The 288,358-nt window shown below is 39.8% G+C and overlaps 3 protein-coding genes and 1 long non-coding RNA gene across 4 annotated transcripts in view; 3 read left to right on the top strand and 1 right to left on the bottom strand.

Annotated features, from left to right (window-relative positions):
• Positions 1-1,603: 1,603 nt before the first annotated feature.
• Positions 1,604-181,638, top strand: ascc3 (activating signal cointegrator 1 complex subunit 3). Its single transcript, XM_084356676.1, has 42 exons — positions 1,604-1,703; positions 2,489-2,623; positions 7,736-7,886; positions 14,729-15,306; positions 22,440-22,557; positions 40,211-40,412; positions 41,063-41,198; positions 42,479-42,604; positions 84,163-84,366; positions 86,697-86,837; positions 100,642-100,806; positions 111,651-111,827; positions 112,715-112,786; positions 115,429-115,563; positions 126,062-126,253; positions 126,743-126,967; positions 127,810-127,929; positions 128,247-128,411; positions 129,144-129,230; positions 129,470-129,646; positions 133,234-133,459; positions 134,116-134,270; positions 137,562-137,660; positions 137,768-137,936; positions 142,406-142,626; positions 144,388-144,473; positions 145,539-145,705; positions 146,541-146,686; positions 149,210-149,330; positions 150,084-150,226; positions 154,660-154,797; positions 155,394-155,514; positions 157,544-157,676; positions 159,084-159,209; positions 162,997-163,108; positions 163,222-163,356; positions 170,124-170,348; positions 173,725-173,876; positions 174,407-174,557; positions 176,578-176,784; positions 179,343-179,518; positions 180,603-181,638. The coding sequence occupies exons 2-42, from the start codon at positions 2,534-2,536 to the stop codon at positions 180,748-180,750; spliced, it is 6,618 nt and encodes a 2,205-aa protein (XP_084212802.1). The 5' UTR covers positions 1,604-1,703; positions 2,489-2,533; the 3' UTR covers positions 180,751-181,638.
• An 8,637-nt stretch (positions 181,639-190,275) lies between these two features.
• Positions 190,276-211,655, top strand: sim1a (SIM bHLH transcription factor 1a; the record flags this gene model as incomplete). Its single annotated transcript, XM_084356847.1, has 11 exons — positions 190,276-190,450; positions 196,520-196,602; positions 198,741-198,830; positions 198,916-199,024; positions 199,122-199,207; positions 199,608-199,807; positions 201,266-201,372; positions 203,665-203,812; positions 208,518-208,683; positions 210,311-210,722; positions 210,937-211,655. 11 exons carry the CDS (start codon positions 190,276-190,278, stop codon positions 211,653-211,655), a joined length of 2,295 nt encoding a protein of 764 aa, XP_084212973.1.
• Positions 211,656-269,218: 57,563 nt separating this feature from the next.
• LOC311260567 lies at positions 269,219-272,133 on the bottom strand. Its single transcript, XR_014623038.1, has 3 exons — positions 271,989-272,133; positions 269,436-269,496; positions 269,219-269,338 (listed from the first exon to the last, which is right to left on the bottom strand). It is a non-coding gene; the product is annotated as an uncharacterized lncRNA (long non-coding RNA).
• The window catches only part of cyb5r4 (cytochrome b5 reductase 4), a 19,900-nt gene continuing 3,091 nt past the window's right edge, over positions 271,550-288,358 (top strand). Inside the window, exons 1-13 of the mRNA XM_084358560.1 lie at positions 271,550-271,733; positions 272,469-272,593; positions 272,937-273,090; positions 276,411-276,511; positions 277,917-277,989; positions 279,644-279,725; positions 279,819-279,876; positions 280,220-280,313; positions 282,454-282,486; positions 282,578-282,700; positions 282,873-283,013; positions 284,252-284,398; positions 287,348-287,498. Of these exons, the coding sequence (XP_084214686.1) occupies positions 271,616-271,733; positions 272,469-272,593; positions 272,937-273,090; positions 276,411-276,511; positions 277,917-277,989; positions 279,644-279,725; positions 279,819-279,876; positions 280,220-280,313; positions 282,454-282,486; positions 282,578-282,700; positions 282,873-283,013; positions 284,252-284,398; positions 287,348-287,498 (1,400 nt within the window). The 5' untranslated portion in view covers positions 271,550-271,615. The remainder of the gene's footprint in view (positions 271,734-272,468; positions 272,594-272,936; positions 273,091-276,410; positions 276,512-277,916; positions 277,990-279,643; positions 279,726-279,818; positions 279,877-280,219; positions 280,314-282,453; positions 282,487-282,577; positions 282,701-282,872; positions 283,014-284,251; positions 284,399-287,347; positions 287,499-288,358) is intronic.

Raw genomic sequence — 288,358 nt, forward strand, 5'->3', positions numbered from 1 at the left:
TTGATTCTCTGACTTTTCCTAGCGCCCCCTTCAGGTTAAAATTGTCTAAGACATTGATTAATGTCAAATTCTCACAGAACTAATGATATCCCTGGCAGCCTCAGCTGAACAATGTGGTTAGTGCAAATCGTAAATGTGAGCATGGTAACATAGAAAACTAAGAAGGTGAACATTGGAAACCTACACCTGCTCAACATCAGCATGTTAGTGTTGTCACTGTGAGCAAGTTAGCATGCTGACAACAAATGTCTATGTATCTATCTTCAAAAAAGAACAGTCCAAATCAGCTGTAGTGATCAAGATTATTTGTACTAATGGGAAATCAAATTCTTATATATTTCATTCATGTTAACATGTTAATCTGGAACATACTTGTAAACTGTGATGTTGTTGTTCAGTTCTGTACACGTGACATCTACTGCACATCTGATTCCTCCTCTGTGGCTCTTCCTGAGGTTTCTCCCATCTTTTTTTCAATATGGCAACTTTTTCCTCTCTCCCTGATTTTGGGCTATATAAATACAATTGATTTAATTTGATTTGACTTGTCAGACTGTTTATTAAATGCCCGCCTTAAGTCAGTCATATATGGATAAGCAGTTTAAAGTTGCATAATGTTTTTCATGAATGTTTCAATATCTGATTCATATTGGATGTTGTCAGCAGTTTTACAGAGCAGGGCAGTGCAGAGATAGTGGAGATGATTTTGCTGATTATCTGCCTCAGTTTGAATGTGTTGAGACGGATAAATCCAATCTCCAGATATTGCCACCAGAATTGATGGTGATTGTTAAAATGAACAGTCTCATAATTCAAAATTCCATAAATTATTATTGTGCTCTATTAAAACAAACAAATCTCTGTTTTCCACATTCAGTGTTAGCAATTTGTTCTGATCCAATTCAATCTGAGGACTCAGGATATCTGAGGGGCAGGAGCACAAAACAAAACAGAACAACACAAAATGCACGTAAGTCATGATGCATTTATCAGGAAACGGTTGTTAACTTTTCTGTTTCTATTTCTTTCTGTATTTTGTAAGGCTGCCCATCTGGCCCTGCGTTGCGGCTTCTCCACTGAGAGGGTCCTCTTGAGGACCATTATCATGTTTTATCTTCCATAGCTACCATAGGTGCATCAAAGAGGGTGTTCGTAGAGAGACATTCAACTTATTGTAGTGCAGTATTGTTATTATTATTGTTATTGTATGCATGCAGCAGATTACATGAAAAGTTTCGTTTCTTAATAAACCCATAGTTCCTGTGGTTGCGCTCGATATTCACACCGGAGCTGTTGAGGTGGGCGGAGTAAGCTATCTTCTAAATAGGTCAAACAGACCCCAGGGGCAGCGAACAGCTCCACAACAGGACAGCGGACTTCGTCGCAGGAACCGGTTTTGGTCGCAGCCGGTCGACTGTAACCTGTAACCTGCCTCATTTATAATCCGAGTTCCGACTCCGTGTAGGCGGGTTTCGGTGTCTGTCGGTTTAAATCAGAAGCGAACCTTGTGTGACGTGGACTTACTCTGCGTGGATGGGTATGTAGTCATTCAAACCATATCCCAAATCAAATATTTGTCGTCAAAACTACAATACCCATAGATCCTAGCAATCAAGCAAATGCTGTTGACATCTGCCGGTAGGCCACTCACACGCGCCTGACAGCTCGTTGTACAAGGCGCTTCAGAAGGAGCCTGTCGGAAAGTAAGATTCTACAGTGATTAATACACTTCTAGTTTGTCTCAGTGCGCTTTATACTGACTGCTGCTCGCAGTGCTACAGCTAATACTGCTGGGGGGAGTGACAGCCAGGCTGACAAGCTAACATGAGCTAGCAACACTTGCGCAGTGTTACTGAGAATCTTTGATTGTGTTGTTGTTAAAGTTAGTGAAAGTGGGAGAGGAAAACTTACCTTTTTATGATAATAAACGTTAGCTGAAGCTCACTGGCTCTGACCCCTGACCTATTCGCCTGTAGAGAGAATTACGCCAGGTCTTTAAAAACAGCTGACTTGATATCAGCACAACTTCAGTAACCTAACTTCATATGTTATAGAAGATCATTTCGGATCTCTGACGAATCGATAACACCCGGTCGTCAACTCGGCGCACACTATTCTCCAAGCAGTCTTAATTACGTTTATAACAGCTATCCTAGTTACTCTTGAGCCAACATTACAGATGTGTTAGCGTTACTTTATTGCATATATAGCTGTTACAGTCAACTATTTAACTGCTATCAAGTGGTTTATTGGGGTTCATTGTTATGCCGAATACACCAGAAAGCCCCTAGCCGTGAGTTACATTTGCTAATGTCCAACCTGTGAGTGTGATTCGCAGCAACAAAAGGCAACTTTAAACTGGCAGATTTTCTGTATGGAGTTCTACGTGTATTTGGAGACAAACGTCCATTGATAGTCAATGCCATGTATAACCTATACTGCCCTCACAATTCAGTGTACTATTGCTTTCTGTCTGTGTGTGTAATAGAAATAAACTGGAAAACCAGTGTGTGGACTGAAACATCCGAGAGCAATGTCTCCTCCACGGCTCACAGGTGCACTGCGCTCCTTCTCCAATGTCAGCAAGAAGGAGGACTTTACTGGAAAGCTCTATGATTTGAAGGTGAGGCCAGCAAGTGGATAATCATGTAATAATTGTAAACTAGTACTGTGACAGTAGAACGTGGGATTTTGTAGTAGGCCATGTAAAAAGAAAAAGCAGTCTCATAGCAGTGCAGTGTTTCTGCTTTGTGTGTAAGTATTCTGTTCCACCACTGAACAGCCACTGAATGTGATGCTGAAATTGAATTGTATGAGAAAGTCAATGAAAGGACCAAAGGTGCATCGTTTTAATACGACATTCACTATTATTGACGTACATCTCAACATTGCACGCAGTGGCCAATGTTGAGATTTAATGGCATGAGTGGCATGGGAAAATCTCAGATTTCTATTGTCTCATAATATATATGATCACATCTTACCTACCCTAAACTGAAGTAAACTTTTGAGAAACTTTCAAAAATCCCTTTGTTTTTGTGTTGTGTAATGCTTCAGGTGAGAATGTCAAAGGACCTCAGTCAAACTCCATCAAATCATGATCATGATTTGGTTCTGATTCAATTATCAAAGCTATTTAATCAGAGTACTCCATTGATTCAGTTTTGGGCTTCCATAAAGTTGTGCGCCCTAAAAGAGACAAAGAACGGACGTCAAAATGAAAGTAAAACAGCAGAGGCCAAAATATCTTGATTTTTCTGGGCTTGGTGTAAGTTAAGTTGTTCTGAAAGACCAATAGAAATAGTTGTGTAAAGAATGACGAGAGCTAGAGAGAGAAGTTAAAAGCCTTGCTCCTTTTCACCTCCGCACATCTGACCAACCATGGTGTTAAGTGGGTGTGAATGTGAATGTCTTGATTGTCTGTTCTGGAAAGTTACAGAAAAGGTCGGACACACTCCCTTCACACTTTGGGAAGGCCTGATTCTGAAGCTATTCAACCATCTGACAAGCAGTTCTGATGGAGTATTCTGGCACCTTTATCCCCAAGTGACGGTCGAGTCAGAATAGTACATGTCAAATAAATGACATTGTGTGTGCTCATGGTAATAAGGAACGTGCCATGTAGTGCAATGGTGTGTCTCATTAGTTTGTTTCTAATAGTTTTGTTCTTGTTAGTCAGATCAATTCAGTGTTGGTTTTGACTGTTGTTGTCTATTAGAAAAGCCTAGAATATTGCCGGTGTAGAAATAATAATAATAGTGTTGTTTCATAGAGTCATAACTGTTGTGAGGCAGAGGTTACACAAAGTGTGTGTCTCGTCCAGTTCCTGTTTCCCACCAAGTTCATAAAATCTGACATGTGCCTCAACATGTCTGCATTCAAAATACTATAGGTGAGTTTTTGTTATCACTCCCTGCTTATCTCTATCTCCCTCCATCATATCTCCTAACATGAGTAACCTTATGCCCACCCACAATTCAAAGCACGAGAGTAAAGTTGTGGCGTTACTTTACCATGTTATTGGCCAGCTGAGGCCTGTAATCAACAACCAACATGAGCTGCGAACTATCAATTATGCTCCATTTCTGCGTCGATGCAGAATCTTCCCCGTCTGCATCATAATGCATCTTTATAATCGAGAAAAATTTCTACACCTCTCATCACAAGTAAACTGATTTGTATGTGTAAATCAATGGAATGACCAAATTTACAAAAGCAAAATTATTAATATCATGACAAAAGTCTAATGAATCAAGTCAGCATATTTTCCCAAACTAAATGTTTTAGCAGAGGAAGAAATGTGTCCTGCTTTGACACTCACTGGAGGGTTCTATCTTTGGCATCAACTACGGCAGGTTGTTTTTCTTCCAGCTCTGTGAGCAAGCAAGTAATGTGATTTTGTATTACAGAAATATTTTATCTTTGATGACACAGCTTGCATACTGTATGGCTCTCACCCAGGTCCCTATTCCCCTCCACATGGAAAAATCCAAATGTTTTCATTTTGGATGGATGGAGTATCCAAATTCGCAGATGTAGACTCTGCTCTAAACTCTGTTTTAATGTCGATTACATTTCAACATCCAGTTGTTGGTGTGAGACACCGTGGCTGTAATATTGGTGTCCACGGTGTTAAAATGACGCTTACTACGTGCATTTCCAAAAACAGAAGACACATTGCCAAAATGTAATGAAAATATATATATATAAAGAATATATATAATGTATATATAAGCGGTGAAATATAAGTGTCACATACGACAACTACCGTTTTCCATTATGTCCAGAACTATTTTACATGCTACTTGTTGATAAATAATACATTTGTTGGCTGTACAGTATATACTGTATAACTGCATGACACATGGAATTTGACTGGCAAATGGCACCTAGTAGCAGTATTAACATTAACCCACTGACTGGAGTGTCTCAGACCATCAGCGGGCAGAACATTGAAGCACCCCTAATGCTACATATTAATCATATATTCGTAATGTCAGTGCTTATGAAATGTCTGCTGTTGGCCATCAAAGTACACCAGACAGCAAATATATGCCAGATGTATAGCACAAAAACTCTCAATATTAGATGCCTGCAATTACTATAAAGTTGGACTCATAGGAAACTGTGTCAGAACTGGATTTATTATCAGCTGCAGGGGATCATGAAAAGAGACTCTTTGTGATTTTATATTTCTCTGAATTATTATTGGCATAGCAGTGTGATGCATCTTCTATCCAAAGCCAACAGTCTGCTACCTCTATCAGCTGTCGCCAAGTCACACACTCAATCTCTAAACACAGAAGAGAAACTGAGTCTGACAAACCTTTGTGCTCGTCATGAGACCAATTATAAACACTTAAAAACACAGTCAGCTGTTTTACCTTACCTTACTATATCCAGTGGTTGAAAAGTTTTCAGATCCTCGACTTAAAGCTGCTACATGGAACTTGAATTTTGTGTTGATTCTGGCTAGCATGTGCATTTGTTTTGAAAGGGAGTGAAAGAAAAATGCAACATATTTTTAATACTATTTTCTTTTTTTAAACACAGCTACTTGCAGGATGCATACAGTGAAGTAATGTATGTATTTGTTACTATGTAAGATTTACAACTGTAACATGATGATGGTAAAACAAAGTAAACTATTTAGTGTTGTACCCCCAGACTCAGCAGCAGCTTCTTATCTCAGGCTGTGAGACTCCGATTCATCTGGGATGAACATACTCCATGATTTTAAGGGTATTTGGTAGGGATGCAATGATATAGAAATCCATGTTTAAGATAACAATTTGGCAGATAATCGATACCGATATTTTAAAATGTGTCTGTTTGTTGTTATTTATTTCTCCCTTTTGTCATAAACAAATAAATCCTCTTTATAAAAGAATAATTGAACTGTTTTAAAGCCATTCAGCCCCTCATTACATTTATCCATGAATGAGCACAAAGTCAATCATACAACAACCTTTAATATAACCATCTTTCCCATGAAAAATACTATTTTGAAATAACTCCTTCAAACACCTTTTTATTCTGCTATACAACACAATGAGAAGAGTTCTAAGCCCAACAATAACATTCGTTTTGTGTAACATAAATGAATGTAATTAAATGTAAAAGCAGTTAGAAAAGCAATAAAATACAGAAGAAACCTTTAAGTTGCTGTGATTCCCCCCTACTTGCTTTTCTAGGCGGTCTTCCTCCAGTAAAGCAACTGTGCCTGTGGTCATATCTGAGTGGATCTGCAGGGTCGGGTTCCTGGTTTTCACTGGTTTGCTTTCATGTATTTCATATATATATATATATATATATATAAATATATATATTTATATATATATATATATATAAATATATATATTTATATATATAAATATATATATATATATATATATATATATATAAATATATATATTTATATATATTTATTTCAAGTTTTTTTTTCAGCTTTTGCCAATTTACAACCTTGCAAATAATTAAACCACCTTTTACAATCTAAATCTCCAATCTTTTAATCCATGTTCGTGATTTGTATCCCAGATCAGTTTCCTCTCCGTGAGGAGCAGTATTGAGCCATTTACTTTCACCTGGCTCACCCTCAGTTAAATCCTCTAAGCAGAAAAAGTGCTTCTCCAGGAAGAATATGGCTAGGGTCACTCAGAGATTATCTCAGAGGTTCTGTTAAAATGCTTAGTTTTGGGAGACATGGCGATCATAATTGTAGAGTCATTGTGTTAATGACTCTCCTGACCTCAGAGACTGAGCTGTCGCACCTGCACATATTTAATACCTCACTGCTCTAATGGGAGATGCTCATTAACACTAACTTTTTAACAAAACTACTGATGATGCACTTGTAACTTAAATGTGTCAAAATAGCATTATTGTCTGCACTAATATCAAAAACCCAGCCCTAGTTCTGAAAATGGATGTCCCATCTTAGTTGAATAAGTTGACTTTGTTTTGGTCTTTTTTGGAAAAAAAGATTGGAGTTTTCCGTGCCTGTGTGGATTTTCCCACAGTCCAAAGGCATGCTGGTTAGGCTTACTGGTGATGAATGGCCTGTATCTGCAAATAAGAGCACAAATGGTTGCCTGTCTCTGTGTGTCAGCCCTGTGATCAACTGTTGACCTGTTTAGGTGTACCCCGCCTCTCGCCGTATTCACACAAAGGATATCTATCCAAGGGTTAAGTGGATAAAGCTAATGGATTGATGTTAAACATTCAGTGTCAAAGAAATTCTATCGCTATTTGTTGACTGAGATTTTCTACAGAACTTAGTGGTGTATTGAGACTTAATCACAGAATGATGACTGTGAGAACACTTAATATCACTCCTTCTGAATTTGCCTAAATAAAACGAATACATGAAAACCAATCATTTGAAATCTAGTATTCTTGAGCCACTAACGAACAGGTCCCCTCAGATTCTCTGGGTTTTCTGGCATGGTTCTTTAGTTTGATCAGAATGTATTTGAATCAGACATGCCACAGGAAGCGTTGATTAATTTTACAGCAATTACATGAGGTAAACTCCACTGTATCAGTAAATGACCACACTGACAGCACAGCACCTTGTTTTAAAAAATATCTAGATGATATACAAACAGTGCAAACATTGGTCCTATCCAAAGGGTATTTGGGCAATTACAAATACCTGTGATTATTCAAGCATTGAGTATGAATGTTCTCTTTCTTGAAATATAATTGTATTTCTCCCTGTGACTTATGTTAGACCAAACGACTGAAGAGACGGGAGCTGTTTGCCAGAGAGGGCCTGACATGGCAGAAGATTGTCCATTTCTGCACTGAGCACCAGGACAAAGCTGAGCAGCAAGCTGCCAATCAGGAACTGAAGAGCCTCCTTCTGGCAGCCAAACAGATTGGTAATTAACTCCTCAGCCTCAAATCCATTGTAATTTCTTTCAATCTATTTTTATGTGTTTGTGTTAAAGTTGCAACAAGCAATTCTGGAGAGAGAAAGTTGATTGTTGAGTCACATTCCCATGTCCTCAAACACAGACGCTTTGGATGGATGACGCGCTGCTGCTCAACATCGGCTAATGTTGTCTATCACGCGCATTTTTCTGCTGCAGGGGTTTCTCAATCAAAACTGGAACTAAAAATCCATTTTTAACATCCATCATTACCATTTAATTTTTAGGATTCCTTCAGTGCTCATTTTTGAGGATGTTTTCACCGGGAGCCAAATTATCCGAAGAGGTCTCCGCCCACTCCAGACAGAGGGCCCTGTTGTTACAAAGATTGGGCTCTAAATGTCTAACGGGTAGAAAACATTTTGGAATTGGTCTTGTAGGTCACCTCAGCTGGCAGCCGCAACATAGGGTGCAATGGCTACAATGTAATCCTTAGGGTCAACTGCACCTCTCAGAGTCCATCCACAAATAGGGCTTATCATTACACGGCTTTTCATTATCTGCTGGCTTGGCTTGACTCAGTTTGACTCGGTGTGTCAGCCCAGCATTTGCACAGATTTGGGTTAAACATTGGGAGGCAATTAATGTAAGACAACTTCATGGTATAAGGAGAGTCTGCATGCTCCAAATGATTTTGGGTGCAGCTTTGCTTCAGGGAATGGGCTAAGCAAAATAAATGACCGAAGACAATACATTCATGATCAATCATCAGATCCAATTCATAAATATATCCGTGCTTGTTTTGCAAAACATTTCTAACCTTTTGGGAACAGCTAGAAATTTGTTGCCAGCAATTTTTAAAAGGTACAACATGCCTGACATGCGCTCCACTGCATCTTGCTTTGCATTTTTTTTGCAATTTGTAGAAGTTGAAATATTCTCAAATTTATCAGCACAAAGCATGGAATTGCACAGCTTTTCCATCGACTACATTTGATCGCCCAATTGCGCTGTGAGTAGGCTACCTTTCCAGATCTGCAGCTTCGAACCATAATTGGTAGACCTCTGGTGAAAGGCTACTGTAACTTCAGCATGTCTCCTACAAATACCTTTTCACAGTCTTACCATATATAAGGGCTATCAATAGATTAAAATATTTAATCGCTTGATTGTCCATAGTTAACTCGTGATTGCTCGTGAATTAATCGCACATTTTTATCTGCTCTAAATGTACCTTAAATGGATATTTTTCAAGTTTTTAATACTATTTAAAATATGCTTGCTTTATGCAAATGTATGTTTATTATTATGGCAACAATCCAAAAAAATGACAGATTCCAGAATGTTCTCCAGAATAACCTCAAAGGTAACGGTACACACAAGTCACGGTTCAGTACGGGTTCGGTACAATGGGGGAAAAAAAAAAAAAATCACATGTAAAAGACTAGCTTTTTTTCATTTATTTTGAACAGACACCAATTGACTGCAAAATAAAAAAAAACATCTCCTGTTATAAAAGTGAAAAATGGGGGGGGGGGGGGCTCTCTGCATCAGCTGTGTGCTTGGCCAGCAAGTGGTATTTGAGACTGGATGTACTCCGGTGGTAACTTGGTTCACATCGACAGTAAATGCAAATAACTTTGTTCTTGTGGAGAGAACCATCTGGCAGGGCTTTGAAGCTGAACCTGCCATTCAAAAGAGCCTTTTCTGTATCCATTTCTGCTCCAGGAGGTTTGTTTCTGCTGCCATCCACAACGTTACTGCTGCATCGCTTCCTGTTTTAGCAAACGGGGCGCTGAGGGTCATAACGTGCGTGCGTTAGTTGTGCATCAAAAAAATTAATGCTGTCAAGAGGAATTTGCGTTAACGCTTTATTATCGCATCAACTTTGACAACCCATATATATATATATATATATATATATATATACACACACACACACACACACACACACACACACACAGTATACTTTCAAATCATGTATCAGCAGAGTCATTTGACAAAATCAGTTGTTTGTGTCACTGTGTGACCGTGGTGTTTTAGTCAGTTTGTTTCTTTTTCATGTGTGACTTTGGTGTTTTTAAAGGGTTTGTTCATATCCAAACCATGTGTGTTATGCTACAGCTCACTAGAATGACTTTCGGTTTAGACGGCTGATGTTTTTGGTTGGATGGGGCTTCAGATGTTGCATAAACTAATTTACTCGTTGACCAGCTAAGACATTTTTTAAGGTTTAAATGGTGCAGTCTGTTTGAGTCAATCACTAGTTTGAAACCAGCTAGTAGTTACTAAGAATTTAGGAGGGACTTTAAATCAAATCAAATCAAATTCACAATCACATTGCCTCAATGGGCTTTACAGTCTGTACAGTGAATGACATCCTCTGTCCTTAGACCCTCGATTCGAGTGAGGAAAAATTTGCCATCTTGATAAACACAATTTAGTGGTGGATATATGAATTCTTGGTGCAACCCAATCCATTTCATTATATCACCTGCCTCTTTTCAATCCATGAAAGCAACAAGACAGCACAGCCTTGATGCCATATAATTAGTTCATAAATTATTATATAAGGTACAGGAAGCATACAGAGATAAATGTGTTTTTAGATCCATCATCCCATTTAAAAATGCTCCCCAACAAATGAAAATATATCAGATTTACTCCAGAGATAGAAACAAGTCTTTGACGGCATGCTAAACATGTTGTAATCCTCCCTCTATGACTTCAAGTGTTACCTGAACTTCATGAGTCAAATATGGAGCTCTCCCATGAAAGCCTGTGATGATTTTCATTTTGTTTTCTTTTCTCCTTGTTCATGGCAGTATTTTTTCCTCTCACTCACCAGTCAAGAGTAACATTATTTGTTGTTGTGATGCTCTCCAATGCTTTTTGTGTTGAACCTGCCCTCAGCCTGTGTGACTGGATCCGAATAAAAAGTTGCTCTTAAGCACACTCTGGAGAGGATGAAAGCAGCCATTCTGCTCTGCTACGTGCAGCAACGAGTCTGATGCTTTTAGACCATTTTAATTGGTTTAAATCCTTTTCATCTGTTTTCGCTTTCCTCTGCCTCTCCAACCCTCACTCTATTCTGCCTCTGTCCCTCTGACATTTTATTCTCTAATTGGACAATTACTCTGCATTTCTTTTTGTTAAGTGCAGTTCTGGTTAAGCATGACTTGTTTGGAATATTATTTAAATAAGGTGCATGGACCTTAAACAGTGAGCTCATGCTGTAGCCTTTACTGCTCAGAGGAACAGCTGGTGATTCTTGTATGGAACTATGAATAGTTCAAAGCTCAGATTTAATGGCCATACAAAAGAGTGCTACTATTTAGATACCACTAATGATAATGGAAAAGGTGAAGGTGATTGTTGCAGCAATCTTAATAATCCCCATCATTAAAATAATGATTAGTACATCAGCTTTAATTGTTCCTTTAGTTGGAATGTATAATTTCTGCTATATACAGGGCTGGACTTCACCACGTGGCAAGTTAGGCTATTCACTGGGCACCCCAACAAAGAGAGCATCTAATAGCTGTAGATTTACAGTGGATTTACAAATGCTGTTCAAACAATAATAAAGTAGATTACTTACAGTGCCATTTTTGGTCTTTTCATACATGACAACATGTGGGAAAAAACAGGAAAAACAATGGTCCTTCTATCATGGTAACCTATCAGCCTTCAGTTGGCTACCTGAGCCAGGTGCTCCATGTACATTGAAATCATGATGAGAAAAAGAAAGCCATTTTCTCTTTAAGAAGTAAGTCACAGCTGGAAAAATGGCCCTTGCATAAACCGGGGCTGTCTATGCAGTAGAAAGATTAGTAAATATTTTTGAAATTGGTGCTACATGACCAGAGAAAACAGATCGGATTGTACTCTTTGTGTATGTGGAATGGTGTATACAAAATACGGGACAACAATCTGTAGTGGATACATCAGCCTTAAGCCCTATTCGCACGGGATTAGTATTACCTGGGGACCTCTAGTAATTTGTAATAATTGCGGAGGTTGTCTGTGATCTTAATCCCGTGTGAATCTGCCATGTCCGTAATTTGTAAAGTAAAAATTCCACCGCAAATTACCTACCATATTTCGCCAAACACAGAGGTCATGTGATAATATTAGTCCCGTGCGAATAGGGCTTTAGAATCCACCTGATGACGTGTTTTGCATCATTTGGCAGATTGTTGCCAGCAGAAAAGTGGGGGGGCTCTGGGTGCAGGCAAAATGGAAAAAGGTTTACCATCGTTCAGTTGCATAAACTAGTGATATTGTAGCGATACAAAGCTGGTTGAAAATCAGCAAAGTTCCTATATGAAGTCACCTCAAAGCTCATAAGCTGTTAACAAGCCAACTACATGCAGCGACGAAACCTGGTATTCCTACTTTATGTAGTCTACTCGAACAATGAGAAACAGGCTACTCATGATGGTGACAGAAAATGAACGCTCACATGGAAAGTACCTGTGGTTGAAGCTTCCCAAGTGGATTGATAGTAACAGGTCAAAGAACCTTTGAGCAGGCCCTTGGTAAGGGAAACAATCTACTGTATCTTGAAACAGTCAATAAAATTGAGTAAATAGCAAAGCTGTTTGTTTCATTACTTTATATTTATGCAACAAATATACAATGTCAGTTAAAGAGAAATAATTTATTTCCCTGCATGAGAAATAAAGAAAACAAACAAACAAAATGTTGAAAAAGGCATCGCTTATAGTGATCAGTTTGACCCGGACAGATGTGATCACTAGAGGTTTCAGCTGCATTGTGATGTATAGAATGAAACTGAGTTGAGCCTCTTCATGCTTCTCGATACTTCTGTATGTGTTGTCAGACAGCAGCAGGGTGAATAGACTGAGGCTGGGTGGGTGTTGTCTTTTAGTATCTTTGGGCTCTGTGCAGACAGCTCACTTCACGGGTGTCACTGATTCTCTGTACTTATTCTTGGTACCAGTGATGTTCTGGTGGTTTTAATCACCTGCTGTCCCGGGCCATTTTTTGATGTTTCCAGTCAGCATGCTTTCTGTTGCTCCTGTGTAAAAATCACAAGAATTTGGCTCTGGAATTTTGCCTCCTTAAGTTTGTTTGTCATGTGTGATGACCGTGATTGTTTTCCCTGATGTTTATTCCCAGGAAACTGTTGACCTGCTCCACCTCAGCTCCACTGATGTAGACAGGGTGTGTGTCTCTGCCTCCTTTCTTCTAACAATCAGCTCCTTGGTTTTGCTGATGATGAGCATTAGATTGTTTTCTTTGCACCACTCTGCAAGAGTGTTGATTTCCTCCAGATCTGAAATCTTATCGTTGTTTGTAGTGTAGAGTTCAAGAGAACTGTAGTGATGTCTGGGAGTGCAGTCATGGGTCTATAGTGTGAACAGGAGGGGGCTCAGCACACCGGAGCCCTGGGGTGTGTTCAACACTAAAGTGAAGGAGGTGTGACTGTCAATGTGACTGTCGGAGGTCTGTTTGTGAGAAAGTCCAATATCCGATTTCAGACTGTAGTACTGAAGCTCAGAGTGTTACGTTTTCCAATCAGCTTTCCTGGGTGAGAATGTATTAAATGCTGAGCTGAAGTCAACAAACAACATTCTGATGGACTTTTAAAGAAGAAATGTATAAATTCAGTGTATACCTGCATGTTTTTATAGTTTGTCCCACCTGTTGCAGCTTCCAGTCCATCCCCATTGGATTGTGGATTAATTTGATCCTTGAATCTGTTTCTTCCACTATACAATATTCTAGATAACATTATTGACAGAAACATATACCGATCAGGCATAACATTATGACCACCTGCCTAATATTGTGAAGGTTCCCCTTGTGCAGCCAAAACAGCTCTGACCTGTCAAGACATGGACTTAAGACCTCTGGGTGGTGTCCTGTGGTGTCCGGTACCAGGGCGTTTTATAGTGGATCCTCTGGGTGCTGTATGTTGGGGGGTGGGGCCTCCATGGATCAGACCTGCTCCAGCATGTCTTACAGATGCTCGATCAGATTGGGATGTGGGGAATTTGAAGGGCCCGGTCAACACCTTGGGCCCTTTATTGTGTTCCTCCAGCTGTTCCTGAGCAGTGTTTGCAGTGTGTCAGGGCACATTGTCCTGCTGGGGGGCCACTGCCATCGTGTAGTGTTGTTGTGATGAGGGGGTGTACTTGGTCCACAACAGTGTTTGGATGGGTGGTGCGTGTCAAGTGGCATTCACATGAATGACAGCACCCAAGGTTTCCCAGCAGAACATCGCATTGTGATGAGATTATCAATGTTATTCACGTCACCTGTCAGTGGTTTTAATGTTGTGGCTGATCGGTGTAACATAACTGAATACAGGATGCTTTTTTCCTTAATGGTAGTGCAACAGGTAAAATGACTCAATCAACTTTTGAACAAGGGATACTTTTGAGTGGCAGCGGATACTGTTTTTAATAAGAAACTTTTTTTTTTTTATCTGTTTGTCTGCCTCTCACGTACATTTGTTTTTTATTTGTTGACCAAAAAGGGGTATGCATTTCATGAAATTTCTCTTTTTCTTTTTCTAAAATGTTACTTAGTTTTAGGCTTGTTTTGGTCATCAAGTATTTTTCATCATAGTTTTCCTTGACAAAATTAACACTGGTATTAAGAAGAATATTTCTTCTCTGACATGTTGTGGATTAGAAGTATAATGTATAATAAGTATGTACTCAGTGACTTTCCACCACCCACCACTAAATTAAAGAGCTTGTGTCTATTTTGCCTATGTTGTGCCAGATAACAAAATCTGCCTTTGGCTGTAGTGATTTCTGGAATCGTGACATCAGTGTATCATCAAGTGTAAATATATGTTGTGTTTTGTTTTACAGTGGGGGCTGAACATGGTCAGGACGCCATTGAAAGTGCTGCTGTCTTTCTGTTTGAGACCTTCCACAACAAAGACCATGTGGGCACAGAGGAGACTCGGGCCATTAAGCAGATGTTCGGCCCCTTTCCCTCATCTGGAGCTGAAGCCTCCTGTGCCTCTGTGGCTCGGCTGGTGGCTTCACTCGGAGACACCCGTGTTGAGGACTTTATCCAGACCCAGATCTCCTGTCACAACCCCCAGCGAGGCTCTACTTTCGGACGCAACATTGCCTTCTCGCATGAGTGCTACACCCTGGACCCACTTGAGGATCTTCCCTGCTCTGGTAACCATGAGGAGAAAGTAAACCTAGACTTTATCAACTTCCTCAACAACCAGCAGAGTGGGAGGAAGATTGCAAGTGAGGAAGAGATGTCCAGCTCAGGAAGATCTCTCAGTTCTGGGGATGGAGCCATCCTTAGAAGAGAGGTGGAGAAGTATCTGAATGGAGGCAACATGATCTCATCCAGCCCAGAGGAGCTGTGCACCTCCCTGTTTGAAATGCTGGCCTCACACAAGAGCGACGATGAGCTGCAGAATGAGGTTTGTGGCACTGAGAAATACAGTTATTATATGTTGGATAATATCTGATGAATTGTTCTTGGGAGTAATTTTTTATGCAGGTTAAACAAACAAGCCGTAATTTGCTTAGTGCTCCACCATCATCTGTAAAATCAACTAATATAATGTATATTATGGAATCCTGACAAAGAATTTACCGGACTTACAAAAGTGTAGGTTTGGGAATTTGACAAAGATGAATAAATAATTACAGTGCACTAAACCTACTTAAATACACATTTAGTTTCACTGATAAAGACCTCATACTTACTGACTTTTAGTACATTATAATTGAGTGAGAAGTAGAATTGAAATAGAATTTTATTTTATTAAAGTTACAAAAAACATTCAGAGAAAGCAAGCTTTTTTTTTTGCCATTCAAACCTGACATTTTATGTTATTATGGTTGTTCCTTAGTTTCCAGAGGCATCGCCACACCACTGATTTGAAATAGTGAGAATGCAACTTTATACAAATGAGTAGCGGACAGCATGACGCTCCAACTCTCGAAACACAACGTGCAGCTACCAGAATGCATTGCATTCTTTCTACATAGACGGTGAGGTTAGGTTTCCGGCTTTGCCAGTTTTGTCCAGTGTACAAGCTTAAATTGGTGCATGCAGCTAATTAGCGATAAGCTGGGGTTAGCTGATGAGCTCAGCTCAACAAGTTGGTGTCATGTCATGTGATCTGCTACTTAAGTGCACTTCACATGATTATTTGATATCCAGGAATTCACATTATAGACACTCTAAGTTGCCAATTTTTCATGTGCTTGCAGTTTTTGTATTGGTAATTATATAGATATTTGTTTCATTTTGCACCTCACCATATCATTAAATAAGTTACAGTACAATCATAGCCCACATGTCAAGTCCAATGTTTTCCTTTAATACTCAGCTCAGCTTCTGTGATGTGAAAGCATCAGATTTCCACACAGTCCGAGAAATATAAAACTTAAGTCCTGGTCTAAGTTAAAGTGATAGTTTGGGTCTTTTGATGTGGGAATGTATGAGGTACTCCCTGGTCAGTGTTTTACCTGCAGTAGATGACAGTCAGCTCTCCGACTGCATAGCACCGACTGGGAAGCAGAGCATTGCACTGCTAAAGGGGACGACAGCAAGACGTATTTTATCCACCTAAAAGAAGGCACACCAAAATATATATATATATCCGTTTAAATGTATGCTATATTTTGAACATTTCTGGTGCTTTACATTGCTGCCAGACAGCTACTGAAAGTCCGACCCAAACAGCTGATCTGCGGTGTAATACAGTGTGCAGCAAGCACAGCTGCGCTTGTGCGTAGGAATACAGACGTTGTGCTATTGAGGGAATGTAGTCCCAAAGGAAAGGGCCGTCTTGTGGCCATGTAAAGCACCAAAATTGTGAATTGTGCTTCTCCACACACGGGGAATCAAAAGATAGCAACTATCACTTTGAGTTTTAAAGTCCAAGAGCAACACGGAGCGTCTCCCCGATTGGCTCCTGACAGCTGTCAGTCACCTTGGAGTGCAGTAGAGGAGGTTGTTCCAGCATCTGGTTCAAAAGTAGTTTTGCTAACTTGGCTAACACCATAACTAGTATTGGAGCTAACAGCTTCAGGGCAGCCAACATAACTAAAATGCGCTGCCCTATGTTTCATCAGCCTTCTCTAATTTCACTCCCTGCTGTTCTCCTGTGTTCAGTTAAAATAAAATACAATTGGACTGTCAAAATTTGATTTTGGTGATTGTCAACTGATGATTTGAATTGTCAGTGTTGGGGGCGCAGCCCTTCTTCTAATTTTATCGATCAATTTGAACTTGAACTTAAATTTTAGGACTCAAATCTTAATGTGGCATTTCCGTGGCATAAAACTTGACCTGTCCTAATGGTACTTGCAATGTTTTGTAGCTCGTATTGATTCTATAACCTTGACCTTCTTAAGCAGGCCTTTTGGGTTTGATCCGTATGTTGAATTTATCATATCCTGGCTGTTAGACCAAGTCATCCTTGGCCTTTACCTTTCCAGACTGTTGAGACATTTCAGCTTTCTGCATGACCTTTATTGGTAATAAAGACCCTTTGGAAATGGGTACAATATTCAACTTCTGTTGAGTTGCTAATATTGTACCCTAAAAACAGCCCATAACCTAGTTTCTTAACTTTAGAGGCTAGAATGATGAGATGAGATCATGTTGACACTGTGTGAGGGATGTGGTGGGTAGATGGATCAGAATCAGAATCAGAAATGCTTTATTGATCCCTGTAGGAGAGCAACAATACAGTTACTCCTTCTAGAATAGAACATATCATACTGTAGATATAAACTAGGGGTAGACCGATTATTGGCCCTGGCCGCTTATCTGGGCCGATTTTCAGCATTTCCCGATTATTGGTATCAATGAGTTTTCTGTCAGATGGGCAATAAAATAAACTAATTTAAAAAAGGTGCTACTTTGGCACTGATTCAACAAAGACACAGTGCTGTGTGTAAAAACTGCCTCACAACAACTAATAACAATGTTAGCCATTTTCACCTGAAGCTAACATCTGCAACCATAAAGAATTCAGTGAGCTAGCTAATCAGCCAATCACTGAGGAAGTGCTGTCAACTCTGCTGTCCAGTACTGAGAGAGGTGTGTGAAGCATATTTGTGATATTTGCCACATTCAGTAAGTGCCCTGGTAGTTCTGCTATGTGAAAAAGAAAATATTTTGTAGATAACAGCGCAGTTGTAGTTTTTTTCTTTTTTGTTTTTCTGGTAATGTTGATGTACTTATGTGGGTCCCACAGATACTGGTATTGATAAGATGCAACTGTTTTGTAGATTGTTGCTGTCTTAGTATTGAAAGGACTTTATAGATTCAAAGATAATGCAAATTTATCTTACAATGTAAAAAATGATGAAAAAGTAGCCGCATTTTCAATAGAAAATTGAGGATGCTATACATTAAGATGCATCAAGGTGCATTTGAATCGTAATCAAATTGTGAGGCCAGTGAAGATTCACACCTCTAATAAATAGATTAGTATGTTTCAATATAATAAATAAAATGTCTGCCGGGAATTAGAGGCTTAAAGTAAGTAGATTTTTTGCCCCCTTGCATTTTCACCCACTGCCATTCTCCACCTCCCTGATACATACAAGACTTTTATATTGTCCATATAGCTCCTCTGCTGCATCTCTCTCTCTCTCTCTCTCTCCTCTCTCTCCCCTCTCAATCTATTGCTTCACCACAGAAGCAGAATTGTACAACTTCAGCAGGTTACAGTTGGTTCCAATGTTCCTCACGTAGTTGACATTTTGAAGCGAACTCTCCCTCTGACATCTTTGGTGTGTGTGTGCACGTGTGTGCGTGCGTGCATGTGTGTTTGTGCGTTTGTGTGTGTGTGTGCGAGAGAGAGAGAGAGAGAGAGAGAAAGAGTGAGTGCACCTTCAGACTTTCCATGCGTCTACATCTGTGTGACTCTAAAGTAAACAGAAAAGTTTAAAGGCTTTGAACTCGGAGCCATTAAAGCTGACAATGGACAGAACCTGCTTCTTATTATTTCTCATTGCTGACCCTCGATTGCTGACATTCTGTGGTAGTTGCTGAGTTCTGGTAGGATCTTTGATTCTGTTCACTCGAGCAGCTTTTCCACATACATTATACCATAGGTATACATCAAAGATATTGATAGGTGTAGCAAAAAGACAGCACACAACTCTGGCTGACCAACTCTCTAGAGCTCTGTAGAAAAGAAAAAACTTGAGAGATCCTTAATGCTATGATGAGAAGTAAAAACAGAAAAACATGTTGGTTCATTATAAACAATGGTGGGACGAATTAGACTGTGGTAACCTCTGGTCTTAATGGAGTCATCAACTGATCTATCCACACGTAGGATGTAGAGGTCCGTTAGCTCGATGGCGCTGATGGGAATGTAGCTGTTGAGCTATATTTCCATATTTTACAAATACAAATGTGTGTGCACATCCCTTCAGATGGTGAAAGCCTGATTCAGTGGCAGAAAATTCTGCAGAAAATTTCCCAAAACGTCCTTTGCCTTCAGCATCATATAGTACAAAACGTGTGTGAATGTGTCGTGGCTCCAGATGGAGCTTCAGGCTCATTATGTTCAATGCCATGGTGCTTGTATTGATGGTTGTCAAAGAGGCATGATGACAGTGGGGAATAACATTTGAGCGTGGGGCAGTTGTGTGTGTGTTTGTGTGTTGTGTTGTACTAGTTGTGCTTCTTTGGCTGGCACAAAGCTGAGCATGTCCAATTTCCTTTTCCGTGTTATTAGAGGTTGGTGTGACAGCCCAATAATATGGCTCTAAACTCCCAGAGAAATTGTGTCCTCCACTGTTTCTTGCCCCTCCCCATCGAAGCAGAGTGTTGCTGTCTGGACCATCCTCTCATCCTGCTGTTAAACAGTGTCACAGCTGTCTGAAGATGGGGCACTCTGCTGTGGGACCACAAGGTGTCGTGGCATGAAGGAAAAGGTCTTGGTGACTTCCATGCTGTGGAGAGTTGGCCCTACGAAGCCCTAGGTTTTGCAGGACAGCCAGCTCCTGCTGTAGTTCTAACTTGTGGGTTTGATGGAAGGGACTTAGTGGAGTAATACGAGCCAGCAGAGACAGAGGTGGGGGATTTTGTGTTGTGTTCAAACAGCCTACTGCAGGTTTGCAAGTTTAATTAATTGCAGTTCCTGTAGTTGAAAAAAATATTTGTTGTTTGGCTTAACATCTGCACCAAAGCTTTGTAACCATCAGGTTACACCTGTAGAACTGCAAAAGACCAGAGGAGGAAGCCATTGTAATCACAAATGCTCCGTAATTTTATACTGTTAACATGAGATGTTTTGATTGTCTTCTATTTTAGTGTATAATTTATACATTTATACATGTACCAAATATTTCTTTTCACTAGAGATGCCACGGTGAGGAATTATTTTTACCAGTTAATAAATTTAACACCGGTGTTACCACTAACACCAGTTATTTTACAAGAAAAGATGTTTGAGTCCTTTGTGACAAATCTATTTTGGAAAAGGAAGTGTTGATGAATTGAATTGTCTCACAATTGTCTCCTCACTTGAGGAGTCTCACATCTTGGCTAATTAAGCTGCTCTGTAGTCTGATGGTACTGTGTGGCAGCAGTTACTTCTGTATCTTTGGTGAACAGACTGTGGCTGGGTGGGTGCTGTCTTTAAGTGTCGTTTGAGCTCTGTGCAGACATCTCACTTCACCGATGTCAATGATGCTCTGTAGATGGTACCAGCGATGTCCTGGGCTGTGCATGAACCATGACAGTTTGTGATATTTCCAGCAGGGGTCAACTGATAAACCTAATAATCGGCTTGCTTGAATTTGTCTGAGGAGAAACTAAACCTTTTTCAGTTGCGACTCAATTAAAAAAATAATGCTATCGTTCCGTTTACTGGGTGAAAAATTGAGTAGCCGAGGTTGAATATTTAATCACAGATAAAGCAGAACAGAGGAGAAGGACACAAGCATTTACACTCCTGAACTGTAGCCTTGCAGATGTTAAGTTATTATGCAGTTAATGCTTTAGAAACTGCTCTTGCTGCAGGATGGTGAACTGTGCAAACTCCATCTGAAGGAGAAACTCTGCCTCTCAATCCCAGCGGAACCCACACCTAATCTGTCAACTCCAAGGACAGAATTCATGAGAGTCATTAAAAACATCCCTTTGAGCAGGTGAAACCCCAGCCCTCCCAGCCACCTCCCACCCACTGCCAACATGAAGTATACTCAACTCTAATAAAACAGAGACATTCGCAGGGACCAATAGAAATTTAGAACAGATATAAAAGAGACCACAGAGGGAAACAAAGATAACCCCAACAGAGACGATGGCTGACCTGACATCAAAGTGCGTCTGTTGTTTTAGTTCCCTGCTGTGCTCACTATTGCCTTCCCAAGGGAGGACGGACTGAAAGAGCAAGCCATAACACCATCCTGAAACCAACCCTGAAAGCAGAGGGGAAAAGAACTGCATTGTTTTACAGGTTCAGATTACATACCCCAGGTGCTCAGGTCTGCTATTTTCCAATTAGAAAGCACAAGCTTTATCATTGCTTCCATTTTGATCTCGGTAATATTTCCGACTGTCTGTGCAGTTGAGTTAGGCGATATAACAGAACACCAACATCCCAACAACCAGCATTTCCCAATATATTTGCACAGGTGTGTGTGCCCCGCACAGGAGGGGAGGAGTGAAAAAAAATAAATTCACAGAATTTCAAAAAAGGAAATATTTTAAACCCTGATCACTGGTGTGATCAGCAGCTTACACATATTTTTCTTACCAAACAAAGAAATACGAACACCCTCTAAATTCAAGTTTCTCTTTTTCACCAAAGAAAGATGAGCTTAATTGCCTTGTTAACTCATTGTTAAACACAGTCATTTCAAATTCTACAGAAACGAAATTAACTCACCAAAACCATCTTGGTTTTTGTCTCCATTGTTCCAACAATCACAAATTCTGGTTTTTGACATTCTGGTCAAAATAAGCCCTTAATTCACTGAATTGCCAGGAAATGTGAAAATACTACATGCTGTTTTCCCAGCTCACTTCCTCTAACGTTGCTGGCCTCTTTGTGCAACTGGGTTAGTTTGGTGAACAGGAGTCTGTGGCTGAGCAGCAGCTGTCACATGTTCTTCAGAGGCAGACCATTAAATTAGCAAAATAAAATGACGAGAATCATCCAAAAAAAAAACCCAACAAATGATGTAATCGCCAATAGCTGATATATTTATCCAATCGCCCAACCCTACTTGTGCAGCCCTGTCTCCACTATGCTTTTAATTGTGTGCTGATGATGCTGTGCACAGGATTTCTTGTTGTTGTTGTTTTTCTGTCACTTTCTAAGTGCCAGGTGGCTATGTTTGGGAGGCTAAGCGGCAGAGCATATTCTGTACCAGGCGGATGGTAATTACCAGGTGCTCAGCCTTGGCAGTGGCAGCACATTTGGGTGGGGGAGGGTTGGTGAGCCATAGGATGTGTATACATGTTTGGATTTGTGTGTGTGGTGGTATGTTTCCTGCTGTTGCTATAGATGACTGTATTTTTGGCTTGCCACTACCTATTTTCACCCCCTCCCCTCTGTCCCTCCAGCTGTTTGAGCTACTGGGCCCAGAGGGGCTGGAGATGATCTCTACTCTCCTCCAGCAAAGGGCTGCCATCGTCGACTCCCTCCTCGCCATCCCATCTGACAGGACTGGCTTCCCACCAGGTGAGACAGCCTCATGGCAACCAGGTTACCTTCATGGTAACACAAACACCACTTGTATTGACTATATGAGATGTCAAAATGGAGTACAGGCCTGCAAAGGTGGCAAGCAGTAAGGCACTGTTGACTATGGCCAGATAATATAAGATCAGTGCAGTGTAGAGATCGAAAACCAAATACATTTTTATATTTGGTCATTGTTAATAAAAGAAATAATTTGAGTAGATAAAAATGGCTGCTTAGAGATTTGTCTAAAATAGCATTAAAAAAAGGACCCAGAGGGGGCTTCTTGAAGACGGGTGAGCAGTGGCATGTTTAAAAATTGCAGGGGAAATGCCAGTGGACACAGAGCAGTTAATGGTGGCTAAAATATCTGGAACAACTCACTTTAGTACTGTTTTTTTATTAACAAGTTCTAGCCCACAGTTCAGGGAACTATCAATCACAGGAGAACAATTTACAGATACCACTGCTTCCACATTTTGATGGTGGTGGTAAAAAATGTTACACTGAATATGTTAGTGTTTCTTAGTGGGAGCCTGTCAAGCTTTGCCCTTTCTATTTTACTCACCTGGACCTCAGGACAAAATCCTCTTCTACATGAAGGACACTAACTGCTATTATAAGCTAACTAATCCAGTCATCTGCTGTCCCTCTTTCACTAATGGTTGCTCCTGCATCAATGTCAGTGTTTTTCTGTGGGAAGAACAGGGTGTCTAATGATACATCAGGGCTTTTATAAAGATGCTGTTTTATCCTTCTATCTGCCAGTCCATATTAAAGTATTGCCACAACCAGAACAAAGTTATCAAGCACATTATCTCTGTAGATCTCTCTGATTGTTTCAATATTTGTAGTCAGTACTCATCAGTCATATCTCAGGAACCTGGAAAAGTACACTCTCTCTAGCTATTAGAGATAAGGTCTCTATGATGAGTCGAATACAATATGGATAAATGTGTTAAGATCATGCACATGTGACTGATATCATCTTAACACTGTCCTGTAATTTGTAATAATGGTATTCTTTTGAAAATTAAGGATGTAATTAGTGACAGAAAAAAATCCTGCTGGCATTTTCCTCCTATAGTTTGGTGAAGACAGACGTACCCAAAAATATTCTTCTATGGTATATTGGAGTGATTTCAGCTTTAATGGGTTTTTACATGCAGATTTTTTAACATGCTGCTCATTTGCTCTCTCCATCTTGTTATGATAAAGAGTTACTTGACAAACCAAGAATTGGCCAATCTAGAATTCATGCATCTTTCACACTGAAAATTCCATTGTTTCTTTCTCTACTTCTCCTTTTCCTTAGTTTGTTTCTGAATGCATGTTTGAGATGGAACCTAATACGAATACATTATTTGGCTAAGCACAGATGATGTGCCCTGAGCAGATGCAAAAGGCACCTGAATTTGTGGAGTAATGCGCATAAATGAATATTTTTTCAATGAAGTTGGCCTGTCATCCCATACACACAATTACTTCAGTAAACTGTGTGAAATCTGAACAACAGACATTGGAGTCGTCCAATGATGGTGCAGTGTTTCCCACTGCATGGCTGTGTACAGTACCTGTGGCAGCTGGTGTACTGATACCAACACACTGGCCAGTATTTGAAAACCTGAGGATGAGACCCTTCTTTCTTTACAATCGATTTAAGAGTTTGTCTACATTACTTGGTATTGCTTTAATTTTCCATATTAAAGTTATAGTTGGTAATGTTGGAGAGCTAGCAAGATTTGAAAGTGGCACCTCGTCTAAGCTCCACCCCCTTCTCCCCCTCCCGTCAGTGCTCCGTCCAAAGCCCCGCCCCCACAAACTTGAACGCGCATCAGACAGTCCGTCAGCAGGGCAGAGGAGAGCCGTTAGCATTGGGCTAATACAAGCTACAAAAGTAGCTAAGTTGGCTAACGTTACATATTTCATGAAAATAACAAATCCCCCCCGAAGCAAAACAACTAATTACCTGTCCAACAGAAAGACAGCAACCTCTGCATCACTTCTGGAAGTGCTACTTTTGGCTGCATTTTCTTTGCCATTGTTCTCTCCTGCTAACTGTGCTAACTCTTCTTCTTCTGTTGTTTTATGGCTGTTGGCAAACAACTGTTAGGTGTGCATTACTGCCACCTTCTGACCTGGAGTGTGGATCTCCTGCTAACTCCATATGCAGTGTGCTGAATATATCCGGCAACAGTGACACGTGATGAGTGCGCGCAGGGAGGAGGGGGGGACAGAGGGGGGTGCAGGCAGGACGAGACATGAAGACATCTGATTGGTTCCTTCAACTCGGACCGAGAGGGAGGGATTGGTCAGATTTTTTACAGGCCTGCAGCTGCCACAGAGGTCTGATTTACTTCGTTCCTTTTTCTGAACACATTATGTATGGACTACTCTCAGGATGGGAAGACCATTTCACCCAGTATAACAAAAAGTGTTTCTGAACAGGATTACCAACTATACCTTTAATGCAGGCACACTGGCTGACCTCGTATTTCTGTTTCTGTCTCCTTTCTGTTTCTTTCTATTGTCTGTTTTGTCTACTAGCAGTGTTATCTGCTTTCTTTGTCAGCCTCACATTCAGCCACATTTTTCATCTGCGATTCTGTTGTCATAACAGCAGGTGAGCCGAGTGTGGAGGTAGCTTGTTAATTATGTAGCCTATCAACACCAACGTCCACCAGACTACATCACAACAACCAGGTGCAATTACACATTTTTACAAAACACCGGCATAAGTAGGCCTACATTAAATAGTAGAGGTTGGATCAAAATCAGTGCGTTTATAAGAGGGAATGTAATGTAAACACAGGTCTTAAAAATAGACAAAGAAAACAACATGTAGGCCACTGGCAAATGCTAATTAGTCTGGAACCTCGCACCTCGTTTTTCGATGTCAAAGGGATGTTGTCAAAGGGTCACACCAAAATGCCTCTGGAAACAATTGGATAGACCTACAACCAGTCAGAGAAATTAACCATGTGACATACCACTGTGGTAGTTAATGTGACAGCAAATGCATGCATATCTCAAAGTACAGGTGAAATGTAAGCTTGTTAGCTCCCACTGAATGAACATGAAGCACAGCCTGCTGCTTTGTTTGTATTGGTGTTGTGATGTCATCAGCTAAGCAACAACACTACTGCTACTATCAAGCCAGCTCATGTTCATGATAACCACATAAGTTTGGCTCCGGCAGTGCCTACTGCCTCACGAAAATCAGAACAAACATCTACATTATTGTTTATAGTATAGTTTGCACTGTGTACATACATTGTATATATCCTGCTTTCTATTTATGTAATGTACAGAGTGTTTTTGTTTTTTCTTTTCCCATTGCTGCTGTGACAAAATAATTTCCCAGTCTGGGATCAATAAAGTAATTCTATTCTATTCTATTCTATTCTACATGAGAACATGCAGATCTAATATGAGTGAAGATTCAGCTCCTGGTTTGCTTATTTCTCGCCTCAAATTTGCTCAGAAATAGATTTTGATGGAGATTAAATAAGTGAAAGTTTACTTAGCACTAGCTTAGTTCATGCAACATAACCTTACTATTTATGTTTAAAGAGGCATTAGTCAACTTTTCTGTTTTTAAAACGTTTTTTAAATCACTTTTTAATGCCAATAAGTGAACAGGCTGTTATATAGGTTAAAAAAAGAGACATTTCCCTTCTTACTCGGTTGCCTCTATCAGCCTGTGGCCAGTTCATCTTGTGTGGCGCCTTGGGTAGCACATTCCTAGAAAAATGATGTCAGCCTGATGCGTGTGACGTGCATGCTCGCTCCCAAGTGCCTTTCTCAGCTAGCTTCGAGCTAGCAACAGGGCATCGCAAAAGCTCAGAAATGGAGTCCACTAACAAGCGACCAGCATCCTCCACAACACACACCCCAACACAGACTGCTTGTAAGCCCAGAAGGAGAGAGAGTAATATCCACTGAAGCCAGTCTGGTCAAATGGGAACTGGACCAAGGCCAGGCAGAAAGTAAAGTAAGTAAAAAAGTTTGTTGTGAAAGAAAAGAAGTTTTCTATGTGTGAAAATGTGTGTGTGTATATATATTATGTATATATATATATATAAACACACACATTGATATATATATATACTTACAACATAGAGTACTTTTTCTTTTCTTTTACAACAAACTTTTTGATTGTTCCCTTGAGGTAATGAGGTCACACGGGAACGCAGTTTTTCATTTCACCTAAAGGGTGCCTCTTTACAGTCAACATAATTGCTAAAGAGGTCAGGGAATTTGTCTCTTATCCACCAGACACAGCAGCTTGGTCTAAGCACCCAGTCTGTGGCTCCCAGATGTCCTTGTTGCCAGATGGTGAACTGGCGGAATGCACTGTAACGATACTCTCTAGGCTGCTACATAGTCTTCACAACTGGAATCCTGAAATAAAAACAGTGACAGTGAATACAATGTTTTATTGTGATACATTCCCTATTTGGGGTATGTTGATTGACAGTTACATTAAAATAAACATTGTAAGTATATTTATTGGTTACAACAAAGTAAACCACTAATACTAAAGGTATGGTATTTTATTTTTGCGTGTCATACACCAAAGAGGTGCCCAGCCCTCATGGGCTTACAAGACACACCATAAGAAATAAAGAACAATAAACAAAAGAACATCACTACATACATTACTTAGGGATCTACAGTCATCAGAAAGCACAATCCACAATCAAACATAAAGCGCACCCATGCGCTGTTGGTAAGCATTCAACACATATTGAGCTAAATAAAACACTTTTTCACTAAACAGGTATGTTAGTCTACAGTCATCAGACACAGAAAACAAATCAGGACATTCCGGGGTCATTTTAAGAAAGAGCTTATGTCTACATTTATGGTAAAAAGGACAGTAAAACAAAAAATGCATTTCATTTTCCACCTCTCTCAGGTCACACAGGTGACACTTTCTATTCTCCTCTGGGATTGAATGGAAACGTCCTGTTTTAACCGCCAGAGGCAAGATACCACATCTCAACTGGGCACAGACAGACCTCTGCGCTCTGGTTAGGTTAAGGGTGACATAAGGCTCCGGTTGGTAAACAGACTTTATCAAGTCTGAAGGAAAGAAAGAAAAGATGAATATGTAGACTCTGTTACAGCATTTTTCTCAAAACCTGTAACTCTGTCGTTACCTGCACAGGTTGTAAAGCCACCTTCAACGACTTGTTTTATGAATTTGGGCTATATGAATAACATTTGATTGACTGACTGTTATAACTGACATCAGTTCAGGATTGTCTTCTCAACAAACTTCGAGACCAATTCAGTACAGTTAGTTGAAAATTAGTCTATTGTATTACACTGAAATGTTAAATGTTGTTCTTGTGAAGCGCATCTGTTCAGCTAAAAGAGAGTTGTAATTGAAACTTGCATCAATAAAGAAGTGTGGCAACTCTGTAATTAGGCTATAATATGCCGTCTAACTAATTCACTAAACGTTAGTATTAGCATGCAGCAAATTCACCTGTGCTGACACTGCTGAGACTCACGCTGAAAGCTAGATGAAGTTGTGATGATGTTGTGGTTTAAAAATACAATTTCTGATAAATATAACTAGGGCCGGGACTCGATTAAAAAAATTAATCTAATTAATTAGAGGCTTTGTAATTAATTAATCGAAATTAATCGCATTTTTAATCGCATATAAATATTTGACCTGAGAACAGTGAGAAACAATTTTTTTCATATAGGTTTTAGTATACCATTGAATAATGACTGAATAAAAAAAAAGAAAGAAAAAAAAAAAGTTCCTTTGTAATATTTACATTTTTGGGGATACTGAATTTTAGGTCTTCATTGAATGTTAGCCATAATTATTACTATTAAAATAAACTGAATAAATAAAGACATGGGATGTTTCATTCGGTGTGTAATGGACACATATATAATGTATTAGTTTCACTTTTTGAATTGACTTAGTGACATAGGCCTTAATAAACTCTCCCATGACATTCTCATGCACCTGTACATCAGAAACAATAGGAGTGATAGGTACAGTAGGATATGCAATAATTAACTACTGCATACATCTTGACAGCTCTACTTTACACTGTTGATTTGTATAATCCCAACAGACATGTCCAGTGATTTTCAGCTTTCTGTGTTTACATGTGTCTGTTCTGATGATACAAGTCAGCGGTCCTGAAATGTGTGTTTCTCTTCTATAAAACACATTCTACATCGCGGAGGCAACGTCTCTCCACTTAGGGCTTCCTTCACCTTTGAAACGGGGCAGAGCTCCGTGGGAAACACCTGCCTGACACAGCAACGTAGGGAACCGTGCACGTCCGCGGCGCACAGCTCCACGGACATGCAGGGGGGGGAAAACGGCGTTGCCGTCGCACCGAATGCACGCGGCTACGCGCCGCTTTGGGTTGTGAGCGCGCATGTCGCGCGTCTACATTGGAAGCTAATAGGTAGACTGTTATCAGTATAATCAGAGGCAACCATGAATGAGTTTGCCTCAGTTTCACGTGATTGTCACTGTCAGCCTGTGAATTTTACTGACCCGAGCTGAGACGCACCCCAAGTGTCGGCGGCTCTCGTTAAATAATTGTGCTCCAGTGTAATCGGTACGCCTGAAACTCATCCAGTGAGAAACGTTCCGCGGTGCAAATATAAGTGCGATTAAAATGCGTTAATTTTTTTAACGCGTAAATTTTTGTGTAATTAATTAATTAATCTTAGTTAACACGTTAAAGTCCCGGCCCTAAATAAAACGTTTGTCAAACGGTAAAAAATGTAACTTTACTTACCTCTTCTATCAACATGTTGTCGGTCAATCTCTTTTGCGGTCTTGGTCGATGCTTGCTCACGCCCCAGGAATGTGAGCACGACCACGAGCAGCAGAATGCTGACGGCATGTCACTTGACTGCCGCTAGGATTGCTAAAGAGAACCTTTTTTTTTTTTTTTAATCTAATGTCCCTTTAAACCTCATTGGCTCACAGAACAGAACATATCATATCAAACTATAGATTACATTTAAAGTGAAGGTATCAAACCTGCTCCATATTAGATTAGCGGTTGTGATTGGCCTGAAGCAAAACAGGTTGGTTAGAAATCTGTCTGAACGGGTTGGGGGTCAGACTAATCTGCCAGAGCCAATGAAAACATAAGCTGGCAGATTTGTTTGGTTCCCCGTGAAGGATAAAGCTTGAATGATTGCACATTTTATTTACGTCATTGCTCAGATTTTGAAGCAAGATGTAGATGTAGTAGATGTAAGGGAACATCTTAGAAGTGCAAAGAGAACTTTTCAGATTTTTTTTAATTGCTTCCTCATTTTGTCTTAAATTCTTAAAACTAAATTAATGCTAATGCGGCCTGTGACTGCTGGTCGTGTTATAGAATGCTTGCTAACACATTCAATATATCAACTTACTGTAATTAGATAACAATATTTTAAAATTGAAATCTTTCCGAGGCTCTTAGGTCGGGTTCACACCTAAAGGTCCGTGAAAGGTCCATTTTTTGATCCGAACCAACGCGAGGATGATACATTGTTTCAATTTTGAGTCGGTCCGGTTTGCGTTCACAAACTGTCCAAAATCTGTAAACAAAACTCATGTTGGCCGCAACGCCCTTCTGTTGTTGGTCAAACTGTTTAGGCGGGTAGTCAGCAAATCTGTACATCAGATCAGCAGCCTACTGTACATCATGGAGCGTCTGCTTATTTTTACATTAGTGCTGATCTGGAGCGCTTACACGCAAACTTTAATGGACTGCGCATATGAACGCCTCATAGAGCAGCGGGCATTAATAATGTCTTGATCCATGCATTTCGCCGAAGACGCTATGCGATCCGACGATCGTACAGAAGTAGACGACAGGCAATAATGAGGGCCTACCATGACGCTTTTTCTACACAAGCGGGACCAGTGAGGGAAGCAGACAATCACAAACGTGTAAAAATCACAAAGTTGGCTCATCATGAAAGCAGCTCTTGTTTATAGAGTCCATGCATCTCCCTGAATGAATGAATGAATGAATGCCCCTATTCTGTAGACCCCGCCCCCCTCCGCTCTGGAGTTCGCTTGATAGCGGACCGAGACCACCTCTACAAGGTGGACCAGGGTGCGGTTGTTTGGTCCGCACCAGAGTTCGCGGCCAGCGTTCACACTGACCCAAATGGACAGCACCATGGGGCAAACGCTCCACAGTTCGGTTTAACCGGACTAAACAAGGCTGGTTTTTGACGCACCCTTAGTGGTCAAAAACAGCTAGGCAGAGTTATGCAGTATGGCCAAATGAGCCCAATGAATTTGTTTTGGTCCAAGCTTTATCATCTTTCATCACAAACACATACCAACAAATGACAACAAAACTATTCATAACATTTAACATTTGAAGATTATTATAGATAATAAGTCTGTCTAAATGATCAGCAATAGCTTATGGTTATAGCTTATTCTACTTCCGATAGAATACAAATACATTTGTGAAATGTACTTTATTTATGTTAAACCCATTGTCCATCACATTGTGCATCAGTATGTTGTTTGAGCTGTGTACTGTGCCTGTTTTCTACATGCTAGTGGAATAGCTCATTCCACTGAAAGGCTATTACCTAAAGATTGGCCTTTCACTTCACTTCAACTCAAATCTTCATTATGTCTTTCACGTCTTTTATGCCATCTAGCAGGAATGATGAAGACCAGACTAAAGCCTCCCCTGTGGACAGGCTCTCTATTCCTGTCCCTGCTTTAATACCTCTCATGAATAAGAGAAATAATAGAATATCATGCCATACTAATAAAGAAAAAAAGGCTGACACGTGCATGGTGTTTCTAAGGCCCAAATAAGCACAGGCTCTTGTGGACAACAGGCTTACAACCGTTTTTGCTGTAGTTATCTAGTTCATCCGCCAATTTAAAGCTGAGTTCATTGATTTTGTATGAGATAGTATTTCAGGGGCTTGGTAGTGAGCTGAACTAAAGCACCCCTCATATTGATGTACCTGCCTTACATGCATGCATGTTTTTCTTTCTTTTTTTTTTTTTTTTTTTACTTCAAACGTTGTTCTCCATCCTGAGCCATCGTTATGTCTGAACCCCCTGTTTCGTTTGTCCTAAGGTGGCAGACTCCTCATTTTCCCCTCCTTGATGTGTAAAGTGAAGCTGTACAGTAGTTGAAGATATTGGGGGAAAGATGAGGATGGATAATATTCCATTGGCAGAGTTGTCTTCTGATCCATATGCAAGGTAGACATCAAAGAGCGGCCGAAGATTAGAAGAGGGCGCTCCGGCTTTGTCAGAATAATCCCTGCAACTATTTAAAGTCACACACACTCACTCATCCTTTAGAGGTTTTGGAGTATTTTGAAATTCATAGGTCCTAAATATAGATGTTAAACTTCTTGTGAAACTGTACATGAGCTAATTAATGTAGACTAGTTGCTGTGTTCATTCATTTAGCAAGTTAAATCATTGATGTATACCCCTGACTAATTCAGTGTAGCCAGTGGTGTCAGGTCCATTTTAAAACAAAGTAAATTGAAACATTTGCAGTCTCAACAAAAGAGCCCAGTCATGATGCTATAAATTAAATTTAATTAAATAAATTGCTTATATTTAATCATTCTGCTACATTAACTTGTTGTGAGTGCTGAAATTGACTTACAGGGCTGCTACTTAGTGGTGTTTATGTGAACTGGTCCCCGTTTTGTTAATATATTGTGCAGATGAATAAGGATACATACCCAAGCATATGGCTAACGTGATGGAGTTGGTGGCAGAACCTAGAGCCAGACCAATGCAGTAACCCATATGAGTTTGTAACAGGTTCAGTATTTCCTTGTCTTTCTTGGTTGGGTTTGGGGCATTTCTGCATTTTTGTCTAGAACAAGAAAAAGCAGCATTTCACCACAATGCTTCTTAACCACACCACAGTGTTTCACATAGAGATCATCAATACAAGCAATTTGACTAAAAAAATCTGATTCTTAGTAATCAGTAGGAAAGAAAGTTCAATACAATAATCATCCCCAAATTAAAAGTTTTACAGACGTACTGTAGTTTGATGGATCAATGAATCATGCTCACCTTCAGCTGTTGTTCCTGCTTCATGGAAGTCAGAAGATAAATTACAGATGTCATCTGTTGCTGAATGCACAGGGACTGGAATTAGATTTGACTTTCCCTCATTGTCAAAATCCTCTAACCTGAAAGGATGTCAGACTTGATTGATAAGAAAAAATATATGGTACCTATGATTAAGTGTGATGTTATGGCTCACATTGTATCTAACAGTGTGCAACTAAACCAGTCAAACAAAACTGCTACAATGTTAGTATTTTGATTTTATATATATATATATATATATATATATATATATATATTTTGTGGTCACACCCATATGCTGCTTCAAACTCAGCTGATGTTAGTACCATTGTAAAGAACTTTGATCAGCGTTAAAAATTTCACTTGCCAGACAGCTTTTGAGATTAGTGTTGCCTTGACAACTGAGGGTTAAAAAAAGGCTGATTAAATTTTCCACTATTTGCATGCCATCAGGAAGAGTGGGATTTAGTGGGAATGCCTGTCTCTTGCTGATTAGCTTTTAAATTGCAGTTTTTCAGCTTGGCACTTGCATGTTTATCAAAGAACGGATTCTCTTGGTGGCTTTTCTCCACATTTCAATGGCTGATAGAGGCAGAGGTATATGGAATGGACAACTGGAAAACACAACATGTCCGCACATCCCAAAGGTTTTTTAACAGGTGCTGAGCAAATCAAGTGATATTTAAGGTGAAAGTACATTCATATTGACATACTGTAATACAATGATATGGCTTCCCCTAATGGTCTATCCCCCATTTTTAACTTCATGCTGTCAGTCGAAAGCATCTGTCATTTCCTGCTCCATCATTTTACACAGGGCAACTCTGGAAAAAGCATATAGTTGGATTTTTACTTTAGCAAACACATTGCGTCATGGTTTTCTAACTTCAAAACCACTGATAGAGAGATTCCAGCATGGAGGATTTCAACTTTATCTGACTGTTCTCGGGCTAATCAAATATTCTCTGGCTGTGTCTATGTTTTTGTGGCGGCTGGTTTGTATTACAAACAGCCAGTTAAGATGGTGATACAGCGGATTCCCAGTGTCTTTCCCCAGAAAACACACCGTCCTCTTCGGCTAGCTGAGCACACTCACAGCTGGCTGTGTCTCTGGGCTAGACAGAGTGGACAGGCCAGGTGTACGCATGGCGGACTGCCTTTTGAATGTACCGAGCTTTGACGCAGGAAATGTACTTGGTGTCGGCAAGGCAGGATGTGCCACCGTGCTGCTTGTCGAGGGGTAGCCTGAACTTCAGACACCCAGCCTTGTCTGCTACCTCCAGCAGCGAAGAACGACTCGGGAGGAGGAGTGTAACCCAGGAAGAGTAGCAGCAGGTTGGTCAGGAGGGACTGCGACAGCCAAAAACATTGGTGTGTTTACAGGGTGAAACTACAGATCACAGTTTCCTGTATTGGTACTGCCACTGCTGGCTGCTTGTTACACAAACCACCCGCAAGCAAAACTACACATAAATTACATGTTATACAGTCTCTATGCCTGACTGTTGACTCATAAGCTTACATAACAAGTAATCACAGCAGAATGCCCCTCCCCCATCCCTCCAGCCCATCCATTCTAGCATCAACCTAGGATGGATTTCATCGTACATATGCAGCAAGGACTTGTTTGCATGCCTCTACTATAGTATTGACTATGCAATTTAATACAATTGAGGTCTCATTTGACAGATTATGTCAAAGCATGTATTTTAAAAGAGCAAAATGCCAAAATATGTTTGATGTTTTTCAATGTGTTTTACTAGAGAACATTTAAAGATTTTACCTTCAGGTGCACATAAACTATATGTTGGTAATTCTCGGTTATCTGTATCGATTGAAAGATTTCCATATTGTGCATCCCCAGTATCGATACATTGAAACACCAAAGTTTAAAACAAACAGAGTGATCAAGGCAGTGGAAGACCAGCAGCTCTCATGTTCTGTGAAGTAAAATTACTGTTTTTATCAAAGGAGTCTGGTGGATTTGAAGAGAGCACAGATAGAAAGACCGCTTCAGTTCCCCGTTGGTAAATCCCACATATAGCAGTCTGTCTGTGCAGGGAGCGTCAAGGTTACTCATCCCAAGTCACCTTTGTCACATTGTCTTTATATATAATACCCTGTATTATAACAAACAAACAAAAATAAACATCTGCCATTGCCATGAGCTGTGATGTGACGTCTACACAACGTGACTGGTTGATGTTTTCATTTGTGGTGCGAAAGCAAAAAAATTGACCTCCAAAAGGCAAAAGAAAAAATATGATTTTAATTTTAGCCCTATACTATTCACTTTCTGTACTCTTGACAAAACAACAACAAAAATGCTGCCGACATTGTGTAAAAGCCTGAACTGAATATTCTTGTATTTTAAACTGTTGAACTGACAACACAGGGATTTTGAGGACCTTAAGGTCAAGGACATGGTCATCAACATTTTTCACTGTTGTTAATGTTTTATAGACTTAATCGTTAATTGATTTATTGAGGATATTACTAGCAGATTAATCAATAATTATATATTAGTTGGGGCTCTTGCTGATTACCTTTATGGGTTTCATGTCTTATAATTTTCACTTGGAGTTATTGTTTTGTAAGGGCAAAGAAATTGAATTGATAGATTAACTGCTTTCAAACAAAAGTTTTTGGGAGCCACATTTCATGAACGATGCATCCAAAGACTACATGTAAAGTGACAGGTGTCAGTTGTTGTGAGAACCAATTACCAATTTTGCAGTTACACTGCTCGTATGAAACTTTTTAGCTTTTTACCTTCTGGTGTTCCTCTGTTAGCTCTTTGTTTGGTTTGATGGTCTGCAAACTCCGCTCTCATCAACCTACCTGGTGAATTTGATGGAGCATTGAGCAGTTAAAAACAACAACTTACAACAACAAGTTACAGATATATTTTACAGCAGTTAGGGACTTGAGACTAAAACGGAGGTAAAGCGAGTTTGAATCTTGGACTTAAATTTGTCAGGTGACCAGAAATCTTGAAGATCAGGCATACAAAACAAGTCTCTATTGTGTATCTGACATGGATTTTGCAGAAACAAATGCATAATTACCACATTACAATTGTTAAGATGCCATCTGTTCCTTCTTTGTTACACTGAAATATTTGCATATTCAGATATTCTGGAGCTTTTAATATTTCATTTCACCAATTTAACTGCTAGATACACGATGTCTTCTCTGTAAAGTCCATTCTCAGTATGTATGCATAGAAAGCTTCAAGTTTCCACATTACACTTGTGTCTGTTGGATATTGGACCAGGATTGACTTTCAAACTATTTGTGATGTCACAAATTTTGCTCCGCTTAGAATCAGATTTTCAATGAACTCTGCACATTTATTGTCCTACACAGCAAAGCTCAACTGTAGGAACAAGAAGATTAACGCAGATTTGACAGGAAGGGGATTTCAATATTGTGTGTGTTCCTCCATGTCTGTCCTATGGCACAGTACACCTTTGGCATAACTATTTTATTTTTTTATTGTAGTAACAGTAGCTCAATGTCAACATTGCTTGTATCTGTTTACTATACTGATTTGTCCTTAAGGAGGGAGAGCCATTGTCAAAGTTTGAGCTCTATTCTCTTCTTCTCGAAAGCAGTAAGGAGACACGCCAAGAGGCAGAGCCCTCTGGGATGCTGACAGCTCCAACCTGATAGAAATAGCCCCCGTTGAGTGCTTGTGTTTTTGTGTGCAAATGCCTTCGACTGGGTCATTAAGCATATTTCTTTTCCAGGACAAGTGTGGTACAGAAGGCATCAAGGAATTTGTATTAAAAACTACGCAGAAATCAGTTTCCCAGACTTGATGTACCTTGGCAAATGTGTCTGTCGTAAATTTAACAAAAAGATGATGCCAGTGTTTCTCTGACAAGCATTTTAGAGAATTCCTTAGGCCATGATCAAAATGAAGGCTTTTTTCTGTCTCTCAAGTACAAACTAAGCTCACAGCTGTGAGTGTGATGTATATAACAGACAGTCAGTGGATGGAATTTGTGCATCACATTCTTTGCTAACAAGTTTGACAAGAAAGAGATCTATTTGGCTGCTTGAAGCACTAAGGTAATTTCTAGAATTTATTACTGATTTGAATTTGATGGTCATGAAAATAATTTCTTCACAATTGTAGGCTTTAAATGGGGGTGAGATCCATAAATTGAAATTATTAAACCACGCTTAGAGTAGACAGAGTTATAGGGAGGATTATGGAGTGCTTTGTTTGACTTTGTGACAGCAAAGGTATTTCATCAGCATTGGAGCACTTGAGTGCTGAGTTTAATGATCATATTATTGGCAAAATATGCATAATTGTGCATTACTCCACAATTTAACCCAGGGATTATATTGCTGGGAATTGTATGACATCCAAATGTTAAATGTTAATAATATTTACTAAATATGGTTCAGTCTACAAATGTTTCTCAGTTTGTCAAATCGACCCCCCAAAAAAGTAGAAGTGGTCCTGGAATAGTCAGTTTCTGACTCACAGACCCCTCCCTTGCATAAAGTTGGAAAGAGATTAACTTGTAGCTAATAGAAACTTGTCTCAGTCCTCTTCAGTGTCTGTGCAGTGTTTATGAATATTGGTGGTAACTAACAATGGCATATTCCCAACATTTTTAAACGACTCTCAAACGGACTTTGCGGAGAAATGGACATCCAATACTCCGGCCACATCTCCGTGCCATTTAATCATGATCACGTTGATATGTCACACTTGTCAGATAGGTGGATTACACACCTGTCATAATTCAAAGAAATAATTTAATAAAAAAACAAATGGTGGCGTGCATGACAGGGATGCACCAATCTGAGACTAATATTAGAAATCTGTCTAAAATAGATGAGATAAGATAAAGTTGGATTGGTGCATCCCTAGTGCATAGAAAAAAGACTCTAACCCATGAGCAATGAAAACCTTTTTGCATTTAAAATTTTACTCGGTATAACTTCGCATTAACTTATGATTAAATTCAATAGATACATTTTTTTTCACATTATTTTTTCATGCATTGATCATTAGCATTTTTCCTTATTTTTCACAAAGTGACTGTTACACAAAATATTCATTTCAACATTTAGAGTAGTAGTTATAAACATGTAGGTTTACAACCATGGAAATGAAAACCATTTGATATTTACACAACTTACACAAGATATCACTTATCTTATTCATGTTAAATGATAAAAATGGTGACCTCATGGCCATTGTGATAATACGGTTAATACTCTTGGACTCTTTACTATAACTACTTTATGTTGACTCTAAAAAGACTTCTTACAAGTTGTATATTGATTTAAAAGACTACAGTTTGGAAAGTGTGAAAACACCTTGAAACCATCTTGTAAACACATAAAATCTATCTTGGTGATACTCTTTCAGTGATTATGGCAACATGATCGCTTGTGGAAATGAGAATCCTGGAGATTTGGAGGCAATCACTGTTTGAGGCACATAATAAGGCATGATAGCTCCCAGAAAGAGGGAAAGTAAAGGATGGGGAATGGTTTAGACAGAGGAATTGGTGCATAGAGGGTGGCAGAGTTAAAGGGGTTGAGGGTTGGAGAGGTAATGGGAGGGGAGGGTAAGTGACAGGAAGAGGGGAGCTACAAGAATGAGAGGGAGGCTGTGCAGCAGGTAGAGCCGCTAGACGAGATAAAGAAGAAATCATTCAGTCAATCAGCCCAGGCCGTGGTGCAATCATCAGATCTCATCTGTTTTCAAGAGCAATTCTGCCTTTTATTGAGCTGTTGTGCCTCAAACAGGGAGGCTGCAATGGGGAACATTAACCCGTGCAGTGCCACACCTGCATCTGACATCAATGGGCTATCAAGATTAGTGCTGAAATATGAATACATTTTTACTGACACTGGCTGACCTGATGCTGTTTTCTCAGTGAGAACAGTTTTGTTGTTCATCCAGAAATACATCAGGGCCTGAAACCTTTTAAAATACTCTAAATTAATTTATCTATTGTGGTGACTTGACTTGATAAAAACAAAAACCTCTTGGCTATTGAGTGGCTGCAAAACTTGCCTAATTTACACATTGCTTCTGTGTACTGTAGCATGTTGGTTGAATAATCCACAAATGTTGTATAGCCATAGTGATTTATTTGTACAGCATCTGGTACATCCACTGCGTAAATGTCGACATACTGTACACACACTTGTATCGATTAATAACTTACATCCAAACTTGCAAATGACTCAATGGTATGCTACGTCTGACAGTCAAAAACTATGTGCCTCCTCTGGTAAATAATACACCTGCTCTGGGACTCCCGCTTGACCCATTTGTATTTTTACTCCACATTCAACTTAGTGTGCCACTTAGGGAATTACAACAGGTGTACAATTACTAATGGTAAATTTTTTTTTTAATGTTATGTGCCTGTGTAAAAACACAAAAAAACTTCTGGCCAAAATTTTGTCCGATTTTATCAGCTTTAAACTGATCGACAGCTTTATCGATCAGTTTCGGCCTCCAGAAAGATTGGTCAGGCCATAGTAGCATCACATTATTACTGTATTGAAAAAAGTAATAACAGTACTTAACAATATTAATTTGAAGTAAAGAATTCAGTTTTTGTGGGCATCTCAACACTAAAACGCAGCTGCTAGCTTGCTTAGAAAAACAGTTAGATTACTAATTTGTGCACAGTTGTTTCTGTGTACTAATTTGTGTTTACAAATTATTCTAATTTTTTCTCATGACGCAGGTCAGGTTCTGTACAAAAGTTTTCAAATGTCTAACAATTTCCATCCCATCTAGTGTTGTCACGATACTGGGACTTCTATCTTTGATTCAGTACCTTGAAAAATATTGATATTTGATACCATTGTTGATACGATATGGGGAAAAATTGCCAGATCTGTAATAAAAGATGAATATGACCAGGCTTATGTAGTGTGAGTGAAGCACAACAGCATTTAAGTTGTTTTACCTCTGGAGGAGGTGGGACTATGAGGCACTACAGCAGTGCATGTGTCAACTTGAGAGGAGAGTGAAAAAACACAGCTAGTACTGGAGTATCGATACTGCAAGTAGTATTGTAACTATTTTAGATACTCTATTGATTTTTGGATACTTTTAAAAAAACAATCCCATCACAGCAAAGTGTTCCCAATTAAATACATTAGTACCTCATCCCTGTACCTTAAAAGTCCGCAGCGTTTAATTTAAACGACTATCGTCCTGTGGCACTCAGAGACAACACCCCAGCCAACCTGAAGCTAGCTGTATTGCCACTACTGCCAGATTCAGGCAGGGTGCATTTAAAAAGTGCAGATAATTTTGGTCTGGATTTCAGATGCTTGGGGTCGACGTCTGTCCATCTTTGGTTTTCGAGAGATTACATTAAAATGTGCTCTTGTTGGGAAGCTTTTTTGGTACTTACAGCAACAATATGTCCTTGATTCCAGTAACGTTTTCTTTACTTCATCTGCCTCTCCTTTACTCTGCTTTGCTCTGTATATCTGTCTCTAATTACTGAAATGAGCCTTTTGCCTTTTATTTACTACGTTTGTACATGTTTCCTCCAGATGTGGGCCGAAAAGTAAGTGGTGAAGTGACCAAGCCTGCCTACGGGTGCCAGGTGACGATCCATTCAGAGCAGGAGAAACAGATGATGAAGATGTACCGCAGGGAGGAGAAGAGAGAGAGGAAGAGAGTCAAAGGAACAGATGACAGCGACTCCTCAGATGCTTTCATGCCCTTCGACCCCAGAGAGATGAGAGTTCAGCGGTATATCATCTCTCCCAAAACTTTCTCCCAAACCTCCCCTTGTTCATTTTTCCTCATTTGTCTTTGTCTGTCCATCTTCTTCTGTGCTCTTAGGTATCAGCACCAAAACCGACAAGCTTCTGCATTTTTTTATGACAACTTGGCTGGAGCTTTGCAAAATAAAAAAAAGCACAGCAATGATGTAGCTTGTCACATCTTTTTTTGTAGAGGATTTTTTTCTGAAAGTTTAATTTAAGAGGAAGAAAAAAAAAGAGCAGCGATCTGTTTAATTAAAAACTTAGCATGGCCAAATCCAGCCCAGTGTGAAGGAAAAGATTAGCAGAGGTAAGCCACTTTAGGAAGGAACATAATGCCTCACATCTGTGCCTCTTCATTTGAATCATCAACTGCACTATTCATTCTGAAGCAAAAGTATGGATGGGTGTGAGAGTCCATGTATGGACCCAAGTGGTTGCAGATGTGACATTGTGCTGATGTTTCTGTTGGATTGACATTGCTATTTACTCCTTTCTTCCTTTATTTTGACAGAAGACTCTGGAATTGACTTCTTTCTTTCTTCCAACTTGCAGTACTATCAAACACCTTCTATTTACATTTACTTTCTCTTCTGGATTATTCATGTTCCGTTTGTCTTGTGTTTGCTTGTACAGGGAGCAGGCCTTGCTGACTGCACGACGTGATCCTATACTTAGCAGAGAAAGAGTATATGAACGCATTCGATATCCCAATGTCTATGACAGCTATGCAGAGGCCACGAAGTCACCAGCGTTTGTTGGAGGAGCCAGGGTGAGACTCATCACTTTTTCTGTCTGCTTGCATTTTTGTAATGCATCTTTCGCCTGTTAAAAAATTTCGCCAAGTCTCTCTCACGATTGTCATCTCTGGTCTTCTATGGCTCAATATCGTGCAATATGTAGTGGTCCTTAGTCTGCACCTGCATTAACAGACATATTACCATATTACTCATAAGCGTTTGCTTTTATCTGTTTTTTGGAATATTCTTTTAGTTGTCCATTTCTCAAAGAAAATGTCTCAAAGGTGAGGAAAAGCACTAAATCCCTCTCGTATTTATTTGACCAATTCTAACCTCTGATGCTTTTTAATGTTTGGTTGTATACTAATTTTATGTAAATGCTGATAAAATTATCCAAACTGTTAATTATGGTTTCCAAAGACAAAAAATAAATAAATAAATAAATACATATTATTCATTAATTATACCATTAAGGTTACTCAACCCAGAAAATATGGAGTCTCATAGCTAAATAAAACATGTTGTATATTTGTTAGGGTCACTGATTATAAATATTTTACCTTTCTTCATGTGAAAGTACATTTTTGCTGCGTGTTAGATGGCATAAAATACCAAAGCCGTGAAATCAGAATTCAGCATTTTCAGTACGCTTCAACGTTGCTAACGGGGAACAAAAAACAACAAGATTGGTCAATAGATCCAAAATTGATGGAAAGTCCAAACCTGAAGTGAGTAAACCTTAACAGTTTCCACATCATTCCATTAGCAGTATGCCAACAGAGTTTTTGTGGCATTTTCTGCTTTTTTTGAAAAGGGAACACAGTGATGTGACATAAATATCACTGATATCAATGTATGACACAAAGCAAATCCAAGCATTCCATGAATCACATTCAAGTTATTCAAGGTGCATTTTAAGTTCACCACAAAATACCCCAAAACAAGTTTAATCAGAACCTTTTTATGCATTGCATTATTTGATTTTTAATATGGGATTAATTATACAGTATGACCACTTATGAAATTATATTTAATTTTTATTTTTCAAATGTATGTGTATATTCAAAACAAGTACTGATTAGATCTTCAATGTGTGTTTGATCTGCTCTTTATTTTAAAGGGTGTTTGATGAATATGGGAATTACAAAACACTGAATTGAAAATATAGCTGAATTCCAATAGTATATTTTGTGACTTTGAATATCCTTCCAAGTTTCATACTGTTTTAAAATGAGGTGTGTTATTTTTGAGTGTCTGAGGTCGTTTGTGAGGTCTGGATTTTCTTTCACTCTTTTCTGTGTGTGACATTCAGTTGCTGCTACCCGAGGGAATCCGCAGAGAGAACAATAAGATGTACGAAGAGGTGGAGATCCCACCCAACGAACCCATGCCTCTCGGCTTTGAAGAGAAGCCTGTCTACATCTCTGAACTAGATGAGGTAGGAGCCATTGTGTACTGTGTTTGTACACTGTGTGTGGATACACATGTGATTGTACACTGGGGTTTGACTCAAGTTTTGTTTTGAAGGCTGATGGTGACATTTCTGAAGTCAGGATGGATTACTCAAAACAATAGATTTGTTCTCCCTGACACTGCTGACAGACTATCTTTAGTAAATGTTATATTATTACAACTGTGACTGTATGCAGAAATAGTGTGAGCTCACATGAAACACTTTCCTTTTCTACCTGGAAGCTTCATTTCATTGTGAAACTATTATACAAAGCAAAAGACCATGAACTGTAATTGCTGCTGCAAAAAATAACCGTTGGAACACAAGGGAAATGAAAGAGAAAAGAGAAATACGGGATTCTTGTCGTCACCTTGGTGACATCAGGAAGTCAAGAAATTGTTCCTGGTCAAGAAATATTGTAGCAGCTCCCAGTAAAAACACAAATTGTTTTAACATATCTGTTTGTGTTTGGATTAAACAAATGAGTTAAACTTGTTAATTAGTCAAATTAAGAGAGCTGCTAGGAGGATTTTTAATATTTGGACAGAGCCATGCTAGTTTTGTCTTTATCCTGAGCCAAGTACGCAGATATGAGAGTGGAATCGATCTTATCATCTCACTCTTGGCAAGAAATTGAGTTAGCTTTCACTAAGGCCAAATTGAAACTATTTAGTTAATATGCTTTCTGCCAACCAGAAGTCGATTGAAGATATTCATTTTCTCTATCACACAAGGCCACAATGATTGGTCTATCGTTCCCTGTCCTTGGCAACCTATTGAACCTAATTTAGTTGAATTTCTGTTAGCTTGTCTGTCACAGTTCTACAAAACTTTTGGTCTTCCAGGCTTTCTTTGGTCTGGTAGATCTCAGTGCAGCCTTTGGGAAATGTTGTGCCTCCATTCAAAGCACATGTTCCAGCCATTGCAGTTGCCTGTGCCTTATTTCAGTGATAATGTTCTTGCTTTGATCTTGTTAAGCATCCATTGTGGAGTGTCTCAGCCATCACAATACAGTACACGTTGTTACATTGATGCATCTGTGTTTTTACATCTATTGCTTGGACTTGTATGTTATTTCTGAGTTTAGAAAACACACCATTAGATCCCTAATCCTGCCTTGGTGTCATTATGTGCTCCATTTTCCTTGATAAGACTGCCTTAACAAGTGAAGTTCAAAGTCAAGAAGCTCACAATATACTGATAGTGATACTGGAGGTGCTGTTCTGTTATTGTACATCACCAGAGTTTTTGAGGTGATAATGTAGAGACATTTTTGTCTGTATTTTTATGTTTTTGGGTTGTCCATCCGTCCGTCTGTCCTTCTGTCCCATTCTTGTGAACGCTATATCTCAAGAACACCTTGAGGGAATTTCTTCGAATTTGGTACACATGTTCACTTGATCTCAACGATGAACTGATTCAATTTTGGTTGCCAAAGGCAGTCTTAATTTATTAATCCATGTGTTTTATTTAGTGCATCAAATATGCTTTAATTATTTCTTGAAGTGGATAAATAAATCCTGGAAGTGTAAAAGTTCCAAGTTTTCTGGCATTCCTGCACTCTTGTCAACGCACCATGACGATAATCATTGCCTCCTGAACCTCCTACATAACATGGTCCTTCGAGCTGAATGAGATTGTCATGGATTCAAAGCCACTTGATGAGATCATTTGACATTCTGGTTGTGAAACCCGACCTCCTGCTTATCTTGAAGATTATGAAGTCCAATATCCTGGAACTAAAGGTGCTGCAAGTGACAGACATAGATTGCAGGATGATACACACAAGGAACAAACACATGAGCAGTGCAGCAAGCTGAGTTCCCAAAATCACAACATCAGTATCAGTCATCCTCATGTCACCAGGGGTTAGCAGTCATCCTGTTGCTATCTCATCTGCTATTCCCCATTTACCTAATTTGTCAATCCTTGATGCTGCAGTTCCATCGGTTGGTTTACCTAGGCCAGTCCTTTCTTCTCAAGACATGTTACCTTCCAGTTTCCCTGCAGCACCGGCAGAGGGCCACCCACAAAGTCATTTTGTTCAATCTTTGAATCTTTCAGTTAAACTCTGCTCAGCCTCTAGTTTCCTTCTCCTCCCAGCAGAGGCAGTGCTTCCCCTCAAGGCCCTAGTCCTCTACATCTCATGGTCAGCAGGAACCTAGTGATCAGTGATGAACTCACCCTGCCAATCCGAAGCACTACGCTTTGGAGTGATTCCACAACTGTACTCCACAGGCTTCAGGCAGACTTTTGCCGCTTTAAAGTATTTGTAGGAGCAAGAGTATCAGAAACCCAAACCCTCACAATCAAGATTGGAGATACATTGACTTAGGCAACAACCCTGCTGATGATGTTACAAGATGAAAATCCTTGCCAGACATGCCCAGTCCAAACAGATGGACCAATGGCCCCCCATTCATATATGGACCTCCAGAAACTTGACCCAAACTTCAGGCTTTTTCAACCAGATGATGATCAGACAGGGTTGAAAAAGTCATACTTCTGTGGTGCCATAAACACCACTGCTAATGTACCAAATACCAACAGATTCAAAACCTCTCAAGACCTCCTGAGCGTCTCTGCGCAATCTCTCTTGAATCAAACAAGTGGAAATCCTTCTGCAACTGACTATCTGAAAGCAGAAGAGGAAATTATTCGACTGGCACAGAAGGACAGTTTTGGTGAAGATCTAGTCTGCCTCCAAAACCATGAACCACTTCCACCACATAGTCGCTTACTACGTTTATCCCTTGAACTGTGCAGTACCTCGGGACTCAGCCATGTTAGAGGCCGATTGTGGCAAAGCGATCAACTGGAATCTGAATCAATCCACCCTATTGGACTTGACCATATTTATCATGTGCCAAAAATGATCATTCAGGATTACAATGACACATTCCATTACACTGGATCAGAGTGACTCTTTGCTGAAATCACACAGAAGATTTGGATCTTGATAGGACGAGAGGCTGTACGCGGACATCAGCACAACTGCATTTCATGTAAAAAATGGAGAGCAAAACCTGTCATCCCAGAGATGGCTGATTTGCCTGCTGCGCAGATCAGGTTACTTAAACCTCCCTTCTACTCCACTGGAATCGACTGTTTTGGACCATACCATGTCAAGATTGGACGCTGATCTGAGTAGAGATGGGGTATGATATTCAAATGTCTCACAACACAATGTGTACATCTCGACCTTCTCAATAACATGGACACAGATTCTTTACTCATGGCTCTGCAACAATTCACTTCTCAGAAAGGAACGCCAAGTGAGATATTATGTGATCCAGGAACCAACGTCAATGGAGGAAATAAGGAGTTACAGGAAGCCTTCAACAACCTCTCCAACTCTCAAATCAGTGTTGGCAACAAAGAAAATTCACTTTCATTTCAATCATCATTACTCACCCCACTTCGGTGCTACCTGGGGGCGGGAAATATGCTCAGTAAAGAATGCTCTGAAGACAACCATTGGTGCACAAATGATTCTGAAGAGGTTCTAAAAATAGTGTTGATTGAAACTGAAGGCATTCTTAACTCAAACCCACTTGGCTAAGTATCCTCTGGCATTGCGGATGTTGATCCAGTCACTCCGAACCTTCTTATCATGGGATGACGTGATGCATCTCTCCCTCTAGTGTCCTACCCTGACGCTGATCTCCTCAATTGACGATGGTGGCGCCATGCACAAATATTGTCTGACCATTTCTGGAAACACTTCACTAAATCATACCTACCATCACTTCAAACATGTCACAAATGGCAAAAGGACAATCCAGTTGGGCTCTATTCTGATGGTTGAGGACTCCCAGCTACCAAGAGCACTTTGGCATGTAGGAAAAGTGACCTGCCTCCTCAGCAAGAAGCAAAGATGGTCGCATCAGGACCACTAAAGTTTTAATTCAAGACGAGTCCTATGTTAGACCCGTAGCTAATCTGATCCCACCTCCTGCTATTCCTTAAGACACTCCTTCCTATGGTTTGGTCTTGAATCGTATTTCTCACTAGAAATTCGGGGCGGCCGTAGTTAAGGCTCTTATTTCCTTTAACTCAATTCCTTTCCTTTCCTCATCACTCACTGGTTCTTTTGTCGCACCTAGTTTACTTGCTTGAGTTCACCTGAGCCACCCCTATTTAAGTCTTGCACACCTGTTCATTCCCTTTTTGTTCAGCTTCACATGGGATGGCAGTCTTGATTTGTCAATCCATGTATGTTTTATTTGGTGCATCAAATATGCTTTAATTATTTCTTGAAGTAGATAAATAAATCTTGGAAGTTTTAAAGTTCAAGTTTCCTGGCATTCCTGCATTCTTGTCGATGCCTCATGGCGATAATCATTGCCTCCTGAACCTCCTTCTTAACACTTTGAATTTTAATTATTTGAACTTGAATACTACTTACAAATTAGTAAACAATATGGTAAAAAAATCATATTGAGATTAATTATTTTTGACAATTGTGATATGATTCATGATTAGTGGGGATGATCATTTTTACACCATAATTTTAGTTTTCACTTTAAAAAAACTAAATCATGATGATGTGAGGGTTTGTTGGGGTGTGTACTAAGCAATACAATTGCAGAACAAAGTCTAAGCAGCACTACAGTACTTTACTATAACACTGTTGGTCACACATTTAATCTTTATTTTAAAAAAATGCAGCTTTTTTGTGATTTGGATATGGCCCTTAGCCATATTGCCATTTCAATTATATTATATAAATTGTACAGACCTATTACAAATCTTGAAAGATTAACCCAAATAGATTCAATAATGGATTTGATAAATGTTTCCAGGCTTGAGATTTGATAAAATACTCCCCAGCAGTGGGTTACCTTTCCAGCTCTGCATATAAACATATCGACATTTGAAGTACATCTGTTTGAACAACAGGACTTGCCTGCATGTCCATTTTGCTTCCAGCAGAGTTTGTATGTATGGTCCCTGTTATCCTTCATCTCAGTGAACAGGAGAGGCCTGTGGCTGTAATGGCCAGTGAGTGATGTTCCTTCTTAATGGAACTGCTGTAGCTTTCAGCCGGCTGTCAGCTGACACAATGACCCATCAGTCTGACTGACACCTTGACTGACAAACCCACACTCATACTGCTACATACATCCCCCCTGGCCTCTGGCAGGCTTTACTCAGCCACCCCTGAGCCATATTGGAGGTCAGCAGGCTGGAAAAGCAGGAGTTCAGTCTGCTCTGGCTTTGGGGGAAGAAGTATGGAGAATGTGCCACACACTACATTGTCTTTGAAAGACTCTGCTCCCATCCTGTCTACCAAAGTGGGCTTTGTAATCCATCATTACTGCATCACTAGTGAAGATGCAACAGTGCAAAAGGTTACCCCTTCCTCTCTGAATCTGGCCTTTTGTTGATGAAGGCCCTAAAGTATGATAGCTGTAAACCTCAGAAGCATTTTGTCACACTTCAGGGGACTAGTGTAACTGCTCACCTCTCTTAACCTTCCTGTCACTCATGCTAATGGACATCATAATAACCCGGCTCCAGCTTTGGTGTGTGTGTGTGTGTGTAATTGACTCCTTGTGGATGAAAGTGTGTGCATGTGTCTTCTGCCATGACAAATTGATAAACGGACGGTTTAATCACGTCTACACTGTTGCTCTTGTTGTTTTCACAGTTTATGATACTGGCTCAGGTGTGTGTGTGTGTGTGTGTGTGTGTGTGTATGTTTGCTCTGTGAGTGCCAAGGTCTCCTCAATACTGTCAATTTCAATCCTCATCAAGGTGATCTTTGAGGATTTGACAATTCATTCTTCCATCAGACACAGAGATGTAGCCACAAAGACAAGAGTGTTGTACAGTCAAATATGCCTTGTCCAAGGCTTCCTTCCCCCTAGTTTAGATCGTTTGTTTTGATCTACTACCGCTTCAAACTTTGGCTGTAAAAGCCACAGGGTGAAGTCGAGCTTGGAAACATTGTCAAAGGAACCTAGGAAGCCTATTTTATCAACTCATGCATACAATAATTTTTAAACGTGTACGTCTGAACCGTATATAAAACCAAGAAAAGTGTTGTTTATCAAATATACAAATGCATACTTCAAGCAATGAACAATAGTAAATCTCACCTGCTGTACTGTTATAAACACTTACATGTAGAAGCCCTCACAGAATGCCAAATATGCCAACCGCACAGGTAAACCCGCTCAACACAGGAGAATGACTCCTTTCCCATTGCTAGGAGATGAGTTTGCCTTTCTGTTTTTTTCTCATGTGTCACATTCGTCATTCGATATCAGCTGTTCTTACTGTATCATAGACATACAATATTTGACATGTGTGAGAGCGTGTGATTCCCACACAGCATATTTAATGATTATTAGGCTACCATATCATGAGGTCATCAATATTATGCTTCAGCTTTTCGTTTTTCAACAGTTCTGCATTAAAGTTAAAGGGGACATATTATGCAAAACTCACTTTGATCCGGATAGGATTCCGGAGTGCCTCCCCACCCCTTAAGAGTGATTTTCGACAACTAAGTCAATGTTTTCTAAACTACCGGAGTCAGGAATTGAGTCTCTATCTCCTCCCACACTACGCCAGCTACCTGAACGAGGATCCGCCATTTTCTCGTTCTCGCTAACTTGTACGCGACAGCCTGACCGCTACCATGTACAACCGGATGCACGGATCCTCATGTTTCGCTACATCGCCTCCCTACCAAAGAGGATATCAGAGTGAAGTGGCTACTTTTTATTCATCAGAGAAACGTCCCAGCTTCAGTGAGCAGAAGCGTTATGGTCTGTGCCAGTCACTTCACGTTGGACTGTTTCAGCAACCAGGGTCAGTACAACGCTGGCAATGCCACAGATGATTTAAGTATTTATTTAACAGTATAGTTTGTGTTACTTTGACCGTTTAGCACACGAGCTAACGCTAAGCGTCGATGTAAATATGAGGCTGAACTGACGTTACATGTGAAGTTATCAACGTTGAACATGTGGAGGAGACGGTATGAAATGGTCTCATTTGATAGCGGCCGGTGGGGGAGCACCAAAACGTTATCTGCAGTAAAGCAATCACTACTTTGTTTTGGAGCCGGAGACAGGGGCTACCTGCTACATGTCTGCTGTGCTACTATCAGTTATATGCAGGCATGGACACAGAAAAGTTGCTTCGTGTTGTGTATTGCTCGTTGCCATGGTCACGCGATGCCGTCCTCACGTCTTCCGCCCGGCAGGAAGAGGTGGGCGGCACACGCAGTAGCTCATTAGCATTAAAGGGAAAGGCACTCAAACCGGCCGCTTAGAGCAGGGCTGTGAAACTGGTGTGTAAACAACCCTGCTGTACTCAATCCTTCGTTTTTTTCGACCAAAGCATGTTACTGTCATTTCATTTAGACATCAAGGAACCATGTCAACAAGCAGAAATGAGCATGTCACCTTTAAATTAATGTGCCCAGAGAATTAATGATTTAACAGGAAGGAAAAAACTGCGTGTGCAGCACTCGTCTGAGCGGCTGACTTTATCTGCAGCGGTACCAGGACAAACTATTATAGTGTAAGAGCCATTTTCTTGTTTGTTATTGCAGTTATATAAATGTAATTTCTCATGCTGTTAGATTACTGCTAGACCATGCCATCAGGTGCGTGCAGATATCAGAGAATAATATTTTCCACGGGTAGATTAAGGCAGGCTACTACGTATCTGCAAACTTCATGTTAAGTAACTTCATAGTGCTAAAAATTCCAAAAGCTGAAATGTATGGAAAAAAATATCGATGTAATCATTTCCAAAATCCACAACATGTTTTTACCTAACGAAATATTCTGCTTCAATATGTGTTTAATCACAAAAACAATATTTTCATTGTGGCAAGTTTGCTCTCGGATTTCTGCATGCACCTGACGGTGTGGTCTAGCAGTAATCCAACTTCATGAGAAATTACATTTATGCCGTATCGAACGGTTAAATATTATATCGAGACTTAAAGATACCAGCCACACAACACAATAGATTTTTTTGATCAAGGTTCATGCATTTTTCCCTGACAAATTAAAGAAAATGATGAAAATGCAATGTTAAAGAAAGTAGAAAAAAAATCCTGCAGGGTTTCCCAAGTCTAATTTGCCACACCATAGTCTCATAATGATCTGTAAAATGTTTTTGTTGTAATAATAGCACTGAAGATCTGTAGTGTTTTGTGTTGTTGCTTCAGCAAAGCATCTTTAATCGTTCCCCCCAGTTACTAATGCAGCCATGGTTGTTTGAGCCCTGGATGACTGCCAGAGGCAATGCTTATCACGGGATGTCTTCTGTTACGTGCATGTGCAGGTTGAGTATTTATATCAACAAAGTCAAGTGTGATGTCGGATGACCTCCGACCAGTAGGGTTGGGTACCGTTTATATTTGAAGCAATACCGGTACCTGGAATTTGATACTTGTACCCAATGTTACCTTTATTTGGTACTCTAATCTCTCTGTAATTACAAAAAATTGTTAGTTCTAATTAGTTAAATAATTCACTTCTAGAGATGATATACCATGAGTCATATATCTAGTTACAGTGCACATCACGTCAGTCAGTTGTTCTCACACTGTACTGCATATAAATCTGTAAAAGAAAATACTCTAAGTAAACTGCCACATTTAGCTGTTCCTCCTCATCAACATAGTGCTATAAGAATAAAAAAAAGTAAAAAGTATAATAGAAAACACCAAGATGTATATGTGATGCCCTCTCCTGGTTCACAGCATCACCTCTAGTGGTGGCTGTATTTTAAAAAACCGATCGGGAATTTTGAGTTTGCGTTTTGACCCTTTGAGCTTGCTGTAGTTGCTCAGTGTTACAGTGCTACAGCAGGAGATTGAGCTAAATACTTGAAGTCAGCAATTATTATTTAGCTTCCAAAGCATAGAAAATACTCTATATGCCTGTGAATATAAGCACACATTGCGTTTTATGTGAAGGATGTAAATTAAAATGTATCATTTTCAAATATACCTTTATTGCGGTAGCGATGCTAATCTCCGTTAGTGCAGGAATCAAAGAAAGCATGCTGTAATATTTCCTCATACAGTATGCCATTCACATGCTATTGGTTTCATAATGAGGTTTCGGAGATACTAATAAACATACCTCCTAAGTCAACTAAACAACATGTTGGTGAGGAATTTCACACGCAGTCAGTGGCTGAGTTTTGGGAAGCTGTCTAACTATCTCTATAACCTTACTGTAAAGATGGCACTCAGGTACCAACATTTGACACATTGATTAAATGTGAATTGCCACTCGGTAGTACCGACATGATTCGGTCGGTACCCTTGAAAGTACCGAGTCTGGTACTAGGGATTTCCCGATCAGGTTTATTTTACCCCGATCCGAGTCATTTAATATTTAGTATCTGCCGATACCGAGTCCTGATCCGATACTTAGCCCTAACTAATATTTTCCTAGATAATACAGCTGCACTAAGAAAACATTACCTGCATCCAAGCTGTTCCTTAATAGGATTTTTTAATTTTGTTGAAACAAAGTAAATACTTTAATATGGCTCTTTCTTATTCTGCATATCCTATTGCAACATTGGTTTATTTGTTTTTTTAACAAAAACAACCAAGTAAACAAAGTTTAGGGCATACCAGGGATTCAAAAATTCCAGAAGACAGTGAAAATCCTGATCCTCTACCACGGAGATAGGCTGGTTATCCAGGGCGATGAATTCAATTACCTTCTCTGTAATATTTTTGGCCATGTCGCTGTCTCGAGGATATTTCTCTTTTCTTTTGAATGTATCCGCAAGTGTTTCTTGCTTCGGTGCCTTTGCCTGTTTTGCTTGAGTGAACTCGTTGTATTCCTTTGAGTGTTTGTTTTTTATGTGCCGTATCAAATTTGTGGCATTAAATGCAGCTCTTTTGTTACCCCCTCGTGAAACGGTCATATTGCAGATGTTACATGTCCCTGTTGGTCTGCTTTCGCTTTCTAATTTTAAATATTTCCACACTGCAGACATTTTATCCACAGGGTTGCCAGAGTAACGTTACGCACGCGTCTACATTCTGCCACAAATTATGCTGTGTTTACGACAGTTGACATAAAAATAATCGGGCTTGGGTTCAAAATTGCCGATCCCGATCAGTGAATCCAGTGAATCCCATATTGGCCACAATCCCGATCCCACAGATCGGCTCGGGACATCCCTATCTGGTACCCAACCCTACCAACCAGGTATAACTACCAGTGTCATCCGGGCAATCAGTCCCACAGAGTCTTTTCGCAGCTCACAAGGTTATGAGTGACTGAGAACTCTGGCAGTCATCCAGGGTTTAAAGAACAGTGGTTACATTCTTAACATTCATTTGTGTCATTATCCTCCCTATGCTGTAAAGAAATGGCAGCCACATAAACCCTCAGGGTAGAGGGAGACTGGCCTTGGTCGAGGAGGGATTGCAGAAACTCAAGGACTGTGGGCACCAAGAAACGCTACCGGGTCTTCTTTCTGAACTGCACACCAGTCAGAGAACAACCTCAACCTGTTTTGGTTCTGCACACAAGTAGATGGGGCTCTGACGGCGAGTCTGAACCAGAGTGGACATAAAGAGTGATCATAGTGACAACACCAGTTGAAGATTAATAATAATGATAATAATAATAATAATGCATTTTATTTAAAGGTGCCTTTCAAAGCACTCAAGGACAGCATACAAGACGCACATAACACAACAGTAATCAAACAATGTAATCAAGTAACATTGGTGTGGAAGTAAGTGCAATTTCGCAAAGATAAATCAATAAATATGAATGCGATTACATAATGAATAGTACAGAAAATAGACAAGACTGTGATTTGCTTAGTAAGTGTGAGACAGAGTATGCCACTCGGAATAAGTGTTTTCAGGCGGGATTTAAAGGTGGAGACAGTGTCAGAAGTGCGAATGTCTGGTGGGAGAGAGTTCCAAAGGCGGGGGGCAGATCGGCTGAAACCTCTTGACCCCATGGTGCTTAGGTTGGCAGATGGGGCAAAGAGCTGGATGGCAGAAGAGGATTGGAGAGTGCGGGAAGGTGTGTGGATATGAATAAGTTCAGAGAGATAAGATGGTGCCGGGTTGTGAAGGATCTTGAAAGTGAGAATTAGAATCTTAAAATTAATGCGGGATTTGATAGGGAGCCAATGAAATTGCTGCAGGGCCAGAGTGATGTGTTCAATAGAGGGAGTTCTGGGGATGATACGAGTAGCTGCGTTCTGGACCAGTTGGAGTTTATGAAGAGATTTCCGAGGAAGACCATGACCAGGAGAGAATTGCAGTAGTCCAGACAGGATGTAATCAGGGTGTTTACAAGGATAGCAGTGCAGGTTGGTGTAAGTGATAGATGGAGGCGATTGATGTTGCGTAGATGGAAGTATGCAAACCGAGTAACATTATTGATGTGGGCTTTGAAGGATAAGGTGCTGTCCAGGATGACACCCAGGCTCTTTACCTGAGGTGATGGAGGAACAGTGGAATTGTTGATGGACATGCAGAAAGTGTTGAGTGTTGCTAGGGTGGATATGGAACCAATGAGGAGGACCTCAGTTTTGTTGCTGTTGAGTTTAAGGAAGTTGAGTGAGAACCATGATTTAATTTCCAGTAAGCAGTTGGATAGAGCTGTGGGTGGCAGAGTGGAAGTAGGCTTAGTGGAAATATAGAGCTGGGTATCGTCAGCATAGCAGTGGAACTGAATATGAAATTTCCTGAGAATGTGACCAAGGGGCTGAAGGTAAATAGTGAACAGGAGGGGGCCAAGGACAGAGCCCTGGGGAACGCCACTGGAGACTGGGGTGGAGCCTGATCTTCAAATCAAATCAAATCAAATCTTAGGTTCTTGATTTGAACAAACTGTGCGACCAGAGAGATATGATCTCAACCAAGCCAGAGGGATGTCAGTGATTCCAATGGAGGCTAACCTGTCCAGGAAGATGTCATTAGAAGATTAGAGAACAGTATATGCAGTAACCGTCAAATCCAGCTGATATTAAATGCAGGCTTGCTATCTTCCCACCGAGTTAGCCTGAGTGAGAGCACCCTGCTGGCTGTGAGAATAGGATGGAATGCAATGTACAATGTGAGAGGGGAGCGGGAACACTCTCTTCACAGTAACACTTAATCCAAGGTGAGACTTGGAGCATGCTCTGCTGGCTACTACTAAATTAGCCTTAGTGATAGCACTCTGCTAACTGTGAGAACAAGATATGAAATAAAATACAATACTACAGTGAGAGAGGAGCGAGAACACTCCCATCAACGAGTGGACATGCTCTCGTTAGCACACCGCTAATTAACTCTTAGCTCAACCAGCAAGGCCAAACAATGTATAGTTAAGATGACATTCACAGGCATACATTTTCAAACAAATGGTAAATGGTCTGCATTTCTATAGCGCTTTTCCAGTCCGCTCGGACAGCTCAAAGCGCTTTACAATACATGCCACATTCACCCATTCACACACACATTCATACACTGATGCCGGAGGCTGCCATGCAAGGCGCCAGCTGCAAGACAAGACAAACAAGACAATGATTATCTGGTCTCTCAGTCAAGGTTTAGTTTGGGTTTAACTCTGGACTAGTACAAGATTGAAAGCAATGAATTGATATTGACTATTTATTATAGCCTATAGGCTTTTGCTATAATAGTATAGCCAAAGTTATATAGAGTAGTGAATTATTAAAACTTAACTAATCACCAGGCAGCAGAGCCAAAGCTCAGTGTTATATTTTATTATTTTCTACAATTTCTCATTTATGTTCATGTTATGTATCGTATAGCCTCTTAATCTTTACTTTTCTCTCAAAGTACACCAGATTGATGCATTTAACTTTAAAATTTGTAAAATTTTCAGTATTTGTGTTTGAACTAGGTTATTTATCACCCACCTGTGTGAACTTCAAGGCTTCTGCCATGATCTAAAGTTGGGTGCAAATGCATTCCACAACTTTCCCAGTCTTTTGTTGCCCCCGTGCTAACTTGTTTGAAACGTGTTGCTGCCATCATATTCAGAATAAACATATATTTACATAACTCAATGATCCTGATGAGGTAAAACATTAAATATATTGTCTTTGTACTTTTTAATTGAGTATATGTAAAAAATAATGAGCAAATTACCATATTCAGTTTTATTTATGTTTTAAAAAGGCGTCCCAATTTTTTTTGGATTGTGGTACTACATGTTAAATTGAGTACAATTTACTATCCATGACAATGAGAATAAGAATAAGGACTGTTGGCAATTCAGGATCACGGGACAGTTGTAGAATCTAAGGAATCTTTGCTTTAAATATAAAGATAAATCGGTTTCAAGACCAGTTCTTCTGTTTGGGTATTATTTGATTTTACATTCATTGGGAGTATTTAGGATGAATTAAGAAGATATTACTAACTTCAGGGAGCTACACAATTAATGAATATCACTAGGGATGCACCGATTGTGAAATTCTGGGCCGATACCGATGTTTAACATAACAACTTGGCCGATGGCCGATGCCGATGTTTTTTCTTTTTGTTATTTATTCCTTTTTTTGTGCCACAGAAACATACAAGTCTTTCAGCTCTTCATCACATTATCCTTGAATGAGTACAAATCCAATCAGACCAATTTATGAAACAAAAAAAACACTGTCATGGATTGCTATATGAAGTGTGTGTGCCATGCAGCCAGAACTAGCCAGACCACTGTCCAGCGATGCTGTTACAGCGGCGTTTCTGTTGAGCAGGGTAATCATCATCTTTATTGTGGATGTTGTGACACAGATAACTTTCATGCCGATGCTGCTTATGACTGTGAAAGCTGCCGTTAGTTTGTTTCTGTGTTATTAGACGGTGTCTGTCTCTGCAGTATTGTCAACACTTGTTTACTTGTTTGACGGAGATGTTAGCCTCTATGCTAGCATTTTAAGCTAACAACAAGCTGACATTGCTAACATGTTTACACCAAATTAGCCTATTTATTTGCTCGTGGCAGCTAAATGAAGCAGCAAGTAAGATGAATGAAGGGATGAATGAAACCCCAATGCGAAGCGTTGTTACGAGCGGAGTTACGATGTGTGTATTTGTGTGTCTTATCCGTCATAAACAAGAGATTACGGTTCACGGGCACGTTTGTGTCGCGGTCTGGTGATACTCAGACAGCAGCTGGGACACACACAGCTGGTCCGAGGATCACAAAGGTATATTTTTCAGCCACAATGTGGAAGCGATCGTTGTGATGAAAGCTGACGGCAGCATCTGTTAGTCTCTTAGCCCTCAATAACTTTTAGGAGTGGTTTCTGCCGGCTTGTTGCTCTTGGTGCTTGTTGCAGAGGGGGTGTGTCGCGGGAGGCTCCGAGGGGAGAGCGATACGAGCTCGCGTGTGTGTGGGGGGGATGCTTTTTTAACCTTTCTCAGATCGTAGACCAGAGCTTTAAATCAAGATATAAACATCGGCCATGGCCATCGGCGAATGTCATTTTTATTTGCCGATGGCCGATGGCAGTTAACGAGGCAAACATCGGCCGATACCGATGTTCAGCCGATGCATCGGTGCATCCCTAAATATCACAAAAAGATGATTTTGATTGTGCTGTACAGTTTTATCAGTTGCCTGTTTTCCTTTGCAATCTTTTAGACGTCCAGACATTACTGGATTCCTGTCCTAGTTTCTTCTGCAAAAAAACTTAAACCTAACCAATCTGAGGACCAGCTGAAGTAAATTCTCTGCGGCTCCATCTTTGTCTTCTCTCACTTTCTAAAAGGCTTATCTCTTTTTTTTTTCCCCTCTCTCAGTTCTCAGCTCACTCGCAGTTTTCCCTTCATCTTTGAAAGTCCCTGTGTAACTGATATAGATTGATATGGAACCTCTTATGCTGAGCGATGTGAATTAGCCTCAGTCAAGCAGCGGCTCTATTCATTAACTTAAGCCTGGGCAACTCTGGAACAAAGTGCCTCACTCCTCTAAAGCACCGGCACACAATGCCTAATAAGTCTTTATGTGCTATTAGGAAGGCTTTGAAAGGCAGGCTGAAAAGTCTGATGCTCCCCCCTCCTCCCGTTTACACTGAGTGCCGATTGTCATTTATTGAAAGCTGTAATGGGAAACAGGGCTGTGTGAGCCTTGGTACGCCTTTAATAGCTCTGTGAAACATTAAAAGTGGGGAATTTATTAGGGTGCTTTTTAACTAATGAATCAGGGTCTAGGCCTCCTGCACTTGCCACTGTGGTAAAAGCCTTCCTAATTTATCCAAATAAATATGTTACTCAGTCTGTTGTGAGTGAGAGTAAGTGCCACTCTTTAGTAGTACTGATGGACCAAACACGCTCAGAAACATACACTACTACTACTACTACACTGCTGATTCCGCTCTAAATATTGACAGCAGAATGGACACCAAAACTCTGCTATAGACAGAAGCCTTGACAGCATACACAACGGCACTTCCTATGAGCTACTAATTGATAGGAATCTACTCAAGCTGCAAACATATACAGAGAAATGACACATACCACAGGGAATAAGTGTGTAGAGGGAGACACTTGAAGGAAACTAGAAAGCTTTGCTCTCTAGCTGCTACAGGAGAGCCATAATGGGCATGGGGGGGTTGAAAAGCATAAGTAATGAATGACTCTTCCCTTCCAAATTCTACTGTAAATCATTCTGCTGCTGAAACTTAAAACTTGATTTCATGATTTTCTATTCTGTCTCGTTTAACCCCCACCAAGACAATGTCAAATGGTGTCGAACACCAAGAGTAAATTCTTGAATAAAACCATTAATAAGTATACAAATAATGTCAGTCTCAACTAAAAGCTAGCACCAAGAAATACAGTGGGGTCCCTAATAAACATAAAGCTCAGAGGGAGGGGAGATCCCCTGTGCTATAATAGCTTACAAATTTGGCGTTATGTACACTTCCACAGCATTGATTCTATTAGGACATCAGTGTCATGTAATACTTGCCATGTACGCACTCCAGTTTCTCTTTAAAACAGAAGTTATGTTGTAGTTTACTGTTTAATTATTAGTTCCTCCCACTTTGCAATTTTTTCAGTGGTGTTAAAGGAACAGTTCACCCAAAAATAAAAACACTGCCATTGTCTACTCACCCCCAACCCAAGTTTCATAGTCCACAAAACATTTCTGGCGCTTCACAGCAAAACAGTTTTGCAGCATTCTCCTAGACAACTGAAGTAGCTGGAGACTACAAACAAAAAACAAACAAACATAAAATGGCTCAGTCCAACTTGTCCAGCACAAGCCAAGTCTCTGGAAGCCCAGAGATTCCAAATAGATTTGAAAAGACATTACTTACATCTACGATGCATTGGCGAGCCTGTGCACTAACTTCAGATGGGGTTTGTGCTAACCCTTCAAGCTAAGCAGCTACATTGAAGATTTGGCTTTTAAATTTGTGTAAATAATGTGTTTTCGAATCACTCTTTGGTTCTTCCAGAGATTTGGATTACGACAGATGAGCTGTGTGGAGCCGTTCTTTTTTTATTCTGTTTTCTGCATACACATTATCAACAGCTTGGGGGATGAGTAGGTAGTCATAGAAATTTCATTTTTGGGTGGTCCTATCCTTTAAGTTGCCATCAATGAAACCCAGCACCTGCAGATGTTACACATTTAAAAACCTGATTTTATGCCCTTTTAGCCTTTAGTACTAATGAAAAAAAACAGCACAGAAGAGTCAACTATAATATATTAGTTAAATAAGGGTTCGATTTAACCTTTGTTCAAGAAGAGAAACTCGAAATAACAGAATCCCCATAAATGGGCATGATTCTGGTGTTATACATGAGGAATTAGTGCCAGAAAATGCCCAATACATTAACCTCAATTTGTTAAGTCAACGTAGAGGAAGTTTTGATTGGATCGACAGCTACCCGGGTCAATAGGAAATAACAACGGTATCAGATCAGTGACCATTAAGATATAATCAAATAGTTACATAACCAGAAAAATTAAGATTAAAGGCTGTTTCTCACTGCTACGCAGTAACCACCCTGACAACCTGTAGGAGCTTCCCCCCCCCAGAAAGCAAAGCGTTTTTAAGAGCAGCTGCTGCCACTGCGGTCTGAGGCTGCAGTGACAGGCAGGTTCTTCGGTGAAAGTCATAGTGTTGGTACAACCCACCCAGTGTAAACTACACATCCTTGCTAATCTGATAACATGTAGAGCAAAGAAGTTGTTAAATGTTTGAAAGTCATGGCACACATGGCACAACCGCTTCTTAGTCCAACCCCCGCGGAAGTGCTTCCCCTCTGCCGCCCTTCCCTCATTGAAATGACTGGAGACGGTGAGTGAAAAGAGCATTATAAGTGTGTTTCAGTGCCTTGCTATCTGAAGTTGAGGTTGATAAAGGCTTTAATGAACCAATAACAGCTGTTAATTAAAACTACATTAATGGGGACATACAATTTTGGTTACTTTCATGGCTCACATGGGAAATTCATGTTCATTTCTACTGTACTAATTTCATCAGTATAGCAGAGAAATGTCACATTTAATACTCTGCTCTGCTGAGTTTCTCTTTTTAACAAAATACTGTTTTCATTCACCAATCAATACCATGTTTTTGTTTATTTATTTATTTATTTGATTTTTTGATTTTTTTGGTGTGGTGTTCAAGCAGAAGTTTCACATTAAATGTGCGGCCATTGGTGTGGATGTGGCCCTTTGAACCACTGGAAAACTTTTAATTTGAGGCATCTGTGCGGGAAGTGTTGAGATTCATTAACAGCAAAGTTTAGGTTTAAAAACTGTAAGATAAAAAATGTTGAACTTATTTAGTGTTAACCGTATTTTTTTCATAAATAGGAAGTGCAATAGACTGGTGTTGTATTGCCTTTATTTACCTCAACTTCAGAACCAAGCCTTTATTTGAAAAGTCTTTTATTAAAGACAGGCCTTTATACTTTCCTTTCTTGTTTGATAACGACCACCTAGTGGCCATTTATTAGGTACACCCTGGGTAGGACCCCTCTTTGCCCCCAGAGTCTGCATTCCTCTTAGCATGGGTTCACAAAGAATCACTTTACCTTACATTTTGTTAAGAAGTTCTTTTTGTTGTTTTTCTTTGCATCACAGACACAACACATCTTTTGTATTGAAAGTCCTTTTTCATGAAAGACAAACCGTTCAGATAAACGCCTTTCTCCAGCAGGTTTTGCAAGTGGGTACCTCATCGCCCTGTCGATTTTAGTCTGGAATCCATAGTAATTCTACATATTCGATGCAAGTTTTCTTTCGTGGGAATACAGTTTGAAAGCTGAGCCTTCAGCCAAGGTGACAGGATCAGGATTTTGGAAAAACTGGCACTTCAAAATAAATCAGGAAATCAATGTAGGACTGCATGTTTGTGAGCTTGACAATTTTTACAAGTTACTAATATGAGGATATTCTTGATTATCCAGACAGAAAATACTGAACACAATCAACTTTTCTGGAGTTCTTTTTATTGCAACCCATGATAAAATCTTTTGTAGTCCCATCCCTATCAGCAACGATGCTCAGATAGGCTGTGGCATCCAATCAATACTTATGTGGTTAGGTGCCTAATGTGTGCCAAGAAAATATTCCCTACACCATCACACCACCGCTTTCAGCCTGAGCTGTTGAAACAAGGCAAGATAGATCCATGCTTATTTTGTTGCTGCTGTAAAATTCAATTTTGTGTGTGTTCAGAGTGGTTATTTTAGTTATCTTCTGTCAGCTTAAAGGAATAATTCACTCTAAAACAAAATTCAGTCATTATCGACTCACCCACATGCTGATGAGAAGTCCGGTGTAGTTTCTTATTCCTCAAAGTGCAGCTGGAGACCCGCAGGGGTACCCTCTGGCAACAATAATCCATGTAACGAGCGTAAGTGGCGCCCGAGACGAAAAGGTCCATAAAACTACACAAAAACGTTGTAATATTCCTCCATACTGCTCGTCCACTGCAATCCAAGTGTCCTGAAGTGGCGACATCCAGAGTTTACTCGAAACGACGTCATTTAGTACATTTTTACAGCCTAAACCATCACTATGCTACATCTGCCTGGAGGCACGCTCCCGCGTCCACACGAGTCTCCCTCACAACTGATTGCACTACAGAAGCCGCACCGGACAAGATGAACGAGACTCTCTCTCTCTATACATATATATGTATGTATGTATGTATATATATATGTATGTATATATGTATGTGTGTGTGTGTGTGTGTGTGTGTGTGTATATATTCTTTAAGATCTTCTATGGCTCTAAACATATGCAAGGTTCGCCACTGATGTATTTATATGTTTATGTATATATGTATATATATGTGTATATATGTATATGTGTGTGTGTATATATATATATATATTAGGGGTGGAGCCGAACCCGATTACGGTATTCGGAAAGGCACAAATAACGTGTTTTTTACGAATACTTATTTCGAACAAATACTTTAAAAAATATTTGTATTCGAAGAAAGACATCATATCAAAAAGCTACGTTTCCTCATGAGACCGCAGTACATGCCCAGATGAGTGAGTGAGTGAGTGACGTTCAGGAGTCGGGGGCGGGGGGGGGCCCCGCAGCTGTCCATGGTGCTGCTGAACCAGGTGACGTTGTTTACACTCTGCGTTGTGGCTTGTCTGTGAAACGCGCGCTGCTCAGGGACTGGGCAGATCTGTCCCACTTGCTTTGTCCCTCACTCCGTTGGGAGATCTTCCACAGAGTAAAAGAAATACACATTGTTTCTCTCCCCCGCTCCGCTCGAGCGCGGCTGAACGCGGCTTGAGCCCACTTCACGGGCGCGAGGCTGCTGCAGCCGGCGACCCTGCTGACAGCAGACCGGGGGAGAAAAAAAAATTCTTTGCTCGGTGCTTTGGTTGGGTTTTAGGCAATGAAGGAAGGAGTTGGTTAAGTTTAGTAAAAAGACCAGGTAGAGGCCAGAAGCATAATGACTGTTAGCTATAGGCTACTATGTCATATTATTTACAGATCAAGTTTAGTTCTTGGAATTCTGTGCATTAGAAAGAACAGTTATTTTAAGTATTATTTGTTTTTATTCTGTCTGTTCTGTCCTCCAACAAGGACGGGTGGTGGTGGGGTTCATAATGTTCACAATGATATTTTATTAGTTGTTGGTTTAACCATGGATGAGGTAATGGCTGTTATGTTATTTTCTTTTCAATGACATTCTTTGTTACATGTTCATTGCTGGATTCATGGAAAAACATCAACCAATATTGCATATCCATAACTATTATAATGGATAATTAAAGAATACTTACACTATAATGAAAATTAGAAGTGTAACTCAAAAAAAAAAATATTTTTACGCATATTTTGAATTTTACTCGAATAAAAATATAAATACTTTTCCCCCTTCAACAAATACAACTACAGATACAAATATTGGCTGCTCTGCACACCCCTAATATATATATATATATATATATATATATAAATATATGTATGTATATATATGTATGTGTGTGTATATATTTATATATAGAGAGAGAGATAAATAGAGAAATATATATAGAGAGATAAATAAAGCTCTATCTATCCATCTATCCATCTATCTATCTATCTAATCCATCCATCCATCCATATAATGTTGACACAACTTTGATACGATGGGGAGGCAGCATAATTTGTGGTCCTTGGACTGGAGTGTGTGTGTGTTTGAGTGAGACAGAGAGCATGTGTACGCATACAGAAGGGGGCGGGGCCGTAGACTGAATGGGAGTGAAAGACACTTTACATCATGAAACGTTGGAGATATATCTCTCTCTATATATACTGTATATCTATTGAGATATATCACTCTATATATATGTCTCTATATTGAGATATATCTATCTATATATATATATATATCTATATTGAGATATATCTCTCTCTATATCTATATCTATATATATATATATATATTGAGATATCTCTCTCTATATATATATATCTATATTGAGATATATATCTCTATATTAAGATATCTCTCTCTCTCTCTCTCTCTCTCTCTCTCTCTCTCTATATATATATATATATATATATATATATATATATACATATATATAAATAAATAAGAGAGAGAGAGATCTCTGTATACGGAACTGGAGTGTGTGTATCTCTATGTGAAATATATCTCTCTATATTGAGATATCTCTTTCTCTCTCCCTCTCTCTAAATATATGTGTGTGTGTGTGTTTATATATATATATATATATATATATATATATATATGAGAGAGAGATCTATAATGTTGATCTATAATGTTGACACAACTTTGATACGATGGGGAGGCAGCGTAATTTGTGGTCCTTGGACTGGACTATATACATATATCTATATTGAGATATATATCTCTCTATATATCTCTCTATATTGAGATATATCTCTCTCTATATATATATATATCTCTATATTGAGATATATCTCTCTATATATCTCTCTCTATATTGAGATATATCTCTCGCTATATATATATATCTATATTGAGATATATCTCTCTATATATCTCTATATTGAGATATATATCTCTATATTAAGATATCTCTCTCATATATATATATATATATATATATATATATATATATACAGGGTTCAAACTTAACTTTTTTGTTCACTGGCCAACTGGCTAGTGAGCTTTAAAAATCTACTGGCCAGAAAGATTTTTTACTGGCCAAAAATTATGTATAGCTGTTTTGTATATTTTTCAATGTGTTTAACTGTTATAATACACTCATAAGCATTTTTAACACATATCATAGCAATATTAGCATATTATTGTGTGGAATAAGGGAATGAGTCAAATTTGCCTTTTTTTCCCTTAAAGGTTTATTTATGAAACATACTTTCTTTGCTGAAAATTATTAACATTTAATGTATTAACTTGCATTGTTAAAGCAGATAAATCAACTAATCAACTTTACTTCACTTAATCTAAAACCATTAAAACAGATACACAGAAATTCAGTCTAGAGGACTTGACCCTGTACATCAGATAAACTAATAATTACATTATAGTATGAGTGCATATAGATGGACATAATTTTCAGAAGGCCAAATATTAAAATTTTTGGGGATACTGAATTTTAGGTCTTCATTGAATGTTAGCCATAATTATTACTATTAAAATAAACTGAATAAATAAAGACATGGGATGTTTCATTCTGTGTGTAATGGACACATATATAATGTATTAGTTTCACTTTTTGAATTGACTTAGTGACATAGGCCTTAATAAACTCTCCCATGACATTCTAATGCACCTGTACATCAGAAACAATAGGAGTGATAGGTACAGTAGGATATGCAATAATTAACTACTGCATACATCTTGACAGCTCTACTTTACACTGTTGATTTGTATAATCCCAACAGACATGTCCAGTGATTTTCAGCTTTCTGTGTTTACATGTGTCTGTTTTGATGATACAAGTCAGCGGTCCTGAAATGTGTGTTTCTCTTCTATAAAACACATTCTACATCGCGGAGACAACGTCTCTCCACTTAGGGCTTCCTTCACCTTTGAAACGGGGCAGAGCTCCGTGGGAAACACCTGCCTGACACAGCAACGTAGGGAACCGTGCACGTCTGCGGCGCACAGCTCCACGGACATGCACGGGGGGAAAAAACGGCGTCGCGTCGCACCGAATGCACGCGGCTATGCACCGCTTTGGGTTGTGAGCGCGCATGTCGCACGTCTACATTGGAAGCTAATAGGTAGGCTGTTATCAGTATAATCAGAGGCAACCATGAATGAGTTCGCCTCAGTTTCACGTGATTGTCACTGTCAGCCAGTTAATTTTGCTGACCCGAGCTGAGACACCCCCCAAAGCAAATCCTTGCTTTACAGCATGTTGTGAGCTTGAAGATCTGTACGACATCGGCGCACAACCCAAGCGTCACAGCCGGGGCGGGAGGAACATCAAAGTAGTTGGACCATAGACGGACCCTATTTTTTTTTCACTCGCCAGAGTGGCCGGTTAGCCGGCTTCCTTTACTCGCCAAAGGTTCAAAGTTAGTCGCCACTGGCGACTGCCGACCGCTAATTTTGAACCCTGCATATATATATATATAAAAATAAGAGAGAGAGATCGCTGTATAGAGATATACATATCTATCTCTCTCTCTATCTCTCTATCTCTCTTTCTATATATAATGTTGACATACCTTTGATACGATGGGGAGGCAGCATAATTTGTGGTCCTCGAACTGGAGTGTGTGTGTGTGTGTGTGTGTGTGTGTGTGTGTATCTCTATGTGAGATATATCTCTCTATATTGAGATATATCTCTCTATATTGAGATATCTTTCTCTCTCTCTCTCTCTCCCTCTCTCTCTAAATATATATATATTTATAAACATATAAGAGAGAGATCTCTATGTATAGAGATATACATATCTATCTATCTATCTTTATCTCTCTTTCTATATATATAATGTTGACATAACTTTGATACGATGGGGAGGCAGCATATTTTGTGGTCCTTGGACTGGAGTGTGTGTGTGTGCGCACATGTGTGTTTGAGTGACACAGATAGCACGTGTACGCATACAGAAGGGGGCGGGGCCGTAGACTGAGTGGGACTGAAAGACACTTTACGTCATGAAATGTTAGACATATATCTCTCTATATATATCTCTCTGTATAAACTGTATATAAAGTCATCTTTCAGTTAGAAAAAATTCTGTTCTGCTCCTGTTTTAATTTACTGTGGGTTCTGTTTGCAAACTCAATACTTCCTCCATGTTGAGACTGCCACCATTTACAGTGCAGTCCAGTCCACTTCATTTGAGTTTTGTCGTCAAATCAAAAAGCACAAGTAGCTATTTTGCAATATTTCAGATTTAAACTCAATGCTAATAGAGAACCTAATAACATTCATAAGGAGAGGGAGTTACCTTTCTCAAATGTTGGAGATGCAGCCTGACACCTGCAGCTCTTCATCTAGCAACTCCTTGTTCCATCACTCCCACAGACTCAACTCTGACATATTTAAAACTGATCAGCTGTCTAAAAATACAGAAAATAACCATTTATTTTGCTCTGTGTAATATTATTATTATTATTAATATCATTATTAAGATAATTGTGCAAAACCCATTGAATAATACATTTCCTGTGACTAGTTTGCTTCAAAATAAAAAAGTCCACCTCTGCTCGTCCAGCTGTAGTCCTGCACTCTCTTGACTCAGAATATGGTCCACCCATCAAGTGCAACAGCTTGATCTGAGATGTTGTGGTAGAGACAGGTCTCTGTTGGCACAACAGTCTCCAATTTCACATTGTTTTGGCCAGTCCCATTTTGTTAATTTGCTTTTCCTGTGACCGGACATTAGCCAGCAGCAGCCTAAAACCCAGCTGGATAAGCATGGCTCTTATTCTGACTGTCTTCCTCCCTGGGGCATCTAAACAGTCTGGTTGGATGGTTGAAAAGACTCCAATGAAAAAATTACGATTAAAAAAACAAAAATGTAGCATCATTTGGAGGAGCTACCGGCCCATGCATCTTCATGCACCACCATTGCAATAGCATGTTAAATACAGTGAATGAAGGTCTACTCACTAGGACTGGCTGATGGTAACAGGTGAGCAGGCCTGGTGCTGTTGTCATTCCACTATGTTCCATCATCACCACCCTCACTAACCATCCTTTGATTTTCCTGCCTGTTGACAGCTTGCCCTCTGCTTTCCTGTGCAGGAAGCAGCCAGTGTATATGCACAGGCCTGCAAAGATGAGGCGGAACTGAACAGCCCTCCATCCATAATTAATCCACCTTGATTGCATTTCCTAATCCAGTTTTGATGTGGTTCCCCCACAGCACACATCTCTGGCTCTGTGTGTTTGCCTAGACTTGCTAAGCAGAAGCCTCGAGCCTTCAAGGCTTCTTTGAAGAATTCAAGGGTTCACGACTTTTACAATCCTGTCTGATGGAGTGGCAGAGTTCTCAAATGGCATAACAGTACATGGCATTAAAAATGTACCTACTGTCTGCCACTGAAAAAGGTGTGTGCATTGTGTTTCTCAGTCTGTAATTACATTAGACGTGTTTTACTTCATTAAATATAAATGTAAATTGCCTCATCTTAATTCACTCTTATTGTATTGATAAGACATATTTAATCACTTGATTATTTTTAAAAAGAGACACATTCTTTGTCTGTTTCGCTTTAAAGGAATAGTACACTCTAGAACAAAATTCAGTCATTATCGACTCACCCTCATGCTGATGAGAAGTCCGGTGTAGTTTCTTATTCCTCAAAGTGCAGCTGGAGACCCGCGGGTACCCTCCTGCAGCAAAAATCCATATAACGGGCGTCAATGGTGTCCGAGACGAAACGGTCCATAAAACTACACAAAAACTTTGTGATATTCCTCCATACTGCTCTTCCTGAGTGTCCTGAAGTGGCGACATCCAGAGTTTACTTGAAACAACGTCATTTAGTACATTATTCTAGCCTAAACAGTCACTATGCTATATCTGCCTGGAGGCACGCTCCCGCGTGCATGCGAATCTCCTCACAGCCAATTGCACTATGGAAGCCGCGCCAGACAAGATCAGCAGAACTCGCGATAGATACACACCGGTATTTACATCCAGCTGTGAGTTTCAAAGTTTCAAATCACTAGTGCAAGCAGATCCCTCTTGTGTTTGTGTGTTGCTCGGTCGCTCACAGCTGTATGTAATAGGCAGGGTTTCCCCCAGTGTATTATAAGACCTGGCGGGCCGCCGGGTCTTACTTGCCCCCCCGCCAGGCTAAGCATCGTTTATTTATTTTTTTTTTAAATCAGTCTTGCGCTCCATCAACACGTGATCAGGTGTCTTTTTCATCACCTGACAACGTCACAACTTCGTCGCACGTAACGGGACATGTCACGGACATCATGCTCATCAGACCGCTGCTTCAGCTGACCGAGAGGAACGCACCGAGTCGACGTCGACCTCGTAGCGGTTAACGTGAGCCGAGCCGCGGCTCTAGAGGCTCAGCCAGCTGCTGCGGCGGCTAGTAGCTGTTAGCTGTTAGCACGTCGTCCCCTGCAGCGTCCGAGCTCCAGACTTCTGTGAGCCGAGGTGCTTTCACCAGATGTGAAAATGACCCAGCGTTTCATTTCTCAGCTCGTACGGTTCGCGTTTACACACGTTTATTTTCTCTGGTCCAAACAGTAGATTACAGAGTATCTTTGGTAGATCCGTGACTGTCACGTTTCCATGACGACTGACTGGAAACAGACGCGTGGTCATGTTCACGTGACTCCAGATTGTAAAAATCTCTGAGGAAAAAAATAAAAATCTCTGGAGACACCAGGCAGTTGTTTTTTAGTTTTTAGTGCAGACAGTTGATATTATTTATCTAAATAGTATTTTTATTATTTATTTATTTTTGTGGTTGGTTGAACAGCATTTCAAGAGTGCAATCAATAACACAATAACACATGATAATGATAATATTTTCAAATTTCCAGTCAACTTTTAACATTGATCTTAAAGCCTTATGGAATCACTCCTTCTAAATTCTACTACTCCATTAATGAATCTGTTACCTGTAGGGCCCTGCCATCAGTCAATGGTCAGGGTCAGGCCGCTGACACAAAAAAACATGCTTGGGCACCGGTGGGCCGCTTTCTGGGGGAAACCCTGAATAGCTGTAATATAAATAGCCTCTCACCCTACAGGTCCAGAACATTTGCTCTTAGGTAAAGCTTCTTTAGTACCGCCATACCAGTAAATGCATTTTTAACCATGAATAATAAATAGACTGATAAATCAATGAATTAGTTTTAAAAAAGACAAGCATTAATTAGGCCTGAACAACTAATTACTTTTATATTAAAACTGATTTGAGTGGAATTTTAATCAGAAGAGCCAGGATTTTAACTATATATTACATTATTAACAGTATGTTACGAGGCTGTAGGAAGTGTCGCCAACAGATTTAATTAGCTTTTGCTAATTAAGGTGTTAATCACGCCAGTTGGCTGGAGTACAAGATGACTCTTGGTTGTGGTATACTGTCGATTGTATGCAGTTACATGTTGGTGTCTGTATTCTTTAGGCACAGCCAAAGAGAGTTTTTATGAGAGATGAACACTAGACTGGGAACAACATTGTGGACAGGGAATTTTTCTTTTTCTCCATGCATGATCTATGTGACAGAGTTGTAAGAATATCCAAGATAAACTTCAAAGTACATCATATTGTCATTTTCAGCTTAGCAAATTCAAGTTCTGAATAAAGACATCTGTAATTTAGTGAAGCCCTTTGTCCTGTAAGACTGCTTATCAGGTAGAAGTCTCATATTGTTCCATGTCTCTTACAGATATAATATATAGGAAGTATGCATTAAAATGTCTAAAAATGACTAGACCTTTGTTATATTTTTTGTTTAGTTGTATACTTACATTATCCCAAATGTTTCCAATAATCTTCAAACCAGAGAACTCCACAAATTTCCTCAAGGTAACAGTGCGTTTCATTAGGTTGCCGGCCACTACTTCCGGGATAGGGAAGTCTACCAACAAGACTAAACTTAACTTGAATAAACCTTTGAAGCATTACTTCATCTGTGAACATTTGTGCCTGAGTCACATTAAGATTTTCATCAGCAGTGGTGGATGTTTAATGGTGTCGCATCAACAGTGAAGTGCTTCGCTCTGTCTGGCCCTCCACACAACACTCCGCAAACATCTTTTGTTTTGTTTGGATATAGAGCCCCCAAGCGGCAGAAGTTACATATGCCGCTTTTCCACCAAAATTAGCGGGTCTACACAGGTTTTTTAAACGCAGATCAACCCACTAAAAATGGCCTGTTGACCCCAGTCCCACTTCCCGCAGGCAGGGCAGCCTGTCTGTGATTTTTTTTCGAAGCATTACGTTGTATGTCACTGATGTCACATTTCACGTCATGAATGAGGTGGAAACAGTTGTAACAGAAGAGAAAACAACAATTGACCGCATCCCAGCTTCTACCTTATTTATGCGCCGCCACCGGATGTTGATAACGCATAATCACTTAGCATTAGATCAAAGCCGAGCCGAGCAGAGGTAATAAAAACCTGTCTACTGCAGAGTCAATTTACCTGGGTGTAAATGCTGAGTGTACACATTCCCATTGCACACAGAAGCCTACAGCTTTGGTCTCCTCATACTGATGGCTAAGGAACAGATGTTCAACGCATCCTTTCGGGGTCCTTAGTGCTTTGCATCAAGTGGCTTTGTATTTAGTAATTGCAATAAGCTTTAGTGTGTTTTCCACAGGCCCTCGCCTAAATATTTTATTAATATATTTAAAACATTGCGTAAGATGAAAGACCACTCTCTCAGTGGTCATCTTTCCTCTTGGCCCTGGTCTTGTTTATTTCCAGTTTATGTATAGGATCCTGAAGAAGGTCTCTAACTCACCTCTATACAAAGTGAACTTCCATGTAGCACATGCGCTGCTTCAGGCTGGTTGTCGGCAACAGTATCCAACAAAAATTGCCCACGCCAAAATTCACTGCAATAGAAATAATCCATTTCTGTTGGCATAGGAGGGCATTGTGAGCAAACGCACCACCAGTTGCTGTCTTCTGTCGGTAGCTCTCAGTAGTCGCTGACCATGTCCTCTCGTGCTGTTTCAGCTGCAGCTCGGCCTCTCTCTGCTGGATGTCTTCAGTTGTTTACTCTAATAAGTATACTGCCTGAGTATCAGAGTCAGCCAAATCACTGTAGAAAGTCTCCCCCTCTATGACCTCCTCTGCCTTCATGTTAAAATGACGCTTTTCGCTGTTGAACACATGGCTAATTTGCACACACTTACGGCTAAGGTACAGCAAGGTATTCTGGCTGTTTGCCGCAACAGTTGCGGTAAAACACATGATCCAACAACAAAACTCACACAAATGAAGCGTGTCAACACAGCTAATTTGTGAGCCTTAGCTCTAACCAGGCTTCATTTGGCCCACCTCAGCTTCAGCCATGCTCCACCTCTTTGAGCAATTTTTAATTAGCTGGGAGTTGGGCGGAGTCAGGTGCTTCCAAGATGGCAAAGGTCAGAACCACCCACTTTGAGCTTCATTCTGGCTCCTCAGACACCAGGGTGATGTCACAGGGATCTATCCACTATTTTTGTGGTCAATGATGGTAAACCACATATAGAGACCTGGAGTTTATTGAAAATAAATAATTTAAATCACATTATGATAAGAAAAAAATGCACATAAACATAGTAACTATTAATGTATGTTCATTTGGAAATGTAATTTGTGTTATGATGTTGATGGGACTGAGATGCAGAATGCACTCTACTGTGTTTATACAAGGTTTTGGGGCTCACAAGGCTCTCGGTGCCTCTTCAGCAGGTGCTTATGGATGAAGTGATGGATTACCTCACTCGTTGCTATCTCTATCCTACTCCCAGCTCTCCCTCTCTCTTCTCTGTGCCCTCTCCCCCTCTTCTTCCTGCTGCTGCTGTTCTGTAGGGAAATGAATGGGCCTCCTGTTTGCTGCATCTGCATCTCACTCTGTCAAGCCTCCACCATGCATTTGGTGCGGAGGGTTGGCGCTCATGTGTGCGCTCAGCGTGCACGTGGATCCATAGGATTGGCTGTAGGAATTACGCTGTGTGTGTGTGTGTGTGTGAGAATGTGTTTGTAGGGGTGTGTTTGGCCAGGTCATTTTGTACTCTGCATGCAGGCTTGGAGCAGGCTGATAAGCTGTTTGCAAAAACTGGCAATTAAAAGTTGATCAGGCTGTCAATTCAAATGGAATGAAATGGAACCAGAAAGTAATTAAAAGGATGGCATGAAAATGACAACAATTATATCTCTTAGCTTCCCATTACCGATACACAGAGGAATTTAATTAGTTTAGGAGCTCATATAGTGACTCATACAGTAAACACACAAAAACACAAAATAGCAGCTACCGCAAAGAAATTGTGGCTGTTTTTCGTGTATACCCACAGGCTGGCCATCTTAGTTTCACCAGTAAACCTACAGACACGAAGGCCAATGGATATGGACAACAGTGGTGTCCAATTAGTGTGTTTTAAGTGGCTGGTGGATTGGTGGAAAAATCCCAGTCCTCCCAGTTTGCCCATATGGCCGTAGGCTGTGTATCTGCTGTGTTAATGAGCCTGTCAGCTTCCATCCCACTCAGCGTTCGCCCAAGATGGGCTGATGGGCACCTTCTTATGCACACAGTATGTGCTGTTGAAGACGACTGCTTACACCATATAGACGGGATACAGAGCTAAGTCACTCAGTCTGCTGTCTGTGTTACAGAGACATGCCCTCAGTCTTTCTCCGTTTGCTTCTGAGTATTGTCATGGTCCTGAAAATGTTGTGTTGGAAGGGTCCTGCAGGAGCCAGCTGGGTTGTAGAGATTGGTTCGGCCGCAGACTCAAACAGCTGCTCTCATAAAAAACTTTATTTAACCCTGCTGCTGAAAGGTTGAACACATATGTGTATGGTTTTATAATAGCCAGCTGGGCTCAGCAGATTCTGATTCTGTGTTTTAAATGCTGGGGCCATGCAATAAAAAGGTGGATGTTTTCAGCTGAATGTAGCCAGGAACAATGATGACGACTGATTTGCAATAAGGCAGCAAGTTGGTTGTCATAACTGGTCCATGTTTCAGTGGCTTGTGGTGACTGGCTTCAGAGATCTGATTATAACAAAGCACCACTGGAGTCCTACACTTGAGTGCTGTATCTGGGGAAAAGAGAACAAATGAGCCTGTTGGCTCTGGATGTGTTTTCTTTGAATTTTCACTTGATAAAGTCTTCTCAACTCCTGTCAACTTAATTAACTTGGCGTCTTGCCTGGTGATGTCAATTTGACTTTCTGGCTCAAAGTCTGCCTGCTGTTTGTATGACTTAATGTGATCTTGACAAGGTCTAGTCACTGACTGATTGATCAGCTGGGTAATGTGGTGCAAATCTGACTGTTAAACAGCATGAAAGCCGAAAATGTGATACTGATAATCTAGGTCTGCATCTACAGCAGAGGATAACATCTGAATGTGTTTGATAATGGTCTGTTCCAATAACATTTTACAGGTGTGAGATATTTGCTGGTGTCTCCATACCTATAGTGAAGTATTTGTTATCACAGTTATATATGTAACATTTTGTTTATGTCCTTAAAATGAAAGGCCTTTTTGACGACAACAACAACAACAACAACAACAACAAAGTAGTTGTGTTATGGGGGGGCCGAGGGGTTAAGGCACAAACCTTGATACACAACATCCTGAGCAAATAATATGGTCTGAAATGAATAATAATGATAATGATAATAATGATGATAATAATAATAATAATGATAATAATAACAACAACAACAACAACAACAACAACAACAACAACAATAATAATAACAACAATAATAATAATAACAATAATAATATAGATAATTTTCCTCAGGGGATTCATAATGTATGGCTATTTCTTCAGATCGGTTTTGATATTCAAAGTACATATTAATGAATTCCCTGTTTATACAAATGTTTTACTCAATATTGAAAATAATAAGCCCCACTTACCTGCATCATGTAGGGGGAGCACCTTGGGGCCATTAAAAAGCTGTACAGAATTGGCGCAGATTCTCTTGGTGAGCAAGGTTTCGGCAGAGCAGGATTGGTCCTATATGTTAACAGCTGCATAATGTCCATTGCAGTGCAGTAACTACGTCCCCACAACACTGACATCACACCCTTGAGACAAGTTTTGGCAGGCACAGCTGGATCTTCAATTGGAAGATGCATGTGCATATATTAACATAACAATGAAGCCAGAAAGGTTTTAAGGAGAGAATAAAAATGCACTGAAGATTTCCAAAGATCATTAAATTATGGCAAATTTTTATTTACTACATGTATGCTTTACCTCAAGGTGAATACTGGGTCAGGCATACATTTGCATGAATTAGCATGTTCAAGGAGTGTGGGGACACTGGCTTTTTGTTACAAAGAGACAAAGTCGATAAATCAAAATGAGGACCAGACGCTCAAGTGATTGTTGAGCCTCTGTGGTCACCAAAGAGACACAGGAATGAGTGTGCAGAAGCCTCGCAAAACAGGGTGAAGCTCAGTGGTCCGTAATTCAAAAATGAATATTTATAAGTAGGAGCCCAGTGGACTTCGCCTTGGGGGAAATAATTGAGTAGACAGGAGAAGACTGGGATCACCATCCCTGTTCAGAGAGAGTAGAAGAAGTCCTGCAGTCATTACTAAGAGAATGTGCTTCAGAAACACCCACACTGTACCTTAACCTGTTAAGTCATAGAAGGGCTGGAGTTAGTGGCAGCATGTATATGTTATTTTAAGACTGAATTTTGACCAGTTGTGGTGCACAAAGCCCTAAATTCATACTTTAGGTAAATGAGTAACTAAGTGGGTGACACTCATACGCTACATAAACAGAAAAAAGAAAATCAGAGCTTTGACTAACTTTTCTCATGAGGAGCTTGGATTGAATTTTAGGAGGAGTCCGAGTTAAGGAGCATTTTTGGACGCTACGTAAAACATAAATCAAACAGAATGTAGTAATTTGCTAGTCCTTTTTGACATATACTCTCTTGTATACTGTACATATGACAATGTATTTAATATTTTACCTCATCAGCTCTATTGATTTTTGAAAACACCTCAAACACCTGGAATGTTCCACAGATAAACAAGTTCATTTGTAGCAGGTGATAGTATAATTGAATATGAAAGGCTCAGTTGTTCACCAGCAAGGATGGGGTGAGATTCACCACTTTGTGAAACACATGATTGTATATAGGGGATTACTAAACAATGGGCTGTTCGGTTGTTTTTTATTTAGGTTTTACTCACCGTCTCAACTTTTGTGGAATCAGAATCAACATTAACAGTCATGCATTGGGAGCAGGACACATCATATGCAACTTTTCTCCCCTTATAATCCCTTACAATATCACAAAAACTCTTTGAACCATTTGTGATTAAATGAGTGAATCTTGCCTTTGTCAGTACAGGATATTCTGCTGCTGATGCCCCATCAAAATTTTCCTCTTCAGTGCACCGTCTGGACTCAGTTTTTACGAGAGTATTCATATGTTTATGCTTTCAATCGATTAAATTATTGAATCACAATTAGGGCCCGACCGATATGGATTTTTTGGGGCCGATGCCGATACCGATTATTAGGGGGGAAAAAATCCGATTACCGATTAATCGGCCGATGTTTTAAAATTTTATATCTACATATTTACTTATTTTTTTTGAACAAATGGCTGCTTTTGAGCCTTTCAGACACTTCTACAAAGAATTAAAAGGCAGAAAAATAATTTCAAATCCTTTTTATTGCTGAGTCAAGCAGCATATTAACATGACAACCATCCAACATTAGGCCTACAACAAGGCACCATTAGCTTTAAAAAAATAATAACAGTAAGACATAAATATGCATTGTTTAAAAGAATCTGTCTAGTTATGTGGGCCATTTTCAAACTCATAGCCTACATTAAGCATTTTCTTAGTTGTGTTTAAATAATATGGCTTACACTACACCCCTGGCTATTTATTTTAACTGTAATAAAGATGATAAACTAATTCTTCTCTTCTTATTATTCAGACTGTAGCGGGTGTGAGTGTGAGTCTGATTTGTCAACCTCCCGCACTCACACACTCGTCATCCTCTAAAATAAATAGCCTAAATAAAAAAAACCCACGTACATCAAAAAAAAAATCAGGAACACTCGATATCGTGTATGCTACTGCTCTTCACGCCGACAGGAAGACCGACTGATCATCTCAGTAATATACCACGGATTTATCATGAATCAAACTCGGACCAGAAAAGCGTTTTCAACTACTCGCCTACTCGCTCCCTCCCTCCGCCGGTCGGTGCCTCCCCGTCTTAACTCACGTTACTCATTTTGCTCCGGTCTTATCTGGAGACATGCAGCTGCCTCAGTGAGAGAAGTAGCTAGTCGGTTACGTAATGTGTACTGTGATGTTTATTCTACCGTTACTGGCACGGCTAATATGTGTAGCAAGGCTAATAGCAGATGGCTAATTCTAACTTTAGCTTGCATATTACATAGTGCTTAAACGTTAACTCGGCATGATCGCGACCAACACAGCGGGGAACATCGTGAAGTGGGTTGAATTGAAACTTGTTGACTTATTGTTTATTTCACAAACTTGTTTATTTACCGTTGAGGCGGACCACTCTCCTCCGTGCGTCCCTGCCCCTGCCTGCTCCAGATCAGTCACTCTGCTGTGCTGTGAGGTGGTTAGTGGATAGTGGATGGAGTTTGTCATGAGGTCGGTTCGCCCTCTACAGGATAAATAGCCTAATGTCGGGGGATCTTTTCAAATGGGGGAACATTTTCAAAATAAAACCAAGTCTTATTCCCTGCATTTTATTTCTGAAAATATCGGCGACAATCGGCGAGTTTTGGCCAATTACTGATTAGTCTCAAACGGGCTATAATCGGCCGATTTAATCAGCTCGCCGATAAATCGGTCGGGCCCTAATCACAATTAATCGCATGATTGTTCATAGTTAAAGGTATAGTTGGTAATGTTGGAGAGCTAGCAAGATTTGAAAGTGGCACCTCGTCTAAGCTCCACCCCCTTCTCCCCCTCCCGTCAGTGCTCCGTCCAAAGCCCCGCCCCCACAAACTTGAACGCGCATCAGACATCCGTCAGCAGGGCAGAGGAGAGCCGTTAGCATTGGGTTAATACAAGCTACAAAAGTAGCTAAGTTGGCTAACGTTACATATTTCATGAAAATAACAAATCCCCCCGAAGCAAAACAAATCATTACCTGTCCAACAGAAAGACAGCACCCTCTGCATCACTTCTGGAAGTGCTACCTTTGGCTGCATTTTCTCTGCCATTGTTCTCTCCTGCTAACTCTGCTAAGTCTTCTTCTTCTGTCGTTCTATGGCTGTTGGCAAACAACTGTTAGGTGTGCATTACTGCCACCTTCTGGAGTGTGGATCTCCTGCTAACTCCATATGCAGTGTGCTGAATATATCCAGCAAAGGTGACACGTGATGAGTGCGCGCAGGGAGGTGGGGGGGACAGAGGGGGGTGCAGGCAGGACGAGACATGAAGGCATCTGATTGGTTCTTTCAACTCGGACCGAGAGGCAGGGATTGGTCAGAGTTTTTACAGGCCTGCAGCTGCCACAGAGGTCTGATTTACTTTGTTCCTTTTTCTGAACACATTATGTATGGACTACTCTCAGGGTGGGAAGACCATTTCACCCAGTATAACAAGAAGTGTTTCTGAACAGGATTACCAACTATACCTTTACTCGTGATTAATCGCAAATTAATCACACATTTTTTTCTCTTCTAAATGTACCTTAAAGGGATATTTTTGAAGTGTATAATACTCTTATCAACATGGGAGTGGACAAATATGCTTGCTTTATGCAAATGTATGTTTATTATTATGGCAACAATCCAAAACAATGACACAAACTCAAGCCCATCAAGCAACAGCAGATGGGCGTACTGACCTGAATGCAACATTCCTTAGTAATACTAACACAATGTAGTGTCCAACTTTACACTTGTAAAGGTAAACAATGTTAATTGACCTGCAAGCTGCAGCCACACATTTAGCTATCACTGTTGACAGTTTGTCTCATGTAGAATTGTCCAGGCGTCTCCATTGCAAACTATACAGCGTGGTCTGCCTTTTTTTTTTTGGGGGGGGGGGGGGGGGGGGGGGGGGGCTCTCTGCATCAGCTGTGTGCTTAGCCAGCAAATGGTATTTGAGACTGGACGTATTCCGGTGGTAACTCAGTTCACATCGACAGTAAATGCAAATAACTTGTATAACTGTTTTTGTGGAGAGAACCATCTGGCAGGGCTTTGAAGCTGAACCTTCCATTCAAAAAAGCCTTTTCTGTATCCATTTCTGCTCCAGGAGGTTTGTTTCTGCTGCCATCCACAACGTTACTGCTGCATCACTTCCTGTTTTACCAAACTACGGGGTGCTGAGGGTCATAACGTGCATGCGTTAATCACGTGTCAAAAAAATTAATGTCGCTAAGAGGAATTTGCATTAACGCATTATTATCTCTATTGTTGGATATCAATCGAAATTACATCATGATCTCGACCTTCGAAATCAAAGGTGGAATCGAGGATTTAGCTATGCCAGTGTCATGTCTGGCAAGCATGACAAGAGGAAAAAAAAGCACACGCAGCATGTTGTAGTGCAGCGAGTTAACGTTGCCTCCTCTAACCTAAAGCTGCAGCCAATTAAAAGACATCATGGCAACTGCTGATATAGGAGACACAGCAAGTAGACTCGAACCCCCTCCTGCTCCTCTGAAATCACCAGTGTGGAAATATTTTGCGTTCCTGGTGAATTGTGTCAACAACGTTCGCCATGTTGACAACAAAACCATAGTTTGTAAGCTATGCTATCCACAGGCAACACGACAAATATGGTAGGACATCCCTGCAGGCATCATAAAGAAGTAGACTTAAAGTGTAACTCTCGCCAAAATGCAAGCTAGGCTTTTTTTTTGAAGGAACCTGAGTCAAACCTTCGTGTAAAAGCATAATTACGACGAAAAAGACACTTTTAAGATTTACCGTATTTTTGTTTTCGGTTCAGAATCATTTTCAATTGTGTGCAAGGGGCAGCTGTATGGTAGCATCAAAATCGCTATTTTGACACAACATGAAACTTTGCTCGTAGTATCACCAGGGTCTCTACACATGTACACGAGCATTGAGCACATTGTTTGTGTACACAGAGTTTACTAAAAAGAAGGTTTTTGAACAACTCACGTTAGCAGTTGCTTGCTCCGCTCGCCACCGTCCTGCCAGTCGAGATGTGTCGATCCCCGAGTCTGACGTAACATGGAGCTTTCCACCTTTACTCTCCTCCATGTTACGTCGCACTCGGGGATCGATGCATCTCGACTGGCAGGATGGTGCAGGAATGATTTTGACCCGAAAACGAAAATACAGTAAATCTTAAAAGTGGCTTTTTCGTCGTAATTATGCTTTTACATGAAGGTTTGACTCGGGTTCCTTCAAAAAAAAAGCCTAGGTTGCATTTTGGCGAGAGTTACACTTTAACTGAGAAAACTACAGTGTTAACACAGCCAACTCTTCCGTCCTCATTTAGAGCTAAACTTCCCAAAAATTCAACTTGTGCTGAAAACAAAAAAAACTAGCACTATAGGGGTATTTTCTAGCATCAGACATGCGACCTTGTTCGCTGGTGGAAAACCTGGATTTTAGCATTTAATTTGCAAACGAACCATGCTACGAAATGCCAAGCAGGTTGCATCTTACCACAGAGGTGTTGCCCTCCATGTGTGATGTATGATGTGATGGAATAAGTTATTGGAGGCCTGAGCAGTGCAGATTTAGTGGCCTTAACGACAGATTGCTGAACACAGAGCTACATGACCATCACCAGCATACCACATTAAGTCCGCACTCTTCACATCAAAAAAGAGTCACTAGATGTACCCTCTATGACTTTAAAAAGTTATCATTGCATTTGTATTGCTAATAAATTATTTATATTTGACAATAAGGCCTTAGTGTGGTACATTGCAAGTTAATAATGGAGTTTATATTGCTCATGAAACCATGTAGACCAGCTTTTGATCATATGTATATATATATATATATATATATATATATATATGTGTATATATAGCGTCCAGAGGTTGTACACTAAGTGGAAGGAGGCGAAACTTCTGCAAGGTTTGAACCATCAACAGATTGAAGAAGAAACCGAGAAATCCTACCAAGCACAGAAGCACTGATCATGGCAGGAACAGGCGCTCGACACAAGATTGATTGACACCAGGCAGGACCCCCGATGCAGACTTTGCTGGGTTGGGTTCTTCATAGCTTTTGAAAGTTTCTCAAGCTAGGATGTACTGTAATAAAGAGAGGGGACAACCTTAACATGTTCCTCTCTCCAAGGGCATGCCCTTCAAACCATTTCCAGGACTTTTTGACTGCTGTGGCCTTGGAGGGTCCTTTTTAAAAAAGACATTTTCATTTGTTTGCTTCATTGTCCATGAGGACATACAATAAATACTAACAACTAACAAACATACGTACACCAAACTCTTTCTCCTTCCTGGTGATCAACATTTGAGAAGGGTAAACCATATTAATGGCACAGTTGCACTGTCTCCAGTTGTGGTGACAAACTGCAACTTAATGGTTAAAAGTCTGGAGCCCTGAAAATGAATTTAAAGTACCTCAGAGTTGAATAACAGCCTAAGCGCTGGGTGGAATAGCTGTTAAGACATAATTTATGAGCAGTTTCATTTTGTGTCCTTTCAGATCATTTTTGGACAGAACCGGAAAGCTTTGAATGGCTGCAATCAACTTCTTGTCCATTTGCATTTGCCAGGTGGAACTGTTGTCTGAGTGTGGATATTAGATGCTCAGCCACAGCTCACATGCAAATGGGGCCAAGCCTATGTTGGCCATACACACATCAGTCAAGTTTAAGTGTTCTCTCTGTGGAAACAACTTCCTGGTTTGTTACTGGCACTGAGTATGACTTTTAATCATCAGTGTGTATGCAACACAGAACAGCCAAACTATCACATGTATACATCAGTGGCTGTAACAAACTGCTCATCAGAGGCCCCCCACCCCCATACCGCACCTAGCTTAAACCACAGCCACCCTTCACTCCTTCCTACTTAAGTGGACTCTGATAAAGTTGCTCTTTGATGCATTAATAACCTCTTCCTCCCTACTGGGCTGCGGGGGCAAACTTCCGAACAGCACCCCGCATATCCTCGCCTGACATGCACTCTTTAATTATTTCTTTCTATGAGTGTTGGAGCGAAACGAGGGGAAGAGGAAAGTGATGACATACTTCTAATGAATCCTTGAATAAATAATACTGCTGTCTAAGCTTAAGGCATCCTCAGCCAGCCTTTCTGGGAGAGAGGTGGAACGCAGAGGAAGCAGAGAGAGGGTAAAATGATGGAGAAAAAGTAAAAAAAAAAAAAAATAGATATTGAGGTACGAAGCACACCTGGAACAACAGTGACCTCTATTGTATGAGATTCCACCACAGCTTGTTTACATCATTGGCTTTATTCTTCAAAGTGGTCCCGCTAGTTGTCCAGAGCATAATTAACTTTGATTGGTCTGTATCACACTATGACACTGTCAGCCTGCATGACTGTAGATTTGTTTACGCTGGTTTTCTATTTATTTTCAGTTTGTTTGTCCCTGAGTAGAAATGAGGGTTGGATTAAGAAACAGAAGTTGCAGTACAAACTAATGGAACCCGTTGGTCTGATGGAAGACTACAGGGTAAAGGTAGATGGGAAATGATGTTCATTCGAAAAACAAAATGTGGTTCAGTCAGCTCCTCATCATATTGTTGAACCTGAATTAGTTTGAAAATTGTTCACACAATTCTATTTTTATAAAAAGAATAAGAATGAAAGAAATCTAGAATACGAAACCCATCTGAAGATATAATGATAAATTGCCACTTTCACTACAAACACCTTAACAGTGAGTTTCACACTTGCATAAAATTATTTAGGTATATCGTGCAGAATAATCAGCAGCTGGGTTACATTTCATAGCCATGTTTCAATTTGGTTTCCATAAGCATATCAGTGCCATCCTCACTGCTGCAGTGTCCTTTGTTAAATAGTCTGACTCACTGGATGTACACTGTTGGTATTAGCCTGCCATTGGGCACCTATACCAGACAACTTATTACCCCTCCGCTACATAAAACAACAACAACAATTAAAGATGCCGCGATCAACCGGCCAGGGACATGAATCGGCCGGTATTCAGCATGACTGGCCATGACCTGGCGACAGGCCGATGAGTGTCAGGTATATCCTATGCTGTGCCGGTCTCATTTAAACACATGCTGCCTGCATCTGTAGCAGGAATACAAGCCAGACCGAAAAAGAAAAATATAACACATAAGATAATTGATGAATCAAATTGTATTTTGCAGGACATATTTGGTGATAAATTATATATATATATTTGTATGTATATATAATTTACCTTTTTATTTTTTCATTTAGATTTATTTTTTATTTTTTTATTCATGTATTCATAAGTAGTAATAATAATAATAATAATAATAATAATAATAATTAAATAAGGAAGCCTAGGCTGAATTGTGAGCTAAAGATCAATGGGGAGGGGGTGGGATTACATTAATTTACACTTCTTCCCACTCCTTTTCAAACATGTCATTAGGAATTCTCTTTTGTTGTTTTGATAATGAACAAAAAAAAAAGAAGAAATGAACACGTTCGAAAATAAGTATTTCAATCAGTCTGTCAACGCAACGCCACATTAGGATGTTACCTGGCTATGTGAGACTATTCGCTCAATGAACTGAAAAAAAATAAATTATTTATTTAAATTAAATAAACTAAGTGTGGATTTCAAAGCTAGTGTTCCTGTATTCTCCAACCATGCAGATAATTTAGTTTGATTGTAATGTGGTCTTTACATTTTGCTTTGGATTGTCTATACTGTGTTCCAGAAGGAAGTGATTCACCTTTGCTGCAGCTGAATGTTTCACTCTCCTGCATGTGTACTTTGTCTCAGTGTATTTGTGCCTGTGTATGTAGGTGTGTGGCTCCAACTGTCCTTCACAGTGGCCATTTCTCTACTTATCAGAGGCAGTGTGAGATTGAGGGCCATCACCCACACTCTGTTGCCATAGTGAAGGCAGATGGAGGGCAGCTTGAGTGACAGCTGATCCCACCACACACATTTTCTCCTCCTTCATGCTTCTTGATGCCCCACTTTCAGTGCAGTCACCTCTCACACTGTAGTTCAGCCACTGACACATGTAACTGATCACCTGTCTATATTTTATGTCAGCACATTGGCTAGAAGACTCTGTACTACGGTTTTGTCAAAGAAAAAAATTTGAGCCAATCAGGACAACTGCACTAAATGGTTGACACTTGCCAAAATCTGGTTGCCAAGGGCAACTGGGTGACCAATTCTCTTGAGCTGTGTCACTGACTCGGACAATGACAGTGATTGCTACAGCATATTGTTGTAGTGTCCCTAACTATCAACAGCACCCCATAGTTCACAGCTGAGTTTCAAAATGTCAGCAGTGTGTGTTTTAACAGTGCACTGTGTAGTGTTGGGGAAGAAATTTGACTAAAGCTCTTTGATGTTTTGATGACTGAGTGTGTTTGTATTATTACCTCATTAATATTGTAAATATTAAAATTCTGAGTTTGAATTTCCTTTTCAAAACTACATAGTGCTCCTTTAAGTAAGAGATGAGCGTCTTCATCTATTTACTGTGATTCCATTGGCAGAACATTGCAATTATGTTATTATGATAATCAGATCATGATATGAGTAGAGACAAGAAAAGATTTGTTGAGGAATTGAATGATTAAGATAAACATTATAAACAATAGTGTGCATTTTATACAGTGTTGCATGTATTCATTGTGTATTCAAAAAGCTTGTAATTTTAATCAACTGTCCTTAAAAGTAGTTCATCTTCACCTACATAATTACTGTAATCATGTGTTAACCCTGGCCCATCCTTTCCTTGCCCCACTTTGTTTGCCCAGATCGGTCAGCTGGTGTTCAAAGGGATGAAGCGTCTGAACAGGATACAGTCCTTGGTGTTTGAGACGGCCTACAACACCAATGAAAATCTTCTTATATGTGCTCCGACTGGCGCCGGCAAGACTAACATCGCCATGCTAACTGTCCTCCATGAGATCCGCCAGCATCTGCAGCCTGGTGGCGTCATCAAGAAGGATGAATTCAAGGTCTGCTGCTTGCACACATGCACAAAGCACAAAGGGGGTCACCTAGCGCTGCTATGGTATACAGTATGATGCAGTCTAATTACATATTACAGTAGTTTTTGCAGTAAGCCTACCTGTATCTCTGCCTTGCTGTCACAGTCAGAATGTCAAGTTCAGTTTCTGTATAATATCAAAGTATGTCTGTAGTAAGTGTTTAATGTTCCCAGTGTTACTCCACAGGCCTCGTGGAGATTAAGCATGCTCCTTGCAGAGACTCACACACCCCATGCAGAGATACAGATCAGATTTTTGAAGATATGGAAGCTTGGATTTCAGGCAGCATTTAAATTAAAGAGATTTCTGATAGTTTAAAGTCAGTGACAGCTGGTTTTACTTGATTATGATTCCTTCGAGAGGCTTTTGCTGATTTGTGCAGTGCTTCTGTCATTTAACCTGAATAGTGATCTGCACTGGTATTTTTTAGTATTAAATTATCGATAGTTAAGTAATTTACAGCATTGAAACAATGGCCAAAGATTCTAAACACTAAAAACTAAAAAACAATCAATTAGCAAACAGTGTACTTTTAATAGCAATCACCATCACTGTTTTTTGCCTGCTGTATAGCAGCTGTAAAAAAAACACTAGATCTACTAAAAATATGCAACATTTACAATGAAAACAAGGAAAGTCTCCAGTGTGAACACAGTTTCAAACTGCTTTTCAACATAAGCAGTTTGACTTTGCATCATGAGCTCTATTTGTCAGCTATAAGTTCATTATAGTCATTAAAAAGCTGAAAATATGAATTCATCATTATTGGCTGAGATAATTATCAGCCCGATATATATATATGTATATATATATATATATATATATATATATATATATATATATAGTGCATCCTTAACTGTAACTACATACAGTAAATTCCTTCATTGTTACAATTACACTAGCTGTCAACCGCTGCAGCAGTAACAGGAGATATTCAATACAGATCAGACATTACTGTGAAACTGTGACATTTTTTCATTTACTGGGACTGCTTAAATTGATTTGTCACTGTGTTACGGTATGACAGAGTTTGAAAGATTATTTTTTTATTTGTAAATCACTTTAGGTCATGTTGTTAGTGCGTCGTGTTGTTTAAATGTGTTTAAATGGTCTGTAGGAGTGGTTTGAAATGTTTCTCTTGCTGTTAAAAATGAAGCTGAATGGGTTTACTGTTCTTAATATATCACGCAGCCTATACAGATAAGAAATGTCACATGTTGTACTCTGTCACCATTCTAATTTTTTATCCTCATCTGGCAAAAAAATCGTGAAGTAATAGTTTTGTTTTGTCTAATTTGCAAAAAGCTATGCCCAGGCTCATGCAGGCATGCAAGTGTCCATGCATTCAAATGCACAAGCGTTACTCCAATTGCATAGGGACTTAAATTTCTAATAAGCATCAGTGCTCAATCTGTTCTTAATTTCTTTTCTTTCTGAAAAGCTTTTCTGAAGCTTTCTGAGCAGCTTTGTCAGTGTTGATGTAGTCGTGCAACACAACAGGATGCATCATCATCAGTGGACAGCTACCTATATGGAAAAAAGGGATTTTTAACATAGGCAAACTGAAACACTCAACAAATGAATGTAGTTCCACTACCTGCCTGACTGCTTTAGGAGCTTATTGGTATCACACTTATGAGTCCATCAAACTTAAGGTTTTGATGGACAGTTCATTGAGCATTGTTTCAGAAGTTTTTTTTTTTTGTTGTTTTTTTTCCATATTTATAAATACTTGATTTAAAAAACAGCAGATGAAAGTAGTCAAAATTAAATCCAGCAACAATAGGGAAATAGAACCTTAGATATATGCACTAAAAGTCTGCTATTGGCAGCCTGGTCTAAAAATATTAGTACAAGTCTTCATAAACCAATAGTGTCAAATCCTAACTCACGCTCAGATAAATAATTCAGACATCCAAAAGGCTTTGTTGTCTTTCATGAAGGCTTAGACACACACACACACACACACACACACGCTCACACACGCTCACACACAGTGTTGCACAGTGCCAGTCAGTGACGAAAGACACTTTTCATACATCACCATTAAACTTTACCCATGCAAGTGGCTGGCATCATATTTCTCAATAAATTGTGATTTGTGCTGGTTGCCAGGGAACAAATGATCCCGCCTGTGTTTGCTCATTTATCACCACAGTGTCCTTCCAGTCCCACTCTCCTGTACCCACCCCCATCTTCTACCTTCCCCACTCCACCCCTATCTGTTATGTATCCTATTTATTTCTGTGTCCTCTCTCTCTCTGTGTCTCTGTCTCTCTCTCTTGCTCTCTCTGTAGATAGTATATGTGGCTCCAATGAAGGCCTTGGCAGCTGAGATGACTAATTACTTCAGTAAGCGATTGGAGCCACTGGGAATCACTGTTAAAGAACTCACTGGAGACATGCAGCTAACCAAAGGAGAGATCCTACGAACACAGGTACACACACACACACACACACACACACACACACACACACACGCACACACACACATTTGCACACACACAAGCACACGCACATACACCATGAGTTCTATGTTATGTCTCCAAAAAAATAGTTCATACTAAAGGTACAAAAGCAGTCCCTCCTCCAGGCTCCCTCTGCTACATGTGCACAGTGTATTCTCTAGCACCCCCAAGTGGAATGGATTGTGCCATTTCATCATTTATTCTCCAAATTACATCAGGCACAATTCTGCAAATTAGTAATGAATATGCATAAAATACATAACCATCTCATAACTAACGAATTGCATTTGTGCCCGTATGTAAAACTGCATATCAGGGTTAGGTGGATTGGGTAAACTTTTGTCATTTGACAACCCTCAAACCTGCAATAATCGATTTGTTTTGCGCTGCAGTATTTAGAATATGCACAGAAACTACAATCAGTTGAAAAGATAAATGAAAGAAACAAATCTTCACATTTAAGAAGATGGAACCAGAGGAATGTTGTTTTGCTTTATTTAAATACTTGATTGATATAGTTGCAGATTAATTTTCTGTTGATTGACAATCTGCTAATGTTTTCAGCACCAATATACAGCGATGCAGATTAAGTGAGACAGCCCACTTGGCCACCAGGGCAAGCAGTCTTTATTAGGTGGCAGAGATGTGCCTGATCCAGTAGTATCAGCAGCTTTTTCATATGTTGCTCTTCTTTTGATAGATCTGATCAGCTCACTTAAGTGCATGTCAAACTGGGCCATGAACTTCTATTCAAGGGGAACAGTCTTGAGCATCAGGAAATGTGCATTGTCCAGACATGAAAAATAAAATAAACCTCCAAAATTTGCACCCATGACTTGTCAAATGTGAGTAAAAATCTACGTTTGCGAATAGAATAAATGTGGTCAGCCACCATTGGCAGGTTATTGAAATATTCATACTTCACTACAAACTCTTATCACTATAACACATACAGTAAGTTGATTGACCACAATTTGTTTTGCATCGACTCTGCGCACTAGTCGGCCATGCGACGTGTGACTGTCAATAATTGTATCGCAATTCTTTGACCGACCCTTGCTCTCCATCATTGCTAGGGTTATGCTTATTTTATGCAGCTAGCTACTTGTACCACTGGTACTACAATGGACAACTTTTTGCTACGCGCTAACAGTAAAGAGAGTCTGCCAGTGAGTGATGGCACATTGCATGGGTAGATGAACCTGAAGTGAAAAATAAAGAGCACTGTGAAAGCTACCTTGAAAGGCAGCTGGATGTGATCTTGCAAATCTATTTTGCTATGCACTTGTGGCCAAACCACTGTGGTTTCAACCAATCAGCATCATATGAGGATCTACTGGCAACTACAGGTGTGGTTTAGGTGTGACAACTAGCAAGTGGTTAACAGAGATCGTACTATAGCATCAGTTATATCAGAACTGAAGGTTTTACCAGCCATTGACAGTAGACCAAAAAGTTAATTTTGGACCCTGAACCTCTGGTATCCTGAAGGACTGGAAATTATGATTCATATGTAGCCTGGTGCACTCTAACTTAAATAACACGGTAGCCATAGCAGCATGTGCCTGCAATAGCAAAAGTAGGTGTGGCTGACATTTTGTGGCTAATAGTTGATACCCAGCTCAAATCTGCTGTGCTAATGTTCTTATCAACAGCTGCCACAGCACAGGGATTCACACAGTGTATTTACAGGAGAAATAAGCCGTCTTGCCTGAAGTACAGAACACCTCCACTAACTTCTGAACAAATGAATACACGTTATAGAATATAATGTTGCTGTTTACCTTCAGTTCAAATGAGCAGAAATGCCACATGACACAGTAAAGACCTTATTTAAGTCAATAGATTGTCCATACTGTCATCTGGTAACTTTTGTTAGCTATGCTGATGGTAGGATCAGGATCTGTCTGATTTAGGAACGGTGACTGATCAGTCACATCATAACGCTACATTCAATTGCACTGTCCTGCTGCCCCAAACACTCACTCAAACACCAAATTTATAAATTGTATTGTTGTCCTATTTTTATATAATAATATATAATAACACCTCTTTTTCCGCAAATCTACCACATGAAGCAATCAATCAATGCACGATGTGTGTATAAACAGACGGTGCAGCAGATTACATGTAAACCATGGGCTAATAATTTAACGACCAGTAAATTGAAGGGATGGTTGGGATTTTTTGATGTGGGGTTATATGAGCTACATATCCCTAGTCAGTGTATTACCGGCTGTGCATTGTATTACACCGGAGATCAGCTGTTTGTGTTGGACTTTCAGCGGCTGTTTGACGGTTATGTAAAGGACCAAAAATGTTGAAAACATAGCGTGCACTTAGCAGTACAATGCTCTGCTGTTTTTCTACACAAGGGAGAGCTGACGGTCATCTACTGCAGGTAATACACTGACTAGAGATAAGTAGCTCATACAACCTCACATCAAAAGACCTGAACTATCACTACAAGGTAACCACCATGCTCAGGTTAAGTTACAAACACAGCTGACCACAGCAGCTCCTTATCTGGCTGTGACGTTCTGCTCTAGTCTCTTGTGTGATAGGACCCACAGAGTGGCTGTGCTAGCACCGCAACACAGTCCAGATGCTAATGATAATCCAGAGACAGGGACAACTTATTTTACTGACAAATATTCTGTGTCACCCAGCCAGGGTGTTGTTCAGTTGTCAAATACTTCTGCAGTGACTTGAAGTGCAGTTGATAACTCATGAGAAGATCTCAAGTGTTTCACTGTGCTGAGCGAGACTGTGCACTACAGTGAGTCATCAGTTGTCCCATGAAACCTTTATTCTCTATTTCTTTCTTTCATTGAATCCTCAGTTTTCATTTCTAAACAATTTGCATATCCCCTGATGCCCTGTTAATGTGGTCCACATAATATCATGGATATTATGCAGATTAATTGATATTAACTACATCATCAATAATTCACTTGTCATTAGGGAAGCCTTTAAATAAGGGTAGCTCTGATCAGCTGTGATGAACACATCCACGTGTGCACACTAATTTTCACCCCTGTCAGACGTGATGCTGTGACGGGCATTGAAGTTTGGAATGCTGGCTTGTTGATACTTTTCCATCCATCTCCGTTCAAGCAGCGTTCAAACATTTTTTAGTCAACTCTGATTTTTAAAGAGAGACTTAAATGAAAGATATTTTACAGAGATGAGAAAGAAGTGTGAGTGGCAAGATCTCTGTTCAGCATACTCGGCATCAAAACTGGCAACTGCTGTCTCACTGAGCCCATCGTAGCATTTTACTTTCTCTGGGCATTTTTGATCCCTTAGTTTTGGTTGTTTAAGAATTTTGACAGACATAGTGAGCAGTACAGTTGTCAATCCATGGAGGCCCCACCCCCTGACATACAGGACCCAGAGGATCCACCACAAATGTCTTGGTGCCAGACACCATAGGACACCCCCAAAAGTCTTACAACCAGGCCTTGACAGGTTGGAGCTGTTTTAGCTGCACAAGGGGAACCTTTAATGTTGGGGCTGATCAGTGTATATGCTGATACCGATTTATTTTTTAAGAGGAACAATTTTCTGATCCAGTATTGGTCATGTCGAATCATGGGTCAGGCTGTTTTACATGTTAACACATTAATTGGAGAGTGAATCAATAATTTGATTGTGATTTGAAACTTTCTGAGATCTGAAGTTTGTCCCTGGGCATACCAATGCCCACTGCTCCCTCGGGATGGGTTACATGCAGACCACCAGTTTCACTTTGTTGTACATTGTATGATATATGATCAAATAAAGATTCTTCCTTCCTTCTTCCTTCTTAGAGATGATTCTTTCTTGTATTGTTGATTTGTTACCTGTTCCAGGTATCAAAGGTACCATCTCTTTACCACCTGGGACACAAGTGAAGTTTTCCTATGTCATTAGTCACTGCACATGTCCCTCTGTGACCTTACTCATAGAGTTGGTGAGGAAAGAAGCCAGACGACTTGACTTTTTCATTACACATTATTCATCACTCCATGTTCAAAGCAACACTTTGTCCACATTTAGTAGTAGTTACAGTGGTTACTGTAGAGTTACACAAAACTGAATATTCGAAATATTTGATTGGAAATCTGTATTGAGTGTCTGTGGTGAGGCATATTTTAAAATCAAAGGTTTGGAATGTGACTGGTGCTCATTTCTAAACATGTCTAAGCACCTTTGTAAATCACACTCTTGTTTAGTTATGGACACAATGCAATATCTGTGTCATCGGACCTCTTACTGTAAGGTCGTACAACGACAGCCCACAAGTCACATTGATGAAGAGGTTTTAGTAATTTGCTTGTGTTTGGTCTATTTGCATTTGTTTTGTTACGGTGCACTGTGCTGAGCTCTCCACCAGGCCGACGTAGATTAATCTATAAAAAAAACATCTGAACTATTACGTAATGTCATTCTACATGGGTAATGATCCTCTCAGTCTTCTAAATAGGAATTACCAACCCCTCTTTAACAATATGGTCTTTTTGTTAAGCAGTAAAAGTGATGAGAATAATTTTGTCAATGACAAAATTAGCCAATTATGTTCAGTTGTTGAGTTCAATTTGTCAGTCAATGAGATGTTTTATTTCAGAGCAATCAAGGGCTTGTTCAAGTATTTAAGTACTGAGCAGCAGATGATGGAACATGTGAGTTCAGCCTCATATATTCTAGAGAGAAACCCCACATGCAGGAGTTTCCCTCTCTGTTGTAGAAAGAGGATTGATTCATTACAATGAGGCCAAAGAAAAGGGGATGAAAGCACGTTGAGCATATACTTGGCGAGAGAACCTGGCTCCTCCAGCTCAGAGGGAAGCGGAGGTTGGTAGATCCAGTCTGAAAAACTGAACTATGAGACTGAGAAGCTTGAGAAAACATGCATATCTGTTAAATCCAAAGGAAGTGGATTTGAGAGATTGCGCTGCTTCGAGTTAAAGTTATAAGCCTTGTGGGACTTAGGAATACAGAAAAGGTTTGGGTTTGGTGCGTGTAGGGGGTGGTGGTGGTGGCGGGAGGTTTATTCCTATGAAATGAGGCCAATTCCAGTTAATCTGCAGGTGTATTAAAGTTGCATTTCTATCAGTTCATGTGAAAAGAGTTTCACAAAGAGAATGATTAGTCAGATTCACTGCAGCGCGTCGCCATCTCTTCACTTAGTCTCGTTCACTTCCTCTCTCTCAACCCTCCATTTGACTGTGTTAGCATTAGTACATTTACACAGAGTGGCTGAGTGAGAAAGGCTGTCCACTTTTAACAGGCCGAAGTGATGCCACGCACTGTAATCTTGGTTGTCTTGTGTCTCTCAAAGTCCTCACGGCTTCATTCATCGTGCCCTTTTGATGTGTATGGCAGAGTGGGGCTACCGGCACGACTTCAACCACCTGCAAAGTGTAGAAGGGAAAGCAGTCATGAAGGATCCAAGGTCCAGCAATACTTGATACATTCTTCTCTGTGTTTATTGATGGATCATGAATCCAACTTTAAAGGTGCATACCACCACCTATTTTATCTGAGTGTGAAGATGCTGAGTTTGTTAAGTCAATGAAAGCAATTTGTTTTCATATTATGGGCTCTATTTATTGGCTAGAATTTCACAGATACCAGTAAATAGCCAGTAATATAAATATCCCAATATTGGGCCGATATTTATATTTTGTAGATATGTAAAGATTTGTGGATGCATTGTGATGCAGAAATGGAAGATTCTGCATCAATGCAGTGACAGAACGTCATCAGATGTTTACAGCCCACTCAAAATGAAAACATACTACTGTTGATTGTTTAGTTTCCAACCTGGGCTGGAAAATGAAGTTATAAAGTAAGATGCAACATCGCTCTCTTGCATTGAATTATAGTTGAGCATAGGCTTACTTACTTATTTACTTACTTCTGTTAGCAGATATAGCAAAGGGAGGCAGAGATCAGCAGAGAGTGATTAAAAAATCAATAAAATAACTCAATAATTACTCAATAATGTGAAACTGGACATCTGGCCGTGGTTGGGATTTTATTAACTTATTGTGAGGCACAAACTGGACGAGACGCACGCTGTGTAATCTGCCTCACAACAATTACAGATCACTTTAGAACATTTTTTAACTGAAGCTAACATCTGATTTCAAGACTTCAGTAAACGCTGTCAACTCTGCGGTCTGTGTGTGCAGCAGTCATGTTTGTGGTGTTTGCCACATTCAAGTGCCCTGTCTTAGAGCTGCTATGTGAAAATGATATTTTTGTACATTACAGCACACGTTTAATGCAGTGCAGACAGATTCATGTTTTGTTTTTGTTTACTTCTAAACAAAAAGGGTATTAAGATTTATCTTACTGCGTGAATGAAATTACAAAAAATTGATATCTGCAGTAATATAGATAATGGAGATGCATCAAGATGCATCAAGAAAGGTGCATTCGAAATGTTTGGTCCTGCGGCCTTCATCAGGGTCATTATACAAGTGTGACAGAAAAAATAAAACGCAAGCATTCACATACTGTAGTGATCATTGAGTTGTTTATGGCACATATCACACATACACAGAATGTCTCATGTTAAAAGAATGTGTTGGAGTTGAAATCCTGCATAAAGCAAAAGCCAAGCCATTCATTATAAATGAGTTGATGTACCATCATTTTTTTTTTTAACAGGCTAATATTGACTGTCTACCATGAAATAATTTTCCTGCGTTAAAATTGTATTCTTTTAGTTTTCTCTTCCTCTTAAAACCCTCTGAATAGGAGAAAAGAGCAGTTTTCATTGCAATCACATGTTTTCTCATATTTAGCTAATTGTGACTGCTGTTTTCATGACTGAACATAAGGACACACGCACACACACACACACACATACACAGTTGTACGTGACAATGTTGTATTGAGAAGGTTTTGATTACAGTTTGCCTTGATAAGCCGTTAGTTGTTCACATATCGCAATCCAGTAAATGTCTTTCTCGAACGTCCCCAGTCCATCGTCCTCCCACCTACCTCTTCCTCCCACATCCTTCTCTCTCCATGGCTGCGATAGTTACCATGGAAACAGAAAGGGTTTGGAGGGATGCTGCCATGCGGATGCCAGTGTGCGGGCGGGTAGCATCCTGGGACTTCCAGGCCCTCTTCCCTCTCTGTCCAGAGAGGAAATATCAGTTAATGACATCCAAGAAGGAGATGCCTGACAGTTTTCTTGCAAAGGGAGGACGAGAGGAGTGTGTCAAAATATCTTGGTAAAGTCATGTCACATGCAGAGAAATAGAAATCGCTGCCAATGTGTTTCAGCCAATTTTGCCCTCATAACATTTTAAAAAAGGACACTAATGAACAAAACTGTTGGTGACAGGAAGTTTACAGGCAAAACCCATGAAAAGCAACTCAAACAGTCATTTCAAGTCATTACTAAAATGTCAGGCTGTATTGAGTCATGGCACTTATTGTAAAGACCTAAGAATATCTTATTTGATATGACTTCTATGTCATTATGTTGATCACTTGTCAAATAGACTCACAGCAACATGAGTTATTAGTTATAAGTGCTGAAAGTTGGCAAGGTCCATGACGTCCTGTTCTGTGCATGGCTACACACATCTGTGCTGACCCTACTACTGAGCAAAGGCAAAATCACTCCCACCCACTACTCTTCAATTAACATAGAAAGGATTCGCAGCAATTAACAGAATATCACTTATCACTTGCTTAAAACAGATTTCTCTGACGATATGATTTACCAGAACCATTACTTCATGACTTCTCGTGGTGTAAACTTAATTTACACAGATTGAAAGAGTTTACTGAGCCATAGTTGTATCCTTCCACTAAAAGTTTTAACCCTAGAACTGTTCTCCTTTCTGGCAGTTCAGCTTTTTGCTAGTTTATGTCTATTTTATGTTGCAGTGATGGCACACATGGACATGGACAAGTTGCAGTCAGTGTGTGCAATAAAGGGGCGCTAAGCTAAGAGTCTATGTACATTTTTATACATTGTTTCATCTCAGTTTATGTCCAGTTTTTTTTAAACATCTCAATAAAATGAATACATACATAACTCCTGCAATTTGCCATTTAAAGAATAGTTTGTGTTATTCAGTTAGACAGATATCATAAGGTATCGTTATCATGGGCAACGTAATGTGAATAGTGTTGTGAGTTAATTTGTGATCCCATCTTTATTGTTTAACATGATTTAAGTAAATCCAAAGTCAAATCATCTTTGAATTCTGATCCCAGATCCTATAAGTACCTGAAAGAAGCACTCTGTAGGTTTGAGGAAGAAATGTTAATGAGAAGAGAAAGATCTTCATAGGCTGATTTTTTTTCTGCCTCAACAAACTAAATAGTCAAACTGTCCTTGTTTTCATGACTGAATAAACTAAATAAACACACTGACCTGAGAGGTTTTACTTTGACTGTTTTTTAATGTTGAGAAATTAGAGCATGAATGACTAATTCTTGTGCACAAATTAAGTTAGTCTACAATACAAATCAGTAAGTTGTATGCATAAGTTATTGATAATGTGATCATGAATTTGTAATGTTGTGTACATTTTAAAAAAAAACCGTACCTCTGCTGTGCTTTGCCTGGTACAGCTCTACCCCGTTTGTTAACATTTAGTCTGCTAATATCACAGTTGTAGCAAGCTTTTCTGCTACATTTATCAAATGTGCATACTGTATGTACGTATAAGTAATCTGCCTTGATAAATGGCACACCTTAAAATCCACCATCATAAGATTTCTAACTAATCATATTGTCACAAGCCTTCCTGTAAATGCTGCAGGAAATGTCACTGGTGTCTCCTCCATGCTGAGCGTGTCTCTGACAAAGAATTAACAAGGGGAAAAATAGACATTCATCTACATACCTGCCAAGCAGTGGCAGTAATGTAAAAAATGTCTGACGTAACTTTCTACATCTACCACATCAAAATAATGTGAAAGTGAACGGTAAATCATCTATGTGCAGTTCCTGCCTGAAGCTTGGGTTGTATTCTAGAGTCTAGTCTTTGAAAAACAAAATTGTACAAGCAGCCACTTGTTGATCTCAAAAAAGCCAGTGTTTGTTTTAAATATCAGTGAATCAATCACTTATGTGAGTAATGGATGAAACAAATGCTAATTTAGTTTAAATAATCTTTAATTCATATAATCACATGAAGTGTTTGTGGGGTAGAACAAATGAAACAAATAAATGTAACTACTGGTAAAAATTTTTTAATTATGTTTCATGGAAGAAACTTCAAACTTAGCTGCACTAGCATACTTGTATACTTCATGAACATACAACGTGAAGCCCATAGCACCTGCAGTTGCCCAGATTGTCAAGCCAACGTTGTCCTGACTTCTACGTGTATGGACTGATGAAGAGTCTGTTCTGAGCCTCAGACCTTGCCACACGCAGTTAATCTCCAAAGAAACACAATTAGGATACACTGTACTGTGTAGCACAAATGTTTACTTGAAGACATTTATATTTTGACAAGTTTTACCGTGCACCACAAATTGACTGCAAAATAGAGGCTTATAATCTTAGCATTGATCATATTTAGTGGAAAAACTAACCCTAACCCATCACATAGCACATTTGATCCCTTTATGTCCTATTGCTCTCAGAGACTTGACATCCTGATGGTGAGCACATCAGACACATCACAGTATATGTATGACTAAAATTCATGAGGGCCTTGTTTGTAGCTCAGGATGAAAATTTGAACTGGGCGCTACCCCCTGTTTATGCACAAAAGTCAAGAGGCATGCACTCCCTCTCTTATTGCTGTCTCATGAGCCTGCAGCTTATAGGTGCATTAAACACATGATTTACACACTCAGCTCTGATTGGGTAGTTGTTTTCTCCTGTTGCCACTATACTGGTGCTAGATGAAGCACTTCATTTTTAGTGATATGCTTCCACACTTTATTTTTTCATTAGTAAAGTCCTGGTTGCTAAGTAATATGATAAAGAACTGAGAACCCGTTGACAGCAACCACTGTCTCTTACTCCATTTTGTTTGAAGTAGAAAACTGCTGTGCTTCCGTTTCACAAAGGAATCAGTACAATAGGGATTAGTAGCTTCTGCTCATCAGAGGCTATTTGCATAAAGAATTTTTTAGTTTTCAAGTTCTGAGCTGGTTCTGAAATTTCTCTGTTGGTTGGACAGTTTCAAATTTGATTAAAAATTACAATGAGAACATAGTCAATGGTTTTTGGCATAATCACTGTGATGAATGGGCCATGAATGCACCATGAATAAGATTTCCTCTTCTTGCAGCTGCAGTAACACATGATGTTAATGTTAATTTGACCAAAACAGATGCATGGATATGATGGATTACCTATTCTCCCCTCTCTGGAGGTTGTTTTTTATCGCTCACAGAAGTGAGCAGTAGTGTTCTCAGAAGTAGGAATCATTCCAAAACCTTTTGTCATGCTTTAAAAAAAAAACCCTGTCCTGATTTAATAAATACTTCCTGCTCTCTGGTTTATTTAAACAGAGCCAGGTTTCCACTATGCTGGCTGCTCTTTAGTTTAGTGATGAATTAATGAAGAGAGCAATTCTTACAAGCTATTATGGGGTTTTTTTTTGGTACATGCTTATGGACCCATTCTCTGATTAAATTGCCATATTTAAGAAACATTTTCCTCAATGAAGTTTCTATTAAATTCCAAAAAATGAGCGGATTTAGATGATTGATTTCAGCCCTGCTGTGATCTATTGATAAATAGCAGCGTTCAGCCAAACAATGGCATGCTTTCTCTACATCTCCTTGTGTGTATTTCTGAGCTAATTAAGAAAGCCCTTTGGCCTGTACTTCATTTGCCAGAGCCTCCATTTAGATTAACCAGTCGCTCCAATTAGGAGCAGGCGCTTCCTCTTCTGTGAGCGCGCCAGCCTCTAATGGCTGGATAGATTGATTTAAATGCAAACTAGAGAGGATTTAATGAACTGCTTTTACAGAAAGAGTTTAATAGGAATTTGCACACCCACGGACAGGTTGTGAAACAGTTCACACACCATTAATTATGCATTGTTTTGTTTTTCTTAAAAGGAGAGAATAAAATTGTAGTGGAATTATAGGCACTGAGCGACACGCAAAGACGGTGTCCGTTGACATTTAATACAGGTGAGATGTTCTGATACTCTTGAATATAAAGGAATGCTAAGATGAATAGAATTTATGCTGATGTATCGTATTACCCAAATATGACAATTTTTCCTAACTTGTGGATGTAGTGGATCATAGACGGACATTGACATACATGCGGTAAACAGACTGTAGACTGTAAAAAGGAATCTAACTTAGTGCACAAAATGTGAGTAATGTTGTACGTCTGTTACATTGTGGTGTTATGATTTAGGTGCTTCTATCTGCATTGTAATGAGCAGAGTTACGGGCAATTGGGCATTAATGGGCCTTGAATCTGACAAAGTATTCTGCAGGGATGTTCGTTGTGTTGCTCTGGGTTTTACAATATGTGTCATTCAGTTAAATGAGTAGAAAATTGTGGAGAAAATTTGTCTCAGCAGTAATCTCCAAAATAATCTCAATATTCTTGGTAAATCCATAGAGATTTGCAAAACTGTATACATAGATTCTGGCAACATAATGCAAACAGCAGTTTGACTCGTGCTAATCTATTTTTGACCAACCTTTAAAAGTGTATTGAGGGAATTTTATGTTGGACTTACTTAAACGGATAATAAAAAAGGGTCAAAGCCTGAGCAAGTGAGGCCACGATATGTTAAGGTTTTAGCCCCTAGATTGATTTAAAGGATAGGGTCTCTTGTCAAGCCCTTTTTTTTTTTTTTTTTTTAAATGAGTAAACTGAAAACTGTTTTATTTTGCAAGTCTTTCTCGCCCATACCGATCGCAAAGAAATCCCCTCCTCAAACAATTTCAGTGTAAAAGCTGCATTCTTAACTTCACTTGAAGTTAATATGAGGCCTCAACAGACAGAATTAGACAAATCAAACTACAACCTGTGCGCAGATGGCTCACAGCGTGGCATTGGCTTCAGTTCGTTCCATTCAGTTAACATCAGACGCAGAAAGAAACTAGAACAATAAAGTTCAGGAGCGGGCTTATCATTTACTGTCCACTCCTCAGAACAAGAAATGTCTTGGGTGGGTGTTTCCTTCCTCCTTTTTTTTTGTTTTGCTCTCTGTCAGGCTCATATTAGATGAGATTCGCCTTCTTGACATTTAGCAACCAATCAATAGGACAAATGACAGCCATGTGACTGGGACATTATCAAGGTGCATTGATGTGTTTTCTTTTTCATTAGACCCACTCTGTCTAATAAATGGCCACATCTCTCAAACTCCAGCCTTAACAGTTTGCAACGCAGGACTCCTCTTGGACTCCAAACCAAGCTGAGATGATGGATGATTTGACAAAGCTCCTCTAGACAAAAGACGCAATACAGTGGTTTTCGGAGGGCGAGTAGCACTCCTCATAATGAGTAAAACAAACTTCAGTGTTTAAAAATTGGTGGAGCATCCCGTTAATCCTGCCTTATATTCTGTATATTTTGTTTAACGTAATTGATTGTGTTTTATACAATTTGTTTAAATCCAGACATACAGTACAGTAGTGAAAGATTTGTGGTGTTGTTAAAGAGTCAACACTTGCCAAAGCGGTTGTGCCTTGGTATGAAATCACAGAAAGCACTGAGTTGTTTGTGTACAAACTTGACACATTAGCATTAGCTTACCAAAATGAATTGGGAAGTGTAACTCCACCAATTTTTCACATTCAAGAAGTCATATTATGCTAATTTTCAGGTTCATACTTTTATTTGGAGGTTATTTGCTAGAACAGGTTTACATACTTTAATTTTCAAAAAACACATGAATGCTCTGATTTAGCCACAGAGTGAGGCATCTTGCCTTTGTTCAATCTTTGGTGAGAGATGCACAGGCACACAAGTTAACGGGCAGGATGTAGCCAACTGGAGTGTATATATTTTATGATAAATATATTAAAAATATATATATTTACGTATATAACATCTGTTACATAGTGACGAACATTAGTTACGGAGGTAAAGGCTCGACTCCTTTTACATTCACAAAAATGCTACATAACACAATGAAGGAAAGGCAAAAACCCAAAAAGCATGATCTGACCTCTTTAAAGAGTATTTACAGGTCTTGGGGAATACTACTGCATATGTGAAAAAAGTAGTATGAAGCCTTCTGTGGCTCCAGAGGAAGCTGGATGTAATCTGATAAATTGCCTCCAGTGAGTTGCGCTGTGGGTAATGTAGGCGCCAAGTTGTGAAAAGCAGTCCACTGGTCTAAAATTGCACTCCTATAACACTGTTGGACTCATCCTGGACAGATTCTAAAAGGCTTTCTTCGTTTTCAACCTGGTGCCCACATCACGCACAATGCAACGTAGCCACTGAGTGTCATCAAAAAATGTGTAACTCAGTTTATCAGATTACATGCAGCTTCCTCTGGAGCCACTAAAGCTTAATACCACCTTTTACACACATGTAGTAGTACTTGACAAGACCTGTACACACACTTTAATGTGTGAAATCGGTGGAGTTACCCTTTTAGGAACACTGTCACTGTTGTTTTGTCGCTGACTTTTACCAGCATGATTAGATTAATCTTTTTATCAGAAGGCAATAGTGTCTTGAAGAATTATTTTTTTTTAAATGTGTTTTGTTGTTGTTGTGCGTTGTCTGTACTTTTATTTAATAGCTTATATTCTATTGTGAATTGTATTGAATTAGTGTTCCCAACATCTTGATGTTTGTTTCCAGATGTTGGTGACGACTCCAGAGAAGTGGGATGTTGTTACCAGGAAGAGTGTGGGAGATGTGGCTCTGTCCCAGATTGTGCGTCTCCTAATCTTGGATGAAGTTCACCTTCTCCATGAAGACAGAGGACCAGTGCTGGAGAGCCTGGTTGCCAGGACCATCAGACAGGTTAGTCATACTTCCTCTCAGCTTCTGAATGTCTTCCTTCGTTACTCACCTCAGCTTGTTTTTTTTTGTTTTTTTATAAAATGTTAATTCAGTCTTTTCTACCTAAAGTGCCTTTGTCAGTTCTACTTGGTTCATTGTGTCTATTAAAATGACAACATTACAATCATTCATGTATTCCCGTTTATACATTCTTGCTTGTGTAAAGATTAAACAAATGAGATACAGTTCTTTAATTGGTTAGCCTGAGACATGTTTATTCAAAGAAACTGAATAATCACACTGACCGCAATCCCAGTGGAGCTGAATGTGATGAAATTAGCACTCAGGGTTGGGTAATGTTTAAATGCTTTTTGATACTGGTACATACAATACCCAGGTTTCAGCACCGTTAATAATCCATCCATCAGTCAATCAAATTTTATTTATATTATACTTTTATTCATATAATGCAAAATTGCACTATAAGGTGCTTAACAATTCGGTTAAAATACAACCATGCAGTAATAATAATTGTACAGGAAATTAGAGACATGATGGACAGAGAGACCAGTGTAGCACAGTAGAAGAAGAGGGTAGGTAAATATGCTGAAACAGCATGACTTAAGATTTCTTCTAAAGGTGTTTAAAGAGTGTGATGCCCTCAGATCCTCTGGTTGACTAATCCAGGTGAAGACCATAGACACTATATGCCACCTGCCTGTAGTTCTTTGTACTCATTAGTGTTGTTATGATGCTGGAATTTCTAAGTTAGTGAATAGTACTGTCTTAACAACACCCTTAAAGTTAATTTACTGCTGACCATAGTCAAAGTATTTTGCTATTGACTGAAACTCTACGGTCCTTCAGGTGCTTTGCTAAACTTGTTGTATTGGCACCTTCCGCTCTGCACTGCTCTGTAGCATTGCTTGAGCAGGGCATGCTTGTAACCTTTACTTTTCCTTGTTTATGCCTCAAATATGAAGTAACATCTCTCCTGCTGTTTTCTTTGTCTACCAAAATCTCATAGGCTTCTCACTTGCCATCTATCATGAGCTAACATAACAACTAAACAGATCAAATAAAATGAGTGATGATAAGATACTTTGAGCAAGTGAACAAGGGGGTTCTATGTGCACACTGTGTGTGTGTGTGTGTGTGTGTGTGTGTGTGTGTGTGTGTGTGTGTGTGTGTGTGTGTGTGTGTGTGTGAGCATGTGTGTGCGTCAACTCGCTGTCAGTGGGAAGACAGAAAATCGTTTCAAATATCCAAAATCGTTTAAAAAAAGATATCAATATTTTCACAACATTAGACCGAACAACAAAGGTCCCAGAATGGAGCCTTGAGGGACCCCACGCATTATGCCAGTATTTGCTGAGGTGTACTCACTTAGTCTCTGCCAGACAGATAAGTCCTCAACCTAATCTAAAACTGAGCCGGAGAGGCCAACACACTTCTGTAGCCCGGTAATGAGAATGTCATTAAGAACTGTATCAAAAGCAAAGCTTACGTCTAAAAGTGTTCTTATTGAGATTTTCTTGTCTTGCCATGTCATTCTCAGGTCATTTACAACCTTAACTAACCCTCTCAGCGCAGTGGTGAGCACAGAGGCCAGATTTAAATTGTCAAATGTGCAGCTGAAATGTAGGTCATCATTAAACTGTTCTAATATTTAGTTCTTAATGATTTTAATTAATAAAGAATGGTTTGAACACACAACGGTTGTCTGGCGCTCAGTCCATAATGGTGAAGCCTATTCAGTATGACCTGATCAGACACATCGGTTCATCTGACAGCCCTAAGACGTCACGGGAGTTGGGTTGCAGTGGCACCCCGGTGGCGTAAGCCGTAGATCCTCAGATACTGGTCCGATGTCGAGAGACCAGTCTAATGACACTCTGAGACATTTGGAGTTCATTATCTACATCAATTTGCCTACTCCCTGCCAAAGTCAGGTGGTGCACCTGCTTAGTCAGCTAGCGTTGCTTGACCATGACTATTTCAAATGGCCACAATGGGCACTCACTCGTTATCCAGTGCCTTTTATAGCCCCAAATCAAACATTCTTGCTCAATAACAACGTCCACTATATTTGTGTGAGGTTTGAGTCTTGCCCCTCATTCGAGTTATAGCCCCACAACTGAGCTGAAGCGGTCCCGCAACAAACAAAACTATTTTTCATAACTCAGATACATAGGGTACATACATACACAAACTGAAGCAAGAATTATACTGTTGGCCAAAACATATGCAGCCATATCTCCATAACTAACTAATTTTCCCTAACTAATTTTGAGGAGTGTAAAGTCTATGTGTGGGAAACACTGTCTGACACCTTCTCTTGGGTCAGTTGGTTTGTTGGTTGGTTGATTTTAGGGGTAGACCGATTATTGGCCTGGCCCATTATTGGGCTGGTATTGAGCATTTTTCCAATCACTGGTATCTGTGATTTTTCTCTCAGATTGCTGATTAAATAAACTAATGTAAAAATGTGCTACTTTGGCTCTGATGCAGCATCCTCTCACACAAAGTCCGGCCTACAACACTGTCTGATTGGAAACGCATCACAATTAATAGCTTATAAACAATAAAATAATGAATCTGCAAAGTAACTAAATGTATCAAATAAATGTAGCGGGGAGGAAGTATATAGTAGCAGAAAAAGGAAAAACTCAAGCAAAGTTCCTTCAAAATTGTAGTTAAGAACATTATTACAGTAAATAGGTCTAAGGTTCATTCCATCACTGGTTGTTCTAAAATCTTGAAGATTTAAATTTTTACCGAAAATTAATGTGGGTTCCAAATATGGGTTATCGGTTGCCTTGATTGGGAGGTTGTGGAAGGAGAGGTATGAGTTATACAGTTGAGCTAAAAGTGACAGTTGCATGCCAGTGCTCTGAGAACACTATGAAGTTAGTAATTGTAACCTGCTCACCAACATCGTTAGCAGTTTCAGCAGCAGCAGCAGCACCTGTGACACACAGCTCATCGCTGCAGATAAGGTACTTAATAAGACTTAGCCCCGGCTGCTGTAATGTCAGAAACAATGATACTCCGATGTGAACGCACTGTGTACACCCAGGTGTTCACTGAAAAACAATGACTGCCAATAGCTAATTTGGCATACTTTTAATGACACTCATTGACCAAAATGTAAACAAATACAGGCTTAAAAATATGTGCTCATGTCGTAGCCCACAGATAAATGGGTTTTACCATGGGAACATGATGTAGTACTATGCTGCAGTTGCCTTGATCTCTCATCCTATCTAAAAGGGTCCCACACTATAAGACGCTGAAAGCCCCTTGAAGCATAGTGTAAAATGGAATAACTTTAACTTTTAGGAAGTTGACAGCTTTCAAAAACAGATGCAGATACATTTTTATTAGTACACAGAAGGTTTGAGGTTAATAATCATTTAACTTGGACTGAAAATGCTTCTTTAATCCATCCAGAAGATTTCTGCCAAGTTGCACTTTTATTCACGTTCTATGTGACAAATAAAATTTCAAGCACAACAAACAAACAGAAAAAGGCTCACAGACAGTGCTGTACCTCTCCTTATCATCTCTGTATTGCGGCAGTGCACGTCACGCACCAGTCATTTTCCACATCTACCCACATTATGCACAACATCTCCCTATAGCTTCTGTTAAACACTCATGTGAAAGCTACAAATGAGACACAAAGGGAGAGAAGAGACAGGGTAGTCAGAGTACAGAGAGACTCACAGCATGTGTGTGTGAGTGAGTTTAAGGAGGCAGGGGAGAGTGAGCAGTTAGTTAAACTAGGGAGTGATGTTTAGATATACACGTCCTGTTAATTAAAATGTTTGGTTGTATTTGTTCCTGCGATTATATGTGTTAGTGTGCGTCAAGTCTCAATAACATGTCATTATAACATATGCTCATATTACCACCTGGTGGAAATATGTTGATGCTGATGACGTCTTTGGAATAAAACAGTGTACTCAAGTAGAATTTGTAATCATACTTTGGGTATTTCCATATTCTCTTACTCTCAGTAACTACATTTTGAACGGAAATATAGTATTTTTTACTCCAGTAAATTGATTGTACAGCTGCAGGTACCATGTTTTACATGATTAACATGTAAAATACATTGTATTGTTCAAGAACAAACCAGTGGTTTTAAAATAAAACAACTTATAAAACAGCAGTATCTGCTTGTCATGTTTTATATTTAAGTAAATGTTAACAGTTCCATCAAAGGGATATTTTCCCTTCAAATTTCTCCCATGGAATAAGTGTTTTTGGCCCAAACAGGTCAAATGATTAGATATTTCAAAACAAAATGCAAAAAATCAAAAATGTAATTGAGGAGAGTTTTGTAGTTTTTCCACTATATTCCAAAACCCTTGATTCCAATGTGCACGTCTCTGTTACCTGGCGTGTGTGATGCTGTTTTGTTCTGTACTCCACATGAATTCATATCCTACTGGTAGCGTTTCAGAAGCAAAGCGTCATGCCTGCCTGATGTTGTTGACTTTTGTGCTATTACCGTGGGTGAGTAGGCTACGTAGTTAAATTGTTTGGTGGTTTGACTGTTTTAATTGTGTTTATTGTTATTCTATCCGACTTTGTTTTGCTGTAGATCCCAAGTCTGCACAGGGTGTTTTATCTTGAAAATAGACAATAAACAATAACTCAGTGAAACCTCTTGCTGATCAAGTAAGAGTGGGTCTTTTTTTACACATATTAATTCAGGGGAAAAAATTAATTGTAATTTAAGTAAAGCATTAGCAAAATCGGAAACAATGACTTTACAGTCAAACATTTATTTGCTAATCTAAAGACAAAGATATGACAACAGCAAAACAGAAACTAGACTACTAGGTAGGGGGTTGAACCAACTAAGGAGCTGTGTTCAGCAACACAATAGAATGTGAATGGAGGAACATTAAAACAGACTGCGCTTGCATTGTTCAAAGCTGAGATTACTGAGTAACCGAAAAGAAACCAGGAAATCTAAGTTTGGACTGTTTTCTTATCCTAGCCTACACTCGTTTAACCTGTAAACCATTAACTATAATGTTCAACCCTTGGAAAGTTTGGTATACCTGACGAGGCTGCAGGAGAAGGAGGAGACATTACGTCTGATGAGGATGAAGAGGGAGGAGGCGTTGTCGCTATCCTCCAGTTGGCCTTCTCCGGCGTGAGGTCCTGTATCAGTCTCTCTTTCTCTCTGTTTCATGCACACTTTGAAAAGTTGTGCAGGCAGTCTTTAGTTTTTTCATTTTTCATGCAGCAGGCCTCGTGTGCACCATGCATGCTCTTGTTGCCAGAATGCAGCTGAGGTCCAGGCGGGGATACCCTCCCTCGTGGGGGTCAAGTGGTGAAGAGGGCTCCTGGCTATACCTTATTGGTATTATTCCTATTCTTTTCTCAGTGAAGAGAGTTAATCCTTTCTTTAAAGGGCTCTTTAGACTGGGGGGTGTTGTGTGTTGTCATCAGAGGTGACACTTGAATGAACTGAAATGTGTTGGTTAAAAAAAGAGTGGACTGTAAGTCAATTAGTATTGCCAGGTTGTTTTTTCATATGTGATCATTTGTCACTGGTGGAGCAACAGCTAAGCATTAGTCAGGGCATTTCAAATTTCAGAGTGATTATGTGAATTCAGGAAGATGGAGAGAAGGAGCTGTCGCATCCCATATCCCATCCTGATGAGTTGCTGTCATGTGTTAGTCTGTGAAGGAAATTAATGAATGTAAAGAAGTTGTAAAGGAAAAAACCACCGCTGACTCATACCGGCATCATGCTCTGGGAATTAGATTTTCATTCTGAAAATATTTCCATAAATACATGTCCATTTTGACTGGCCTTGACACTGAGTGATATGACTCACAGTATCCAGTTCATGAGGGCCTTTAGATCTGTTGCTCTTAACATCAAGGAATGTGTGCTAAGTGTTTCTTTGTGAGATTAAGACTATATTTCTGTGTATGCCAAAACACATCAATGTGCCTCCACACTCTGAGTCGGAAATATACAAAAGAACAGTAAAGATGAGGAGGAATTCCATGAAATGTCATTCACATTCGCAACAATGTAAGAGCAACCGTCCCTATGTATGACTCTTATGTACAATTATGGCTTTATATAGCAGCTCTAAGAGTTCATATTACATCCCATCCAATCATCTCATATCTCATCATCAAACTGTTTCACTCTAAAGGATGAGATGAAAGAACGTGAACACAGAAAAAAAAGATGAAACGATGTAAAACGAAAAGGAAAATAAGAAAAAATAAAGGAGGGAAGAGAAGAAACTGATTAAAGTTTATATATAGATATTGGTTGCCATATTATAGATAGAATAAGGATTGCATACCTACAGGTGTGTAAAAATAAAGTAAAGCCTTTGTAGAAATGCCCCACTCAGTGTGACTGGAGTATGACTGACCAACTCAAGAGCTCATCATTATGAGAAGTGCTGAAAACACCTGGATACTAGTTGTATTTCTGAAGGACTGAGACCCGCAGAGTGAGGAGAGCACAGTGAAACAGAGAGGCAGGAATGAGCTGCTGTGCTGTGCAGCGACGGAGACCTCTTGGCAGGGTTAACCGCAAGGTAATTGAAAACTGGTCCGTACATGTGACCGCTGTTTACTCGGTTCACAGCCCATTTATCTGCAGGTTTAGCTGATATTACTGAAGAAGGGCTGACTGGGCGCTTTGTGCACCTTAACACCTCCAGAGGTTGTGCTGCAGTGCACAAGTCTGAAGCCTCTTGACTGTCTATCTGTGTGCCAGCAGACTGCACATGCTGTCAGTGCGTGGAACACAGCTGTACAACTGGACTTAACCTGGTGACATCACAATGGCGTCATCAGGGTTATTTTCTCAGACTTGACAAACCTCCTTCAGAATTATAGAACACTTTCTGAAGGAGGCTTGTCAAGTCTGTTTTCACAAGGTGAGAAGTTTTTTAACCAAATTAACTTGGACACACAAACTTGGTGTAGTTCCCCGTTGAATGACTGATTTCTCACAGTCAACTAGATTGTTGTCTGAAAGAAAGATGAGTTTTACCGGCAATAAAACGTGACATTAGAAGGGGACAGTCATGGCTCCCTCAGGAGTAGCGCGTTGGCTCAATGATGGGAAAGAGAAACAAGTTTTACCTCCATATGTGTGGGATGGCAGGGAAACAAGAGAAGTGTTAAGAGTTAGTGTCTACTCCTCCTAGTGCACATCTGATTTAGTTCCTGAACCTCAAACAGTGTCCCATCGCATCAGTCATGCACCACCAGAGTATTCAGACCATCATCTCCACTGCTCTGCTCCAATTGTTTTTACTTTATGCCATTTAACGGTAGATCTGTGTTGTCTGTGTGGGGGTAGCTCAGAAATAGAAGTAACCAGTCCTCCTCTCAGCGTGGCGATGTATACAGGTAGATTTGTGCTTTCACTTTCACTGTTGCCTTGATCTTTGGCACATATGGATGATGACAGCAAACACACTGCAGAGGTGTGAGGAGTAGCAAAATGTTGCCAGGGGTTCTGAATAATGATCCTCTGCACTGCATGAAAAATCATATAGTAGACAAAACATTTTGTCTGTTTAATCCTTTTCATCCACAGAAGTCTGTTGAAAAGTGTCTGGCTTCTGGAAACCTGCAAACTGGTCACACATTATTATCAAAGTAATATGGTTTGTCTCTTGGAAAGAACTGTCATTTAGCACTCATTGTTGCAAAAACTTTCTTAAAGGTAAGGTTCCATGTAGAGCATAGAAAATTTGAATCCGTCAGAAACTTAGACTGTAGACAGATTATCAGAATCATAATCAGAATTCCTTTATTAGTCCCACAAATGGGGAAATTTGTGTGCCACAGCGGCCAAAGGACAGTTCAATATAACAAGATTAACACCTGGGAATAGCATGGACATTTTTTGACTTGACTAATAAAATGTTACCAAACATTGTTTTGCAACATTTTTTTTCTGCTGCTTAAAGCCCGACCAAAACAGCTGATACAGGTACAGTGCGCAGCAGGCACTGCTGAGCTTGTGCGTAGGAATACAGATGTTGTACTGTTGAGGAAATGTAGTGCCACAGAAAAAGGCTGTCTGACAGCAATGTAAAGTGCCAAAAATGTTCAAAATATAGCGATCACTTAAACAGATATATTTTTAGGTGTGCCCTCTTTTAGGTGGATAAAATACGTCTTGATGTTGGTCCTCTTTAGCAGTACAATGCTCTTGTACCTCATACAAACCCGCATCAAAAGACCCTAACTATCACTTTAATATCCATTTTCCTAAGCTGCCGATGCAGCTGGAGCATGTAGCTTGTGTCTATATAAATTATTCGTTCATCAATGTGCATGCTCACATCTTTATCATTATAGTGATCATTATAGTGATCGTTCTTGGTTTGGACAGCCCTTTAGACATGTCTGCAACCTATCTGTGGCTCTCAGTTCCAAGCCCAAAGCTGACTACCAAAGACATGATACCCCCCCAAAAAATATTCGCATATACAGTGTATTGTTTGTACACTGTAGTGTTTAACAAATGTTACTCAAACAGGAAATAGGGAAATAGCGCTGTTTTCACAAACTCTGTGTGTGTGTGTGTGTGTCTTTGTGTGTGTGTCGACCAAGGAAAAAGATATATCGGGCTTTGGATGCACACACAATACTTGAGATCAATTCATTATTTGTTAGGCTCTGCATGTGAGATTAGTTGACAAGAAAATAAACAGACTATCACCACACTCATACTCTTATGTGTAGCCGTAGCATGTAGACATGTTAGTATTGACTGTAAAAAGAAGTCTGGAGAAAAGAGCACTAAATTGCTCTTGTAAGAATAACAAGCTTGTACAAAGAAAAGATAAGTCATACAGAATATTTTAACCTTTAATGCTGTTTTTGTTGCACAGGCTACAGAGGATTATGTCACTGAGTAGATATAGGACTACTCTTTTGCCACTAATTACACATATAGTAAATGTGAATGGCACAGAAGCAACATGTTAATGTGTGTCTTTGTGTGAGAACTTGTAAACAGCTCAAAGTCTGTGCTCCACAGAAGATGCTGGGTGCCAGCAGAACGCCTGGCAGACCCTACCCCACCTCCTTCATCTCGCTGTCCAATTATTGCCACACCTGACAGACTGCTGTAATTGATTGCGCTGAAGGAATTAAGGCGGCTGCCTCTGATGCGCTAGGTGCTTAAGTTCATGTCTTCAGACACATTAATATGGAAATCCCTATAAACTAAATGATATTTGTCCCCCTTTTTATGCAAATGTTTTCGAACCGAGCCAGTTATCACTTTGATGTTTTGCTTGGAAGAGCTTTGGTTTGGACTACATTTTCATGGCCAGGTGTACTGCTCCCAATTATGCACTGCATTCAAGATAAAGTCCCTCTAACCTTTATTACAAAGGCCTTTAATGTTGCTGTTTTGTAGAGCTTCTATTTCATGGTTTGATATTTAAGAGCATATTCTTTGTCCATATTGTTTCTCTGAACAAAAGGTTCCCACCCACTGCATTTTCAGGGCAGTGCGGATCCCTGCGTTCCCGTAATGTTTGCATGAAAAAAACTTGGAGCGTAGACAAAGATATAATGACTTTAAGTCCTTGGTATGGGTCAAGATTATGCTTTACCCATTATGCAACTTGATATCACCTGTGTGTTGGTATCTGTTCTGCTATACGGGTTTCAAAGGCCCAGGGGTTTAGGTGTCCATGCAGATCTACTGACAATAACTGGTACTCTGTGTCTTTGTGAACTACCTGGATCTTAGTGCAAAGCCACAGAGGACTTCACAGATCATCACACTGTCTAATTTTGTGACCTATTAATTTTACTTTTTTAGTTCATTGCTCACTCTCCTTGGGGAAATTGTAAATTGAGCTGTTAATCACACTTACCTTATGTTGTTATAAAATTTTATGATGCCACAAACTTAAGTGAAACACGGATTCTTCATCTCTTGTACAAAAAAGCAGTAAAACACATAGTTGCATAAAGTGAAAGGCAAAGTAAAGGAAAAACCCAGGAGACTCTTTGACTCTCTGTAGGTGAACATGATGCACATCTGCAGTATGGAGGTTCAGCAGCGCTGGAGTGAATGTGTAGTGCGGGCCCGGTCCGCTGGCAGGGATTGGTTAGGTCTTATCTTGATGGGATGGTTTGACAGGTACTGCATCACATTAAAGGCCTTACCAATCTTCCCTGTCACATTCAGCAGGAGGCTCACAGATAGGGCAACCCCCCACCCCCACCCCAGTTTTCTCTCCTCTCACCCACCTTGATACACAACATATTGAATTTTCTCCGGGTTTCAAAGACAAAATAAAGACATAAGCAAGTACATAAGCAAGATCATTTACTTTGTGTCTTAGAGTAAAAACATCACCCCACAGCCATCTACTCACTTTCTCTGTTTTTTAAGTTTGAATTTCTTCTGCACCCTAACATCCACAGAAATGTTATTACAGCCTTTTCTCAGCTTCTGTTGATGCACATTCACAGTAACATCAGTGCTTCTTTTTGCTTCAGCACTTTATTACGTGCATTACCTGCAGAAATGTTCCCGGTGGCTCAAAAGGCAAAATCCTTTCAAACTGTTGTTATCCGTAAACACAGTTCATTTGCAAAACGATCAAATTGTTTTAATTCATGTTTGGCTCAGTGTTTCACATTTTTGGGAATTCCCATGATTCACTGTCATAATGATTGTTTATTATTAATGCATATAATGAATGCTTTTCATCAAGGTCATTTCAGAACAGATTCCTGACTTATGCCTTGTGACTTGTGCCTGAATGATTGAATAGGATAAAGATTGGTGTAACCGTGACACTGTGCTTTTGGCTGATGTTTAGGTGGAGTCCACCCAGAGTATGATCAGGATCCTTGGACTGTCAGCCACCCTGCCCAACTATCTGGATGTGGTCGCCTTCCTCCATGTCAACCCCTATATTGGCCTCTTTTTCTTTGACAGTCGCTTCAGACCGGTGCCACTCGGACAGACCTTTGTTGGCATCAAAACCACCAACAAGGTAAACAAACCAAGATGATGTGAATGTTTTAACTTATAGAATCTTACGTTTTACATGAAGAGGTAGTTTAGTTCTGTAAGGTGATACATGAATACAATCTTCTTTATGGGAAACAACTCCGACAAGGGGGATGATTGTACTGAAGAGCTGCTTCTTACAAAACGTATCCACATCACAAGTAGGGCTGTGAAGCGATTAAAAAAAATCAATCTAATTAATTACAAGCTTTGTGATGAATTAATCGCAAAAATATTTCAGTGCAAATGTATTTTGTTAGTGAGTGAATTCATGAATAAATGGACATTCTAAACTGTAAAAGGAGGTGATATTTTAAGCTTGAAGTACTCCAATGGTACAAAAAGTCCTTGCTTGTCAGGCATTGAAGAGCCTAGCTGCTCCTGATTTTAGCGTATTACAGACGTCTTCAAAACAGTAAGTGACAATGAATTGAGTGGAAGCCAAAGATATGTTGAAGTAATGTATAAACAGTGTCACGATTATATAGTTTGTCCAAAAGAAGGCCCTTTTTTTTCAAACTTGCTAACTCGGTACATAGGGAAGAACCAAATATAAACAAATTATTATTGAGCCCATAATTAGTGTAACATGCACAGTATGATATTACAGTATGGTAGAATGGCCACTTCATAGACCAAGTTGGAGCCGTAATTAAACTGATATCATAAAGACATTTTGGCTCTTCTGTCACAAAGCAAGGCATGTAGCAGCTCTGGCCAAATATGAAGTTAGTCGTACACAAACCTGTGTTAGACCAGAGTCTGGACAGTATGTAGGTCACAACTGTAAGTGCCTGAGATTCAGGAGTTGCAGGACTTACAGTAATTACTGAAGTTAAATTGTTTATTATTATTATGTTTCCTGTTCAGATCCAGCAGCTTCATGACATGGAGGAGGTTTGTTACAACAAAGTTCTGGAGCAGGTTAAAGCCGGTCATCAGGTAAGGTCTTCTGCATGTTTGAAATATTCAAAATATACACATGTTTACATAGTGTATGCAAAGATCTTTGTGTGATTGAATGTAACAAAGAATGCAATCTATAGACACATACATTCAGAAGAACATTCACTACCTGTAAGTCAAAATTGTATGCCCCCAAAAAAATGTTTATTTGAGTGTTTTAGTGTTTTCCACTTATTGTGCATAATTAAACTAGCAATATCATCCAGTCAATATATTATTCTTATGTATATCCTTATGTCTGTCATGTTGTTCAAACAGCAGCCGGTTTCCAAACCGGTTTTCCAGGGATTCTAGTCTAGTGTTGACGTCATTGATGGCTGTTTTCCTGGTTGGAAATCTGAGCAACTGAGATAATCAGAGCTCTGTGTGCAGGATTAAGAATGGACATGTTAGCTCTTCAAATAAAGAGCATGACAAGCTGCTAACAGTAGCCTTTGCTCTGTAGTAGTAGCGCCTTAGCTCCCACATAGTGAATGTTCCAGTCCTTTACATGTAACCTGGAACAAAGCCCCTTCATGTTGCTAGGTTACTACTATAGATAAAAAGCTAGTTAGCTTAGTGTGAAAAATGAATGGACATTCTGTGGACATTACAGCTCTGTTCTATTTTCCTGTAGGCCTGTGTAGGTATGTATGTACTTTAATCCATCAGTCTTAGAAATGAGACCAGAGCAGACTAGTCATACCTACTGTACCGAACAATTCCCCTTTCCCTCGAAGTGCGTTTATCTGCCTGATTCGATCTTCTCATTGAAACCAGCTTTTCCCAGGTGTTTTGTAGGTACTGTGACCTTGACTTTTGAAGGAGGGGTTTGAATTTCCCTTATGGAGTTTTTTTGCACATCACAACAAATAGGTCTTATTTTACAAGACAGTGTTCAGTCTGATTATTTTCCCCAATCATCACCACCACCATACTCGGTTCTGATTTCACTAAAACTGTCATTGTGAAATGTTTGGACTAGGACTTGTACTAAAAGAGGCACAGAGGAATGTAAGCGTAGCATCAGAATACAGTACGTCTTTAATACAACTCCAGTTTCCCTTGAAAATATTTCTCTGAACTTTTTCATGAATAGGAACCCCTGCAGTAAATATTTTTTTGAGCCTTTTGGAATGAACACCTGCTATCTGAAGTCTCTGAAGTCCTTATCTCCCCCAGTGTTCCTCTCCCCTTACTTTCCCTTTCCTTCCCCCATCAACAACCACCAGCCCCCACTTATTCTGCTTCAACTCTACAGCCTCACAAGGCCTATTGGGACCTTGAGAGTAGTGAATTCAGACTTTACCGTTTAGCTCCCATCTGCTACAGGAGTTGAGCTCCCTATTGAGCACAGTTTTTATCCTGTCTGCATCATTTTATTGCAAGTGCACACACATACACACACCCCTTTTCTTACTTTTTTTTCCTTCTCTCTTGCTCATTATCTCCCTCAGAGACACACTTAATGTGAGTCTAGCTGTGGCCCTTGAAAACTTGTAAACCAACTTAATTCTACTGCACCACTGACAACTTTTTTATCTCTGTGGTTCAAACGATACAATGGTTCAGTCCAGCTTGTAGGTTGAGGCCGCTGAGGCCACAGCTCAGCTTGGGAGGCCTCCTCATCGCTCAGTATTAAATTGTCAAGAGGTGGCAGTGACATATATTAATTTCATCTGGGAGGATCTGATGGATGAAATTTCCTTTATGATTTTCCCACAACCCTCTTGGTGAGAAGCATGCTGCCAGAGAGAAGTTTAATAAGCTGAGAAGCCGGCGGTTACAGCCGACAATGCTTCCACACAGCTCAGCGGTGCTGATAAAACACCTTCAACAAATAACATTTGCTTCAGTAGTCTCTTTGGGCTCACTGTGTTTGGAGCATACACACAGCCGGTTGCTGCATGTGTGTGCAGTCATGCAACACTGTTCTGTCTAACAATATATTTCCCTACTAAAAGGTTACACAGTTACATATCAAGCAGTGTCAGCAGGGTCTGTCATGGGTATTTACAGGTAAATTAAGAAACTGTTATACCAAAGAAGGGGCTTTTTATATTTTCACTTATTTTGTCACTGTACACAATGGGCTAATATCAAATGTGCAATCACTATAGACTGTTGTTACACTCAATTCTGCATTTTCAATATTTTGTAATATACCTAAATAGAAAAGCACAAAGTGTGTTAAGTGTATTAAATGATACTGTGGTTCATTTAACTTGTCTAACTCAGACTGGTGAAGCTTCAGATAATGCTTAAATATGGTTTTGGGATCTTTCAATGGCCAGTATACAAGAGGAACAGTCACAGAAAGCAAAAATTGATGCCTCACTATTGTTTTAAGATAAACTTGGAAAAACAGTGATAAATGTAGCTCTGGTGAGCATACAGGGTACTACAGTATGCACTGATCGCATACCAAATGCAAAATTCTTACATGCAGGTCACAGGGTTCAGTGAATGGTTATATGAAAACATTGTGAATCAGATGCTCTCACCTTCACAGTCACCAGATCTCAACACAACTGAGTGTTGAACCAGCAATTGATTTTTTTTTTCAAATTGCTGTACCAGCTGTGTTGTATTGATGTTGTGAACCTTTTTACCTTGTATCTTGGTGCGTTGTGTCTCAGGTGATGGTGTTTGTCCATGCTCGGAATGCCACAGTGAGGACGGCCATGGGGCTGATCGAGATGGCAAAGAACAGTGGAGAAACATGTTTCTTTCAACCAGACCAGGGTCCTGACTACGGCCACTGTGAGAAACAGGTAGATAAAGTTTTCAACCATCTGTGTTTAAATCCTTTGTAAATATAGAAACGTCATCAATGTCTTTTTTCAGCTTCTAAATTAAATTAAATTAAATAAGATTAATTAGATAATGATAGATTCTTTATCCTGTCAGTGATATTTAGACAAGTAAGCTTCAACCACATGTCTGTATGCATATGATCAAAACCAATACCGCACTGTCAGGGTATGTGATGGGTACTGTATATTGGACTTTTTTTGTTTTTGTCCATTTCAGCATTTTCCAAGCCTGAAAGTTCTGAGAAGAGCTGTGGATAAAGATATCAGAGGTTATGTTGTGTGATCCTGGTTAGCCAACTGCGATTACAAAAAAAAAAAAAAAAGGGCAATGCTTTTCATAAAGTTCCTTTTTGAGACAAAAACAGCTACAAAAATAGCCACATCCATAAGCTTTCAACATAAAAGGCTTGATCACACTGCCAGTTAAACCACCAGTTGACAATATGGAGTGTGATCACTTTTGTTTTAATAGAATCCCCTTTTAAGAGAAATCTGTGCAAATCACTGTATGTATCTGTTACTCAAGTGAACTCTCAACTCTGACACACAAGCTTGTGCCACTATAACAGCAAACACTTACAAAATGCTGAACTAATGCTGTCATAGCCTATTAGCTTTTTTCACCATTCACATTTACATTACTGTACCTGTAGCCAGATACACTGAGCAGCTCTTGAATAAACGTATTATTATTATTATTATTATTATTGTTATTATCATCTGTTAAAGACCTAGCTAGCTTGCATGCTAAGTGGCAGTTGCAGTCTTGGAGAACTATTGTTGCTGGCTAGCGCTAAAGTGTTCCCAACAGTCTCGTGTTTTAGTGGTTAGCTTGCCAGCTACAGTCATTAGCCAGCTAGTCCCAAAAGTAAGCTTTTAGCCCAACCTATTTTGTGAAGATGTGCTGGTAAGTTTTGCTATAAACTTGTTTACAATTTTGGAAGTAAACTGTAAGGAACCATGTACAATATAAACCTTTGCCAAACCAATAAAACCAGAGGGAAAGTCACAGATACCGAAAGCCCCAAACCTAATAATAAAGCAGTATTTTTATGTATGAAAGACAACGAAAATAATCAAATGTTTTTCCTTATTTTTAATTTTTTTTTTTTTTAAGAAATACTTGTATTTGTTCAGATACACTAACCTGCTCTACATTTCTACACTTCTCCACATCTACACTGAGAACAATATAGAATGTGTATGTAGTTCTGGGAATTAATCAGGCAGAGCCAAAAAGAACAGATCTGACAACAGAAAAGAGAGCACCAGATTTCCTTATTGGTACTACATAGCATGTGTGGGCAGGCATGAGAGCAGAACACTGATTGTGTGTGTGTGTGTGTGTGTGTGTGTGTGTGTGTGTGTGTGTGTGTGTGTGTGTGTGTGTGCGTGTGCGTGTGCGTGTGTGTGTGTGCGCCTGTGTCTGTGTCTGTGTATAATTAATGGTCTCTGTGCTGTGAGAGTACACAGAGGTGGAGCTATATTCCCCCTCAGAGGATGGTCAGTCAGACTCCAACTCCCATATTTAAATCTCCTGCAACAGAAGGCAGAGTGATAAATTTAGTAACCTTTTCCTTCATTCCCTGGGGCTGAGCCAAGATTGATGTGCCTCTAATCTTCTCTCTATTTAAATAGGATATGTATACAAATCACATCACTTTTCATGCTTTCTAAAACTGGAAATAGAGACAAGAGATTACGTTTGGGGAATAAAAATGGTGTGCTTCGGCCAGGTTAGTCTTTGAAACAGTACTTTAAAAGCCACTGTGCAACTGTTCCTCCAGTATATGTACATTAATTATATATGCACAAACTGTGTGTTAATTCACCCCTAGCTCTTCTGCCTGTGTCCCAACATAATGAGTATTATCCAGTCCATTAGGCTGTCTTTGAGTGTTTGTCGGTCTGTCCTGCTCTGGTGAAGGAAGAGGCATCAGGCTGACTCCACTCTAAGCCCACACAGAGATAATGCACTGCCTATTTGCACTCTGGAAATTGCCCCACATTAATATTTATAGGTGTTTTTTAATCTCTAATATGCATATGCAGTGAAATAAAGCACCTCTAAGGTCAGTCATATAATTTAGCATTTATTTATCCAGCTTTAAAAGTCAGAAGTGATTCCACTATATTTTTCTCTCTCCTAATGTTATTTAATTGGCTTAATCTCGGGGGGTTGGAGAGGCTGTCAATCAAGCTTAGATATCTTAATGCACCCACTCGAATCAATTCTTGTTAAATACCGTTTTTGGTGAGCCAGTGATTAAAAAGTGCAGTTTGATAAAATAATAAAAACAGGCAGAAAACACTCTCTAAGAGGTCATTTTAAACAACAGTGCTGCCCTTTGATCATATGTGTCCACATTTAAATGATGTATTATCAAGAAAGCTGTGTGAGCATGAGAGAGGAACAGTTAAAAACGATGCTTTGAATAACCCTTATTTCTCGGTTGTAATACCGCTGTCGAAAACAATTAGCATCAGAACATAGAGGGAATACTGCCTCCAGTATTGCTGGTGATTGATTAGATGAGCTTAAGGTCAGCAAAGTTTTGTGGTCAACATAAACGCACTCTCAGCTCATTGCCTTGTTTAAGCTTCATAATTCTGAGGGGAAGAACTAAAACACTGAGAAGTTATGACATTGTTTTTTATTTTTTATTTTAACAAGAGGGCCTGTGTATTCAACGGTTACGATTTAAATGTATTGTCATTTTTTAAAACACAAGGTTTTAAAAAACAAAACTATGTTTGAGTCCTTAGTGCTACATCTATTTTATAAAATGGAGTGTTGATGAATTGAGAAGTCTCACAGCCTGAGGAATGAAGCTGCTCTGTAGACTGGTGGTACGGCAGCAGGTACTTCTGTATCTGTTGTCAGATGGCAGCAGAGTGAACAGACTGAGGCTGAGTGGGTGTTGTCTTCTAGTATCTTTGGGCTCTGTGCAGATGTCTCACGTCACTGATGTCACTGATGCTCTGTAGATGGTACCAGTGATGTTCTGGTGGTTTTAATCACCTGCTGTAGAGCCTTCCTGTCCTGGTCCAGTTTTTGATGTTTCCAGTCAGGATGCTTTCTGTTGCCCCTCTGTAAAAGTTGACCAGATTCCGGCAAGTTTTTGTAGGAACTAGAGGAGGTGTTTTCTAAACATAAAAGAGCATTTCTGTTGAAATAGAAATTTAACAAAAGTAAGCCAACATCTAATTAATGTCATTACTGAAAATTAAGACATTAGCACATAATGCTGTTTCCCTTGTGGGAGCCAGTAGTGTCTGTGGTGCTTGCACCATTAAATGTTAATTGTTTTCCTTGTGTTTGACTTGAATGCTTGAGGAGGCCAAAATGAAATCAACAAAAAGTAAGGTCTTTACAAAAGTAATCCTAGCAAATATGGCTGCAACTCACTTTTATTTTGATAACTGATGATGATAATCCACCGGAATTTTTTCTCGATGAATCGATAAAATTTTCAAACATAATTCCTAAACCCTTAGGTGCTGTCTTACCACTGCATGTTTTGTCTGGCGAGGCAAATTCATCAATATTGTGAAATAATAAATGTTTAGTTTCAACAAAACATGGCAATAGGAGGAGTAATTTAAAAAAAATAAATAATAATGATCTAGTGTCAATGTGTGTGTGTGTGTGTGTGTGTGTGTGTTCGCGTGTGTCCGTGTGTGTGTGTGTTTATAATATATATCCGAATAAGCATGGATTTCAGGCCTCAATGTTTATGATGTCTTTGCAAATGTAAAGGCAGTAGCAAAATCACTGCAAGGGTGTAAAGCTGCTGTGTGCAGCGAACCTCTGCCTAAAGCTCTCCCCAGAGACTATTGTATTTGAGAGTCCGTTTGACTTTCATTTGCTCCAACTCTGACAATCCAGCCTCTACCTTCCTCTCCCTTTACCTCCCCCCCGTCTCCTTCATTTTTTAATATCCAGTTCTCAGAGATGAAAAAACCATGTGACCGGTTCCAGATGAGAGAGAAACTCTACTGTGGAGGTTAAGAGACACCTTGTGGTCCCATGAGTCCATTACACAAATAATGCACAGACCTATCATGGGTTATTGAGGGCAATGAAGTTTTACTTTAGCACTGATGTATGGTGTTTTTGGTGGGCATTCGTATTCTGTATGAAAGATTTGTCTGTTAAAGTAGGGACGCTATTACTTAAGAGATTATATTATTGATGATGTACTGTAAAGGTAGAAATAGACCGTAGAGATGTACCGCTACACCTTTGCTTTTCTTGTGAGGATGTCTTTCTCTTTATACTCTCCATCTCTGTGGTCTTCAGATGTGTAGCTTTCATGTCATTTTGTTTGACAAGATACACCGATACAGACACACTGATGCCTGCAAGTGCAGAGCCTCCAGGGACTCCACTGCAACACCAGAGTAGGCTCATTAATATCTCTGTTTGCTTTCATTGGTGCTATTTTTACAAGTCTGGTCCACTGCGGTCCTTTCATTGTGTCAGATCCGTGACAGCCTGTCACCATGCCAAACCAGCTCCCCAGTACACTGATCAACAACAATGAGCCGCAACTCAAAGGCTGAAGGAAAATAGGAATGACACAGCCGAGTGACAAACACACACATCACAAAAATTGCTGCTTTAAATAGAAACATGGCTTTGTAAAATAGCAGGGCAGTGTGAATAAAAACTGGATACCTCTCTATCCAGTCTGGCTATTCTGGTATTACAGCTCATCTGCAGTCTCATAGCCTCAGGGAGCGGCCTTGCATGTTATCATGGTAGTGCATAGCAAGTCCATTTTCCTCTTTAATTACTTCTTCATCAGCATTAAAACAGCTGAGTGGTGTGTTAACTGTTCTGCTGTGCCACCCACAATGTTCAAGAACAAAGGACTGGTATCATACACTCGCTTTTTTTTTGTCTGCACAAACAAGCAAAGAACTCATCAACAAACACACTTATGCAAACAAATATGACCTCGATTACTACTGCATTATATTCTGTTTTCAGTTGCAGTTTGTTGGTGAGCAGACACATTTCCAACGTTGTTTAGAAATGTTTTTTGTCCGTTAATGGCTGTACATAACACACCATCTTGTCTTTATTTTGTACCTGTAATTTCTGAAAATCTGTATATCAGCACAGACTTCATAGCAGAAGTAACATTACCTTATAATTAAGATATATTGTATAGTATAAGTTAATTAAAAATTATTTATTTATTAAATATATTTATTTCATTTAAAGCATTGATAAATACAGACATTTATATGTGTTAACATCTCAGGCTTCATAGGCTCAAGCAAAAGGGAAAAGGGAAAAGTGACAGCAGTAAAGGAAGTTATAGGAAACTAAAACATGTATATAAAATCACTCTAAAACACTTTGTGTAGTTAGTAGACTAGAAAATAACATGTACTTTACAGAAGCTCATTTCAGTTCCACAACAGCACAAAAGACCAGCCTCTGTTGCCTCCTACTGGAAAGACCTTCAAAGGCTCACAGCAGGTCTAGTCTACTGCAAGATGATTGATGCCAGATAAGTACTTTTGAAGTAGAGCTTTTCTATTTAGTTTTTTTTTTTTTTTTTCAATAATCCCTGTTTGTTCATCAACCACATGTGACAAAGATATGTAATGGAGGCAGGATATTTTACAGTTTACACAACTATTGTCTGATATGGCATCAGTGCACAGTAAACGTTTTCAACTGGGTGCATATTTGGTAACATATAACCAATACCAATATACAGTATGTATCTGTGGTCAGCCAATAATATCTAAAATAACATATTAATTAGGCTTTTGTTATATTTTTATATGTTTACAGCAATAGTGTATTGAAAGAGGTTTCAAGAAGGTTGATGAACAACCAAAAATCTCCCACATTGAGTTATCTCTTGAAGCCATTTTCACTTCATCCACTCATCTCAAGTTGCGCTGACAACATTAGAGAATTGAACTAATATTTCCTGTGAAAATGCGGCAGCAGAGAGCAATTTGTTTTGTTTCATTGCTTTTCAGAGATGTGCAAAACAGTGGTGCTTAATGCAAAGCAGATAAACCACGACTGGCCCCATTTTCTACAAAAGTCGCAGGAAATTATCCCTCGCTAAATTGTGCACTGTTGGCAATGATTTGCAGTAAGTTTAGTAAATACCCCACGTAGATTGGGCTAAACCAGAATGGGATATTAAGAGACAGGCAGATTGTGATAGAAAAGTGGAGTAGAGTGGGTGTAAGTGGAAACTCATCCTCCCACTCTCTACTGCCTATCCAATATTAACAGCAAGCCTGTCTGAGCACCAAAAATTATGACAATCAAGGGCCACTGAATGAAATTAACAATTAGCCACCCTACCTCAATTTAACAAAGTAAATGGATAGTGCTCATGAAAGTCAGTGTTGGTGGTGATGGCATGAGACAGAAGAGATCTACTTTATTCGCCACTCCTATACAGAGCACAGAGCTCACAGAGATAACATTTGGCACATTTCTGGTGTGATTTTACACTTTGAAGTCGCAGCTTTGAAGCTGTAATTTGCTGCTCAAAATACTGATGTTCCTACATCTCTAAAAATGGTTTGCTTCTTGTCTGCACACTGTTACTGAAAGGATCAGGGATCTGTGAATGCTCAAATAAAATAGTCAGAAATGTAAAACCAGTTAGTTACACCTACCTCTATTTAGTGGTCCTTAGAGAAGCTTTGACAGTCTCCTGAATAGTTTATTTCAGCTCTGGTGTTAGCCGATGTTCTTTATAGTCACAACAATGATAGACAGTGAGTGGAGCTGGCAGCTGGCTGTCTGTGGACAGAGTGAGCTCTGCAGCAGGAGCAGCAGTGAGCAGCAAGGCCTAATGGGACCTGATCAGGAGCTTAGGTCACTGCCATCTCAAATACAGCCATGGCACAGCAGACATCAGCGCTAACTCACCTTAGATTAGATGCTGGAAGCATGGCTGTAACACACTCTGACACCTCAAAGCTAAGCCTCAGCCATAGCATTTCAATTACCTACCTTCACCAGCTCCCATGGATCTCAACAGCACATTGCACAACCTGGCCCTGAGGACTTCCACCAGGCCACAGTATGCTCTGTTCAGCCATATATGACAGCATAGCATGATTTCTTTTTGTTCCATTGCATCATTTCTTATGGGATTATATATAAAAAATCACTGCACAAAGAATGAAACTGGAAATGGATGATTACCAGCATAACAAATACACAGCCATATCAATAGTTAAGAGAAGATGAAAAATGCTAGACATGTGTAGAAGGTAGGGTTGCTGGGGGGGCACACTCCACAGGGGCCCAACCACTACTGGCCCAAGGGTGGGGTTGGGCACCAGTTGTGGTAGATTAAAATGTACACCTGTGTTAGCAGTAGGATGACAGATTTTTAATGAAATGAATCAAAACCAATTTGGTTTATATAGCCCATAATCACAATCACATTGCCTCAGTGGGCTTTACAATCTGTATAGTGAACGACCTATGTCCTCTGTCCTAAACACAGGTGTCCATCAACCAGTGTGAGATGAACACGGATCTTACAATTAAAATCTGGATACAGCATCAGAGGCAGAGCCCGTCTATTCCTATGAAAGCTGCTCAGTGGCACATGAAGCCAAAAGAGCTCAACTTCCTGGGTAAAACATCTGGGATCTTCTGCATTGCAGGTCCCACAGAGCGTGTGCACTAGAGACTGAGCCGGCTGACTTCTGGTTTAGCCCCCAGCTACTGTAACTTGAAAAGCGATGCAATTATTTAATCATGCAGCTCTTCTAGACTTTCCAATAGTTATTGTGACAGAATGCCAATTATGATAGTGAAACGAGACATTTCGTGGGGATAAAAAAAAGTGTATTCACCGATTTAAAGCCACGTCTTTTACAAGGTTAACTTATGGGGTCAAGTCTTTTTGCATAATGTGACATTGTAATTACGCAGTTAGGCCACTACGGAAATTGCTGTTAAAGCCTGGCACTGTTCCTGAGGGCTTGACACTCCACCTGCATCCCAAAAAAATGTAGCTTGGGATTTGTTTTTTTTAATTCCATACATTTTCTATAGATATCAATATAATATCAATATCGTAAATGTTTTGGGCCATGATTATTTTCTGATATTGTGACAGCCCTACTACTAGCTTTGCCCCATCAAGCCAAAATGGTAGTGTTACTTTATTGCAACACCAATGAGGGATCCTTGAATCAGCTTGAGCATCTCATAATTGTTGGTCTATGTACACAACTGATTCTGTTTTCACCCTTCTCAAGCAATCATACAGTTGTATGAAGGACTATATGTAGGAGGAACTGGGCAAATTGAGGGTGAAGTAGTGCAAATCATATTCTTAAGAAAGGTTTTCGTTCTCAGGTGAGAGTTTTTTGTTGATAAATAGAATATATTACATAGAGAGACTGGCGTTCCAAGAAAAAAAGACAGCAAAGGTTTATTGAAATGTCTCAATACAACCTTTTTTTTTAAGTTTAACTGGCAATGTTTTGTCTGTCAGGAGGAAAACCTCATGAATAGGAAATCAAGGTGGAATCTGGATGAATGGATCTACAAGCTTGTAGCATTGATACAGGAGACCCCAGTTTGCACCTTGTATCTGCTAATGTTGGTTACTTGAGCTTGACCAGGAATCACTTTTTTAAAAAAAATTTTAACTAATAAATACGTTTCTTTTTAACCCAAACCACAAGCTTTCCCTAACCCTAAACAAGTATTAGGCCTGAGCCTAACCAAACATATACTGCAGCAATGGCAGATTAGAATGAGATTAGATTGTTTTCTCTTTTACTACCTGAGTGGGGGAGGAGAGACATGGGTTTCTGACCAAACACTATTGAACACTGATTACTGTTGGAATATAGAGCTAATTAATACATATTTAGATTTTTTTTTTTTCACTTCATGTTTGACCCATGGGACCTTATTTCTGAAAATGTTGTATGGTAGAGAATGGAGACGGACAAATATTTTTTTGATCCAGTTTGAATTGGGATATCAACTACACATATCATGTTTGTCAATTTAAGTCAAGAAAGTCACAGTTTGTCATAAAACTAATGAAAAAAAGATTGTGAAAATATGTAATTAGCAGCTTGTTAATTAAGCTTGTAAGTTAAGTAAAATATCATGCTACATTGTCTCGCCAACACCAATATGGCCGCCGCCTTGAAAAAGCATTAACAGTTATGTGAAAAGAGAGTTCATTAGTTCTGTAAGCTGCTCATATACAGGACCAGCTTTACAGTGTTTAAGTTACAGGTTTTGATGAGCGTTCGACTGCATCTTTCTTGACTTATCTTTTACATTTACAAACATCATGTGTGTACTTAATGGCATAATTCAAGCAGGATCAAAAATGTACTTTACTAAATGTAAAGAGGATCTGTAAAATACAGTGTGTCCTCCATGACATTTCAGAAATGTGTTATTTATTTTTACATATGTGAAGCAAAAGTGGTTATTTATCCATTAGTAAGCATAACAGAAGATAAACTACTGTCTCCATTAACAATGATTAAGAGTAACAACAGCAACAGTGCTCTCAACAGTGCTGTAGAAATAATTTCAAGTTTTCATGTGAAATGAACAAATTAATTGTTTTCACATTATGGAAGAAAACCCGTACTTCTGGGATGTTTTACCTAATTTTCAGTCAGACATGAGTACACCTGCTGTGCTGTTTAGTCTCAGTCCTGCACCTGTATGCACAAGGTTTGCATACAAATCCAGACATTCATTGCATACCAACCACTCAGTGTGTGTGAGGGAGACAGCTGCTGGCAGCAATAGGCTTTCACTTCGCGGTGCGGCTGAGTGCTGGCGCTGACCTCTATTTAGATGCCCAGAGAAAGAGATAAAGCCCTGTGATGAGGGCTCCCCTCGAGCCTGGCCAGGTCACAGCCTACTGTCAGTCACCAGCACACGTCAGTCTCACACTGTGTGTGTGTGTGTGTGTGTGTGTGTGTGTGTGTGTGTGTGTGTGTGTGTGTGTGTGTGTGTGTGTGTGTGTGTGTGTGTGTGTGTGTGTGTGTGTGTGTGTGTGTGTGTGTGTGTGCGTGCGCATGCAGTCTCTGAGCTGCAGATTTTCTTTGAATCCGCAGCGAGTCAGCACCTGTGCATTTTCATAAAATTCACCTTGATGCCCTGGTAATATCTTTGTGCTGTTAGTGTCAGCGAGTGTCTGCTGATTCATCTGTTCTTTCTGAGCCACTTGCACAATGTCATGTTTTTGTTCTAGAGTATGTTTTATTCTCAGTTGTTCTTGTTATTGTTGCTGTTATTCTGGGAAAAAAACAGCAACAATTATGACTCACTTCTTTTTTCTCTGCAGTCCAACATGATATTGGCTCTGAACTTACTTCCCACTGTAGACCCCCCCGTCACATGCCCTCAAGCATGTTTCTTTCCTTTCTTTGAACTAACCTTTCATGCCACCTCTTTCAGATCCAGCGCTCCAGAAACAAGCAGATGAAGGAGATGTTCCCAGAAGGCTTTGGTATCCACCATGCTGGCATGTTGCGGGCTGACCGCAGCCTGATGGAGAGCATGTTCTCCAAAGGTCACCTCAAGGTGCTGGTCTGCACTGCCACCCTGGCCTGGGGAGTAAACCTGCCGGCCCATGCAGTTATCATCAAGGTTCTGTTCTTTTGAGTTTCTTTGTTTTACTTTCATTCTTTCTCGCTTGTATTTAGGGCTAAGGACCTGTAAAAAATTTGGCTCCAGTATTCACTTCATATTTTTTCTCGGTGCTGTATGTTACCAAACAAACTTTCAATAAATACAGTTACCACAAAGGTAATGGAGCATTTAGAGTTCCTGAAGGTCAGAGACTTTTAAACTGTAGTGACACCAAGTATGATCACACTACCTTTTTGTTAGTGAATGTTTCAGTATAGTTTCAAATATTTAGAAAGCTAGTTTTAGTACCAATGCACACTTCTTCAGTACTCATGATTGCTTATGACTAATTGACAGTATTAAATATCAAGCTCTCCCTCTCTCATTTCCATGTAACAAGTTATTTGGCCATTCTCAGCACATTTCAAATTAGCAGCTTTCTCCTCATAGGTAATAAGATATTCACAGAAATATTTTTATGCTCTCTGTCTCTTGTGTCCATAACAGGGTACTCAAATCTATGATGCAAAGCGCGGTGCCCTGGTGGATCTGGGCATTCTGGATGTCATGCAAATTTTCGGACGGGCGGGTCGTCCCCAGTTTGACAAGTACGGAGAGGGCACCATCATCACCACCCATGAGAAACTGAGCCATTACCTGACCCTGCTCACTCAGCAGAACCCCATCGAGAGTCAGTTCCAGGACAGCCTGGCCGACAACCTCAACGCTGAGGTCAGTCTCCATAAGCCTTGTTTGGACAGGAATAATGTTTCAGTGTCCTTCATTTATCCAAGTCTGGATGCAGAATAGCTTTCTTCAGTCTGGAAGCTTTAAATGTGTTGTTGGTTGAGACAGAGGTTTCCTGCCTCAGAAAGGGAAAAGAAAATCAGTAAAATACCGACCGATTTTAACTGGAGCAAGTTTTAGCAATTGTATGATTTGGAAGTGAATCACATAAGGTTTGTCTGCATTTGTGTTATTTTTGTATCACTGTTAAGTTAGAATTATACTTTGAAATCTTTGCTGCTGTTATAATGTGCTCTTTCAACACATTACCATGTGATGCACTCAGTCTAATTGTACTGAAATCACTATGAGTTGCCCTGCACTGGTCTGCGATGTGTTTATTTCTCGCAAAAAGAATTAAAGTTGAAGTTAAAAATAGAGGCCTTCCTATGGTGATAAAATAAGTAGCAGTGACTTCATGTCTTGATTTTTGCTGGTTTCATTCATGCATTTCGGCGTGAAGCCTTTATCAGTCCATATAAGATGTGCACAAGTTCGGTTTGTGTTTTGGCAAGTTTGGTGAAAAATCACCAAAAATGATCCTTCTGTGCTGATGAGAACAAGTGAGTTGATGTACCTTGCGTGCAAGTGATCCACTTTACAAGCTGGGTTGGAAAGAAGGACAAATACATCTCTGCCAAATCCTCACGTGTCTGTTTCCGATCTTTCTGTCAGACTGTTTATGTTGGGACTGCAGTTCCCAGAAGTGTCCATTAGATGGTGACAGAGACCAGTGATGTTAACGACTCTGTGTCAAGACGTTTCTCTTTTCTTTCTCCTGGATTCAGATCGCTCTGGGGTCAGTCACTAACGTGGAGGAGGCAGTGAAGTGGCTCAGTTATACCTACCTATATGTTCGCATGAGGGCCAACCCACTTGCATACGGCATCAACCACAAGGCTTATCAGGTTGGTGACCCAGAGTGTTTATTCTACCTGTCTGTCTTTCAAAGATCATTGGGGGGGGGGGACCATCAGTCTAATCTTGATTGTGATTTACATTTGTACATCCATGAGGTCATATGTCTGTAGATAAGTCATTTAGTAAATGACTTTGCATTAATTGATGGAATTTTAGAAAATAAATATTTATTGTAAAAGTAAAAAACGTACCATCTAAGAAGAAAAAGACAAAACAAGACACAAGACAAACTGAAATGTTTTAAATCCCATTAACTTGATTTTATTGAGTTGATTAAAAAAAGAATCAATTGACTTTTTTCCAGATGGATCCCTCCTTGGAGCTGTACAGGAAGGAGCTGGTGGTGGAGTCGGGCAGAAAGCTGGACAAGGCCAGGATGATCCGCTTTGAGGAGCGTACTGGCTACTTTGCCTCCACTGACCTGGGCAGAACAGCCAGCCACTTCTACATCAGATACAACACCATAGAGGTACACTCACTTCTACATCAGAAACATGTGTACCCACTTTTTAATATACAGAAAACAGGGACAGCACATAGCAAAACGAGCACCCCAATACATTTATTGCATGAGTGATGTTTAAACATCACTGTCAACGTTGGAACTGGAACTAGACAGCACTGCACAAGCACTGGTATGTTTACTTGCGTGCATACATCTGTCTTAGAGACAATGGTGATGCAACAGATGACTTGCCTTCCCTGTTTTTGAATCTTAATTACTCAAAATATACAGTGACTTAAAATTGCCACCGTGTTTTCACTTCTGTGACCAAAAGCTGATGCCAGGTTGCCAGCCTGGCAAACACTTTTCAAAGTTTTTCTGAGCGTGATTAAATACTGCTCAGCTGGACCCAGGGTCCAAACAAAGACATAAAGATAATAAAACCGAACAACAGTAAATGAACAACAATGGAACGATTACTAGAAATAAATTGCATATTTAAAAGTTAATGGAAAGACTACAAACACAGTATGAAACACCTGTTTAGTTCATATTCATATTCACAAATTTGATTTTCCTGTACCCTCTAATCAAAATTCCATATTTGCTAATGTAACCTTGCAAATGAAAGAAACCTTGTTCACCACAGGTATCTGATTCATCATTGTTCACCACATTCAGTGCAAACCCAAATCACTGCAGCAGACAAAATGACTCCAGTAACCACTTCTATTTCTTTCTCCTCCTTCTGTCAAGACTTTCAATGAAAGTTTCAACTCCCAGCGAACAGAAGCCGACATCCTCAGTATTGTGTCTAAAGCCGAAGAGTTTGAACAACTGAAGGTGAGAGGTCATCGTGTATAAACTATAACAATGGCTATAAGAGCTTCAGTCAAGCACCATATATCTCCGCCTATAGTCTGCATTATGTTTTAAAATAAAAGTTGGAATTTTAAACCTCTACTTATGAGGTCTACGGCATTGGTCTACCCACAGTATGTAGTTGAAATGTACTCATCCACTTTAAACTCCATTATAATATGAAAATGTAAATGTGTAACGATGGTGTTGTGTGTTGGCAGGTCCGTGATGAGGAGTTGGAGGAGCTGGATCAGTTACTGAGTAACTACTGTGAGCTGCCGGCTGCAGGCGGGGTGGAGAACAGCTACGGCAAGATCAACGTTCTGCTTCAGACGTACATCAGCCGAGGAGAGGTGGACAGCTTCTCCCTCATCTCAGACTTATCCTATGTGGCACAGGTGAGGAAGAAGGAATAACACACACACGCACACACTGTTAAATAAACCAATAATAAATAAAATGCTGAAATGACAGGTTTTTTTAGCTCATTCAGTAGACTGCATTTCAGTCGACTTCTCTCAAGAATTTTAATTATAGTCTTAGGACCAGTCGGATGAATGAAACTTAACTATCCAAACTGATCATAAGTGACCTTTCTCTCTGCTTCAGTACACGCCTGCACACACTCACATGCACGTGGAACACACATACACCCACACATATACTGAAGAACACACACCCTGATTACATTATTGTAGCTAGTTAATGTTTTAGCCATTTTATGTTGCCTGATTAATGCTTGCATTTTGATCCCATGGGTGCTTGTTTTTGTGGAATACATGACTTTTGTATTTGCTTATAAAGCATGTTGAGGTGAGATTCCTTCTATAAGGCTCAATGGGTTCGGGTCACCAACACAATTTGCTTATTTTCTTTTGTTGTTGTGTTTCTGTGCAATAAAATGAATATAAAGAAATTACATTTATTGTGTAATTTAATACTTTCCATCAAATTAAGTTACTGCAGCGACTGGAAATGAAGTGACCATCTGGTGTGTCCGGGTATGAGACTCATGTAACAGGCTGCAGGTCAGGGTAATAGACAAATGAAATGAGCTGCCCAGTTTACAGTTTGATTTTGTTTTTGGACAGAGATACATAGACTTTCTTTAGATTTAGCTGTGAAACATAACATTATGTTTGATGCTGCAACTAACGATTATGTCAGTTATAGATTAATATTTTTTTTTTCAATTAATCAAGTAATTGTTTTATTTAAATTTTTTTCAGAAAATAAAAAACACCTCAAAAGATATACCTCCGATTAATAATTGAATTCAAATATACCTCCAACAACTGATGATTTGAGGATGAACCTGAAGTTCACTGATGCACCTTATCTAATTGAGACAGTATGTAAATTATTGGGTTGTGTGCATTTGTTACAATTTCATATCAGCCCGTACAGTAATTCAGCAAGCAAGCAACACAACTTCAACTGCAACAACAATCCTGCTACAGTAAAATGATTTTTTTTTATAGTCTGGAAATGAATGTGTTTATACCAGAGTCTCATGTCTGTCCATACTTTCTTTTTCTCCCTGCTCACCTTATCCATCTTTACAGAATCTCCCACAGTAACTGACTCCATGTGGCTGAATACTTGGAATAGTTCAGGCAGATTTGCTCCTTACACTAATAGGAGTGATGTGTCTGCTGGATAGTCTGTGATGGCAGCTATACATAGTGGAGCAATGAGAATTTAAAGCTGGGCAACAGATGAACTTTTTACACCGGTTGCACTGTGCCGGACTTTTTCCTTGTAGATGCACCCAATAATACATTTTAACTTAATGTCTTAATGCATTATGTGAATTCTTGTATATCGGTTACTTCATTTGACTCACAGCCAGCACAAAACAAGAAGTTCCTCAACTGTTTATTGAGGATTAGGCATCTTTGGACCAGGGACAGGTGGAACGGTTATCAGTCTGTAGTTTACCAACAACTTTTTGTTTAAAGGCAGAGTGTAACTGCATGTGAAAAATAATAAAGCATCTACAATATTCAATCAATAATAGATTTGAAAGGACAATATATAAAGTATTTAGGAACATATTGACATGCTCTGTCTCTGTCACAGACATGCACACACACACTCACCCACACACATATGAACTGTGAATAGATGAAGAGATTGTCTGGGCATTTGTTAACAGCATGCTCATCTTCTCCAACAGGACCATAATCTTTGTCCATCTTTCTTATCTGGATGTGGCATTTTTACAATTTTAGGTCTTTCATGGCTTCAAATTTCTCAGTTTTTGCTCCCAAAAATGAAACTATTAGTTCTCTTATTGGCATCTGAAGTGTGTTGATGACATACTGAACAGAACATTGTCTGGCTTGTCTCATCACAAACTAACCAATAACAGGACTCTCCATTGTTGGTTTTTCCTGCTCTTCTCATTAGAAAATAAAAACACTTTATGATCTTCATGCCTTGGGCCTGAGACTCCTCCTGGAGGTTTTCTCTGCAGACCTCTTAACTCCTGCCATGTGACAGCACATTGTGCAAAAGAAAAAAATGTGTGTATATCAGCCAATATATTTATATTGTACATTGTAAATACATACATATACATGTAAATGTTATTATGTTTGGTACTCTGTGTACTCCTTGCTGGTTGCAATGGCCTCTTGATCCTCTCCTTCAGTACTGACACTACATGGAAACAATCATTCATTGTTCTTACGCAACACTGATTATTCAGCATTGGAGCACTTTGGTATGTTGTACAGGACATTAACAATGCATATCCATAGACAAGCAGCAGGGAAGCACATCATTGTTCACTTACTTGCTGATGTACTTTATGTGTACCTGGAGAATAAAAAAGTTTAACCGCTACTTGTCAGATCATGGTTGAATCATGTCAAGTCAACACAAAGAATATCTTCCTTGCGACATTCTGATGTTGCACAACGTAAACTATACAACTTGACTATACATAGTCATGCTTGAGCAGGTTTCTATAATGTTATTGTTGAGATCACTGAAGGAAAAAGACGAGCTCTACTAGTTATTGTTTCTTGAGTCTGCTGATGACTTTACTCCTCAAGCTTAATTAATACTGACCAAAACCATTATTATTATGTTGGCATTTTAAAATGGATAACTATGCATTGTCTGATGTGTTATTTAAGTGTAATCACAGATTATAAACTTAATACAACATACACGTTTGACTAGAATTCCATGAATTTGGTTACTAAGAAATTGTGACCAAGATATATAGTGAGCAGAACATTTTACAGTCTACTTGTCCATACCCTCTGGTGGACGAACTATGTGACGGAGACACTGTTTAACCTGGCATTTCTCTACCGCCAGTCCACTCTACCTTATGAAGAGCAGGACAGGAGGGAGGTTGTCTGGATTAGCAGTGAAAAAACTGAATGAAAAAGTGGTAATGAAGTTGGCTATAGTTATGTTTGTACAGAAAATGGCAAGGTGGTGTCGTATTTTTACTATGAAGATCAACAGAATCTATTTTGGTGCATCTGTTCTCTTAGACTTCAGGCCTTCCTGTGTCCAGCCAGACCTCCTATTCTCAACCAGCTATCAAACAGCACAGACAGATTTCAGCAACCCAGAGTGCAATCAGACCTCACAGACAATCAGATCATATAAGCACCTGACCAAATCAATCACAGGCTGAGCAGACTTGAGCAGTCTATCAGTGATCAACACTGCCACCTGACCTTTCCACCAGAACTGACATGAGCAATCCATCAGCACACAGCAGACCTCCTCCTCATCACACATGATTAATCACCGTTATACAGCATGAAGTACCATACAGCTGCTGCGAGTGACTTCTGCTCCAGTACAAATGTGTTTTACTTCTTTTATTTCAACTTTAAAGTTGGTGTTAAAGCTATCACTGTATTGGGGAATGGGAGATAAACGGTCTACAAATGCACCATATGTATACAGTATGTATACTTGGGGGATTTACTTTTGCTTTTGTCACTTCTCACAGAATGCCGCTCGAATCGTCAGGGCTTTGTTTGAGATTGCCCTGAGGAAGCGGTGGCCAGCCATGACCTACCGACTGCTCACCCTCTGTAAGGTGATTGACAAGCGGCTGTGGGGCTTTTCCCACCCCCTGCGCCAGTTCCCCAGCCTGAGCCACATTGTGCTGAACCGCTTGGAGGAGAAAAGGCTAACTGTGGACAAACTGAAGGAAATGAGGAAGGATGAGATCGGTAAAAACAACTCAGTCCTTGTGTGACTGGTGTATATATTTAATGAGACTGAAATTATTCTGAACCACACCATAATACTTAATTTAAGTTAATGCAAACTCAGCACTTCATCCATGTTTAGATGTTGTCTTGATAATGTACATTTCCACAGTATTATTACATTTTAATCCACAGGTCATGCTGTACCTTAACTCTGTTAATCTACCACCAAGTAACCCAACATTTCTAGAACAGATGTTTCACATTAAAAGCCTTCGAGTCAGAAAGTATTATCCCTCTCTGTCCTGGTAGGCTATTAAAGGGGCACTTTGTAAGATATGAAGTTAAATTTAAAATGCACCAACATTATCAACAGAATGTGTAGGGAGTCATAGTCTGGTCAGAGCCGCTGTAAATCACCTCCATAGTATACCCCCTTTCTTCAAACTGACCTCGGTCGGGCTTGGATGCTGTGTTCAGTCCCAAAAAAGAGACTCAGGGCAGCAGTGGTGTAAGCAGGACACAATGCTGTTGTAATGATGGAATGTTGAAAAGTAAATTATGTTGAATTTTGCCGGCCCAGCCATTATTTGAATATCGGATGTTATCTGTGAATTTACTGTTATCTGTATGCACTACATCAAAACACATGTTAATGGAAGATGTATTGTTTCCAGGTCACATGCTGCACCATGTCAATGTTGGGTTATCAGTCAAACAGTGTGTTCACCAGATCCCTTCCATCACAATGGAGGCCAGCATCCAGCCGATCACACGCACCGTCCTACGCGTTCGTCTCATCATCACGCCTGATTTTCGCTGGAATGACCAGGTAAACATGACATGCTGCAACACTTGACTAAACTGCTGTTGTCTCACTCTCCTTCTACACTGCTCAAAAAAATTAAGGGAACACTTAATAGTCACAGTATGAGACCAAGTCAGTTAAACTTCAGGGATATCAATCTGTCCTGCTTTGGTGCAAATGAAAGTGACAACAGGTGCACTGGAGAGGCAAACACAAGACTACCCCTAAAAAGGGAATGGTTTTGCATGTGGTGGCTATAGACAATTGCTCTCTCCTTATCCTTCCTGACTGACTCTTCTCTAGTTTTGTGTTCTGCTAGTGTCCTTGACACTACTGGTAGCATGAGGTGAGATGACATTTGCGAGAGAACACCAGAATCAGGTCAGCCATCCCCCAGGACACCTGGGCACTCGGGGGGCCACACACACTACTGAGTCACATTATGAGCTGCTGTGATAAAGTTCACACAAATTGGATCGGCCTGTGATTTCATTTTGTACTGTGATTTTCTGTGTGATTTTGAATCCAGCCCTCAGTGGGTTGATGATTTTGGCTTCCATTGACTGATGTTACGTTGTTTTGTTCTCGACAAATTATACAATGTACATCAGTCAAGATTTTCAACTTGAATTATTTGTTCATCAAAATCTGATGTGTGATTAAAGTGTTCCCTTCATTTTTTTGAGCAGTGTATTTGATTTATATTATAAGTACTGTACATAGTCTTCATGATGTTTGGCTCCTTTTTTGCCTTTTTCCCCAAGACATTTGTCAGCCTACCACTTTTTTACTGGTACCTAAAGTAACACTCCCTGATTTCCTGCTAGCACACAACCAACACCCCAAATTGATGTTTTGAAGCTGCGCACAGTTCAGACAGAGACTGCGCTGAAATGGTTAATTTTGGTAGCTTTTTTGTCACCACAACAAAAGTCATTCTGTAGAAATGATCTCTCCTGATTTGTATTTTTAAACAAAGCTCTAAAAATCATATTGTATAAAAATACACAAATTTAGATGAATTACGATGATAAAAAACTAGACTTACTGAGACTTAATATATACTGTATTCTGTAAAGAATTTTTAGAATTGCAAGATGTATACATACTCTGAATCCTTGCTGTGAGCTCGAATAAAAATCCTTCCTCCTACATTGTGTTGGGTTGTAGACACAGAAACCTGGACGGATTTAACCCACTCGATACCACTTTTCCTTTTTGTGATTTGGAGAACTGAGCGTTACAGTCGTAGTATTGATACCTTTTTGTGCAAGATAGGGTTAGGGTTACATGGAGGTTCAGATTAGGACAATGGTGTTAAAATTGTAGTCAAGTAGTCACCGCCACAGTGGAAATCATTGCTTTCCCATGGTCTGGTGGCATCTGAGGTGCTGTCTAAAACAATGCACTGCTGTGCCCCTGCATAAATATGCCACAGCTAGGTCAGTTATTGTCATATTCAAAATGCCAGAAACTGTGGGAAGTCTTCATGTAAATTCTGCCAAGTAGACGACTCAACAAGTACAGATCTTTTTATACACTGATCACTTCATATGTTCTGAAGTAACTAGATTACTGCCAACTTTCTGCAATAATCAGACAAATATTATGAACACAAATTCTGGTTTCTGTAATACGGGTAGCAGATTCCAGAAATCTGATTTCCTTCGAGATAGATTTTTCCTGGAGAAAGCTGATTTCTGGGTCATGTAAACAAGCAATCATGTTTTTAATAGGCTTTTTTTTTAAGTGTGCCTGTGTAGGACAAAAGACGTCAGACAGGAAGTATTGCTTTGGGTGTGGGATGAGAGGAGAGATTATTACATATAATGATGCACCCTCATGTTCAGTGTGATTCAAAGTAAGTAAGTAGTGTCTTGTATCACTGTTTACTGCTGTGTCACAACAGTAAACAATGCTCACAAATGAGACTAGTGGTAGGGCTAAAATCTGAAGGACTGACCTGCTGCATGTGTCGGCAAATTCACATGTTTTTTTTAGAGCAGGTAACCGTGTGGTCCAATTCACAACATGACCTGATAACTCAAAATAAACTGGTCACATGACTTCTTCTGGACATTAATATGCTGAATTGTTCCAAAGGCCACTCTGGGTCACAGCAAACTAAATGTCAAAACATCTAAAATCGTTTAAAAGCTTCTCAAATCACTCCTGCAGCTAAACTAACTACATAAAACACAACAGAGCAGATCCTACTTTGCTTCACAACACTCCCCACATACACACCACAACTACTTCCTGACACTACCAGTGTAGTCACGGTCACATTTTCACAGTGGAGGAAAGAAGAGCTGCTCCTCCTACCTTGTTGTTCTTACAGCCATGGAATCTCCATCTGTCCTTGAGAGCCAGAATGCCTTCAGGCCTCGCCAGCATGTCCCAGCTCAGTGGGCAGTCTGGCCAGAGGGGATCATGGGAAGCTTAGTCCACAGTTTGTCATGGAATCTGAGTGGAATAGGAAGCTCATTGTAGCAGGGCTGAATATGAAGATGAATGTTTATGTCCGATTAGCGATGCATGCTCCAATCATGGGAGAGTGGTAATGGAAGACTGACTGGCTTAGCCCTGATCCGGGTGCAGAGCCAGGACACATGTACTGACACATGAGCCACCGCCCTGATGGCACCCAGGAAACACACCACACTGCTATATTATGATACTACTGCCATAAGCTTGCAAGTATTGTGTATTGTTCCTTATTCCAGGATTAAACTTTCTGTTGTTTTGAGGGCTGACATTTTGTTTATTGTATTGAAAATACATTAGTTATAATATTTTGCTGGAGCTGACATTTTAAAATGTAACCTTTATCATGACCTAAATTCCAAATATTCACTGTATTTCCCCTCTGTTAGTTTGAGATTATTTGATTAAACAGCAGTTTGCTTAAGAATATGCACCTTATAGCTTAATACCAATCAAAATAGTTTGACACAAATCTGACGCGCAAGATGGTCTCCTAGCTCGGTGGGTTCGTCTGTCTGTGGACAGATTACGTCCGCGATAGTGTCACAGCCATGCAAGATGCAGTCATGAAACTTTTTGCAGGTGTGTAGTTGAGATCAAAATTAAGGCCAAGTTCCAAGACGGATGTGGTCTCATGTAATAATGTAGTAATCAGTGCCAACAGCTGCTGTTGTGATTCCATTGCAAATGGTATCAAGTTTTATTATGTTTTTAGTTTGTTTGTTTTGTTTGTTTATTTTTTTCCTGGAATTTTACCTCTCCATGAATTTAACACCTCTGCACTGCAGAGAAAGTCTGATTGAAATGTTGTTCTCCTCAATGATTCAGGTCCACGGGTCAGTAGGTGAGCCATGGTGGTTATGGGTAGAGGATCCCATCAATGACCACATCTATCACTCTGAGTACCTACTCCTACAGAAGAAACAGGTTTGTTTTTAACGTGGACTTAGTTTACATGGCTACAATGTTCCTCAAAGAGTATATGATGATTGATGTGTGTTCTTGTTTCTCTACTTTGTGTGTTCTCCCTCCAGGTGGTAACAGGAGAGCCTCAGCACATTGTGTTCACTATCCCCATCTTTGAGCCCTTGCCCTCCCAGTACTACATCAAGGCAGTGTCTGATCGCTGGCTCGGGGCCGAGGCCGTCTGCATCATTAACTTCCAGAACCTCATCCTACCCGAGAGACACCCCCCACATACTGGTACACACACTTATACTCAAAGGCTCATTCCCATTTCCCTGTTTTTTACTCTTACCCCTTGTTTTTGAGTGAAGCCAATTTTATTGATATTGCGCCAATTCACAACAAAAGAGCAGGTGTAGACCATACTCTTTCATTTACAGAGACCCAACATGCCTCATGAGCAAGCATTGCAACAGTGGCATGAAAAAGATGCCGTTCAACAGGCAGAAAACTTGGGCAGACCTGGCTCAACGTGGGCAGCCATCTGCCTTGATTGGTTAGTTCGAGTGAGGTGGAGAGAGACAGAAGCCCTTTTCACACAGAGACTCCCCATTATTGTCGCAACCAAGGCTCACCTTTTCTCAGCCTTTGTTTGTTCACACTGAACCATAGAGGCGTGACGGCACACATCATGACGTTTTTGTGTTTTTCAACCTGGTTCCCCCGGTGTCCACCTGTTAATCTAAACATGTATCCACAACTGTTTATAATCATATGGATGCAGTTATAATGTGTTGTGATTGAGATCCTGACCCACCAAACATCCTTGAAAGTGACAAAGTTACGTTTTCTGCTCTACATAAAATAATTACATAACCACCATCAGTAAATAGAGGACCCTGTCGTACTCTCACTGGCGGGGAGGGATGGCTGACAGACGCAGTAATTTTTTTTTCAATACAAGTTGCCAGAGACAATAACTACAACAACACAATAGTGGAAGGAGACAAAGACGTGGTGACTTAAAGTGTTTTGCTCTAAATCGTGTCACATAATCAGCACCATTCAACTGCGGGAGCCACCTGGCTCTGCAGCCGGGGACAGATGCTGTTTTTCGGGCAGAAATGTGATGAAGAGTCGGTAGGACAGACAGGATGACAGACACTTTTCCACGTATAACTGCGGTATTTTTTTCCTCATATAAGTTGCCAAAGACACTACCAGTTACCACATTACTGTTGTTTGGTCCTGTAACGTTGCTTTGTGGGTTGAATTGTGGGTCATTTCTCTTTTATTTGATGAGTGAAGGTTTAGCTGTCAGACTGTGAACACCATCAGACCGACACACCCCTGATCCGCACCTCTGGCATATCCATTCACACAGACGCCATCTCGCCACTGCTGCAGCTCTGATACTACCTTGCGCATCAGAGCCGCAGCGAAACTGTCCTCCCTCTCCACATCTGAAACTTTCATACAGACATGCTTCCTGCACTGTAAGGGCAGTGTGAATGGAGTTAGAGAGAGGCAGAGAGGGATGGAGGGAGGGAGGTGGTGAGATGACAAATTAATAATAACAGCTACAACACTTGAAATATGACTAATAATAATACTATAGCAGCTTTAGATTTCTGTTACTGCTATTGAAATCTTCCCCTACGAAATGGGACAACCCAACTCAAAAGCATGGACGCTCGCAAGTCGTTCACAACTTCACGCTATCGATCACTTTGGGGACATGATCGATATCAAAACAATTCCGTTCATTACCTGGCCACTAGCAGTGCTCCTACCCTGCCAGTCTGCCCTGGTATTGGAGGAGGGATACCAGGTGCAGCTGCTTCGCTGCTGGACTTAAGTTCAATTTCAGGATTCATAGGGGCTGCAGAGGGGGGAATGCATCATTAAAATACGTCAAAATGCAGGACTCTCAATATAACGTTAGCTAACTAGTTAGCATCAGCTGACTAGTGGTCATTGTTTAATGCTTGTTATAAAGTAAAGAAACAAAATACATTGAAACAACAGAGAGTTCTAATAACCCTCAGTCTGTGTGTGTGTGCCTCACTCTATGAGAAAAAACCTCTCATAGAGTGGTGTAGCAATTATTTTTGTAGGCTAACCCTGAAGTTAGCATCACCCTGGTTCCCCCCACAAAAAGCCTATGTGATCATTGAATTGGATTTTAGAATATAACTGAAAATAAGCTCTGTTGCAAACACAAGTTTATGATACTTACATGTTTTGTTCCCCTTTTAGTGTAAATTAAATCATTGGAAGTGAAAAGCCAATGTTAGGCTGGAAACAGACATTACGGTCGCCTGACTTAAACATCAACACCGCTAAGCGTCTTACTACACAATTACTACACACATTTTCTATAAACTGATCAATGTACAAGATATAAAGTTAGTTAGTATAGTTTGTACCTAAAGTGAGCCTGTGAAGATGGACTAGTGAGTAGATGAGTCTCTGTGTTCGCTGTGATGACGTTTAATGTCCCCGACAACCTCTGTAGTCTCATAGACACTTGTTAGCAACCGCCTTTATTAAGACACATAAGAGCTTCATGATTACATACTGCGACATTTAATGATGTATTTTATGTCATAGAACAAAACGTGTAAATATCTTCAGCCTGTGGTAACCACACACCTTATTTCAGGCATTTAACCGAAAACAGATTCAAAAAACTTTGGGACTTTGGGACGAGGGAACAAGATGTGCAGAAATGCCAACTGATTTACAGGTTTTAGGACTAGAAAATACAACGCTGTACTGGAGGGTCATGAAGGCGTAACACTTCACCCTACCCGTCTATCCCAACATGAATCAGGACGGCCTACATTGCATAATTAGCCTGCTGTTGCACTGTCAATACCAATAGATGTGGGACACGCAGGACTGGTATGAATTAGCTTTAAATATGGAAAAATCAGCACAGTCATCAAGTAGGATTTCCATAGACTGATAAATGAAGTATCTCTGACATAATGAAAGTAACCTAAGCTTTTACTAAAATCTAATTCTGGCATAAAAGGAAAGGCTACTTCCCCCCAAAACACCAACTTTAATTTGGAGTCAGCTTAAAACAGCAGCTCACCACCACAAAATAGCTGAGCCATTTTTGAACCTGCACAAACGCTGCATGGAGACATCAAATCCTCATCTAGACTGGAGAACAGAAGAATCTTATCCTCCCATACTCCAAACATTCACTCCTCCAGACTGACAAAGGATCCAGCATATTTCTGACCACATTTCCTCTCAGTAAGAGCAGACACAATCCCAGCAGCTATCAGGGAAAACCCCCACAGCTCAGAGGAGATCATATGACAGTCTGATGGAAGGGCACTGTGTGACCCATCTCTCATTAATAAAAGAGTCTCTTGTTGAAAAAGACTCAGTTTGTCATGTTCTCTCATTCACATCTAACGAACATGAATCTGGTGTTAAATAGAGACACACAAAGAACATGAGGTAACATAAGAACATATAATGCCTTGGCGAGTCCACCAGAATACTATAGTCAGGGTACTCAAGCATCAGATGTATGACTGATTATTGATAACACCTAAGCCCAGAGATTTAGAAGAGAGTCGTCCAGACATAGTCATTTAAATAGAAAAGTAAGTCAGTTTCTGTAGATATTGATCGAGAAAGTGGAAGAAAAACTCTGCACTAATAATAATCATGTAATATGAAAAGGGTAGCTCTAATGAGAGAGTAATGCCTCATTCATGTCATGTTGGGATTACTGTAGTTACCAGTTTCTGCCTTATAGATGGCATTGATGTCAATATGTGCAACAGGGAAAGTCCGATGTTTCAGAAAGCTCTGATATATCCTACTTGGCACTGTATGATACATAAGTCCCTGGTGGAAATAAACCTGGATACAGTATGCCAGTCAAAGTCTGTCATTAAATATGTTGAAATTAAACCCAAATTAAATTTTTGATATAATATTTTTAATGGAATGTTTTTAAGCCTCGCACAAACCAACTCTGCACATGTACAACCATTGTCCGATGTTGTCCGATGACATGACATCTTGCAAATCATAAGGAATCGTTATCTCTGTCTGATTTCTACCTTCCATCCATCTCATATGACATGAATGCAGATCACCAAGCCCTGTCTTTTAGCTCAGCAGGCAGCTGTTTTCTGTGAAAAAGCCTCAGTAAACTTCCTCTGCACTACCTGTCCAACACCAGTCAGCAGACGGACATACTTACAGAATGTTTTTCTTATTGAATTTGATCAAGCTGAGGGAGGTTGACTCATTTCTATTGTTCTGATGTGAACTGGCTGACACTTGAACAACTGTGTTTCATCCTCATGCCTACATATTCATCATTATAGTTTAATTGCACAACATGAAAGTGAATAATCATGCAGCATACAACATGTTCTCAGTCACTAATTACTTAAATCTCAGCTGCATTGCTGCAGTAAATATGTTTCCTATACATGGGGCACAACACCGTGTCTTAGTAATTGTGGCGTAGACAATTATCTAATCGAAACACATTGTGTGACTGCATCCTTTTCATTTTAAGCCTCATCATTTTAATGAAAACAAATGTCAGATTTTTCCATTACAGTAACATTTCTTTTTCAGTCTACAGAAAGTGTCACCTTCAGTGAATGTTCTTGTCATACATTCTGTGTTTTGTTTCGATATACCATACTTTTAGCTGCCATAAAGGAAGTCATATTTAAGGATTCCAGTGTCATCTTCTTCCATTATTCATTCTCTCTCAGAGTTGTTGGACCTGCAGCCATTGCCAGTGACAGCTCTGGGTAACCGGGAGTATGAGAGTCTGTACAAGTTCACCCACTTCAACCCAATCCAGACGCAGATCTTCCACACGCTGTATCACACCGACACTAATGTCCTGCTGGGGGCCCCAACAGGCTCTGGTAAAACCATTGCAGCAGAGATGGCCATGTTCCGGGTCTTCAACAAGTACCCAACCTCCAAGGTTTGTCTAGCTAGCTCCATTTGCATTACTGTTAAATTCAAGAGATTTTTTTCTTTAATTGTTGCAGTCTTTTATATTGGTCAACATTGTAACTGACATAAGAAACCAAGAACCATAGCAAGCACGACTGGAATGTGTTAAACCCATTGGAAAGACATTATCAGTAAACTATAAATGTGCAGAAAATGTTCCATTTAGTCAAATTTCACCCAGCATACGCAAATTGCATCTTCATGGAGGTCCACTTCAGAACAGGTTGTGCCTATGGGAGAACCATAGATAACTACATGATCTGATATCGCAGTGTTGATGTTGTTCCTGGAACATCATGATTAATGTTGCTTCAGGACCATCACTGAAACTGACCAGTCATGTTTTTGTAATGCCATAGCATTGCCGGTCGGGTAAAAAGACCTGCAAAATCCCCCGATGGGAGAAGTTCTCCTTTTAAACAAGTTGTAATGGGTTCTTTTTCAACCCAAACCATATTTTACTAAACCTAACAGTAAAAAGAACCTAAAAATAATAAGTAAACAGTATAACAATATGTTACAAACAAGATATGTAAGCCGTTGTCCTGAGTGAAGTCATGCTGGCTTGTTCCAGTTGCGGAAGTAAGTAGAGATAGTTGAAATAATGCTCCATCATTTATTTATTTTTATTTAATATTCTGGAAAGAACAAAAACATGGCAGTATGTGGTAAAGGTTAGCAGCTGATCCTTTTTTTCAGCTGCACTATTTAAAAAATGACAATTTGATCAGGAAAACGATCCAATGTCTGCAAAGTTCAGCTGATGTTTGGCTGTGAGCACACTTAATATGGCATGTCATCCATTACGTATCGTTACGTTTCAGATGGTCATAAAACCTACTGTGTAATTGCTGCTTGGAAAAGCCAATAATTTATTTCATAAGGCTTGCTCAGTTATGTTACGCTGTACTGGGGACAGTTGGTCAAACACTGCCATGGAAAATGTAACTGCTTTAAGCTTTTTTGCGTATGGAAAAACACTAATCTGCAATCAGAACCCCAGAACGTATAATCAGTTCGTTACCATTGTGCTTTAATAATGTCTAAATGTTTAAGTCAGGAGAGACATACAAAAACTGGACAAGCCAAATTGTTGAGGTGAGGCTGTACCATACAGTACAGCCATAATATTTATTTGGGGCATTATTATTACCTTTTTGAAATCTTATGATTTGTAGCTTTCCCATGCTCATGGGTGTGTATTGCTCGTGCATGAGACAAAATCGCGCTCAGTGAAAACTGGCTTCATAGGCCTACTAATGGTCTAAAACAAGGAGAGCTTGAACATTGACCTCTGTGGGAGTGATTGATTGATGTTTCAGTAGGATAACTCAACACATTAACATGATTTTTGGAAAAAATAAACAACTAATAGAAGTAGAAATTAATCATAATAGCTTCACCATTGAGATACTAACCTAGCATATGTCAGAGAACAATGTGAACATTTCTTGACTTTATTATAACCATATACTTTATTGTCTGCATTATTTAGAAAATCTGGGGGGGAAAAAAAATGGATGCTTAGAAACCCAGTCAGCAATTTAATACTGTTACCCAAGAGTTGATGATCAGTGTAGTAGTTGTCACCTGCAAGCTGAGGTAAGAGCAAGAGATACTTAAACATGGGGGCCTGTGGTAATGTAGCTCAAATTTACATCCAGCCTTGGGATAGAAACCTGACACTGTTTCTCTTGATTAAATGTTGTATTTGTTGCTGTGAGTTCAGGTGGTGTATATCGCTCCTTTGAAAGCTCTGGTCAGAGAGAGGATTGAGGACTGGAAGATCAGGATTGAGGAGAAACTGGGGAGGAAGTAAGTGACAATTGAGACACCACCCTCACTAAGTTGATGACATCACACAGTGGCAGAATGAATTTGTGGATGAGGTCATCAGTTGGCATGGATATGTCGGGTTTTGGTCAGAGCTGTCTGATGATAAAAATGAATTCTTATTGCAGTTATGGACATTCAAAAAACATTATATTAGTGATGGACTTATGACAGAAATGTTTATGGCAATAGTTAACTGCAGTTACAAAATTAGAGTAAACAGGCACTTTTTAACACATAAAATAAGACAAAAAATATTAACACAGAGACAATAAGATATGGTAAAACCAAAGTGTCATTGAAAAAAAGAAAATAGGTGATAATAATTTTCTGATAATACATAGAGATCTTTGGCACCTGAATATAAAGTGGGATTTCATTATGATAATGTGAAGATGGCTGGGGGTTATTATACATTAGACCTTATGAATAAAACATATAGCTAAGATTAAATCAATCAAAACATTTACCATTAGGTCTTTTAATAAGATTCCATAAATAATACTATTATGATCTAAAACAGGCATTGTTGTGATTTTGTTACCTAATCATTCAATGAATTGTTTCCAGAGTAACTGTGTATGAGAGCATGAAACAATAGATGCTCTGTTGTCTCAACATCACTTTTACAGAAGACACATGTATTGCCTTCAAAGCCAAATGTTAAACTTCAAAATTCACTGGACTAGAAATCATTCATTACTTTGTAGTGAATTTCTTTTGTTTTGGGTGAAACTGGGTAATAAAGAACTTCATTCTCAATTTGCACACTGTTGGTTCGTCATAGATATTTAAAATGTTGTTTCTACTACACTGAGCAGCCTATAAGTCATTTGTTAGAATAGATCTTCTGAAGTAGTTCGAAAGGCTTTTATCAAGAAAATGAATTCTATTTATAGAAAGTGTGAGGAGATGAGATGGGGACTGAGAGTACAATGATTGAGTTTTTTGCTAGGCTAAGGAATATATTGGGAATGGCACTGATGAGAGATATAAATTCGTTGAGGTTGAGACTTTTTTTTCTTCCTTGTTCTTGACTGTGTGCAGAGTGGTGGAACTGACAGGTGACGTCACTCCAGACATGAGAGCAATAGCGCAGGCTGACCTCATTGTCACCACACCAGAGAAATGGGATGGAGTGAGCAGAAGCTGGCAGAACCGAAGTTACGTCCAGAAAGTAGCCATCCTCATCATTGATGAGATCCACCTGCTGGGTAAGAGTCCACAGCAAACCTGCAGGAGTCTGTATGAATGGTCTACGTCCCGTAGGTCATACAGTTGTGGTCAGTTTTAGTACATCATGTACAATATCTCTGGATATTAAAGCAGAACAGAGAAAGGATAAAAAATAACAACAATTTAAAAAAGCATCAGGAGGAAAAATATGACCAAGCTTAAACCAAGCTGGATTAGCATGGCTCTTATTCAGACTCTCTTCATCCCTGGGCCAGTCCAGGGATGAAGAAAGTCAGGTTGGATGGTCGAAAGATGATGTGGGCCACGATTGTCTCAAAATCTGCTGCCCCTGATCAAAAACACCCGCTTTCTTCTCCGATGATGATGACAGTATTTCTGCCATGGGCTGTTTGTGTGCCAGCAGTAAAGCTGAAAAATGACGAAACGTAGCATCATTTGGAGGAGCTACCAGCCGCTGCGTCTTCATGTATCTTCATGCGTATTCAGAACAGTGAAGGCTGTCATCATGGGAATGTGTTTTGTTTTATGTTGATCAAACTGCACAAACTGGGGTTAAAGTAAAGGTTAATCTGTCACCATCCAACACGATTTAGGCAGAATATGATTGAAAGTAGGCCTGGTAACAGCAGCTGAAATAACTAGCACTTAACACACAGTGCTCAGAGTGATTGAAAAGTTCATAAAAAGCATTGATACCTGTCGACACCCTGTTCCTGTTACTGTCAATAAGATGATAATATTTCCATATGCAAATTTTCCGTATCAGAAAACCCATAGCAGTGTCAGGACACTGAAACATACTGTTTGCTATATAAACATTCTGATTGAATGATGTCATTGTGTCGGTTCCAGGTGAGGACAGGGGTCCAGTGTTGGAGGTCATTGTGTCCAGGACAAACTTCATCTCCTCCCACACCTCAAGGAGTGTCAGAGTGGTCGGTCTGTCCACTGCTCTGGCCAATGCTCGAGACCTTGCTGACTGGCTGGGGATCGGACAGGTCAGATATCCATCATGGCGTCAAATCATACAACAGCAGAACATGGCTTTAAAAATGCCTTGTCAGTGTTATTCCTCTGACCCCTTGTTCTTTGGTCAGATGGAGGGACCATCTTCTTGAGCTCCCTTGTTTCAGGAGGAGTCAGATTGACTCTGTGCACCAAGAACGCTACTGCAGTGAAGCTGGCCAGAAACCACTTTGTGTAGCTCCAAGTTTTTACACTTCATTTGTTGCCTGCCTCTTCATAGCAGATTGAGTGTATATAATAATGGTAATTAAGATAAACAGATACTTTTGGCCTGGAGTTAATGATGCAGTTTATCTGTATAATTGTCTACAGTCTGTGCCTGGATGCAGTGCTTAAGTTCTACTCATCAGGATTGACTACAGTGATGCAGATAGATGAGCTGGCCTGTTAGCTTGAAGCAGAGAGGAATATCACAATGATACAAAGAAGAATCATTGACATTTTTTGACTGATATGTTTTTAGACTGAATGCCAATGCTAATAGTTTGCACGTCTACATAAAGGCTTACAGGCTGGCCACACTGGCTGCGTGAGCTGCGTGAGCTGCGTGTGGTGTTACATCTTCCTTTTCATTTTGGTGTCCATGTTAACAGGTTAGAGCAGCTGCACTGGCAGCGTGAGTCAGGCTGTTCATGCGCGTGTCAAGCGAGGCTGCAGCGGTGCTTCATCGAGAGTTTCAGAGTCTCGCCTGTTTTCACCGCGACATGTGTGCAGTTTTTTTTCCTGTGCACTCTTTTTCTTTCCATCCCTACCTCTCTTTCCCCTCCTGCTTTCTCGTTCGTTCCGCGTCATCATATTGATTGATAATTATTAAGACAAACTCAACGCTACCTGGGTAGACACACAACATATCGCAGCCCTCATTCACTACACAAGCATCCAGTGTGGCCCGTTATGTGAGCTGCAATTTATGTGAGTTTGCCAATGTTAAAACATGCATTAAAGCAGATGGGGTCCAGATTTAGCACTCGCCAAATCAATTAAAAACTTGTGCAGGCAAACAAAACTAAAAAAATTAAATCAACTGGCAGGCCTACTTCACTACAAACTCTCATCACTACAATGCAGAGGTTGATTGACTCACACTGGTGGCAACATGCAACATATATAAGTGTATCGCAATTCTTTATTGACACTCGCTGTGCACTGTCTCTACAGATATGTACTGTACCTAGCTCAGTGTTTCCGCCGGTAACATTTATCTGTAGGCGGTAGCTTTTCAGAAGATTCTGCTGTGAATAATGCAAGAAGACGCTGTAGTAACGTTGCATGAACAAACACTTATTTTATTTCTCTCTTTTCCTCTTTTTCTATCTCGTTTTGAGCATTTGCAAAACAGAGCTATGTGGGGTTTTTTGGGTGGGGGGCATAAAATAGCCTCAAAACTGTAAAGATATGGGACAGGATGTGTTAATAAACAAATCTTTTTTGGGATTGCTCAAGTCAGTGTCCATGAACCAACTAATCTATCACATCTACAGTAGAAGTGATTTGGTCCTAAAGGATAAATTGAGTGACACAGATCATGGTAAATATAGCTTCAGTGCTTTGGGTTATTTTAACTGTAGATTTTCCCAAGAGAGATTGTTTTAATTTCCTTGAAAGTTTTTCTATGTGAAAGTGTTGATTTTCATTGCATATGTATAAACAAATTAAAATATGTAATCTTTTATAATTTTTTTCAATTAGTTAATTTATACTTCTTTCGCTGGCTGTAATGTTACTTTGTGTGGGGGTAATGTATATGTATGTTCTGTATATGTATGAGTGTGTATGTGTTTATGTGTGTGTGTGCGTGTGTGTGTGTGTGTGTATATATATATATATATATATATATATACGTATGTATGTAAGTATAAGTATGTATGTAAGTATATGTATACGTATGTGTGTATGCATGTGTGTGTATGTATGTACATATATATATATATATATATATATATATATATATTTACTGTTAAAATGAAAATGTCCCTGTTTCTAGTAATGTCAAACTCACATGTTAGACTCTTGTAGCTTGACTTTTGCTCTGCTGCCAGAGCTGTAGAGAGACACTGTTAGCAAACCAGATTGGCTGTCTGCCATCCATAAATCCAACTGGCTGGCTGCTGTCGGGAATGAGCTGCTAGATTTGTAGCTGTCCAATCCATTATCCAGGCTTTTAAGATGCCTGTAGACATGCAGCCGCCCTTACAGCCATACACACCAAATAATGCCCCACACTTTTCACAACATCCTATAACACACTTTGAGTTCAATTCTGTTCACACACTGCACTATATCACCTTATCACACAATAAACACAGCAGACACATCAAAGGTTCAACAGAACAGAGCAGAGTCCAGCAGTGACCTGCTGCTCTGTGCCTCAGTGACAGGGACAGACAGTTTACATTACAGCCAGATGGGCCTTCATGATGCCAGCTGCTCACATTAAATCTCTTCTCTCTTTTCTTTCTCCCCCTCCCCTCCCCTCCCTCCCCTCTGTGTAACAGGTGGGTTTGTTTAACTTCCGTCCGTCTGTTCGCCCCGTACCGCTGGAAGTCCACATCCATGGTTTCCCAGGTCAACACTACTGCCCCCGCATGGCCAGCATGAACAAGCCTACCTTCCAAGGTATAGATCCAGTTGTACACATGAATTACCTGAATGCACATTTATACAGATGTAGTACTGAGACATAATGACTGTTCATAGCTTCAGCATCTAATTAAATATGCGATCGGAGCAGCATTAGGTATTTCTCACCGGTACAATTAAGCTCTGAGACTCAAAGTGTATATAGATTTTTGTACACACTTTTTCAGTTGTACTTACATAACAATATTTTCTTAGTTCACTTAAGAACACTGAGTAAATTTCATACAAAAGACAGTCAGACAAATGTTATGTGTGTATATATATATATATATATACTATAAACACATCAGTGAACCACACTGCTCCTTCATTACCATGAATACATACACTGTCATTTATTCCTCCAGTACATACACATCTAGCTGCCAGAAAGTGTTGCTATACACCTTAATATGTAATAATCTACTGCTGAAAAAGGTCCCAACAAATGCACTATTTCTTCTTGTTTGTGTAAAGTTGTTAAAAAGTAGTGACCAGCTGTTTTAGAAATTAAGTGAACCATTTTTAAAAAATTGAACTATGCTGTTTATAAGTGAGGTGTTTTTAAAGATTTATGTCTTCAGTAGGAGCTAGTGGGCTTGGGGGGAGTGTCAGACAGGGTAGGGAAGTCCTGAGAGATGGACAAACATGTTTTTGACAGAAAAAGGCTATATGGAACAATGGCTTTATAGCATCCAAAAAACTAGTATGTAAAGCTTGTAAATGTATATTTTGAACTTACCTCTACAGCGATACGCAGCCACTCGCCAGCCAAGCCAGTGCTGATCTTTGTGTCATCACGACGGCAAACTCGACTGACTGCCCTGGACCTCATCGCCTTCCTGGCCACAGAGGACAACCCCAAACAGTGGCTGCACCAGGATGAGAGAGAGGTACACTAACACCGTGCACCGAGGAGGCGTAGTGTAAACAGCAGTGCAGCAACAGCTTCTGTGCTTCATGTGTTTCTACACAGGTCACCCAGGTTTCAGCAGCGTTCACAGCCCAACACACTTTGCTTAAAGTACAGAAGAAAATAAAACAGAAACATTCTGTGTTTACGCAAAAAATGTGAGCCATCCAGCAGCCTGTGTAGACTGCTGGTCTGACTAAATCAGAAGCGTCTATTTCACATCACAGCTACTGCAGCTACTACCTGCATTCTCTTACTGCACAATCAAAATGGGTCAACACTGATCACTTCTTTCTGACTTATGCATGTAGCTTATAGATATAATATATACATATATATGTATATATACATATATATACAGATATTAAGTTCTGTGATGAGCAACATCAGATTCAGTGATCTTGCTGTAGTGTGATTACAGAGTGACACAGTTGGTGCAAATATTAGCACGTGGCTGTCATTCTCCTGTATTTCCTTCACGTCTTTGCCCCTGTTCTCTTGCTCTCCCGCCTCCTTTTGCTGAATTGTGCTGATGCTCAGTTTCTCTGTGTAAGTGCTGGTTTAAGTGTAATTACAGATGGAATTCAAACCATCTAATGGTGGAAAAGTCTGTGTCATCCTCCATTATATTGTCTGTGCATACCTTGGGATCAGTTCAAGATGGGAGCAAATGACTCCTCTGGGTTCACATGTGAAAAGTTTGCTGATAGTATTACAACACTATCAACTGGTTTTGCTATCACATGGTTTCATAACATTGTGTTATGAGGGTTAAAAATTGAACAGGATTTGTGATGTCATCTCTGTCAGACAGATCAGGTCATCGGTTATAGAGCACCATTTTAACCACCTAGTCATTGCAGGGTCCGTACAGGTGCTGGAAATCCTTGAAAATGCTTGAAATTTAATGTGGTGATTTTTTAAAAATGCTTGGATTTTGGATAAAGTGCTTGAACCTGCTTGAAGTTCTAGTTGCATTACTTTCATAATAAATCGCAGGCTGACTGAATAGTAGCATTTTAGATAAAGAAATAAAATAAATCTGAGAGCTAAATTGCTCTGCTCACCACTGAATCTGCATGTTAACTACTGTTGGCTCGAAAACAGCAAATACAAATCATGGCTAAGATGAGGACTAAACCAAACTATAACATAAACGTTAACATTAGTTTATTCTCGCAACTGAAAATGTTAGCAAACGTAAAGACCAATGCAGAACTAGCCAACTTGTGGCATCATCCCGCTTATAGGAGGGTCACCGGCCAAATAAATACTATCATTAATTTATATTTGCAAAGAAAATCTAACTACCTTAAAGTGTTTCAGAAGTTATAACTGTTTTCCTGATAACACCCGAAGGTTTGACTAATTCTTGGAACAGTCATAATCATCCCACAAGGCTCATATGTAATGTAAACGTTTACTGCTCAAGGAAAAACGACAAACTGTTGATATGACTTGACAACGGGACATGATTCTAGTCCTCTCAGCTCATAGAAGCCTTTGGGCTTTGCGTTTGCAAGAAAGCTGATGTTATGCTAGCAAGATTCAAAGTCAATAACAGTGATGCAAAGTATCAATAAGTTCGGAGGGGCAGTGTACTTCTGTCAGCTCGTGTGTTACAGTCGCCATCCTGTGGCGTTCAGAGGATAGAGCACTCAGTGTTGTGATTACACGTTTGCTTGTTAACATGCTGTAAACTGAGGTTTTGACAGTGTTCCGGTTGCTGTGCTTACTCATTTTAGATACATTAATTAGAACAGTGAACAGACACTAACAACAAGTTTTGTTAAAGTGAAAATAAATGATTTGGGGCTGAATGTTTATACAAGAGAGATGAACAATAACCATTTAGCTTTAATCCAGCACTAACCGTAGATTGTAGAAAAAATAAGGTTTGCAACTTGAAACTTAGTTGTGTTTTTCTTTAATTTGTCACTTTTAATTTGATACTGTCCTGTGGAATGCTATTATGAGACAGAAACGTAACTGAGTGTTATAACATCTGATTTAATGTGATGACGTGAACTAATCATTTTGAGTGTAGACATATGTTTATATACATCAAGTGTTTGAAAAGTGCTTGAATTTGACTTAAAAACGGTAAGTTTCACAAGTCAAGAAAACCACTGGTGTGGATCTGGGTAAAGGGACAGAGCCAGTATTTTTTTCTCACTCTCTTTAATATTGCATTTTTTGGCATTTCCATCCATTTCTCAGGAAGTAATGCATGGATCTTGATGAAAAATATCAAGCGTTTTTACCTAAAAACAGATTTCCACATAATTAGCTGTGTATATTCACAGTCCCCTACTGACTGTGCTAACCCCAAGACCTTTTCCTCTTAACGCCACCATGAGGCCAAGTTTACCACTGGTGCAAAGAAATACCCAAACCTAATGGTCAGTTTGACAAGACAAGTTTACTCCAAAGGCCCAACCTTTTTCCTTTATGACACTCCATGAAGTCTTGTGCCATCCTCGCAAAAGAGTCAACTGGCACACAATGTGTAATGCACATAGCATCCATTAGAGGCTGTTTAGGAGCTGAAAGTGATGAGAAAGCTATGGTTCAATCGTTCTCCGTTCAGTTTCAGGTTAGTGTAAGTTATTCCTTGATTTAAATGTACTCGACTGGCTGGAAATTCAGAATGCATGCAGGTATATTTGAGACATAGCAATACTGTATTGCAATTTCCTTAAACAAACCAAATAGCAAAGCATCTTTCATCCTTCAGTTGTAAGACAGTGGTTTATAAATCGTCTGCATTGCTCTGTGGAAATGATGTTTAATCTTTGCTGTAATTTAGCAGATATAGCGAAAGGCCAGTGACAAAAAACACTTCCTGACAATCATTTCAATCTTCACCTTCTCTGTGTACAATAAGTATACCTGGTGGCATTTTTAATTCGGCCATGATATGTTCCGGTTTTGAAATGACACATGTGGCACCGTTGCACAGTGCTGAATTTGCTTCCCTGAACCCTGCAGATACCTTGTCTCAATGCAAATATGTGCAGTCTTAGAACATAGGCCTAGTTTCTATATGTGCACACACAGCGTCCCCAGCCTCTGTGTGTGTTCCGCTGATATATGCTGCTGCCTGCTGCTTCTCTGCACTGGCCCGTGTAGCAGCTCAGCTCCCTGCTGTTTGACTGACAGGCTTCTGGCGATTACTGCTTAACTCTCACCGGGGGTCACCCACTGCCCCAAATCCCCTTTCCGACCTGACAGCTCTTTCTTCCCTCTGCTGCTGCCTGTAACCCCCTGCTCCTTCTCTCAGGCCTGGATTTCTACTCTCCTCTTCCATTTTCTCACTTATCATTACCTCATATCCTGTTTTTAGATTTGATTAGTTAGAGTATTTTGAAAGATGCTCTACAGTTTGAACCATTGATTCTGATGATATACATCTAGTTTTGAAAGGGGTGGAGGATTATTTTTTGTTTAATATGGACACTCTTCTACCTCACAGATGATTGTCTTTGAGGGTTTTTTTCCCATTCTTTATCTTTATATATTATCTTTTTTTTCAAAATACAAAGAACACAAATAGACAGATGTCGATCGCTGTGTCCGTCTCTGTTTACTCCGGCAGTTTTGCTCCAATGACTCTGTATACTCTGGCAAAGCCCGGCGTATTCTTTTTGTTCCTTTAACAGAGAAGCTGTTTGTGTTGGCTGGAAGACACAAGATCTGTATGGTATAAGGCAAGATGCCCCAATCCTACTGGAACCAGAGGCGAGCCATGCAAATGAGCCACATGTCTGCAACTGTTGAACTATTACTATGGAGGTGTTGTTCCTGACTATCTATAACTCTTCATCTTAAAGGATTGGTTTGACAGAAGGTTTGACAGTTGACTGATGCCACTCTCATGTGTGTATGGAGTCTTGGGGCCATGCAACCAGTGTTTAAATTAAGCATTTAAATTAACGACCCATTAAACCACAACATGTTGTTACTTCTGGTTGTGTGCAGATTAACTTGATAAAATGTGTTAATTAGTGAGCTTTAGAGGTTTGGGAGGTGGATTTTGTTAAATTGGACGGAACCGAGCTTGCCCCCCCGTTTCCAGTCTTAATGCTAAGTGAAACCATCTGGCCACTAGCTGTAGCATCATATTTACCATCGTAAGAGTGGTATCAGTGTTCTCGTCCAACTCTCAGCGAGAAAGCAAACAAGTGTTTCCCAAAATGGTGAACTATTAATTTAAGTAACCTTCACCTTTTCATGTTCTTTACCTCCGGCTTCACATCTTTCTGCTAGTGCATATCACTATGAAACTAGTCTTGACATATATGTAAAGTTTACTGTGACTCAGTCGTGTCATTGTCAGTCACTCAATCAGTTTGTAATTGGATTTGTGTCCGTCATTCATCTGTCATTGTCTGTGCTCTGGTTTGTCTGTAGATAGAGGCTATCATTGCCACAGTACGTGATTCCAACCTGAAGCTAACGCTGGCCTTTGGGATCGGCATGCATCACGCAGGCCTGCATGAGAGAGACAGGAAGACTGTGGAGGAGCTGTTTGTCAACTGTAAGATCCAGGTACGAGCTCATCCTGTACACCCAACATGTACTGACTACTTGACCTATCCGTAATGTTGGTTAGCCCCAAGTGTTGTGCAATTTACTCAATGAGATGCTGTCAACAAATATCTTAACACAAGAGTAGAATCTGATGGGATCCAGGAACTGCATAAAACATGTGCTTTTTATTGTCATGTTGTAGCCAAATTTTCATTACTTCTTTTGGGGCATGTGAGCAACATAATTACAGTATGTTTATTATGCTGTGTATTTCTTTAACCACCTTGTCATCCACCCTGGTCATATCAATGTTAAAACCAGAACAATTTGTCAAATATGTTGGATCTGCCAAATATTTGCATTTCACTCAAAGGGGGCACGATGAGGCCTTCTGCAGACAGTGACATTCACACTACACTGTAGAGCAGACTGAATCATTACGCTGTGATAGATGCACCACATGTACATTCCCATTTTACCTACAGTTCCATGTTTTCCTGAACAATTACATGACTCATACAATGATTTACTATTTACTTATGTTCATTCTCTATAGATTTAATTCCTTGCTCATATGTGATATCATTCCAGTTAGTTGTTGTCTCTTGTCTTAGGTTTTGATTGCCACCAGCACTCTGGCCTGGGGGGTGAACTTCCCCGCTCACCTTGTGGTCGTCAAGGGAACTGAATACTATGATGGCAAATCCAGGCGCTATGTGGACTACCCCATCACAGGTACACAGTCCAGTCCATTCAAACTGCTTCAGTGCCCAATGTACCAATGATTGAGAACATTTAAGTGTTTAAACATTTAAATGTTAGAAAATATATTGTGTCTGTTCAAGTGTGGTCATCTGTGCATATTTTACTGCATTTGTGTGTGTGTGTGTGTGTGTGTGTGTGTGTGTGTGTGTGTGTGTGTGTGTGTGTGTGTGACTGTGTTAAACCGACTCATTGATAAATCTGTCTCTCTCTGCGTTGGCCCAATTGTTCTCAGTTGTCACGGTGATGGTAACCAAGTTGGTCGTGGTAATGGACTGTGAGAGTTGATTTATTAGCGGCTCACCTCACATTATCATGCTTCTCCCTCAAAAACAGTAACTGATGTCACTCAAGTAATGATATGGTAGAAACCATGAGAGTCTTGTGAGCACTTTGTTAAATTATTGTGTGTGTATGATCAAAAATGTTGCTAATGGAGCAGTTCAGAAAAGTGGATGTGTTTGCCTGCCTCCAGATATGTTTCCACTCAGCTTAATGGGACCTAATGCAGCAGTTGGTCAGTGCTCCTGTCATTTCAAAGGCCACCAAGCCAAAAGTTTTTGTCCGATAAGTTATGAATTTGAATAAGTTATGAATTTTTTAACTGTGCAAAAAGTATGAATGCTGTGACTAAGTTGAATTGATGTGAGAAAGTCCTCATCTTTGTGAACGTTTCACAGTTTGAATGTGAGTGAGAATGTATGAAGGAGGGAGAAGAGTTGGAAAATGAGTGGGTTTGAAGGGATTTCTGATTGACTTCCATTATCACCGCGATACGACTAAGCTTCGAAGAAAGTTTAATATTTTCAAAAGTTTTAATGGGATTTGAAAGATGAATACAACCTTGAATGTAGACAAATTGTGGAATATTTTAAAGTTCGAATGGAGTTTGTATCTGGAAGAGTGAATGACTAGATAAGCTTTGAAAATGCTTGAAGAGGTGTGAAAATGTGGGATTTTTTTTAACATTATTTCATCTGTTTGAATGGGAAAAAATGGCCAAAAAACGTTGAATATCTCTGAAATTATGAATGATATCAATGAGAAGAATAGAAGCAGTCGATTCCTAATCGAGAAGAATATTTTGGTGTTTGAATGGAGTGAAAACGTTGAAAATTATGGAAGACCCGGAAGATAAAATGATATTAAAAACTAGAAAATGTGTATTTCCTGTGAAAATAGTGTGAATGCTGACAGTTGAAGTGATTTAAAAAAACTGCTGGAAATACTAGAAAATAATTGCCTAAAAAACTATAATGCATTGCACTACACTGCTGAAAAACCGTCATGTAGTAGTAGTAGTAGTAGTAGTAGAAGTAGTAGTGGTAGTAGTAGTAGCAGTAGTAGTAGTAGTAGTAGCAGTAGTAGCAGTAGTAGCAGTTGTGGTAGCAGTAGCAGTTGAGTTCAAAAAGTTCAAAGTTCAAAAGGCTGAGAAGTCAAAAGGCTGAATGGACTTACAGTATAAAGCTGAACATTCTGATAGCTGAACAGTTTCTCCAGCTGAACGCATGCTGAAGCAGAAGCAGTTTGCCCACCTCCCTTCTCCTGCTTGTCTTGAAAAATCTGTAATGATTATTGCCAAAATATTAAGTAAGAGTATACTACAGACAATGCTGAACTCTGTGATGTGTTTTTTATTTCTGTAGAGTGAAAAGTAATGTAGGCTCAAAATGAACATTGTGGCTTATGGGGGAGTTGCTGGAGAGCTTGTCGCTCTAAGGCTTCAACAGCAAAAAGTCCTACATCTGAAATAAGACCATCAGCTGAAAGACGACAAGATTTCCTACATTTCTATCTAAAAGTTGTCTACGGCATTCACACTAATAAAGAATTCCGTGCGTAGAAGAACATATGTTTTGAGAATTCTAAATCAAGTCCTGGGATATTGACCAAGTGACAACAAAGTGTCACTTTTCAGAGCAGCATACTGTATTTAAAGAACAGTGGTATACGGGATGGAAAAGCAGTGTTTTGTAATGTCTTGTATGTGCTGTGTGTGTAGATGTTCTGCAGATGATGGGACGAGCAGGTCGGCCTCAATTCGACGATCAGGGCAAAGCAGTTATCCTTGTCCACGACATCAAGAAGGATTTCTACAAGAAGTTCCTCTATGAGCCTTTCCCTGTCGAGTCCAGGTAACAGTCACGTCTGTTGTCTTGGTTATTAGTGTCCTCGTGTTCTGTGCATAAACAGTATACTTTCTGAAAATAAGCACCCTGACATTGCCATATAGGAAACAACATCCTTATCAAGGCATCATAACCTAAATAGACTATAGGTTTACTTGCGGAGAACGTATGAAGACAGCCTTCACACACACCATGACATGACCTTCATGTTTGGTATTCCCACCTATTCCTCCAAGAAGTCATATGTACCATACAGGTAGTTGACTTTTGTGTTGAACACTGTAATTCATAGGAAGGGATGCTTTAAAAAACTTCAAAGTGACAGCGTAAAAAAAAAAAAAAAAAGCACACAAAAGAGCCATCAGTGCCACAAGAATGGGACAATGTTTCAGTTCAGTATCTTTTTCAGTTGACTACTCTGATTGACAGGAAGTAGGATGAGGGTATAAGCCTATAATTGGTCTACTATTTCATTTATAATTCTCTTCCTCTTCTTCTATCTGCTTACTGTTTTGTAACATGTCACTGCATCCTGGGCTTAGTGCTGCCCAAGACCATTGTAAAAAGCAAACAAACCAATACTCAGATAGTGGGTTCTCCAGACCTTTCTCCAGCGGTGGCACAGCACTGAAACAATGTGTGCAGATAGGATCAACTAACAGATGACCAAATAGCAGCAGTTAATGGTTTTGTCCCTGGTGGTGATACTGAGAGCAGTCTGGACCACAATAAACTGGGAAGCGGGTTGTTTTTAATGCTTGCATTTAGCATTGCAGTTGCAGCATAACAGAATACTGACCTGACATTGTCCGTTTGATTAGAAATGATGGTACAGAAGCACAACATTAAAGCAGAATGATTCATACTAACAGGATTTGTCAGGCCATGCTCCACAAGCTGTACTGGCTCATAGATCTGATGTGTGTCAGTACTCAGCAGTTTTTGATTCTTGTGCTGGGGCTGCAACAAGCAGTTAATCTGCCAATTATTTTTTTCATTTAATGAGTTAATCATTCTGCTAGTAAAATGTCCCAACATTTTACATGACAGAGTCAAAGGTGACATTCAGATGTTTTGTCTGTCTGACCAACAGTCCAAAATCCAAACATATCAGGTTTGTGATTGCACGAGAAAAGGGAAAAGTACCAAATTCTTACATTGGCGTTCTTCTTCTTTGGCGTTTTTGCTAAAAAAAAAAGAATGAACAACATAGTTGGAATTATCGAACAATTTGAACAATTTGGTGCTGATCAAATAATCAATTAATGAACCACAGCTACAGATTTTGTTCTGTTTGTACAAAGAAGTACTGAGGTTCAGAATCCAGCCCTGCTGGTTCATAATAATAAACAAAATTGTGAATTGGAATCTGTCTATATGTGATATTTCTGTGATTTTGTGTTGTATCACCAGCCTCCTCAGTGTGCTGTCAGACCATCTGAATGCTGAGATTGCTGCAGGAACAATCGCATCCAAACAGGATGCAATGGACTACATCACCTGGACGTACTTCTTCAGACGGCTGGTGATGAACCCCAGGTTAGGAAAACCTGCTCAAACCACATGTCATATCCAACAGCAGTAGTTCATGCGTACACATACACATACACACATTCTTGGCCTACTCTCACAACCTGGTTGGAGGAGTGCCGTGTTCCTCTGTCAAACATCTGCTGTGTAGACGGAGACCATTCCAGAACATTCCAGCCTGTTGATATTTGCACGGCTGTCAGCCCACATTTACCATTCAGGGCCTTATTGAGGCCTCCCAGTGGGAATTTACCAGTACAGGTCTGTGAAGATCAGAAACCCTTTCAGATTTAAGTCAGGGTTTTTAATCAATATTCAATGTCAACAATGACAAGGACTTAGTGTTTTGTGGAAAGGCTCGGGCAGCAGTCGTGGTTGTATTTTGGCTGGGCTGGACCATTTAAACACAGCATCCTGTTTTTATCTCATCCCACTACTGTTTCTCTCCTAACTTTACTGTCTCCTCCATAAGATGAAATAACAAATTGATTTAAACTCATCAACACTATGTTGTGGCCCAGGATAGTTACACTACTGCAACTCCCACTACTACAAAGATTATTAATGGTTGTATTATTATCCATTGTAATGTTAGAATTAATACCCCCCTCCCAACAAGTCTGTTACCTCTGTGTCTTAATCCGTTCATATGAATTTCCAAATCAACATTTTTTTTCTAGAAAATGACCCCTGGGGCTCTGTACTTTTTATGCATCATATCAGTATTTTAAGCTCATCATCTTAATAGTTTTGCATCAGTCCCTCCAGTTTTTGGAGCACGTAGCTTGTCGAACTTTAGGTTTAAATGTAAGTAGACTACATCTGCTATTATGATTTGTGTCACATACGTTAAAGGGGCACTGTGTAGTTTTGGAGAAGAAATTAAAACTCAGAATTTCAATGTTTACTATCATAATGAGGTAATGATAAAAACTCAGAAACAATTATTTTCCCATGAGTGAATAAACAAGCTGTTCTCAGAGGAAAGTAAGGTCCCAGAACACTGTTTGAAGCTAGAAAGGTGGCAGGGTCCGCCTCATATAAACAGTAAAACAGTATAAATTGTGTTGTCGTTTAAGATCAATTTGTTTATTCAATCAATGTTTATTTAGTTTGTTTAGGCAGAAAAAAATCGTAGACTGGATTGACATTGCTTTTTGTATTATATTACTTGCACTCACAGTTGACACTAAGTTAGACCCACAGGCTTTACATTAAATCATAACAGAGTCAGGTTCCAGCATGACAAACATATTTTTGTCTTTATTGCAGCTCCTTAATCAATAATTATATGGGCATCCGCACAATCAGTTTCATGTTACATTCAATGTCTTAAATGTTGTGTCTGAATGTGCAGATCCCCTGACACCATTATCTCCATGCAGCTGTGTTTTATATCCGAACAGCTAATCTGTCACCACTACTTTCAGTCTTTGACTTCCACAACACTTGCACAGATACACGCAGACACAGACACAGGGTCCCATGGGTATCGTAAACGTCTGCAGGCCGCCTCCCTGTGCCATCAGGAGCCTAATGGTGATGATGCTAATGGCCATGACTTAATCAGACAGGCCCACCACCAGTAAAATTCTGTGAAATGTGCTCGGTAAGAAACACATTCAGCACCCAGAACTGTGTGCTGTTAACATGTGGAGCAATGGGAATGAAAGAAATACATGTACTTAACATAAAACACACATTAAATATGGCCATCACCCGTTTCAACTTCTGCTTCCAGCCCACGAGTCAGGCTGTGATTTCTCCTCCCTGCTCCCAACTGCACAATAAATGATTTTGTATAATGATCATGAAGATATCATTTGTTTTAATGTAATATGAGAAGTGGGCAATTTCTTAGAGTCAGCCCTGGTTTGCATGCATTATGCAGACAGCTGCAAAATTACTTTAATCTAATATTCCTCCTCCACCTGATAACTAACGTATTGGTATTCATCCTTGATATGATTGCTTTTTTTGTTTTTCTATACAAGTTAATACTCCACACTGCGTGTGTGTGTGTGTGGCATACAATCTAACACTGCAGCATCAAAGATACATTGTTTGAGATAAATTACTATTTGAATCCCAAAATTCCACCCAGGTCCGGTTTACTTCAGCTGGTCCACTGAGCTCTTTCTTTTGCAAGTATGCTGGAAGGTTCATGGGAATTTGCCAGTGCAGTGCACATGTGCTTAGTGGACTTGGAGAGGAATTATTACCACGTTCTTCCTGGTTTCTTCTGGGAGGTTCTGTGAGAAAACGGAGCGTCTGCTATGACCCATTTGGTCCTTGTTTAACTGCAGCATGAGTTGTTCCCATATTCCGGGCAGGAAGTGAAGCACGTTTTCAGTTGCTGTGTTCTCCTCTGGTGTTGTGCTTTGTCAGCAATTTTGTTTTTCAGACTTTATGGACCGGATGTACTGAATCAACTCATACAGACAACAAACACTACAGATATTGCATTCACAGTACACAACACATAAATAAAATCATCAATGTTGAAACATGATCAACAGCTGGGAGGTGCTATGGATCCAAACCACATCTGAAAGTGTTTATTAAAAAGTCTCATTGCTGATGGAACTAAAGACCCTCATTCATCAGAACACTGAGGCATCACTAGTCACTCACTGAATGAGCTTATGAGTCCGTTCAAAATACAGAATCATTTTTAATTTGGCCGTTGTTCTCTTTTCTGCAGTCACTCAAGCGAGTGCCAATCACTGATTCAGCCCTTTCTGATCATCTTATTGATCCTGTTTTTATCACCCGAGATGATGCTGTGCACATGCGGTGAATATGTTTCTCTCACTTTAATAGTCCAAATGGCTCCTAATTGTAGATGGCAATGAAAGTGTGTTCATGGAACATGCAAGTCTTCATGTAAAACTTCAAAGTATCACCCACATACATACAGTATCTTGAATTTTAATAACAGCAGCAGCCTTCCAATCTCCAAACCACACATCTGTACAAGTGATTTCAAAGTCAGAATTATTAGTAAATGGCACTCTGAAGGAATATTGGCCACTGAGTAATTACGGTGCAGTTTAAAGACTTGCATATGTTTCTAAGAGCAGATTTGTATTTAACCTTTTTGAAACAAACAAAAGGAAGGTCTCACATCACTACTTAAACGCACACTACAAGCAGTCTTGTAACTCATCATGTTATACATCTCTGTTGGGTAGCCCACAACTAATGAACAGTTCTCTGACTTAACAAAGACATATTTTACATTACCTACATTACACATTCAAACAGGATTTTCCACCCTTGCAAACATACCTTTAGGGCCTTCAGCATCTGTTTCTGCCAGCTTTAATGAAACATGCCTGGTTTCCCTCGTATTTTTATTTGCACACACCATGCACAAATATTGGCATTATGAGCTAATGAAGATTATCTTTGATTACACTTCTGCTGAGCCTCATGTGGTAACTCTTACTAAGCAGAGCTAAGTATGGAACCCATTTTGGCCACTGGTTGTCTTATTTCAGGTAATAACAGTCTAACCTGGGAATCATTTGCACCAGACTTTAAGCAGCACAATGTGTAAACATAGTAGTGACAAATTATTTTACTCAACCATTATTTTCTGGGTTTTCCATGCAGCCCTAGTTAGATTTCATCATCAGTATGACATAACTGAGAATCAAAAACCCCAGTCAAGTCCTTCATCCTTGTTTAAAGTCTTATCCTTGTTATTACATATCTGGGATATGACGACTACATGGTTGTTCATATCCTTGTGTATGTCTGTGACATTAACTCCATGACCTGTGTTGTTTAGTTACTACAGCCTAGAAGACATCACCCACGAGTCTATTAACAAATACCTGTCCAACCTGGTGGAGAGAAGCCTGCGGGACCTGGAGTGCTCTTACTGCATGGAGATAAAAGAGGTGCGTGTGTGTATTCATTTGAAAATAGGTATGTTGTCTGTAACATGACACAAATTTATTTAACATGAGATTAAGTTTTTGTTTGTCAATTTTTATTCCCATTAATGCTCCAGGATGATCGGACCATTGTGCCTCTGACGTACGGTCGCATCAGCTCCTACTACTACCTGAAGCATCAGACCATCCGCATGTTTAAAGAACGACTGAGGCCTGAGATGCCCGTCCATGAGCTGCTCTCCATTTTGACGGTGAGTTTCACACTATGAACATACAGCTACCTTCTAAACTTACTATGTCCATCTTATCAATGCCATAAGTCAGAAAACCAGTTCTAGTCAGGTTAGCTATTGTCAGTAATCGTGATCAATACTAGTTGATAACAACACATTACAAAGTATTTTGCAATGCAAGCACCGAAACCAAAAAATCTGACATTGCCAAAAGGCAACTCTGAAATTCTGTCTTCCCAGTTCAAATGGAAAGCAAGATAATTATCAGCTGTGCTCAGGCCAGGCCAACCCAGCCCTGCATAATGTAGCAATCACTGTCAAAAATGCAGAAAAATGTACAAATCTAGATTCAGACCTTGTAGGCTTCTAGCGAGGTCAAAACATTTGAACATAATGAATTCAGAATGCGAAGACACAGAAGACCAGGACAGAACCTGATACTGCGATTGGACATCACTCCGAGCACCATACCTTTGTATACACTGTCGGAGTGGCAGATTGTATTTTTTCCGCAGCTCTTGCTCATGGTGTAGAAAGTCATTTTCCAATCAAATGCATGTTTCAAAAAAACATTAGTTGCAATTGTACATGGAAATTAAGACCATATTTATTTTTAGTGTTGATTTTGTTGAATATAAACAAGAATTTAGTGCTAACACACTGTTCTTAGCCAGTACACACTTAGGCAACATTCCCGTGTCATTTTTTGTTGTAGCCCAGTCATAGCCGTGTAACATCTAATCTCTGACTTCACTATCTGGCAGATGAAGATCTTTACGTAAGATGTTGTTTGAATGGCATTTGAAACAGCAGTATACTGGCAACCATGTAGAAATCCACTGAGGATCAGTAACAGAAAACATGCATTGTTATTCTTCTCTTTTTGGTATTTGCCAATACACAATACATCAGGCGATGTTCATGCTCTCCCTCTGTCTCTCTCGCTCTCTCTCACACACAAACACTTTACTCCTTCCCATCAAATTAGCACCTTTGTCTGAGCTTCATTAACTTTCCTCATTCTGGGGCTTTAGTGCTACGGTCAACCACACTCTGGCCCATGACTGGTGGGGTCAACACAAGACATGGTGGTTTCACACCTTTCACTGAGGGGGGATAATGACACACTCTTTTTTTAACACTGCTTCTAATGGGCTTATAGTGTATATCTGTTTGTAATGATTCCTAGTGGATTTCATCACTGTTCAAAAGCAAGAAATAAAAAAAGAACGTATTTAAAATATTTTCTAAAATCAATACCCATTTTTTGTAAGTGCGGTGATCTTCCAGTTCTGTGTAGTTTCGTGGTACAGATACTAATTATCTGCAAGATCGTGCAAGAGATCGCACATTTGGTCATGTGACACATATGCACACACAGATGTTTGCATGTTTGTGTGTTTAACTGTCTGGATTGCTTCAGTTATGAACACATTGTGTCCTAAGGCAAGAATAGAAAATAGGGCCATATACCAAGAAACAAGTGATTGTTTTTTGGTGTTGTTGATCCAAGAATTTTTATTTCCCTAACGATCTCCTCCACTGCACATGAAATTGATGCCACATGTATTCCTTTATCATCTGTGACCATGTGTGTGCTGCAGCTCTGCATGCAGAGACTGATTGAAATATTCTTTTGTACTAAAAAAGAGATGTAGAGGATTTTACAGTCTTGGTGGACTTCAGTGGTTTCTAGATTGTAAAAGGATTAGGGCTAGTGTTTAAACCAATGAAAAGAACATAACCAGCATCGTGTTAGTCCATTTCTAACCCCCAGCCCCCCCCCCCCCCGGTTTCCTTTTTTTTCTTTTCTTTTTTTTTTTCTTGTGGTTGTGGGTCGGTTAGGTTAGGGTCTTTTTCCAACTTTTGAAAAACCTTTTATTTTATGGCTGCTCTGTTTTGTTTGTTTGTTTGTTTTACTGCCATGTGAAATAAGTTGTGGCTAAAAGTACAACACAGCTTTTAAAAACTCTTATTTCATACTAGAAAGTCATTGATTACTTGTGTGTTTTTGGATCTTAATTGGCTTTTATTCTTGCATTCAGTATTTACCATGCAGCCAAATAGTCAAGTAAGTCCATTCAGTGGGTTCAGCGGCTCAACCTGACTTCAGTAATGATGCTAACATATGGAGGGGAGGCTACTGAGACAGTTCACATCACTCTTCTTTGCACCCATATAGTGGGAAGCAGACCAAAGCATGACATGCCTGGCTGCCTCCCTCCCCAACAAGCTGTGATACAATAGGCCACTCACCCTGCCGCCCCATCCACTCCCCCTATGTTAGCTACAAAGCACTGGCATGCTCCTCCAGTTCCCCCTAATTGCTGCAGCGTGGCCTCTAATGAGCAACACCCACACCTCGCTGCACCACCACCTCCGACACTTGTTTTTCTCTCTGAGCACCACGCTGCCAGCCTTTGTCTCGGTTTTATTTCCTGTTGTGTTTGTCTCTGCTTCCTAAGATGGCATTGTCCTCACAGTCAAACAAGACAGTCACTCATGTTGTTTTATACAAATATGAATGCTGGATCATTGAGGGCAACCTTAAATAATGATGACACACAGAGAAACAGCAACTGCTGCGGTCAAAGAGCTAACATCCCAGGCACACCAACCCAATATCCAAGGAACTTGCGGCAACAAAGGCTGACTGTTGTGTCACCAAAAACTGCGGTTGAACACATCAAGAATACTACAGCCGACAGCCAACTAGATTGTACGTTCTATGCCTTCATTATTGGAAATAACTCTACCAACAGGTGGCGGTAGTCTGTATTCGTCCTTCAAAAAGAGAAAACAGAAGACTCAGCGTTTGAGTCTTCTGTTTGGCTTGTTGTTCTGTTTGGCTTTCCTTTTCACAACACTTGAAAACATGCCTGAAAGCCCTGGGTCTCTTGGTTGTGGAAGAAAGTTGAAGGCAAAAAATGGAGTAACAAAAGAAAGGAAACGGGAAAACAATTGCTTAGCTGAACAACCAATCAGAGTGATTTCTCTCACTGACCGACGGTGTCATGGTACGGGATACACCGCAACAGCCACAACTGCTCACTGACTGCATTGGCCAATGTCTGACCCTATGCCTGGTGTGTCAGGGCCAGAAGAGGCATCTCAGAGAATCCTATCATTCCTGTTGGTAATACTCTAATAACATTGTACCCTCAAGTAAATTGCAGAGCTCGCGGAACAGAGCAGCACTACTATATAATACTACTATACTATATACTTTTGTTTGGGAACAAAGGTAGGGCAGGTACAATAGAAGTTATTAATGTTAGCAAATTAATCAATACCCAATAATACTTCAACCAACAAACATCCATCATTCAACAACAGCAGCTAAACTATGAAACTAAAACACTAAGACAAACTCAAGCAACAAACAAGCATGCAGTGTGTGTGTGTGTGTGTGTGTGTGTGTGTGTGTGTGTGTGTGTGTGTGTGTGTGTGTGTGTGTGTGTGTGTGTGTGTGTGTGTGTGTGTGTGTGTATTGGACTCAGAGAGACAAAGAGAGAGAGAGCGAAGATGGCGGATGCGATCTCTTGGATGTGGGGATGTCACGCCAAGGGCTGGTCAATGGAGGTGACTGGGCAAGGTTTGATCAAACAATGGCGGAACAGTGTCTGTTGACCTAACACGTGCCTTGAATCACAGTGTGGTTTGGACAGAGCTAGACTCTGATGTTCCAAATTTGGTGCAGGTGCTACCACAACACACGTGTCTGATGTTATAGTGGGGTCGTTATTGACACATTTTCAACAAGCCGCTCATGAGACTGCGTGGCTAACGCTCAGAGTGCAGCAAGGAGGGCGAAACAGCCATGGAGAGACAATACTTACCTTTCTGTCACTCAGCAGATGGTGAACGAACTCAGGCTTGAATCACCTTCGGCTGGTCCTTGATAGGATCCCAGCTTACTGTATGCTCACAGGGTGGCAAAGCTAACACTTACTGTAACTCCACAGAGTGGAGAGGCTCAAATCAGCTTGTGATGAGGGCAAAGAAAAGCAAGCAACAAGCACAATGTTTTATAGTGTAAACCCAGCCGCAAAAAGGACTCTGCAGTCCAGAAATACACATAGCATAAAAGCATTCAATACATTCTAATTTCTAGTATCTGCCCAGACACTAAATAAGCCTCACGTGTGACCACACTGGTGACCACACTGGTGACATCCGCCTCCTCAATCCAGCTCGTTTCCTCAGCTTAGATGAAATGCGTTGGCCGGGTCAGTGTCTTGAGGGCTGGCGGTGGCTGCTGAAACAGCGGAGTCAACGTGGGTGAAGAAAAAAGGGCAAAGCAGGTCACTCTCTGAGGGGACATCCTCCTTCTGCAGTGATGAGAGAAGCTGGGTTGCACAGCTGTCTTCTGGATCAGGAACGTGTTTGGTGAACACAGGGGAATCTTGGCTTGTCCAGCGAGTTCAATGACTGCGTCCTAGGCAAAGGTAAAAGCCAAACGTCGGGTTGCTTCGTTTGAGTAACAGCTGCGAAGGTGAAAGCTGATGCTTCCAGCAACATGTTACGACGACCTCCCCTTCTAGCGGTAGTAATGCACACACGTAGTTTGCTTGTCACCTGATTATCAGACTGAATTGCCCTTTGGTTGAACCGAAGCCAGATGAATTGAAGAAATATGCCAGAGTTGGTCTTTCTGAAAACTGACGTACAAAATTGTATACAAAAAAGTGGTATTATTACAGACATTAATGGTGGTTCAGATAATCAGAGTAAACTTCTGGCTTGATTACAACCTGTTAGTCTAGCATAGGCGTGCTATTCTCTTCAGTGCTGTGCCAACACTGGAGAAAGCTCTGGTTGCACCAATTATCATTCTGCGAGAGAGGAAAAAAATGCTCTGGCTTGTCTGCATTTCTTAAGAAAAGTCTTTGACGGTGCAAAGCCCAGGAAGGAAAAAGAAAAGGGCTTGTTTAAGTTCATACCATTAGCGACCAGGCTAGGGTTTGGCTAACTTGCCATTTTCAACGTGCAGGTTGCTAGCTCTGAGGTTGTTGTTGTTTCCCGTAGAGATGGGGATTTTAAAACCATTATTCAGCAGAGAGCAGAAGCGGAAGAGAACGCCGACTAAAATAGTTGGCCAATGGCCGTCAATAAGTCAGAATAACAAGCTGTTTGATCATTTGACCTTTTGACATAGTGATAGTGCCAGGATCTCAAATCTCAGCAATAACTTTGTTGAGTACAACTATGAAAATAAGATCTCATTTGTAAGAAATCGGAGTTATCCTTTCAAATCCTATATTCACGAACAAATTCTGACTTCCGAGTTTTACTCACAGCCTGATATGAAAACATACATTATAATTTACATTAATACAAAGCTGCAACAATTGTTTTAATCAACATTTAATCTGTTGATTACTTTTTGTTAGTATAAAGTTAAAAGTTTGTGAAATGGGGTTCCTTAGCAATCAAAAGGTTTTACTTTTACATTTCCTGTCTGTCTTCAATGTCCAATAAACACATAAAATGTCCCAGATATTCTAAAGAAATATAATTGTAAATAAAACTGTGAAACATGACAATCAGCAGTTTCAGAGTCCAAAATTAAATAGCCCCCCCCCACCCCATACCCCACCCCTCTTTGCTTATAATTACTTATGCGATTAATAAATCATCAAGCTTTTTATTGCTCTTCAGTTGGTTGAGTAATTGACTGACTTTTGGCACTATCGGAAACAAAAGCAGAAAAGATAATGAAGAGGTTTTTCTAAAACACAACAGTAAACAATTACTAGCATTTCTGGAAATTAACTAGTTTAAACAGCAAGTCAGGTCACAAAGTCTCTGCCTCCTTTCTTTTATTAAAGAAGATAATTCAGTAAAACTAAATTATGTTTTTGTAGCAGTTGTACTGTGGACCTGACACCTACAGTAGATCTCAGCTGTGTATACCTGCCTTCTTTTTGTTTGCCTCACTCAACTCTTTCTGTTTTTCTCTCTGGAAATACAGCTTCAAAGCTCGAGCCTCTCGCACTACTCTCTCCCTGTTCTGTCTCTGCTTATGTTACTATCACAGGGTGTGAGGCAGTGTGGAGTCGCTGGTTATGATGCCCACCTTAAGATCTATAGTTTTTTCTCTCCAGCACATCCATATGCAAACACAACAGCAATCGAATGATAAATCATTCAGAGATGATTCCAATTCCCATCCTTCATCCCAGCCCCCACCCCGGTCAGGTCCTTTTTTAGGGCCTAGCTTTTGAATCACTGCTTCAGTCAATGATAGATGGAGCCTTAACAGTCCAGGCCGGGGGGAGGCTGTGACAAATGCCTCCGGCACAGCCTGTTGATGGGACTACATTATCCGAAGTTGAACTGGAGTGAATTAGAGGAGAGGAGCCATGCGTGTCCATGCATCTCTCTGTATAACAACCACAAATAAGGCCCAACACACAACCCTTAGAGAGCAGATTGATGGATCATCATTGGCATTTCTTTCATACCCAGTAACCCAGTCCATTTTACTGTGTCTTTTTCATCCATCCTCAGAAATTTACTTCAAATAATTTGTGGAATTCAGAATATCATCCCAACTATTGATAGATTTTTATAAGGAGGTGTGCAGGATTTTTCGTTTATCAGGTCTGGTTCAAAGATTTCCTTGCAGTCTTTATGGGAAGGGGAACAGCCAGTTTTCAGAGCAGGGTAAAACCAGAACAACAGTGAGTTAAATGCAGCTGTTAAGGTACAGATGCTGGAATTAAAATGGTCTGACCGCATGCTTTCGACTTCCTGTTTCACTTTTGATCTATGTCTCTCAGGATGCAGAGGAGTATGCCGAGCTGCCCGTCAGACACAACGAGGACCAGCTGAACAGCCAGCTGGCTCAGCAGCTCCCCCTGCAGGTCAACCCCCACTCCTATGACAGTGCCCACACCAAGACCCACCTGCTGCTGCAGGCCCACTTTAGCCACGCCCAGCTACCATGCAGCGACTACAACACCGATACCAAGACAGTGCTGGACAACGCCATCCGAATCTGTCAGGTAAGATTCACAAGGTAGTCGATAAACAGCTGCTTCAAGTTACTAACATGATAACTGAATAACATGAATCTTTGATTTACCATTTTATCAAACATAAAAACAACCAGTAATGATTCAGGCTTTAGGAATATTTGTACAATCCCTGTGGATAAATAAATGACTTTTTCAGCTAGTAAGTGCACCACAAATGATCATGTTCCACCAGCCTGGTGTAGCATACTCTAGCTACACCATGAAGGGCCATTTCTCCTGCACCTTGCCAATCGGGGGGAACTGACTCAAAAAGTGAGAGAATGCATAATTGTTGTTTTAAGGCATTCGGGATCACTGCAACTGAGTGAGTATGCAAACATGAAAATGAATTCATGTTATTGACTTTTGTGTTCCATCATCCAGGTTGGGAAAACACTTGGATTTGTTCCAATGTACAAAACGTTCAGGTATCAAGCTTCTGCCTTTGAGCCAGCTGAACATTACCTTCACCGGCTAAAATGAAAGACGTTGTTGGCCGTAGATCATATCAGATTTAACTTATTATCGTCAATTCCATGACCAACTTGACTAGAGGCCAAGAAACGTAACCATATACCACAACTGTTGGATCTGTGTGATGGACATATGTTTTTTGCAGTTTAACAAATGAAATTTATGAACTTTTTGAATCTGTACTATCACTTTGATTTCTTAGAGATAATGTATATCGGTTTTAATTGTTGATAATTGGTGTAATGGCATTATGTTCTAATAGTATTAGAATAAAGTAGTGCACATGAAAAGGAGGAGGTTCTGTGCTGTAGATATGAAGAAGAGAGAAAGAAAGGTGAATGTTTAACATTAGTAGGTGATTTGTAGTTGAACTTGCTGATCCATCTCATAAATAACATGATGCTTAGAGGTTAGATCTAACAACCAGGCTTCTCATTGTCTGGCAGCCACAATGTGTCTGCACCTCAGTGTTTACTTGGAAAGTGGCTCAGGACACTTGAGCAACAGAATACTCACCCCCAGTATATTATCAGAGTCAGTAACTCTGATAACATCCCCATAATTTTATCGATCAAAGATTGTCCATGCAGGTTATCTCACGGGTAAGGTGTGATGTGCTAGCTGGTGTTTATTCAGTTTCTTTTTATGTACTGTTTGAAGTTAGGACCATGGCTTAACGTCTGTAAGCTATTGTCCACAGCTCAGGATGGGTGGTTGTGTGTGTGCACATGTACATGTGCTTGTGATTTTCCATGCTGTGTATCTGGCAGTGATATTGCATGGCTCATGGATGTGGTTACTTCTCTGGTGTCCTGCTGCTACCGTTTACTGAAATGGTTCTGGTTTTAAGTTTCTTTATGGTTGTTTTTATCGAATGAATGTATATTTTTACTGTGACTACAGTATACAACAAGTGAATGCAACAGACTGTAGCTGTCCTTTGACGACATTCTAATTGACTGGAGAAGATTCTCATAACCATTTCCCCTTTTTCAAATGTATACTTCCAATAAGACACTGAGCCTTATCACATAGCATGCTCTTGAGACGAATCCCAGAATATTACAATGACTTCAGTTGATAATCTGCACAGTCTACAGACCACTCTGCAGATCTGTAGATCACTCCTCAGGATGAGGTGGACCTGAAGGTGCACAGCTTGAATGTGTTGGCTGAAAAAACTGCATGAACTGTATAAAGATATTAAACCAGAACAGACCAATACACAAGGAACAGGGGTGGGCAATATGGGTCTTGAGCACACTATATGTAACTTTATATCACAATCACAATCGTCATTGATACAATTTACATTTACTGGAAAATCAATTGAGAAATACATTAGTCCAAAAACACAATAGAGACACTGAGGCACAATGGCTGGATGGCTAAATGTTCTTTAGGAGGCTGGTTAGTTCAGTTGCAAACCAGACAAGAGATAAATTCTCACCTTCAAAGGTTTGCAAATAATTCCACTGCAGTTTATACTCCAGCACGGCAGAGTTTTAGCAAATTGGGTGGTGCTACACAGCTATAAAGCCATGCAGTTTCCTCAGTTATGGACTCTGTGGCTTTCCTTTCCCATAAAGGTCCCATTTCGGCATTGATTCCATTGAAATGAATTAATTTTAGGGCTGTGCAGTTAATCAAAATATAATTGAAATCGTCAATATGGCCAAGTGCAATGTCCAAATCCCAGAAGCTGAAATGTTTTATTAAAGGTGACTTGTGTGACAAACATCATTAAAGTTGAGTACTGACAAATGTCACATCATAGTGATTTTTATTTTTTTTTGTGAAAACAAAAATTGTGATGCAAAAATGATCATTAACACTAATCGTGAATCATATGACAATGACAATATACAATGTCTGTCAAAATAATAGGATCTTTATTTTTTTACCATATGGGGCAGCCTTAATTTATAATTTCTACAAATTTCACTCTTTTAAATGCATTTGTTTGTTTTGAAGAACAATTCATGACAAAATTCAACCTGTAATGGTAGAACTCAATCTGGAATAAAGTGACAAGTGAATATATTTTCCAGGTATGTGGTTTTGCCTTCTGTAGTATATTCTGTCAATGAATTTGCTCAAGCAGCTACTGTCAAATGTAAATCCCTCTTAATTTGTACTGCAGTAGCATTTTAATTTCTTTTGCTTGGACTTTTCTGTGGACCCAGAGTTGACTGAGAGAGCAGCTCTGTTCAGTAACCTCAAACCTCACAGAGGGGTGAGGGGAAAATCACCGGGCAGGCAAATAATGGAGCTCAAGGCTGGCTTGAAAATGTCATGTCATGCATGCTTTAGTGTTACCCCTGCTGCATCGTCTCTGTCCCTGTTTCACAAACGGTATACGTCCGACTTCATGCTGCCAAAAGTTTGAGATTCCAACTCTAACCTTTTACTCAGGCAATACAAACTAAAGCAACTGGCCTGTCATTCTAACAGTCACTTTTTAGTTCATGATCTGGTCCAATTTGTTGGCCTCCCTCCCCTGTTGCAAACCTAAGTAACAGTAAGGTGATGTCATTTTCTGAACTTACCAGACTGTTCTACCTGTTCTTCTACTTGTCTTTACAGACTTAGTCATCGAATCTACATTACTAATGATTATCTATCCAAAAACCCCATTGTATCAATATTTGTGAAAGTACCAACAGTCATCCCTATAATATTATCATAATTTCGATATTGAGATATTTGGACAAAAATATTTTGATGTTTGATTTTGTCTCAGTGTCTCGGTGAACCAGGGCCAACATAAAAAGTGGCAGTTAAAAACTTCGCTCATTTGATACCCTGCCAGGTGACTTCAGCTGAGATGGAATAAAAATCATGATTAGTCTATCTAGAATGTTATACTTTCTTCTAATTCTTTTCTCAGGCAATGCTGGATGTAGCTGCCAATGAAGGTTGGCTTGTTACAGCCATCAGTATCTGCAACCTGGTGCAGATGATCATCCAGGGCCGCTGGCTGCACGACTCCTCATTACTGACGCTGCCACATGTAGAACAACAAGACCTCTATCTGTTCAGGTAAAAAACACTTCAACACAGGTACAGCTGACAGGTGTGAGCAATCAATTCTAGCTAGCTCTAGTAGATGGCTAATCTGCCTGGTTGTTCTCCCAGCTGTGCTTAGAATCACATTACATCTCATCTGAACAGCTTCTCTCCATGTCATCCAAAGTACTCTGGGTGTTAAGGATTTCACAGATTTAAGGTCTGGCTGCTGTATCAACAAACAGGACTCAGTATTGTACGCACTAATAAACCATTCCCTTCCTTACTGGAGGTATGGATCTCAGCTAACATCATCAGTTACAATCTGCAAACCTCCTACACAGGCCCAAACCACATGCAGTCACACCTATTCCTAGTTTTTCCTTGCTCACACAGAATGGATTTCTAGGCCTGCATCCTACAGTGTTGAATAATTTTGTGCAAACTCAATAAAGATGGTCCCTATGGTGAAAGACTGCAGGAAGTGTGGGGCCGGATTTGTTTTGTGATGCTGCCTCAGGACCAAGAGTCTCCCCCTACCCTCTCTTCCAAACACACTATAGGAAATGGGCACACAGGAAGGGGAGGAGCAGCGTGGGAGGCTTCGATGGGCCAATTGAAGGACTTCCTGAACTGATTGCTGCCTGCAATGGAAAGGAAAATGTCTTAGCTGCTATTCTCGGCCAAGAGTTTCAATCGAGTCAGACTGCACAGGTAAGATAACAAATGTTAATACATCAAGAGCAAATTGGGAAATCATTGAATTATGCACTTTGGAGAAAGTTGTGTTCCTACAGAAGCGACAAACAAAAACTGATTACGGGAAAAATTAAATACTGTATGTTTTACAAATATGATCTTCAGAATGGGCCTATTCCCACATTTAGTGCATGCTGATCACACACTATCACACACACACACACACACCATTATCAGTGACGTGCCATGAGCAGTCTTGCCACTGTGGTCCTAGATGCCTCCAGGATCCCCAATTACAGCTCCATTGATAGGGTTTACAGCTCCAATTTAAGTGCTAATTGCAGCAGTAATGAGAGTGTCCGGGCACGACGGCAGACCCCGTGGCTTCACCCAATCAGTGTCCCCGCTTTTCTCCTTCCCCACCTTTACTCCCCAGCCATCCCTGCCCCCCCACAGTGTGGCGGCCTCTCTAATTAAATAATTAGATGTGCAGCAGCGTTCCTGTCTGACTTGCTCAGGGAGCGTAATCCTCACATAAATAGCTTTTGGCCGGTGAATCAGAGCGGCTTTTCTCCTCCTAGCCTTCAATACACAGCCATAGACACACACACACACACACACACGCATGCACGCACACATACACCCTCTTCCATCTCTTTTTTTCTGTCACTCTCTCTGTGCCTTTATATTTTAATGTCTTATGTCTTCCTCATGGTGGTGCCTTTGGCTTGACCCTACTGTTAAATTCTTTATAATAACACTTAAAGGTGCAGTCAGTGATTAGAATCCAGTACACTTTTTGTCTAATTTGGTGAATATCTCCTCACAGTCCAAGGTCTGTGTGTGCGCTTAAAAAGACATTCAGTGTTCATACACAGCCCTGGCTCTGTAAATGGGAAACAACTATTTCAGCGGCTCAGCAACAGGTGAACTAGTTGCACTCCAACCTCTGCATCTTCCTCTGCTTCCTCTGGCTGCTCTCCCTCTTCCACATCCTCACCCATGAGGAACGGAGCTTCACTATGGTAGTAATGAAGCCTACAGTGAAATAACATCAGAGATATTACCTTAGCAACTTGCTATAAAAATATTGTATCTGCTACTGTAGACCCCATATTCTTCTCCTTGGAATCACATGTATTCGGCTGGGTAACACTACTTACTGAGGCTAACTTACCCTCAGGCAGCAGACGCTCTCTCTCCAGAAACACTTCCACAACAATATTTCCACAGACATTCGGGCTATGTTCAGACTCCCAGCCAAATTCAGTTTTTGGCATATCCAGGTTGTATTCAGATTGATTTGAGGAAGTCCGAACAGCAAAAAAAAAACAAATGAAATGTCTTTTGTGCAAATCGGATCCAAACCACATTTGAGGTGATTTGATATGTGATTCAAATCAGCTCCGTCTGGTCGTTACCACAGCAACCTATGCAGACAAGTTTGTGTTGTCTAGACATGAAAATACAATCTGATCACTAATTTTCAGACACTTTCAGATCTGATTTAAGAAACAAATCTGATCAGATCTGTTTACAGCTCCTGGTTAAATAGTAATAAAGCAGGCTGAACACAAACTGGACCAGAACTAATGCCTGTATACAGCCAGATAAATGCAGACTCCTGAAAGAGAAAGATCCAGTCTTGTTTTTGCATCTGGTCTTTGAACATTTCTCTGATATCTTGTAAGTCGCAGTCTTACACAAGACGTCTTCACAGGTACCTAACTCAAGTAGATGATCATGGTTCCTCCCAACAGAGCTGGGCAAGGGTGCAAATTCTGTTCAGTCCAATTGAGCTTGAAAGGTTCCCATTCTATTGCCACAGGGCTGGTGCTATATCGGTATTACTAATTACCAGTGGATTGCAGCAAACCCCCCGTCGCCTCTAGTCATGTTTTGATATGTTGCAAAATGTGAGATCCACTGATGATTTAGCTGATGAACAGTAATATAGATATGATATGAATGTCCTCCTCATTTCCTTTTAATCTGTTCTCTCTCTCTCTCTCTCTCTCTCTCATCACCTCATCAGGTGTGGTCTTTCCTGAGTCATCTCCCAGTGCTGGAGGTCAACATGAGTGTGAAGGGCTGGTGGGAGGAGAGCCAGGAGCAGACAGAGCGCCCCCTGCCTGCAGCAGGAGCTAACCTGAGGGAGGAGAGAAGCTGGCTGGATGTCCACGCTGACCAGGAGTATGTCCTGCAGGTGTCCCTGAGACGCATCAACCAGGGCCAGCAGAGGGTCAGTATGCCCAATACCAACACTCAACTCTCAACTCTCCACTAAGTCACTGTAATGTATCATTATAAACTCTGTGTAAGATATGTATTTGATGAAAAATATGTATCCGTAAATTTAGACACCACATAGTAAGATCTTAGAAATAAACTGGCTTAACCTTTATAGCTGCACTATTTTTTTATTTCTATTAACTGTTGATCCAATGACTGCATATTAATGTGCAGTTACCCTTAGCCAGAGGTTGCATTAACCAAATATTTTGCATCTGATATCTGAAAGCTGTCGGTCATTTTGACAGATTAGAACACTGAGGGCTGTCGACCATAACATTAGTAATTCACTAGCAATATGTGGGCCACCTGTAGAAGACCCTGTTGCCATCCGGATGCTGACAGCATGTTGAACAGCTATGGAATGGAGACCTTAAAGCGTTTCTGTGGCCACTACAGGTCAGCGAGTGCTGCAGCCACACTCCTGGTGTAAAAGGGGCGCATGCTGCAGGATTCAAAACTCCAACTGAAGTTGGGCTGGTAATTCCAGTCTCTAGTGTGGCAGCAGAGGTTCAGAGCAAAATGAACCTCCAGTCTTGGATTACGCTGAAGTTTTATTACCCAGTTTACATCCATGCAAACCATCTTTTCCATCGTTCTTCTTTGTCTGTTTAAGAACATTGGTTGTGTTATATTGTTATATTGCCCTCCTTTGTCACTGCTGAAAAAAAAGATAGTCAGCTATGTTCACTACCAGCAGCAAAGTAAAAGCACAATTCAACTTTGGAAAACACACAAATTTGTTGTTGATTAGTTGTTTACCATAAAACTTCAGAATCCAAAATGGAAGATGCATTTAAGCAAAGCTGCTTTAAATGTGACTCTTCTGATTAAGTGAAAATTGAACTAATTTAAGGCTGCAGTTTGTTATCTTTTGAATACGCCATTCTTAGTTCAGTTTGCTCTGCATGTTGGCTGCAGATGCAGTTCTGTCTGAGAAAGATATACTGATCTTCAGATGGTGTGAATACTTCAAGGGGTCCTCCGGTGATTTAGTATTGTGCCTCCATAAAGTTGGGGGACTAGTTTGTGAAAATCTCTCCAGCCTGTGTTGAACTAACCCTGAAGAACCTCAAATGTAGCTGCAGTTGTTGGGATACAGCAAGTATATAAACAGTTTGTGCGTAGAGTTGTTAGTAAACCAAACAAAATAAATATTTATTCATCAGGTTTGAAACAAGTGCTATACAAGAGAGATCTTTACAGTTCTGCGTAAATACCTGTAATTAACAAATGCAAGTAATCAAAAGGAATTATATTCATAATTATATTTTCGTTAGTGTTTAATCACCTGAAACTAAGAGCTGTTGTGTGTTTGCTCCCTGGCCTTTTATTTCTACAGCGGGAGCAGGTCCTTTTGGTCCTCCATGGAGTCTGCCATGTTTTTACAGTAGCCCAGAACAGACAAACCAAACACTGTTTCAGGGCTTCTTTTCAGCCACCATAAGGGAGGGGGTGTCAAGGGGTGTTCAGTTGGTTGCAGTCTGCAACCACACTGCTAGATGCCACTGAATCCTACACACTGGACCTTCAAATGGACAACTGTGGTACATAAACAGCACAAACTCACTTTTTTCTAATCAATCAAATTGCTCCATCCGTATTACAGTATGTTGTCTGGCACCGCAGTGTCTGTTTACTTTCCCTGTCAGGTGTTAAAATGTACAAGGTAATGTATTTGTCATTGCACAACACAGGACTGCATAACAAAATGAAAGTTCTTAAACTCCTTCATGTAACACAAACAAAGAACATGTATAGTTACTTATATACAAATATAAATAACAAGTAGTGCACCTTTGAATCTGCCTCAGGGTGGCTGTAAGCAGCAGCAATAAGATGGTGATGATTCATATCAAGAGTTCAACATCTGGGAAACACTGTCCATCACTGTGTGTCCATCACTGTGTGTCCATCACTGTGTGTCCACCACTGTGTCCCCACCTCTTCTCGTCCAGCTGTAGTTCTGTGCTCTCTCGATTCAGAACATGGTCCACCCATCGAGTGCAACCACTTGACCTGAGATGTTCTGGTGGAGACAGGTCTCTGTGGGCACAACAGTCTCTTAATTTCACATTGTTTTGTAGCCTGAGTTCCATTTCCTGTGACCAGACATTAGCCAAGAGCAGCCTTAAACCAAGCTGGATTAGCATGGCTCTTATCCCGACTCTCTTCCTCCCTTGGGTGGTCCAAACGGTCAGGTTGGATGGTTGAAAGACCTCATGGACCGTGATGGTCTCAAAGTCTGCTGCTCGTAATCCAAAACACTGCTTTCTCCTCCGATGATGATGACAGTATTTCTGCCATCGGCATTACGTGTTGCAGCAATAAAGTGGAAAAAAATGACGGCCCAAAAAACTGAAATGTAGCATCATTTGGAGGAGCAACTGGCATCTTCATGCACTGCTGTTGCCACAGCATAGCATGAATTTATGATTAAAATGTATTTTATCTTAAAACTTTTTCATACATATATCACATAAAGGCTCTCAACGTCTGTTATTTCAGAGGAAGCAGGACAGTAAGGCCCAGGCTCCCAGGTTCCCCAAGATGAAGGATGAAGGTTGGTTCCTGGTCATTGGGGAGGTGGATCGCAGAGAGCTGCTGGCTGTCAAAAGAGTTGGATATGTGCGCAACTGCTCAGCTGTGTCTGTGGCCTTCTACACACCGGAGAAGACTGGAAAGTAAGCAACTGTAAAGGAGGAAAGATTTAAGCCAATACATTAACAACCACCAACACTTCCCCATACATTTCATGTACAGTGTCACGACTTTATGGTCAAAAACCTTCACATTTATTTAATAGGTTATGACAACGCCTCAAGTCGTGACATGATTACAGGTCAAAGACCTCATTAAATATAATGAATCTTTGAGAGGTGTTTTACACAAAGGAATGTCATTTTGATCAATTCTCAAGGGCCAGCACTGTGCATGACACTAAAAATCAGTCCTTTAACCAGAAGATTGTTTATTATTTCAAATTGTTTTTGGATGCCATGCCTCGTTCTAACTGAGAAAATCTGTTCCCTACACTGTTTGTGGCTCTCAGTTCTACAAAATAAATAGTGTTATATATAAAGGGTTCAGTAATGCCTTTAAACAGCTGCTCAGTGTATTTTTTAACAAACTTTACTCAAATAGGTGGAAATGCATTTGTTGGAGAGTAATTTCAGTGGATTAATTCACATTGGTAATCTATTTAGTATTTAGGGCAGCAGGACAGTGTAGGTGGCACTGAGTCACAATAAACTACAGTGTGTGCTCATGGTAGTGAGGGAACAGTCACCCAGTACAACAGTGTGGTTCATGGATCAGAATCAGAAATACTTTATTATTTAGGGGAAAATTGTTTGTGTTACAGCTGCTCCCATTCAAAATTCAGAATATGCAGAAATAATAATAATAATAATAATAGTAATAGTAATAATAATATCAATATCAACAAAAACAAAACAAAAATACAAGAAATGTACATATATACAGAGCAATAATGCCACACTCAGAGCGAGGAATTAAACAGCTTGTAGGATGCGTTTTTAATTGTCTTTGGACAACAATGGAGCTCTATGACACAAACAAATAAGATTTGTCAGGCTGTGATACACAGTACTTGTTAGTACGATGCATTCACCATGACCATGAGACACATTTAAAAACAAATATATGCTGGTGGTATATATTTACAAGATACAAGAACATTTCCTTTCATGCTTGTGTAGCCGTCCTTATTTTCTAACAGCTGATCCATCTGCCTTCTGCTTTCAGGTGTATCTACACACTGTACCTGATGAGCGACAGCTACCTGGGTCTGGACCAGCAGTATGACATCCACCTGAATGTGAGACCTGCCAGCATCGCTGCTCAGGTCAACACAGAGGTGTCTGACTCAGTGACTGAGCTGTCCCTCAGCTGAGGAACAGTGACAGACAAACGCATTCAAATCCACAAATGAGTGTGATGAAACAGGGACTGTGTCACACTGTTAGGTGTCACTGATGTGTGATGATCAGTTCATTCCAGCGATTTTTTCACAGTGATGGGGTTTGCTTTACTATTTTGCTCTGCCCACTTCATGTCAGCTTCCCTTATCTACTTCTGCTTCAGTCAGTCATTTATTTTTACATTATTTGGCAATGACCTTCATCTCTTACTTAAAATCCAAAATGATGCCCATTTTCTGGTTCATACCTTTATTTTGGATGCCTGCTAGAAAATGTGAACTTGCTTTATTTTCCAAATGACACATTATTGTTCTGTAACTGTCCATTGCTGCAGCACCTCTGTTCACCGTCTGACTGAACTCTTTCAGCCGCCCATTCCTAAACACCCAGTCTGCTCTCATTGGTCAGCCTGGTCTTAGCAGGCCCCACAGCCAAGCTGGGGGGATGTCTGTGGGCGGTGACTGTAGAGTTGTGACATCACAACCTTACTGTAGTCCCGACAGTTCAGTTGAAGACAGTTTCTGAATGCTTGCTGTTTGCATTTCTCCGTGGATTGAGCATTTTAATACTTTCAAGAGCACATAGACCCGCTTTATTAAAAAAGACATGAAAATCAATTTCTACAATATGTGACCTTTAAAACCTGTGACTGCATTGCATTCTGGTCTATTGAAGCAACTGTTAGAACAAGATGAGGTACATTTATGCCTGTTGTACTCGTTGTAAGTGCGGGGTCTGTTAAGAATAATCTCTTGTGAAGTGAAAAACATGATCTTGATATTTTAGTTTGGTTAAACATGTTTTGTTTTCAATTTACTGATTTAACCTAATTAAACGGACAATAGTTCTGTCCCATTTCACATTGAGCCTCCTTCAAAGTCTGTTTTCTAGACCAAATACAATATAAAAGGGCAACAAGACTGTCGGCTACATCACTCTGCCTCCCTCATCTCTCTCCAAGAACAGATGGGAATAACCCCCAGATTCCACCGGGACCATCACGGCTGCGTAACAGCCGCGATACGGTGGCCGGAGCTGATCGCGGCCGTTCTTGACGATGCTCGTGTTTCTGCCAGCTGCACCACAGCACCTTTCAGCAGCATCCCAGAAGCAGCTCTCCCCTCTGCTCTGCGGAGATTACGCACCAAGTCTATTTTTGATGGATGTAGACTGCAGCTGCATCAAACTGCGCAGAGCAGATCGTGCCGGACAGTAAGTCAGGCAGCTGAACAGCATAGTGCATCAGGTCAATTTTCAAAATAAAACTCAGTGTGCCAATTCAGGCTCCACAGCACAACAAAGTGCTATGCACCAATATTGACAGAGGTAGTTGTGTAAAAATGAAAGAAAGAGGACTTGAGCGAGAAGCTCAAACCCTGCCGACCGTAACACCTGCAGCCTTACAACCATTTGCCAGGTATATGTCTGAAACCCCCTTTCCCTGAGTGTGGCACTGGACAGGAGGTTGTAGACACTGTTGGATGATCCGCTTCCTTTGAAGCACACTGATGCCTAACAGTTGGGAACAATTAGAAATGATGCCATGTTGAATCCTGGGTAGGCTTTTCTAATTAAGGTAGAAGGTTCAGCTACAGTCTGCTCTCATAAGCCACAGCCATTGAAAGTCTCGGCCCTGAAAAAGGACGGAAATTCACTTTGATTTTGTATGCCGCCGTAGTTTGTCTGAGCAAACTGGGCTCCACAACATTTACTCAAAAAAATCAATTCCAGTCAACATCCAATATGTAACAGAGGCTGCTGCAGAGTAATGTCAACAAGTCACTTGTTACCCTTTCATAGGCCGCGGAGAAAAAGATCTGCAAGCATCCCATGACACAAAATATATTTCTGACAGAAAATACACAATATGGCATTTATAACTGAGAAACATTCACTATATTCACACAGAATCTCCACCCTGTGTATTCAAATCATAAACCTCTCCTGTTTCCACGTTGATCAGCACTTTTATAATAACCTCCACTATAATATTGCTGGAAATTGTATTGAGATGTGGTCAATATGCAACATGCTTTACAGAATAATACGGCAGCAATTACATGCCCTGTGTGACTCAATGTTCAACTGTTGTTCCATTGACTGTTGTTTTAGGGTTTCCCTTGAAAAGACAGGAGTTAACAGGAAAACCCTTAAAAGTATATAGAAATCGCCCACCACAAACATCCATTACACTAAACTAACTCATGACAACCACTGTGGCCTTATGGGAAAATAGCAAGGGGTAAATATAGATGAGACGGTGAGCAGTTAATGACATTAGCTCAAGTTCTGCAAGGATTCTAGTTTTTGTGACACAATATATAAAAAATGTTTTTGTTGTATTGAGTGGATTTAAAGTCAGAAGTTAGTTTAAGAACATTAATCTACATATAGAAGACACAGAATGTTGATTTTGCAGAGGGGATAAATGTGGCCTCACTGTGCCAAACAGGGAAAAGCTGACCGTTTTCTCCTCCTGGAGTGGATTTCATTGCAGGTGTGTGAAACCACCTTCTTTCCACTACAGGGCCTTCACTCAGGATCACCAAACTCTCCCATTACTGTCTGTTATATCAAAGAAATCTCCAGTGTCCCCAGCTCAAACCCTTTAGTGGAGAAGTTTGACAAAACCCACAAAAGACAGCAAAACCATCAGACAGACCATCATGTGGTGAATTCATGTTTATAAGAACAGAAATGTGCAATGGTTGAAATTTTGAAATGTGCATTTGGATAATAACTTTGAATGTGTAGATCAGCTTCTAAATAAAAACATCATTTCACTTGAAGACTAAGTCCAGATCTTCCTTATTTGACCATTTTTATCTGACTTTCCAAACTTGTCTGCCTGTTTGATTTTCACGTTGACTTGCTGCTCCTGGATGGGACAATCTGGGCCATTACAAACAATTTTAGGACACAGAGTCCGTGCCTGTTAATGGTTGTATCAAATGACCACATACAGCACCTTTGCTGCCCTCACTCAACTGCCAAAGGTTTTGCAGTTTGCTAACAAACCTCAGCTGATGAACCTGAATTCCACCAAATCCATGTCTAACATGTAAACATGTTACACCTGTACAGACCTGCAGGGGAGGTGGAATGGTTTAGCACTCAACTAGGATACACTGGATCTAGTGACATGTGCAGGTGGAACCCTTGAAGCCAGTGAGTTGAGAAAAGAAACAAGTTGTCAACATAACTTTGAGTTATCATCACCTTTTAAGTATACAAGGAGAACTGTTGTCTATTCACAAAGCATATAAAATCCATCTATTCTTATTATGTCTATTATTTATCCAGCAGATATAAACATATATCATATATGTTATCATATAACATATATACTGTTTATAAGGAGCCATGTTTGTGTCCAATATTCACTCTCTTATAGCTCTGTTTTTGGTCTCCACCAGCTCTTGACAAAATATCTGTTTCATTTTGTTCACCAGCTAGTCTCTTACTGTATCTGCTGTTTGGTGCTGAACAGTTGGTGTACAGTGGATTTTTAGAGCTCTTTCTCTGGAAAAGAAAAAAAAGAAAGAAAAGCAACTCTTTGAGAGCACTAAGAGTCAAGTTGCTGCCGGACAGCTGAACAATGAGCTGAAACAGGAAGCTGCAGATGATAACCCTCTGTAGCTACACATTGTTGCATTATTTTAACATTGCCGTTAGATACATTATTAATTTAAAAAATATCTTTCATAGTCATTTTAACTTTTGAGCAGATCATGTTCATCCATTCATGCAACCCTGTTGTCAAACAGAAGGTTAATAGTACACTCTTCTGTAATACTACTGTAACGCTGTTGTTGTAGAATTAGAAAGAAGACAGTTGAGTAGACTTCTGTAGCCTGCTCCTCATTTCTGCTGAAGGCTTCATTAGTCACTATTAGCATATGACCGAACTGGTCAAGTTGCATTTTGGGTAAGATTGGTGGCAAAATCTTGACAGAGAAAAAGATTGTGGGGGAAAAAAATAAATAGAGAATATCTCTGCTTCTGCTGTATCACTTTTGATCTTTTCATCTGTCCAATGTGAGTCCAACAATCTTACAGGAGAACAATGCTGAATGAGTGAAGCACTCGTCTAGGTACTGAAAGGTCAAACGCTATACTGATAATGGCTCATAAATAATGAGGTTAGGCCACTGAAACATGGTTTAAATTGGCAAAAGATGGTGGTTCAAAACAAAACAAGCCTGTAATTTTAGGCCTGAGACAGAATGCAAACTCCAGTCTCTGACAATAAAGTGAGATGTGTTACAACACAGTCAGTAGCACTCGTACCTCCACACCCTTACATCTGCGGCACTACAGCAGGACTACTTGTAGGAAAAGCACAGCTGTTACTAATATCATTAGCAATGGCTGTATTCTACTAAAGTATCTCAGTAATCCATGAACAATAGCAGGACCGGAAGTCATTCAGTCAACATCCATTAGATTATTTACACCAGTGTGTTTTCAACTGAGACATGTCAATTTGTTTACTGTATAGTCTGTAGCAACTGAGCACTGTCGCTGGCATCTATTTAACACCACAGAATGCAGAATCTTCAATAAGATTAAAGTATTAATGTTGTAAGATGCTGGGCACTAACGGGACGATTGCTAGTTTTAAACAAGCTAATGCTCCCTGCTATAATGCAAGACATATTCAGGAATGTCTTCAGGAAAGTTCTAATGAAATGTTGATTCCTCTGCCACCACGATTCTGTGACAACTACATCTGAGTTGTGTCTCTATCAAGTCACTGTACCGACAACAAAAGTTCATCCACAGTTCATTCAATTTGATTTAGAAATATTAAAAAAAGATCTCGAACTTGGGTCTTCAACAGGGGTCCACGCCCCCTAGGGGATCCTCTGAGTTATTACAGAAGGACCACCAAATTATTGTTTGATGATATTTTTTCAAAAATGTAAATGTGTCTAGCAGTAACATGAATCCAACAAACCACCAGAGACATTGCACAATAAGGCTAACACACATAACATTAGCAATGATACAGCTGCTGCCAATTCGGGACTGTGGCTCACCCTGATGTTCAACACAATTTTATAGATTCTATGTATAAGTTCCCTGCTCCATCTCTCTATCAGCTAAGATCTATGATCTAGAACATTACAATCCCAAAGTCTTGATAGTCAAACAGAAGGCAGCAGTAAGTGATAGTTAGTGCTTATATTAACTGTACATGTGATACTTTTCAACCACATGTAGATTACAGAACACTAGGGCTACATTCATAGAGCAGAGCTGGTTATCAACTTCTGAACCTTTTCACTGTCACTGTTGTTTTCCACGTATATGGCTTGTTTTTTTTGTTTTATTTCCCTGTACATGAAGAAACTTCAGAGGAAAACTGAATCACTGTCTTCACAGGGCTCAATCAGAGCAAAAAAGATAACTATGCTGGGACCGAATTAAAAGCTTGGAGTAACCTCGACATTCAAAGATCCATCCAAGTCCGATTTGCAGCAGATAGCAACATTTGCGACACAGGTGATGCACCCTGTAATATTTCTGGGGATTTTACAGGTTTGTTGACCTGAGTAGGAGTCAATCACACACGTGTGTACATGTTAGTTTGGTCAGAAATCTTTTCCTTTTTTTTTTTTTTCTACCAAATATGTGAAAATCTGAAAGTTTTGAGCCAAAATATGACATTAAAATAAAGGATTTTTTTTTACAAATGTGACGGATAACATTTACAAAAAGCATAACCGAAAGAGAAAAAATAGTTACACTCAGATGTATAAATTCTCTGAGTTTTTCAGTGGCTGATCATTGAGTTGAGTTGTGTTGGGGGAGAACAGCAGCAGACATTTCAATCATCAGATTTGAACATACCGGGCAGAGTCAGCTGCCTATTCTTCTCATTCGCTTCAGTCATTCCATGCTGGAGTACTACAAAACCCCTGGTTTGTTGTCTGATCATCAGATTTAACACAAATTAATTTAGGAATATGCAACATATTAAGCATAAAACTGAGATAATGAAAGCTTTTAAACTGAGCTCATCACTGGAACCCTCTTCAGGTAATAAAGCAGCAACAACCTTAGTTGGGTCAATGATATTTTTAGGGGCCTCTTGAGTCAGGGGCCAAAGTGGGTAAACACCCGTTGGCCAGTCCTGCTATTTTTAAATTTAAACTTTTAACTAGAACTTGAGGCCCTGTTTTGGAGAGGGACCCTGTGACAAGATCAAACTTTAACACCTTTAATGTTTTATTTTATAATATGATTACAGGATGCAAATTCTCCCACAAATCTATGTATAATCTAGTTATTTTAGCAACTAAAATCTATAAATGTTTATAAATCAGATCAGAAAACTGTTTTTAAAAATGCCATCAGCAATATCCTAGAGTACAAGGTGACGTCATTAAATGTCTTCTTTCCAATTTAAAGTCCAAAACCCAAAAACGTTTAAGAAGAAGACAAAAATGTATTGTCACATACCATCATACTCAGTCAGTTCAACATGGTGAAATGTGTTCTCTGCCTTTAACGCATCCCTGTGGAGCAGTGGGCAGCCACTGTGCGGCGCCTGAACCAACTGTAGCTCCGGGCCAGAGCCTTGGTCAGGAGCACTGACAGAAGAAATAAGATATACATGGACATGTTTAAATTTACTGAGATGTAAGACTAAGAGAAGCAGCAAAGTCACACATTTATAAAGCTGGAACAGTAATTCTGGGATATGTTTGCTTGAAATATTATGTAAACAATGAATGATCAGTTGACAGAACAATTAATGCATAATCAAATTATCTTACTAATGGACATACAGCAAAAGACAAGACAGCATTCCAGTGTAGGAGTACTGGTTGGCTCATTTTTGCCCTGGGGACCCCTGGCATGTTTCTCCATCACTGTGGGGGCCTGAGGCAGCAGCCCCCTTGGTTATTGATCCAGCCTTGCCTATACACCTAAAGTCTAGTAATACAGTAATGATACTAGTTGGCAATAAAAATGTGGGATAATAACAATCATTTCTAATAATAATTTATTTTGCATTATTTGTTCAAGAAAGTTCCAGTATAAGGTCCGATTTTTGTTGCCATCCGGAACTTTGTGCTGTTATCAAGTATTTTAATTAAAACGAATTTGAAGGCTATTTGATCTGAAGTGCAGTTTTGTTAAAATACGTGTTATTTAGGTGTTTTATATTATTAAGGAAAACGCAGTGAAGTCTTGAGCTTTTCGCAATATAATCGGCTTGTTGTGATCACTGCATCTCTGGCCTAAGTCCTGTCCTGACAGCATGGAGACTTAATCACATGGAGTATTTCTGATGCTTATACTTTCCACAGACGCAGTCTAATTGCCAGTAAATTTGGAGTTGAAGCGAAGGTTAACCCAGCGTCAACCATTCCGTGCGCCTACAGCATCCCGGGTGATTTCCTCACCGCAGGCTGGATCCCATTACCGAGCGGCCGCACTGGCTCCAACACAGGCGGAGAGGAAGAGAGGGCCGCTCCGCCGCCATCATCATCATCATCATCATCCTATCTTGGAAGGGCTGGACCAAAACATGTTAAAAAATATTTAACAGCATGATTTGACATTTTAAATAATAAGGAGACTCGTGGGGACATTGGAAAATAGGCTAATGCATTCATAATCCCTCATCATATTTAACAAATAAAGTTACTGTGGTACCAAAGAGCATTGTGAAATATGAAGACTCCAGCACGTAGCCTATGTCAATCCAAGCAAAAGCGCAGAGAGACTGGCCTCAGAGCTGCTGTCCTCGCTGGCGTGATGATGGAAGGTGGTGGCCGAGCACAGGCAGCGGGGCTGAAGGGCTCCACGTCAGTTACACGAGGCCGCGTTCCACTAATATCCCATACCTGTCGGCCGCTGTCGTTCAGCACTGTGCTGATATAGAGTAATGAATCAGTAGCCGAATCCGTCCTCACTGTGTTTCCATGCTGAACACACGAAATGATGGCCTACACTGTTTCAGCAGGCCTAGTGTACCTGTTCTAGTTAATCTTACCAAGAAATTAAACTAACCTTTGTTTAGTCCTGTGTGCAGAACATGATGAAAAGACCGGCTCCGGGGGAGACTCAACAGATGCTACACACAAGCCTACCTTTTCTTTTATTTACAACAAGTTAGAAAACAATTTCGATTCGGTTTTAGATGTAAAGGACACATAGTTCAGTCTAGACTAAGTGTAGTGTAGCACTGTGTGTCAGATAGTCCGGCCTTTAAACAAAACCTAACCCCGGCCTGGCAGAGGATGCAGGTTAGAAAGGCCTCTGCACAACACCATTCAGACTGAATACGCCAAACTCTATTCAAAAATCTCCTTAGTTCTTAACAGCACACAGCCCACATTATCAATCCCACCTCGATCTTTCTTAATTGTTATAATCTGCTTGTAAAATGAACATGTTTGTACCGAACATTACAACACACACAGGTTCAAGCCCACATTTCGTTGCCTTTGAGCTTCAACAACAACGAGTCTGCAAAGTTAAAGTCAATCTGCGCCGAACGAAAGAAAAGCTCACACATTAATAAGAAAATACTTTAAGGAAATCTCGACGAAATCTGTATTTTTGTGGACAGACAATAAATATTTTAAAGTGACGTATTTTTTAAGCAGTTCCACATACCGTTTGATCCCAGCAAGGAGTCAGTGAACGGGTTCTGGGGGATTTTTCAACCCCGTTCGGGCCAGAGGTGAACACTTTCCCCCCGTTCCTCACGGAGCGCGTCACTCTAAAGAGTAGCCAATAACTACGTGAACAGGGCACCCATTGTCCAATAGGAGCAGAGTTCGCTGCGGTGGGCGGATCTTCGAGCCTGCAGCAGCAGGAGGCTGTGGACGCGCTGCTTTCCATAAAATCACACAGGATCGAAGATATGCCAATGCTGAGGCACACTGGAGACCCAGCCCGGACACTTTGAAGCCCAACAAGCATCACTTTAGCAAACTGTCGGTTGTATCTGCGCTGAGGTAAGAGAACAAGCTTGTATTGTTCTGTTAAATGTAGCTGAATTAAAAAAAAAATACAGCCACTTTCTGTAGAAAGACTCAAACAAGTGTCCTCGTCAGTTTAACGTTAGCTGTGGCTTCAGTGTTCAGATGCACAGACAGTGATGAGGGCACTAGTGAAGCTCTGCTGATGAGTGTGTCATCCTGTAGGGCCTGATGTCTCCAGCGGTTCCACTGTCCCCGTTAACCAGGTATGATGGATCCAAGTGTGCGGTGAGCCCGCCAATGGGCTGACCAGAACGCCCCTGTAAACCTCCGAAATCCAGGAATTAGCCGCGTCCCGCTCGCCGCCAACAACCGGAACACCTGGAAATATGGGAACGTGTCCACGGGCCAGCAGCTGTGGATTTTAGGCCGAGCAGAGGGACAAGTCTATTTCATGTTCGGGGACGGAACAGCTCCGTTACAGTACTATGAGACACTTGGACATTGAGTGAGTGACAGTGGACCAGCAGTGTGTGAGACAGAGACGACAACATGAAGGAGAAGTCCAAGAATGCTGCCCGGACTCGACGGGAGAAGGAAAACAGTGAATTTTATGAACTGGCCAAACTGTTGCCGCTGCCCTCCGCCATCACCTCCCAGCTGGACAAAGCCTCCATCATCCGGCTGACCACCAGCTACCTGAAGATGAGAATAGTCTTCCCGGAGGGTAAGAGAGCTGCTCACCTGAATACAGAAAAGACACAAATAACAATTACACTGAAATAAAATCAAGCATTCACCACAGCCTAATACTCACACAGGCTCACCAATAAGCATGTAGCAACAGGCTGTAATCAGCAAATTATATTTAACAGTTACACTAGTGTACTGTATGTATAAAGGCTAATTATACATGAAATTGATATAATCAATTAAGATTTATAGGCATGTTTAACTATAATTGCCGCGCCGTGTGCATATTAAACAACATGTTTTTATGATGTATTGATATTAAATAATAGGCCACACTGTGAACAATGGAGCCTCCTTTTAAACGAATCACTGTGATTTCTTATGCGGTGATTTGTCGCCAGAAAATTCCGAAATCTCTTGAGCTTATTTCTCAATTTTAAAGGATCGAAAAATCGGTGACTCCGCGTTTCAAATATCCTACAGGTTTATCAAAAAAATAATATTAATATTACATATTTGCGCATAAAATATTTGACGTCGGTAGGCGTGCTTTATGAAATGTAGTCCATGTGTTTTTATTGTTGAACACCAGTCTACTCTAAAATGGAGGAAAGTGAGTGTGGCACATTTGAACTCGGCCTAATGAACGTGTAGGGTTTCTGCGCCTACTGCTCCAGCGCGCTACGTGTAAATGTGTATTACATGTGTCCTGATGGGCTGTTACACTCAAGTACAATCTGTGTTATCGCGGTGACATTTAATCAAGCGGCTTATTGTGATTTGATCAGAAGAACCGACATTAGTCAGAATTAACATCCTCCGCAGTTTGTCCCCCTTTATTAAATGAGTGTATGGAGTCAGCAGCAGCAGTCTCCTGTGTCCCTCAGTCCGTCTGTCCCTGTCCCCAGCCTGCAGCGATGTGGTGTCTCCCCGGGGCCCCTGGCGGCCCCTGCCAGCAGATTAGCTGTGATGAGGCTCCATCCTGCGTGACTGGTGCAGAGCCGCGGATATTAGTATGATGTGCACGTCTGATCCCCCAACATATGGAGCTCCTTGTAACAGTAAAGCAGGCGGTGGTGGAGGGAAGGAAGGTGGAGTGACAAAGAACCTGGAGGGAAACACAAAGGAGACATGGACACTATGTGTGTCTTCACTCTCTGACAGTGTTGTAATAATCAGCCACGACTCACATGCTGCAGAATGAGATCCATCACAGTCCAGCATCAGAATTATAGGATTAGCCTAATTATGCATGTTACAATGTGCTCTGAACAAGTGATAAAAGCCATTATCAGATCACCAGGAGGGACTGCATTGTATTGATTATTTAGCCTACTTCATTTCAGTTAATAGAAATTAAATACAAATACAAACTTGTTTGATAGGAGCAGATATATTATATTGAGAGAATGTCACATCAATTCTCCAGTTCTGTGCATCACAGTATTTGTAGCTGCTGCTTATTTCAAATGTCCGCAGCCGGAGGGGCCTTTATAATAAGAGGAATAAAACCTGACCCAACACAAAACATGTTCACAGATAACTAAGTCAAACTATATGGTGGGCTACATTTTCTGGTCCTTATATTCAAATACCACACGATCAGTGTCAAAATCAAACGAACAGACCAGGAGACTGAAACATGGGCCATTCTCTAAATGTAGTCCATTCATCATAGCGTGCATTATCATATGTGTCATATATATACATGTCTCCAACACTTCATGGCTGATTTTGTCTGGATCACTTGTTAAAAGCATACTTTGAAAGTGTATTTAGATTATGTTTATTTGTTTTATTTTATGACAAAAAAACACTCAAACATCTTTTTGTTCCCTGCTGGCATCATAATGTGTACCATAGGGATATATACACATACATACATATACATATATTCACATGTCAGTGCATTTAAATATTTTATATTTGAAAAATCAGATAAGGAACCAAATATAAATATAAACAAATACAAATGTTGTTGCATAAGCATTTGGTATTATTCACAAGAAACTGTGAGGCAGCATGACATTCCAAGAGATTCTTATAATAAATGTTGCATAAAGCAAAGTGCAGAGTGTGTGTGAGAAACCCCTTATTATTGAACCACAGGATTCCAAAGAACTGTGACAGGAGGCTGAAATATTTAGTGTGAATCAGGATGAACTAGAGTAAAGGAAAGTCAGACAGCTCAGTTGTACTTGAGGGAGGTACATTTAATGTTAAGAATGTTCCCTCCAAAATCCACGAGGTTGCAATTATCAATAATTAGTGCAGTAGCCATACTGTACATTTTACAGTTTGCCCTCGAAGACTCTGCCACAGCTCTCAGTAACACCAGCCGCCTGCATTCTGCATTTCTTGCATGACTGGATCTTGTCTGGCTGGTAAACTGTGCTGTTTCACATGTGTGGCAACATAAGCTGGAGCTCACTGAATAATTCAAGGGACAATCTTTCAGGCTGCAGGGTTCTACTCCTCCGTCTTTTACAGGCCGTGTTGTGTTTTCCCCATTAAATCACCTCTGCTGTTTTAAAGGCCGGACCTCTTCACTCAGACTCCTCACACCTTTTTACTCCAAGGGCCCCTACATACTCTCCACCACAGGGCACACGTGATAATTCAGTTGTGAAGCCCATCTGAGAGGGCTTTACTGGTTTGCATAAGTGGGGAGAAGAAAAGCTGAAAGTGTTCTTAATTTTTAGGGGATGTACTGAAGGATTTTTTCTGTTTTTTCTGTGACGGGGGGGAGCACTTTTATTTATGGCACTCAGAGTGGTCAGTAGTATGACCTTCGACCTCAGTCATGGTGTCCACACTGGGTTAAATTACATGACACCCCACACCACAAATATCTGGCTGAATTCTCTCTACACCAAGCTCTGAAAGAGATTTAAACAGAGAGGAAGGCCAACATCACTTCTTATATTTACTGTATGATAAATCAAATCACTATTTATGTCTTGTTTACAGTGACTGATAGTTTAAATCTTAAATTATTTATAGGGCCACCGTAGCTTCAAATCACAAAGTCATTACAAAGTAAAAGCAATGTTTAATATAAAGATCAAGATAATGATGTGTAAAATCCCAATCAAGGTCCACTTCCTCAGCTTCCACCTATGTCATGGTGTTCCTCAGCAGATGCACTTCTTGTCTTGAGTGAAAATTCGAACATTATGTGTGACTTGAAATATGCAACATGTTTTATACAGTATAATACTTAATGCACATATAAGTGAGCTAGCTGACTCTTTTTCCTCCACGTGGAGCTTCTTTGCTCAGCTCCCTGTCTCCACACTTTAAAGCCCTCAGGTACCTGTGACTGTTGAAAGGTGTCCGGGTCCCTCAGTAACAGCTCCCGACACTCCCCAAGAAGTTCGTTATTATCATTAATGCTGCTGTTGTGTAAATATGTGTTATGATGCGTTCACGGAACGCAGGATTAGAATACTGCGCAGAGGAGCTGCCCGACCTCAGCACATTTGTTTCAGTGTTATAAACTGTTGAAGTGAACAGCTGTGGACACCAGTTTATTTATGGTGTAATGGGGTTACTAATTATTAATTTAGTTAGTTAACATTTTATTTAGTTATTTAAACATGTTTCTCACAAATGAATGTCTTGCTACCCAGGTCATATTGTTTAGATAGCCTATGTGAATGGCCTTTCATTTGATATTTTTTAAAATTCTTCTTCACAAAAACATCCACTCTGCAGCTCAGGGGGTCCAGGCAGTCTGAAGCGTCACAAGATTAAAGAGATGCGCTTGTATTTTCTCTTTCATTTATTTTGTGATTTTTTTCATCTTGCGCATATTTTACCGTTCACGCCTAAACTACCTCTGGTTTCTGGCATAATGCGCGGCGTCACCCACGAATGCTCTCATAATGTCGAATTGCAAAAGAGATATTGTATCAAAAAAGAGCCCCATGACTGTCTGAAATATTATAGGATAATGAGAAGAATTAGTGAATAACATCTTGTGTTTTAATAATAATAAATTGTATAGAAACCAGCTCGGCGGGCGCTGCTCGGTGCAGCAGCTCTGACTCTGTCTTCACACTTCCAGTTTCTGCTTCACCTGCAGCACGAGGCCCGCGGCTCAGCCGCCGACCGTCCCCTCCGTGTTAATGAGCCTCTGTAATGATCAGTCAGGACGTAATGTCACCACAGCTACCACCAGACCAGAAGCTCCACTCTTACTCTGATGGACTGAACGAAACTGACCTGCTAACACGATTATTATCATTATTATTATTATTATCATATTATTATTATCAGTAGGCTACTATTATTGTTATTGTTATTATTATCATCATTATTATTATTGTCATCATATTATTATTATTATTATTATTATTATTATTATTATTATTATTATTATTAGCATCATATTATTATTATTGTTATTATTATTATTATTATTATTGTTATTATTACTATTATTATTATTATCATTATTGTTATTGTTATTGTTATTATTACTATTATTATTATTATCATTATTGTTATTGTTATTGTTATTATTATTATTAATATTGTTATTGTAGAGACCATGAACTTTTGCGAGGACTAATTAATTAAATATGTATGAAATCAGCAGCATAGTCGCGTCAAATGATAGGACCTGTGTTCTAACTGCGGCACAGTGGATAAGGAGGGTCCAGGGTCCAGTGTGTCGTGCCGGGCTCACGGTGTATGAGTGATAGTGAATGAAGGCGCTGATCAGAGAGCGGTGCTCTGCTGCTCAGCTCCTGCTCTCCCGGGCCGGCTGTCCTCTCCGATGAGCCTCTTTAAAGGCTCTGTCTTTATATTTATTTCTCTCTGATGTGAAGTGGAAGTCAGCGACTTTTTTTCTCACCCGTCAGTATTTGTCGATTAATTTGATTGTGTCTTTTCATACAAACTCGAAGTCCATAGTCGCTCCACATGGGTCCGGAGGCTGGCGGGGCGCGGTGATCCCTGCATGCCGCCTGTTTGCTCTGCAGAGCGGGATTTGCATTTCAATGCGGAGCGCTGCTGCACGGAGCGCTGCTGCATCACACCGTCTCACACGGTGTTTCCACCACTGCTGTGGAGGATCTGTGCTTTATATTTTCACGCTGCAACATTTGCGATGATCCGGATTCGATAAAAGTCCGCTCCAGTCTAATTATAGGTGTGGTGTATTTTTGGAGCCCGTGCAGTGCAGCCTTCATTTACCCACACCTCTCCCTGCAGACACTGTTGTACCCGCAGTGGGAACACTTTCTTCTCTTGGTATTCTCATCTGTCTCTCTTGTTTGTGATCATATAATGCAGTTAAATGTGTGAACAATCTTAAAATTGAAATCATATATCAGTAACTGTACTGAAGGATAAAGGAATAAAATGGTGTCTATTAAAAGCAGCTTATGAAGCATAACTGACATTCTGAGCATTATTTGTTTCTGCATTGCTGTAATTAAAGGGGCACTGTGTCATTTTGGAGAAGAAACTCAAACTCAGAATTTTAATATTTACAATATTAATGAGGTCATAATACAAACTCAGAAATATTTATTTTTCCATAAGTGAATGAACAAGCTGTTCTCAGAGGAAAATAAGGCCCCAGAACACTGTTTGAATCTGGAAAGGTGGCAGGGTCCGCCACATATAAACAAAGTAAAACAGTATAAAGTGTGTTGTCCTTTAAGGTCAGTTTGTTTATTCAGTCATGAAAACAAAGAGAGTTTGTTTATTATGTTTGTTTAGGCAGAAATATCAGCCAATGAACATCTTTCTCTGCTCATTAACATTTCTTCACCTAAACTACAGACTGCTCATTTAAAGCCTCTAAAGTTGTTGTGATAATGTGCTGACAATAAAATGATGTCTGTACAATAAGTTTATGAATCTTTCATTATTCATAGCAGTGTGATAGTGTCTAAACTATAGAACACCCTCTGACAACAATTTGAAACACCTTGTTTCCATCTGCTTTCATTGTACAATATGAAAGTATATTTCTTGTAACTATGTTTTTTTCTTCTCTCTCTCTCTCTCTCTCTCTCTCTCTCTCTCTCTCTCTCTCTCTCTCTCTCTGTGTGTGTGTGTGTGTGTGTGTGTGTGATTTGTTTACCAGGCCTTGGGGAGTCCTGGGGTCATGTGAGCCGCAGCACTTCTCTGGATGGAGTCAGTCAGGAACTAGGCTCCCATCTCTTACAGGTACTTAGTATTAAGAGCAGCTGAAACACATTGTGGGCTTTAAGGTCATTTAAAAGGCCCTTCACACTCTCATTAAAATGAAAGAAAAATTAACTTAGCTCTTTGGAAAATTCACCCTAACAAGATATAATAATAATAATAATAATAATAATAATAATAATCATTATTATTATTATTACTACTCAGACCTAGGTAGACAGTGTGTTTGTGTGTGTGTGTGTGTGTGTGTGTGTGTGTGTGTGTGTAGGGGTTAATGGCTGCTGCCATCTGCCTCCTGCTGCCTTCATTCATGTGCTTTAAGAGTGAAATGAGCTGAACACATTCCTGGTCACGTACAGATCCTCAGTCTGTCCTGCAGCCCCTCTCACATCAGCAGCAACACAATGGAGCAGAGAGAACCACAGGTTGGCCAGTCCTGGTCAGACAGACACAGAAGAGAGCCCTACAGAGCTCCATGTCAGCCGATCACGGTTACAGGACTGTCAGTTACAGAATGGAGAGGACCAGAGGGCTACAAGCTTTCAAACAGGTCTACAGAATAGTCAAATAGGGCAACAGGCTGGCCTAAAATGAGGTTTCATAATGACAATGTATGTCGACTGGTTTGACAAATAAGGCTATGCTGGCCAGCGCTGGCCGAGGACCACAGAGTGAAGACAAGCCACTGAGGGCTTTAGCCACAAACTAGCAGCCATGGAAATAAACTGCTTGTTAAATAAGAGCTTAATTTGTAGAGGTTAAGAATAGACATTTCTTTGATTGATAGTTGGCGTCCTCTTAAGAATTGGTTAATCAATAATATATGAATTATGCAGGACGTTTTTCCATTAGAAAACTGTTTTAACCACTGACATGATCTATGTTGGATGTGAATCAGAGTGGGCTACATTAGGAGTTCAAAGAACAGATAAAATTAACACCAACTTACTTGAGTAATAAACTAAATAACACAAAATAATTTCTTCATTTTAACTGCAAAGCTCCAGTCTGTTGCTTTTCAACAACTGGCCCAACAAAATCCACACTGAGGCTGCTAAATGGCCAAAATGTAGTCATATCTTACAATAATAATATCTAATAATATCTTTGTATAAAATGTTATTTTTTGTATTTTGTAATTACAAATGACTTGTATTTAAATTAAATACATTATCTCATAACAGTATTTTGTATTTAATTTTGATTTATTTGATGAGCAATTATTTGTAATTTTAAGATACTTTCTGATGTATTTGTGCCATCACTTGATTGTTGGTTAACACTTTTTTATGGTTAAATTCTTGACAGTGATTAATCGATTAACAATTATTAATTAACATCCCTAGTTAAGATGATTATAAACTGAAGTGTTCCTTATTTACATTACTACATACTATTTCTTATTGGTTAATATGACAAATATTAATAATACACTACATTATATTCTTCGACTCCATGTGAGTTTATTAAGTAGGCTACGACCAGCTAAGCTGAATGCAGACTGTAATAAATCCTAGCTTCATGACGGTCATAGTGTTCAGTTTTTAATTGTTCACAATGGGTTGACAAAACACTGGCAACATTTCTGGGTTGAATGAAATAGCAGCCCAGTTACCGGCATAACATTCTGTCAGTTTTTCGTGTCTACTAACCACAGTTGTGTTTAAATTTGTATGTTCATATCAACATGTCTACAATATCTGTAATATCACATTCATATTAAAAGTAGGCCTATATGAGCTGACTTTCATGTCGGTAGAAGGAGAGGATGCATAAACAAATGTAGAGTTTAAACACATGTGTGGTTTGCAGGAACGTACATTGCCATGCCAACATTTATACTTGTGATTGGGTTGTGAACAGCAGCACAAACAACGGCTTGAACTTCACGGTTAATTCAGATGCTCCTTTTAAAGCACATGTTGCATGTCATTGTTATTTGTGTTTGTTATTTAATTATGTTCTTTAAATCATTAATTTTTTCATGATGTTATTACAACAGATCTTCATCAGTAATCATAATAATAAAACAATATAGTGTCTATGCCTTGGCCGTGGGAATGGTCTTAAGACAATAATACAGATTTTTTTAAAAAGCAAATTCATTTTGGCCTTGTGGGTAACCTAAAAAATAACACTCTAATTGTTGTTTCTTTCAGACATTAGATGGCTTCATTTTTGTGGTGGCTCCAGACGGGAAAATAATGTATATATCAGAAACAGCATCCGTCCACCTGGGCCTGTCGCAGGTTGGTTTGACAAGCTGAGTGTGAGCTCTTCAAAAATGGTGGCCCTGAGTTGTCACAGCTCTGAGATGAGTGTTCTTTTCAACAGGTAGAGTTGACGGGAAACAGCATTTATGAATACATCCATCCAGCAGACCACGATGAAATGACAGCCGTCCTCACAGCACACCAGCCTTACCATTCACACTTTGTTCACGGTAATCAACAACCCAGGCTTGCTGTACTGTATATGTCATGAATTCATCATACAGCATAAATAACTTGGTGTTTTGCATGTTTTCTTATTCCCTGCAGAATATGAGATGGAACGCTCCTTCTTTCTGAGAATGAAATGTGTCCTTGCTAAAAGAAACGCTGGTCTTACCTGTGGCGGCTACAAGGTAACAGTGCTGTGCTGCTAAACTGGCATGTGTGCAACTGTCTTTATTTTATTAGTGCTTTGTAACTGTGACATAAAAATCATTGACTCCGACAGCAATAATAAAATTGAATCTGACAAAACTCAACTAAAGTTTGAAACCTGACTAGTGCTCATCCAGAGTGCTGATAAAAAACAAGAAAAGAGCCCACCACGCAGTCTGAAGCTTGCAATTAGAATATTTTGGCCTGAGTGACACAATCAGCAAGTGTTGATAAATATCAAGCTGTTTAAAAAAAGACGGACTTCTCGGATGTGTTTGCTGCACTCTTCCTGAGCCTGACTGAATAGGACTACTGGAACATGTATGGATTGATTTTTATACTTATTTACTGTATCCATCTGCCAAACTCTTGGCCCAGGTGATCCACTGCAGTGGCTACCTGAAGATCCGTCAGTACAGCCTGGACATGTCTCCATTTGACGGCTGCTATCAGAACGTGGGACTGGTGGCTGTCGGCCATTCACTGCCGCCCAGCGCTGTCACTGAGATCAAACTGCACAGCAACATGTTCATGTTCAGAGCCAGCCTGGACATGAAGCTCATCTTCCTTGACTCACGGTACGTTCTGTACAACGCAGTGTTCTGTATTTGCCTGCACACAGTGGATACATGTTTGTATGCATGTACAGTGTGTGTGTGATCTTCCACATATTTGCTTGTAACATATTTTGTGTGGTTTATCCCATTTTTGGTTGTTTTCAAAATGACCAGAAACATTAGTCCTCTCTTGGTTGGTATAGAATTATAGTCCAACCCCTGTTGGTAAAAGGAGTGTGGTCGTGGATTACATACACTGGTCAAAATCATGTATATCATGGCAGTCTTGAGTTTCAGTGATTCCTACAGCTCTCATGTTTCTGTGATGAATGAGTGGAACACAAACTACTTTGTCACAAAAACATTCATGAAGTTTGCTTCAATAATTAATTTCTTATAGGTCTTCTGAACACGTCACCAAATCTGCTAGATCAAAAATATACATACTTTAATTCTTATTATTGGTTAAATGGCCCTTGGACATTTTCACCTCAGTTAGGTACTTCTGATAGCCATCCACAAGCTTCTGGTCGTCCTCTGGCTGAATTTTTTACCACTCCTCTTGACAGAACCTGTGTATTTCAACTAAACAGCCCCACAGCATAATACTACCAGCACCATGACTGACAGTAGGCTCGGTGTTCTTGGGTTAAAGGCCTCACCTTCTCTCCTCCAAACATATTGCTGCTCACTGTGGTCAAACAACTCAGTTTTAGTTTCATGTGACCACAGAGTTTTCCTCCAGAAGGTTTTTTCTTTGTACATGTGATCAGCAGCAAACTTCAGTCCAGCTTTAAGGTTCTGCGTCTGGATCAAGAGCTTCTTTCTAACACGGCAGCCTCTCAGCTCATGTTGATGTAAAACACACCTGACTGTGGACACTGACACCTGTCTTCCAGCAGCTTCTAATTCATTGCAGACTTGCTTTTTGGTGGTTTTTGGTTGACTCTTTGTTTGTGTTTTCTTCCTGATTGTGGCAGTGACACAACTGTGCCATTTTTTGTGGCTGAGTCTAATGGGTGAATCAAACAAGCCCCATTAAAATGGGCCCAGAAAGGTCATCAGCTCATATCAATCAGAATCCAGAAGAAGTTAAGAGGTCATGCTACAAAGAACATTTGATCAACACAGCTTTCTAGATCACCAACATTGATTGTTCAAGTTACTGTATGTATATTTTGGAGTCAGCAGATCCGGTCACATGTTCAGAAGACCTATAATAAATTCATTATTGAACCAAACTTGATGAACGTTTTTTGTGACATGTAGTTTGTGTTCCACTCTTTCATCACAGAAACATTAGAGCTGTATAAATCATTGATAATCAAGACTGCAATCATATACAGTACATGCTCTTTACAAGTGCATGTAAACTTTTGACCACATATGTCTATGAGAGTGTGAGTGTGTTTATATATGGGAAGGCTTTAATGTACCCTCTGTGTGTGTATGTGTGTGTGTGTTGTGTGTGTGTGTCAGGGTTGCAGAGCTGACAGGCTACGAGCCTCAGGATCTGATAGAGAAGACACTCTACCATCACGTCCACAGCTGTGACTCTTTCCACCTGCGCTGTGCTCATCACTTGTGTGAGTTAGGTTTGTTTTACCTTTCTACAAATTATCTCTCTCTACACACACACACACTTACATAAACACACACGCTGTTCAAGTACAGACAAACTACATCAAGCTATGCACTGTTATATTATGTTCTCTAACGCTATACTGCTTTAATATGTGACCTTATGTTGTTTTTTAATCTATCATCCAATATAAAACCTTTACACAGAGAAACCTTGCCCACTGAGTCTGAGGTGTTAATTATTTTATTCATTGCGAAAATTCACAATACAAGACAAAATATTGGTCAAGAAGTGAAGATGATTTTGTGTTCCTCACTTTCTGCGAAAAAGGATAAGACAATAGGTCCATCCAGTCCTGAGAACAAGACATGGAGAGTTTCTGTGGAGTTATCCAGATCACTATCAGGTGTATTTCGGGATGTCAGTGGTCCAGTTTGATACGTTGCTAGCTATACTGGAACCACATTAAACAGAAGTCCACTACACATTAAAAAGAAACCCAAACCGGATGATCCTGAACTGGGACTGGCAGTACGTCTATGTAGGGAATAGGGACACACACACTGAAAATCAAACTGTTCCAAAATATAAAGATGGACAAAGGTTTCAGAGTCAGTGTGTAAATGATTGACACAACACGAGGTCATATTTATTTTTAAACGTGCAGCAATTTCACACCAATTTGGACAAAGGCCAAGTTGTGTTATGTGTTGTGTTGCTATGCAATGTTCAGGTCAGATCATATAATGTTACTTTACCTGAAGTTATTTTTTAAGAATTAAGCAAAGAAATTCCATTCCTTTGTTGTTCATTTTTAATATTTATGAAGGGTAATTGCACCCAAAAATTTGAATTGAGACATTATCTACTCCCCCCATGAAGATGGAAAGTTGATGGAAAGATGGAAGAATGAGCTTTCGTAGTCCACAAAACATTTCTTGAGCTTCACAGTCAAAAAGTGTTGCAGCATTCGCCTAAACAACTGAGAAGTTTTAAATCGTAAAAAAAACCAAAACTAAACAAACATAAAAATGGCTCCATACAGCTCATCCAGTGCAATCCAAGTCCCTGGAAGCCCTGAGATCCCAACTTGATTTGAAAGTACAATATTAACACCATTAACTTACAGTCGAGCTTATGCACACACTTGCGGGCTGCGTGCTAACACGTTTCTCATAACAGCTACGGTGAAGATTTCAGCTTTTAAAAGGGTGTGAATAGCATCCTGTCGAGTCTGTTTGGGATCTCAGGGCTTCTGGTGGCTCGGATTATGCCGGATGAGTTGTACGGTGCCATTCCATGTTTTTTTTTCTTTGGTTGTTTTTTACGTTTTAAAGCAAGTCCCCAGCTACTTCAGTTGTTAAGCAGAATGCTGAAACTCTGTTTTGCTGTGAAGCTCCAGAAATGTTTTGTGGACTGTGGACTTCATCTGACTTTCCATCAGCATGGAGGGAGGAGATAATGACAAACTTTTCTATTTTGGGTAAACCTATGCTTTAATATGATAATATATAATAAACAGCTCATTCCTCCTATGAACAATAGTGTAAGGCTATGTTTAGACTACGAGCCCAAATCCAATTTTTGGCATACCCAGATTGTATCCAGACTGACCAACACTGGACAGCAAAAAACAACATGAAATGGGATTTCTGCAAATCGGAGCCATACCACTTTAGAGGGGGTGTGAAACGCGATTCAAATCAGATTTCTAAGGCGCGTCTCTGTCTGGACGCTCTGGCCGCTCATATTGGATTTCCAAGTGACTCACACAGCGTCAAATCAGAATCTAAATCCATGCCACTGCTAGCAGAGCAGTATGCAAGACAGCGCAGAGAACAACTGACAACAACTGTGGAGTCAGGCCGTCTCCGTAACAGTGTAATTGTTTGAAGAGTGAGATGATTGGTCATGCCTCCATGTTGGAGAGCCACGTCACTAGTATGCAGACTTACTGACGCCTGCATCGATACCATAGCAACCCATGCGGATATGTTGCTGATATCTGGACCCCAAAATCTGATCTAATCTCTTGCAAATAATAGTGTAAACACTCCGTCTTTCAGATCTGATTTGAGAGACAAATCAGATTTGCTTGCTATGTGAACATAGCCAAGACAAAATAAAGTACATTCAGTGCAGTTTTCTAATGTCAGATTTGACTGATTTTAAGTAATTCATCACCTTTCTATTTTTTCATGTAATTTATTATATGCTGTACTTGTTTGCACAGTTTGTATTTTTTTCCACACAGTAATGGTTTGCTGTTATGTCTCTCCCATCTTGTGGTCTTTAGTGCTGGTGAAAGGTCAGGTCACAACTAAGTACTACCGTTTCTTGGCCAAGCAGGGCGGCTGGGTCTGGGTCCAGAGTTATGCAACCATTGTACACAACAGCCGATCATCCCGACCTCACTGCATCGTCAGTGTCAACTATGTTCTCACGTGAGTATTCCTAAATGCTGTTAGATTTAGTTATCAGTAGTAAGTTGTCAATATGCTGATAAATCTGATTGCCACACAGGAATCCAAAAGGTTCTTACATGAGATAAACAGTGTTGTTATGTTTATGACTTGGTGCTAAGCGATCACTGCTGTGGTGTTAATGCACTGTCCGCTAATCAAGCAGTGTGGCCAGTACTGTGACTGTCGGTTGCTTCTGTCAACCATGGTAGTAGTAGTACACAGTAGTGTGTAAAATGTCTATACTGTTAAAATCTAGGTTTTTTTGAACATGCACGAAAAAGTGTATTTCCAGTCAGAAGATAAGGTAGATGATAATTGGCTATTAGCCATCTTGAGTCTCAACAGTCATTTCTCAGCATGTCCCCGTCCACCTCCAGGTGACTGGTGACGAGGGACAGACTGAAAAGGGCTCTGCACACTGTTTGAGACAATCAATAAACAAACTGTTATGTCTCGTTACAAGAGTTGAAATCACAGGAGTCAACAGTCTGTCCCACTTGCTGGGTGGTTAACACTAGTAAGCAGCTGTCTGCAGATACCAGGCTAAATTCTTGTCCAGGAACACAAACAGGAGGAAATTAATTGTTGTACAGACATTTCTGCTCTAACTCTGTCTCTGTCTGTTCCTTACTTGGTTGAATCATTTGGTAAAAACTGTAGGAGGATAGCTCTGTGGGATAATATAAGATAAAGAAGAAGTAAAACAAAACAACATTTTATTCGGTGCCAGAACCTGAACCTGTATTTTTTGAGTGTACATAACAAAGACAGCCTGGCAGGTGGTGTAGATCTTTTATTATTTATGCTCACATATCTTGTACATAATATCCTAAAAGTATGATGTTTCAATTTTGTGTCACTTGCATTCTGCAAAAACAAAAAATCTATTCAAATCATGATTTGGTCTCAAGCTTAAAAAAAAAAAAGATAGTATTTTTGGCCATATCACCCAGACTGACATTGATCATTAGCTATCAACAGTTAAGATAATTACCATTTTCTGACAGTGTTCAACTGACAATGAAAACTGCAATATATTACTAATATAACTTGTTAATAAATTCTAAGTTTGAGTAACATATGATAAAAGCTACAGTGACCAGCTGTTTAGGGAAATTAAATTAAACTATGTATTTGTGATTCCTGTCTAAAGATGTATGTGTTCTGTACAAAACAGCGGGCTTGGGGTGAGTCCCAGACAGGATAAGGAAGTAAAAAAGTATTAAGAGTCAGACCAACAACTTGTTGTTCTTATGTTAAACACATCACTGTGACTTTACTGTCTTTATTGGCTTACAGTGAATGGAGCACAACAGCGGCAGATAACATGAATAACTATTCCAACAGATAAACAAACATTTCTGACACACGTCCAGTGTAGACAGGGTGTAACCTCATTATTCAAAATAAATTAAAAGACTGAGTGGTTCAGAGAAATGATGGGTGGATGGCAGATTACTGATGTAACCCACTGCTGATCATCCAGCTATTCTAACCAACAACTTGTCGACTCTTTCAAATCCGAAACTCTGTGACACAAACTCACTTTTGGTTGAATCTCTATTGTATGTAATTATTTTGCTTATTATTCTTTTTCCCTCTGGCATTCTTATATTATTGTTGATACGGAATAGACATGAAAATGTTAGGGAGTACTACTTTGTAGATTTGTTGTAGTACTGTTGTGGATTGGACGATAGCTGACAGTTGTCAGTCAGGTGGGCTTGGTATGAAATGACAGACATGTCTGGCAGCTTCAGGGCAGAGAGGGGTGGCTCAGAACTCTGTTGTGCTGTCATTCTCTGCTTTGATAAGATAATGAGTGTTGGTACTAGAGATTTACACAAACGATTGCTGTGAAGCAATTAACTGGAGGTTAATTGGAAATATGACATTTGTTTGTTGAAGCCTGATTTGCAGAATCTTGAACTGAAGGAAGTTTGTCAAGTCATATTCTGTCTTTACTGTTGTATGATCAGTTAGAAACAAAGGAAATGTGATTATGGTTTCTTTTCACAAGACCAGAACTTTCCTGCTGTTTCTGACAGTAGACATTCCTGTTCTATCACTGTACCTGCTCTCCTGATTGCCAGTTATGTCAGAATGTCTGAGCCCTTTGTTACTGAGTTTGTTAAGTGTGCTCATGTGTTGGCTGTTACCTGTGGCAGCCTCTCTGTGGCGGCGTCAGTCACCTGGTATAGTTTATCTAAGACTGGCAGCTCTGCCTGCAGGGTATATAAACAGAGGCAGGTGCTGAAGCATATCTGACTGGACTGGGATAGCATTTGCTGGGCCTTTATCCTGCACAAACAGTCCACCAGCACCATGAAAATCCTCATTACATGCTTCTACTTCACGTCCATCCAATAAAATCAATCTGTAATCATGGCACAGACTCTACCTGCGCGAGCTGCTCTCTTATTAAGTGAGGGATACATTTACTTGCCTATTATCTTATTATTTTATTACTCCTGATGTGCATATTTCACAGATGTTCAAGTGAGCATGTGAATGAATAAGGCCTATAAAACCCTCCATTAAGTAGCGCGGCTGGCTGCATTCAGAGGCACAGAACAGCTTGACACACATTTCCTCTACCTCCTACATCAAATCCATAACAGCTTTGTGTTTATGGCCTTTTAATTGATAGGCTGTAAACTTGATGAGCGTTTATGGGCTCCAGCTTAGTGTGAGGGGAGTGCAGCCTTGTTTTCCTCCTTGTTCTGCCTTTTGTAAATCTTGTTAAGATACTGTATGGATTGAGCCTCACAGTGATGATGAAAATGAGGCAGCATGCTTCTTTTGTGTGTTGTTATCAGAGCGGAGTTGGTTTGCCCGGTAGCTTTAGTGTATACAGCCTGGATAACACCGCTGATAAGGCCACTTCACCTGCATGTGAACTCCCACTGTTTGTTCAGCCCTGATAACCTCTGCACCTGCCACTGCTACCACAACCTGACAGTGATTTAGCAATCCTTTAAATAAAGGCATGTAAGCAGCAAAAGCACATAGCCACATGTTTGACCCACAATAGCTCATAATGCACGCACACCAACCCTCTCTGTTTAAGACAACATAACATCAATGCCCAATACAAATACTTTTATTGATATGTCTGCATTTTGTAACATTTTGTAACATTTAGTGAGTTAAACAATGTAAGTACACATGTGTAAAACAAAGAAAGGACAGCTCTGCTTCTCACTTTTAGAGAACTGGTTCCCAACCTTGGAATTGGGATGCTTCAAGGGGTCACAGAACAAAACTCAAGAGTCAAAAATGTATCAAAAAGCGTAAGAAAAAAGAAATCATCATTGTTTGGGCAAAAAATACATTTTTGGCTCACATCTTACATACTTGATAATTTCCCCTCCTCGGGTCTCCTAAAATGGGTTTATATGAAAATCTGACCTGCTTTCTACATAATAACATGTGCAACTTGTGGCGAGGGGGGGAAAATAGGTACTGCCTCATTTTAAGGGGTCTAATGACCAATGATAGGTTATGATATCTGTTGATATAGAGTTTTTTTTTAAGTAAATCAATAACAATCCACTTACGCACAGATGTTTTGGGCTCTGTCTTCCTTATTTCAAGTGTTCCCCAGGTATCTGAAATCAATGACTGTATTAAAATCACTTATATTAAAATTAAGTGATCAGTGTATACATACAGTAATAGGCTGGAGCTGGAACAAACGGCTGATTGATAGAAAATTCATGAGCAAATATTCACAATAATTCATCAATCTAAATGTTTTGAGCAGACATGCCAAACATTTTCTGACTCCAGCTCCTGTAAGGATTTGTTGCTTTTTATGTCTTATATTGTAGTATATAATAGTAATACGTTAGGGTAATGGACTGGTCATTGGATGAAACAAGAATTTAAAGAAGTGACCTTGGACGCCGGGAAATTGTGTTTTTCACTATTTCCTACGGTTTAATGGACCGAACAATTCTCTGATGAACCAAGAAAGTAACCTGCAGATTGATCGGCATTCAAAATAATCTTTGGTCGCACCCTTGTAAGAGGTCAATCATAGATAGCTGAAAATCAACATTAAATCTTTGTAAGTTGTGTGGATGATGGATCACTATTTGTCTCAAGCAAACCCTGTCCAGGTTTTCTGTTGTCTCAGACTTGATTCATCATCCATGGTGAGATCTGTAGAACACTTTAGCGAGAAATCAATTCCCTTTTCCCAGTAGTGAGACATCCAAGCTTCTCCTATGGGCCTGATTTAGCCAGACATAGCCTTTAATCTCCCAGTGTATTTGATTGGACAGCTTTCCTCTGTAGAGTGTTTGTTGAAGGCCTTGCTGCAATCCTTCTGGTAAAACAAGCATCCCAACAGCCATTCCAGCCCTCTTAGCACACCCCCACCTCTCCCAGCAGATGCACTCACACATACAGAAACACAAACATGCATCTCTCTGCATGCTGGCCCTCTCAGCACAATGATGAAGCTCTAATTGCTAGACAGATGTTAATGGGTTTTTGCACCTAGAGAAAAGCCAAACATGCAGGTACACATGGGCTGTTTGTGTTCTTTAATAAACAGCCTTTCCAGGGGACTGGGATCTCTCCTTTATTATGGACCATAAATCTATGACATGGAAATGCAAAACATCAACAATAGTACGGTGAATGCACTACATGAAATTTATGTTTGTGTCTTTAGGGAGACAGAGTACAAAGGCCTCCAGCTTTCTCTGGACCAGGCCACATCCAAGGCCTCTTTCCCATACAGCAGCAGCACCACCAGCAGCCTCACAGAGAACTGCAGAACTCCCAAGAGCAGAGTATCCCGACCAAAGACCAAATCTAGACTCTCACCATACACACAGGTAAGGATTTAATGTATTGAACTTACTGGACTCAAATCACTGATGTGAAAACACAGTACAGTGGTCTCAAACTTTGGAAATGTTTTCATATATAGGTTGCACTTAACTGCTACGATTTCGAAAAACATCATGTTGTGGCACATTCACCTTGTTTTGACTGGTTTTGAAATGAGCATGCACTGATTCTTCAGGTCAGTGGTTTTCAACCTTTTTGAGTCACGACCCCCGCTAAAGCAAGAGCGCCCCAATTATGCATGAGGCCATGTTGCCAGAAGAGCTAAACACATTTTATAGTCGTTTTTATCTATTCAACAAGGAGTCCACTCGGCCTCCCAAGGACTGGCCACTGTCAGTAACAACATCAGATATGGGAAGAATTGTGTTGAGAGTGAATATGACTAAAGCTGCTGGGCCTGATAACATCACTAGCCATAGCTCATGTTATTACTGACATTTTTAACATCTTACTGACACAGGAGACTGTTCCCTCCTGCTTCAAGTGTCTAATCTAAATGACTACCGCCTTGTGGCACTCACCCCCATGAAGTGCTTTTAGAAAGTGGTTCTCCAGCACATCATAGGCAACATCCCTGCAAGCCTGAACCCTCACCAGTTTGCAGTCAATACCAATAGATCTACAGAGGACGCCAAAACTTGACACTCTGGGCTTCAGCACCACACTCTGCAATTGGATATTGGACTTCCTTAACAGACCCCAGACAGTTTGGACTGACACTCACATCTCCTCTACTTCAGTGCTCAACACCAGCACTTTTACAGAGGAGCAAAAGAAAGCATCCTGGATAACTGGCATGGTTCCTGCATACCGCTGGAGCGGACCCACCCAGAATATCATTGGTACACATCTACTGAGTATCAGTGATATGGGTGAGATGTGTGCACAGAGTATCCAAATATAAAAATTGTGATGCTAATGGCAGCTAACACTCATCAGACACAGTGGGACTGCAGGCACACAGCCTGAGCTGGTTAGTGCCATTGCAACATTAAGCCATTGTCATTCTGGATCATGTTAGCTTTTTTTCCATCATAGTGGTCAATTCTGAAGGTGATAAACCAGAATTATCCTTTCAAAGAACTAGATACTTTGTTCCGTAATAGTAATCCATGCATTCCAACTAAAGTTGCTCACTGGGCGAATATACAGAAAAATTTCTTCAGGCTTTTGGGTTTTTGAAGCCCACAGCAAATGCTGATTAGAGTGCTTTATAGGCTAAGGTGGCTGACTCTTGCACACATGGTAAAATGTAAATACTTTCAGGTCTCTTTGTGAGTTCAGATTCTTGGGCTGTGTTTGTTGTTACAGTTACGCTTGGGAAAAGGCAATTCTGGGCCTACCGTGTCACGTGACCTGCAATTTTCACCTGTAGACACTGTCAAATTCGACAACCTGGCATTGTTCCTGGGGACTTGGGTAGCATAGCTAACTTTTTGGTAGTCAATAAGTATACAGAGCAGACCAGTTTACTTGGAGCAAACAAGTCTTTGTTTTTTTTGCGTGTGTCTGTGTGTGTCACTGGTCAACTGTGGCCCCCAGAGGGTGTGCCACATCATTGAAGGCTTTCTGTAATCTTGTTTCTTGTCTCCCTCTCCACATTTCTCATAGTATCCTAACTTCCAGGCGGAGCGGTCAGAGTCTGACCAGGACAGTCCGTGGGGCAGCAGCCCCCTCACCGACTCAGCTTCCCCTCAGTTGCTGGAGCACAGTGAAGGCCTTGATGCCTCCTGTGTCTACAGGCAATTCACTGATCCACGCATGCTCTGTCACAGCTTGTCTGAAGAGCAGCATCACACCACCAGTGATGGCTACTCACACCTTCACACACATGGTCAAGGTCAAAGTTGTGAACGGAGTCGATGTGAGGCAGGACGATATTTTCTCGGAGCACCACCGTCTGGCAGGGATGCGTGGTGGGGCACTGCCCGGTCCATCTTACCATTAAGCAAGAACTCCTTGGAGAACCAAGAGGGATATAACAGCAGCATGCCACACATCACAGCCATCCACAGCTACCATGGTGAGGACCAAGACCTCGGCCATGTCCACGGTAGTGACAGAACTATATGGGCAGATGAAGCTTTGATATTTTTAGACTGAGCCTGCCACCCACTCAATATCCAGAGATGATTGAAGGTGTTTGCTGTAAACCTGGGGTTTTGATAGTTGCTAAGAATATTAATTCTTGGAAGTATTTCCTCAGAATTGACTGTTTTCATTGTGTCCTCCTGCAGGCCGGGGCCACTGGGATGAGGACAGCGTAGTCAGCTCCCCAGATGGAGGCTCGACCAGTGACTCAGGGGATCGGTACCAAGCTGACCACTACCGCTGCAGCCCACAGGAACCCAGCAAGATTGAGACACTGATCCGAGCCACACAGCAGATGATCAAGGAAGAAGAGAGTCGACTTCAGCTGCGCAAGGGCCCTCCAGATGCCCCAATGGGACCGGCTAATGGGCTGCCAAAGGGCCCTGGTCCATGCTTCACCCCCGAATATACTCAAGGACCACTGCCTCTCCAGACTGTGGTGTGTCGAGGTTTGAGTCAGGTGATCAGCCCTGCGCCTAGTCCTGCCCCCCTATCCAGGCTCAGCAGTCCAGGGTCTGAGCACCTCCACAAGCCCAAAGACTACCTCCAGACAGATCTTTCTCCACTTTCTTTGCCATTACACCACCCATTTGGTCGGCCAGGCCCATGCTCGACTTCCCCCACCCCGGCCCCAGCCCTCTATCCCTCTCATGCCCACCCACGGCCCTACTTGGACAAACATACAGCCTTCTCCCTGACAGGCTACACTCTGGAGCATCTCTATGACCCAGAGAGCCTCCGGGGCTACTGCACATCCACCAGCACAGGCCCCACCCACTATGATATGACCCCTCACCTGCTTATACCGGCAGAGCAGACACCCGGACACAAAGGCACCTCTGTCATTATCACCAATGGCAGCTAACACTCATCTAACACACACAGTGGGACTGCAGGCACACAGCCGGAGCTGGTTAGCCCAGTTGCAACATTAAGCCATTGTCATTCTGGATCATGTTAGCTTGTTTTTCCATCATACCGGTCAATTCTGATTCAAATCTCGTTTGTTACTTCATCATAGAGCTTGAGTACATTATAGCTATATTTCCAAGCAAATATTACTCACTTTCCACACTCTGCAAAAGAACATGGGTGAATATTGTCAAGAGGGTACAACAAGATCACATTATATTATTATAGCAATGCCCGTAATTCTGGAAAATAATGTTTTTGTATTGTGGAGTTTCATCTCTACAGTAGAGATAGAATCATTTGGTGAATTTATTTGCTTCCTCTTGCCCAAAATCTGAAATTTCGGAAATTTGAAATTTTGAAATTTCTGAAATAGGTTCATTTTCAAAAAGTGGGTCACAGTCCGATAGGGACCTACAGACAGCTGAGCCTGGCTAAAGGAACGAAGGAAAATTAGACCCTTCCAAAGTGTGGTCCACCATTGAGAACACCGACTCTGGCAGCAGAAAGAGGTTCTTGGGTACTAGGAACTGATTGGACCCGTGAGGATCTCTACTATGTAGCCTTTATGTCTGCGGCCATTTTATTTCTTTATGGCTTGGTCTCTATGGTCGAGCAGAGACTTGTCAGAGTGGTCGGCAGAAACATTCAAAAAACGTGCGTACACTGTTGATATTAAAGTATGTCCCGCAACATTGTCAAACATCTGCTTCCATCAACTTTACTGCAACATCCCTTCACTCATTCACCAATTTCTCCATGTGAGAAAAAGTGTGCAAACTTGATTTTATATGCAAATTCAAAATGTCAGCAAGTTGCTCTGTAGAGCTACAATAGCACTCGTTAGAGCCCAGACCTTCTCCCAGTGTTCCACTTTTGTACTCCCTTATAGATACCAGCCACCTAAAGACCCCTGATTTTTTTCATCAAGATCCATGCATTATTCCCTGAGAAACAAACAATATATATATATATATATATAAACCCTTCTCATAATGTCAATTAAAGAGAGAAAACATTCCTGGATCCCTCCCTTTACCTGGATCCACACCAGAAGTTTAACTGGGCTATTCAGGGCCGAGACCCATCCTCCATCCAAGTTTCATGGAAATCCGCTCAGTGGTTTTTGTGTAATCCTGCAAATGGACACGGGTGAAAACAGAAGCTCCTTGGTGGAGTTTATGATCTGATGCCACTATTAGCAGGACCACATCATGTATCTGTGCCCTTTAAAACTATATCAAATCACTGAAAATCAATCCGTTTTATGTGACAGTACTCTGGTTAAGGTTTAGTTAAGTTAAAAATTGACGTGGCTGGATTTAGGTTGGGGAAGCTTTGTCATCATGGTTACAGTAACTAGAATGGCACCCAGTAGAGCGCATAATTTCGCCAAGGCCCAACAGTCTTTAATTGCTGACCAACCGACAAACAAACAGACACGGGTGAAAACATAGCCTCCTCTGTGGAAGTAATAACCACATTATTAGGATTAGGGAACGATCGAGATCATGCTTTAGAATAAAAGCAATGTTGACTGAAAAAACAAAAGACAGTGTCCCTTTTTCTTGCTGTTTCATCCGTCCACCCTGATGTGCTCCCCATGCAGACATTGTCACTTTATAACACCACCTGACTTTCTCCTTTGCTTCTACTACCTCCAGTTGAGGGCTGTGCCACTTGAATGTAAATACATATCATTCGGAAGCACTTGCTGACACAACTGATGCTGTTGTTTAATCAGACAGTCTCCAAAATGTACATTAAAACATGTGGCTGGAAACATACTTAATGATGTGACATCTGTAATGAGAAATCTGCATGTTTGAGCAGCAGTTCTCCATTATTGCTGTCACATCTGTCAGACAAACATAAAATGGATAGTACGGTAAATTTTTTTCTGCCAACGTCTCATTATAGAATTAATATAAATGGAATTTATTTTTGTAAGTTAGACATAGTCAAAATTGATCGGTATGATGAAAAAGAAGTGAACACAGTGAAATGGAGGTTCTGCTTTAACATTCGTCCCCATGTGTGTAACCTTTTGCACTATAAGAGATGGAGTTTTTGTGAAGAGGTCTCCTTGTTTTTCAATGCATTTGGGGGAGAAATGTCAGGTATGGTGTTGTGCACTTTGCAGTGATGCAGACTAATTAAACTTCACAGACTAATATGCAAAGCCATTCTCTTGATGTTTCTTTTCTCAAAGTTTTGGTATCTTGCAGGAAAGTAAAGAAGAAAAGGAAGGTACAGGGCTGACTGTCATGATAAACATGACTGTACAGTGAGCAAATGGACACTGAATGGATTGTCTTTTAAAAGTTGACACAGAATGTCTTTTGCTTCAGTACATGTTGAATAACAATGGTCAAGGGAAAATATTTGATTGGCACGGCAATAAAATGACCTGATACATATGTTACAGCATTTGTTTGACCAGAAACTAAAGTATCATCTAAGGAAATGGCAGAAGATATGGGGAGAAATGTATGTTTTCCATCCTGATATCTGTGGAAATTGTTTCTGAGTAACTGTAGGAATACTGACACTTGTGATAATATGCAATTTGACCTGTAGAATGCCAGGTAAGGCAGCTTAATTGCATTCATGACGGATCCCTGAAGCAACTGTTAATTATTGTTATGTGGGCATGTTTGTACAGCAGGATTAATGATTTCTCTTGGATTTTCTTCTTTTTGTCCTCTTCAGTCCTTAGATGAACCTATATTTATACAAGTTTGGATTTTTTTTTTTTTTTCATTTTATCAAAGCCTGAAATGTGCTTCATCTCCTCAAAGTTATTTATGGTGTACTGTAAATAAGCTCAGAAAAGATAATCTCACTACATTTAAGCACATGGACAAAAACTGTATTTATTGAGTAAATGTTTCTTTATGATTTTGAAATATAGCTGCAATCAAATCCAGTCTAACTGCTTGTATATTGAGTGTGTTTTTGACTGAAGCAAATTCTAAAAGACAAAATAAAATCATTTTGCAGAGATGTCATGTTTTTTTTTAATCCTCACTGTTTTAATAAAACATTCAAACACGGCTTTTCATACATAACAAGATCATATTTTTAGTGAGCAGAAAATCCAATAATTCCCTAGCAAAAGGAAAAAGTGGATTCACCACATGTAAAACACATTTCAAACAAAGAATATAAGAAATCACAATCAAAAACATCAGTTCCCCTTGGAATAAATTCACATATGCATGCACATTAAATTCATCACATGTAAAGCATTTTAAATGCAATGAATTCACGTGCCCATATATTATTTTTTATGTCATGTTTCTACGCATAATTCAAAAATGATTCGCATGTGCTTCGTGTGCATATCTCATGTGCCTTTGTTGTAGCCTAACGGAGGAGAATTTACTACCTGTGAAACATTTAACAAATACTCTATGCATGTGGTCACAGACATTTCACATGGGATTTATTCACATGATGATGAGGACTGCTGTGTGTGTGTGTGTGTGTGTGTGTGTGTGTGTGTGTGTGTGTGTGTGTGTATGTGTTGCACATGTCAAATTTAATATTCCACTTGTGCATTTTGTAATGCCGTTTCGCATGTGATGAATTCATAATGTAGGCATGTGAGTGTTTCAGATAGTTATCATTACAAATGTTGAGACATCACATGAAAAATACATTTGTGTTTCAGAAAGGAAACACCATTTCACATGTGGTTTATTACATTTGACATTGAATTTCACACATGATAAATTCACATACAGAAGGAGAAATGTTAATGAGCAGAGAAAGATGTTCATTGGCTGATTTTTCTGCAGTCATGAAAACAAACTCTCTTTGTTTTCATGACTGAATAAAGTGAATAAGCAAACTGACCTTAAAGGACAACACACTTTATACTGTTTTACTTTGTTTATATGTGGCGGACCCTGCCACCTTTCCAGATTCAAACAGTGTTCTGGGGCCTTATTTTCCTCTGAGAACAGCTTGTTTATTCACTTATGGAAATATAAATATTTCTGAGTTTGTATTTTTACCTCATTAATATTGTAAATGTAATATTCTGAGTTGGAATTTCTTCAAAACTACACAATGCTTGATGTTTAAAGCTTAAATTCTGTAAAGGTATGTAATTTTTTTGTTTTTGTTTCACAGTTGACACAAATAATTTTACATGTGCTTTTCCATTAATGGATATGAATTTATGCTTACACAGTTGCATGTTTATGTGGTTTTCAGGCACTTCACATGAGAATTGTTAGACATCACGTGAAAAGACCATTTCATATGTGGTAAATTCACATATACTGTAGGCACATGTGGTTTATCACATAACAGTGGTGAACTCACACATGGCTTTAGAACGTTACACATGTGCTGAAAACTCATTTGATAAAGGCACATGTGGTTTTCAGACAGTTCCACATATTTCTGATGTGAAAATGTGATTTTCTTTGCACAGGATAGCTGTATGCATTTCCATCACAGCAGTCTGTGATTCAGTTGGATGAATTGTAGAGATATATTTTTCTATGGCTGTAAGCACATTAAAATTTGCACAGGTTATGTGTGGATGCACTGGCAAATAAAGAACACTGATGGAAAGTGATGCTGCAGAATCTCCAATTAAGCCTGTCGATTTGTGGGTGTGTGGAGGTCAGAGATGAGGGCCAGCCTTTGATGGACGTTTACTGTTTGCTTTAGTCATCTCAGTCTGCTCTGCTGCCGGACTCTCCCATGCCTCTGCCTCACCTATTACCTCCATATTAAAAGCCTTTCATCCTGCTAGTTATTCCTCACTTTAGCTCTTCTTTTAGCAGCTTCTGTCCTCTCCTGCAGGTTTTTCTCTCACTGTCAACAAGGCTAATGTAACTCTGCCCGTTGCTAAGAAACCAGCAAGGGAGGAAGAGACAGTGTCAACAGCAAGGCAGGCTGGGAAGGGCTAAGAGGTTAGGCCAATAAAATGTGGTGCAGATATCAGCAATTTATTCTGAAAAAAATCAGCCTCTTTCATTCACATCTAAAACATTGTATTCAGTGTCATGTTTGATTACACAATTTACTAGAAATGACTGAATGAAGTTCAACTTGATACCTTTATTATTTCTGTTGATGCGTTTTGCTTCTTTTGATAATCCGCAGTTCCAGGAGGGATGGTGCACCTCTGCACATAAGGGTGTGTGAATGTAAGGAGAAGGAATCTCTGAAGATATATACCTTCGTTACACTGTCATATTGTATAGCCAGAGGAAGAGACATGCAGTCTGTAATCCCATCTGAGAATTGCAGTTTCCTCTTTGCATAACATTTCTCAAAGAATGGAGGTCATGGTGCATGGAAAGCTGATGTCCAGAAATGTGTCCTAAGCAACATCTCAGATCAAGCTGGTGGACCGTGTTCTGAGCCGACAGAGCGCAGGACTACAGCTGGACGAGGAGAGATGGACCCTGTGTTTATAACATGGATGCTTGGTGCTCACACACAGCCAAAGTTGATGGAGAGTGTTTACCAGATGTTGAACTTTTGATATGAAGATGCTGACCCAATTATCATCATCTTGTTGTTGCGTATGATCTGGGTTTAAAAGATGATCAATCTATCGATGAAAACCAATTAAACACTATAATGCCCGGACATTTGTTTGTCTCTTTTTGTGTTCACTTTATGTGGTTGCAGCATTTCCAGGCTCAATCTCTTGAGGAGAAAGATCCAGATCCAGAACATCTGGAATGAGGCACCAGCAGCCAGTGGGGAGAGACAGGGCACCTGATGGTCCAGCAAAGAGAAGCTAATTACCAAATGTAACTAAGATGGTGACCACACAAAACACCATGCTGATTTTAACATTAAGCTCGAGACAAATAAGTAGGTTACTGCCTTACAGAGCTGCTAGCATGGCTGTGGACTCTTTTGTTCAATGCTGTGTGCATCACAAAACAAATCACAAAACAAAATTCTATTCACTGTTATAATATTTGACTGAAATCTCATATACAGATATCGTAAAGACATGACAAGTAAGACCATTTGCTAGGCCTCTGCTTTAAAACAGGTCTTCATGTCTTGTACGGCCTTTAGTAACACAATTGAACACGTGAACTCTGACTCAGGTGAGACACTTGAGCCTGAGGGCTGTTCTTCGCTAACACTCTGCAGTTTCAACAGTGTTACGCTGTTAACGATTGGTTGTTCTAACTGGATTAACGTATCTGAGTGTTTCCTGAAAGTGATATAAATTCAAGCCTTCTGTTCCCTCTGTCCTCCGCTCCCCGCCAACCCCCCCACCCCCCGCCCCTCTGCAGTTAGAGGTAGCAGTGCATGTCTAATGGAGGCTCCATGAGGTTAACTTCTGCACTCATTTGTTTTGCAAGCCTTTCTCCGTGGCTCTCCATTCATGTCCTTACATCCAGGGCATCTCACTGACAAATCATTTACAGATGCTTTTCAGCTCAACACACTCGCCTAACAAGCATGTAACAGCGTGGGCTCAGGAAACTATGTGAGATGAGCATGATGTCTTAAAATGCAAACACTGTGAAATAGGTTTACCCAGCAGGACTGGATTAGACAGAGTCAGGCAGTAGTTTGACTTCCAAACAGCACGGTGGAAAGTAAGAGTGTGGATGTCTGGAAGGGGTGATGGACAGATACTTCTGCCTTGAACTGCCTTGAACTTTAGTGACCCGAATTCGACCCCCAACTCAAAACAACACGTTTGAGAAATTCTTTTTCCTCTAACCCCGACCCAAACTAATTTAAATTCTAAACCTAAACTTAAACATAAGCACTGCACATACCTAAATTTAAAGGCCCAGTAAAATACAAAAGTTTAAATCCAGTGTCCCTCTTTTAACTCTTCACCTGTTTCTTAATTCCTTAATGACAGACCACAGGCAGCAGACTTTTCAAAAAGCTTAGTGATGCTGGCATCTTAATAGTGAATGTGACACACACAGTGGGGGCATGTGCAATTAACCTTGTAGATTTGACTATGGAGCTTTGTGGAAAGACAAAAACTCTGCTTCAAAACCATTTTTGTGCCAAGGCTAGGACATAATTTTCATAGTTACAACATATTTTTAAAGTCTGGTAAAATGATAAATGTTTTTATAAAACATGTGGACGAACAGGAAAAAAAACAGAATGGTTATGGTTATCACAACAGTAATTTACCTTCAGAAATGTAAAGGCCTGGATACATCAGGATATAAAACAGTGAGCTTTTACAGTGAAATCAAATCATTCCAATGGAATCAAAATCAGAGCATTCACTTGAGCAGGTGAACCCACTCTGCACAATTATTCTGCTTAGAGTTTAACTTTGATGAATTTCAGCATTAACTTTTTGCGCAAACCATTTACATAAAGGAAGCTCTCTTGACATTGCAGATCTTTAGAGCTGGACAGTCTAAAATAGAGGAAGTGATCGTAGTTGTGTTATGCTATTAAGGGGCCTTATGTAACAATTTGTAGCAATTTATATGCATTAATAACTTTATTGGCCATATGTAAGCGGATTGTAAAAAGATATGAAAATGAGACCTTCCCCATCTATCGGCGGTCTATACAAGTCTGTGGGCGATCTGCTGAAGTTGTATAAAGCTGCTGGACTGTGGATTTCATTGTGAGGGCCCAGGTTGGATTTACTGCCACAGTCCAAAGGTAAAAAAAAAATGTATTGTCATTTTTTAAAACACAATGGTTTATAAAACAAAACTAGGTTTGAGTCCTTTTTGCTACATTAACAGAAAAACCTTCCATCTTATAAAGTGGAGTGTTGATGATGAATTGACCATGACCTGGATGACTGAGAACCTTCATTCATCAACATGAGCTGACGAGTCTCACAGCCTGGGGAGTGAAGCTGCTCTGTAGTCTGGTGGAACGGCATCGGATGTGATGTGACTATTCAAATTCTCGAGTACCTCGTCTCAGTGCGGGGGGAAACTGCTCCACTAACAGAGAGCAACAGTAGCTAATGTTAGTTTAGAAATGGAGTCTGCTAACATACACTATCAACTGGCTTCCAGCACAATGACAGAGGGGGGATGACGTGCAGCAAATGGCCACAGGTCAGACTCAAACCCTGGGCTGCTGCAGCGAGGACACAGCGTCTGTCCATGGGGTGCACACAAACAGAAGTCAGACTTTTTGGTGGCATCCCTTCCTGAAGAAACAACAGGAAGCACAAATGCAGGTTGGCTAATCTTGTACTGTTAACGACTGAGCTTTGGAGCATGACCAGTGAGGAAACCTGAGCTCCTCATTGTACCCGAGCCCAGACAGGTGAAGGGCCTGCTGTTGGTTAAAAGAATGTGTTATGGTAGGACATAACACACACACACACACACACACACACACACACAATCCAAGACTCTCTTTATCTTAATAAAGTCAATAAATAAAACAGTTATCAATATCTACAGACAGTTTATCCAAAAACTTTCTTCAGTATTGCATCGTGACACGTGACATGTTCAAAGGAGCACTCTTTTTTCTGCCTAAACAAATGTAGTAAACAAACTCTCCTTGTTTTCATGACTGAATAAACTGAATAAACAAACTGACCTTAAAGGACAACACACTTCATACTGTTTTACTTTGTTTATATGTGGCGGACCCTGCCACCTTCCTAGCTTCAAACAGTGTTCTGGGACCTTATTTTCCTCTGAGAACAGCTTCTTTATTCACTTATGGGAAAAATACATCTTTATGAGTTTGTATTATCACCTCATTAATATTGTAAACATTAAAATTCAGAGTTTGAATTTCTTCTCTAAAACTACATAGTGCCCTGAAGTGAGAAGTATGAAAATGGGCTAAACTGAAAAAATGAACAAATGAATAAATAACAAAGGTGATCAATCAGGTTGGTTAGTCTGGACTTTATAACCAAAATCAATGATGCCTGGCTTTGCGACAGCATTAGGATCCTGTAAAATCACATGACTTAACACACAATTCTTCTGCATTGTTTCCGCCTTGTCATTTCTTATTTAGACTGACAGAAAGTGGCATGAGTAAAAAGTGATACAAAATGAATAATTGATGGTGTTTTTATCATTACTATTGGAGACACTAGTGGAGCCGATGAATATTTTTAAAATAACAGCATCAGAACAAGTGTGTTTATTTTCCATGTGTTTCTCTTACCAGGCTGCGTTGTATTGACAGAGAACTTGAGAGTGAGAAAGGATTTGTCATATTTTGGACTTGTTTGCTTGACTAGCATCACCAGTTTTTCTTTTCATAATTGTCAGTCCATCTTTTAAAGGCCTTTCTACTCTCTGAATACACTGTTTTACCTGGAATCTCTATGCAGCAATTAATATTGTTATTTGCTACACCTGTGTTGGACAAATGCAAATGTACGTACGTATGTAGTAAGGTTTCACTCCATATACAGGGTTCATGATCTTTCATCATTCAGTCATTATCCACTCACCCCCATGATGATGATGATGACTGTTTTATTTTATTTTTGGGTGAACTGTTCCTTTAACAACGGAAGTGTTTACCTGTACCCTTCGTAGTAAAAGTCTCCGCTTAATTCACATAGGATTCTACAGAAATATTTCCCTGTTCATAATTTAATACAACATACACACTGAGAGGATAACTACCGTTTTTTACAACCTGGACCTTATTTCTAGCAAACTATATGGTCATTTACTCACCCAGATAACTTTGGTGTCATTTGAAGTCGTTCGGACAAAATTAGATCCAGCGTAGCGCCGATATATCCATATAATGCGAGTAACGGGGCATCAACACACAGCCTCTATAACGCATTATCTGCCACGAAACTAGTTCATTTCACCAATATTTTGTTACGATATGCTAGTGCTATTCCCCTCTGAGTCCGGGCCCGTCCGTTATCAACATCCGGGGTCAAACTAGCAGTAGCAGCTACAGGTAAACAAGCTGGGCTGTCGCGGGTGCGCGCGCAGCTCAGAGACGACATCCTCCAGGTCAGAGGTAGTAGATCAACCTACAGACCCCGGATGTTGACAACAGACGAGCCCGGACTCAGAGGGGAATAGCACTAGCATATCGTAACAAAATATTGGTGAAATGAACTAGTTTCGTGGCAGATAATGCGTTATGTAGAGGCTGTGTGTCGATGCCCCGTTACTCGCATTATATGGATATATCGGCGCTACGCTGGATCTAATTTCGTCCGAACGACGCCGAATGACACCAAAGTTATCTGGGTGAGTAAATGACCATATATTTTGCTAGAAATAAGGTCCAGGTTGTAAAAAACGGTAGTTATCCTTTAATAGATAGACCCATAGATACTTAAACATTATTTATATAATAAATACGTAATGTAGAATACATATATTTTATCAATCAAACTTATGGTCACATTATTTATGTTTTATCAGTGTAACAGAACAATCAGGATAACCTTCTGAAGAATGAAATAAACACACAATGTCTTAATATCAATGTAAGAAAAGATATAAATTAGTAAACACATGCAACAATTGACTTTATACAAAGCTCTGACACATTCAAACTACGTGTGTCTGAGCAGCCAGATTCTGAGGTGCCGTTCTGTTGGCATTTAAACCCTCTTTGTGTCTGCAGATACCTGGAGCTCAGCTGTGGTAAGAGCAGCGTGTCTGTGGTATTGATCCCTGCAAAGCAGACAACAGACTTTAGTGTTAGTTTTTGGGATTATCTTGATTCTTGTTCCACATGAGATATTTCCATCCAGTTTGAGGTGTATGTCCATATGCTCAAATGTCAGAAAATGTCACGGCAGACAACGCAGAGGAGCTTGACTAGCCTGCTGGAAAAAACAAACAAACGTTGCATTGTTGACCAGAATGCAGTACCTCAGAGGATGCAGAACACATACTGTGTCTGCAGGAACAGTAAATGCAGGGAGTATTGTGTTGATCATGTTTTTGATAGAAAAAACATATCAGACATTAAACACAACAGAAAAGCTTTCTGTTGCATCTGGTTTGAGAGGTATCACTGTTTTTTTATCAGACATTTCTTCAAACACTGCAATCGTTCTTTTGTCTGTTTTTCTCATTAACGTCATCATAGAGAAAGACACGCGCACACACACACACACACACACACACACACACACACACACACACACACACACACACACACACACAGAGGCCTTGCAGAGCAGCGTGTTGTCCCACACTCAAACATACCTTTGTGAAGTGGTTTGGGGGTAGGGGTGGGCTTTAATGCTCTTTTTACAGTCCCATTAATCCCTCTGTTCACAATTTCACGCACAGCTTGGGCCTCGGTGTTATTTTCACAACCTTTCCCCACTAATTCCTGTGAATCCTGAAACAGAACACCTTCACCTCTCCTCCTCCCTGCTGCATGTGTGTCTCTGTTTTCGCCAGGCAAAGACTGCTTTATCTCTGATTCCCCTCATCAAAACTGGGCTAAAGGCAGAGGGAGGAATGACAAGCCCGTCCTGACAATTGGCTTCACTGTGCTTCAGTGGTCAGCAGACTGGGACGATGTATGTTTAGACTGGAGGAGGGACAAGACAGTATCTGTTAGAATCACACGCAGCTGATTATCAAACACGCAGTGACAATATTTTATCTGATGTGTTATCCTCTGCTGCTGGCCACTGTAACAACTTGTAAACTTTAATGACCTCAGGTTATTATCCCAAGTGAGCTGACAGCCAGTCATATCACATAACACTGCTGTAACCTAAATGCCAAAGGACAAAGTGATTCAGACTAAAACAAGAGATAATATACAGTCATCACTTACAGGATAATTTGGGTCTAACTTGGGTCATACAGTGGCCTTCATATTGGTTATGATAACATTACTGTATACTCATCAAGTTGAGATCTGGAAACACTGCTGCCAACACAGATGACAACCAGCCAAGGCAAGCACATAGCTTAGCATAAATACTGAAATTGGGGGAACAGCTAGCCTGGCTCTGTCTAAAGTTGAAAAATACACCAACCAAAACCTCCAAAACCCAGCCATTAACATGTTGTATCTCAGTTGTCTGTTTTAGACTTTTTTTAAACAAAAGGTGTGCTGGGTGGCTCATTGTGACTGGGCTGAAACTGCTGTCAGTAAAGTCTTTTACCTGCTTGGTACAGATTCATTTGTGTGAAAGATTTGATTGGATGTCTGTAGTTGGGGTTATTTTTGACTTGACTTGATAATGTCAGACATGTAACATATATAGTTTAAACAACACTGTAGGTTGTGAAACAAGAGACAACATAGCAAACACACACAACTTATCTTATCTGCTACCTGCTGCCTTGACACTCATTGTAGCTTCTACAACCACTGTATGAATGTGTTTATGAATGTGTGTATGAATGTGTGAATGAATGTGTGTATGAATGGGTGAGTGCAAGGACCATTTAAGCACTGTATAAATACAGTCCATATACCATTCCATTAACCTACAAGCTTCTGTAAAGATGTTTTGAACTCCATAGCACCAGATATACGACAGATACTCTACATTGCTCTTCAGTCAGCCCTTTATCCAAGGGGCCTGAAGACTGCAGTTGTTAAGGAAATTCTGAAAAAACTACATTCCTCAGTAATTAACCACTACAGGCCCACATCATACCTTTTCTTTAATGCTATTCAGTCTGGATTTTGGCCACACACCAGTACTGAGACTACACTTAAAGTCTTGTCTGAGGTTCGGTATAACCAGACCTAAGTGCTACATTCCAAATAGTTGACACACTGCACAACAGACTAATAAAGTGGATGGGACTTTCTGGCACTGTACCAAATAAGTTCAAATCATACTTACAAGAAAGGGACCACTCTGTGTTAATCATGAATCCGAGTGAAAAACACTTGTGGAGTTCCTCAAGGATCCATTCTCGGGCCTCTTCTATTCAACATCTACATGCTCCCCCTGCTCAGATTATGGAATATTCTAACATCTCCTACCATACTTATGTGGTTGACATACAAGTTTTCATAACAATGTTTCCACATGACTACAGCCCATTACAATTGCTAAATTTAGAGCATCGTACAGAGAGTAGATATGCCAGAATTCTCTACAAATGAACACAGACAAAACTGAAATAATTTTTTGGCCACCAACAAGAAAGATTAAAAGTCATTGTAGACTTTTAAATCCATCACACTAAAATCTACAAATCAAGTCAGAAATCTTGGTATAGTTATGGGCACAGACCTGAATTTCAACAGTCACATGTGGATAATTACAAAATCTGCCTACCACCTTAAAAAAAAACAGATTTCTGTCTAAAAACATCCATAAAAACTTGCATTTTTTTTTAGCAGGCTTGACTACTGTAATGGTGTGTTCACAGGTGTTAGTAAAAAACTTCATCAGACAGCTGCAGCTGGTCCAGAATGCTGCTGCCAGAGTCCTCACCAACACCAAGAGGGTGGAGCATGTTACATTGGTCCTCAAATCATTGCACTGGCTGCATGTGTGTCAATGGATATATTTTAAGATCTTACTACTTGTCTATAAAGAACTAAACGGTCTTGGTCCTAGATACATCTCTGATCTACTTGTACGTACCTCTCAGGTCATCTGGGACAGGTTTACTAAGTGTTCCCCAGAAAGAAAACCAAGCAAGGAGAGGCAGCTTTTAGTTTATAGGCCCTCCACCTGTGGAACAAGCTTCCTGAACACCTGAGGTCCTCTAAAGTTGCCAGCTCATTTAAATCAAGTCTTAAAACAATACTGTTTACTGTGGCTGGCCAATAAGCTGGATACATAACTTATTTTAAAGCTGTAACTATTTATTTGCTGGCTCTTGCTTCTATTATGTTTTAATAGCAATGTCTGCTTATCTTTCCTAATTGCAATTCAAAGTATTTCCAAAGCTAATTGTTTAAGAAATACCACAATATACAGTATGTGTGTGTTCATTCCCATCCCATGTTGCGGTGGCCTTGTTTGTGAACAGCAAAAACGGTTGGACAGTTACTGGGAAAACAACGCTTTCCAAAACTCATCTTGTCTTGAGCTGACTGGTGTGATTGTTTTTCCAAGTGGCTCACTGACCAACATTCATGCATGCTGATGTCCAGGGTTGGCGTAGTAGTTTGTGAACACAAGCTATATCTTAGAATTGTGTGGTGACTCTCACCCTCCATCATGTGTAATTAAACTGAATGAATATTCATCTGCTGTTGAGAAAGAGCAATGTATTGATATACTGTTTATATTAGGAGACAGTGTTATTTCCTTTTGTGTCTTTTTTATTCTTATTGACTTTTATTTGGGTGACTTCTGAGTGCACAAGTAAGATCACGCAGTGCTCCAATACATGGTGTAAGCAGGTGGAAGTCATAGAAGTTATAGAAGAAAAGGAAAATGTAATAACGATGATGATGATGATGATGATGATGATGATGATGATGATAATAATGATAATAATTTGATATTTCCCCTGCTTTTAGCAAATTTTTGTTAAAACAAAATTTGAATGAATATTCATAAACCAACAAATTAACGATGATGTATTATTGTATTATTGTTCACTACCCAGTGAACACTTAAAATGAGCCCCACCTTTATCTTTACCAGCTGTAACAGTGAAGTGATGAACACATTAATACAATAATCCATAGCATGATTTTGCAGTACTTATTTTTAGAACTCAAAATTGTTTTATTCACCAGTAGTGTCTCCATTTCAATCACCTACAAGGAACTTTTAAATACTTCTTACATCACTGCGAAACAGTAGTTTAATCTTTAACAGTCCATTTATTTCATGATGATTATGTGTTTTCTATGTAAAATTTGAAAGTAACCAGTAACCAGTAAATCAAACAGCACTAAGCGCATCACTGATACTCTGCAGTTCAACGGCCACATCTAAATAACACAATGTTGTTGTTTCATAATTAATGTTGATTTAGGACCATCATTGCAACTGACCACAGACATTTTTGTAATGTTATTGCTTATTGGCGCGGGATAATAACACACATGGGAGAAATGATCCTTTCTAACATGTGGATAATGTCGTGAAAGAGTCTATTTTAACCCAAACCATCTAAATATGAAGTCACAAAAATATTTTTCAGGTGACATAGGTATCTGGTATAACATAGCATAAAAACATTCTATTCTTCCCTGCTAATTAGAAGAGTCTGAGCCAAATCACACCACTCTTTGATTCACAATCCCACTGGTTAATCTGTTAGAAGTGACTACAGTTAAGTAGTTAGTAGTAGTTCTGGTGATTAACTTCAAATGTACTATGTTGTTAGACATTTTGGAGAAGAAAGAATAATGTATGTGACTGAACCACAGTAAGGGCTCTCCGCCATCTGTCGCTGCTGGGACCACCATAGCAGAGTATGTAACAACAATCTAGCAGAACATGTTGTGTGTTTCAGGAGATAATAGCGAACAAAGAAGAGGCCTCACTCCTTACACTAACCCCTGACCTCTACGTGTACCCATCCCACACTCTCAGCCTCCTCCCTGCTCTGTCTGCCCTTGTATCTCCATCAAAAACCTCCAAAAAAAAGTCTTACATCCCCTCAATGTCCCACCACATGGCACACCATCAAAACACAACTATTCACCAAGCAGCAGATTGCTGCTGAAGGAGACCACATACGTCCTGGCCTTAATGTCCAACTACAACTGGCCCTTTCTACCTCCTCCGACATCCTTCTTTAACATACAAATAGGCTGTTTTGTGTGGCTAAATTGGAGATTAATTGCACACACCATTTGGCGGTGCTTGTTCAAAAAGACTGTGGCCTTTTTTTTCCACAGTGTCCCGGTGATTAAGGTTAGAGATTAGGCACTGGAGATTACTCCACACTGCTTTCTTTGTGAGGCTGTGGAGAGGCAGGCTGGATTACACTTTAACATCCTCTGAAGCAGGTGGTTCTCATGGGGACAAGCCAAGCAGCCACTCTGTCCTTTCACTGCACCATACATATACAACTCTCACCAGGAGTACGGTAGCTACTTGTAGTAACATCTGTGAGCAACAAGACTTGGTAATGTGCACACGTCAGTAATCCATACCTTCTCCTGTCGGTCCTACTAATGAAAGCTAATCAACATGTGCTGAATTGTGAGCTATACATTTTAAATAAGCTACTGCATATATTTTATCTCCACTTTTCTTGATGATTTTTGCAGCAGTTACACTTGAAATACACTTCATACAGACAAGCAGACATAACCAGATTAGCATTTGGAAAATAAAAACAGAAACACAAATCTTCTCTTTTGTTTTTTGTTACAAAAGAAATAACCTTACATTAGATGCTGAAAAACAACCAATAATACAAAGACTTCTGAATGATTGCTGGGAAAACTATCATTTATTCATCCATTCATACTGCCATGCAACCAGAACTAAGTTAGCATCATGAATCTGATATATTGAACAGATCTGTGCTGCTGTTCACAATACATCTATGGGCTTATCAATTTAACTGTAATAAGGTTTTTTGGCCATTACACCAATAACACCACCTCCACTTACTTTATGTAATCCAAACTTTGACCCTGATAGGTGTATAGATCATCAAAAGTTTTCCTATATACAAGCATTAACTCACTGTGAATGTGAAACACACTCTGAAGTTATTCCCCGAAGGCTCACTGTTAGATAATTAAACGAAACCTTTCCCTCAGTGAAGCACGACAGTGACACACAGACAGTTAAATGTTAAACTTTGACCAACCCACAGTGACAGAAGCCACCACTCAGCACAGTCATTAGTAGTTGTGTAGTAGTGCTCTGTTAAGCATTGTGAACAGGAGTGTGTGAACAGGTTTTAAAATACAGTTTGAATGTGTGTCTCAGTAATTACACAGTTGCAGACAATCCCCTGAGAACTGCTGCATTTCTCCAATTTCAAGGAGTCTGGACACACAACACCAAACTTTATACATTTAATAAGGAGCTTTTTTTGGAAGTCTATAAATGTGCCACCTGGGAGTGGGGGGTGGGGTGGGGATTGGGTGGGAACAGGGTGAAGGGCAGTGAATAAATTATTGTGTTGCTGGAAACCAAAGCCCAGATATTCCACTTGTCACATTCTGCCTCTCTCATCCCTCCATTTTCCTCCTCTCCACCAGATAGCCTCTGACCTTCGCTGTGTTCCGATACCTTTACATCCATACTATTTAGAATGCTATAAAAGAGATAGTATGTCCCAATACACAGTATGTAAAATGATGTTCACGAAAAATACCAGGATGTCCTCTGTGCAGCAGATGATACGAACACAGACAGACAACAGCTCAGTGGCTGCTTCCCAAATCACATACTCTTCTTCTTACTTCAAATATTGTGCTACAGACTGTGATGAATGTATGAGCATGAGGGTCAAAGTTCAAGGCTCAACATTACGAAGAAGTAGTATGACCCAATTTTACAGATACTGCATGAAAAAGTAAATAAAATGACTTTATAAGGGTAGCTGCAGTACGTAGTAATAGTTAAAAGAAAAAGTATGTGATATACCAACCATCTGCGTTGGGTCTGATCAAAATCCTGGACGTACATTTGTTTGGTTCCCAATAATCAACTTTACTGCTTTTATGGACAATAATTTCTTTGAAAATGGATCTCTGCCCTTATATTCAAATAACGATGGATTCAACTCAGAATGAAATCTATGCAATATCCTTTTTGTAAGTGGAAGTTTTTGTTATAACAATGTGACTCTCAGGTCAATGAAACATTTATCGCACATGACTAATCTGTGTTTAAATAAAGCAAATCTGTATGAAGCTTATAGGGATAAAGACACTGAACAATTCATAATCACCTCATATTTGTCATGATGTGATTGGTTGCATTGTTGAAACATTTGTTCATAGTAATCAAATCATATAAGAGATAATGTGACAATTTCCAGAAGTGACCAGTATTGTGGTGCAGCTTAAAGAATTTAAGATTTTTAAACAGCACTAAACATAGTTTAGAGGAAAATAAGGTCTAAACAACTAAACTGTGTTGTCCTTTAGGGTCAGTTTGTTGATTCAGTTTATTCAGTCAATGAAGATCTTTCTTTTTTAATACACATTGAAATATAGTCATGCGTTATTTAAAGATGAATGTCATAATCTGCATTCATGTGCAGTAATATTTCTCCCTCCATTGGATTAAAATTATTTGCACTACCTCCCAGTAACCTACTTTTTGCATCCCCTCTGATCCACAGAGAAAGGCTGAGCTGTATTATAATGGAGCATTACTATATGTATTATACACTGTAGGAAAATGTGGTTGGTTGTGACAGCGATGCAGTGAGCATGCCCTCAGCTGTGTCTGCTCAGGTGCAAGTCTGTATCATTGCAGTTGCTGCTACTGCTGCTGACGCTGACTGAGACAGACTATACTGTGATATGATTATAACCATGGGAGGACTCAGCTAAACTGTTGCTGTAGCATGGCTAAGCTTTGGTTGTAAGGATTATGGGTTGACACATTAGGTTATAATGGGTGTAATACTACATGCAGAGGTTGTGTGTTTGTAGTGAATTGACTTGGTTGTGCTGTGTGTTGAAGCTGCTGATTCCTAAACTCCTCCGGTGTATAACACATCTGTCCGAAACCTGTGTGGTTTAATGATGCTTTTTGGCTACTGTAGGGACAGTAAAGAGTGAGTTAGACAGTACTGACACTGTAGCCATATCCAAAGCACCATGGATTCAACCACAAATGTAGTAGATCAATGACCAAAATATTCCCTGCTGCAGCTGCGATCACAGCGAGTGGCTGTACACTGTCCAAGCTCGGCCTTTTGAAAGGACAAATGAGACATGAACTCAAAATGTGTCTCATATCTCTTCTTTCTGTCAGTGTATTAAAACTGTATTTGACCACTAACTGTTCTTATGGATCAGAGGAAGGCTAAATCCAGTATATCATGGGACATGCAAAATGTGTTGCAGATGAACACAAAAGTACAGAAAAATACTCCCACTGTGACTGTCCTAAAATATATTCTACAATAAGCAGGAAACAATTTGAACAGTTGAGAATATGTCTGTGCTGTTAGATGTGTAAGAAGTGTGCACATGTACTGCAATTCAAAAGAAATTGAGAGTGGACAGTATGGGCATATACTGCATCTGTTTTGTTTTTTTTGTGATTAAAGGTTCCAGTTCATCAGTTTGCTCGTATGTTTAATTCTTGTTCCAAAGGATTATGGCGGAGCTGCACTGCGGCTGTCAGCTAAGGTGAACAACTGGACAGATTCAAAAACTTCTGCTAAGTATGAATCATTTACACACCAAAACATGTACATATAGGCTCCAGGTTTAAAAATACTGGAATTCCCCTTTACTCTCTTGAATAGCTAATTTGTAGAGAAAGTAACAGTTTAATCAGAAGTTCACACACAGTTAAACCTAGGTCAGATGTCAGACACGGTGTGGTCACTAGCTGTGCTATTCTGTGGCAGTAAACTTGTCTGTCCTGGCTGAGGTGCAGGTTACACATGACTCCCTCCCCTGGCAGATTTATGTGTGCTCTGACAGCAGGGCCTTCCACCTGCACAAACACTGTCCCTGACTGCTGCTCATTGTGCTAACAAGACCTGCAAGCAGCTCCCTGGACACAGCCTCTCCATGACCTGCAAAACCACAAACCACAGGGAGCATGTCCCACACAATCACACAACCACACATGCACCCACAGTTTTCTCTCTTACATTGAAGACTGTTGAATTCTTAAGGTTTATCAAACTGCATGCACCCCATAGTAAAAACAGTTCAGTGGAGGGTTAACCCACCTACACTCAGGTCACAGTGCAAATGTTGCATGCTCATGGAGACCAAAAACCTCCAGAAAAACAGACATTACACTGTTGTAAACTTATAGCTATGGAGTCCAACTTCACTCTCTGGCTGAAGGTGTAGATATAAAGATGTTGCTGTTGTCTGTGGTCGCATCCACTCTCTGAGAGCTCTGAGCTGAGCTATAGAGGTGAACCTGTCCAGTACTTTTCCAGTGTCATGATTTAGGATTTACCACACACACCCAAAGTGGTTAGACAGGTACCATGCGGGTGCAGCGGTCTTGTTCTTGTTAACAAAAATGTGAAGACCCCAGTTTTCATGTTCTCGCCATGCTTGCGTGGATCATTCTCCAGTCAGTTGCCTTGACCAAAGGCACTGGCTAAGATCTGGAGTTGGCCCACTGTTCCCCGGGGATGGGTTAAATGCCGAGTACCAGTTCTACTATGTTATACATTGTATGATATATGATCAAATAAAGATTCTTCTGAAGACACGAGGACTGGGGAACAGACAGAGGAATGCAGGAGACACAGGATGAAAATTTACTGACTTACTGACATAGAGTGAGGGAAAAAGACAGACTTTAAAACACAAGGGCTAATGAACAAATTAAATATGGGTGTAGACAGAAAAAAGGCGGGAAAACACAAAGTGGAAAGTAACAAATGAGGATATAAACTACAAAATAAAATGGAAAATGACAAAACAAAAACCCAAACCATGACAGTCCATACATTTGTTTTCTCTGTAAAGCAAGTACAGGTTCAGCTGAGAGCAAGGCTTTGATATTAACTGACTACAGTTAATCTTCCGCCCAGGGGGATAAAGACATAGAGAGGTGAGGAAGTGAACACACAGTTATAATGCCAAGTCAGCTACTGTTTCGCCATCATTGATTGCAGTGGCCTCCTCAATGATTTCCATTAATAAGCAATGTTATTACACTGTTATCAAATGTGGAACCTCCTCTTATTTATTTAAGTAAAAAATACTATCAGATGATATGTCATCTTCTAGCTGCATACAGCATGTTTGTGTGTGATTGTCAGTGCAAAAATGAAAAGACAAGGATGGAGAGAAAGAACAAAGAGAGATCTTTGTTCTTTCTCTCCATCCTTGTCTTTTCAAGAATGGAAAGGACCAGATGAGTTAGTGGACAGATAGTAAAGATTATTATGTTGGCAGATTTTTGTTTGGATTTTTTTTATGCCTAAACAAACTAAATAAACATTGACTGAATAAACTGAATAAACAAACTTACCTTAAAGGACAACACAATTTATACTATTTCACTTTGTTTATATGTGGCGGACCCTGCCAACTTTTTAGCTTCAAACAGTGTTTTCCTCTGAGAACAGCTTGTTTATTCACTTATGGGAAAAATACATATTTCTGTATTTGTATTATTACCTCATTACTTTTGGAGTAGTTTGAATTTCTTCTGCAAAACTACAGAGTGCCCCTTTAATAGAATTTTAAATGGGAATAAGATGAATACCCCTAAAAGTCTGATGCTAGAATCCTTGAATCGCCCCTGACTATCACTACCAAAAAGAAATCTTAATCTGGGATTATGTCATGTTATTGTGTATGAAATGTACATGTATCTTAATTTTGACTATACATTCTTACTATGCAATCATTGATGATTTTAAGAGTACAAAAAATCCTCACAATAAACCTTTAGTAATTGTTTGTAATACTCAATTAGGACTCATCAAGTAATGCACACAATTCGTTAGTTCATGGTTTACTGGTCATTTTAAAGGCCCCTTGGCTAAAAGTCCCTCCTTCCTTCAATACCTGGCTAGTAATTGTAGAGACATGTGCAACCAAACTGACAGATGGGCATTGCCATCACTAAGATAACTTCATCACTTGCTCAGAAGGATCATGCTCATGCACGCTGTAAAAAGTGACTTTTGGCCAGTTGCTTGCAGGGGTCCTGGAGGTGTTAAAAAGGTCATATTGGAGAGCTGTCCCCCTGACACGGAACATAGAGTCGCCTTTAGACTGCCTGTCTGCATTACTGGCACGGTGGAGGGGTTAGGAGCCAGGAGTCATTTGGATTGACCCACAAACACACACACACACATATGCACACGTATACACCTGTTGCATTTTAAATAACAAACATTTCCACATATGCATACATAAATATGTGGTGGCCCTGGACAAGCATGGCAAGTATGCAGTTGGTGTGCGAAAGAAATATTTGAAAAACAATAACTTTCAACTTGCATTCACACACTCCATTAGTCTTTGCCCTGCAGCCCGGCATGACTACAGTGTGTGTGTGTGTGTGTGTGTGTGTGTGTGTGTGTGTGTGTGTGACATTGAAATAGCAGACCCTGCCTGCCACACCATGTTCCTTTTTTGGGTGGTCAACTTGACAAATTGTTGGCTGCGGATGGAGACATCACTGTCATTGACACCCCACTTATCTACTGCTTATGAAATATGCGAATGGGCCGTCATGGCGTCGTCTGCCCTTCAACAATCAACAACGGTTCTCACACTCTCATAACTGCCTCTCCTCAGCTCTTTGACATTGCTACTGCTACTGTCACTGTCAATATCTTGTCTATTTGCCACTCAGAGACGTGGGTGTTAATGTCTTACTGAGTGTTTAAATCAGGGATATAGAGAACCATAAAGGAGTTGCCTGTTTTATAAATCAACATTAGAACTTTTATACTGGAGACTGAAATATTTATGTAGTATAGAAATATTTTTACCTTGTTATTTTACATCTCTGATGATGATGCAATATAAAGAAAATCACTTCTACAAACAGAAAATGCCAGATCATTATATACGTATCACTGTATAGAGTATTCACATCCTTTACTAATGCAAGTAAACTGAAATACTCCCCGCAAAAGCAAAAGTATAATAAGAAAAATGTGTGGTATCAAAGTACAACTGCTCATTATGTATAACGACTCCTATGAGTGGTGTATTAATATTTATATTTATTGGATTATTATTGCTCATGTAACAGGATTTTTATGTTGAACTTGATTCAGATGATGATTATTTGAACTCCATTATATACAGATAGTACATAAGTAACAATATTTCCCTCTGAAATGTAATAGAGTAGAGTAAGATGGAAATACTCAAAGTATACTAAAAAAATGATGCTGCATGAATGTGAATAAAAACATAATGCAATAATTTGTAAATATTTTTTTTTAATAAATCTTCAGCAATTGAAAAAAAAGGTCAACAAATTTAACATTCAAACTGGAAAAAAAAAAGTTTAATAAATGCACAATCATTCTGTGTGTTTTCAGCTGTGTTCCATCACCTTTTCTCTTGACTACACTCAGTGATCATTTGTGAACTGAGCACACACTGAACTGAAGTTTTGAAAATTAAATTCTCTCCCTCCTTTCTAGACATATGCCTTCAGTTCTTCAACAGTCTGTTGTCTCTGTTGTCATATTGGTGCTTCATAATGCACCACACATTTTAAGAGGAAGACAGGTCTGGACAGAAGACAGGCTTGTCTTTTGTACACACTGTTTTACTGCAAGACCATTAGTGGCCAACTCTCTTAAATCACTTATAACTTGTAGCACCTGTATACAGCAAAATAAGTCTATTCACAATTTAAATTCACTTCTACTGTATCTATAAATTATTAAATTGGACACATACTACAGTCATACAAAATTTTCATTATGGCGCACTAATGAACCATATTCTTGCTTAGTATGATAGTGTTGTGGTTGATGAGTTATTTGGAAATGTCATTTCTGAAAGTCTTTCGAGCTCACTTCCATTTATTCTCATTGATGAAATGTGAGTATGAGTATGGAACATTAAACAGTATAACGCCTAAAATATACTACATTGCCGAACCCAGCAGTAGCACACTTCCAAAATATGAGACACTCAAGCAACCTATTTGTTCTGTGTGACCCAGACACATCAGTCTAATTTAGGCTCTGGTCCAACGGTATCGATCACGGCCCTTTGCTGGCTGCACACATTATTCCTTTCACCATTTCTCAACCTCAGACTGCTTTAGTTTTCTCAAATGAAACTGAAGCTCCGCTTTGAGCTTCAGTGTCTGATTGATTAGCATTCTGGTGAGGCAAATACATGTCTAGTTTTCATATTTGTCGTGTTGGAGCAGGAAGTGTAAGCTGATATTTCACTTTCGAGCCTGGTTATTTTTCTCTGGCCTCTGGTTACCAGAGGGCAAGAGTTGCCCGAGGGTGAGGGGATTGACACATGTGGTGTGTGGATGGTCAGGTGGAGAAAGGAAGCACTAATTTAGTGTCACTGAGTGTCTATTCTAGGCCTGTTGAGGTTGCATTTCTTCTACACTGTCAGCCTCTCAGCCATCTGTCATTGTATCAGTTCTGAGTTTACATGCACAGACTATTCTCTTCTTAACATGACCTGTTTTGGATAAACTCATGCATGCATGGTGCCTGGCTTTCTCCCAACTGATCACTGTGACATAAAAATAAATCAAAACTCCACAGTACACTCTGTACTCAAACAATGCCACTACATTAATGAAAGTAATATGATCAGTGGCAACATCTCTTTGCCTGCATGATTCTTTTGTTTTATATGTAAGAGACTGAAGATACCAAATCATGCAGCAGTTCTTCCTTCAGCATAGGGATGACGTAATTTTGTAGGCTAACCCGTAAATTAGCATCACCCTATGGGATTTTTGAAGTGGATTTTTAAATATCGCCAAAAATAAACTCTTTGGCAAACACAGGTTTATGATACTTACATATAATCTTCACAGATGAGCACCACTTTTGTGATTTTTGAAGTGTTAATTAAATCTCTCACAGTGAAAAGCTAATGTTAGGCTATAAACAGACGACATCACGGTCACATGACTTAAACGTCACCACCACTAAGCATCTTACTACTCAATTACTATACACATTTTCAAAAGAGACCGTGGGTCAGGATGGTCTCAAAGTCCACTGCTCTCCAAAACACCCGCTTTCTTCTCCACTGATGACACCTGTGGGTAATGTTGGCGCCAGGTTTTAAGAAATCAGTCCACCGGTCTAGCACTGCACTCCTATAACACTATAACTCTCTTATTCCACACATTCTTCTCCCTTCTCAAACCTGCTGCCTACATTGCCCACAATGCAACATATGCAACTGGAGGGAATTTATCAGATTACAAGTCCCAATAGGCCTTATATTATATTTATATGAGTACATCCTGTTATCTGTAAAAAATAATTTGACGTGTGAAATTGGTGGAGTTCCCATTTCACATCAAAAGGATGAATTAATGTTGGTTTAAAGTTCCAAACTTAGGCACATGTTTTCGGTAAAACAGGGGGAGGGAGAGAAAATTCTGCAAATGATTCATTCATGGAAACAATTCTCATGTGCAGGAAAACAGATTAATATGAATAGACCTTAAGCAGGTCTGACACACAGCCAGCCTCTCAAGTTGTCACCAGAAACTTGGCAAGTACACTGTCGTCCAATATGGTGCCTACCGCACCTTCATTCAGACTATGCAGTGTTCTGCGTGTTGCCAGTAAACCAAGCTGTGTTGTTTCAGGCAAACTATGGCTGCACAGATGTGAAGTTTAAAGCCTGAAGATATTAAAATCCTAGGCCTCATTAAACCCAGTTATTTATGTTCATCTAAACCCCCCCACAGTAACCCCGCCAGTCAGATCAAATCTCCCTGGTGGTGCGTTGGTCGTGAATTGTCGTCTAAATAACAGCAGCTGTGAGAGCCTGTAGAGTCGGACTGACTGATGTCTTGGCTAAGGATGCTCCCGGATCACAATAAAACTGTCACAGACATTTTATCATGTGCATTCCCCTCTCAGGACATTTCCACACGTCTTAAATTTCCATGAGATGAGCAGCAAGATGGACACATTCTCTTCTTGCCAACTTGCATACTGTACATCCTATCAGACATATTTCACTCCTCTCTGGACTTTCTTTATCTCTATCAACAGCAGAAGTATAAATGAAATCCCGTCCAACATGTTCTGACACTTTCTGCAGTAACTGCTGCTGCATCAATCTGTCTCTGTAACACTACAGTGTCGACACAAACTGGCCAGATTACGATGACATTTGGTATGGATATTCATGGACCCTGGTGTTGATTCGCGTGGACTGCGAGGGCCCGTTCATCGCTGCTTGCAGCTTTAATTCTTATGGTTTTCGCCACTGTTGCAGTGCCACCATTAGAGGTGTGAATCTTCATTGGCCTCACGATTGGATTCGCTTGCTATTTATAACTGTCAACGATTTGATGATATCTACATGATATACAATAATATTGTTTTCATATGGCAGCTTTAAGATAAGGTATTTATTGACTCTGCTGCACGCACTCAGAGTTGGACGGCAAAGTTGACAGAGCCTTCTCAGATCTTGGCTGATTAGCGCAACGAAGGCTCATCTCTACACCGCCTTTGTTCGTTCACACTGAACCAAGCAGCGCCAGCATAAACCTTTGTCTTTTCATACAGCATGCCAGCATTGCAGGACCAAAAGAGGCGTGACGGTTCACATCATATCATTGAGATCTGTAGGTTTTAATTTTTAGCTTTCAACTTGTAAATCTAAAAATTTCTCTGCCGACTGTTTGTAATCAAATGGAAGTGACATAGATAGCTTTTTTTCTCTTAATGACATCACATAATCACCATCAGTAAATAGCACCCCCCCATCTGGCTCTCACTTCCAGAGAGGGATGACGGTGAGGCTGAATACTGGTGTAATATTCCTGCCTTGAAAAGGCAGTGTGATTTATTACTGCCATGCAAAATTATGTCGGTACCCACAAAAGGGGGAAATTCCCAACCTGTTCCCCACCTTCACCTCCACCTTCACCTAAACCTTCACCTCCACCTTCCTGCAAAGTAAGTTGCAGTTAGTTCACGCACCCTAAATTGGGAAATGTTACACAAAGGTCTTATTTGTGTTTCTAAAGTGAAGATATCAGTGCTTCAGACATATTTTCTCTCTCCTGGTTAACACAGCATCAGAGAAGAGAGAGAGGGACAGGGATTCAGGTCACCTCATAATGTTTCATAATGAGTCAGTTTGTTTATGAGTTCATTTGGTTGCCTTTTCACTATCCATTGAGCCTGTTGTTTGCTGTTCATTGCTCTTTGTGTAACTATACATTTCCGAAAAGTGTACAAAGACTCTCACTCCTCCTCTCTACAGTCACATTATGGTGTGTCATTCATTTGACAAAACATAATACATTTCCAGATGAATTTGACTCATAATATGTTTATTCACGATAATCTCGTCATTGTGAATTTATCTTGGACGCAATAATCGTCCAGTGAAAATCTGATATCACAACAGCCCTGATTGGCTCATTCTGTAAAATCTCATACTAGTAACTTGTTGGTCACACTGGTTTGTTTCCCATTGTTTACCAAAAGTTAACAGTATTTTCTCTTCACCATGACCATTACTCAAGCTTAACCCAGTAGTGTTTAAACTTAAACCAAACTGTAACTATAACAATGGAAGATTGTCATATGAGTCATTATTCAGTCACTTTCGTAACATTGATGAGGCTGTTGTTTTAGAGGGAAATTGTTATGTTTTGACAAAAAGTGTGAGGACTGAAATGTAAAACACTCACTCACTCACCAAAAAACCAAGCCTTTAATGATAAGCTGAAATCCAGAAAATAACAGTAACCAAAACACCAAGAAATGCAAATAAAAACAATCCAAAATAGCAACACAACAGTACAACCAAAGCACAACCAAAAAGCAAAAAGCAAAACACGAAAAATGAGGGTAAAACTTCAAAATAAAACAGGAAATCACGGGAACACAAACAGAATCATAACAGAAATGACAATTTATGTAAGATTTTGTAAGATTTCCATAACTTTGTGGAAACCGTACTACTGTAAGACTGCATATCATCACTGTCCAGTGCTGCTCACAAAATATCTCATTTTCAAACTAGCAATTTGAAATTTAGGGCCCAGACACACCAAACTGACGTCAAAGAACTAGAAGTGACAAAGGGTGACTGCTGCACTTGAATATATTACAAAGATCAGAGCCGACGGCCAACTAGCTTGTACATTCTGCGCCTACATTAGAGGAAATACCTCTACATACCACCAGGTGGCAGTAGTCTGTATCCACCATTCATAAAAGAGTAACTCGAAGACTGAGGACTGCCGATATACAAACTATTGTTATGATACAGAAGCATTTTGTTTTACATCACTTTCATATTTGAAAATATGAGTGCTAATGGTACCAGTGAAGTGGTGGAGGTGAAAGATGAGGAGAAATTGCGCTAAACTGGTGAAATTATGGATTCTACAGCAACAGGATGGAGGGGCTTTCCCCTCTTTTCCTGTTTCTCTTCTCATGCACTGATTCACTTAGCTTTCTCTCACCAACTGGCTCCACGAGGGATCAGTGTGTTCGGTTGTCCAACAAGGGCCGAGTTCCAACTGCTTGGGGCACACTGCAAGAACCACAGATGCTCAAGGACAGTCCAATGGCCAGCTGTCAGCGTGAGGTGTCAGGGCCCTAGTCAACAAGCGAATGCTCCTGATATGTTAAGCCATTCATGTTTTGGTGAACTAACCTTCAGGGCACAGTTTCAATTCAAATCTCCAGTACTTTTAGTGCGCCATGTGAAGCACAGGTAAAAGAAGTTGTTCTTCCAAAGACTTTTGATATTGTATTGTATATAAGGCATTAGTTTTAGATTTGTGTACTTGTTTTTTGCCTGTGGCTCATCTTTTATTGCTGTCTCAGTCTGTTCCCATAAAGGGAAATTACCACTTGTGACATGATACCAAGAAAATGGATAATCTGAGGGTGATCCAGCCCATGGACAGGGGTGCTGAGTAAATACCCATATTGAGGATGTTTTCCCAGTCTGCAGGCCAGCACGGAGTGGATGTTGCCACTGATATGACAGCTCTGTACAGTCTGCAGCCATCCTGGGTGGGCGAGGCCGGCCATGGCTTAACAGGATAATCTCCACGACAGGCTCAGTCCTTTGTTCCTCTTCAAAGGATCTTTGAAAGGGAAATATCCACCTAAGGTTTTACAACCAGAGTTAACCCCACAGACAGAACCAAGTCCCCTCACCAGAGACCAGTATCCACAGTCCATTAAAGACGCTCAATGACCGGATGACAGTCTCACTTTTGGTTTTTGGTTTTTTCTTTCCACTTGTGCCTTTGATGTCTTTGCATGACTCAGACAGTTATGTGACTCTCTCTCTCTCTCTCTCTCTCTCACACACACACACACACACATATATATGTGCTTGCATGAGGAATAGTTTCACCCCATGCCCTTGTCTGGACACAACACATTTGGAGGTCAGATGGACCAAGGCCAGGACAATACGACTAAACAAACGTAGACCTATCCTTTTAACATTTGACCCTGCCCCCAGCCCCCAACCCTGACCACCTACAGCAACAGCAAATCAGGGATGGAAGGTGCTGAGAGCTGCTTTGACGACGTAAAAAAGACTGGTCTCAGATTCAAAACAAATATATCTGAGTTCATGTTGAAGTTGCTACCTCATGGTAACAAGACAAAATGGGGCATCAATAAAATGCTGATGTCAAAACACTGAATATTGGAACAAAAGACAAATAATAACTCTGAAAAGTGACATAAGAGTAACTGATAAGAAGGTAATTACTTTGTAGTATGACATGGAGTATTTGAATAAAGTTGTGAATATTGAGAAAACTTGAAGATGGGAGAATTTGGATAAAAACTTAATCTTATTTATGTCACCTATGTCACCTATGTACCCTGCCACCTTTCTAGCTTCCAACAGTGTTAGTGTGTTCATTTTCCTGCAGTTTGTTTATTCATTTATGGAAAAAAAGAGTTTGTATTATGACCTCATGAGTATTGGAACTATTCAAATTCTGAGTTTTCATTTCTTCTCTAAAACTACATAGAATTTTCCAATCATTTGCAAATTTGGTAACATTTTTTCAGATAATTGGGTAATTAAGTTATGTAAGATAAAGATAAAAGCCCCTGAAAAAGCAACCTTTTTGCTCTATTATTATATAATCTTACCTAAAACAATAATATTCAATATTTTTGAAGATGATGATGATAATGATAATTTTGTTTTCATTAGCATCTCCATCCTTATTACAGTGAAATGTGGAGAAACAGTAATTGGAGTTTTTAATTCTGTAATTAATATTGGTGCTTCATATGAACATAAGACAAATGTAATTGGATACATTAGACATTTGGCCTCTGCAGCCTCACACATCAAACAATATTATCACTTCTTCCTTGTTTGTTTGTTCATTCCTGCTGGTGGATGTACGCTGTACATGTGCTATATACTTTGACATACATACCGCCGTGAACACAATCCCTCTGGTTGGCCTGGCAGAAGCAGGGCTACATGTCACCATGACACGCAGACTAATGCAGGAACAAGCAGGACATGGATTAAGCAAAAAGCCTACATGGGATTCCATTATACTGCTGCCACCATGATGGAGACCAGGCAGGTGTGCTGCAACAATGACTTCTTTCAAATGTCGAAGTGGGAGCAGCGTGTGTGGGTACATGTGTATATGTGTGTGTATGATGGTATGTGTGTATGGCTGACCAAATATCCTCATTAGAGCTTAGAGATGAAGTCAACACTCCTTGTTTAGAAATACAAATTAGGTCTAAGTGTAACAAAAGCAGAAATGACATACGCCTGGCTCCGTCTGCCCTGGCCAGCAGCTCGCATTAGCTAATGCTAGCTACTGTTAGCTAACTTTAAAAAGAATCATTGTTGTGCAAGTTACTCATTAGTCATTATAGTTTGCTGACTTTATGACGAGATTCTCCTGGTGTTATTTGATGCTATTCTATGCACATTGAAATGTAAAATATTACGTATGATGAGATTTACAGTAAGTTAGAGGTTAGAACTAAATTATAATTTGAAATAATATTAAAACAGTATCAAATAGATGCTTTGGTGTGTGTGGTGGTGCTTCTGGCCACTTGTCATATTAAGCAGCCAGTCACACTGAGACGCGTCGCTAGAAGCACTTTGCTAGCGAAACAATGTTTTCCTATTGTAGGGCACACCTTTCATGCACGCCTCTCTTGCTCCATCGCTTGCATTTGGTGTTTAAAAGCTGAAATATTTTTAACTTTTCATTGTGAGGCATAGAGTAACTCAACCTTTTCCATTAATTACATTTGATGGCCCTGCCCTTCAGGGACATTAGCTGTTTTGCCCAAAAAACAGCCTTTTCAAAGTGTTTTAGAAGCTGCGAGTCTCTGTGTGATGAGGGTCTAGCGCCACTCAAATAAAATAAACTGTACTGAACAGAAGCTCTTATTATCTCTTGTAGAGATATTATCATTATCTTAATACTACAAATGGTGCTCATATTAATTTTTGATTACATTTGTCTGATAATAAACATTTATTGATTACATTTTCTGAAGATGTTTCAATGTATGGTTATCTTGTACTAACCCAACCGGCTAACAGATTTCTGTAGTTCGGAGTGTAGAGTGGGTTTTATGGCGTCATTTCTCTTCCGTACAAGAGAAAAGACCAATGGTGACGGAAGAACAAGAAAGCAGTGTTGTAAAGAATCTGTCATCTTAAAGCTGTAAAAATGCATGTTGAGACAACAAGATAATTAGATCCTTACCAATAAAAATATGAGCACCACCTAAACAAAATGTGTAATTTTGAGAGCATAAAATATTTATGAAAAGTTGTAGTCTTGAGGTAAAGTGCCTACATAGAATTCCTCACAGCCACGTTCACTGGGCTTCCAGAGATACTGCTATTCACCGTCAGAAACCCATAACAGTCAAAGCCAACCGTAAATTATGGCCAGACGAGGCAGACCACACAAATGAAGAGGTGATGAGAGCAGCTACCTGTGGAGAAAAAGTCACTGAGGAAGGATAAAGATTTTAGAAGGGTGGATGTTAGGTTGTTGTTTTGGGGGGTGGATTCTGTATGCTTTGACCTCCTGCTCCGCTACATCTTTATTTCATGGCTGACAAAGTGAATGCCAACACGGCGTAAGGAATTCTGCCTCCACATCTGATTTATGGTCCTCAGCTGCCGTCAGCCACCAGCTGGCCTTTAGATGGGCCTCAGAGGGAAGCAGACACATACACAGACAGACAGACATACAGACAGAGAGAGACAGTTGGGTATGAGAGGTGAGATGTTACAAAGAAAGAAGTAAAACTGACAGGAAATAAGGTACATTGGTGGCTTACTTGGATCAGCTACGTAAATGTTCCTATGTAGTCACAACAACATATACAATATTTTGAAATTGAATTAACTCGATCAAAATCAATGTAGCAGAACCACAGATATCATTTTTCTGTTCCACTCATTCTTCTTTTTGTCAAAACTTAATGCCTACACTACCCACAATGCAGCCTTACTGCCGGCAATTCAGTCAGATATCTGACTGTGTTATGCAGGTAATGTAGCTAATGTAGCTTCAAACTTTAGCCTCCAGCAGAGTTGAGGAGTGTGCAGCAGAGTCTGGCAGCTCCCTTCTTTCTAACTCCACTCCAATACATTTTTCAATTTCAAACTTATGGTCGTCAAAGCTCACTCAAGTGACATAGCTTGAGGACATTTATCAGACTCAAAATAGCTGTATATGTCCTTTTATCCGGATCCAAACCAAAAGTTAGAAAAGACAAACCAACCAACCAACCAACCAACCAACCAACCAACAAATAGACATGGGTGAAGCACAACCCCGATGATGTCATCAGGATCATCTTGTCATACTTCAGTAAACATCTTTCAGACTCACAGAAAACATTATACAGCTGATCTTAATGCACACAAAGCTTAAGAGTAAAACCAGCTTGTTTTCAATCTTATATCCCAAATTGTAAAGGAACATATGTGAATGAAATCTATAATAAACATTTTATGGTTGGAATGAAGGGTGATGTAAGTGAACTTCACAATATACAGCAATAAGCTCATGGTGACACCTCTTCTCACATGAGATTGCCACAACTTTTTGTTTTGAATTCTTTGGTTTTATAGTGATGATTTTGTTTATTATTCCTTTACGTTTCCCTCTATTTGTCTTATTTGCTGAGGTTGTCAAGGGCAGTGAAAACAGAATCATGAACAAAATCTTAACTCTAACTCTATCCAAAGCTGCTTTGCTTGTCTAAGCCAAACGTTACTTATTCTTATCGCGTGATGAACATATATGTGGAGGATGGTGATCCATGTCAACAAAACATTAGTCTGTATTTCAGAGTTACTGCCCAGGTCACAACATTTTGTCTCCTCGCTGTGAAGCAGAAATGGTTAAAACCTAATCTTTGAAAAATGAATAAGAAAAGACGTGAGGCAGAGGCGTAGGAGGGGGAGAGGAGGAAAAAAACTCAGCTGAGCTTGTTAAGAAAGTCATCTGAATTCAGGCCTCATTCCCTTCATTGATCTGACCGTTGAGAGGGAAACCAAAATGTTTGGCTTATTTTAGCCAATTAAGCTGTGAGAGAGCCAATTGTGCATGTGCTATTGAGCGTCTCTTTGCTCAAAGTGCTTATTGTGGGGCTGCTTGCAAAAGGATCAATTGCAGGCTCTGTGATCGGATTAGCCAGGTAATCAATGCTGGTCACTAATATATTAACAAGGTAATTATAGCACTGTGGAAGAGGTAGCCCCTCTGTAACAAATGCAGCACACCATCATTCTTAGATATTACAGGCTTGAATGAGAATGACAAAGAGAACCCCCCCCCCGTCCAAACCCACCACATAATTGTCTCTTTTCTGTCTTACACACAAAACACACACACTCACACAAAGCGCTGCCCTCTACTACCCCTGTGGAAAAGGTGTTAATCACATTACTAATGATAACACTTCACACTCCCACCATAAAGTCGTGCAGCAGCAGGGCCCGGACTCCTAAATCTCCCTGCAGCTCACAGCAATTATTCTTATACATAAACAGTGATGTCTGAAGCTTGCCTATTTTTCCACACACACACACACACACAAACACACACACACACACACACACACACACACACACACACACACACACACAATTGTATATGTCTTCTTTGCAATGGACGTTCCAGCAGTTATAGATTTAACATTAAATCTAGTTTCTGTCATCATTTTAAAAGCTTTCTACAGAATTTCTCTAACAGTGCATGTGATTATTGTGTGCACTGATGCTGATTGGCAGGATTATGTGGATGACATAAGAATCATGAAAACTCAGTGACCTCAATGTATTGGCTGAGTTATACTGTACATGGGAGTGAATGGAGGCTTTAAAACACATGTATTAGTAATGAATGCATTATGGTATTCACTGTAACTCAAACTGTATACGCTACAATAAGTTTGTATTCATAGTCTTTCTGTATACAATTGCTGAGTTATAAATACAATGGAAGTAAACGGGCCTCCTTATAATTTAATGTGATATATATAACTCATAATAACTCATAAAGTGTTCATGTAATCATACTGACATAAGTCAAAATTGGCCAAGGTGTAATACCGGACATATTGAGATTTGAATACATTTTGTGTAACTCTTATATTATCTTATCTTATAATAACTACCATTAATATTTGGTAAATGTATAGTCAATTAAACTTATTTAATAGTTATTTGACAGTTAACAAACAATGAAATGCTTTATAAACCATTTATTAAGCAATTCTTGTACCATTGAAACTGTTGTTTATAATACTTAATAATTGATTAATTATTGATAAATAATATGTAGTTAATCTATAAACATTGTTTGGATGGCCATTATAAAGTTGAAACTGATGTTTATAAACCTTTTTAAATGCTTAATACAAGGTTTATAGATTTCATACTAAGATGACAGTTAAATAACTATTAACTAAAGTTTAATTAACTATAAATGAACCATTTGTTAATAATTGATATTTTAAAGTGTTACTACAGTTTGTAGTGTATACAGGTGCCAAGTTAAAAAATAAAATAGAAGTCAATGGGCCACCATAGAGCTTACACAATATATAACTCATAACTCATCAAATGAGACACTGAATATATAAAATTCAGAATGGAGTTTGAACTGTATACAGGTACTAAGGTACAACACGCTCTCACTGCCTTCTGGTCAAATACTGCAGCTTGGTCAGTGGCCTTACACTTCAGACTATGATGCTCTACCTACACCTCTAGTGTCTGTTTTGCATGTGAAGGGTTAGCAATAACATAATATGCACCGTCTGGTTAGACTTTCAAAATATAGCTGGCTGACAAACAGTTCACATATTATGACGTTTGGACTGTTATTACCATTGTCAAAGAGTCACGATTTGGTAAGGTTTAGGAAAAGATCCTACTTTGGGTTAAAATAACAACGTTTAGTCACATTAATTGTGTAGCGGAGGCTATGTAAGGGACTTAACTCACGTCACGTAACAAAAGTGGAGGCGTACCGACAGGGTCAAACCCAGAAGCACAGGGCCACTGACCGGGCTGCTGTATTTGACGGGTTGGGTGAGAACAGACAGTGAGCTATAAGGAATGAAGGGGCCTCCCTAGACTATAATGCATTATGTAATTTTTTATTTATACATGTTATCATAAAGAACTTATGTACAGTTGCCCAGTGTTCATACTGAGCATTTTGAAATACGAAAGGAGTTTGTACTATGTACAGGTACTGTTAAAAAATGGGACTGAATGTTGTTCATAGGCATTACATGACTCATAATTACTCATAAGTTACTCATGTAATCAAAATGACCTTGTTCACAATTGATCAATGCACATTACTGAGAATTCTAAAAGGGAATGAATGGAGTTTGTTCTGCATGCAATGCCAACAATTCAGTGTCCAACGAACAGTCATCTACAAAGAATTGAACATTCTTTGCCATATCCTTAGTCTGGGCAGCATTAAAACTGAAATGTGTACCAAAAGTGTCTTTAAAAATAATGTTTTTTAGGAATTTCTCATGACATTTATTGAAATTCTAGAAAAATTGCATATTAATCCATACATGGGAATGATTTATTTGTAGCATAAATGGTTTCTGAGTTACATATGAGCAAAAACTGTCATGGTCAGGAATAGAATAGAAGAAGAAAGAAAACTAATTAGACAAACAAAAACTGCATAATTAGGTAAAGTGTAAAGAAAATGAAACTAAGCTCAGGATACAGCCATGAGTTCATCTTGTCAATTTTCTCTTTTGACGGCAGCGAGCAGGAGTGTGGGAGATCTTGAAGGGTTTAGTGGTGCAAAGTATTCTCAAACACTGTCATGTTTAAAAGCGCTCGCTGCTGTTAACTGTTTAAAGGCCCAGCGCTGCTTTGAAGAGCTGTGTCTTTGTCTGCTAGATGGGGACGGGGGCTTAGCTGAGCTGCTTGGTATTCCCCCCAAGGCTTTGTGCCTTTGGCCGCCATATGGGAGAGAGAAAACAGCCATATAAGTACTTAAGCAAAGTTTATATTTACCCAGGATTTTTCTCAGCTTTGCTTTACTTTAGTGGAAAAACAATAACCAGGCTGAATCGAGGCTACCATTATAAGCACTTATGCAAAGTTCATATTAGCAATGGAAATTTCAACCTTGGCAGGAATGTCCATGAGGCAGTATATAATGCTTCTGCTGCTGCACAATCTGCTTTTCTCCCAGTTCTGAGCAAGCAGTGTTGTGAAGACTTGTGAAAGAGCATGTGAGAAAACCTCGACCATAATCACTGTTTTACTTCATCCAGAATGTTTTGTTACTCATCCAGTTAAACACCTCTTTCTTCAAGTTACTTGAAGATATAGTAGAACATTAAAAGGAATCAATATTTGTTTCACCAAAAGTGGTTGCACAAATATCATTCTGGTGTGAAAGACACTTTATTGTCAAATACATAAAACACATTTAAATACTCAATTTGACAAATTCAAACAGTTTATTTTAACTGAAGGTTAAAGAATAAACAAGAAGCTTCCTTGCATTATAAAGATATATATTACAGAGAAGCTGTTTTACAAAAAGTATGTGGTTGGTTATACACTTTTCCACTGGGTGAACCACACCATATCCTTATGAGACAGATTTTTTAAAAACAGTGACAGTGATCCTGAGACACAAACACTGCCTGCAATCTCACTGTTCTGCAGAGGTAAGAGCAATATCACTGTCCTTTTTAATAACTAACAACAGTTTTCATAGGGACTATTTTTTGGAAAGAGAATAGTGGCCAATGATCTTGGAAAGACATGTTGCAGTATGCATTTTTATAAAAGTAATTCTTTATAAATTAAATTTCATTAATTTCCATAACAAAATCTGCATGACTCTGGGTAATTGGAAAAATATACCTTTCCAATGCAGTCCCTAAGCCACATGTCAGCTGCTACTTCTGCCTCTGTACCTAGAGTACAGGCTGTTCTCACTCCCAATGCCTCAAATACGGCAGCTTGGTCAGTGGCCCTATGATTAAAAGTTTGACGCTGTAGTTACGCCTCTAACATCATTTCTTAAAGCACCTCTCAAGTGCAGTAGTATTAATAGTGAGAAAAGTCTGAGTCAGGGGGTGGAAGGGGTGGTTAGATGGGTCATATCCAGGACTTACCCTCAGGAGAGCAGAGTTTGAGTCCTTGTTCTGACCAAGTGTCAAGGCTGTTTTGTTTTTATGTTTTGTTATATAAGGAAGGTAACCTAGGTGAATAATGTAAAAGATGTGATGGAACTTATGTAAGTAGCATGGTTATTTTAACCCAAAGCATGATCTTTTCCTAAACCTTACAAAACCATGACCGTTTCATAATGTTAATAACAAAAGTCATATATCATATGTGAAATGTTTGTCAGACAGCTTTATTTAGAAAGTGTGAGCTGACATTGCAAAGTAGAGTATTATAGTTAGGAGCGTATGGACACTGACCAAGCTGCTGTATTTGACAAGTTGAAAGTGAGAACGTGCTGACAGTACTCTATGTTGGTGTAGTGAAGCTTGGAGCTGATGAGCACTCAGACAGTCGTCATAGTCTGCTGCTGTGTACCTTTCAAGTATGCTGCAGGTTCCATCACAATAGTTAAATAAAAGTGCACTGTATTCAGCGATCCTGTATTATTACCAATAAAGTGATATTTTTCACAAGACTTGAGAAAGATGATGTTGTTGGCTCAACTTGCTGGCTGAGGTATTTGTGTATTTGTCTGGATTGCAACATAGCAGAACATATGAGAGCTGTTTACCAAATAACTCCCAGCAAAGCTGTCCATCTGGATAAGTGAGCGTCAGCCCAGTGCATGCTGGGAGATTAGACTGAGCCTGCTTGGCTAAATTCAATATTTACCAAGGAGGCTGCTGTCAACACTTCTCTGTTACTGTTAGCCTCCGTGTGTGTGTGTACACTGCATTGGAGAAAACAGAGGGTCTAACTATGTGTGTGTGTGTGTGTGTGTGTGTGTGTGTTGATTGTGGGTACATTTAAAAAGACTCATTTTCTTTATGTTGAAATATTTTGTTTTCATCTTAATTTCACAGCTGAGTTCATGCAAAACTCTTCATATTTACAAAGACTTTAGTCTGTAGCTGTGAAAACACTACATGTAAACTAAGTATTTATATTTGAATGCGTGTGCGTGTTTGGGCTGGGGGAAGTGAAGTGGGGGTGTAATTGATTACATATGATAAGCGGTTGCTGGCCTGTAATACTTGACTGCTTTTCTCTCAACATTTGTGAGTAAACCTTGTTAGTTTCAGAGAGTTTTGGAATAGATCACCCGCACATGTGAAAGTCATCATTCATCTACATAGATTACACACAGAGGACAGAGGGTGCTTTGGTGAGTGGAGTGGCATGTTAATGTACGACACAAAAAACTCACAGTAAATGAGCCATTGCGGTTCTCCTAATGTTTTAACACTACCTATTTGGATCAATTATAGGACTTTAAAGGATTCTTTAGATCAACATATGTCAAACCAGGTGAGTATGGCGCTACAGACAACCTTTGTTAAATGCCACTTAAAACTGGGGGTTTGTAAGATTATAGAAACCAACAAGAGTAAGCAAAATTTTTAGAGTATCGAACTGAAAAAGTCCCCCACCCCCTACCAACAGGGCAGAGCCACTACAGAACACATGAACATGCACTGTCTGACTTCACTGACACTGACTGCCCTGTAGCTCTTGCTGGCCAGCAGGCAAGTGTGTGCTAGCGAGTCATTTGCTACATTCCACAAGCTTTTTTATTCTTTTCGTCAAATAAATACATAAACAACTCTGTTAAATGCCACTTTCATATAAACACAAGCAAAATAGCCGCCATCAACGTACCTAAGTCCAAAAGGCTACCCTGCCCGGCAGTTACAGGCAGTAAAAGTACAGTGTAGTGTGAGGCCGCTGCGTAACTGAGCTGCTGCTGCTCACTCATGTCTGAGTGTCCACACAGGCGACGTTGCTGCTGCAGTGTGGCTCCTGCCTGCCTGATCTGTTTACATGATTTTGTCTTTGATAATTATCAATAAATATGATGACTTGATTTTCCCTTACCCCCTTTGAAAGAGCAAGAAAGCAGGAGGGAAGGAAAGAAAAAGAGAGGAAAAAACTGCCACTCACCTGTTGTGTGTATTCTCTTCATGTCTGTGACATATTCTACAGATACAGATACAGACATTAAAACTGTAATGAAACACTGGTATGATGTTGATATGAGTGACTACAGGTCGTTTTCAGCTCTACTTTTGCTGAGAGTTGCTCTTTACCATGCCGATGCAGGATTGTCCCTCCTCCCCAGTCCCCTGCTGCCCTGCACTCACTTTGCTCCGGCTGCAGCCGGGCCTGGTCACGGTTACCTCTCGTACGTATGTCATCATGTCGTAGCGCGTTCACATCACAACGGAGAACAACACAGGGAACATGACTTTACTGACTTTTTTGTGACTTATTTTCTGTTGTTTTGGTCATAGACGGCCCTCTCACATTTACGGTTTTCCTGATTATGCAAGGCAGCGTAATACGCATGATCATACTTCATGTCCACGTTGCGTACCCGTGCTTATGCTCATGCATGAGCAACCGTACTGTGCTGAAGCACACCTCTTCCAGCTGTGCCAGGGCCAAGGAAGTGCACAGTATAGATCGCTCACACTAGTCAAGCAAAATGGACTTCGGGGGGCAAACATGCTTGGTCACAGCACTGATTGCCTAGTGTGAGTGCGCCCAGAATCTCTAGATGACTAGCTGCTGCAGCCTTGCTCGCTACCTCATGTCTCACTCACATGTAAGAAAATACCTAACAATATCATAATGAATGTAAACAATACACCTTGCTATTGTTAGCACTCACCCCTGTCAAGCTAGTATTAGTAATGGGAAATTTTGGCTGCACCTCGTCTGCCATTCTTGTGCCACTAGCTCGCTAATCGCTTTAGCAATATATCCAGCTAGCTTTGTGGAAGACATAGCTCATTGGCAACGAATGCACGGAGGCAGGCAGTTATACAAGTTGTACTTTTGTTCGTCAGAACATTTGATTTATTGATTGCTGTCGGGACGATTTTTTACAAATAAAACAGAAAATGCTTCCAGATTATGTCACCAATCTTAGCTTTAAGGGCAATTTCTGTATCATATCACCTTGGTCTTTTTACATAATTCTATCAATTATTCAGTGCCACTATTTTTTTCTTGTAAGTAAGAATTCTGCATAGAGAGTTAGGTGACTGAGGTAGAAAACTCTAAGGCAATTAGGCCAGGCAACTTCCAGTTCTTTCATAAAAAGACAAACGCACAAGCTTGTGGAAATAAAATATAAGTAGAGAACTTAACTAGTTCTCTCAATGTACATTTTGATAGGAAACTTCACTGTGGTTGTTATTTCCACAACAATAAGCTAAAGATTGCAATTTCAAAACCTGACAATACAATCAACAATAAGTTGACAATTGGATTCCAGGTAACTTTTAAATGACTCTGACAACTATAGTCTCATGTTTTGTTCCCAGTTGTAGCAATGAAACTTTTGTGTTCCCCTCCTGCTGGCTTTTTCGCCAGAGCACCATAGCACTGAGTTTACTGTAATAGGAACTGAAGAACTGTATTTAGAGCATTCTGCTATGACAATTTGACACGCATTACCCTAAACAAAGTTAAAATACTGTTAAAATACATTATATACAAAGATATTAAATGTATTTTTTGGCAAAAAGGAAGTTGTCAGTATATTAACATGTTTGATTCCAGTGAACAATTTCCAGTGAGAATCATGCTGTCTTCACTTACAGACTGTTTTCACAGAGGAGTACAGAGGACTGATAGAGGGCTTCATCACATAGTGCAACAAGCTACAAATTGTGGATGCATCACACACAACCTTAACCCAGCAGCATAGATGATCTCTACAATCAGCACAGTTGGGTGTATCATCAATTCAATACCTAACCAAATGTGAAATATGGTCACCATCTCCCCAGTTATTGGGTTAAATAATAGCCAGAAAAGTTTTTGTGCAGGAAATTATGATGTCACAGGAAAGCTGACCTCTGAACTTTTGATATAAAATGTTATCACTTTTAAGTCAAGTTATCCTTGAGATGAGGTGGACGTTTGTGTCCTCAAGGCGTCCCTGAAATATCATGTTCACAAAAATAGGATGGACAACCCAAAAATATGATGCCACATGTGGAGGTCTAAAAAGTTGAGTGCGAAAGTGTACGGAATGTGCCTTCTGTAGTTGTGCAAGTGACAATTTTTCTTCTCCCAATTAGGCATAATTACTGATATTTTCAGTGTGCACCCTTTCAGGATTACCTCTAAATGAGGAGATATACAGTATATCAATGCCTCTCTCTTTGGTTTGGTGTACCCCTTCTTTGACACCAGCCATCATGTTCCAAATGTGTTCCTTTGAATAGATGTTAAAGTACATATCCATGGTGACTAGACGATGAATCCTAATAATTTTTTGGTGATGATTTTTCATATAGCATCACCAACATGGTCATTGATTCTTAGTCCTGTCTTCATACAAGACAAAACAATCATTGAATGTCAGTATTTAGCGATTAGCGATGAGCTTGTACACCATTATATGTATCTTTTCAACTAACTAAATTAAATTATCTACTGTATCCGTATCCCTACTTGGAATGGGCGGGGCTTAAACCGCGAGTGGCGCTTAACCAAGGAATTTATAAAAGAAGGAAGGGTCAGTACGTCACTGTATCTTGCTTTGGTGCCAGACTGTGGTGCCAGTTATATTGAAGTCAAGGGAGATGCAGGGAGAAACACGCTCAAACCTGACATACTGTATGTCATATAACTTCTGATGAAGTGCCTTCAGAAACTTAATGAACACACTTCAGAGAGTTGGTTAATCACCCCAAAAGATTGACAGTGCTGATAATGTTGTGATCAAATGAGGCAGGTCCAACCAAATATCGCTGCTGAGAAATAGGAGCTTTTCCCAAACAAAGTCGAGGGACAAACAACGCGTTGATAAAAAAAATGTAAAAAAAAGTAAATACAAAACTCAGCTGTCACCACAGTATGGCCCCAAAGCAAGATTCAGTGGCGCAATGGCTATTCCTTCTTTTTTAGGTTACTTGTGGTTAACCTGGAAATGGGTGAGACAACCTGGAAGTTGTTGATGTCAGCCAGAAATTGATATGGTATTATCATATAATTGCCATATATATTTATTTATTATATTTTTAAAAGTTTGATAGAGAAGCCTCAAGGTTAAGCTTCAGATCAAAGTAAGAGAACTATTTATAGAACAAGTTTTTAAAAACTGAATGAATAAACTTCAGTGAATCAATGAACACAGCACATGCATTATAAAGTTATAGTTAAATTATAAAGTAAAATGCATGAACTACTAGAGTTATGTTTTCTGTCTTCCTGAACACAAATATGTCAACATAAAATTATTCCTCTACAAAATCATAATCTCTATTTTTTGTTTTGTTTTTTTCAAATAAGATGAAGTTATTAGGCCGACACATATCTATAGATGTGGCTCACTGGTTTAGATCATCTGGATAAACCTCTGTCTTGTTAACAGCCTGTCAGATCATCTGACTGCTCATGCTTTCATCAGATTTGGGTCTGTATTTTGACATTTTCCTGGGTCTGAGAAATTACTTTGGTGAGTGCAAGGTATTATAACAAATAGTAATGATGAACAAAGCTAGACTGTTGTAACACACGCTACCATCATTTTCCTTTAACAGACCCAAAATGGGTTCTGTTGTTGCTCCAACATCCTTAAAATGTCCAATAATGTCATGTACGTAACCTTTTTGCCAATACTGGCAAGGGGCCGGTGTCATTATGTATACATGGAATGGATAAGTGCATCTGTACTTACAAAGAACATGTCTTAAGTCTCCTGCTTCCTCCAGTTTATTTATTGGGGTGGTAAGGGATGCCCTCTGAACTTCAACCAAATGTTTGTCTTATGAACCATCTGTCTGGCACCAGAGCAGAGAAAAGGAGGACCAAGAGAGAGAACAGAAAGAGGAGTATGACAGAGGTGGAGTAAGCAAGAAAAGACACAGAGAAGAGACAGTGAGGGATGGGGGGGGGGGCAGCTCACTCTCTATTCATGGAGCTTAACCAGCCATGAGATTGGCCCGGAATACCAAACACAGATACCTCCCCCTTCCTCCTCCACCCCTTCCACTTCCTCACGGGTTCTCCCCTCCTCTCCATCCCTGCTATCCTCATCTCCACAGAACAGGTTTCCAAGGCAACACCACAGGAGGTCAGAGGTCAGGTGTGGTGTAGGGTGGGGCGGGTGGGTGTCTGAACGTGGGTCCATCTGGATGAGTGACCCAACATAATCAGACATCAATCCTACACTACAAGTGGGGTTAGAGACAGAGCAGGAGAATGCTAAGATGATTAGTAAAGCATGGGTCTGGTATTGATGTGTATTTGTGTGTGGTGGGGGGGTTGGGGTGGTGTCGTGTGTGTGTGTGTTGGGAGGTGACAGAAATCATCTGTCGACCCTCCTTGATGTTGACATTTACAGCATTGAACATAATAGAGAAAAAGAGATGATGATGAAGCAAGGGGGTTGCTGGATGGTGAAGATGAAGTCTTTCTCTGAAAGATGCCAGATGGTTCGTTTGGTGCATTGGCACTCTGCCACATCAGAGCACTGTTTCCAGACCAGACTTAAATACTAAAAGACAGGTGTTGATCAACTAGGGATCAACCAGTATGGCTCTATTAGTTCAAGTCCCAGGTAAGACATGTTTAGGATTAAAGTTGGCGGTACATCTTTAAATTTGACCAATCCAAAAACCAGTGCTAGAATTAGATTAAAAAAGGTCCCCAAAAATGACTTTGTTAGACTAGGGGACAAGATCCAAGAAACCAATATTGACTATGGGTGTGAAACAGGAAATAAGCAAAAAAAAGTATGAACATTACTAACAGCACTGAAGAAACAACATGTCTATGTGCTGTGCTGCAGAGATGTTACTGAAGTTAGCATGCTAACCAGCTAGCCCCAGCCTGTCCTGTCTTCTAATACTACTTCCACAAGAGGTGATAGCCCAATGGCAGCTGTGGTTTCAGCTGGGTGATGCATGTGAGCAGCGAGTTTGATACATTTCACAAGCTCTCTTAGCTTTGAGTGTAATAAATAAACTCACAAAATGTCCAGAAAAGGAAATATGCTTACATTTCATTTCCTTTCCAAACAGAAAAATACAAACGTACACCGTCTAAATTGAAGTTTCTCTCTTTTACCGAGCTTAATAGACTTGTTAATTCATCGTAAAACACACTTTTTTAATACTTTTTTTTTTTTAATAATCATTTATTCTTGGTTTGTCTTTCCATAATCACCACTGGTTTGGACAAAGAAAATCCTCAATTCATAGAGTAAGATGTGAAAATATTCCGGCTTCACAAGTTATTTTCACCTGCTGCTGATGTGTGACTCTCTCTCTTTCCTCTGTGGCTTTGCGCATCTCCATGTCTTGTCAACATAGTCCTAGTAAGACACACTGTAAATCACCTCCATACTGTATCCCCTGTTTTAAACTGCCATCCATCGGTCTCAGAGGTGGTGTTCAGCCCCAGCCCACTTAGCAAAATAGTACCAGACATGTTCATCCGGCCTATATACCACATGACGGCACTTAGGCGGTCCGCTCCTGTTTGCCAGATCTGAGCCACAAGCAGACTATATAAGACTATATAAGACCAGACTCAATAAGCTGGTCAAGAGGGCTGGCTCAGTCTCGGACTGTCCTCTGGACTCCATTGAGGAGGTGGGTGAGAGGAGGATGTTAGCCAAGCTGACATCTATTATGGACAACCCCTCTCACCCCCTACATGAGACTGTGGGGGCCCTAAGCAGCTCCTTCAGTAACAGACTGCTCCACCCACGGTGCAAAACAGAACGCTACCGCAGGTCGTTCATTCCATCTGCAGTCAGACTGTACAGCACCAAAAACTCTTAATGTAGCACCATAAGCACCTTAACACCACCATAACTTGCACTATTACCACTTCTACCTCCGCCATTCTGTGTAATTACTGTGTGCAATAATACCTTGTTAATACCTTTTATTTTATTTTTATTTTATTTTTCTACACATTTATATTTTCTGTCTCTTATTTAAATCCTTTTTAGTATTTTTAGTATTTTAAGTCTACTTGTTTTTATGTCCCCTGTACGTATTGGATGTCTGTCTACCTGCTGGTGTATTTATTGTATGTCTGTTCTACCTGCTGCTGTAACAAGTAAATTTCTCCGATGTGGGATAAATAAAAGTCTAAAGACTATAGATAGATATAGGACAGAATGGATATAGGATAGAATGGCCCAGAACTATCGTTCTGTTGTACGATCCTGGTTGAATAATGATCTTGAATCTTGAAAACATGGACTGTGTTGCTATTTGTGGTCATGCCAATTTTGCTATTTAATTCAAGTTTTTCAAAAGGTCTCTACAGGTCTTTAGCATTAAACAGACTTTCTAATCAGTGAAACTTGCAAATACTTAAAGGACAGGTGAACTTTATGTCTGCTAATACCGTCTCACTGCATCCCTTTGAGGAGGCATAGTGCACACTTTTATCAAGGGATGATTGTCTCAACTAATCCAGCATATGCACTTCCACAAAGACATCCCTGGCCCTGACAAGTTGATTGAAGCCATGTCATCCAATTTGCTGACCTCCAGGCCATGTTTTTGCTGACTCCCATCAGTTTGATGGAGGAAAACTCACACAGGACAGATACATTTTAGTGGCAGCCACTTAAATCAATGTGGCTGGAGATTTTGATTTACACTGTGGACATTTTGAGAAAAGAAAAACACCATATTCATGGTTTGTTCAAATTCCTAGAACCATTCACGTTTTCCTTATTCGTGAGAAGTGGCCTCTTCCCCCTTGTAGTATGACTGTCTTCTCTAATTAAAGATGGATGTTCTAGTATTGTAGTCCCCCAACTGTCCCCCCAAGATAGCACTTGTAGTTTGTTGGATGGGGTCAACAAAGTGTGTGACTTGTACACGTGAGACCAGTTTTCATTTTCTGTGATCTTCCCCTAATCCAAACCAGTTTTAGGTGACTAAACCCATCGAAACCTTTAGGACTGTGGTGGTAGATCAGGAAATGGCCACATGAATAATTTTACAAATTTTCATTTGTTTTGTTATTTTGAGGCCCTGACAAATGCTGCCATCCTGATGCTAAAATTGTCAGATCTGTCTTTTAGGAGGGCAACGACAATGTCATTTTTGTATATGGAGGTGAATCTTGGACTAACAATATGTGTGGTCTGAGACAGAGACCAGAGACAGTGAAAACACTCAACACTGAGTTCTTTAAACCATGATCGGTGTCTTTTTCTTAGCCATAACCAAGTAGTTGTACTTGGCTAAATTTAACTGAGCAGTTCTCCCAAAAATGAAAACTTAGTTATCATCTTCTCCCCTCCATGCTGATTGAAAGCCGATTGAAGTTTTGTAGTCCACAAAACATCTCTGGAGCTTCACAGCACAATAGTGTTGGGGCATTCTCCTGAACAACTGAAGTAGCTGGAGACTTGTTTCAACACTGAAAAACAGAAAACAAACAAAAAACATAAAATGGCTCTATACACGTCTTTGTATTTTCACAAGATCCCAACTTGATTTGAAAAGACGTTATTTACACTGTCTAAGTGTAGTCAAGCACATACACCAACTTCAGATGGAGTGCATGCTAACACTTTTAGCTTAGCGGCTACAGTGGAGGTTTCAGCTCATAAAAGGGTTCAATAACATCTCTTCAAATCAGTTTGGAATGTCAGGGCCTCTGGAGACTTGAATTATGCCAGATGAGCCGTATGGAGCCATTTTACGTTTTCAAAGTTTTTTATGTTTTAAAACACATTGCTATCTATTTCAGTTGTTTAGGAGAATGCTGCAACGCTGTTTTGCTGAAACGAAAAGAAATGGTTTTGCGGACTACCACTTCACCTGACTTTCCATTGGCATGGGGGTGGGTAGATACGATTGAATGAGCGACTGAATTTTAAATTTTGGGTGATCTTATCCTTCAACAAAGCATTCCTCATAGAGGTGGCAGATCAAAGACTCATGTAAGTCTGTCTTATGGGTCGTTATGGATAACCTGAAACTTACTTGAACCAGTTAAAAGTGTTCTTAGTGGTCACCTATCTGATTAGATGTTAAATATTTATAGTGATACATGTATTAAGGACTGTTGCTATATATTTTGCTGATATGTCAACCCATAGCAGCCAATGCTGTAATGTTTTTGCCTTACACTTACCCATAGGTCACTTTCAACCAGATATATAAATAAAATGTGTGGGTTGGGGAGGTTTTTCCCTCAAAGAACCACTGGATGTTAACATTTAAAAGCCCTCTTGAAACGGCTATAGATTAAAACACCACTATGCTTGTGTGATTAGTCATATCAAAAAACAAAACAGATTTTAAACTGAGTTTGAACATGTAGCACTACTGTTTTATGGCATCATGGAAATAAATTTGCATTAAAACCAACCACATCTCTTCCAGTGTGTGGATAAGGGAGGAGGTAAGAAAGCAGATGTATAGCACGTGGGTGTTTTCAAGTGAAATAAGCTCTAATTATGCTGTAAAACACAGCCAGAGGCACAAGAGAACAATGCAGGACCTGCGAAGGGAGACAGCGTGACTTAAACACTATCAGCTGTGCTCACACTGTCAGCTTATTCAACCACTGTTTACACCCCAAATCTGGCCTCTCTCTCTCTAAGTCATCATCAGTCTCTCTTCACCCCTCTTTATCTCGCTCTGTGATAGTGGAGTGTGGGAGAGTACACATTTACCTTTGAGAGGTGGGAAATTTCACCATCACTTGTTGGTAAACATGGGCCTCGCTGTTATCAGAGCCAAATAGAATTTATTGCTCACAAGAACTGCAGCATGAGGCATCTCTAACAAAAGAAATAAAGAGTTGTGCTGAATCTGGAGATACTTGGGAATTATTCAGGATTTCAGGAGAGCTATTCTGCTAACCCCAGTTACAATCCAACAATGCATAATTACAGTAATTTAATAACACTTAATGTCATTTTATTCCTTCAGATCATTATAAGGACACTGTTAGTTTATGATAATTACAACATAATATAATAAACTCATGCATACGTTAAAGAGTCAGATATATGGTTAATAACACAGGGTTAAAATAAATAGAAGTTTCTATTATGGCCTGATGGTGATGTGAGACAAATGTGTGTTACTTGTGATTCTAAAGCCTCCAGAACATACGTAGTTTATACCAGCGTAGGAGCAGCAGCTGAAGAGTTGCTAAGAATTCTCTGTAGGTTTGTCACTACTACTGAGTGGCTGTGGCACTGAGGTAGAGCGGTGGTTCATCAATCAGACCGTTGGTGGTTTGATCCGCAGGCCCTGCAGTCTACATGTTGATGTGTCCTTGGGCAAGATACTGAACCTCAAATTACTCCCATCGGCTTTTCCATCGGTGTATGCATGGTTATTGCTCCTGATCGGCAGGTGGAGCCTGACATGGTAGCCTCTGACTGCTGTGAATGCTGACTTTTGCTGCAAAATGCTTTGAGTGGACGGTAAGACTAGGCAAGCGCTATTTTAATACAGTCCATTACCATCAACTACTAGCAACTCTTATCAAATTGCACATAGTCATTTGATCCATGATTTAAACAAAAATATTGACTGATGCAGCTTCGATTCCAGGAGTAAAAATGATGCCTGTTGAAAAAACAGTTTTGCAAGAAAAAGGCTCCAGATTTGATGAAGCTTTGAATGATACTCAGCAAAGTCCAGTAATTCTATCCAGTCCAGAAAGCCTATTTTTTCAGTTTTGACCATTAAAGAAATTATCATTATTACATCAAAAAACTTGGTTATGATTAAACACATGTATTTCTGTGCACATTTGCACATTGCAAAAGTTAATTTTAAAACATCTGCATGTTTATTTAATTTCAATTAGTTGTGTACTTAGTGTTACTTTTTAAATTGCATTACTTTTTAATAAAAGACAAAAAGAAGTGAGCTCCCAAATCCAGCCTACAGCCCTAAAAAGTCTTGAGCCTTCTGAATATCAGCATGTGATAAAGTTCTAGGGAAAATAGCTCACAAAATCCCCATGAAAACTTTTCTATATCCTCAAACTTGCACCGAGTTGAGTTGTTCCATGAGAAGGTTGACTCTGCCAATGTCGACTTTTACCTGTCCAACGATGATTAGACTGTCTGACCTGACCTCCCAGGGGTGCATGTGATATAGTTAGCACCCAGTAAGCAGTAATTAATAAACCCTGTTCTACTTTATTAGGGCTGTCAGCGACAAGGCACGAAGCAATTAGTACGAGCATGCTACTTCCAGTAATTATCACAAGTGCAGAACATTTCAGAAGCTATCAAAGGTCAGACTCATTATGGAGGACAGTATTTAGTGTCAACTCCATTGTCTTCCACTTATTGTTGGTGCTCAAGATGAATGAACACTAATCTTAGACTATTTAGTAGGAGAGTGGACCTGAGAGGGAACCTGAGCTACAACCCCTGGCAGGAAAACTTGAAAAGACCAGGTCAAATAAAGCCACAAGTGGCAATAATGAATATATGAACTGAGCAACTTTTATGCACACACAAAGGTTCCCAAGCTGGATTCAAAGCGGTGATTTTGCAGTCACAGGATACATATCTTAGACTACTCCACCAGTTGGACAAGATGAGTGTTTTTGATAGCAATGGACACTAACCATTGATTAAGTTATACATACATGAGGTTATTCACTCTTATTGGCTTCAGTGCAGGACTTTACAAATAACCTGTAAACCTTATGATTGCCTATGAATGACGGGGCTGGTGATCAGTATGTCATTGCAAGAACACTTCACAATATGTGAATTAGTTTCAGTAGAATATGAAGAATTCCTCTCAAATTTTTGGGTGATATTGATTATATAAATTTGGTAATACTTGACTTTAAGGTACACACAAATATGAATAGTTACTAATGAAAGAGTGAGGAATGAGTAAGGAACTAATTGATATTAAATTTGCAATATGTAAGAATTGACCATCTCTCGAATTCAATATCCCAAACAAGTAGGGGGCAGGTAACTAACTGCTGCTAACTGAAGCTGCTTTTAGCTTGTTAGCTCAGTTAGCCATGAAGCTAGCAGCCAAACCGGAAGCTCAGAGTGGTATTTAAAAAAAGAAAAAGAAATATGGGCCAGGGCTAGCTGGTTAGCTGCCAATTTCAGTAGATATCTGCAACATGATACATAGACATCTTTAATATAACATTAATTGCTAATTTTTTTTCACATGAGCCCAGCTTCAGTCTGCAGAGCCATGAAGCCAGAGCACTAGAAACCACACCCCCACTGCTGCACAGAGTGGTGTTTGCTCTTTATTCAAAATGTATTAATAGTATACATGTCGCATGTCAATATTGTATCAAATTCCACACTGCACTCTCCTTGGGTCCTCACCAACGAAACCTGCAAAGTGTGAAGTAGATCGGATCAGACAGAGTTGGCTTGCTTTATAGATAGGTGATTATTCCATGCTTTTATATCTTTATTGATATTGTTTTGTTTTCTTTTTGTTGGTTTGTCTTATTGTGTGGCATTGTAACATTCTTCATGTTGATCTTGTTCTGTTTTTTTCTCTGTGTGTCTTTAAATCAAGTTTTCAGAAGTAGTGTAGAATAAGCTCATTATTATTATTACAATTTTTAAATTCTGTAGGAAGTGGAAGAGCTACAAATACTTTCACCTCTGGATATTTACAGCATTAGCCAGTACTAAACTTTGTACCCTGAAGACATTTTTGAAACAGAAGTCTGCTTTGACAGACAGGCTGTGCCCTGCCGCAGGTCTAATGGTCTCTCAGTTGGTTTTGTCCTGCTGAGAGTTTCTCTACGGGGTCGCTCATATAGCCCTCCCACTGACAGTGCCATTCCTGCTTTTCCTCCCCTTCCTGCTGACCCACCGTTGTGAACGTGAGATTGTCACGGCAGTTAGGTTGTACTGACATCTCTGGGTCTCAGGAGACATTTGCAGACACATTCTTGGCCTTTAGATGCAGTTAGACTGATGAAGCCAGAGATACAAAACATTCCATGTCATTTATAAACTACAAGCTGAACTGCTTCGATGACCGAAATGATCTGTACATATCACAGATCAGCCTAAAATCACTGGAGGGACATTGTTTTGCATTTTATTTAGAAAATTATATAAAACACGAGGCAAATGATGAATTAAATAAACCAAATTTCACAATGAATGAAACAGAATACCTCCAAAATGAGCTGTCAGAGTGATCTATTGGTTGCTGACCTGCTATGAACATGGATCTGAATTAGACACAGCCAATTGAGCTGAGCAGAATCACCTCGAACCTTTGAGGTAGAATTGGTTGGTGAAATGATGAGTGAGCTCCTTGGGGTCAAAGGTCAAGGGTCAGTAAGACAGCCAATAAGAGGCTGGGAAGCAGTGCTTGTTCAGAGATTTCACCTCTCTCAAAAATGCATATGAAGAGAATTTAAAACAGAATTTGGACATGAAAACTATCCATTAGAGTAAAACATATACCAGTAAAATGGTATATACTGATCAGATATTTAAAGCTGTACTAATGAATATAATTATATGAACAATTGATCAAGCGACTATTATGAAGGTACATATGAACCCACAGAGAATTATCAATCTGCTCTACAGCCCCCTCGGCTCCATAGGTGTTAGTTCAGCACCAAAGAGACAAAGTTAACAACTAGCTAATAAATACAGGGGCATATTTAACTCTGAGAAAGCTAAAGAGAGGTTCCTCCAGAGGTGGAGGAGAGCAAAGCAGAGCTAAAAGGACAGTGACTATAGGACAATTCATCAGGTGGACGCATAACTCCATTTAAATTATGCTCATGATGCTTTCTTTTCCGTGTGTGCTTGATGTGTAATTGGGCAAATGTTTGTTAACACAGTAGCAAACATTTGCTGAGGTAATACATCAGCTGTGGTGTTTTCAGCGTTTTCTGCTGCTCCCAAGTGGCCAAAGGTTCAATTAATGCAGCTTAAAAAAAGTACAACACGCAAACCTCAAACATTAAAACACACACTACGTAATTCTCTCTCGATCAAAACAAAAGAACGAAAGTTATTTATATTATCTTCATTCTGATTCATCCACAATGACGCCTCAGTCCAATAGTACCATCCATAGCTGTAATTGCAGTTTAAAACAGGATGCCACATATAGTACATGACTAAATATATTGGGTCATACAGTAATAAAGACTTTGATATGACTTTTTTAATTTTTGACTTGTGAATTTACTCACTTGTGCACACAAATTGTAAAAAACGGGTGTGCTTTACATTTGTTGGGAGTTCACAAAGCCATTTGTTGATCTAAAACCCTCAGCCTCAGACACGTTGCCATGCTGTGGCATCACGAGCTGTCTGGTCAACTGACCCACTGAAGGGAACACAGGCCGATACGCTACACATACAACCATATGGCAGTGTGTATGCGTTGACAGCCTGTGTGCCACTGGGAAATAACTGTCCACAGCCACAACAAACAGTCCACTGGGTGTGAATGTTTATGAGACACTGGCAGTAAGACTTGAGCACAGAGGAAGAAACAGATGGACATTAAGTTCTAATGGGTTTCTTTTGGTAAGAACCAAGTGTTTCTCATGTTGCCTGTGTTCACAATGTAAAGTCCTGGCACAGATGGAGAGAGAGTCAAAAGAAACCACTGTTAATTTACTAGGATATACAAAAATACATGTTGGACACGATTTCTGTTGGAACTCAATCTCTTGCATATAGTAATGCAGCTTTAATCCACATGTACACTGTATACCTGCATACAATAATCCAACTGCAGCACTGTCAGTAATATCAAAACACTTGTATCAACTTGTTGCTGAAATAAAAGAAGCTGAGCTACCTCTTGCCTAACCTACATACTAGTTGTTCTATGACCACATGACTTTCTTGATGTACTTTTAAAGGAACAGTTCACCCAAAAATAAAATTCAGTCCTTATCTCTTCCCTCCATGTTGATGGAAAGTCAGGTGAAGTTTTGTAGTCCTCAAAACATTTCTGGAGCTTCACAGCAAAACAGTGTTGCAGCATTCTCCTAAACAACTGAAGTAGCTGGATACTTGTATTAAAACTTAAAAAACAACACAGATCAACCCGGTATTACGCCAAACTGTTAAATAGAGATGTGTAAGATATATAAGTGTTATCCCTACATGTAGGGCTAGCAGATGAGAAGAAAATATGCAGGCATGACAGTTGCCATAGATGGTGCCCAGAAGTGCCACCATTTATTTTAATATTTATTTATATTTAAAAAAATAAAATATATTTTATCGTTTTTCTTACTAATTACTTGCCACACACTCATACACCTGTGCCCTAGACACTCTTAGCAACAATAACTGACTTGCATATTGTTATTATTTTTTTGGTTGTTGTTTTTTCTAATCCTCTCATATTTCTTCTGATTGAACGTACACATATACACACACATATGATATACAGTTTGTTACATGTGAACCTTTCCATCCATCTAACTCTATTGTATGTCTTAACTCCTGATGACGCGATGACAAGTAGTCATTGTAGTTACAGTCTTTTCAGGCAAACACATAAATAATGATCAAAGCTCTAGATTCACACATAACAGCTAATTTCTATTCTGATGATTCCTGCTTGTCCCAGAGGAACACCCCACCCCCAACCCCCATCCCAGTGGTCTGGTGGCCCCACAGAGCAGGCTGGTGCTCCTTGGCCAGTGTTTGTGAAAGGGCCCCAAGCTGCCCCTCACTGCGACTAATGAGGCGCGTGACTCATCAGACCAAACATGGGATTAGCTGGTAATGATCTGGCAAATGGTTTTGAAATAATAATTATCTGTCCCTGTGCTAGATCTACAGGGAGAGAGGTAAAGCTGGGCTTAGTGACAAAAGACAAGAATAGAAGAAGAAGAGGTAAAATACAAAAGAAGGCAAGCAGAGAAAAGAGGAGGATAGACGTAGAGTACAGGAACTAACAACAATGTCACTTTTCGATACACTAGTCAAATCAGCAGCAGGGCATTTAGCTCCCATTTGAAACATACACCTTAATATGTAGCTCTCTGTGTGTGTGCAATGTCAGTAACAGCACATGAGTTGGAGCTGGCTCATCTGAGCTCATATTGCCAGGTTATGCAAGACAAAGACAACACGGATCAAAACCAAGAAAAATGTTAGAGGTCATGCGATCAGTATTGTTGGTCTTTGCTGCCATCTGCAGGGAGCTGCATAGAAGAACATGTGGTGCTGCATGCTGTTGTTACATGTTATCCTTTTGGCTCTCATGGGGTTCTGGGTGATTGTATCAGCAGTTACAGCACAGTAGAAATCAGCAGAAAGCCAAATATTCACACAAAAGCTGACAAAATGAGCAATGAAAAACCGTAAAATGATAAATACTTAAGGAATAAACTAAAGAAGGCTGTGTTCTGGTGGCAGGTCCTTGTCAAAGTTTACAGAGGAGCAATAGACTCTACATCAGGTGATTAGAACCACCAGAACATCACTGGTACAATCTACAGAGCATCAGCAACATCCATCAAAGACAACACCCACTTAGCCACAGTCTGTTCACCCTGCTGCTGTCTGACTACAGATACAGAAGTACCTGCTGCTGTACCACCAGACTACAGAGCAGCTTCTTTCTCCAGGCTGTGAGACTCCTCAACTCATCATCAACACTCCACCATGAACAGTTTATTTTTCTTACTTGATTAATACTTTTTCATTAGTCTGTTTAGATTTTTGTTGTGTGTATGTGTGTGCGCAGCTAAGGGAATTACAACTGAAATCTCATTATACAATCTTGTGGTGCATAACGACAATTACATAAATCTGGCATCTTAATTAATAATCCCACAGGAGTGACCTGATGTAGTGAGTAGTGACTGAGTAAATTCCTGTAAAATAAGTTTTATAAAATAATGTGTTAAACCGCACAATGCTGTTTTTCTGAGCTTCTGAGATATTTTCAGATAAACTAACAGAAACAGTTGCTGACAGTTTGAGGAACTGAACATAATACAGTTTGTTGAGATGAAAACATCCTAATTTGCTTAGCTGTCCATAAAAGGTTATTCTTCCAAGGATGAATGAATTAATGAACGGAATTCTCTTATGGTTTACCAGAACCTTTTTGAGATCAACTGAAAGTCTTTGGCCATGAGACAGAGGCAGGTTCCCTGCTTACATAGACCAAAAGACCTGCCTCTTCAGCATCGTGGTGTGTCCACCACTGGGTTCTCTGGTTGCTACAGATGTTTGTTGCCATGACAGGTATTGCCAACCTTCTGGTCTTAACTCCAAGCAGCTGCCTCAGGAATGTTTTTTTTTAACATGCTACAATCAAATCATATGCCTCCAGATTTTTCAAGGCTTCAGAAAGAATTCCTCAGGAGGTGGAGTTTGAGACACCCAGAACGCCGGACCTACTGCTACCAGCAAATCTTTACCAGATTTGATGTTGTTAATTACCTAATTGTTAGTAAGGGATGAAGAAGTTAAAATTTAAGAAGGAAAAATAACAACTTACACTGGCATATAATTTCATTAACTAATGAAAGACTGTTGAGACGGCATATTGACCATCTACTCAATTATATATACTTATATATATATATACTGTTTTCACTGCAGGAAAAGCACAGGTGCAATTAATGCCATTAATAATAACTGTAATCCATTTTGACGAGCCAGTTCTAGGGCTCTGCTATTGTTCATGCTGGATCAACTTAAATGGCTTTCTGGGGCACTTCAAGGGTGTCCAAGCCTTGTGGAATACTACTGGATATGTATGAAAAAAGTAGTATAGAGCCTTTTTGGGTTCCAGATGAAGCTGCATGCAATCTGATAAATTGCGTCTAGTGATGTCACTCATCAGCTAAGTTGCATTGTGGGTAATATAAAAACCAGGTTTTAAAAAAGGAAAAATATGTGCAATAAAAAAAGTAATATCTCTGGTTCTGCTGTATCGATTTTGATGATTTGTCTTTTAACTGTACACAATCCAACAGTGTTATAGGAGTGTAATGTTAGACCAGCGGACTGCTTTTCAAAACCTGGCTCCTATATCACCACAGTGCAACTTAGCCACTTAGTGGCATCACTGGATACAATGTACTAGACTGCATGAAGCTATCTCTGGAGCTAAAAAGGCTTTAGACTACTTTTTTCACATATGTAGTAGTACTCCACAAGACCTGTAAACCACGGACTCTCGACTCTGGATGAAACAGGTTTCAATTTTGAAAAGAAAAAAAAGTGTTAATAAATCTAAGGTTATATGTTGACAGAGCAGAGTCTCAGCAATCATGCCATATTTCAGTACTCTTTTCATATAATATACTTTTTTCCTGTCATTACACCGTCAGACACCGTAAAAAGCTAATTATTCTTATTTGTTTAGGCTAACATAGATTCAGAGCTTATAAAGTAGTATGTCTATACCATAAGTACACATATATTCTATTAAATGTTGAATATTTACTTTTGTTTATTTTTTACATGACTTCACATGCAGTCATTTAAAAAACTCTTACATCATGCAAATTTTATAATTAACGCTCTGAAGCCCTGAATCCATTTATGCACTTCATCAGGGCATGGACTATTTGACTTGAAACATGTTGGTTTATTCATGATTTTAATCATTACAGTATCAGAGTGCATTGACTACTGAATAGTCACGGGCTGGAATGTCAACATGTTGATGGCTGTGATGCTGATGTCATCAGAGTGCGAATTATACAATGACAATTGGGGGTGGGGGTGGGGGGGTCAACATTTTCTCCGGGGTGTAAAGGGAACCCAGTGCAGCGCAGGCGCGTGCTTCAGTTAACAGAAATCTTACAATCCTTACAGTATCTTGCTTGTTCAACTAAATGTCTGCAGTCTGTAGATGATGATAAACTAAATTTTACACCATTTTACAGTTCATGGGGCACATAATGTACCACACAAACAACTTTTGCAGTCAGCAGTCACCAACAAAGTGTTGTAGATCCAAACTGCCAGCAACTGCCAGTGGCCAACACTTTAATATAAGTCCTAGCTTATTAGTTGAGAACAATAGGGTATGGTAGTCGTGCATTTTTATCAGTTTCTAAAATTAGTATTTGCCTGAATATCTGATATGATGGCAATACATCTTTGTAGTCTCCTTTCCAACTCACCTTGTTACTACTTGGTCCTGCCTGCTCACTCTCATCCTGTCCTCCCTCTGCCTGCTCACTCACAATATCTCCCTCTGTCTCCTTAATACAACAGCACATACATGTAAAATTCACCGTTATTCATGCTATAATGCTCAGTATTAAGCCTACAGAACAACCACAGAAAGTTTCAACTTACTCTTTTTTTGGCACCAAAATAGTGCCTGATATCTCCTCCTTCCCTCTTCCTCATGTTGGCTCTGTAAATGAAATCTAATCTGAGAAAGTAGTCATACATTTGAACTAATACAACTACTACAATTAATTAGCTTTCAGTACACATGGATTTTAATTGTTCAACAACCCAAATAGACCTGAGTGAAAACTACAACAAGGGGTTGCCTATTGTAAAAGCTAATATCAAAAAGGCAAAAGCCTATCTAAAACACCACTCAAAAGACTATTAAAATGAAACAATATTATACAATAGTTTAATATGATGTGCTACGCTAATACACAAATAAATACACAAATAACACTACAAACACGCAAACATCCGTATTATATTTCTCCTGTCAATTCAAATTAATGTTGTTTCCAAAAGGGGGCACCTGTCAAACCTGGCAACGCAGCACGCTTTAGGCATTGTTTAGAACTTGACCGCAATGCACGCCTGCAGGTTACCACAGCTCCGCTAACCAGAGTGATGCACAGGGCACAAAGCTAACATTTAATAACATGTAAGCTAACATTCACATAATGACATTTAACATTTAAATGGAAAGCCATAGACGCACGTTAGCATTTGTCTGTAGACACCTGACACAATATAATTCTGAAACTCTGAAAGTGAGAAACTTAAGTGTAATAAACTAGTTAGATAGCTACTTACATTCATCTACAGCACTCACTGAAACGGTGTGAAGTTGTTTTTTTGTGCACGCGCCGACTTGGATGTGAGCCAGTGACAGGCAGACAGACAATGAAATGGTATACTCTGCTTTAGGGGTGTCTGACATTTTACTACAAGTATCTTCCTCGCATGAATATGGAATATACTGTGTATTGTAATATTTATGATTACGGATAAGAAAGATAAATGTTTCTTTCACAACCATTTTAAATGGTTGTGAAATGGTGCAACTACATTCACTTATAGTGTTAGTCATTGGGGGTAACATTCATGTTGGGGTACGCAGGCCTGTTTGTGGAAGAAATAAAGGAGAAATCTTGTATATTTTAAATAAAGAGGTTACAATTAAACATTAAAAAGCCATATTACTGTTTATTGTGATCCTAAATTATAGTCAAAGCCACATTTAGGGATGATTTGGATGTTTGCGGCACCACCGTCAGACAGCAAATCTTACGGTTTGACGTTAGAAGGTGGTGACAAAAACAGACTTTTCTAAGAAACTCATGAGTTGTAAACAGGAACAATCTTGTTTTCTTTCTGTTTGCTTGCTGCTTCTGGCTTCTTTACAAAATGCATACATTAATGTCATAGTTTAAAATAATCATTTCTATACAAAAGAGAAGGTGTTGACATGTCATGGTTGTGACAGTAGACACACCAATAAATATGTAAAAATATTGAAAATATGCCAGACTTATGACAGCCTTTGTGACCTTGCTGCATTTAGCAAACATGGAGGGTGGAAAGGGTTCATCAAGAATATAGTGTGTTCCTGATTTAATAGCTTTTTCATAAATATCTGACAGTGTTGAAAAGATGTTTTACATTCTACTCCTTCATCTGGAATATGCATTATACATTTTACATGTTTTTTTTTTCTCAGTTTTTGCTCAAATTGAAATGTTATTCTCTTGTTATTAACTGGTTTTGTGGGTAATGGGGTGACATATAATCTAAACTATACAATTATACACAAACATGTAAAAATGTTGCACTTGTGCAAAAGACCCACAGATGACCAACCATGATTATTTTAAACAGGAAAATGTGATTCACTTTCTACGGAACGGACATGTTTTTGCCGAAGTCTCAAGAATCAGTGAAACACACTTGTGTGAAATAGATGGAGTTAGAGTTAGGCTTAGTTATGCTTTAATGAAAACATTATTAATGCTATTATTCCCACATGTGCTTTTCCTGCAGACAAATATATCTGCCCAGAAAAAGGTCTTACTTATATTTGTACCTCCGAACTAAACCTTTTCACTTCGACATTATACTCAGTTAGTCCTTGCTAGGTGCACGTGGACTTTTATTTTGAAGTCAGAGGACTCTTGTTCTTGAATCCTCTTAGCAGATTAGCCTTTCAAAAGCAAACCCTTCAGCTGCCCTGATGGTAATCAGAGGTACACCGTGAATAAAAACCACATTAAAGCTGTGTGACATTCCGCCATGTTTTCACGATGTCGTACGAGAACCAAAGAGATTCAGAGGAGGATGACAGTGATGACAGTGAGAGCGAATCAAGTGGAGGACGAAGCGGTTCAGCTCTCGGCACTTTCTTCAAGAGTTTACTTTCAGGTGGGTAACTGGAATTCTCCATGTCAGTTTAAATTAAAAGCACAACTGTAATTCCTACTGTTATGATGACTGGACTTTTTAGGCTAGCCGTGTCTCAACTATGTGAACCAGAATGCACAATTGTCTGCTAAAGCCCGAGAACAGGCACTCCTGGACGTAATTATTCATATTAACTCAGATACACCCGTGCTTCTCCTGCTGCTGTGATAACAAACAGACCTTATGCCTAAATCCTTATTCTTCACATTACTTTACCGGTTTCTTGGTGCCTTTGTAAATACTGGCAGTATTTTCCATGTATAATACGAACAGTAGAGGGCAACGGAGGACCGTCGCAACTTGATGACACCGTTTGTTGACGTTGTTGTCACGATGTGCGACAATTATTGTAGTCTTTACACGGTGGCGGAACCACAGAGGCAGGAGTTAGCTCACAATAATCAGTAGATAGGAAGAAACTATCAATTAGCTGGCTAATTATTGCCAAACATGGCAAATAGTTAATGTGACCATATATAATGTGCAATTATTTGTAAGGCAGTCGGCACATACCGTTTATGCCATCTTAATATAGGTTAGCTTAGCCTTTTTAGCTAAGCAGCATTGCTAAACACAGTTTCAACAGAGATGTGTCTCAACAAGGGAGGAACTTGTTCCTGTGACACCTAGCAGCCATCGTGTCTACAGAACTGTGGCACATATGTAATTGTAGTAAACCGTCATTTGGTTACATAGGTTTTCTTCGAAACTGGGGCTGCCTCCGAAACGTTCAGAACATGTTGAACATCCCGACCCAGTCTTTCCCTGCGCCGAACTCCCAACAGCGGATCGGTCCGTCCTCACAGTCCGGGAGGAACAAGGTATGACTTTAACCACAACCGAGGAAAACCCGTCTCCCTCTTTAGAGACTACACTGAACTCTTAACTAGAACTTGACAATTTATAGCTGCTTCATAGTGACAGAGAATATACCCCACAATAGTATTGAGGCTCATGTCTAAAGGCTAATCAACAGTATAGTAAGTGTCGATGTGAAATAAAAGCGACATTAGTAACTTGTATGTTAGCAATTATATGGAGGTACATGGACTTTCGATGATGCTACTGCGTCTTAAGTTAGATCTTAACATTCCTTTACACAAGAAAGGAATAAAAAAACGGTCTATCTTCTGTTACATGACTCTGCTCCCTCCTTATTATTAGGTGGCCTTAAAGCCCGGCCACAGTCTAATGGACTGGATCAGGTTTTCCAAGAGTGGAAAAGATCTGACCGGCCTCAGAGGGCGCCTGATTGAAGTTACCCAGGAAGAGCTGCAGAAACACAACACAAGAGATGACTGCTGGACCTGTATACGAGGTGAGCCTGAGTGGTCTTCACACAGGACACATTAAAGGTGCACTATGTAGTTTTGGGAAATACATTTTAATCAGAAGAGAAAGATCTTGATTGACTGATTTTTTTCTGCCTAAACAAACAAAATCAACTCTTTTTATTTTCATGTATATAAGCTGAATAAACAAACTGACCTTAAATGACAGCACAGTTTTCATACTGTTACCTTGTTTACATTTGGCGGACCCTGCCACCTTTCTAGCTTCAAAAAGTGTTCTGGAACCTTATTTTCCTCTGAGAACAGCTTCAAGCAGCATCCTCTACACTGTCTGATTGGTAACATGTCACAGTTAATAGCCTATAAACAATTAATAATCTGAAGCTACAAAGTAACTAGTAACTGCATTTATCAAATAAATGTATTGGAGAGAAAGTATTAAATAGCAGAAAATGGAAATACTCAAGTACCCCAAAAAGAACAGTACTTGAGTAAATTGTACTTGACACAAAGAGTTTAATTTTTACCGCAAACGAATATCGGTCCCAAATACCACTTAGCTAAGATTAGCTAACACAATGTACCATTAGAACACAGGAGTGATGGTTGCTGGAAATGGGCCTCTGTACACCTATGTAGATATTTCATTAATACATACTGTTACCTTGTTTACATTTGGCGGACCCTGCCACCTTTCTAGCTTCAAAAAGTGTTCTGGGACCTTATTTTCCTCTGAGGACAGCTTCAAGCAGCATCCTCTACACTGTCTGATTGGTAACATGTCACAGTTAATAGCCTATAAACAATTAATAATCTGAAGCTACAAAGTAACTAGTAACTACATTTATCAAATAAATGTATTGGAGAGAAAGTATTAAATAGCAGAAAATGGAAATACTCAAGTACCCCAAAAAGAACAGTACTTGAGTAAATTGTACTTGACACAAAGAGTTTAATTTTTACCGCAAACGAATATCGGTCCCAAATACCGTTTTTCAGTCTCCTTGATTTATAATATTCATATTACATTATGAATGTACACTGCCGTTCAAAAGTTTGGGGTCACCCAGACAATTTCATGTTTTCCATGAAAACTCACACTTTTATTCATCAGATAAGTTGCAAAATGAATGGAAAATATAGTCAAGACATTGACGAGTTTAGAAATAATGATTTTATTTGAAATAAGAATTTTGTCCTTTAAACTTTGCTTTCGCCAATGAATTCGCCATTTGCAGCAATTACAGCCTAGCAGACCTTTGGCATTCTATCTGTCAATTTGTTGAGGTAATCAGAAGAAATTTCACCCCACGCTTCCTGAAGCACCACCCACAAGTTGGATTGGCTTGATGGGCACTTCTTACGTACCATACGGTCAAGCTGCTCCCACAACAGCTCAATAGGGTTGAGATCTGGTGACTGCGCTGGCCACTCCATTACAGACAGAATACCAGCTGACTGCTTCTTCCCTAAATAGTTCTTGCATAGTTTGGAGGTGTGCTTTGGGTCATTGTCCTGTTGTAGGAGGAAATTGGCTCCAATCAAGCGCTGTCCACAGGGTATGGCATGGCGTATCAAAATGGAGTGATAGCCTTCCTTATTCAAAATCCCTTTTACCTTGTACAAATCTCCCACTTTACCAGCACCAAAGCAGCCCCAGACCATCACATTACCTTCACCATACTTGACAGATGGTGTCAGGCACTCCTCCAGCATCTTTTCACTCTTCCTGCGTCTCACAAATGTTCTTCTGTGTGATCCAAACACCTCAAACTTAGATTTGTCTGTCCATAACACTTTTTTCCAATCTTCCTCTGTCCAATGTCTGTGTTCTTTTGCACACCTTAATCTTTTCCTTTTATTGGCCAGTCTCAGATATGGCTTTTTCTTTGCCACTCTGCCTAGAAGGCCAGCATCCCAGATACGCCTCTTCACTGTGGACGTTGAGACTGGCGTTTTGCAAGTACCATTTAATGAAGCTGCCAGTTTAGGACCTGTGAGGTGTCTATTTCTCAAACTAGAGACTCTAATGTACTTTTCCTCTTGCTTAGTTGTGCACCGGGGCCTTCCACTTCTCTTTCTATCCTGGTTAGAGCCCGTTTGTGCTGTTCTCTGAAGGGAGTAGTACACACCGTTGAAGGCCATCTTCAGTTTCTTGGCAATTTCTCACATGGAATAGCGTTCATTTCTCAGAACAAGAATAGACTGTTGAGTTCCAGAAGAAAGTTCTCTTTTTCTGGCCATTTTGAGAGTATAATCGAACCCACAAATGCTGATGCTCCAGATACTCATCTAGCTCAAAGGTTTTATAGCTTCTCTAAGCAGCACAACAGTTTTCAGCTGTGCTAACATAATCACACAAGGGTTCCCTTATCATCAATTAGCCTTTTAACACGATTAGCTAACACAATGTACCATTAGAACACAGGAGTGATGGTTGCTGGAAATGGGCCTCTGTACACATATGTAGATATTTCATTAAAAATCAGCCGTTTCCAGCTAGAATAGTCATTTACCACATTAACAATGTCTAGACTGTATTTCTGATTAATTTAATGTTATCTTCATTGAAAAAAACAGTACTTTTCTTTCAAAAATAAGGACCTTTCTAAGTGACCCCAAACTTTTGAACGGTAGTGTACATTTTTAATAAAGCCTTCAGTTTTCACTCCTTAAAGGGTCAATGCAACTGATGATAATAACGAGAATGGAACTCTCTGGGACAGGGCATACCTCCACTACCCAACAGTCCCCTTTTGTACTCAGTTACACCAGCTACCTTAATACTGTTTAGTGCAATATGTTGTTTCATGCAACGCTGCTCTAGGGTGCCATATATTGCCTTTTACAATGTTGTTTGAAGTTGTGGGATATGTTGTTTTTGTTTGTTTGTTATTGGCACTTGGCATGTACATACAATGACTGTATGTGGTCAGTAAATGTTAAATTAGGTATGACAATTGTCAAAAGCAGCAACACTGAACCCATGAAAACATTTCATCAAGATTCCATCATTATTCCCTGAGAAATAAAAAAGGGGAGGAAAACACCCTCGTAATCTCCCAATGTTAAAGAAAGTGAGAACATTTTTTTTTGGATCTGTCCCATCATCCTGATCTGCACTGAAAGTTACTGGGGTCTGTTCTGGGCTGAGACCCATCCTCCGTCAAAGTTTATTGGGAAGGGTTAGGCGGAGGTAATAATTGTGTATTACTGTGATATTTTGTGAGACGGTTATTTTTCTGTGAAAATTACTTTGCAAACCTTCCTACGAGTATCACTTTCAGTTTGCAGAAGGCACTAGAATGTGACATACATAAAGCTCTTTTTCTCGCTCTGTTTTCAGGTATGGTTTACAATGTGACCCCCTACATGGACTATCACCCCGGCGGAGAAGAGGAGCTAATGAAGGCAGCTGGGATAGATGGCACTGAACTGTTTGACCAGGTAGGGAATATGAGGGAGGAGGTAAAGCACTGTGTTTTTCATGTACTTTTTAAAGCTAAAGGAAAAAATGGAAATGCATTTTGGTAGTTTGCCAAACTTTACAAGCACAGCTAAGCAAAAAGGCGAACACCTCAATTTAAGTGTATAGTCATGCCATACATTGTTAGAAAGCTTAGATTCTCATGATTCTATTTACGCAAACCAATTTAAGATAAACACTCATGTGCAAGGTACAATCAACAACCAAAAAAAACAGGCTGTCAAACTATCATGTTCAAAGCTTTGCCAACTCACCAATAAAGTGTCTGGGTGTTTTAGTAGTGCATCAAACTGCAAAAAAAACCTGTCTTCTCTTATTACCAAATATCCATTAGATCCAAATCAGTAACATTTTAATCCAAAACACAGTATTTCATGATTAAGCGGTGACAGAATGACAGAAAACTACAAATGTGGATGCTTTTTCATGCTTTTATATGTCAAAAAACTCCTCAGCAGACGCCATTATCCCTCTATACCGGAGATCCTGAGATGGCACCTGTTTGATTGACAGCTCATTTGAACAGATAGGAGCTTCTAAGCCCACCCTCAAGCCTAAAACAGACAATGAGTGATTAAGTGGACAAGTGACCCACTCTCTCTTCTTTCTCCTCTCTCCTGAGCCACTTACATGCCAGACTCTGAATGATTGATGCAACATGTAGCCGATTAAACTTCAAATCTGGTAATATATAGTTAAAAACAGTTTGTAAAGCCTTAAGATTTTGCAAGTTTATGTAGTTTTATGCGTTTTGCTGTTCGAATCAGCTGTTTTTCCATCTCAGCACTTGTCTTTTGAATACTTTATGGAAATAAAGAATAATGAAGAACTATAATGAGTTTTTGCCCAAAAATCATGCCTGTACTTCAAATAGTTCAACAGCTTTGAATTTACTTTGGGCTAGACTGGTCTTTTAGGATAAATTTACATAAATGTACAGGAATACAAACAGGTTATGGTATTAATGACAATAAAATGACCTTTGACTTTTCACATGTATTGTTAAAACAGTAGGTCACATTTTTAAAGACATTAATTATTTTGTATGTTTGAATTTTAGTTTGGTAAAAATCACTTTAGTTTGTCCCCAGTAAGCTACCAAGGGCAAACTGAGGAAACTAAAGGATGCCTACCTATAGTGAATATATGGTAACATCCTAAATAAGCTCAGCAGGAATAAAAACAAGCCCAGGACCTACACTATACATTTCAATTTGGCTTCCTTGTGAGTGCTGATAGAGTTGATGTTTTTCTGTAAGCTCTTTAATTTTATTTGGGTGTTTACAATATGTGTTGCTGTAGTAACATTAACACAGTGTGTTTGTTTATGTGTGTGTGTGTGTGTGTGTGTGTACGCGTGCACAGGTGCATCGCTGGGTGAACTATGAGTCCATGTTAAAAGAGTGCCTCGTGGGCAGGATGGCCACAGCTATTAAAGGTACACACACATTTGCACTGTCAATCTTCCTCTATTATCCCATTCAGATTCCCAAAAGCCTGTTTTTGGGAGCAGATCTGCCCAACACCGAAATGTTGCTGTGACTGTTGTCCTTTTATGACCTTATGCATTGTAACCTTGTTTTTAGCCATGAAGTCAACCCTCTGTTAATGTAGCGTTAAGTTAGCTAGCTAGCTAATGTCAATCAAAATTCTTCCTATGTGTCTTGCCACACAAGCTCTTCATCCTAGCACTCCTCAACACACTGCCAGCACTTTTCTGTCAGAATAAAACAGTATGGACGCGAGGTCCAGGGCTGAGCAAATTCACTCATGACAGCCAACACATTTATAAAAAATACACATTCAAATAGCAATTTCAGCATTGAATAAGTACAATTTTCTTTTTGACTACTTGAACTATATTTGACTCCTAATACATACACACACTCACACACACATGCTCCAAACAGACAAAGGATACATGAGCCAGCCCTCAAACGTACTTGAATGCGTTGTTAAAAGCAACTCTGAGCAGAAGGATGACTCAGGGAAGAGAGTTGTTGTACGAAACCTTCAGCCGCAAAGTAGTATGTATCTTGCATCCCTAATGGGAAATTTATATTATCAGCCATAATGGCATTATAATGAAATTATAGCTGATAAATACTGCATATAATAATAATAATAATAATAATAATAATAATAATACTAAATAATGCAAAGCTGAACTGCTTTCAGAGTGTATATGCTTTATGCTTCACTCGTGTGTATGAAAGGTCTGGATATGAAGTGTCAGTAGCGATAACATACAACTTTAGTTTCCAAAGTAAAAAGACAGGGTCCTCTCCATTTCTATGCTTTCCTGACAGTGTGTGACAGCGCAAAGTAATACTGTATAACATTAGTTTTTAAAGTTATGAGAATGCGTCCTCTCTTTTCCACCTATATGCTTTTACTCGCAGGTGTGTTAATTGACCTGTAGTTATATGAATTGTCCGTAGTGCAAAATAATATAGGCTAACTGTACGAGATAAAACACAGCCCTGTCCACTCCTTCACTCCTGTCTTCCTTTACCTCCTTCTCCCTTCTTCCCCTTTCCTCCTCCTCTCCTTTCCCCTTGTGAAAAAAATAAATATCAGCAGCAGCGTTCACATTTCAGCAGCAGAGGTGTGCTGCTGCTGGATGCATATAGGGGAAACACTGTACATACACAAATTGTTGTTGTGTTGGATCTAAATCATGACTGTAGCAAAACTGCATTTTCCCTGTTAATGACTTCTGACCAAGGCCAGTCACAAAAATGATTTTATCTGCACTGAAGTGCCTGTGTCCTAAACAGCAGCTGTCAGCTGACTCTAATCTTCACTCGAACAAACAACAAATAGAAGAGATTTAAAAACTGGACGGTCAAAGAATGAGAACAACTTTGACCTCAAATAAAAACAACTGTTTGCATGATTGCTCATCTCAAGCAAGGTTTAATTCTCAAGTGTTAAAAGGGGTGAAAACCAATGACTGTCTGGGAATCTGTCTCAAGAGTAATGATATGTCTCAGTAGTGGTTGGTATTAATGTACGGCCTTTGTGATTTGAACCCCAATCTGAACTTATGTTTTAGTAATTTAATTTTTTTCGTCCATTTTTCTTCTTAGCCTTCATACCTCCTCCACCACCGGCCAGCCTTGCACCACCTATCTCAGTGGCTCCTCCCCCAGAAAAAGACTCTCGGCCTCGGTATGAAAGACAAATATGATACAGGCACATTAAAATGTGACATATTTGTACACAATCCGTGGCATTATTATCTGCTATCTATTGTTTGTGTAGGTACGACTGGTTCCAGACAGATGTGAGTGTTCATCTGGTCATTTACGCTAAAAGGAAGGTAATAGTTGCACATCAATCATACACACATCCATCAAGCATTGAATAAGTAACACTAACCTCTGTTGGCATGCAGTGAAATAGGATATGAAGTGTGCGTTTGGAGAGTTCTTCACATTTTAGCTTACGGCTGGTTGATGGGACAGTAATTGGGCTGCCTCTCTCTGTCTATTTATCAAATATAATTTTAGTCAGAATTTCTGCTGAAAGCTTTAAAAAAATGTAACAGCCACTCAACTAGTCTATTTTGATTGGAGATTGAAGGATGAAGTTACCAACTGTCCAAAAAGATGTCTGGGTCAATGGCTGAAGATGACATTCATGCGTATAATGTTTTCTGTCAGATCCCCAGTACAGGCTGTACCAGTGTTGACCTCGAGGCAGGTGTTCTCCAACTAGAAGTGCTGCTGGGGAAAATGTCCTACATGATACATTTACGTAAGTAGACTCCCTTAAAAAAAACGGTTGAGTTGTGGAGTCAGGAGAAACCTTATAAACTTTGCGAAACGTTGTCTATGACAAATTCTTATTCATCTGGATCTTCTTGTTAATTAATTTGGATGTTAATAAAGGTTCAACTGCACTCTGTGGTTGACAGTTTGATTGCTGGACTGTCAGTTACTGGCTATGTTGGCCACGCACAGTCGCTTTGTTTGATAATTACTTTTTTGTTCCTGTTAATATTTATTGTTCCTGTTTGTATCTGTATGCAGCGCACGCACGAATGCTTTGTTTCTGTTAATGTTTCTGTTACTATTTATATCTCAGTTTGTGTTTAATTTACATCATCAACAGTACTAGTTTATTCTGGCACTATTTTTTATCTTAATCACTTTGATCTGCAGTACATGCCCTGTTATACCCCTGTACAGTTAAGCTACCTCAGTTTGCACATACTGTAGTAAAAAACATTATGTCCATTTGTCCTGTGTTAATTTGCATATAGAGTGGGAAGTAAGAGCCAATCACAAGTGGTCACTTGTAATTGGGCCATAGATAAGCAAATGCACATGGTACGATAATTACAATTTTCATACCACAGTATACCATGAAACCGACATACAGCTGGAACCCTTATCAGTGCTGGTAACCATGCAGGAAATAGTTTTGCTTCACAAAGTCAACATTACTCCTACACTGTGCTGAGTGACCAGACACTTTAGAACTGTAATGTTATCCAGTACCTTACTTATCCTCTTTGTGCCGGCTTGGACATGAGGCCACAATTGTTTGTTATAGAATTTGGCAAAAATTTAAACAACTATCTAGTACCTTAGTGCTGGCTTTTAATGGTTGTTTAAACTATAACACGGGGGTTGATTAAATCTGCTGTCATTTTTGACACTGTAGTTTGTGGTGTTTTAATAGAATGCTTATATTGTAGGGGTGTGAATCTTTGGGTGTCTCACAATTCGATTCGATTCCGATTCTTCGGGTCACGATTTGATTCAGAATCGATTCTCGATTCAACCGATTTTTGATTCAAAAATTGATACAGTGCATAGTGTGTTAAGGCAAATTATGGCATCAAAACAATACAGTTTGTATAAGATAATGTGATTTTTAAACAAACTGATTCCAATGATGTAATCACACAAAGGCAAACACTAAAAGGAAACATTTATTCATGCTAAACAAATAAAAACTTGCATAAATAAAATTGCCTAAAAGCTTAGGCCAGCTGCCTTTTTCTCCCAGAAGTTACAAAAATAAACTGTACACAAATAACAAAAATTGATGTTTTGTGTGATTTTTCAAAATAAGATTTATTTATTTATTTATTTGTTTATTTTTAAAAAATCGATTTTTGAAGTTTATGAATCGATTCAGAATCGTGGATGATTAGAATCGCGATTCTTATATGAATCGATTTTTTCCCCCACCCCTATTATATTGTTGGATTTTTCTAATGTTGGTTCCTCAGTATTGAAGTGAGTAGGATTCCATGTTTCACTGGTCATAACTGAAATGCAGATGCTGAACACAGATCAGCTAAAGCTCATTTGAATTTTATATTTATTTTCAAAGTAAGCTATCACAGGCTGGACTCACTGCCTGCGTGAGCAGCGTGTGTGCATTGCAGAACGTCTTGCTTTTAATTTTGGCATCCATGTTAACAGGTTGAGGTGGGTAGCACGGCTCATGCGCGTGTAAAGCGAGGCATCATTTACAGATTGTTTTTATCATGGCACACATGTGGTTCGCGCCACAAATAGACTCATAGACATCATACCAGTGTTTCACTACAGTTTTGATATCTTTATCTGTAGAATATGTCACAGACATGAAGAAACACACACACCACGTGAAGGGCAGGTTTTTTCTTTTTCTTTCTCTCCCTCCCTCGCGCTTTCTCACTCTTTCGGCAGGGGAGAGGAAAATCACGTCATTTTTTTTCATTATTATTAAAGACAAACTCCATGTAAACAGATAGGGCAGGCACTAGCAGCAGCAATACAGCCGCCACGCACTACACAAGCAGGCAGGTTGGACCATGGGTCAGACAGCTATGATTAGCGTGTGATTAGACATGGACTACTTGTGTCTTAAAATCAGTGTCATTTTCATGCACTTTCAGGTCTAGCGGAAGAAGTTGAGGAGAATGTTGCTGGTAAGACAATATAGTGACTTCAAAATTAAAAAAAAGATCTTATTATTGTTACTGTCTTTTTCTTATTTTTAAACTGTCATGTCCTCAACAGTCCACACTGCTGCCTCAGTGGGAAAGATCCAGGTCAGCATACGCAAACAGGCTAAACGAAAATGGACAAGTCTGGGTCAACCACTGGAATTTCACAATACTTTCCTACGCAAAAAAGACCGAGGTGAGATCCAAGGTCAAAGAAACCATTCCACTGAGGATTGTTTACACTCCATCCATCACATTCTGCATCCCTTTTTTAAAATCTTTCATCAGATAACACTTGATATTTGCTTGCTTATTAGGAATCCAAGAAAAATGTAAATAAGTCTACATCAGTGCTCTCCCTTTTACAGCTCTCTTCTATCGGGATTGTGTGTTGGTTTCTAAGACTGAGGTGAACCATAACACCCATGTGTTCAGATTGCAACTTCCACGTGGGACTGTCAGGCATGTGCCTGTTGGAAAACATGTCTACCTCAAAGCCCTGATTAAAGGTAAGCAACCAAGCATTTCTATACTGTACTGAATGTAGTGAATGTTGACCTCTATGCTCAAGCAAAAACACATGGTTTTAAAACAGTTTTCACTGCAAGATCCAGTGTGAAGGATTAAGGGGACTTGGGAGGATCTATTGGCAGGGTATGGAATATAAAATTTGTAATTATGCTTTCATTAGTGTATAATCACATAAAACTAAGAATCATAAACTACACACTGGCTCTAGAGAGGGCCTTTCACGCTTTTCGTGTTTATGGCGGCCACTGTTGGAGAGAGACATGAGTGATGTTTAGTTTGTTGCAATTTGCATCCTGACCACTAGTTGCCACTAAATCTTACACACTGTAGCTTTAATTAATTAAGATAGAATTCAAAATTCTTCAAGGAAGGAAAACATTGATACTGCTACCTTCAGTGGTGAGGTACTCGTGATTCCAGCACAGGCCACCGGAGCTTCAATATGATATACTGAGCCTGTAAAAGTAAAAGGAACAGTCAACATGCTTCTGTATCATCCACAACCACTAAGTACAGTAGATTCCATGGTTGCTTCATGTAACAGTCTGCCTTTAAGTCCTCTCTCTGTTCTCTGCCTTCACGTCCGTGTCCCTTAGCATAAAGGCTAGTTTTTCATGCTAGTTCAGAACATCTGACTATTTTGCCATATTTAGCATATATGCCTCATCTCCCCTGGTCACTGCAAGCTTCACAGAAAACACAGTCCAACCTTTGAACACAGCAACAAGCCTGGCTTGAACTTACTGTTCACATAAACATACATGATAATAACGTACGATTTCAGTATTGTTCGTTAACAAGCTCATCAATTATCTCAATTGTATGGTGTCGCAATTCTCATGTAGAGATACTATGGTTCACTAATTTTATTAATTTTAGGGAACTCTTTTACAATGTGAAATCCTTAATGTGTTCAGAAATATTTTTAACAAAGTTCTTTTAGCTGTAGATCTTTTTTTTTTCCGTTAATGGTATGATGTATGTGTTATAGTATGGTGTCCATTAGGTGGCACTGAACAGTATGAATGTAGTCTTCACTGTCATGAAGACAGTGAAGAGTATATTAAGTAGAGGAGTATTATACAGATGTGAAGAGGATCCCATTACTGAGACACACTCAAAGAATTAGTAATACATGGTCTTAACCCGTTCTGAAGGAACAGAGTGGACTTGATCTTATTGTATCGTATTTAATCATCATCTTCCCCATATCTAGACACAGAGGTAGTGAGGCCGTACACTCCAGTTGATCAGACCATGGCAGCAGCCTCCCATCAGTCCTCACAGGATTCAGACCTCTACCTCATGATCAAAGTTTATCCTGACGGAGTGCTCACCCAACATCTCAACGGCCTACAGATCGGTAAGTCTTAAAGAAGTAAGAGGATAATGTAAGAGAGAGACACTGGGGGTCAGATGGACATACATGAAAGCACAGGTTAGCACAATGCCTTCATCAGTTTACCCACGCAGTCTGTGTGTAATTAATTAATGTGTGTCATTTAGTAAGGCAGCATTATGCAGTCATTGTCTGAGACTACCACTTCCCTCCGACTGCATTGCAGGATGAAGCTACCAGTGTACTCCATCAGAACTGCTTGTTTAAAAGCTTCAGAACCACCCTCCCCCACACCTTTTAAAAGTTAGATTAGGAGGGGGTGTATTTGACCATTTCTGTAACTTTCCAAATCAACCAATGTGATATTCACAACCACTTGCCCTGATTGGTCAGCTATGTGAAGCCCTAGCACTGTTATCTCCACATGTAAATGTTACTGCGTTTAGTATCTGGCTTTTCACTCCACCTTCCAGTGCGGATGTTTGGAACAGCTATACAGGGTTTTGTTGATGTGTTTATAAACCACGTTTTCTTGGATACCATAATACTAGCTTAGTTGGCATGTAAGTGATGTCTGACATTACCAAGCTGTGTGATTTTAGCCATTTTAAGTGGGAATAATGTGGGGATGTCCTAATTTATTCCTCACCAGAAAATGCTTTTTTTTTTTATTTAACAGAAAGTTTTAAAAAGTCTTTTCTTCAGTTTAAATTGTTTAGTTATATTACTTGAATCTCTCAGTATTGTTAAAATGTATATTAAATATCCATATGTCCAAATATGGTAAAAAACACACAGGCTTTCATAGGGTGTCCTAATTTTTTCACATGACTGTAGTTGGTGAGAACAGTTATGAAAACACTGCCATTTCTCGCCTGCTCTAAAAATGATTTGGCTGTTTATTGTCACTCAAGTTAAAGTTCAGTGATCACAAACTGCAAATCCATATCCATTCTATGTTGGCTCTGCTATTTTCTTGTTTCACATTATACTTTTATATTCATATAGTTATTTTAAGTTGACTAAACCATCCTACATATTTTTGCAATCTTTTTTTTCTGTCACACACATTTCTTTAGAATAAAGTTTATTTCACGGTTCACTCCCCCTCCTTCCTTTATAATACATCTAGACTGTTTGGATGTGCTCTTCAAAAGCAGAGAATTTTCCAGGCAACATGTTGTCATTATCACATTTCCTGCACATTATTAGGAGGAGAGAGGCAGGGGAGAGGCAGTCTTTTCTGTGGACACACACAGTGCACCACAGATAGCAGACAAAATGTGTTGCCATGCTGTTGCTGTGCTGTCATGTCTTGCTGTCAGTGTTTTAGATGAAGCCTCCTCATATTATCCAAAGAAAGTGAATGGATTCCCTCAAGGAAGTACCCTACCAGTGCCTTAGGATCACCTGAGGTGTTTTGATTACTTTTAGATAAGATGATTCATTCTTATTGTTCCCTATTATTATAACAGTTAACTAAATTCTTCCACTAAGTTTTACCATTTAGTCTCAGTTTGGGCTGTATTTATAAAAAAAAAATAAAATAAAAAAAAAGACTATATTTTTTCAATATATATGCTATTCAGACCCCACACAGCCTAATCATAAAACCATGTCATAGCAGTAGTATGGTTCCATTCATTCGCAGTGGCTCCCCTGCCTCACTCAAGCGGAAAAAATGAACGGGTAACAGGTCTTGGGGAGTACTACTGCATATGTGAAAGAGCAGTGTGAGTCTGTCTGTGGCTCCAGAGGAAGCTGCATGTTACCTGATAAATTGCCTCTAGTGATGTCTCTCAGTGGTTCAATTGCATCGTGGGTAATGTAGGCTCCAGGTTTTGAAAAGCAGTCCACTTGTCTAACATTGCACTCCACTGTTAACACTGTTGGACTCATGGACGTTTAAAAACTGATGATCAGAATGGATACAGCAAAACCAGAGATATCACCTTATTTGTTCCATGCATTCTTCTTCCCTTTTAAAACCTGGCACCTACATTACCCACAGTGCAGTTTAGCCACTGAGTGACATCACTTGAGGCAATTTATCAGATTACATGCAGCTTCCTTTGGAGTCACAAAAGACTTTATACTACGTTTTTTTTAACATATACAGTAGTACTCCCCTAGGCGAGTTATCCTTTAAATGACATTTGCCTCAGAGCTTCACCATAACCATGTTTTTCCATCTGTGGGCTAGAATACAAAATGCTTTGTCACATGACTTCTCAGATGGTTTCATGTCATGGTTGTCGGTTCAGTACTGCTTGTTTATTTCCTCATCGAGGATTCTCAACAGTTCCCTTATAGAGCAAAACGTTATGCAGTGCATTAGACAGAGACTGAATTCAGGCAGACTATTATTGATCTGCCTGACAACATATTAATGTCACAGCCCGGATCAAAGACTGCAACAAATTTTGGAGACAACATGGGTAAGAAAAGTAATTTATTTGCAAAAAAGAAGTTCAGTCAACCAAAAGATTGATCTATTATAAGAAAACCAAAGCTGTCAGGCCATCCCTGGGACAGGGAATCTCCCTCAGAAAGAGAGAAACTGCATATTTAAGGAGGAATTTATGGGCAGAACACACCTGGCCCAGGTGTAACTCATGCAACTGACGACTCTCCATTCAACACTTGCAGGAGCACAAGAACAATAAAACATATAGTAGAGATGGGGACCCTGGTGCCCAGGTGGAGGGGTTGACACAATGTACTACAACCTTTCCTGAAGTCTTCAGCTTACTTGGTTATTTTTTATTATGTGACTTATCCAAAGAAAGTGAATGGATGGGTCAGATATAGTCCAAAACGCACATACAGTTTATACTAAATACGGTGTTTTGGGCATGTTTTAACATGTATGGTCTGCACATACTGGCCAAATGGCCATACATCTATTCTGACAGCATTGTGTGGTCCATTCTCTTATTGTCCTCACTCATAGTATCTGTTTTCACTCTCTAGGTGAACTTATATCTGTTAGTGGTCCAGAGGGTACCTTCAGTCTCCGCCCCCTTCGTGATGTCACACATCTCTACCTTTTAGCAGCAGGCACGGGGTTCACGCCCATGGCTCGCCTCATCCGACTGGCCCTACAGGACATTGACACCATCAGGTGGGAACTATCTGAAGACACAAATCAGGAGGCAAAATCTTTAACCTGTAGATCTAAAAGTATGCAATTTCATCCTGTTTAATTCAGTCTTTATTTGTATTTATCTCTCAGTCTCTTTCATTTGAGTATATTGCCGCCATCCTTACACACTTAAGCCCCTGTACCCCTTCACATTAATCTCATGGCAACTTGAAATTGTCTTATGTCTACATAAACACCCTGGTTACTTTTACATAAACGTCACAACAGCAGTCTATCAGACCTAGTAAGATTCTGAATCACTTTCAACACGGCACAAGTCTGAAATAATGCTGTCAGATTTACATAAAGACCAAAACAGCACAAGGTTAAATATACAGAGAGAGGGAAAATGTGTCTTATGTCTAGTGGAGCCTAGATAAACAAATAATAATAATAAATCAATCAATTAAATTAAATAAAAATGTTAAATTTTGTTGTGCTTAACACACAATACACAAGCCATGTACACACAATGAAACTCATTCAAATACCTATCAGGGCCAGTTTTTGTCCCACTCATGATAGTTATTAGCTGATGTTTCTACTGCAAAAAGTGTTACAAAAAACAGAAGTGATGCAGCCTGTGAGAAAAAAGGGACACTACTCCTCATCAACAAAAAGACATCAAAAAGTCAAAGTCATAACTCAATGTTAATCTCTCTCTCTCTCTCTCTCTCTCTCTCGCTCTCTCTCGCTCTCTCTCTTGTGCTCTCTCTGTTTAAAATCAGTCAAATAAGATTTAACAACTGTAACACCAACGCACTGGTAAATCTCAAACCAGAAAGTGTCTTTCCTGGACCGAGAACAAATTCTTGTGAAAAAAAAGACTCTCTCTTGTC

The sequence above is a fragment of the Pagrus pagrus genome (assembly GCF_965226575.1).
Source record: "Pagrus pagrus genome assembly, chromosome: 7".
Taxonomy (NCBI): Eukaryota; Metazoa; Chordata; class Actinopteri; order Spariformes; family Sparidae; genus Pagrus; species Pagrus pagrus.

Bases quoted from the DNA above. Each gene is read 5' to 3' on its own strand.
- ascc3 (XM_084356676.1), top strand. From the start codon at position 2,534: ATGTCTCCTCCACGGCTCACAGGTGCACTGCGCTCCTTCTCCAATGTC. The intron at 22,558-40,210 runs GTGAGACAGCCT...TGTTTCCTCCAG, and splicing joins CAGGACTGGCTTCCCACCAG to ATGTGGGCCGAAAAGTAAGT. The intron at 145,706-146,540 runs GTAAGAGTCCAC...TGTCGGTTCCAG, and splicing joins TGATGAGATCCACCTGCTGG to GTGAGGACAGGGGTCCAGTG.